This window comes from Megalopta genalis, chromosome 5 (genome assembly GCF_051020955.1).
Source record: "Megalopta genalis isolate 19385.01 chromosome 5, iyMegGena1_principal, whole genome shotgun sequence".
In the NCBI taxonomy this organism is placed as follows: Eukaryota; Metazoa; Arthropoda; class Insecta; order Hymenoptera; family Halictidae; genus Megalopta; species Megalopta genalis.
In genome coordinates, this window is record NC_135017.1 from 10,087,375 (window position 1) to 10,368,359 (window position 280,985).

General features: G+C 43.6%; 23 protein-coding genes and 6 long non-coding RNA genes across 64 annotated transcripts in view; 11 read left to right on the top strand and 18 right to left on the bottom strand.

Annotated features, from left to right (window-relative positions):
* The first annotated feature begins 781 nt into the window (after positions 1-781).
* Positions 782-6,631, top strand: LOC117221043 (uncharacterized). The gene is made up of 6 exons (XM_033471621.2): positions 782-1,067; positions 1,372-1,647; positions 1,903-2,135; positions 2,238-2,504; positions 2,596-2,851; positions 2,940-6,631. The coding sequence occupies exons 1-6, from the start codon at positions 782-784 to the stop codon at positions 3,110-3,112; spliced, it is 1,491 nt and encodes a 496-aa protein (XP_033327512.1). The 3' UTR covers positions 3,113-6,631.
* Positions 6,632-7,190: 559 nt separating this feature from the next.
* Positions 7,191-9,880, bottom strand: LOC117221045 (uncharacterized). 2 transcript variants are annotated; one of them, XM_033471626.2, is made up of 4 exons: positions 9,635-9,880; positions 8,486-8,771; positions 8,303-8,401; positions 7,191-7,818 (listed from the first exon to the last, which is right to left on the bottom strand). In XM_033471626.2, the coding sequence occupies exons 2-4, from the start codon at positions 8,732-8,734 to the stop codon at positions 7,438-7,440; spliced, it is 729 nt and encodes a 242-aa protein (XP_033327517.1). In that variant the 5' UTR covers positions 8,735-8,771; positions 9,635-9,880; the 3' UTR covers positions 7,191-7,437. The 2 variants fall into 2 exon arrangements, with proteins under 2 accessions (XP_033327517.1, XP_033327516.1); XM_033471625.2 differs by having other exon boundaries at positions 9,073-9,880.
* A 132-nt stretch (positions 9,881-10,012) lies between these two features.
* Positions 10,013-14,567, bottom strand: LOC117221044 (arylalkylamine N-acetyltransferase 1). Of its 2 annotated transcripts, none has more exons than XM_033471623.2 (3): positions 14,276-14,567; positions 11,176-11,461; positions 10,013-10,767 (listed from the first exon to the last, which is right to left on the bottom strand). In XM_033471623.2, exons 2-3 carry the CDS (start codon positions 11,446-11,448, stop codon positions 10,276-10,278), a joined length of 765 nt encoding a protein of 254 aa, XP_033327514.1. In that variant the 5' UTR covers positions 11,449-11,461; positions 14,276-14,567; the 3' UTR covers positions 10,013-10,275. The 2 variants fall into 2 exon arrangements, with proteins under 2 accessions (XP_033327514.1, XP_033327513.1); XM_033471622.2 differs by lacking the exon at positions 14,276-14,567 and adding an exon at positions 12,943-13,098.
* A 258-nt stretch (positions 14,568-14,825) lies between these two features.
* On the bottom strand, positions 14,826-15,733 carry LOC117221046 (uncharacterized). Its single transcript, XM_033471627.2, has one exon. The coding sequence runs from the start codon at positions 15,553-15,555 to the stop codon at positions 14,860-14,862; it is 696 nt and encodes a 231-aa protein (XP_033327518.2). The 5' UTR covers positions 15,556-15,733; the 3' UTR covers positions 14,826-14,859.
* A 147-nt stretch (positions 15,734-15,880) lies between these two features.
* Alh (coiled coil domain containing protein Alhambra) lies at positions 15,881-27,192 on the top strand. 4 transcript variants are annotated; one of them, XM_033471620.2, is made up of 14 exons: positions 15,883-16,389; positions 16,683-16,762; positions 17,126-17,290; positions 17,358-17,555; positions 17,637-17,754; positions 17,926-18,293; positions 18,598-18,929; positions 19,794-20,276; positions 20,362-20,545; positions 20,647-20,854; positions 21,036-21,188; positions 21,263-21,527; positions 21,603-21,731; positions 22,057-27,192. In XM_033471620.2, the coding sequence occupies exons 1-14, from the start codon at positions 16,281-16,283 to the stop codon at positions 22,208-22,210; spliced, it is 2,946 nt and encodes a 981-aa protein (XP_033327511.2). In that variant the 5' UTR covers positions 15,883-16,280; the 3' UTR covers positions 22,211-27,192. The 4 variants fall into 4 exon arrangements, with proteins under 4 accessions (XP_076378579.1, XP_033327511.2, XP_033327509.2 ...); XM_076522464.1 differs by having other exon boundaries at positions 15,881-16,389; positions 17,637-18,293; positions 22,183-27,192; XM_033471618.2 differs by having other exon boundaries at positions 17,637-18,293.
* LOC143259564 (uncharacterized) lies at positions 27,188-28,491 on the bottom strand. Of its 2 annotated transcripts, none has more exons than XR_013033569.1 (4): positions 28,358-28,491; positions 28,170-28,246; positions 27,791-28,038; positions 27,188-27,682 (listed from the first exon to the last, which is right to left on the bottom strand). It is a non-coding gene; the product is annotated as an uncharacterized LOC143259564 (long non-coding RNA). The 2 variants fall into 2 exon arrangements; XR_013033570.1 differs by having other exon boundaries at positions 27,191-27,682; positions 27,791-27,905.
* On the top strand, positions 28,474-31,551 carry LOC143259563 (uncharacterized). Its single transcript, XR_013033568.1, has 2 exons — positions 28,474-28,613; positions 28,938-31,551. It is a non-coding gene; the product is annotated as an uncharacterized LOC143259563 (long non-coding RNA).
* Positions 31,545-33,995, bottom strand: Fer1 (48 related 1). Of its 4 annotated transcripts, none has more exons than XM_076522467.1 (3): positions 32,959-33,995; positions 32,472-32,839; positions 31,545-32,264 (listed from the first exon to the last, which is right to left on the bottom strand). In XM_076522467.1, the coding sequence occupies exons 1-3, from the start codon at positions 33,228-33,230 to the stop codon at positions 32,125-32,127; spliced, it is 780 nt and encodes a 259-aa protein (XP_076378582.1). In that variant the 5' UTR covers positions 33,231-33,995; the 3' UTR covers positions 31,545-32,124. The 4 variants fall into 4 exon arrangements, with proteins under 4 accessions (XP_076378582.1, XP_076378583.1, XP_033327388.1 ...); XM_076522468.1 differs by having other exon boundaries at positions 32,469-32,785; positions 32,959-33,992; XM_033471497.2 differs by having other exon boundaries at positions 32,469-32,839; positions 32,959-33,992.
* Positions 33,996-37,802: 3,807 nt separating this feature from the next.
* rngo (DNA damage inducible 1 homolog rngo) lies at positions 37,803-41,317 on the top strand. The gene is made up of 6 exons (XM_033471358.2): positions 37,803-38,451; positions 38,922-39,128; positions 39,200-39,454; positions 39,752-40,057; positions 40,131-40,241; positions 40,423-41,317. Exons 1-6 carry the CDS (start codon positions 38,190-38,192, stop codon positions 40,641-40,643), a joined length of 1,362 nt encoding a protein of 453 aa, XP_033327249.1. The 5' UTR covers positions 37,803-38,189; the 3' UTR covers positions 40,644-41,317.
* A 58-nt stretch (positions 41,318-41,375) lies between these two features.
* On the bottom strand, positions 41,376-43,164 carry LOC117220911 (inositol 2-dehydrogenase). The gene is made up of 4 exons (XM_033471361.2): positions 43,005-43,164; positions 42,639-42,881; positions 42,144-42,525; positions 41,376-41,908 (listed from the first exon to the last, which is right to left on the bottom strand). Exons 1-4 carry the CDS (start codon positions 43,085-43,087, stop codon positions 41,453-41,455), a joined length of 1,164 nt encoding a protein of 387 aa, XP_033327252.1. The 5' UTR covers positions 43,088-43,164; the 3' UTR covers positions 41,376-41,452.
* A 1,030-nt stretch (positions 43,165-44,194) lies between these two features.
* On the bottom strand, positions 44,195-46,144 carry LOC117220913 (uncharacterized). Of its 5 annotated transcripts, none has more exons than XM_033471368.2 (6): positions 45,583-46,144; positions 45,442-45,505; positions 44,870-44,923; positions 44,676-44,757; positions 44,441-44,586; positions 44,195-44,374 (listed from the first exon to the last, which is right to left on the bottom strand). In XM_033471368.2, exons 3-6 carry the CDS (start codon positions 44,914-44,916, stop codon positions 44,236-44,238), a joined length of 414 nt encoding a protein of 137 aa, XP_033327259.2. In that variant the 5' UTR covers positions 44,917-44,923; positions 45,442-45,505; positions 45,583-46,144; the 3' UTR covers positions 44,195-44,235. The 5 variants fall into 5 exon arrangements, with proteins under 5 accessions (XP_033327259.2, XP_033327258.2, XP_033327254.2 ...); XM_033471367.2 differs by having other exon boundaries at positions 45,280-45,505; XM_033471363.2 differs by having other exon boundaries at positions 44,676-44,923; positions 45,280-45,505; positions 45,656-46,144.
* Positions 46,145-46,285: 141 nt separating this feature from the next.
* Echs1 (Enoyl-CoA hydratase, short chain 1) lies at positions 46,286-48,248 on the top strand. Its single transcript, XM_033471362.2, has 7 exons — positions 46,286-46,516; positions 46,987-47,193; positions 47,263-47,387; positions 47,454-47,658; positions 47,733-47,852; positions 47,931-47,998; positions 48,068-48,248. The coding sequence occupies exons 1-7, from the start codon at positions 46,423-46,425 to the stop codon at positions 48,131-48,133; spliced, it is 885 nt and encodes a 294-aa protein (XP_033327253.2). The 5' UTR covers positions 46,286-46,422; the 3' UTR covers positions 48,134-48,248.
* A 30-nt stretch (positions 48,249-48,278) lies between these two features.
* On the bottom strand, positions 48,279-78,254 carry LOC117220915 (uncharacterized). Of its 3 annotated transcripts, none has more exons than XM_033471369.2 (3): positions 77,882-78,254; positions 50,419-50,919; positions 48,279-49,689 (listed from the first exon to the last, which is right to left on the bottom strand). In XM_033471369.2, exons 2-3 carry the CDS (start codon positions 50,879-50,881, stop codon positions 49,499-49,501), a joined length of 654 nt encoding a protein of 217 aa, XP_033327260.1. In that variant the 5' UTR covers positions 50,882-50,919; positions 77,882-78,254; the 3' UTR covers positions 48,279-49,498. The 3 variants fall into 3 exon arrangements, with proteins under 3 accessions (XP_033327260.1, XP_033327261.1, XP_076378588.1); XM_033471370.2 differs by lacking the exon at positions 77,882-78,254 and adding an exon at positions 57,835-58,383; XM_076522473.1 differs by lacking the exon at positions 77,882-78,254 and adding an exon at positions 56,936-57,076.
* Positions 78,255-78,391: 137 nt separating this feature from the next.
* On the bottom strand, positions 78,392-82,853 carry LOC117220989 (uncharacterized). The gene is made up of 7 exons (XM_033471515.2): positions 82,503-82,853; positions 81,723-82,444; positions 80,736-81,056; positions 80,370-80,679; positions 79,911-80,229; positions 79,670-79,842; positions 78,392-78,577 (listed from the first exon to the last, which is right to left on the bottom strand). The coding sequence occupies exons 1-7, from the start codon at positions 82,701-82,703 to the stop codon at positions 78,536-78,538; spliced, it is 2,088 nt and encodes a 695-aa protein (XP_033327406.2). The 5' UTR covers positions 82,704-82,853; the 3' UTR covers positions 78,392-78,535.
* Positions 82,854-83,486: 633 nt separating this feature from the next.
* LOC143259565 (uncharacterized) lies at positions 83,487-84,130 on the top strand. The gene is made up of 2 exons (XR_013033571.1): positions 83,487-83,615; positions 83,701-84,130. It is a non-coding gene; the product is annotated as an uncharacterized LOC143259565 (long non-coding RNA).
* Positions 83,891-84,471, bottom strand: LOC143259566 (uncharacterized). The gene is made up of 2 exons (XR_013033572.1): positions 84,182-84,471; positions 83,891-84,104 (listed from the first exon to the last, which is right to left on the bottom strand). It is a non-coding gene; the product is annotated as an uncharacterized LOC143259566 (long non-coding RNA).
* Positions 84,472-84,611: 140 nt separating this feature from the next.
* On the top strand, positions 84,612-89,062 carry Calr (calreticulin). The gene is made up of 8 exons (XM_033471516.2): positions 84,612-84,771; positions 85,692-85,796; positions 85,868-86,071; positions 86,447-86,598; positions 86,909-87,175; positions 87,536-87,772; positions 87,960-88,103; positions 88,183-89,062. Exons 1-8 carry the CDS (start codon positions 84,687-84,689, stop codon positions 88,198-88,200), a joined length of 1,212 nt encoding a protein of 403 aa, XP_033327407.1. The 5' UTR covers positions 84,612-84,686; the 3' UTR covers positions 88,201-89,062.
* A 429-nt stretch (positions 89,063-89,491) lies between these two features.
* LOC117221004 (AN1-type zinc finger protein 2A) lies at positions 89,492-91,933 on the bottom strand. The gene is made up of 3 exons (XM_033471555.2): positions 91,625-91,933; positions 91,205-91,516; positions 89,492-91,065 (listed from the first exon to the last, which is right to left on the bottom strand). The coding sequence occupies exons 2-3, from the start codon at positions 91,498-91,500 to the stop codon at positions 90,732-90,734; spliced, it is 630 nt and encodes a 209-aa protein (XP_033327446.1). The 5' UTR covers positions 91,501-91,516; positions 91,625-91,933; the 3' UTR covers positions 89,492-90,731.
* A 387-nt stretch (positions 91,934-92,320) lies between these two features.
* LOC117221002 (protein RCC2 homolog) lies at positions 92,321-96,410 on the top strand. Its single transcript, XM_033471549.2, has 4 exons — positions 92,321-92,733; positions 93,136-93,376; positions 93,617-94,464; positions 94,668-96,410. Exons 1-4 carry the CDS (start codon positions 92,530-92,532, stop codon positions 94,836-94,838), a joined length of 1,464 nt encoding a protein of 487 aa, XP_033327440.2. The 5' UTR covers positions 92,321-92,529; the 3' UTR covers positions 94,839-96,410.
* On the bottom strand, positions 95,242-97,297 carry LOC117221005 (uncharacterized). Its single transcript, XM_033471556.2, has 3 exons — positions 97,216-97,297; positions 96,967-97,150; positions 95,242-96,891 (listed from the first exon to the last, which is right to left on the bottom strand). The coding sequence occupies exons 1-3, from the start codon at positions 97,257-97,259 to the stop codon at positions 96,406-96,408; spliced, it is 714 nt and encodes a 237-aa protein (XP_033327447.2). The 5' UTR covers positions 97,260-97,297; the 3' UTR covers positions 95,242-96,405.
* A 164-nt stretch (positions 97,298-97,461) lies between these two features.
* On the bottom strand, positions 97,462-98,528 carry LOC143259562 (uncharacterized). The gene has a single exon (XM_076522474.1). It carries the CDS (start codon positions 97,931-97,933, stop codon positions 97,466-97,468), a length of 468 nt encoding a protein of 155 aa, XP_076378589.1. The 5' UTR covers positions 97,934-98,528; the 3' UTR covers positions 97,462-97,465.
* A 149-nt stretch (positions 98,529-98,677) lies between these two features.
* On the bottom strand, positions 98,678-102,002 carry LOC117221003 (ras-related protein Rab-18-B). 5 transcript variants are annotated; one of them, XM_033471551.2, is made up of 5 exons: positions 100,944-101,087; positions 100,651-100,837; positions 100,464-100,581; positions 100,078-100,395; positions 98,678-100,021 (listed from the first exon to the last, which is right to left on the bottom strand). In XM_033471551.2, exons 2-5 carry the CDS (start codon positions 100,737-100,739, stop codon positions 99,857-99,859), a joined length of 690 nt encoding a protein of 229 aa, XP_033327442.2. In that variant the 5' UTR covers positions 100,740-100,837; positions 100,944-101,087; the 3' UTR covers positions 98,678-99,856. The 5 variants fall into 5 exon arrangements, with proteins under 5 accessions (XP_033327442.2, XP_076378587.1, XP_076378586.1 ...); XM_076522472.1 differs by lacking the exon at positions 100,944-101,087 and adding an exon at positions 101,865-102,002 and having other exon boundaries at positions 100,464-100,834; XM_076522471.1 differs by lacking the exon at positions 100,944-101,087 and adding an exon at positions 101,865-102,001 and having other exon boundaries at positions 100,464-100,837.
* A 26-nt stretch (positions 102,003-102,028) lies between these two features.
* On the top strand, positions 102,029-109,006 carry RhoGAP93B (MyTH4 and RhoGAP_KIAA1688 domain-containing protein RhoGAP93B). Of its 5 annotated transcripts, none has more exons than XM_033471544.2 (11): positions 102,029-102,170; positions 103,299-103,403; positions 103,668-103,806; positions 104,177-104,341; positions 104,403-104,940; positions 105,095-105,640; positions 105,802-106,188; positions 106,258-106,446; positions 106,735-107,600; positions 107,677-108,120; positions 108,198-109,006. In XM_033471544.2, exons 1-11 carry the CDS (start codon positions 102,157-102,159, stop codon positions 108,390-108,392), a joined length of 3,588 nt encoding a protein of 1,195 aa, XP_033327435.2. In that variant the 5' UTR covers positions 102,029-102,156; the 3' UTR covers positions 108,393-109,006. The 5 variants fall into 5 exon arrangements, with proteins under 5 accessions (XP_033327435.2, XP_033327438.2, XP_033327439.2 ...); XM_033471547.2 differs by having other exon boundaries at positions 106,288-106,446; XM_033471548.2 differs by having other exon boundaries at positions 106,291-106,446.
* A 472-nt stretch (positions 109,007-109,478) lies between these two features.
* On the bottom strand, positions 109,479-136,942 carry LOC117221006 (pancreatic triacylglycerol lipase). Of its 3 annotated transcripts, none has more exons than XM_076522465.1 (10): positions 136,623-136,942; positions 116,006-116,160; positions 115,700-115,854; positions 115,523-115,642; positions 115,032-115,178; positions 114,309-114,537; positions 113,026-113,457; positions 112,086-112,212; positions 111,396-111,611; positions 109,479-110,542 (listed from the first exon to the last, which is right to left on the bottom strand). In XM_076522465.1, coding segments are annotated over exons 1-10 (1,686 nt in total). In that variant the 5' UTR covers positions 136,625-136,942; the 3' UTR covers positions 109,479-110,439. The 3 variants fall into 3 exon arrangements, with proteins under 3 accessions (XP_076378580.1, XP_033327448.2, XP_033327449.2); XM_033471557.2 differs by lacking the exon at positions 136,623-136,942 and adding an exon at positions 116,291-117,534; XM_033471558.2 differs by lacking the exon at positions 136,623-136,942 and adding an exon at positions 116,291-117,532 and having other exon boundaries at positions 113,026-113,448.
* Positions 136,943-140,126: 3,184 nt separating this feature from the next.
* Positions 140,127-152,433, bottom strand: LOC117221007 (pancreatic triacylglycerol lipase). Of its 3 annotated transcripts, none has more exons than XM_033471560.2 (7): positions 150,915-152,433; positions 150,156-150,421; positions 149,432-149,702; positions 144,034-144,273; positions 142,751-142,984; positions 141,663-141,987; positions 140,127-141,004 (listed from the first exon to the last, which is right to left on the bottom strand). In XM_033471560.2, the coding sequence occupies exons 1-7, from the start codon at positions 151,075-151,077 to the stop codon at positions 140,845-140,847; spliced, it is 1,659 nt and encodes a 552-aa protein (XP_033327451.2). In that variant the 5' UTR covers positions 151,078-152,433; the 3' UTR covers positions 140,127-140,844. The 3 variants fall into 3 exon arrangements, with proteins under 3 accessions (XP_033327451.2, XP_033327450.2, XP_076378581.1); XM_033471559.2 differs by having other exon boundaries at positions 150,150-150,421; XM_076522466.1 differs by lacking the exon at positions 150,915-152,433 and adding an exon at positions 150,717-150,861 and having other exon boundaries at positions 150,150-150,444.
* A 24,260-nt stretch (positions 152,434-176,693) lies between these two features.
* The window catches only part of heph (polypyrimidine tract-binding protein 1 heph), a 492,203-nt gene continuing 387,911 nt past the window's right edge, over positions 176,694-280,985 (top strand). For 3 of the 9 annotated variants that reach the window (XM_076521471.1, XM_076521474.1, XM_033471511.2), the window contains exon 1: positions 176,695-177,543. Coding sequence is in view for 1 of the 9 variants with exons in the window: in XM_033471509.2 (XP_033327400.2) it covers positions 177,536-177,543; positions 211,392-211,416 (33 nt within the window). In the remaining 8 variants the exon portion in view is untranslated. Of the gene's footprint in view, positions 177,544-211,391; positions 211,417-280,130; positions 280,266-280,985 lie in introns of those variants that run through there. The other 6 variants (XM_033471507.2, XM_076521476.1, XM_033471509.2 and 3 more) reach the window with 5 other exon arrangements.
* On the bottom strand, positions 243,168-247,833 carry LOC117220983 (carboxylic ester hydrolase). The gene is made up of 9 exons (XM_076521404.1): positions 247,468-247,833; positions 246,232-246,372; positions 245,698-245,860; positions 245,188-245,642; positions 244,945-245,113; positions 244,696-244,871; positions 244,446-244,593; positions 243,965-244,109; positions 243,168-243,682 (listed from the first exon to the last, which is right to left on the bottom strand). The coding sequence occupies exons 1-9, from the start codon at positions 247,708-247,710 to the stop codon at positions 243,397-243,399; spliced, it is 1,926 nt and encodes a 641-aa protein (XP_076377519.1). The 5' UTR covers positions 247,711-247,833; the 3' UTR covers positions 243,168-243,396.
* On the bottom strand, positions 256,533-280,314 carry LOC143259415 (uncharacterized). The gene is made up of 2 exons (XR_013033260.1): positions 280,173-280,314; positions 256,533-262,681 (listed from the first exon to the last, which is right to left on the bottom strand). It is a non-coding gene; the product is annotated as an uncharacterized LOC143259415 (long non-coding RNA).
* LOC117220986 (uncharacterized) lies at positions 267,950-270,679 on the top strand. Its single transcript, XR_004490396.2, has 2 exons — positions 267,950-268,883; positions 269,468-270,679. It is a non-coding gene; the product is annotated as an uncharacterized LOC117220986 (long non-coding RNA).

A 280,985-nucleotide genomic window follows, 5' to 3' on the forward strand; every position in this document is an offset into this window, starting at 1 on the left:
GAAGAAAGATCGGAGGAATCACTTTTTAATTACGCTTAGTCTGTTGGTCTAAAGATGGTTAATGAGTTCACTTAAGCTGCGTAGCAATTGCCAATGATAAATCTTTCTTTGCTGTTCACCGTTTCAAGTATAATTAAATTACCATTGTAATGGATAGTCTGTTCACTTGCATGGAGCTTAGAGAGAATAGCGATAAAGAAGATTTTCTGTAATGTTACTTTTCTTGATCCTTGAATCTTCCTAGCAGAATAATAGGAACATTTTTATTTCATTGATAATGATCTGTTGCACCTCCTTATTTATTATCCATGCTAATGGTCATATTAATTAGCTTACTCCATCACTGAAACTGATTGACGCAAATTTCAATTAATTAATATTTAATTATGTTTAATAAAATAAATATCTAATGTTCTTCCCGCTTAATTTGTTTACAGAATTTTTATCCAGGTGTTTAATAATCCTCTGAAAAAGCATTTCAATTAAATCCCTCATTTACAAAATTATTTCAGCAAAATCTGGATGCATAAAATCTGCAGCATCCTAATGGGCCATTTGCACTGCTCATCCAATCGATTCATACCTAAATAATTAAATTAAATGTTGATAATACATCTGGGACTGGTTACCAATTAATTAATTCATTACATCGTAATCAACCAATTTTTTACTCTACCGTCAAAAATATAATAATTTTACTGAACGTGCCATTATATGTTAATCGATTGCTAATTGCTATATATTTTCAATGACAGAAGAAGCTGAGAAGAAGCAGAAAAGAATGGCAAGTCTAAGTGGTTGCGTCTCGACAATGGTGGACGACGAGGAACAGGAAGAGCTTCGCTGCACAGGAAGCGACGTCGAGATCGAGGAATACACGGACACCGAGGAGTCGCCATATGTTGCTTATCAGGCCACTGATAAGCTGTTTGATACGGACCGAGCTGGATGGCAAAAATTCAGCTTCATCGTCACCCTTTTCGCTGTCGTCATGTCCATCACCTTTCTGATTATCACCTATCCCCTTTATCTGGAGAGCGTCAGCACTGTTTCCAGCGCCTACACAGGTTCCTGGCTTTGAACATTCTGGATCATGTTAATTGTACTGCTTCAATACCACCGTTAATTATTCTCCACAATTTCGCATCTGCTTCAACCGCATCACCATTTATCTCCACTCAGATTTATGGATTATCTAATCTGACGTATTAGTAATTATCTTTGTAAACATGTCAACAAAGAAGAGTTTTACTATTGTTCCTATTGATTGTACAATATATTAGGAGCACATTGGAAGATTGAGCGAGTACAATTAATTGTTAAATGTGTAGAACTGTCTAGACTGACTGCTAACAATTGATGCGATTTCAGGGTTGCTTTTTACCGCCCTGAGTTCCACCTGCATTCTCGGCATAGTGTGGTTTGTTGTTGGAAGAATTTCACCACCACCACCACTGATTCCCAACAGCATGAGGATCAAGATACCACGCTGTGCTCTACTCAAAATAAGCTTCGTCTACGCCCTTTCCGGGATTTTGATCACACTCTGCTTAGACCAAAGCAGGGTGGTCTGTCATCTCCAGGATCCAATCAAGGGAATCACTCTGGTCTTTTCCCTCGTCTATTACTTCTTCTTCTGCCGAAAAAGTACACATCCTGTTCATTACCATACGTTTCTATTTGTCTTTGCATAAAAGTTTGTTTGCATTTTCTTACGGATGCCAAGTTTAGGAAAGAGTTGTTAGAAAAATCCCATACTGAATTGGCCATTAGTGTCGCTTCAAAAAATGTCTAAAAGTCGTTTTTCGACCGCTGCTGCCGGGAGAGTTGCATTAATGCGCTTCTAATGATTCACTTTCGAGATCCAGGACAAGTGGGTGTAATAGGGAACACTTGTTTCAGTGATGAGCTTGCAACGGATCTTCTCGAGCACCACAATAATTGTAGGCCTGTTCATAAGCGTCGACTACGGACTCTGCGATGAATTTCGATGCCGTGGCAGGGAGGTTTCCGCCCACACAGCCGGCGTGAGAGGATCTTGGGGCGTCAGGGCTATTTGGACTTTCGTCTACGTGGGTTCACTGGCTGCCTTCGCCATGTTTTTCACTTTGCTGGAAGGCCACTACACTACCGAAGTATGCAATCAGAATTGTTATACGTATCTACTAAAACAATATATTTAATATTTAACATTAAGTATTTATTGGACGCTGGTGCTATAAATATTTTTCTTTCAGCAACAGAACATGTGCCAGATAGTTGCCAGTCAGCAGAACTCATTCCTTTATACAGTGTCTCGTCTGGTGTCATCCAGGGATATCAGACGTCGTGGATCCGAAGAGGAGGGTGGCAGATTGTTACATGTGACAGACCCTGACCCCACTGTCAAGCCAAAACACATTCCAAAGCCTCCCATTTTGGAGACCCTTTTCTACATCCATTCTATCGCATTCTTCGTCATCTTGTCTTTGTGCTGGTTGGACACGCTGCCCGGGATAGGCAGGGTTAGTCTATGCCCTCTCCTCTGGTCTCCTTTCATTTGTGCTGAAAAATCAAGTGGAGCATTAATATTCAAGAGAACTGTAATTATTACAGGGTCTATCACCGGTGGATCTCTATCGCACCTTGGCCCACGGTCTCACCTGCCACTTCAAGAACTCAGAGTCCTGTTCCAGCATCGCAGCTCATGGTTGGACCTTCCTGATCGCTTACACTGTCTTCAGCATCTCTGCTCTCAACTTCCTATCGATGAACGAGAGCGCAGTCTTCACAGTTGCCACGGCTACAGTGTCTCTTCCATTGTCTGGCATCTGGTGGAGCATTTATAAAATGGAGATTGGTACTCACGGTGGTAAGGCAGTTAGATCAACTCAGAAGAGCAATTGAAGGAGCATTTATCTCACAAATTTTGTCAAAAATTAAATGAAATATTTTTACAGGATTCATTGTATGGTCACCTGGAGTTACCGGAGAACTCATCTGTGCGCTTTTGGGTCTGCCAGTGGTTCTGCTAGGTCTCGGACTTCTGGTCAGGTCGCACTTCAGGGACACTCAACCTTGCTACCTGACGATGCAGCCACCGGACGTCCAGTACGAGCCATCCCAAAGATGAATGTCTTCGACGCAACCGTCTTCTTGAGGTCCCAGGATCATCGGCGTGGGAAATCATCCGATCCAGAGCGATCGGACGCGGCTGGGTTAATTCAGGAGCTTCGAGTCCTTCAAATTTTTTGTGTCGTTTTGGTGTCGATATTCATAAAAGTCTAAAAGCTGCTAATAAAGACAGAATGACCGAAGCTCCCGGATTAAACCGGTGGAAATCGTTGTGGGGACGCGTTTCAGAGGCGATCGGAATCGACCGGGAGCTGACCTAATTAATTCTGAACGCGGCCACTACTGGCGCAGACACGTACGAAAAAACGCAAGAGGCACAGCCTCTGCTCGATTGAATCGATTGCGCTAGTTTTCCGGTTGAGTCTCTCCCGCTCGACGAAGTTTCGTCTCTGAACCAACAAAAAAAACTTTCCTGTAAAGTTGTGATAGGGGTTAGGTCGGCGTACGTGTGTGGCATTAATGGTGGGGGGGACGATAATATTGATTATCTTCTTGCGCACAGACACGCACACGTACATAGCCGAGCCGAAATGGGGTGGAGAAGGATGGAGGAACGCGATCGATGTTTCCTATGTATTTGCCGACGCGCAAACATCATCCGTCTAGCCGGATCGTTATTGCCAATTTATATTTTATTTTGATAACGAGATATATTTCATATTTTCGAGACCGTTCGGGATTATCACAGTTGTTGTACACTTAAACAGAATAGGGAATTCGTGAATGCGAGTGCGTGTGAGGGAGAGAAACAATAATTACAGAAATGCAGAGAATATTTTGTACCCGCTGCCAGGATACTGCAGAGACCTATCTCTGGACTTGTTTCAAGTCAGATTTAACGCGACACGTTCGCATGATGCAAAGCCATAACAGTCCTCGCTCATAGAGTCTGTAGTTTTCTTCTTCGAAGAAGGCGTGTGTACTCTTTTCCAAGATTTCTTTTAGCGCTTATTGATACCGGTTGTACTGCTAGGAAGCATTTATTATCTATAGCGTAACTTCATACATTTTCATAGCTTGTATAAGTTAGAAATGTTTCTGAGACGCCTACGCCACTGTTGGCAGCACTATCCAGTTGTTCTTTTTTTTGCGCTGCATTGTAATATCAGCTGTTTAAGCGGTGTAGGTCCTCATACTTACTTTTTTTTAATTTTTTTTTCTTCATCTCCGAATGACTGGATCATCATCATCATCACTCCATCATCGACGCTGGATCATTGAATGTGCTTTTCTGCTTTAATTGTTGCTTTATGTCAGGGGCCCCTGCTGCTTTTAATTTTCTCAATATTTTTGTTGGAATGTGGGGCCATCTTGGCATACTTGCCTCAGAGACAATCTTCCCTTTTGATGTATTAATATTTACTTGATAGCTTCTAGATACCAATCAGTATCTAAGCCACACACGTCTTAGTCACTTTGTTATGACTATCGGTTAGTCACTTTGTTTAGTATATCAGAGAGCTGTTAAGACTTTCCTCATTCCTAGCTCCGCGATTATGGATCCAATGTAGATAATTTCTCATGATACATTTTTGTATAGTTTCTCAACTTCTCAGATATCTGCTCCTCCTTCTCCCCGGACTGACCAAGTCAGTCTTGTAGTACCAGAATGGGTGAAATTCTACTTTGTATAGTAAGACAATATTTTATCTAATACATGTGCGTACATGAAGTATTTTATTTAACACGTGTGCTTTCGTAATGTATTTTATTTAACACGAGTGCTTGCATAAAATATTTGATTTAACACAAGTATCTAAATAAAATATTCCACAACTTTCAACAATATTAATAGAGCAAACTGTAGCATAAGAATTGTTCCACTGTATTCATTTTCAGTAGTAGTAAATACATATATTTAAAATACCACATTGTTAAAAACTGTAAATGGTATTTTAAATATTTCTTCTTGCCAGAGTTTCACCCACTCCGGACGAAAATCAGCTGCTCGATGCTGTCTGCGAAAAAAGAAATCAAAAGTTCAAAGAAATGACTCAGAGCAATGAACGAACGAAACGTAAACTCGTGCCAAACGATTCGGGTGCCGAAACTCGACCGTAGAATTAAGCGAAGTGTCAGCTCTCGTATGATTAATTATTAATATGAATGTTATTCGTGTACCTACGCGACGTAGAATTTGTTGTTAAGCCAAACGAAACGAGTATATTCCGCCGCCGGGATATCGTGTCAATCATGTTCTATTCGGAAAGCTATACGTCCACAATTTTTGTACGACAGTTGTAAACATTTCATTCGACTAACTAGAGGCTATGATAACGACGAAAAACAATAAGAACAATGTACCACCGCTGTTATTAAACAAACAAAAGAACGGTATAGTCTCCGTATATAATCGTATTTATTAAAGAAACAAATTATATATATACATATATACACGTATATACTGTAAACTGTTTCAACTCGTAGACGAGAATTTTTTCAGAACGGAAAAATTCTGAGGTTTTATATATTTAAAAGGAAAACGAGGAACGAAGCGGGAAAGCCGGTTTTCGAAGCTCTGAGTTGCGCGCTCAACTAGCCGTAGCGATTAGGTTGTGGAAATGAATTAAATGCCCTTAATTAATTTCATGGAATTCTGATTAAATCGAGTTATTATCAAATTTAATAACGGGCATTCAGTTCATTTCTATGTGCCGTATTTATTTATTTAATCGGTACTTAAGCGCGTTACGTAATTAGTCAACCCTCTAAGGCCCGGTCGACATTGTTTCACAGAATGTTGTTCAATCGCGCTTGTTGTTATTGCCAGAAACTGGTCGTATGGAATTGTCACTCTGTGCAGTGTAATTAAGGGATCATTGAACGCATTGACGACTGTACCATGAAATGTCCAATGATTCTTTAAGAGCACTGCACCTACCGACCACCAGCAGGTTTAAACGCTGCTAATGGCAATTTATTTTTTTAGTGGTGGGCCCTGGCGGGTTGATTACGTCGTCCAGGCCGGCCGGCTCGATTTTTGTTGTATTTTGCATGCCGCCGACCGGCCGGTTATGGTCGAATATTTTTATAATGGGACCGTAGCGCGGTCTCACCGGTTATTCCGTAAGTTAGGGCGATTCGCGTACGCGGGTACTTTCAGATAGACGCTTTACAACACATGAATACTAATTACCAGCGATTCGCAGTGCCGTGCATTGTGTCGGGCGTTTTTCTGTAACACTAGAGCGCTGTTGCTAAGTTTAGGAACAGTGCAATTCTCATTTCGATTCCAGAAATAGTAAACATAGAATTGTATCTTGCAAATAATTGATTTAGCAATTATCGGGCTGCGGAATTTTATGCACTCTAGTAATTATACATATACATATTAGTAAATATTAATGCATTCGTGTGTGATTATCGTATTTGTTGTTTCTGAAAGTGAACTATCTAAATGTTTTTTGAATGCAGAATCACTGCTGTGTATGAACGTGCATAAGGTCTCGCAGTCCAGCGACTGATTTCATTATTTATTTATTTATTTATTTTGAAATAAAGAGAATTTTCAGGTTGATATATGTGTGAGTGATTAATCCTAGCTCAATATGTAAGTCGTCCAAGAGTAATGAGTACCTCATTGTAGAGTGACAATGGAAGAAATGTGTAGAACGAGCGCATTGCCGTCGCCGGTATTTGGATTCGTTAATTACGCTCAATATACCTACTATATTCAACTATTATGTACCGTATTATAAATGTGTTAATACATACATATATATACTTATATAAAAAAAATTACGATGCATCTTAATTAGAGCCTATTCACATCCTCACCACGCCTTCGTGAAATAACAAGATCCATTAAGCCACTGATTCCAAGCCGCACACTGAGTTAATTAAGCACCGACTCCCAGCTACTTTTTGTTAGAAGCAGATCTCAACATGTTAAGCACTCGTGGAGAGCACTCGCAAATTCCTCTCTCGAGGACGTGAAAAATATATGTGCTTCTCTCACTAGTCTAAATAAAAAATGTTTCGATCTTGTTATTTGATGAAACTTCGTTTCGCAATAAATAATTGACTTTTCATTTATAGATGATACATTTACAGAACTGTTATAGGAATCGTTGGAATTGTTAATAAATAATAATCTTTATTGTAACTTAAAAAATTATACAGAGCCTTCATATTACGATTGAATATAATTGGAAATTAATTTACAAAGAATGCTCACGTCTCTGAAAAACCATATTATCATAAGAATAATATTGAAGATTTCAATACAATTACAACTAAATACAATTAAGTTCAATTTTCAATAGAAGCTTTTAGAATTTTGATTAATACTATTAATTCTCAGAATACATTCTTGCATTCTATTTAAAGCTTCAATACTTGTAATCTAGCTGACTTATGCTCGTCGCCGATCCTATCTGACAATTTCTTGTCCCTAAAACTGACATCCTCATACCGAACTTCGTAGAAAACTTCAAAGTTTAGTTTATCAGCTATACGCTGACTGAAATTCGATGCGAACACGCCAAAGATTATTTTTGGGACCACTTCTTCGTTTACCATCTCATCATCAATCGGGCATCTCTTTGTGGTGCCATTTGCAAGTCCTTTAGCAAACTCGATGCACTGCTTCACCAACTCGCTCCCAATTCCTATGCCCTGATACTTTGGGTTTGTGCCAAGGTAGAACAATTCCATCGCTCCATCAATTGCGAGTTTCTCGAAAATGTCCTCATTGGTTTCAATCTATAAATTAAGCCAGTTTGCTAAGTAATACTGACCTGTTTAAAATGAGTTTGTCTCATGTGTCTCAGAGATATAAAAAATAAATGTTTGTGGACACATAAATCATTTATTTTTCAAAAACAATGCAATTAAAAAAAGATTGTATCTGTACATTTGTTGCGATAATGTGTGATTATTTTTATGGAAAACCCTCACAGACTGTCAATAAATCGTTTTATTTGCTCGCCACTGTCAATCATATCTAAGTTGATACGAATTCACCCCACTGGTTCGTGAATCTTTTCATTACATGATCATTGATAGTTTTATCACCGATCCGATGTAATTCCCGTTGTGGAAGTAAATAATCAGAGAAATTAAGAATTCGTTTCGAATAAAATTGAGTTAAATGCAATTTCCAGGAACGGTGATCGAAGAGATGCGGGTTCATTTAATTAACGGGAAAATGGGAATTGGATTCAATTGAGGCGATTATGGCACTCACATCACCGAGAAACTTCACCAGCTCCTGGCACGATTTCTTCGTCAGGTTCTCCTCTATGAAGGTGTCCAGCTGGTCCTTCACGCCTTCCTGGGGCCTGGCCTTGAACCGCAGAGACATATTTTTCATGATAACTCGAAGAGAAAGTCGTTCTCCGGATTAGGAGTTAGGAGAGGCAAGACTTGCATGGATCTTGTTGAAAGCGACCGCGGCGAGTTCGTTGGTCTCTTTATCAACCACGATGATCGTGGCACCATCCTTTACGATCTCCTTGAAGAGCAGCTGCATCTCCTCAGGCGCACCTGGCTCCTCGAACATGCCCAGCCCTATAGCCAGGCACTCCTGCTTCATGGTCTCCGCCTGAATCTGCAGAGCCTCTTCAATCCTGTCCTGTGTCAGTAGCTTATACTCGAACTGATCCTTGTTTCGAGCCATTACTGGTTACCAAATGTATGCTGCTCTGCTAGAATATCTATGAGAAATTTCTTCACGTTGTTTAACACTTCTGCTTTGATTAGCAGGTCGAGAAAAAATTTAATTACACCATCGATGACTTTTGATTGCTTATCTACGAAGATCGCTACTGGGAAGAACTGAATACTGATAAGCTGGATACTAGAGACTGGGCCAGTCACCAAATTGGGCAAGTATTATAAAACTCTAGATTTATTGACATCAATTAATGACAAGCTGTTTTTGGTTTGCGTTTCAGGTTCTGGATGTAGGATGATATAATATAATTCTACGTGATTCTTAGAATTCGTTTAACTCACTCTATGTATCAATTCTGCTCCAGCGCAATCTTTTGTCATGGATTTACTTTGATTCTGTCGTGATTCAGGTATAATTGGAAGTCTCACAAATAGATAAACCAGTCTGCAACAGCTGTCTGCGTACAGTGACTCGCATTAATATTCGGACATCTTCAAAAAAGAATAACGTTTTTAATGGTGAACGAAATTACTTTTTTTAGATATTAAAGAGTTGTTAACTGAGCGATGTCTAGAATTTTTGTTTACAATTGCAATCGCTGTGAATTTGTCCACTTTCAAACATGTTATTCTGTTTTAGATGTTGTCCAAATATTAATAATTTTGTTTCATATGTCTTTTGTCATGAAGCTGTCTGTAATCCAAATACGTTTCACAACTTGCCTCGATTGTTCTCACATAGACCACGACTATCTATGCTAAATAAGAATTCCGAGGTATGGGATATATTTTCTCCGAATAATTTTTCACATTTGTTAAAAATTGCAACAGTGTTTTTAAATTCTGTAAACATTTCCACCGTTTTGCACGCAATCTATTTATAAAATTTTCATAGATGACTGACCAGTCAATTGAATTTTAGGCTGACTGCTCGCTGTGTGACGAAGACCTCAGCCGGAAACCACGTGGATCAGTCAGCAGGATCAGAGAACAAACGATCCGTTGGTGATCTATTTGCACGGCAGAATGGAACTAGACTTGAGTCGTTTTGTCAGCACGCACGCACACTATTTCTGTCGGCGTGGTTGCAGCCGCCGTCTCTGATAATAAGATATCCTCGAAGCATCCAGCGCATATTAGGAAGCCGGCGGCGTTACTTCTCGAAACGCGATTACACTGTCTCTCGTGTCTCTGGTCGCTCTTCTATTTAATTTTAGACCGCCCGCATAGGGTTCGAGCACATTGATATCGATCGACCGGTTCGAGGTAGGGAGCTATACAATTTGCTTAAAAATACTTTTATTAATAATCATTACAACGCGGCAAAATGGAGTACAATTTCAGACTCGTTCTATATTCACGTTACGATATCCGACAGGCTTCTTCAGATAAGACAAGGCCACGTATCGCTGATGACTGTGCGCTAAGAGGGAGACGACAGCTTTAATTATATAACTATGAGACACGTTTAGACTGGCCTTGGTCGGCATGTACACAAAAGAAACTATTATAAATATGTTCTATAACCTAATTCGTCGATTCATTCTATAGTCTCTTGGCTACTAGAATGGAATCACGATGCTCATCCCCTATCCTGTCGCTGAAGGACATCCCGTCGAAGTGGAAGTCTTTATAACTGACCCTTGCCAAGATCTCGAAGCCGCACTTTCTCGCGATCTTCTGCGAGTAGTTTGAAGTCATGATGGCAGACACTAAATTTGGTACGGCTGCCTGGTTCCGTATTGTGTTGTTGTTGCCCTTTTCGAGGATATGAATTTTCACCGGGTTCCCCCTTTTCAGCTCCCTGGCAACCTCTATCGACGAGGACACCAAGGACTCGCCTATTCTTCGCTTCTGCATCTGGGGCAGCGTTGCAAGGAACATGCACTCGAAAATGCAGTCTGTGTTGTAGTGCTTGAACAAGTTTATCCTGGAGTCCACGTTGATCATGAAGTCCACCAAACACTTTGATGCTTTGTACTTGCAGTTCTCGCTGAACACCTCGAACGCTCCCTTCTCTGGAGGACTCTTCTGGATCTGATGAAAAGATTTATGAAGTCTGTCAATCATCCCTTTGGGAATTGCCGGAAATTGTTTAGTATTACGTTCTCCTCGCCAAGTTTTTTGCGCTTTTGCTGTATTATTTTCTTTGATACCGCGCCAGCTCCTTACTGTAATATCTCGAAAACTAAGGCCAAGCGGCAGTTATATGTATAGGTTAAAGTTGTTCAAAATGTTAAATTCTACACATATTAAAAAAAGGAAGTAGCTACCTTTATTTATTTGTATAAATTATACAAATTGATTGTATACATATAGACATTTATATATCGAAAACAAAATGAGCAACGTAGGAAAGGCACAAAAAAAAAAATTGGTGAGAAGGACGTTACTCTAAACAATTACCGAATTTCCTAAGTGCTTGTTGATAGGATCATTCTGTACCTGTATCTTGTTGAAGGCCACGCCGATGACCTCGCGAGACTTCACGTCGATGGCCACTACACTTACGCCGTCCTTGGCAGCGTCCAAACAGAGTTCTTCGAGTTCTTCGGCGGCACCAGGTTCCGACATCAATGCTACGCCTTTACAGACGTTCTCGTAGATGAAGAAGCTCTTCCTGATGACCTCCAGTGCCCCCTCCAAGGTTTCATCTGTTAGAGACTCGAATTCAATAGCTCCGTCCTCTATGGAGCCCCACGGCCTGTAGGATGGCATTCTAGTTCGGGAACTGGATAAACAGTTAATTAGTATGTCTCCGTTTTCCAATTTCTGAGGACGTGTGATGTTCCAATTAGCGCCTGTTGTATCAATTCATAATAGTTAACTGGCAGACACTATAATTGAATCAAGTTTGCAGATGAAGTGTTTGAGATACTAGCCGAATTTGTGGTTCATTCATATCTCGATTAAAAGTGTATTTTAATTATAACTAGGTATTCATGAAAATCAATTGCTCTTTTTTATGCTTGATACACAGAAAATATTTATATGAATGGATAATTGAAGAGTGTTTGCTGAAAATAATCTACGCACTAATCCATTGAAATATATCTGCAGAGAAACATTATAAATTCGCACTACTACTATATACAATACATATTCGCCGAGGTTTTCATGTCGGTGACCACTGACCGCATGAACACCTTCGATGTCTTCTGAGAGCTATTTATTTCGTCCTTGCTAATGGACAGAATAGCCTATTCGACAAGGACGGACAGACGCTAGCGGAAAAGTTGCCAGGCGTAAAAACGTCTCGCGGGAAAAATCGTTGTTCGCCGAGGTCGTCCAGCAGGTATGTACGGATACCAGAGATATTAAGAAAGAGAGATTTCCGAACAATTCGATTTGTATTGCACTTGTCTTCCTGATGATGAATTGTAGACAATTTCGATCTACCCGTAGCAGGCAATTTTTTTGTGAATTCATTATTTCCCCTTATAATTTTTAGTATTTCACAGAATTATTGCCCCCAGCTGTTTGCCAAAAGTCGAGTCAAAGGCGAATATTCGTCGAGACCTTCATTTCTTCATCCTTTGTACGAGTCAAAACGCTTTTCTTATTTATTACCTGCTACGGACCAGCCTTGGTACACACGGATTCTCTCAATATCATGGCTCGACCCAACCATAAATACGAGACGGCCAACGTGAAAACGTACACCATTTGGAGTACTGTTTCTGATTTTAGTTATTTGTGACTATATTGTAGCTATGAACATATTTCGAAGGATTTTAAAAAATTTTCAAAATTTTTCACTCGATAGGCCTGTGAAATACAGTGTGAAACAACTTTTATGAGAACATGATTTTGATAACTTTAATTTCCCGTGATATATTTCACAGATTTCAGTTTAACGGATCACCCTGTATAATCTGAAACTATCAATTTGGTACAGACAGTTTATAAAATAATTCGAATATCTATTCATACTACTTCTAAAATTGTAATACTGGATAAAGTGAGCAAATTGTTTTGCGGATAACCATGTATGATAACCATGTACATTACGCAAACACGTTCCAATTGGACTCATTAACTCCAACGATTTGTCTGCACTTGAACTGACCAGTCACGGACGGTAAATGTCACGGAATGGATATGTCGAGTATTCTTATTTCGATCACAATACCATATTTCAATCGTGTTAGTTTATCGTGTTATGTTTGTTTATCGTGCTACTATAAACGCGAGAATTGGTTCAGTCTTTACCCCATGATTGCTGCGAGATCCTCAGATGCTGACAGTTGCTTCTCTACTGACGTTTATCGAGAAGTCCGCTCTGAGTAAAGCTATATTATTCCAGTCAATTGGCCTAAGCGCGTGTGTGTGTGGCGCTCTATCGCCACGGTCACAGTACAATCTCTCGCGACGTAAACATAATACTATGCATGAAATGTTATGTATAGTAATCTCTGATTAGGGACTTTTTATCTCTTCATAGTTCCTCGTCAGTTTGGTTGACCGTTTACCAAATCTTCTTATTAAAAATTCCGGAGAAGAAACTATAATTACTTTCTCGCTGCTAGTTGCACGCTTAATTTGCATTTGTTAAGAGGCGAGTGGAAGTGCATTCTTTGGGATCGAATGAACCCATTGTTATGACTGACAGTCGGCTAGCGCGGCAGTACCTACGTAACGTAAATAAAAAAGGCGATATACGTGCGTCAAGTACGATTTCCTGAACCACGTGGTCTTCTGTAAGGCCATGGATACGCACTTTAGTGATTAGTTAAATACAGTTCTCTCGTAGGGAGTTGAAGGGGTCACCAGGTTTGCAGCGCAATACTCTAATCAAGTGATCCCTTCATTCAGTTTAATTCATTGACGAGTTCCACTTCTCGCACACTATTAATAGTCATAAACTCAAGGTACGGTTTCTCAAATTTAATTAAACTGTGATTTTTATTTTGGACGACTCTGTCTTCTTCTGTAATTAGAAGTTAAATATTTATATTCACAGAAAAATGCTCAACAAGTTTTTATTTTCGTAAAGATCTTAAAGTCTCAGATGTCCAACTTCTTCAATATCTATTTGATCTTGTATATTACAACATGATGTATTTATACATACAATTTAGATAAGACGGGGGGGGGGTGGCTTTATTGGTGCTACAATGTATTCTGCAATTACTCACGCAGAATGATGATAAGGCGCGATATTCTTCCATTTTCGGCAAATAATAGCACTGCAGCAACAATGAACGTTAAGCAAAGAACTGCACTCAAATAACCACAGTTATTAATTTTTGGTATATTAAATTATATACTTCTTCGTAATTATATTTCTCGCATATCTGTAATAGTAGAGTAATTTTGAAATTTCTATTTCAGCACTTTAATTCGGGGCAGAGTTCCTAGAAATAGATACCCTACTTTATCTGTGATAAATGTTGAGAGAACTGTCAGCAATATTTGCTGCACTCGTTGATAGCTTTCGCGTTCTGATAGCTGTCAAATGACCAAACCACTCGACTCTTATAATTACTCGAAAAATATTCTATCAACGTCATTCTCGAAAATAATGTCGGAAAATATTACTTACAATAATAATTCGTATTCGAATTCACTCTTTTTCCAGTACTCGTCGCTTTGAAAGACGATTATGTTCTGAAGAACAATCCGGCGGTTTGCAATGCGAAACCGCTTATATTCGATTCTTCTTTGTCTTGCTGTGCCTGGTGGGAACAGCTTTTCAATTGTGCCGGTACTTCCATCAAATGGTTAATGCACAGGTACTTCCCACGAAGATTTTACCAGAAACTAATTGAACACTGTGTGCAATATTATTTGTAAGAAATGTTCCTATGATTATCACTTTGCCATTGGTGCACTTTGACAGACCAGTCTATGCAACGAGATAGCCATTGAAACTGTACTATTTGCAGTCTGTGACATAATGCACTAGACACATATGAGATATAGATAACCGCTGGCAGCTGATCAGAATCACTACACTTTGTTTATTATTTACCTGTGTCTGTGCAGCCAAAAGTGTTACTATTCATTACATTTGTAACTACAATTTTTTTTAATTTTTATAAATGCTATGCTATTTGGGACAGGATTAAGAATCTCAGTAAAAAATTTACAAATTTCCTGAATCAGCGAATCATTTTATTTGAAAATCTATACACTTAAAACTAGAACAGATATAATGTTATGAGGCGGAGTGTCCTGGAAAATAAGTCTCCCCGTTTCGTTCGTCTCCTTCAGCAGATCTACCTGCATGACACTCCAGAATCCCAGTTGCTTAGCAGCCTTACTCGAGAAGGTGGACGTGAAGATTCCAAAAATAAAGCCCACGTCCTCCAGATTTGTCGCGAAGGATATACCCTCTTTTATCAAAGTTTTCGCTAATCCTTTGCCACGGTGTTCCTTGTCCACCACTACTGCGTAGAACTCTACAGCAGCCTTAGCGTCCGGAAACTTCTGATACAAGTTGGCTTTATTAGCGATGCCCGACAGATAGTTGAAGTACCGTTCCATCAACTTCGTTTTAGGTGGATTGTTCACGAACACAGCTGTGACTCCATCGCCTGTGGTGTCGAACCTTGGATTTCTACTGACAATCATCTGGTTCACCGCGATAATTCTCTTCGTGAATTCATGCTTGACTATCAAACACGGAGAGGAAGTGAAGATCGCCTTGATGATCTTCTCGTGGTCTGTCCACATAGACTCTTCATTTTCGGTTGGATCATCGTTTCTCATGCTTGTCAGCACGACCTCCTCCTTGTCAAAATTTTCATGCAGAAATGATAGAACCTCCTGCAAATTAGATTCATTTGCCCATTCTACAATATATGAACTTCTCGAGTTCATGTCAAGGCGGCACGCTTTTCCTTTCACAGTAAAACAGTCTGTTACTTTATCGACTCTTATCCCTAACTCACATTTTTTTTTTTATATTATGATACAATATTCTTACATTCGTTATATGCCACGGATTGATCAATTGTACGCACTAGGATGCACTACAACATTTGTATGGACCCGATAGTTGTTACATCACTGTTACTAACGTGTAGATCTTGATATGCAGTATATTGCATTCCAGGTGCCTGATTTCGGAACACGCTTTTCCAAGTCCGCTGCAGAGCGCGCGTCAGCGCGTGCGTAGACCCGCCGCGACACCAAAATAAGATGGCCGGTCAGCGAAACAAATAGAGCGCCGTTGTAAATAACAAACCGTCCGAGCACGTTCCTTTTCGGAATCGTCGACGCGATTAGGGGCTGCCGGGCAGCCAGGGATTGCCTCGGTGCCGTTGGTTCTTGCGACCGGTCACTCGGACCCGGTTTTCGAAGCCGTGTTGACCCGTCGCGGTGTGTGTCTCTCTTACGGGCCCACGATTCGCCTTACCAGTGTTGAATGCGTGACGCTGGTGCACGGGCTTCAAGGTACGCAGCTCCAAGGAGCCTGCCGGGCCGAGGACCAACCGAAGTCAGGATGCAACAGCGAGAGCGGGACAGTCTCGCGCCACGTCCTCGCCCACGGCTCGCCTAGCTCCTCATGCTAGTCTCGTCTTCCGAATTGCTTGGAGCACAGCATGAAGGAGATGCTTGGAGGGTGCTGCGTGTGTTCTGACGAGAGGGGTTGGACTGAGAATCCGCTGGTCTACTGTGATGGCCAGGGCTGCACTGTTGCTGTACACCAAGGTACAGACAACTAAACACTCTGGCAACATTGAACTCTAAGGCCTGCGAAGCCCCTGTACAATTACTGTACATCTGATCTAAGTAGAATCTGTTGAGCCTTTAGCACAAGAGACCTCAAAGTCTGTTTTGTATATTGTCATCTCTGTACGATGATGTTACTGGTCCTCAAGGGATCTAAGTACTCATAGAGCAGACATAGTACTTGGTCCCTTAGTGTCGAACTCTGGTGCCAGCTGTTTAATTATTTTTAGAGAGACTAATGAGCTAGTACTAATGTTATGATTATCTTGCAGCCTGTTATGGTATCGTTACGGTACCTACTGGGCCATGGTACTGCAGGAAGTGTGAATCACAAGAGAGAAGTGCACGCGTGGTAAGTTGAACACGTGTTGCAGTCACCCCCCCAGTACCTCTATATTTACACCATATCCATCAGAAACCTAGGTACAAGATTTTTAATGACTGTGCAGTATTTACATACCAAAAGGTCTCAAGAGTATATTTCTCATGGTCACTTACTAATTTAAAATTTATATTACTATGATTATAAGTCTTGATTAATAATACATCTTCTTCTGAAGAATATTCTCATCAATAATGGTAGTAAACTTGCATCAGCTCATTGTCATTGAAATTAACGAATGCAAATTGTATGTATATGTAGTACACAGTTCCTAAAAACAAGATGTCTAGCATTGATTTAAATTATGTAAATATTGTCTCTCATTTTCTACAGCGCTGCGAGTTGTGTCCGAGCCGCGATGGGGCTCTCAAGAGAACGGATCAGGCTGGTTGGGCACACGTGGTGTGCGCGTTGTACATACCGGAAGTACGGTTCGGTAACGTGACCACTATGGAGCCGATTATTCTGCAATTGATTCCATCCGAAAGGTTCAGCAAGGTAGGTTCAGTTTCTGTTGGTTTTATCAGATGTGGGAGCGTCGCATTAACGTCGGTGCTTGTTTCAGTCATGTTACATCTGCGAAGAGCAAGGAAAAGGTAGCAGAGCGAATGTGGGAGCTTGTATGCAGTGCAACAAGACCGGCTGCAGGCAGCAGTTTCATGTCACATGTGCTCAGGCTCTTGGCTTGCTCTGCGAGGAGGCTGGCAACTACCTCGACAACGTTAAGTACTGCGGCTACTGTCAGCACCACTATTCTAAGCTGGTACATAGACGAATCATCTCATAGGAACGTACACTATCGTCTTCTAATTTTTCTAATATCACGGTGTGATTGTATTTTCAGAAAAAGGGTGGTAACGTAAAGACGATACCACCTTACAAGCCAATACCAGCAGATAATGGCTCGTCAGACTCATCTCCTGAAAAGGAAGCCGAGACCCCGATAAAGTCTTCGTCAAGTGGTAAACGAAAGAGTTCAAGTTCCAAATCCACTACCAATTCTAAAAACAAATCCAATACTAGTCCAAGCCTAGAAATAAATGGCGTTGCTGATGACAAAACCAGCAGCGGCCGTAACACACCCAAAGAGACCACCACAAATTCCAGTAAATTCACCACTTCAAACTTCGTAGAGACAATCGTCACCCAATCGGAGAGCGTGTTCGGACATGACGGCACTGCCTCCACGACCGCCGTCCAGGCGATCAAGCCGGGATCGAACCCGAGCACCGGCCACAAAAACAGTGGACCGACCAAATCGAACTCGTCGACGTCCAACAAGGCGTCCAGCCACAGTAAAAAGAGAAAGACCGGGGCGCGCACGCCGACCGTGATAGGGAACGAGAACTCGAACCAATCGGTCAGCTCCGAGGCCAGCGGTTCTGTCGTGGTCGCTGTCAGCTCGATCGTGCAGCAGACTGTCTCCAGCAACAGCGTGCAGACTACCATAACCGAAGCCACCAGCCTGAGCACGACCACTGAGCCGGAAAAGTCCAAGAAGGTACAGTCAAGCTTTCCTTACGTTCAAAATTTTAATGTTAATCCTCAATTCTGATAGAAGTCCTCTATAGTAGAGCGCCTACGATTCTGGCAGAGCTAGTTACTAATAGAGATCCTATAAGCCTCATAGGTACTATGATTTTAGTAGAGATCTTGTGATCCTAACAGAAATCCAAATTTCTAATAAAGGTCCTATATAATGTTGATAGACTTCCTATGTTTCTAACACAGCTCCTAGATCTTAACGGAGGTTGCAACATCTGATAGAGGTCGTAAACCCTCTCTCGTTTTCGCGATATTTTCAGTTAAAGGTGGAGAGTCCTATCCAGTTGACGTCTAGCACTCCAGTCAGCACGGAAGCTACCACCACGCCTGTGATTATGGCAGTGACACAGTCCCAATCCTCCATCGTCACTCATTCTCCGACGACTACTTCCAACAGCATCGTCGTCTCCGTACCACTGACTGCTACCTCGTTACCCAACACTGTGCAAAGCGTGGTGACCAGTGCTCCTACTTTATACCAGCAGTTGCAACAAAGTATTATCACAACTGCGGCCGCCATGGAGCCCAGGACAAGTGCTATGCCGAACTCGGACCGATTCAGTACGGAGGAGGCTCCTGTTAAGAGATCTCGGTAAGTATTTTTATTCAAGTTCACTTTTTTTTTTTTCATTGTGCTGGACATTCTTCTTTCCTACAATTTTATATTTAAATTGTATACTTTGGGGTGTACATTTTTACTGAACCGTGAAACGAAATTCTAGTTTAGTTTACGTTTGATATGTTTCAAGCGGGGAAAGGTTTTTATCGACATATATTTGAGAAGTAAAGTGGTGGTTCTATTTGCTATTCCAAATGCGCGCCAAAATGGAAGGCATCAAAATGGCTGTCCTATTGGATAAACAAGCCAGTCCTCTCCTAACCTCGTCGCGAGTATAGTAAAAATTCCTCAGGTACAAAATTTTTATGATTCTCGAATTGATAGTACCCGGGGGAATTGTAGTTTCACCATGCTTGGATGGTTCTCCCGGACGGTGTCGTAACTAGGTGGTGATAATTGGATGGTGTTTATAGCAACATTGTGCTGCGTGAAAAGGCGAAATGATGTGAGATTATATTTTTCGATCCTTCTTATTTTGCGCCACGTTTATTCAGAAAACGCTAGCAGCACGCGTGGCCGAGTGAAAAACTGGTGATTTCGTAATCACTGTGTGACTGATCTGCTCCATTAAGGACACTGTGAGGTTATGTTTGCATCTTCTGCCTCAAGGGTCCTCAAGGGCAACGAACGAGGAAAAGGAGTAACGTGATGATTTAACCGCCAAAAGTTAATGGTCCGTTTGCATACCTCGAAAATGAAAAATTCCTCGAAATTTCAGTCGAGTGAATCACATAGGATATCTATGTTGTGCCAATTTTCCTTCAGCAGCAGAGTTTTCATTACCAGTTTTCTCTGATCTCTCAATCACCCAAAGTTCCTCTTTTCTTGTTTCTTCAGCTCTCAGTCATCGGACAAGCAGGAGAAATCTCGCAAACCAAAGAGGGGTTCCTCAAATAGCCAGCCAGCTCTGCAGCAGTCTCAACAACTGCCCCAGGTCCAGCAGCCGCAAGCTCAGTCTGCAGCCTCCTCTGTGGTAACATCGGTGTCCAGCAGTGCAGTGGTAACAACATCTAAAAGAGGAGGCAGGAACAATCATCAGACTCCTCCTCCCGCCGTAACTGTGGCACCTGTGCCATCCATCATACAGGGGCCCTCATTGACCGGTGGCCATTTTAGCAGTGTTAGTGCTGGGACTGCAAATGTGATGGGTCCCACCGTGAAGGAGTCACCTCCCAGCAGTCCTGGGTCTGAGAGCATGAGCAGCAACGGACCTGGAAGGCGGAAAAGGAAGAGTGCCAGTGCTGCCTCTACTACACCGATACCCTCTGCCTCCAGCACTCCGACCTTGACGAATCCTAAAGAGGAAAAGGATGTGAAGCTGTAAGTTTTGAGTCATTGTCATAATCCAGTTGTCCTTCACCTTGTACAATAAATTGTTCTGATATTTATTTGTAAATTGCCGCAGGTTTCAAAACGGTGTCAGTGCGCCGCATATGCTGGGCAACCAGCTCAATCCGACATCCACAATGGCGCAGAAGATGTCCGATACCCTCTCTCAAGAACTGGAGGCTCATTCTATTTTTACAGAGGCGAGCAACTCGACGACGAATCTGGTTGGGCCGCAGCTGCACAGCCGGGTCATCGCATCTGTATGTATTTTGAGAAAAGCGCATCGCACCTTCGCGTTCCGTGCATCTAAGAGAGTAGTTTCTAACAGTACGTATTTTAACATACGTCTATGCTTTACAAGCAGATACGATCGAGTCAAGCAGGTGCACCGCCCACGTCGTTCTCTTCAGTCTTCAACACCAACACGAACGCCAACACCAACATGGCTAGCACCGCTGGCAGTGCTTCACTAGGCGGTGGAGCAATACCTCAAACCCTGGACCAGCTTCTGGAGAGGCAGTGGGAGCAGGGCAGCCAGTTCCTAATGGAGCAGGCCCAGCACTTTGATAGTGAGTGTATGGCAAGGAAAAATATGCTTTCTGTCGCATGGGTTTGGAGAAATCGGGGATACCATCTGTTCACATGATTTTTGGTAACAATTGGATCACTTTGATGGGTTTAGCTTCCTGGTTTGGTGAATTTAATTTGTATTTCTTGACAAAGTGATTGATTTTTCAAATTTGTTCACAGTCGCTTCCTTACTGTCGTGTCTTCATCAGTTGCGAGCGGAGAACCTTAGGCTAGAGGAACATGTAAATAGTCTTTTACAAAGAAGAGATCATCTATTGGCTGTGAACGCGAGACTTGCTATTCCACTGACTACTCAGCCTAGCACCCACCCAGGTAAGTTATCCCCTCCTTATTGACATACTAGTTCCATAATTTGTGAAATAATTTCTCTGTTCAATTATTTTCAGCAAACAATATCCACCCAACGGTGAACCCATCGCACCCGAACATCCCCCACCCTGACGTCCCACCAGGTGCCGCGGCTCCAGTTCCAAGAGTAAATAGAGAACCGCGGGTGAACAACACGTACATGCCTCATTCCAGTTCTAGTAATCATTCGACAACTCTGGAGAACGGCTTGCCACCCGATCCATCCCCACCTGCGGCGGCTTCGCTGTCCCAGTATCAGCACAGAACGTCATTGGTCGCCCCTCAACCCAGCCCAACGATCAGGTAACGCCTCTGTCCCACGGATGGCGGTCTCCAAACAGGTGGTGCAATTCAATCTCTCTGCTTTGATCACCGTAGGCACAGTCCAGCCGGCAGCGCGTATCACCAAGGTCAGCCCAGCAACATAGTGTCACCTGTACCTGCCAGTAACCCTGGAGTCGTCAGGAACTCGTCAGTCACACCTGATCCGCTGCGTGGAGTACCAAGGTGAAGATAGGAGCCCCTTTTACTCTCAAGGGAACGTACCGAATTGATACAACGCCGATTTTTATGAAACTTTCGGTCGAGATAATCCTTAGAGCTATCTTGAGAGGTTAAAACCTGCCCCTAAAGTTGGGGTTGGGAACCATGTTTCGTCGAATATCTCGGAAATTATTAGAGCTTGAAGAGTAATTTAATTGCGAAGTTGTGTACTTTTAAATAAGTAATACAGTTGCACAACGTGATTTTGAATATCTTAATTTGTTTAAGCATAAGATTAAAATTTGGCACTTTCTGTTCCATTTTCCATTCAAATATTAATTGGTTGCAGGTCAGTGGCACAGTCATCGAGCAATTATATGTCGTCGATGTACCAACCCATCACTATGTCGAATCTTACAAGTAACCAAGTAGGTAATGTTCATAACCTTCATTCACATGGACCTTCTCCGCCCAGTCTCGGACCGCCGGGTAAGCCCAGCTGAAGATAGATGGACACATCGGGGAATGAGGATCGTGCTGTGTTCGTTGAGAGACGCGGTCAGTGATCGCTGGCCGAGAGAGAGCGCGACTGATCGCCTGGTCTTCGAAGGCATAAGTGATATACACCACTGTTAAACGAGAACCATCCGTTGCATTTACAATTTGACAAGGGGGACTTTTTCTAACGTGTCGTTTTTAACACACAATTTCATAGCAACGTTTTTCTACTAGGATGATTGGCAAAGGTGGCTAGATGTAGTTTCCAACGAAGATGGCAGTCAGTTTGTTGTTCTGTATTTTTTTTCTTTTTCTGTTTTAGTACGTCATGTTTCGTTTCTCGTTCGTTATATATATAATAAACACACAGACAGATACACATTCACACACACACACAAACACACCTTGGTTCGCGCGTCGTTGAAACACGTTTGAGACAATCTCTTCCTCATTTACGAGAATGAGCAGAGTAACGGCAAACGCAGATGTACAAATCTTAGTCTGTAAGATAATCTTACCGCGACGAGAATAGCAATAATATTTACAAGTAGGTGTACATTTTAATTGAAAGGTAATCTCTTTGTAAGTCCGGTGGTACGATGTCTCTCACCCATCGTGTTTTATATAGAGGCGTTTGTTGCTGTCGATCCAACAACTTTGACTTGTTTTTAGTTCGAGTGCTTCATCGGGCACTTCGGAGGACTTCCGGTACAGTTGAGAACCGGGAGACAAATTTTTTAGACAGGATTCAGCAACGATATTGGACGCTATGGATTTATTTATTTTTAACTAGTCCTGTTCCGCTTGTACAAGTCCTTCTGAGTACCCGCGACACTTCGTAGAATGGTAGACTGTTTGATTTCGTTTCGTTACAGTCTTCTATCACACTATCCGACTTGTTCCAGTGAGTCCTAGATTGCGAGAGGATCGTTCGAAATATTGTATTGAAAAATTCAATATGAAATATTACAAGCAATCCTATGGCATGTTAAAAAATTTAAAAATATGTGACTGATTACATTTGGTAAAACTTTGAATATTCAATTTAATTGGAACTCGTGGGGTAACGTGACGAAGCTTCGACCTGTCCCACAGTCGTCAACTGTATATTCTAATCTTATACATAAAACATAGTAGATGTACAACACGAGCACTGCCTTCCACCAATCGAGTGTCGCTGTGGGCTAGGACGACGCGATTGTTTTCTGACTTCGACTTCCACATGGTTGAAAGGAGCTTAACTTCTCTGATACTGGTTTCGTGATGTGTACCATAGGTTTCATTTCCGGTTCGCGTCCGTGTCGATAGCGACTGCACACTTTACTCTACGACTGCGACCTTCGTCGATCGCTGCAACGATAATTGTATGCTAGACATTAATCAAAACTCGTTAGAGGTGTGCTGGGACCTGTCCGTGGTCCCCACCGATAGTACTTTCGCTCAAGGGACTAGAATTCTTTGTACTACGAACACTTGGCGTAGTCCTATTGACGTTTGCGTGATTCTTGTTCCTCGAAATTAAATAGCACACGATTTCGAGGCTAATATAATAAGACTCTGATTAGATTAAATTTATTATATAAACTATAATAAGAACTTGTGTCTTGATACTAAAGTTGTGTTATTTTGTACATTAAAAATTGACGAATAGTTCCATTGTTTTGAAGAACAAGAATCACGCAGTGTTCACAATCAAGGAAAATCGTGGTTTGTCTCTTTTCTAATGATACAATTGGATTAGACCGGAGTGGAGCATCATAAAGGGGAACGAGAAATGATCAAAAATCTGTCTTTCCGACTCGAGAGTTGAATTCCAAATCGTTTTGTTCATTAAATGTCACTGCCTTGATAGACTTAGACTATTTAACTAATTTGATTTCGTTGCGGAAAACGAAGCTGCGCGTAGAGACGGTGACGTTCTGTTTACCGTCGTTGTGTTCCTTATCTTAATTTGTAGTTCATGGAAAGACGATTCGAGATTGCACACGCTGGTTGGTCTGGGAGTTTGGAGAAATCGATTCTCTATTTGGCGTGAATTCGAGGAGACTTTTAGGATAACGAGGACGATAGTGGTAGATCTGGAGGATGTCGAACCTTCGGTATAGCTCGTCACCACTCAGGGAAAATCGATTTACTATTACACGGAATTCGGTCGAGTTCTCTTCGTGCGCGGCTTGCTGCTATTTTGTAATATAAAAATTCAAAGATGGCCGTCGGTAGCTGTGCTCGGGGTCTCAGTAATAATCAGAATGGTTCGATCCGATCAAAATAAATTTATCTCGAACATTGTATATATTAATTATCGAACTAATTCCTTAGTCAAAAAATGTTAATTTGATTGGTCGGTCACAGAAATCCACGAACGTCTGTTAATATTTGGGAAAGTACATTTTATTATTCGTAGAAAAGTATAAATAAAAATATGTTAACATTTTTGTAGCATCTCTGATTTCAGTTAAAAAGGTCGTAATCATTTTATATCTATATTGAATGGATCATGGACAGTTTTGCTTTTCTATACAAAACAGATGTTTCTGTATTTTTGGAGAATCGTTGAATGCATATTTCGCATATATTCCAAACGTAATTGGTTTTACTTTGATATTTTACTACGAAAAAATAATTTATACGTTAAACTGTGACTCGTTGAGGACACCTAATCGACGACCTTGAATGTTCGGAGGGACTTCGATGGAAAAAGAAGAAAATTGCTAGAAAAAAAATGAATTATAAAATAATAATATTAGTGTACGTCGAGGACGAGAGCGCGTGTATACCGATGGAAGAGTATTTTATGCATTTTCATTGTAGTGTCGCTGTACATTAAGAGCGAATCTATGCGGTGCGTGCGAGTTATGCGACACTGAGAGAAAAGAATAGTCCGAGGACAAAAATCGTAGGAATTATAGTAACAAAAAGAAATGGTAGAAAGAAAGCAATGCGAATAATATTTTTCCACAGCAGACCGTGCCAAATTTTTGTGATCGAATCATTGAGGATCTCTTGATCATTTGATCAAGATTTTGGGCCAGGCCTTTTCATCCGAGAAATGTACATGAATTTTGAAAAAAAAATGAAAAAGAACATTCGAACCCATCTGTATTTCGTTAATCACGCTGCAGTGGCAATTATATATTTCCTACGTTCGCTTTCCGATTGCTGTACAAATAAATTATTGTGTTCAGTCATTGATCATTGAAGCTCTTGGCAACTCATCATGATTTCTCAAACGAACGTGTCGATCATCAGACAAATATTTCCTTCGTTACAGATATCACTTAGGCAAATTGTATAATAATGAAATGTCAGTCGAATCGCTGGTAGAATTCGTTAGAGTCGTGCGTAGACGTTCCTGTAAACTGGAGCTGCGAATTTTTTAGTTTCAATTCCAGAGAAAATATTTTAGATCGTGCAGTGCTTTAGTCGGGCCTCGGCAATGCTTTGATTGACCGAAATCTTGGCACACACCGTGAAATTTTGATACTCGAGAATGCGACACGTCGCTGTCGAACCAAAGTAACTGCTGCATTGTGGATCTCCATGCATCTTCAGTAATGATCACTTTTTATTCATCATACAATATTTCTAGAAGCTTTTCCTAAGCTTGTGGAATTTTTCTCTGGGTACAAAGTAACCTGCGATTATTAGCCGAAGGCCGCCATAGTTACTTTTTAATATTTCTGTTGCAAGAAATAATTTATAAAATAATTTAACAAAATTAAATAATATACTAATGCTCTTAAATTTTAGTTTTAATTCGTTGAGTTGTTATTTATTTTTTAGGGATTATATAAATTGTAAAACGTTTAATAAAGATCGCTTTGAGATCCGCAGGGCAGTGATTAGCGTGCGCGAGCGTGTTTTCATTTTTCTACGAGGAAGCGAACTAAACTATTCCAGACAGAGAACATTGTAAAAAAATAATTGGGTCTTGAGCCGGAGAACGTTCGCCGTAGTGCACCTGCAGGTTTTCCCAAGAATCGCATGTCCAAAAAAACACTGTAATTAAACCCGAGAGACTCGAAATCCGTGCGAACGCTTGGGACAGACTGCAAATCATGTAAAGGGCGCTAGATATTCATGTAAAAACAAATAAAAGGCAAAGGGTGTTTTGCTCGTTGAGTATCGGGACGATTCAAAGACTCGGAATTGATCGTGATCTTTTGTATATTTTTCAGGAAACAAGGAGAAATAGGAAAACGATACAGGCAGCTAAGCGATCGGGCCCAATGGTCTTTGAATCGTCTCGCGGACCGTATGTCTGTGTCGTAACCCTTTATGTATGATTGAGAAAAATTATGCGGACCGAAATGCCATATGTATTTCCACAGGGGACAATTTTCTATCGACAACAAAAAGTCTGATTGTTTTTTAATAAGCTGACGTATCCGTGTCATTGGACGCCTCGTTCGTCTCTGATGGTATTGTTCTTGAGTCGGTGGAACGTTGGTGTTCAACAATCAGTATAATTTCTTAAAACCATATTTTTAATTATTAGAGGATTTTTTCAATTTTTCTAGAACTTTTACCAGGCTTGAAGTAATATAATAGCGATGCTATGCAATGTTCTCTATCTCTCTGTCTTCAGTAAAATATTTTTGCTTACGAATCACTTTTCCTATTTCGTTGAATTAATTGTAGAGATTTAACACCGACTCAAAAACGAGAAATAAGAAGCCATAGCCTGCTTCGGATGCCTAGAACGTTTCATTTTTATACCAACATCTTGATAAGAGATTTACACCGTAAAATTAAGGAACAGCGTCTATTGGCCCAGGGGCGAACGGGGATGGAAATTCACCCCTGAAGAGCGACAACGGTTCTGATCACGCACGAGGAAACTCGGAGCTGTCAGAAACGTTGTCTTGGAGTCGCGTGGATTGGTTCCGGATCCAGGGATGTAAATCATTGTGCGATACCGTTTTGTAATGTATCTGTGCATACGGAAGCATGTAATAAAAGAAGACTAAATGATTACGACTACAAACATTTTTATCGATCATTGCCAACCAAAGTTCAATTCTAGTCCTTAAATTATTTTTGATACAATACCAATGATCAATCTGAAAAATATCCACAAAATCTAAGTACATAATTAAATTAATGATACTGACACTAGAAAGTTAAAATTCATCGTAGTGAATGGTATTTTGATTCTTTTGGATCCCAAAGTTTCTTAAAAATCTAATTTGTTCGATTATATATTACAATGAAAATGTGTATTTTGAATGTTAGTAAAAATTCAATTTTTTCTTCAAGTTCTTCTTATTAGCTTTTCCTACTTATTTTGTTTCCACTGCAGACTATTTTCTTTTTGTTCCGTAATTTATGTTTCGATGGGATGAGAATGTGGCGAGGAACATTTGCTACAGGACAGAAGTCCCTGCATTGTTGCTAATTGTAAGAATGCAGAGAAATCCGTGGAGTTTGCCTCGGTGCCGGCCAACCATCGTGGGAAGTCTCACCTGCGACCTCGTCTGCGGCGAATCAATATTACACGAATGTACGAATACACTATGGTTCATGGATAACGCTGCTAGCTACTCTGCTATCAGGACACTGTTGTTCCTTATCAATCTACTGACCTCGAGCAATAAGAATCTTCATTCTGCAATATTCAGCTCTTTCATGGACACCTGTCGACGCAATCAATTGCATTTCCTTTCCCTGGTCTCGTATCCGTTTATACAGGGTGTGTCACTGGTTTTTGCAAAATCAGAAAAATGTTCCTACTCAATGAACATTCAATAGCTTGCTATATCTAGTTTTTCTCGTTGCATGAATCCTTAGAAAAATTGTTTCAGGCTTATTCACATTTGCTTCGAATGTGACACTAAAAAGTAGCTTGCTGTGACTTTATTTGAATACATAAGATCAATTTAAATTCAATGTCGATCATAGTCTCTATTCGCTCTCGATGTGAATCTAAATATCTAAATTTTTAACAACGTTCTGTAATGTTACCTGCATTTTCATAAAATCAATACAAATTCAAGGCTCCCCACTGCCGTAATTTTTTATAGTACTCCAGATTATGGTCCCTACAGTTGAAGAGAAGAATATTAAAAATTGTACCACGATACAGAGAACAGCTATGAACTATTGTCCAGGAGAAGATACGTCGGTTAGGGGTAGGCGCGAAAGTTCAATACCTGAGGTTGAACCTAATCGGCTCGAACGTCACGGGACCGTGGCACCGTGAAAATTAGCAAACCATAGAATCGCTTGCGCAGCCCCTTCCGCGTATTGGAGCCGCATTAAGAGCACCCTCTTGTCACGAGGGTGGCACTTGCGTAGATCCACGCAGCTGGAGTGACACACAAATAAAGTATTAATTCTCAGCTCGTCTCGTAATGGAGGCGAGTCTCTCAACGCTCTCTACACTTTGTTCAAACTCGTCTTCTCTCGGTATGTATTCATTGGATGAACTTTGAATCGATAGGGGATGACGCTTCAAAAATTTAAACCATGAAAATATAATCCTTCGTAGAACAAACTAATTTATTCCTTTGCAACATTTGCTATTTATTTTTTTTAAATCACTTATATTATCTTTTTATTTTATGTTTTGCTGAGTGTAAAATATAAGTACAAATTATGCTAAAAGTGTATCAACACTCAGGGGTATAAAAGATCCGAGAATTAGACCATTATGTTTTGCTGAATTGATTAATATTAATTGCTTGAAATGTAGCACCATTTTCTTGGAGACCATTTATTTCTTCATTGCAGAGTAATGACAATCAAATCAAGTGTTATATTGTCTCCCTTGACAATCGTATGGAGGGTATTATGGGGGGCACTACAAGCGTGGAAGTAATCCAGAAGGGTCCAGGGGTCGATGATTCTGCCGGAACTTCAGAAAACACCCCCTGGCCGCAGCTGGCCCAGGTATTTGCGTGCCCCAATTTTTCAGTGTACCGTTGTGGATGGTGGGGAAGATCCAGAAGTAGGGTGGTCGGCTGCTCTCTTTTGCTGTCTGCACCCTTTTGAGCCCTCCTGGGCTGTAATGGAACCCCATCGTTTTACCTTTAGGTGTAACACCCTTAATTCCATCTACCTAGACGACACAGCAATCTTCTTTGTTGTATCGTTTCCAATAACCTTGTCACTTGTCTTCGATTTCACAATGACTAGGAGATATGTTATCAATGACATCAATATGCATACATATGTAAATATATTACATAAATATTAAAAATATGATGTTATTTTGTATGAATGTCTGTAAGAATTTGTTAGAAGGTGTATCTATATTTTGAAGTGATGGTTTTAAGGTCGATCAGATTCATGTATCCTAGAAGACAGAAATCTCACAGGATCAGGAAGGATTACGCTGCAAATGGCAAACATTGCTCAAGATTATCGCGAGAGGATATTGCTGCTTTACTCTATATTTATGTGGCAGAGCATTTATGGGGCACGAGTGGTCGAGACGAGGATGATAAGGGCAGGTGTATGAACACACCTGCGTCAATCGTAGATAACATTTGAACCACTTTCGATGAACCGATAAAATCCACCCCTCTAATCGTACACTAATCTTCTGTATTATTTAGTTCCTGTAAATGTCGTCTGTTTATCGTTACGGGAGGCACATGGTTCGACCATAATTACTTCTGCCTACGTGACATGTAAAACGAAATACTGTGTCCTGCAAAATTCCAAAAGATGAATCCTTTTTAATTTAATCTTTTATCTGATTTTAATTTCTTCTTTGCAAAGATTTTAGCATTAAAAAAGGAACTTCTTTTAATTTTAATTTTTCCTGTGACATGTAATCTGATTTTCATTCATTCATTCTCGTTCCTTATTGCAAGGGATTCAGTGAGAGATATTATTGTACTTTTTTTAAATCGTGAGGTCTTTCTCTTAATTTTTGCTGTCACATATATAGCAGTATTTTTATTTACTTTAAATTTCTCAAAGTACTTAACCGTATATATTTTTATTACTTTTTTATTATCGTATGGGAAACAGCACGTTTGACATTTTAACGTTGCTACAATGATCCGAACAGCTACTAATTTTTATTTATTTAAAATTACAGGAGCAAAGCAATTTCTTGAATTTTCTGGGACAATCTATCGAGTTTAGTGGATGCTGGAGGAACGGAGCGAAGAAAAAGAGGAAAGCAAGGATGCTGGCGTATGGTGAAGGGCTCGGGCTCGATTCGTCCCGCGGGCCGAGCGTGTATCGTCCCTAATTGTCCACAAATCGACGGCCACCCTCGATTTCCGAACCGTTAAGTACAACCACCCCTGGGAGGCTGCGGGGCGTTCCGCTAGCTCTGTCGAGGGGGTCTGGATACAACAGAGCAGAATATGGATTCAATTACACCTCTTTGTGCCGCGGTGTCTATAAACAATGCTGTTTTCACAGCTGATAGTGACCCACGTTTGTCTGCGGGTTGATGGCTCACCCGCTGTACACGTCCCTCTTTTCTAAACTTTCGCTATCACATTCGCCATCCAAAATTTTAAAAAAGAATTCCCAAGTAACTAAACATTGTCATGAAATAATTTCAATTGTTGCAATCACGGCTTCCATATTCATTACCTTTCGTTAACCTCCATTAGCTTCCATATTTATTAACTATCATTAGCTTTTATTAGTTTCAGGTACTTGAAGATCGCAGCCACTCTTCAAGATTCAACCTCTCCGCCGTTGAAATAAATCGGGCACGGAATCCAGCTAATTATGTACAATAATGTGTATACTGAATATCGACAGAGACCGCTCAAGTGGAAAATTGAAAATCCATTTTGCAGTACTTGGGGCAATGATAATAGCAATCACGCTGTACTTTTGCAGGGACAAAGTGTCTGCGAAAACACTCCTTATTAACTGTGGAGGCTAGCCTGAAGGAAACTCGGGTAGGTAGTTCATGTTGGAAAAGAACGAAGAGGGAACGGAGAATGCCGTGGGAAGATCCGCAGCCGGCGACGCCATTACTCCCGCGTCGCAGGACGTCGCGACGCCGCATTATCGACGTACCGCCCACCATTCGCTGTCTTTCTCGTTCTCCTTCTCTAGCGCCTCTCTCTTGGACGAATTGCAGCAGAGAATTTGGCGGAGTTTCTGCCCTCTCACCATGGCCACCATTTCATGTTTGTTCGTTGAACAACAACTTTGGAATTTCTGCTTGAAGTCTACAGAATTTGTCTTCGAAGTCCGCATAATTTATTCACGAAGTATGCGGAATTTCTTAGTTAAAAATCTGCAGAATTTCTGAATTAGAATAAATTGAAAATAGTGGTAGAGGAAAGTTTGGAAAGTCTTGAAAATTCAGGAAGCAGTCTTATAGATTAGGGTATGTCGAATAAAAATTGCTGGAAATTTTGAACTCCTTGAACCTACTTTATTTGACTCCATTCGCAAGAATGATGACACCATCTTCATTGCTTCTCACGTACAAACGATACTCACTTAAATTAGTTATTCCTAGCAGTGTCCTGTAGGTATGTACAATTGTAACATGTGTTCACGCGAATTCTGCCGGTACATTTTGCCATTCGCTTAGATCGTCTTTATTGCCAGGGAGAAAGTAAAAGAATCCCGACAGAATTTTCGCAGATTCGCTTCTATCGCGGAAAATTCTCTGCAGTTTACAATTAGAAACTCCTTCGTTTGCCTTCGATTAAAATACTTCAGTTAAATACTCTTAACAATAATAATACTGTGGACCGTAATCTGACTAGATTGAAAACTAGCTTCGACTTTTATAAAAACAAAAAATTGCACGCCGAAAATCATTGCTTAAATGAGTCGACAAATTTTTAACTTAATTTCGAGACGAAAAGTATTCGTTAAATTATTTTTAGAAGAACCAAGGGGTAAACGATTGTAAAACGACTAGGCCCTATTTGTTCTTAAACACTAAATAACACTGGGACTCGATGATCAAGTCCTGAACAGTCTATTCAAACGTCGTGCTGTTCTTCGATGTCCTTGGATCCTCAGGTGTCCACACTTTCGCGTACATCGTCCCATTCGGCGAGATGTCCGATTTCCTGGACCAGGAAAGCGAGTGGAAAATAAAGGGATTTCCCTCACTGCCTGAAATTTAATTGTTCCAATAACTAACAAACCACTGATCCCCGAAATTAACTTCCCAAAAAACAGTGACCCTAATCTCCAGATTTTTGTAGCAACCCCGTCTCTTCTATTAATTTCTCAGGTAGTTAAATAATTTTTAAGAACGCTCCGAACTAATCGATGAAAAGAGAATAAGAAAGTGTGTGCGATTGGTATTGGCCTCACCACGAACTATGATCTTCTTCGAGTCGTCTCGACCGGAACACCTCGACAGTCCACCATTTCCTGTCAGTGTATCGTTCCCAGTGTCAGCTCTGACCAATTCATTAAGAAACTTGATGTAGCCGATCGCCAATTTCAAGGTGTCGACCTTGGACAGTCTTTTCTCGTACGGCAACGTAGGTATGTGAGCCCTTAGGCCCTCGAACGCGTCGTTTATGTTCTGCATTCGTCTCCTCTCCCTCATATTCGCAGCTTGCCTCTGTTGCACTGCCTGCCTTGGACTCTTCCCTGATCCTCCATTACGCCTGCTACTCTGATTTCTTCTGGAAACAATCGTTCCATCCTTGTTAATTATTTCCTCCAACTTCTGGTAGCTTTAAACGAAAATATTAACAAACGGTCAATGGGAATATTAAGGAGACTTAGCTGGATGTCGAGCGAGTGCAACAAAATTAAACTTCTTGGCGCGGGTCATATATAGGTCGATACTTACTCTCTGGTATGGTTCTCCTGATCGCTGCTGTATGCACTCTCGTTGTCACTGCTGTTCTCGTCGTAGAGGTAAATCTCGCTGCCACTGGAGCTGCCGGTGCTACCAGGAGGATGCGAAGCCAGTTGCGAAGGTATGGAGGGTAGTGTAGCCGTCGTCGGTGCACCGCAATGGGGTGGCAGAGCTGGGATTGCTGGGTTACCCAGGAAGCTGTGCGCCTCGTAAATGTACTGGCGGTTCATCATGTCCAGTTCGATATTGTCCATCGAATACATCTTGAACTTGTTCTGTCCTTCGACTGGTAAAGACACACACAGCGACTAGAACCCTCGACTGGATAAAACTGTTCGAGAGATAGGTCTTCTTCGTTCGCTACATCATCTTCTGGCGAAGTACCGGAATTGTCGCGTTTGTCCAAACACTGAAGTGCCCTTCGGTACTGTTGACTCAATCACACTGGGATTAGCCGATCATCTCCGCCAGAATTCCACCGCACACACCCTCGATCACGTCCGGAGGATCTAGCGATCCTATCAGGGACACGTGTCCCCGCCGCGTGCTGGCAAATACTTCTAAACAGCGGCACGTGCTGCTCCGGACCCAAGACACGTGGCCAGATTTGTTGGGATAGTTATCTGAGCACTGCACAGGTTCTCCAGGTACCTTGATCTCCACACGATCCAGGATCAGTCGTCTTCATTCTCGATCCTAGCTTCCACGAAGACATCATTAGACTCCATCGTCCTCTATAGCATTACTCCTTCAATCTTTGGCATAATGTGCTATGTTTATACAATTGTAATTATGCGTTGTTGATCTGCCAGAGTTTGGATCGCTATGTTGTAACCACTGCTAATATTGTTAATATTTCCTTAACTTTTACACCACCATGATGACACTGACGACGAGCATTCTTTTTTAGATTTTGATGGAATTGGAGATCGGTGTCTGGGAAGTTGAAACAGAGAGGGACCGGTCATGTTCAGGGACTCCGGGTGAACATTTTGCCTCGGTTGATACACTGTAACTGAAAGGGAACAGCGGATGAAGGCGGAATCCAGTAGCAGGGGTTGATAGTTGGTTCGCTACCCTATTCGTCGGTCTGAACGCTGGCGGAGCCTGCCACCCCCGGTTGCCAGGGTGCTCGGTCCGCCTCTTCATCGATCTGATAAAGAGTGCTGAGCCTCCCGGTATTGGATAACTCGCGGAAAAGTCGGCAATGACAATCCGAGTCCGGCGAATTTGTGTATCGAATTCTGCCCATGAACTTCCCCTTCAAACCTCCAGCAACTTTGTAAAGATACCTCGCGAATAGAAAACTTAGAAAGTCGTCAAATAACCATTTCAGCATTGTGTTCAGGGTGTCCATTTGAAAACTTTAAATCTGTGTATCTCGAGAACTCCACAGTTTTGGGAAAAATGTTAAATACAAGGTTACTCGACTTCACTATTCTCTCATTTTATCTGAAAAGCGTTCGCGTCATTCTTAGTTCGAATAATCAAGGTTCCTTTATATATCGCAGAATTTTTGGATTCTTTTATGTATCTCAGTTTCGGGCCAGACTCGATCATTTCCTTCATCATTTATGGACGACTACCCAGGGCCGGAAGCACGAGGAAACTCGAGGCTAATACAATTTCACGGCGTAGCTGGCGAAGAGAGCATCAATGAATCGAAGGTGCAATGGCGAAAGAAATTGCTGGCACGTGTCGTTGCACGTGCGCCAGGAGCGCAAGGGTTCGTCGAGGGTTAACCGCTGCGGCGACATTTGGCCCAGGCCGCAACGTGTAATTATGGGCCTGGTAACAGGTCAATCTGATTTTCCGGGGCGTTATTACCGTACCGCGAAATTTCTATTATTTAATAGGCTCGGCTGTCGCGACAATATGTTCGCCGGAACTCCGTTTCGTATCGTGGAAATTGCATGGTTGCAATCGTGTGCAGTTTGTTGAGACTGGTACCTTTTGATTCATGATAATAACGCCTGACGATTCTTTGTTTCCCAGAACTTTGTCTGATGTAGAAGTGTACTTGAGTAATTTTTTTAAGCAAGCGTATGAATTGCTACTGTTGTATTGTATATTTTTGTACGTTGAAATTATAGATATAATGTTTCCAGCTGCTCCCATTGAGTTGCCGACAGAGTACGTAAAGCATTCCCCATTATCAGAAACCTGAAAGTATATTAAACGTCCATTCAGGGCTGGCAATTAACACAGTTGTAATTAGGAGGGTTGCAGGGGTGAATTATTCGCTCCATCTGGTGTTACGTTCCGGTGGAAATCGTGAAGGAGATTTGTTTCCCACGAATGCAATTTAGATGGACAGGAAGTGAATGATGAGAAAAATTTATTTCACCCCACGTGTAATGTATTTGTTTATTGCTTTGTGAGAGGAGACACATGAATTATTTTAAACTGAGCATTTTATTTTTGTACAACTGGACACTCGAAGATGCAGGTGCTGAAGATTGCGAAAAAATCGATTTGCAGATCGGAAACCGCATTCAGATTTAATCCGTAACGAAAATAGGAGGTCGAGGGGACAGGTCCATTGTACGCTGCCGAATTTTTGATCCTCGAGATTGAGAGATAACCGAAGGGGATCAGATTTAAATGGCAAATCCTTGCACACGTGTGCGAGCTTCCAAGTGTTATCTCTGAATGGGCTGAGAAATAATTCTAATGCAATTAGAACATAGTGTACCTCTTTGCAAAATAACTACTATATTTTTTATAAATAGTGAGAAAACGTGTGATTAAACTTTTCTACCGGTTTTTATTTATTTAAAAATGTGTTCATAATCTGGAAGCTCCTCTCGTGTGCGAACTCATCCCTGCTTAGAGGTATACCCGCCCCATGCACAACCGATTTTCCATGGCACATCCTTGCACCCGTGGTCCCAAGTCCAACACCTGGTAGTCGGGACAACCCCGTGAACATCCTGGTACCCACTCGAACGGTCCCTAAGTGTCTATTAATTTATACTCAGCGGGAGTGTGAAATCGATTTATACACTCGGGTCTCGATTCATTATTTGTGAGCATATATCATCCCCTTCCGACAATAGAAAACATTGTCACGACGCATCTAAAAATTTCACAGAAATTATATACTTGAAATGAAACCACGGACCATTGGAAAAATCAGATCCAGTAAAACTTATTCAAATACTGACGAAGATAAAACAAAACCATATGTTGAATTGTCTTCAATATTATTAATTCAAATATAGTATTCCCAATATATTAAAGCTATATTATATTACAATAAAGACATTTCTATGTAGCTCCTGTAGTTTATATATTTTTCTTCCCCAATGTTTGGTGCGGTTACGTCGTGTAAAATGCTCAAGGCTACCGGCAGCGTTACAAAGCAAAAAACTTTCTAATGTCTATGGGGCACACCTTACACAATATTTGTCCCAAAACATCCGGCGAACGATTGAGGGTGTAATCAAGCGGGCTGTTCGCATCGCGGCTAATTTAACCATCAGTCTGTCTCGGCAAATTCCTAGCCACCTGTCTAATATTCACTCTTGCATCCGTTTCCGGTATGCTTGGGGGATGTTACCCCCTGCGGTGTCCTCATACACGACCCCATGAACGTTCCATGGCTCGGTGCGGTGGCACCTTCACCCTCGATATCCCATAAAATCGATTCCGTTATCATTCGATAGGTCCGAGCTACCTGGAGTTTTTAGGACAGATGGATGTTGGGGCGGATAATAGTCTCTGCACAAACGAACATAATTTCCCCCATGGGAATCAGCTGAGAATTATTCTCACCGATCGAGATGTATTTGTATATATTGAGATTAGAAGATCCTGCTATCTTCCCGCTGATCTGCGTAGGTTGAATGGAACGTTTAATTCCTGAATGCTGATCGTTTATCTGGAAATCTATAAATCCGCTGCAGAGTAATCCAATAATGCTATCTCCTCTTTTTACGGTTGCCGACTCTTCAACATCTGTTCTCGAATGGAGGTAAGATTTAATAAAAAAAAAAGATTCCTAGTTATTTTTAATATCATTTGTAAATGAGCCACTTTTAAATGTAGTACTGCTTTTTCTGTTTCAGTATGTCTGTCTTCCAAATCATTCACCAAAAATCGAGTTGCAACGGTCGCATAAAAAACTAAATCAAGTACGGAATTGTTCAGGAGAATCTACTGCTTCGATATCATATGCAAAACCAAATTACATCATTACGAAACGTAATTATTAGCTGCATAATGTTTGGTTAACTATTACGTGAACTAATTATATTTTGCGTTATTGTTATTTGGTTTTCTTACACAATATCGATGCAGCAGATTTTTCTGAGTAGTTCTATGCCGTTGATTTTGCGTTTTATGTCCTAATTTTACCATAATTAATGTTTTTAGGTGACCCTGCATTCTGCACTTGTGAGCAATTAAGTCACCTCTACTGGAATAAAAAAGAGCTCCTTTCGTACAGAATCGTCCGCACAGCTCCAACTGGGGTAGTAACAAAACGCTCAAACTGTTAGCTATGTTGCCGACAGCCAAGCTTCGAAACCTTATCGACAGCCAAGCCTCCTATACCTCATTTTTAGTACTAGATCTACTTGTATACCGCATCCGTAATAATACTATATTGTAAGTAGTGAACACTGCAGATACCGATCTGCTATCTCTGGAATAGTCAGGTGACTTCTCACAATCTTCGTCTTGTAAACAGCGTCCTTGCAACTCAATAGAGCCTTATTGCCTAACCATTTCGTCACGACATTACTCATCCAGTCAATCAATGAAGATCATCTAAATCTTTCCATAATGTCGTGTTCAACCTCTTGCATAGATCCCTGCATAGATCCCCAAGCCTTTCGATTAAACTCTAATTATACATTTATCCCAGTCAATTCGAATGCATAAAGAGAATTAGATTCTTGATGGCAAACTAATTGAAAAATCGCGGTCGGTCGTCGTCGATGCTTGTGGATACTACGGTCGCCACCTAGATGGCCTTCAGCTCGTTCTTCGTGGCCGGTCAGTATTTTTGCTGAGCTGGATCGTTGTTTACATCCCGAAGCCGCTGTTCCAGCGATCCGGCGCGTGAGGAGAGGAGCGGCTGGAGACAAAATTTCCTGTGAAAATCATCGCGCTGGCCTGCGGCCGAGCCACGATCATCAGCGTTCTATTAGTTATTCCTGAACAGCCGGAGAGCACGGACAAACCTAGCGAGTTCGAGTCGTGACCCTACGATCACGATGAAGGTAACTGTGACCACGCTCAGCGACGACATCTTCGTCCTGGACGTCAGCGAGGAGTTGGAGCTGGAGAACTTCAAGGCATTCTGCGAGATCGAGAGCGGCGTGCCGGCCCACGAGATCGTGATAGCGTTCAACGGCCGCCCCCTGATGGACGATAAGAAGTCTCTAAAGGATCACGGGATCCGGGACGGAGACGCGGTGATCCTGCAGCATATGCACCAGAGCGGATCCGACCTGAACCTACACCCCTTAAACGGAGGTCAGCTTCAATACCGCACCATTATTTAACGTGGCGATCGAGGCGGGTCGTGAGGTTAGCTTTTCGGCTTCGATTTACGTTCTCAGTCATTCTGTAATTGTACACTGGTCTCACCACACCGTCAGAGGCCCTGTCACACGCACATGAAACTCCCAGCGCAGTCCCTATTTGCACTATATTGCTGCAGCCCTCGTTCTATACCTGCCTTTGTTTTCGAATTTGAGTTATGTGATTTGTTTCGGACACTGGCCAAAAATTTTAGTTGTTTTTCTACTGCAGTAACATTTAGAAACTGCTAAGATCTTTGGTTAATGTTAAATATCCCCCTGCATGCTGTCTCTACTCTAACATGCTTTGCACAGCTGTTGATTTAATCGTGCACTGCAATGCGCTTTCCTGTCAGCTATTTAAGAGCGCATACCGCATAGAACAAAAGAGAATGTATTAAATTCCAAGATACGTCACTCTAGCTATTCCCATGTTGGACTTCAGTTCCATCAGAGTGCCAGGAGCAAGGCAACCTTCTACAACAAACAGTACTGCCAGAGTGCAAAATCCTAGGAGTGAGGATGATCCAGCAATGATTCGAGACATGTTCTTAGCCAATCCGGATCAGCTAGCATTGCTCGAACAGAATAATCCTAGGTTGGCTGATGCATTGCTATCTGGGAATTTGGGTCAGTCTTGCATACTTCATTCTATTATTTGGATCAGTTTATGTAGCTAAGAGGATTCTTTGTTCTTATAGAGAGATTTTCTACCATACTCAAGGAACAAATTAAAACCAGAGAGGAACGACAGGCTCAAAGATTGAGGATGATGAACGCAGATCCCTTTGATACAGAAGCTCAGAGACTCATTGCGGAAGAAATCAGGGAGAAGAACATCGAGGCGAACATGGAAGCTGCGATGGAGTACAATCCTGAGACGTTCGGCACAGTTGTTATGTTGTACATTAATTGTAAAGTCAATGGATTCCCGGTTAAGGCATTTATCGATTCAGGTGCGCACCGACATTCGGAAAAGTTGCGTTTACAATTCGCCAAGGGACGCTAATGAACCACGCGAAAACGCAGTACCAACGTTGGAGTGGAGACAAGATTATTTTTAAATGTCGGGCGTGGGCAGCTATTTTTAAATTCCTGCAGTTCGAAAGTCATTCTTTGATTCTTTTCGCGGCGAGTTGGCTAATTTTGTACGTTCGCGCATGTTCGCCTGATCGTATTTTTAAATGATCTTGACGCCCGCTCCAGTTTGCAACCGCGATAAGGTCACACTGTAACACATAGCTATGAATCAGGTGCGCAGACCACAATCATGTCCGCTGCTTGTGCCGAAAGGTGCCATATCATGCGATTAGTCGACACCAGGTGGGCTGGCGTGGCTAAGGGCGTGGGTGTTCAGAACATCATCGGTCGCATACATATGGTACAAATCCAGATCGGCAACGATCACCTGACCACATCCTTCAGTGTTCTTGAGGAGCAATCCATGGACATGCTGCTAGGCCTAGACATGCTGAAGAGGCACCAGTGCTGCATAGACTTGAAGAAGAACGTCCTAAAGATCGGCACCACTGACACTGAGACGTCCTTCCTGGCTGAAGGTAAGTCTAGAACCATTTAAGCTTCGTCAAATCATCAGAAATAGTTAATAAGATTTGTTGATCTTCGGAGTAGGTGACCTGCCAGAGTGTGCAAGGCTAAGTGGCAATAATGAGGAAGTGTTCGATGACAGAGAACTGCAAAGAGCACTGGAAGACAGCTCTAGGGATGCTGGTAAGCAGGCTGGTAAGCATCAACACCAGATTCTGTAAGCTGTGCTAACCCTAGCTAATCCGTTTCTTTTTCCATAGACTCCTCTCCTCCCTGAGAACATCCAAAAAAACCTGCACATCTATCCTGAAACACTGTACCCATCAGAATAAATTTTTGAAGGAAAAGGATGATGTCCTTTTTATGTTTGCCTTAGATGGCCAGGGTAGCAGCAACGCCAGCGACACAGCAGTGTCCTCCAGCAAACCGATTTCCCCGGAGACTATCTTGCCAACTGATCAATTCACGGAGGAGACGGTGAAAGAGATCGAGGCTCTAGGGTTCACAAGGGCGCAGGTGATCGCTGAGTTACGCAGACTCAACGGGGACAAAGCTCAAGCCACCGCCGCGCTGTTCCTGAAATCCTTGAAGTTTTAAAACCCGGTGATGAGTCAGGGACTATTTTGAACTCGGGATATGGGGCGGGAGAATTTGTACTTGATTTTTTCGTAGTGATTTTTATCGCCGACAACCGGTACGTCCAATGCACCCGACGACCAACGTTTGCTCAGAGGTTCGATTCGGCTGTGAAACAAAGCTGTGCACATTCCGTGTATACATGTTTTATCTCTCATTGTTATGCGGACATAGTGCGCGCGCCAGTCACTGCCCTCTACCATCTAGACCTGTAATTATCGCAATAAGCTTCGAGGGGATGGTCGGCGAGAAATCCGAAAAACGAGTCCGAGTGTTCCGTTCCTGATGATGTGGAGAGTATACAATATCAATCAGCAGAAATGTTGTATCAGGTTCATTCCGGAAATGACGAGAATGATCGTTGCGGACTGATGATTTAGTTCCTCCATTTATTTATCGATCAACAAAATTCGAGGGCGGATCCCGGGATGGGTGTTTCAATTTTTTTTATTTTGCGAGATCAAGGACGAACTTAGGAGTGGGAATTTTTGTTATCTTCCGTTTTTTTTTCTTTTCTCTTTTTAGGTGATTGTACTGTCATTGAACACGCATTTTTTACTGTTAATACCTAGCAAAGGTATGTGGTATATTTTTCTGTATTTTCTTTATTACATATTAAAAGACGAAAAACAGAACGATTCTGTGACTTTTACCAGCATCCTTTCGTCGGTTGGGTGAAAACATAAACCATCGTTTCGAATGAGAATTTATAATTATCGTTTATTGTATCTGGGTATAGGTACACATACATAGTGTTCAGTCATAATTCTTCAGAATTCAGGTATCTCTTCGGGCGACCAATGCAGCTCCACAGGCTTGCCAGTTCTGGCGGATTCTTCGCAAGCATTGGCAATCTTGCTGACCGCCAAGGTCTGTTTCGGCTGCACTGACATCTGCGCTGTTCCGAAGACCACGTCGATGAAGTGGTCCAACTCCCTTTGGTAGGCTTCATGGTATCTGCTCGAGAAAGAGTGGAACATGCGCGCCTGTGTGGTACCCTGATGACCACGTTGTACGGTCACACCATGCACTGGACGATGGTTGTCGATCGTGATCATTCCCTTGGGACCATAGACCTCCATTCGCTGGTCATAACCATGGCTGCTGGTGCGGGACACATCGCACATTCCCATGGTACCGGACGGGAAGTTGAGCATGACCATCACTGTGTCATAGTCTCCTATGGCCTTGATCTCTGGGACGTGCGAGTAGGCCTGGACGGTGACCTGTTAAAATGTCATTTATCATTTTAGTCCCAGCGATAATGTTATGATCGCCTAACTCCGAAATGGTTGTGATAAAAATACAGTAATTCTTCCCAAGCCAAGGGATAATTTGGGAAAATTTGCTGTAGTAGAAAATCTACATATGGTTTCATAATTAGAACTATTGGAATGACCCTGAAGTGTCGAAACATTCTCAGTGGATTACCTGTTAACTAGTACATTGGTGACTAATTACCTTGTTGGGCAGCTCGCCAAGCAGCCAGGTGATGATGTCGAAGTCGTGGACCATGCAGTCGTGGAAGATCCCACCAGAGTGCTTTATGTACTCAAGCGGTGGTAGAGGAGAGTCTCTGGAGACAGTCTTGATTATATGAACATGTCCGACCTCGCCGTTCTGTACTCTTTGATGGACAGCAGCGTTGCTGGGGTCGAAGCGTCTATTGAAGGCGCTGAAGAGGGGTTTTCCAACTTTCTTGGCGATTTCATAGCACTTGAGAATGTTCTGACGGTCCTCGGCAACCGGCTTCTCGCAGAACACAGCTTTCTTAGCTTCCAGTGCCTGCTTCACGATCATCTCGTGGGTGCTTGTTGGGCTAGCTATTATGACTGCGTCCACACTGCATAATAATTTTTAATGAACTTAGCTACTCGGTCTATACACAACATTAATTTCAGTGTACAGAACTTAAAAGAATTTTAAAACACTGCTTCGGACGACTTGGGTACTCACTTGGGGTCCTGGAAAACCTTGGTGGCCTGCTTGCTGTTCAGGAAGGTGACGTCGTTCAGGTGCCAGTAGTCTTTGAGCTTGGGCCAGTTGCTCTCCATATCGTCGACGATGTACATCAGTTTGGCACGCGGGTTGGAGACGATATTGCTGAGATGGATGGTTCCTGCACGGCCAACTCCGAAGAGGGCTAGCCTCAATTGCGGTTGACGCGTATCCTTCTTCATCGCCACGTTCTCCATGTACCTGTAGTAACAGAAAGTCGTTTCAGAATATTCGGGATGAAGCCAGAATTGCTACCAGCAGGCTTGTAATGGACAGTATGAACAGAGGATGATGTTCAATGATGAAAATTGGCAGTGTACTCACTTGTGGTAGAGGTAATCCTCTGTGGGTAGCATGGTTGCCGTTTTGGTATACGGCGAAGCTTCTCTGAATTTTGTGGTCGACATGGTCTCTGAGAGATTTGTGTAAACAAACAACAAGCCGGTCTAATTACTATGCAAATCGAGAATCTGTGTGTCAGTTCGAAGAGAGAATGATCTTTATATATAAATTAGCCGGCTGGCTTGGTGGGGATGAATCTGGCAATCAACTGTGACGTATTTTATATCTTATAGGATTTGGCGACTACCAACATTCCTGATTTACAGACTCCGCGGTTACACACTTGTTTACCGATTGTTTATCTAGTTGTCCTTTTAGGCGACTGATAATGGCTAATTAGTCATCTTCGGTGGAAAGTTTCTTCGAATCTGTCCAAGGTATCTCAAAAACGATTTATGAAATCTATCACGACCGGAATGCAGTAGTGCTCATATTAGAGTCGCTATATCTTGCATAGACTTATTGCAGTTTTATTGAAGCAATAAAACTGTGAAAAAAAATTTACCTACATTAATTTTGTCTCATTGTAAAGTGGAGATTTTAATCTACACCTCCATGACTGTTTTAGTGAAGAAAAGATTTTGTTGGACTCTTCGGAGTAGTCTGGATTCACATAGAGTTCTTATAATTTGAAAAATTATTTTCTAATGGTTGTGTAACTCTGGCTATTTATATCACTTTTTGAATTTTGCATTTCTTTATTGAAGCAATAGATAATACGGCGTGCCCCTAATTTTCCACAGTACGATCGTGTTCGAAACGTAAACAATATCGTTACGTTTATGTAATTACTGCAACGTCTGGAATATTACCGGGTACGGTGTTGATATCAATTTTTAGATTAATTATACATAAGCATACTCGGTTGCATACTTCCTTGTAATTAGATGCATCGAACGAGTCAGTTTTTGAAGAATAGGGCATTTATTTTATTTTGTATAGATGTAGTTTTTAACTGAATAAGTTATTATTTAATGTGAACTTCGATTTGATTAATTGTCGGAATAGCTTGGGTTCGATGGACGATTTATACTCAATTGACTCAGAACAATGTGTCGTCTCACGGATGTCTTCAATTAACTCATCAAAATCTTTTTAGAGGAGAAACAATTTCCATGTACACATTATTCTTGAACCTTACGGAAGGTTGAGGTGTTTAATAACATCCAAAATCGCCAGAGAAATAATCCTAGCATTTATTTATAGTTTATTGTCATAATTCATCGTTAATCTTGGGAATTGAGTTGGGCATGTAGAATACTCGGTCGCTGTTGCTTTCGACGTAGGCAGCCTTCTTGCTCGCGTCTCTGCCTGGATCGGGATCCACCAACGATATGCTCGATCTCACTTTCCTAGAAAATCAATTTTATGATTCGAGATCAAGCATTTCGTATTATGTAGTGTGAAAAATTTCTTGCCTCTCTTCAGGTTCTCGTAGTTCAGCAGACACAGTTATATCCCTGGGCTTGGAGAAATCACATTCTAGAATAAACGCTGCATCACCTGGAGTAATTAGTTCGTCGTCATGCTGCATGACTAGAATATTTTTGTACTTGTTGTTTTCCTACAATAACAGGATTATTTCGAATTACTTTCAGGTGGTCTAATTAAAATTTCACAGCAGTGTTACCTGTATTATCTATATATACGTACATTCTCCGTGTGACATTGATCGAAGGGAATATTTATGGTGTAATTACCACCACGGATCGGATCCAGGAAGCATGGTGGTTGTCTAGAATAGAAGCTACCTTGAGTGTATATTACTCCCGAAAAGTCTTCAGCTGTTTTAAGATTCACTACCATCTTCTCAACACCGCATCGTAGGTTCACCTGATCGAACCCACCTGTGGATGCTCCTATTTGCATATCCCTTGACAAATCCTGTTGCCATATTTCCTCTAGAACGATACATACCAATTTTGTTTATCAATTACATATTGCCAACATGTCGTTAAGATAATGTATATTCAGATGAGTTTTGTTGTGGGTCACGATCTTTGATAAAGTTGTTAGGCGATTCAGAATGTTGTTAGGTGATCATTGTAAACATTGTGTTTTCCCAAACGAAGTTGTTTTCATCTTGCGGGATTATTAATTAATGTTGTTCAACATTAATCTAATTTTAGATTATAATTACGGAAAATCTAAGTTAGGCAATTTTTGTATTTTTGAAGAGTCGATGTATTATGTGAACTGATATGTTATGGTTTGTTAGGACACAAAATTAATTTCTAAACATTGCATTTTTGTTTACCAGCTACATATTTCTGTAACATCAGTGCTAAAATGATCAGGATGAACGGTAGATGCGGCGACATGACGTAAAATGTGTGCAGGCGAACGACCGTGAACTGACAGCGACTAGAAGTGACATTGAGAGTCTTCCCCCTATTATCTTTTTCACTTTGAGTCCTACCTTTATTCCGAATTCTTTATCGTGCACTTAATTTACATTGCACAACGCTAACCGATCGTAATATCTAAAAAAAATATAGAAATAGTGTTAGGAAAAATTATTACTTCTATATATTCTTTATTTTATAAACTGTTCACGTACATAATTAGTATTCTATAGAAATACCGAATAAATTAGTTAACGGAATCCAAACTGGTTCTATAGGTATATGTACCATCGGGATGAGGTCACTGACCCCGGACTCTCAAAAGAGCTTCAATCACGTTGAAAATCCTGTTTGCTTCTTTCAGACTCAAGCAAGTTATGTAATTCGTGTCACCAAAATTTTTAAAACATATTGTACTTGTTATTGCACAGAATTTGTTCATGATTTCTTTCTTCTATAAACTTATCTGTTGTGCATCGCTGTCCTCGTTGTAGTATCATCCGTCTGATGGCGTGGACGTGTTCAAAATAGCATTCTATTTGGCCTAAGTAATTTTTTCTATTTGGGAATCGTTGAGAATTTTTGATTCACTATGAATCCTTCTTGGAAGATTTATGTTGCAGACTATGACTGCTATTGTTTTGAAAAATGATTTTGTTGGAACACAGGGTGTTCTGATCTTTTGGTACGCCACTGGCTCCAGCAGCTCATGGAACGATTCCTGTTTGGCCGGTTTGCACATATGTAATTCAGTAACGGGACTTACTCCTGCACGCTTTTCTCACTCTCTAAGCTGGCGGGCACATCCCCACCATTTTATTGCGCATCCAATCCGCAATGGATCTTGTCTCAGCAGTGTATCATCTGTCAATCAAAGCAAAGAAAATTTCTATATTGACCCTCGTTAATGGATTAAGTTGCGACCTGGAGATGTGCAGAAGTTGGTCTCATTAGATAGTAGATAAACTTATCAATTGTGTCTGAACTGGACTGATCTCATCCGACATTTTCACCCATTGTAAGTGCCGGTGCCAGGGTCCAACTAGAACGATATTATGGCAACTCGTGTCGGTCAAATCCTTTTTGCCAGAACTCTGCAAGCTGGCAGAAATCCGCAACAATTTGCTACCAATATTAGATACTATTGCTGTGAGTATCGTTGATGACATGGTTATTGTACAATAGATAACAGTTGAAAGCTGTTTCAAGCAGGGTAGATCATTGATCGATCAATGATCGACCTTTCGGCTATTACTCTAGCGTATTTTTTAAATTATTAAAAATACAATGCTTTGTGTGTGCTATATGTAGCATTTCTTTAAAATTAAAACTTCATATACAGATAAATTAACAGGTGTTCTATAGTTGGTTGTTCATTATTGTATTAATATATTTATTATTGGTTTATTTGCAAGAATTTCTAGTTTTATTTTACACTTGCTTTTATTATATTTAAGTTCAGCATATCGCAGCATTAAATATTCACAACTATCAATTTTTGTATACATTATGTAATTGCTGTGCAAAGTACAAAAATAATTCAGATAAGAAAATGGTCCCCAGATAAGAAGATACTAGAGCCATGTGAAAAAAATATGTGGAAAATTCTTTTCTTTTAGGTCATGTTAAAAGTTATGATATGATCAAGGTAGAGACAACAGGAGAGAAAAAGAATATTGGTTTAATCACCTTAAACAGACCAAAAGCACTGAATGCCCTATGCGATGGCTTGATGTCTGAAGTCAACCATGCTGTTTCTAAGTTTGACAAAGATGATAGTATTGGTGCCATTGTTATTACTGGCAATGAAAAAGCCTTTGCTGCAGGTAAGTTTTATTGAATTTGTTGAAAGAAGTTGTTCTTTAAATTATACTTGACTTAATTGAATCATACAGGTGCTGATATTAAGGAGATGCAGAACAATACTTACTCTCAAACAGTTAGGGGTAATTTTCTGACCAGCTGGGATGCAGTTAGCAAGACTTCGAAGCCTGTGATTGCTGCTGTTAATGGCTATGCTGTATGATCCTATAATATACATTACTTTGTTAATGAGGAACAATAAACTTATAAAACAACATTTCAGCTAGGTGGTGGTTGTGAACTGGCTATGATGTGTGACATTATTTATGCTGGTGACAAAGCCAAATTTGGACAACCAGAAATTGCTCTTGGCACAATCCCTGGTGCTGGTGGTACTCAAAGATTGACCAGAGCCATTGGCAAGAGCAAAGCAATGGAAATGGTGCTCACTGGCAACTTTATCACTGCAGAGGAGGCAGAAAAGAGTGGTTCGTTTCTATCAATAATAAAATCAGGTCAATATACAAATTTATATTAACACTAATTAATTATCTCATTGCAGGACTCGTCAGCAAAGTTGTTCCAGCTGACAAATTATTAGCAGAGACGGTAAAATTAGGAGAAAAAATTGCCTCTCATTCTCAATTGATTGTTGCCATGGCTAAAGAATCTGTTAATACAGGTAATTATTATTTTAACAATAATTCAACTTTTTAATGCTCTTTTTCCATTGATTTTTCTAATTGGACTATTTTTCCAGCTTACGAAACAACCTTGCAAGAAGGTCTCCACTTCGAAAAACGTATGTTCCATGGTACTTTTGCAACAGTAAGTATTTTGTTATGACCTATTCTATCCTAAAGTTCGTATATTTGTTAACACTGGAAAATTTTTCAGGCTGACAGGAAAGAGGGCATGACAGCGTTCATTGAGAAGAGAACACCCAATTTCAAGAATGAATAAATTGTTATCTTTGATTAGAGTATAATCCTATTTTTTTACAGATTTTTGTACTTTCGGATATATCTAAGATGTACATTCGTTATTTTATATAAATCTATACAAAGTTAAAATGAAACGAATACTTCCATCGAAAAAACCAGACCAATTTCGAGATGAACTTTTATTTAACTATCTTTACATTGATGTGGTTTACGTATGATACATTTACAGTTAGCATTGCAGTTGATACATCAGGTGAATGATTATTGTTAACAGTTAGTTACGGTGATCCTGTTAAAGCGTCCTGAAGTGAACAGTAGGAACAATGGAATTTCATTTGACAACATGTACAATAAATATCAACCTTTACAACGCACGATATCGTTGAGAACTTTCGTGTCTAGTCGTTACAACTCGGGAGCATGAAAATGCTGTTCTGATCGAGACCAACCGAGAACATAATTGCACTTCGTCGAAAATAAATAATTCGAAACTCTGTATAATAGAAATTATGGAAAATCGAATTTCACGGGTTGTTCGGGCAGTATCAAATTTGCTTGTTCTTCGGTCGTTTTGTAAAATTTGCTGACTAGCTAATACTAACAATGTACAGGTATGACGAAAGAGTTGTGTGCACATTCAACGTTTCATAGAATTACTCCACCTGGATTTCCTCGTCCTTAAAATTACGGAAAAAAAATGAAGACTCGAACTAACTATACTTAGAGACTAAATATATTGTATACTAGATGTTCGCTGCATCTCTTAGGAGAACGTACTAGTCCGGACATTTTTTTATTCACGAATCTACGAAACCAATACCGTCAGATATCGGTGTATTCTTAGATCCGCGTTTCACCGGAGTCCTCGAATTTTCAGGCAAACGAAAAATTAATACTTCCCAGACCAGGACGCTCCCCTAATTCTAGATTAAGTACACACGACCAGTGGTTTCCAGCGGAGCTTCCGTTATCTAATTATTTACAAAAACCTGTCGAAAAAACACGTATCAATAGGATACATAAAAACGCGTTGTTTTCAAAACGCCGTCCGAAAGAATTCTAAAAATATGATATGCTTCTGTGACTTTTGATTATTGATCTTTTCGTTTGTCGCGCGGTGTCCGATCGATGCGTTTGGTCCTTGCTCGTCGATACACTAAAATCGGAAGCTCCACGGGGCCAACGAAAGAGTTTTACGGGAGGTGCGCTGTTTTTTATTTTCACACGGTACAACTCGGTTGTTTCCTCTTCTCCATCGTCTTCTTCATTTATGTATATCACAGTTGCAAGCTCTGCTCGAATAACGAAGTTGGTACAGTTACGGAAACGGGAATAAGAAAGTGTCGGTACGCGTCGGGACAATCGTTTTCCTCCCGGGGACGATTTACCGCTTGTTGCGGTTCTTCATGGTGAAACGTCTCCAGAAATTGCCGCTCTTCTTCGACGGCGTTGCCACCGGTGTGTCGTAGGGATAGCTCGACTCTTCGTCGGTGTCCTGGGCGCTGGGTGTCTCTCTCGTCGGGGAACCACCGTGGCCCGAGTCTCTGTCACCGTCTGCCACGTTCTTTTCCAAACCTGAAATCATCATCTTGCGTAACATGGTTGCAGGTGGGACCTAAATAATTTTTTGGGACTTCTACTAGCTTAGTTCCTAACCCACGCCCTCAAGCCACCTGCAATCATTATTTAATGTCACATTTTATTGACATCAATTGTTACCGTAAGTCCGTTAATATTTTTTGCGGGCCTTACACACTACCCCTCATCCTTGATACATCTTCTACAGAACTGAAGACTAAGTGTCGTGATCATTTTTCTTGGCAGTTTAAACAATTTGCTAAGCATTGCAATTTTATCATAAGTCCCAATTATGTCTCCCACCGTAGACAAGGCCTCATTTTATGCTTCCATATAAACTTGGGCAAAAAATAATCTAATTAGTGTGTAGCGATTATAACTAGTTAGTTATATATAATAATTTATAAATTAGTTGTAATTACTTTTTTATCGAATATTATAAATCAGTTTTAATTACTTTAGTTAGTATTAGTATTTTAAATTAGTTGTAATAACGAACGAGTTATAAATTAGTTATGACTAACGGGTTATATTCGTTAATCATTAATCGGATTACTGTTTTCTCGACTCCGCTTCCGTAGCTCTCTACCCTCCATAAACACTACCCCATTTTTCCATTGACCTCCTTTCTCGATTCTAATTAATCCTGCCATCCAAAAAATAATGTACGATGGCGTCTCGTTAGCGTCTCACCACTAATTAACCACTAATTATTTATCTGCCCACCTCCGGCTCTCAGCATGTCCAGGAAAGTGTTCTCGGCGTTGCCACGCGTGCGTCCCTGCTTCTGCGAGGGTGTACCGAAGCTAAGGCTCTGAATATTGATTTCGGCCTTGAGCTGTTCCGGCGGTATGTCGTCCACGCGGAACTCGTTCGGGTCCTCGACGAACGCCTGCTGCAGGTCCCGCATGATCTTCTTGCGGATCGTCTTCTTCATGGACAGGTGTCTCTCCAGGTGTTTCACGTCGCTCTCCGTCAAGGTTTTGCTGTTGTCGCGGCGGCGTGACTTCTTCTTCTTGCTGTTTTTAGGACTCTCCTCCTCGCCGGACGTCGAGCCGACGGACACGGCGCTATCGTGGCCGGCGGCCTTCTCCTCGGCCTGCAGTCTGGTGTTTTCCCACTTGCTGCCGAACCCGAATATGTCCCTCAGGTGAGGGATGTTGCGGTCGGCTGTCTGCTGCCTCGCCATTTTGATGGGCGGTGCTCGGTGATCGCAGAGTCCCTGACCTGGAACCAAAAATTCGATAAATATTTTTGTGACACCCTTGCTGGAGAATATTGAGCCTGAAAAGTAGTACGATTTGTCTATTAGGATATTTTAATCTCAGAAATAAGGACGTTCTTTTGTTTATTTCGATTTCGATTGGGCCATGTTATTCAATGCAGAAATGTTTGTAGAATTATATGTTGGTTTTATGATTGAATGTATGTAGTTAGGTATCATCGCGTTGCCAGGGTTCTCGAGATCAAAGACAGGATAACTCCTGGCAGTGAACGAAAAAACAAACGTGTTCACCGGTCCCGAGTGTCGTCGACTGGTTACGACATTACGGTCTAACGGTTTCATCGTCGATGGTGAATGTTTTACTTTTTCTCTTCTTTATTGCTTTATAGGATCCGGTCGGGCCACTCGATTTCTTCTCGGCTGATTAAAAGGCCCGCTGGAAAAGGAAATGTGCGTGGTGAATGCATTACGCGGTGATTTGTGTTTACAAGCAGGGATGCAGCTGGGCCTTTTGGGCCCGACGCACCTTTTCCCGCGCCTTCTCTGGCCTACATATTTTTATATATTTTTCATTCAGACATTTTTCTTAAGCTCGATGGTCCGAAATTTGTCCCAAAATTCGCATAATTTGTGCATAATACACTTTTCTGCATTTCTAATTCTATCAAATAGTAACAGGACCCAATTTTTCTCGTAAACCATGAGGACTCATCGAATCTCTCGAAGTTTCTTCGTAAGGCCCAAAATCTTACCGTCTCTGCAAGATCACCTCGTAATCTCATACATACGGTTATAATTTCTAGAATTATTTAGGGCCCTATTGACTATTGTAGATGGCGGCCCTGTTTACAGTAACGGTAACGTGTCTAAGCATCGCGAAGGTGGCCAGCGTAGCCGTGCAATTTAACGGCGCCTGGGAAACCGCACACGCACACCACCTAATTATTAGGTGCAACAGGTTACCCGTTTCAACGATATGCACTTTTATTTTTTTTCCTATCCGCTTGTCGGCAATTTACTCGCGTGTTCTGCCGATGGTTTTAGATAATCCATTTAAGCTCCTCGCTGGCTGTTTGAATAGATAAATCGGCGCGCTAATAAATTGACTTCTTATATAGGGTAGTGCGAAATTATTTACGGTGATGGATAGCCGCGGGTTGCAGCCAACAAGGATAATTAATAAGCCGCCGCGATTTCCATGAAATCATTCTTCCTCTGTACTAATTTAAATACGCGGAAGTCGAACAGAACTTTATTGTTGGCATCAATTATTTTAATATTTCGCCGTAGGTGCGCGGCTTGCGTTAATGGTGCAATAAGTTATTCCATCGGATGATGAACACACTACTTTGCTAATTTTATTTTTATCCATTTGGTCGGTACTTATTATCCTATATTGTTACTTCTGACAATGCAAAGTAAAAAGTTAAAGGCACGAATAAACGGCAAGAAAAATGGTGTCACCATCGACGAGACTCGATAGACATTTTTTGTATTTTTCAGTGTGTCTTCCGGTCCACAAGATGCTCAAAGTGGCAATTTTCCGACGATGAACAGACTGGATGTCTTTGGTAATTTTATTTTTATCCATCGGGTCAGTACTTTTTTATTTCATACACTATGCTATATAAAAAAAAGAAAAAATGAAAGGGACGGATGAATGGCCGGAGAAATGGTGTCACTATCGACGAGAATCGAAACTAATAAATTTTCTGTATTTTTCAGCTTGTCTTTTGAACGACAGGATGCACAGAATGGCAAAGGCAGTTAGTCTCCGGAGTGCAGCGCGCCTACGCTTGCATATTAAAATGCACCGGTGCACTCGGTGCACTGTTCCTCGTGGGCCGCCGATGGAAAAAGAACTTCCAGAGTATAAATAAAGCGGTTTCTCACGACGCAGATGGAAAGTGCGCCGAGGGAAACGTGGGCGAGATTTCGCGTTATCGATCGACGGATCATGCTCCGAGGCCCACGCTGTATCGCGTAACTGCCGCTGCTTTTATCGGCGTACAATAACCCGCTGCCATTTTTATTAATGCTCCAATAACGACCGGGCCGACTCAGTCTAGTTCTTCCTCGGGCTCTCGTTTGCCTCGACAGATCCATAATCTACTCTGACCCTTTTTACTTCGAACCACTGGCCGCCGAATTTGTTGGTCCCTACCATAATTCGTTCGAAATATTTAGTTGTTATTGGAGTGTCAATTTATGTACACGTATTATATCGTTTCTGACATGTAATACGTGATACATATATTATGTGATATGTAATGTAAAGGAATGAAACAGATTGACGAATAATATCGGATGGAACATTGTGTGGTAAAATTACTTGTTGATTTATTTGTATAAATTAGTTCGATATACTAATATATATCTAAATATACTAAATAATATTATATACATATAATATTCTAATATATAATATACTAATATGTATGTATGTTATATATAATATATTTTGTAATATCATATATATACATTGCATATTATGTCATATTATGTCGTAGTGTAGTATATGAAATTAAATTGTACAATTAAATCAACGGTTAATTTAGTCAAAGTGTTCCATGCAATATTATATTTGATTGTATTGTGTAGTTCTTTTCGTAAAATTTACTAAATCGCTCCAGTGTTACGTTTTTGACTAGAATCGAACGAGAATGTACCCAACGATTTAGGAATCCGTTTAATTAAGTTTTTTTTTAAACGAGGACGAATTTAAATGAAATGCTTTGTGTCAGGGGCGAAGAAAATAGAAAGGCAGCCGAGAGTCGAATTTATGTGGACATTAGCACGGTATAAATGGTGTAGTTCTCAAAGTGGACCAGCGATTGGATCCATCACGCGAGTCCATCGACTCTCCATTACCGGGTTGCTCGGACAATAGCGAGCGCGACAACACGGCCGAGCTTGCCCGGAGTAGACTTTCATGGGCCTATTGAGGCATCGAGGACTTCGGTATCCGATCGAAAGTACACAGAGACCGAGTACCGAGGCCGGCGTACCGAATCGATAAAGTGATTTCCATAGCTTTTGCAACGAACGAGCGAACAGTGTATAACGCCGGTGCATAGCTCTCGAGGCCGGTGGCGAGTCGGTTGCCAGGCAGCCAGTTTCGCCCAGGTAAAACCGCTCCTCTCTCGTTTTTTCTCTCTCTCTTTCTCTCTCTCTCTCTCTCTTCTCTCTTTCCTCGTTCCTCTCGCGGCGTATCGCGTCCTGGTGTGCCGATACAAACGCTATATTATGCTTCTATTGACGTTTGATATCGCGGCGCACCGGTGCGCAAACTCTTTTCGCTGAGGCTGGGGAACCAGTTCCCATACTGACACAGAAAGCTCTGCTCAAACGAGACCAGGCAATTACTTATTCGCGGAGTCCCTTCTCGGTTCGGCGATAACTTTTGTCGACAGTTCACTTAGCATTGTCTCGAATAATTTATGCACGGTGGCACTGGAAAGTGTGACTTCTATTAATTTTCGCTTTTCGAGAATTCTCGATATTTAAACTGGCACAACTTGTCGAAAAAACGATTGTAGATTAACGATTGTTTTAAAGCCTGAAGCTTCCACTTTCGCGTGCCTTAATTCATTTTTTTTCTAAAATAACTTTACTGTTTTTACGACGGAGAGAGTGGATGTTTACGTTTTTGGGGATTTCGATGAATTCGAATGTATGCACAAAGATTAAAATATTTTTTTCTGCAAGGAACAGTAGATGGATTTGGAGATTAAAGTCTTAGCTTCCTAAAGAGATTAAAAAATGTGATCTACGATCGTTTGGTGCCATTTGACTGTACTTTGAGTAGACAGTATGCTACCAGCGTCAGACATGCTACATTTTTAATTGAAAAAAGGTTGATATTCTAATTGCTGTTTTTAAAGCGTATAACATCTACTTTATGCTGTTGTATGTTGTTTTCCCCAAAAAAATTTTTAAACCGACAATAGGATATCAAATAGGATATCGAAAATGATCACTATATTGATCGTTTTTGAAATTCGAAAATGTTCACCGTGTTTGAAACATTTTTTTCGCGAATAAAACCTGTGCAGAATTATGTGGACTGTAGTTTTATCTTTACAACGAGTTCAGAAATTTTGATCCACGAGTAATTATTGCCATTTTATCGCAATTCGAGTGAAGGCTATTATGTCAGATTCGCTCACGCTAATTATAGCACTAACAGATAAGTCAGATTATCGCGAATACTTACAATGTTAAGCAAAACCGTGTCCCGATTCATGCACGAATAGAAATGCGAGTGATCGCAGATTTAGAAGATCGTCGTTCGCAGAACGAATGAATTTATCAAATCACATAAATTCAGTCCTAGCTTATATTTTTCCAGGAAAAGGCATACACGTATATTATAACGAAGTTTCCTTTTGCGCGGTTCATAGAAATCGAGGAAAAAGTGTTTTATAATCCGTTGTAATGTTATACGTTGAGCAACGATTACGAAACTGCGAGTACGATGAAAATTTCTCTTTCCGTAATACGATATAGTTTTCCTTAAATTGTGTAGCCTGTGCCACGATTACCGTGCTCCAAAATTAACGCGAATTCCGGTTCAATGGCGCTGCTATGACGCGATTAATAACCATGATCATAAATTATTGAGTGGCGAGATACGCTTCGCTGGCTTAACAGACGAGCCTGGTCACTGTAATTATCATAGTGGAAATCATTATCGCATCCGTGTGTAGCATTTTTGACACTCGATTCTTGCGATCTATCATTTATTGAAATACTGAAGAAGAACCATTTTCAGACTAATTAATATTTTATTTGATGTCCGCGGTGCTTTGAACGTTGCAAAATTACTATAATTCCGACACCAATTAATATTTTATTTAGAACTCGCAGTACGCCTTGAAAATTAAACGATAAAAATAGTTTTCATCGCGTGGAATGTTCGATTTAGAACTTTCAATATCCTAGAAAAATTTTTACTCCGAGTAATATTTGATTGGGAACCCAGAATTCAATTAAATCTGTAGCTAAGCTACTGTAATGAACATCCTCTTTAATGTAGTGTATATTTTTTCTGATACAAATTACGAGTCAGCTTTTTACGCGGACCCGATGATAATACTAATTAAAACCGTCGCCCAGCAACTTTGATAAATAAGATCTGTTGTCTAATGACAGGAATCTGATGAAAAGAGTCTGGTCACCGGGCTCTGGTAATTGCGATTAATCAGTGCAATTACGCCGCGGAGATAATCACCAATTTGGGTGTGATTGCTTGCTAATGATTCAGGCAGTGGCACTCCTTCCTCCATATTTCCAGCATTCTCGTCCGCAATCATCGCGATCGGCGATCGTTTCGACGATTCCACCTTTCTTCGTTTAAAACGTTGCTTCATCATGCGCTGTATATTTTCGAGGCCGTCCGCTACTCGGCACCTTTTTCTTTTATTTCTCATTCACAATATTGTCCGACGATCTTCTCTAGACGCTCATACTATCCCCGCGGCTATCGATAAGCAACGATGTGTGGTCCCGGATGAAACGAAACTCGCCGGTGCTCATTTTATCTAATTGATTGTTTTATTGTATGCGTCCGTTAATTAAAAATACCGGGGGAAGTGTAATCCGCCAAGGATGTTGCCTCAACGAGTCCTTGTTTCATCCTCTTATCACTCGATCACTGAAACCACTCGCTTAGGGCAATTATTTAAACGAGTCAACGCGTCCTTGCAAAATAAATCCTCGCAGCAGGAAATTAACCTTTATCCGCATTAATGTTCATTATAGAAAAATGATTTCAATTGAAATTAATACGGTAGTTGCATCTCAGTTAATTCTAATCCGAGTACTCGATTAATAGAAGCTGTGCAATTGCCAGGGTTTTGTGCATTTATGATAAAAATGAGAGGGAATGACTTAATGGAATTGATTTAATGGAGTTAAAATAATTGAATAGTATCGATGCGTTATTGTAAAATTGGAATTACTGAAGATAAAATTAAACATATACTTGTCAACTGTCTCTCGCAGTCCAGTAATTACCATCGTCACGTTGTTACAGTCCACGAGGAATCGTTGAGCGATCGATTAAAATGATGTATTTAATTATATTCATGTTATCGAAGCGACTGAGAATTTTTTCTCGTGTTGCAGAAAGATAAATGGAGTCTGGACACTTTTTTAAATCGGTGCAACGGCCGGTTATCAACGAAATAACACCGCAATGTACCGTAAGCCGACAGAGGAGCCTTCACGCATGGTGAATCGAAGTGAACAGGACACGGTGAACAGGCACGATCGATTCGTGGCTCGTTACGGAGCGGCGCGGCGCGGCGTCTGGTCGAAAGTTCGAGCGAGCTACGTGCATTAATATTTCCGTTATTGCGCGCACGACCACCGAGGTTACACCTTTCACACATAAGGATCATAATAGCGATCCACCGACACACGTTCTCCCGATGATCTATCGCTTTCCTCGCTCGGCCTATCAACGTCGATGATGATTTAATTAACTCGCCCGACGCCGTGATTCAGTTACTGCATACATCGTAATTTATTTAGTCTACTTCGCCGATTATGCGAAACGCGTGAGATTGGTTGTTTCTTTTCGTTACCTTTTATGTAAATTACTCCACTGAACCAATTTCAACAAATTAATATCGCCGTTGACACATTTCAGAAAAATGCCGATCATATCAATTTTGGATATAAATTCTCGGGTGTTGAAACTGTTTTGATTATGTTTCAAGTAATTTTCGGCGCATTGTTTTAGAAAAGTGAATGTTCTGAAATGAATTCTTTTTTGTAATATCTTGTACCGAGCAGCTCTGTACAATAATTTACTGTCTCTCGATATATTTCAAAAAATATTTTGCCGTTTTGACGATGTTTCAAATAATAGTTTGGAGAACAAAGCTGCCAGGATAAAATCGTTATAATACCTTGATTGTCTTCGCAGAGAGGTACTGACCAGCGGCTCCGAACAAAGTCCTTTCTAAAACAAAGCTTCCTGCAGCCGTCCTAATCGACCAGCGCTATACCAGCAACATTTTATCTATGGTCATTATCCTCCATCCTGGAGTTGTAGTCGGTGTACGAAAATTCAAGTAACAATTAATAAGATTGCCGAGATTGCAGATATAATCAAGCAATTAGCCTCAATTAAGCCACTGAAAGAGTCTTGTGTAATTTGTAATTGAGAGAGCCAGCCTGTAGATCCCGCTAGATATCCCGAGGGTCCGATGCTCCGGTCGATCGCGTCTCACAAACAGAAATTTTGCAACAAGAAAGTTTCGGATCACTGTTCTAGATCCTCTCGGGATACCCGGTCGCACGGTAGAGATCCATCGATCACAGTCGATCCTTAATCCGGCACGTGTGTTCACTGCACCAAAGTTTGTACATTTTCGCGCGGCTTCTGTCGTTTTCGAAACTGGACTTTATGGATCGAGGGATCATCAATGCCTGTGGATCGAAACCGCTCGAGACCGTGGTCGCGGCGCGACTAAACGCCGATTCAGGACTTTCACTTCGTGATACGCTGCCCTCCGTCCCTTCTCGATCAGATTATCCGCAGCACGCCCACGCTCTCCACTCTGAATCATGATCGAATTGTTCTTACGCGAATAATACCGTTCGCCGTGCCGGAGCGAGCTACGACCGTAGGAGAGGCTGGCTGTTCCTATTTCTCAAATGACAGACGCTGGGACTCCTCTAGAATCGCTTCTCGAGGCGCTGTTGCTGACCTAACGACGCCGAATGGCGTGCACCACAATTCCTCAACCGGTAGATCCTGGATCTCTCTGCAAACATTATCCCAGGGGCTGTTTAGATTTATTTATCATTTTCTCTACGTGCAAGGAGCCATCTAATTTGATCGCTGATCAGTCTCTGATCCTTTGGAACGAAGAAATGAAATGTTTAATCTTAAAATTAATACTAAACCATGGTACCATCTTTTTAGCGACAGCCTCTGTCACCTAAAATCGTATAAAATAATTTGTATGAGTGTCCGTATAATTTTTCCTCATGATTTTAATGACCACGCCTAGCTGTCTAGACTTTCGACAATTTCTTTCAATTTGTCTAAATATTAATTTATCGGTCTCTCTCACTCTCTACGAATCAAAATGTTTAATCAAATTAAATTAAATTAATTGTCCAAATCAAATTAATCAAAATTAATACTATCCCTTTGCACTAATTCTTAGGCGTCGATAGAAATTGTTAGATGATTTTTCAAAAGAATTCTTACATTTTTAATATAATAAATTGTTGAATTGTAAGTATTGTATGAACAAATAGTCTTAATATCTGAGTTAATATAAATATAATTACTAGATTGAAATGAATGTCTTGGTTTTCGAATTGAAGCGATGTTAAATCATGTTACTGTTTTCGTATGCTAATTCTCTGGAACCCGACGGTTTCGTGAGCTTCGTAAAAATGCCCGCAGGATTTTTCCCCTGTAATTTCGACGATCGCACTGTACGTGAATCGTTTCCATCAAAGATTCATTCTCGAAGGCAGAGCAGAGGCTCGATGGTGTAATCACCTTTGACGAGCAGAGCCGCGGATCCTCCTCTTCGGTCTATCGCGGGTGAAGGCGAGGGGTGGGGGATAGGTAGACGGGCTCACCTTTCACCCTGGAGTAACTGTACAACGAGGAAAGTCAGGGAATGGATTATAGCGACGGAGGTGAACAGCTGTGACTCGATATAACCTGCCTCGATTACGTTTCTGATGCCAACTCGCCTTCGAGTATTAATTTCCATTTGCCTGAGCGCCGTTTAGGCCTCGGACAGGCCTGACCTGCCGCCGTCACCATCGGAATCGTGCTAACATTTCGTTCTCGATGCTAGCTTACGCTGCTTCTAATGTTCGTCGATCGTTTTATGAAGATCTAGATGAGGAATGATTTTAATTCCAACGAGAATTACCTAGTTGAACATAAATCATTCGTAGAATCAGAAGAGGATCATTGTTAAGAATAAATTATTGAACTTGAGGTTGTAGCGATTGAGGCAGACAATTATTAATTTATTCCTGTTCATTGTAATTGAAGTAGACAATTTTTATTTTATTCCTGCTTATTGCAATCGACGGAGACTTTTTTTATTTTACTCCTGTTTATTGGGATTATTGCAGACAATTTTTATTCAACGCCTGTTTACATTGCATCTCAGGCAAACAATTTTTATTTAATTAAAAATGGCGAAAGAATTCTTCCGAGTGAATGGGACAATTCTGTGAGCGAGGGAATAATTGAGCAATGAAACAAAAGAGATAATAGGAGGATAATTTGAATGAATGGAGATGAATGGGTATAGAATATGGAGATGGTTGTATTGAATAATTTGTCGATCGAATTAGTATTTGGAACGAGTGTCGACGTCGGACAAGGATACCTTGACCGACGGGCATTCCAAAGTGAATGAACTCCGCGAGGTTGTTATCAAAGTTCGTCGAACGGTGAACGGCACCGGCGAACGAAAAGGAGTCGTCTTGCGTAATCGCTTTCGTTTGTTTTTCAAATATGCACGGTCCGGTCCCGATTCACCGCGGAAGAGCACCACAGGCTCGAATGCGATTCCCGTGGCTGATAATCGGCCTGTAGAAACCGCCACTCGTAGAAAGGAAAATGATTTGTTGAACCGTTTCCATGACTCCACAGTCTGAGCACACCTACTTGACTTTCACGGAACTCTCAGGGAAACGAAAACGAAACCAATTAAATTTTTACCTCGCGATTTGTAACTAAATATTTATCGCTGGTGCGATGTAGCTAAATTTTTTCCGTTTTTGTGTATTTATGGTAAAAATTAATAAGTTAAATATTATACTGTATGGTGATTAGAAGAATTTTCATGGATATTGGTACATTGTTCTCAATTTAGTACAGTTATTAAAACACGACTGACATTTTCAACTTACTTCTGAACTGTTACATTATTTTCAATGTGCTGTAATTATTTAATAAAGAACATCTTCATCTGGCTTCCAACTTGTTACGTTATTTTCAATTTAGTATAATTATTAAACGTGATGTTTTCATCTAATTTCTAAATTGTTGGATTATTTTCAATATGCTGGAATTATTGAAAGAAGATAGATATTTTTATCTGACTTTTAAATATAACTTATTTAGCTAAGAAATAAGTTAGTCCATTTTTATTGTGCATAAAGGTCCACAGTTTAGACAACACTTAACATTTCGCATTTTTATAAATAATTTGCTAATCTTTTAAATATAAATCTTTAAATTAATACACAAGAATGGAATCTTCAATAGGCGTCGGGAATCGACTTCTAAAAGTTCTCTGGATGCCCAAAAATGGTAAATGCTGCCTTTACACGAGTGCTTCATAGAAGACAAAGTAGTAATGGGACGTAAAGAGACTATGTCAGAACCTTGCAGTAGTCCTCATGTCCGTAAAAAGAACACGTTTCGTGATCGGCCAGGAATAAGGCCAAGGAAAATGCGAGTCTCTAAAGTGACACCTAGAGAATCTCGGGACGATACGGCGGAAGGAGGATCGTGCACTGGAATCGTATCTAATCCCCAATTATCATTCCCGGTGCGTATCCCTGTTTATTATTTTCTGATGCCCTCGAGACTCGAGCCTCGCGACGAAAGTGACATCATATTCTCTTCACGAACCAGTTCTCATTGACTTTAATACCGGTTCTCTTCGGCGAAGACTTCGCGATGGAGCTGGGTACCATTCGTCAGGTGAGGTCGTGACCTTACCGCGGGTTCAGAGACACGTGGCCAACCAGCCTAATTCGCCTGAACCTACCCAAGGATTATTCAAACGACATGAGTCACGTTGAAGTTACCATTCACTTCGCTTGGCTAGCAAAATATTTGCAAGAGAATTTTGCAGATGATTGTACTACGCTGTCATCATTTTTTATGGGGTCTAAATGACGCTGACTATGCACCAGAGCTGGGCAAAATTTCATTCGGATAACGGATCAGGCGAATATGATTTTATTCGAACAAGAATTATGTGAATAATTTATTCGATAACAAATTATTTGAATAAATAGATGGAATAATGAATTTTGCGAATAAATAGATATAAAATAAAGAATTATTCGAATAAAATGACAAGTCAAGAATAGAATATTCGACAAAAAATCAATTCAAATTAACATTGTACACATGATAGTCACGTATGAATTTTTAAATAAAAATACGAATGAATAACTTTTAAATAAAAATTAGAACTTTTTGGTCCACCCAGTATATCATCGGGGAGCGCAGGGGACAATTGACTACATTCGTATTCGGCGTTGACTGCACAGAGTTTATTGTATCTGATTATAATGTAATTACAGATACTACTATAATTCCGACGCGAACGATCGCCGTGAATCACGATCAGAGGATCTCCTAAACACACTGGCATTCGCAGCATTGTTCTCTCCTCAAATCGGGGACGCATTGAATCCTATGGCGTTAGAAAATAGCGTATATAAGTCTCGAGTTTCTCCTGGCGTCTTGTTCGCGGCTTTCGTGTCTCATAAATAATCTACTTTTACTGTAGCTGTAATTGTTATAGGTCTACTTCCAGCGGCCGGAGTTCACTGTTACCAATTATTCCCAGCGGGGGAATATTCATACGCGTCGAAATTTACACAATGAGCGCGAGAAAGTGGTGATGACAGTGGCTCGCGTGTTTCCTTGTAAAATCGAACGCGCCAAGGCTCGTCTGGTTTGGTTCCAGCCGCAAACTGCTTTCGATTTTGCAACACAAGTGTTTCACAAAGCTCGTTAATCCGAGTTTTCTGATATTCCATATAGATTAACGGTATATCTGTAGCGTGGAAAGTTCGAAAACAAGAAAAACAAAATGCTTCGCACCTTGCCGTGTACTCGTGATTCACGATTTATCTTCGTTGCGATCGTTTCGCGGTGCTGTTACGTCAAGGGGCAAATTTCATTGGCCGATGGAAGAGGCGCAATTTTTCAATCTTTTTTTTCCGACAATGCTTGGGCAAGATCGCGATCAGCAGGAAGTCGTCGCGAAATACGAAAGGAGGCGACACGGAGGCGCCTCTAGATACCATCTATCGCTTTTCGAGATTCCTAATTAATTCTGAATTGATTTTGCATATTACGGCTCCGTCGTGAACTCGAAACTGAATTGGAACGAACGAACGGAAAGCTCCGATTGGGTCCAACTTCGGGTACACCGTGAATATTGCATAATATACTCAACGAAATGTTTTTGCGTGATCTCTGCACTAACAAGAAGCAAAGTCCCAGTTTACGACCCGGGCAATCTGAATAATCAATTTCCCCGGTGTTGCAAAATATGCACAACTTGTCCGCTGCATTGTGGTGCTAATTATTTCGCAACAGGCCTATCAAACACACAAACCCCGGAAGTCGAACGAAACCAGTCGGTCACGGTGTTTATCGATTACGTTTTTCTATGCGGCCGTGTCAAGAGACGGCTCTCTGTCGGCTCTAATTGCGATCGATGGATTATTTTTGGTGTTCCTTGTCCGCACTTTTCTTTCGGTCGTTAGATAACCAAGACTGATGTGCAACGGGTGTTACAGTGTTTCGAGAAAGCTGCCACCCACGACTGCGAACCTGGCGAGCATATAGTATAAAGGCTAAAGGGTCCTCCGTGGTTTGCTCGTGGTGTCTGAAGTCTATAATTTAATGTGCTATCGCCTCGGAGACTCTTCCCGATGGCCCGGTCACTGGTCTGCGCTAGGCGAGGAGCCATCTTGTCCCTTGGGAGCTCCTCGCTTCCTTTTACTGACCGGTGCTATTATTTCTAGGTTGTTGGAGGACCGCACGTTTTCTGGTGCGAAGTTTTCTGACGTTATTCCAGTGGACGGAGAATGTATAGGAGAGAATTGGAAAAGCCTGTTGCAAGAACATCGTGAACTGAAAGATATTAAAGGATTGGATGATTGCAACGAATTCTTGGATATCCTTCGGAACTTTTAGAGACTCTTAGGAATTTTCGGATATCTTTACGATTATTTTGAAAATCCTCCGGTAGTTTTGAAGGTCTTCTGGACTTTTTTAGTAATTCTCAATGGTTTTGGAAATCTTCAGGAACTTTTTGAAATCGTCACGATTTTTAAAAGACTATCCGAAATTTTTGACGATCCTCCAGGATTTTTGGGAGCCTCAGGAATTTTTGTGGAAAGCCTTGGAATATTTTTGGTTATTCTCCATTATTTTTGGGACCTTTCGGAATTTATTGGAGATCGATGAGAATTTTTTAGATCCTCAGAATTCTTTTGGAAACCCTAAGAAATTTTTGAAGATGTTTTGATATTTTTGGAGATCCTTAGAAATTTGTAGAAATCCTCAAGATTTATTGTAAACGATCTGGGGCTTTGGAGAGCCTCGAGATCCAGGCGAACCTCGACAAATAAATTAGCCTAATGTATCATTCTCCTATAAAACCATGAAAATGATTGTTTCGGCATCCCCTTGGAAACGCAGCGTGTTTCAAGCAGCCAGCAGACCCTTTTTGCTCGCGGATATCGATAAGAAATGATGTGGCAGACGGTGAAAAACGGCTGGCTTAATCGAATACGTCTAGACGCGTATAAGGTGATTCAACTTTGACGGACAGAAGAAGCAAAGCGGAGGCGACGGGTGGCTTTTCTCTTATGTAACGTGGACTGAAGTTTCTGCTCGGTGTAGCGTGTACATAAGCCACCTCGCAACATGCAGCCAAGGCGGAGGAGGCATTGTCTCACGTGCCCGGCCGAGTTATTCTCTTTGTGACCCCGGAGGCGGGCGAAGTTTTCAGACTGGAGCCTCCATTGAGTCCAAACTTTACGCCGCGATGTGTCTCGCTTGGATGCTGGGGGCTGACAATGGGGGATCGGTCTTCAATTGTCGCTCTCCGGGGACCGATTTCGCTTTGTCTCGCTATTCATCTCCGTTCTGATACATTGCCAGGGTTTTCGTGCACAGTTTTAAGAAGCAAACTGCACGAGACGTGGGAGACCGTTTAGAGGAAGATGCCTGGGGATTTTTACCGTAGGCTGCCAGGTAGCAGCCAATTAATTTTGATGATTATTGGAACTGGTGGAGGATGTTCAATAGCATGGGATTTTTTGAAGACGCTCGAAAATCATGGATCGTTAACTCGGCTCAAGGAAAGACGAGGAGGATCATCGGAATTGCGAGTCATTCTGTTCTTTATGCTTATTTTGCCTCGTCCATTCCGTGCCGACGTTTGGAACCCGTTTTTTGAATCATGTTGCCGCTCGGCGAGCCTCGTTTGACCTCCACTGGCAAATTGTCGTTCAAAACGTGGAATATTATCATCGAACAATTTCTGAAGATGTTGCTGAACAATTTATTCCATTGCATAGATCTTCAGACGATGCTAAAGCTTTACTAAAAATAATAAACCCCAACGATATTTCTCAGCACCTGTCAACTATTTCGCTTATCTTCTCGGAACTAGTTATAAGCTCCAAATGTAAATTGCATCGTGAACCTCGGTGTTGAAACGATAGACAGCCCCACGGAAGTAATGATAAACTCGCGGGACACCTAGTTTGCTTAAAGGAAGCGTGTCCGAAGGTGCTGTTAGCGGTAGAAACGACTAGTTCCCGTGGAAAGTGAACGGATCTTCTTGGTCGTCGATCCGAGTCCTACGGAGAAGGAGGAAGAAGCCGCGAGCTGCTGAAGGAAGTCGTTTGCGGTCGACTGAATCGGACCTTGGACAGAGAGACCGCCTCTCAGGCCAGACTGACAACAGTCTGCCACGAAACAACTCGGCAGAGGCTGCAAGAGTCTCCTTTATGGGACAGTGTCCGACCACCGACCGGTCGACGAGATCTCGCTTCTTGGAATCGGCGCTGGCTGCCATTCTGTATCAAGATCCATTCAGTGCACTCCAACTTTCAGAATCCCTCGCTGGATCTTTATAAAATCCCAAAATATTGAAGATCAATTTATGACGATAATAACTAAAAATTACTTTGACCAATTCAATACATTGATCAATTCTCCAAGAATAATGGAACCGACAATTGCTGTCTGGGCCAAACTAGCCTAATTTAATATAACAAACTGGATTTCCAAAAATCCCTAAAATATTGAAGATCAATTTATGGCAATAATTGGAATACCAGAGAGAACTTACTTTCTCTCGTTAACCCTCATCAGTTTCCTAAAAATAAAAGAAGTAACAATTGCTGCCTGGATCATGATAGCCTAATGTAATATCCAGGTAGTAGACTTTTAAAAATCCCGTAACAATGAAGACCAACGTATGACAAAAACTGCAATACCAAAAATTACTCCGTCTTTTTAATCCTCATCAGTTCTCCAAGGATAATAAAAGTAACGGTTCCTTAGTGGATCTAGACAGTTTACTTTAATACTCCTCTGGACTTCTAGGAATTTCAAAATATTAAAGACCAATTTCTGGCAAAAGTAGGAATCCTAAAAAATACCCTATGCTCTGCCTACGATATTCCTAAAACAAACGAAGGTAAATATTGTCGAGTGGATGACAGTACCGTATCGTCGCCCGCAACTTAGGTGGCAAAAACAAATGATCAGAACGAATTGCTCTGTTATGTAAATCTCAGGAAACGCGAGGATCCGCGAACCAGAAGAAGAAACGACACAATCGCGGAATTCCAGGCAGCGTTTCTCCCTCGTTTCTCACGTTAACGAACTGTCAGGACGTTCCACGTGGTCGGATCCTGGATCCGTGATGAATTGATCGGGTCCGTGCTGCACTCGCGCCTAAGTTATACGCGCCGGTAATAACCGGCGAGATGCATCGGTTGTGCAACTCGAAAACAGGTTGAATCACCGGTGGATTTCGCAATGATCATTTGCATCCTCCGCCAACGGAATCGTCAACTCTTTAAACCGACCGACCGGAGCATAATTCCATTTAATGATCCATTCTTCATGGATCTTCGAATCCCCCAAGTTCATTGACCAGCCGCCCGAGGGAACCTTGAACAACAGATGGTGTTCAACAAATTATCCGGGGTTCCAGCTGGCACTGAATAATTTCTGGACAATCTCCAGTTCCCGAGAAGTCGACGGACATAATTCAATTTAGGATCGCTTATTGCGAACCGATCGAGACTAGCCCCGATATTTCTATGGATCTTGGACAGCCACCGGCAGCCAAAAAAATTAAAGGCTCGTTCGTTCGTTGGTAGTATAGTTTCCTAATGGCATAAACCTCCGAGCAATAACCGGCGTGGCAACATTTCAGCCGCAAAGTGAATGTGCCCTAGCCACGGTTGTCAAATGATTGCTGCCGCCGCGGTCGCCCAGCGACCGGACATCACCGGCAAGAATCACTGTAACAGCCAGGTCGAATTCGTGAGATCAAGTGCCTTTCTTCCAGACCCGGTTACAGCATCGAATTCAGAAAGCGAGCCAGCCCGACAGCGTATCGGCTCACGGGCGGTTTTTGCGACTGCAGAACCGGAAGCACCGGATTGCTGGATGGAAAAATGAGCATCGGTCCAGGCTGGTTCCACATGGTCCGGCGCTGGTCTGTCCATAGGGAATGTTTTGCTACGTATTAGTCACGGCACGGGACGTTGGAGTACGTCCGAACATGTGGCAGAAGCTAATCCGAAACAAAGTTGACGACGATCATTGAATATTTTCCGAGCGCACGATGACTTCGATCTATCATTCAGATGACGACGAATTCGCGAGTTTTTCTGATCGGACACTGGACACTGAACGGTGGATGCTGCGCGAAACCGTTATGCAACCTGCAGCTTGTAAGCGGTCTTTGCTCACCTGGATTCCCGTTGCCCTGTCCTCGCGTCGCTCCTGCCGGCCAGGAACCACCATAGAAAATAACGAGCCTAACTGATCGCGTTATAGATCTGCCTCGGTGTGGAAAAAATTTAATTGAAAGATTGCCAACGATGAAATAAAAACCGTGGCAACCTATAATTGTCGCTTTGACGAGGGAACACCGTCTAACACGCGCAACGAACTACATAGATACTTCCTCGGACAGTTATATTCTGCTTCCTTTTGATCTTGTGGAAGTCGTTTAGAGGAAGATGGTTCTCCGGGAGAACCACTGTCGGATTCAAACGGTTGCGCAAGTGCCTCGATCGACAACCGAAGAACTACTTTTCACCATCGAGCTTAGCCTTCACTTTTTTTCCGTACCTGTTCCCGACGCCCACGCGATCCAAACGACCGTGTTTTGTGTCCGAAAACCGCGCGTCGAACCTTGCCGGCCAGCGCGTGCAAGGCTTTTTGTGATTCATGGCCCCTTAGGGATCAATCTTTTTTTCGACGATTCGACCTCCGTTTGGACAACGGGTCGCTTTTGCTCGAAACTTTTATCGATCGACGACTTTTCAGTCTGGCCTTTTGTGCTCGGAGGTGGGCTGCCTCTCATGGGCCACTGCCAGGCGTCAGCGACCACCATGGTGGTCCTCCGCGTACAGTCCATCTTGCTCGATGTCTTCCTCTTGCCGTAACTCCTCGTCGCAAATTTTTATTCTTAAAAATTCGATTTATTACCTGCGATGTACGAAACAATTCTAGTATTTATTTTCTTCTTTATTTGTCAACATTGTAGATTGTGTTCTAAATGCTCCAGATAATTTTATCAGTTTAGCAGTTAGTCAATTTTGTCATTGATAACACAAGAAAAGTTTTAAAATACTATTGCATTATTTTCCTATATTAAAATAATTGAAAGATGAAATACTTTTTCATCCATCTTTTATATAATGTAGAACAATTTTCATTTCGCATAAAGATCCGTATAACAATAGTTGTGCTTCTAACAGTTCTTAAAATATATATAAAAATTTAATAATATAAGAATTATTGTTGAACTTGAATCGTATAAAAACTTCAGAGAGAAACATTTTTATAGCATCTGGAATTCTGAAAGGGAAAATTGGAAACCAGTCATTTTGACTTAAAATTCCACTTTTAAATAAATACAGATTTAGGAATGCAACAGTGCATCGTTGCGAATTATGGTATGGCAATTTTCAGGGTAGCCGCAAGAGTGCAAGGGGTTAATAGACAGTGTCTTCCTCCATACAGATTGATCCCTTGTCTCTGATGTATTTACGGTTCCATTTCCTTTTCCCCACCAACGTTCTTTATTCTCTACGTTCTTTCTCCCCTGATCTATTTATACCTCCCTGTCCTCGTTGCTTCAGTATATCCCTTTCGTCTCGCCAACCTTTTTCCCCATGCTCGACAGACTGAGAACGTCGGGAAAGCTGCGGCCGATTTATGATTGGATTTAAAGCTCGCGGGTGTGAAACCTTTCTTCGCACTTTGGCGAGGAAGCTGCTATTATTGGGAACCCAGGAGCTTGGAGAAAACTTCCCTTCCCGCGGGCTTTTCAGTCCACGCAGAGTGCCAGAACTTTCTTCAGGAATAATTCTCTCTCCCGTTGTCGCGTGTCATCTATCATCTCCGAGACGAAGCAGAAATTTTGTCGGAATTCTATAAATTGCAGAATATTGCCGCGAGTCCAGATGCAACCAGGATGCATCTCGGGGCCAGCTGCAGCTCCTGGGGGCACATTCGACGGCGACCTCTGACTCACGATCAATGAGGAAGGCGAGAACTGTCAGAAAGTCATTGGTGATGAGTCAGCCTGTTTTCGAGGGGTTAGGAGGGTGCGCGTAATGTCATCACCCGGAATTAATGCGCGAGGGTGAACGGCCTAGCACGAAGCATAAAAAAAACTGCTCGCCAAAACATCTGGAGACTATGATCCGGAGCGTAAAAATTGTTGTGGCTATTTTCTGAAATTTAGGGTAGGGGAACTAATTAGAGACTTCGGGAATTTTCGCTTTTGAAAGAAACTTTGGCGATTTAATTGATTTTTCTTAAGGTTCCAATGATCAAACTTTCTTTTATCTGTATAAAATTTTCCAAGACACCACTATTAAATCTTTTTCGTATTTTAAGAGATTAAAAATGTTTTGAAGCCAGTTATTGTGTACTTATGATCTACAAAGATCGGTTACTGCGCTTCCTTCCTGAATGCTGAGCCTCAATTACTGTGCACAATAAAAATTAAATATTATATATACTTACACAAATCCTATTTTCTATGAATAATGTTCTATGAAGATAGTAGAGACGCGACTCTGCTTTAATTAAATTAATTAAATTAATAAAATTTAATATTTACATTTCTTCTCTTTGAAAATTATGGCATAAATAATTTGAGATTTGTGTGATTTCTTATATATTTATCTTCATTCGATTAGTATTTTCATAAGCTTTACAAGAAATTCCGCTAATTCACTATCGGAAAAGTGAAGTAATTTCTGCGGTATTTTAAGGACCTCCGTCTTTTGCGTGATTAATTTTAAAAACTAAATAATTAATTGAATGTAAATGTAAAAGTTAATTATGCTCGAAAATAAACTAGAGGCTTAGTAATTGGCAGTATGTAATTGGTTCCCCTATTTTCTAAAAAGTGTGCCTCTTTTGGTTGGTAAACAGTGTCATCCTCCTGGCTCGATGGTTCGCACTGGATCACCTTGCTTCATGGAACCTCGGCGTGCGACTTCACCTTAACTGCTGCCCACATCATGCTCCCACAAAGGATAATAAGCACAGCTTCGTGCGTGCGCTATCTCGTGACCCCAATTTTTCGCTGATCCTTTCCACTTCTACAGAACTTTTGCCTAACGAATCTGCTGGCTCACGAGGTCCCTGTTTCGTCTCGGGAGTCTCAAGGCTACAATTTCCCCCAGACGAATTATTTTTAGAAGCCCAAAGTGCAAAAGAGGGAACGGTCGAGGGGCGGTCGCCGTACAAAACCATTCGATTTTCTGCTTGTTTTATCCGTCTTGGTTTCACGCTCCTCTTTCTTCCGTCCAAAGCTTCCTTTATGTTTCCTCCAGCCGCCGAACTATTTTCGTGGCGTCTCGACGGCTTGCTGCTCTTCCACGAGCCACAAGGAAATCGCCTAATCTGTGTCCGAGCTTCCTTTGCGTTCCCCATTCTTTGGGCAAAGGTATCTACATCTTCCTTACCCGAAAATCCGTGTAGAAAATTTTAAGTGTACAATGTTGTGCTGTTGAATTTACATGAAATGGTTATCCAACAATGGATAATTGAGATTCTTCTGAATAAAACGAGTCCAAACACGACGTTGATCGGATCAAGTTTATCGAAGCATTGTATACTAGGTGACCAAAATAACTTTGATCTATTTAACTATTTGTCTCGTTTCTGATACTACGCACAAATATCAAAGAGAGACACTGTTTGGTTCGAATGGACGAATATTATTATAAATATACATTTTTTCTAAACGTTATGCTTTTCACAATTTTTAATTCATCGATGCTTTTTTTTAATGGGAATACATATTTTAATTAGTTGAGATCAATACCTATCCACTAACATACAATTGGTGACCAAAAGATATTTTTACTTCAGGTTTTTTTCAGAACATGAGTAACAAGGAAAATACTCAAAGCGATAAAGTTATTTTGTTCACCCTGTGTATATTGCTAGTTAATTGATCCTAGAATGGCTGAAACTCAACCGACGCGCACCGTGTTTGAACTCGTTTTAATCGTAAAAATCTCAGCTTTCTATCGAAGCTGCAATTATAAAGGTACGTTGAAGTTGTGATTAATAAATTTTAATAGTAAATCATATTACTTTAGTAGGAACGAACGAAGCGCGTTCACAGAGATCGAGCGTGACCTTTTCGCCTACCATGGCTTTGGAAAGTCCATTCGACTGGAATCGAAAACACAGCTTTGGCCAGGGAGGCACGATGGTCTTAGCAGGCCCTAGACACGAGCCTAACGCGATCATTGCATAAGGCGGCCCTGATCAAACCTCCTCTCACGTGATACAGTTTGCAGCGCGGCGGTGTATTACGAAATCCCTCTGTTGCCCAAGATATCCTATGTGTCCGGTAGTTTCTCTTTGTTCCACTGGCTGCCTCCTGGATAGCCGGCTATCTCCGGCTGTGTACATACATTCTCACTTCGCGCCGTAATTGCACGCTTCTCGCCGTTGTTCCCGACTCGCTGATCCATTTATAGCCCCGTTAGGGGGTCCGAATTACTTTTTCCATTATTAATTTTATGTAATCACCGTGTAACTTTTAATTGCTCTCAGTGGAGCACCGGGCCAATAAACTCCTGCGGACGGTGCACTCGGCGAATCGCGGCAGATACGCATGCATTCTTTATTTGTACACGCTATCGTTTATAAATTGTATATCTGGATATATTTTTAAAATGAATACCTTTTTTGATATTGGAACAAATGAGTTGAATGGTTTCTTAAGATGTTAAAAGGACGAATTTACTAAACAATGCGTAAACAATTTTTTGCAAATATTGTTATTCGATGGAGTGATAAAAAGGATTAAACAAAATCACGTTTTTCAACTGTTCCATCTGAGTAATTATTTTCTATCTGATAATTTTACCTGACTAACATCTCAAAATAATTCAACCGATTTCGTTTGATTTAAAAAAAAGTTACTCCGTTTTAATACATGTTTTAAAACATTAATTACCATTCTTCAAAAACTCCGTAAAAATTTTATATACGCCTAAATATCAATTTTCTTTCTTTGTTTAAACTCATTCGATTATTTGTTAACACTGAGGATCTTAGCAAAAGATACTCCGCAGACTGGAAGTATTAAAGATTCTGCACACACACACAGGAAAGTATGGAGTCCTTTGTGCAGTTTTATGACAGGAACTCCAGAGCCATCGAAAGTACCATTTCATTGACCACACATTACCATTGAATTCGAAACGTTTAAGACTGCTTGAACACCTTAAGATCTCCATAAGCGTTCATTGTGTATTTTTTGTATTTACCGAAAGTTTTATGCTGTTTTCAGGCGTGTACAATGAGACGGCGAGGCGACGACATTAATTAGTCGAAGACATCCACAAGAGAAATCGTCGGGAGTACCGTGCAACGGAGTCATTGCAGCAACGTGGAATCAATTCCTCGCTCGTTGAGCAATCGATGATTTACAACGTGGAAGAACAATCGCTTGATCAATTGTAGGAAATAAGAGGAAAAGAAACTGCAGTCTCCTTTTTATGAAGACTGCTCAAGGAGGCATCCTTCGGAGTGATGCCTTCACTTTTGCTTCCGCAAAGCGCACTCAAATTCTCGACATACAGCAGAACCTCTGCTAACCGAACGGATCAGAGGAAAACTGAGGATCTTACTGTACCGTGTCACCGTAATACTTGATATAATTAATAGACTTTGGATATCATGCATTTATGACAAAAATGAGTATTTACATAATAATAATAAAAATAATAATAATAGTAATGATAATTTAGTAATAAAGTAGTAATAATGATGTTAAAATACACTGTTCAACAAAATTACAGCATAGACAAATTTTAGGTAAAAATTCACCAACTTTGACTCAAGATACGTCGGCGAAAAATCGTCGTAGGGTAATGAATTTTCTTTTAAATTAAAGCTTGAAACCTCCACTTTAAGATAGTATATCTGGATTTTTTATGTATGATATACCCTCACCACTCTAACCGTTTAAATGTGAGGCCACATTTATCATATTGAAAATTGCCAAGTTTGACGAAATACACAGACTTGGTAACATTTATTCTGGTGATGTTGTTTGCTGTGGAATGAAATATGATTCTTCCTCTTTAATTTAAAAGAAAAGGAACTTTGCTACGATTTTTTTTCACGAAGTTACAGCACTTTAAAGTAACCCTTGCACTTTTAGCATGAAACTTGGCACTTTTCAATATCACAAACGTAGCCTCATATTTAAAGAGGTACAGTAGTGAGGGTCCGTCAAACTTAAAATCAAAAGACAGTATCTTAAAGTAAAGCTTCCACGCTGTAATCTTTTTTTAAATTCATCACTCTGCCATGATTCTTCTCGGAGTTCTCATCGGTCAAAGTTGTTCAATTTTTCTATTTTTCTATTTTATTTTTTGCAACAGATGCAGACAACTTGTGTTTTGCGTAAAGATACGCGGTCCAATAATTAACTCGACGCTACAAGTTTGCATAACTTGGTACTGAGTTTGCCATTCCACTATTGCCACCTAAAACTTCGCAGCTGACATTGGAACGAACTCCGAAGTGTCATAGTGACGTGAATAAAATTAGAGCCGTGCGTACGGGAGAAGTATGAATGCGCCCACGCTCATTCACAGTTCCCGATGATCCAGAACGCGGATCCAGCGGCGGATAGTAATCGAGCAGGGTAAATATAGCCGTCGGGGGGTCGTGGACTGAAGTTCACAGGCGATCGATCGGAAGTTCTTAATGGCAAGTGGACGCCGGCCGGTCAGTAAACAGTCGGATACGCTTAATGTCACCGGGGCCATGATAACGGCACATCGATCGTAGCCGGCTAAAGTTGGCGCGCAATAATCGAGCTGGACATCAATCTGATCCTTGAATTAGCCATGACCTTCAGCGGAAAGGTCTGTCCGGTGACATTACTTAAGGGTCATCGAGTAATGAAGCGTTCAAGCGATCAGGTATACGTCCGGGGATTAAAGGATGCTGAAGAGGATGTACACGCGTGGATCTCCTATATTTGTCAGTTGATAAGCTGTAAAATGTCAGCGATTGGGTCACGCCTGTGTCACAGAATTTTTCCATCAAGGATCTCGTATTTCATCTATCTTGGGCTGGAAACTGGACTTGCGTCGTGGCTCTAGGCGCTTTGGGAGAAGTTGACAGTGTGAGAAAATTTATTAGACCGAACAAGTTGAAGATTAACGAGCACGGAGATGGTTCAAGTAACCGGTCCTTCGATTTTATGGTACCCGGAGGAAAATTAGCCCGGAACAATAGCTCGGCTTGGAAACCGGCTAAGTGTGGGTGCTCTTCCAGGTCAGAGTTTACGCTCGGTTGATCCCCGCGCCGGAGAACAGGGTGCCGTCTGTGTATCCGACAGTTCACACGTGGCACCATCACGAATGTGTGTCAATCCCACAAAAAAAGAAAATAATTCAACTTCCCTCCGAACTCGTACCATCGAGTAAAGAAGTCGAACTCTCAAGAAATCGAAGAAAATGATCTTCGCGGCTACGTGTACGAAGACTTGAATGAAACTGTAAACGAAGTTCGACTTCACTTCGCATCTTCCTTCGAACACTTTCAGGTTCAACGTACCGCAAGCCGAGCAGAACCACGGCTGGCATCCTCCGAGCGAAACAAAGACCCGTAGACCAAGTCTCATTAATCTGAAAACCGCGGGGATTAGCGGCTCGGGCATCCCACAATCTCTCATTCCCTTTATTAATTACCGTCGCGGCGGATTCCTCGATGAACGAGGAAGTTTCTCGCTTTGTCTGGCCACCGCCGGCCGCGCCGCCCCCGCATGTGGGCCCTGGGACTCCTGTGCCGTTTCACACGGCGACGTCATCGGGGCTGTCGCGATTAGGGTCGCCGGAGACACATTGGAACGGCTGTGTCTCGTACGATAATAACCCGAGCCGCGATGTCTCGTGGTCGCTAGACAAATCGAACGTGGAGGGAGACCCTCCAAAAAAATTGTAGGGCCTTGAGAGACATCTTGGGACCAATGGAAAAAATGGTGCGGGTCTTTGAGTGATTGTGAGACAATACGCGTTGTCAAGTGACAACAAGCGACCTCTAGGGTTCGTCAAAAAAGATTCCGCAGCTCGCAAAAGATCACGCCAGATCTTCCAAAAATATTTGAGAGATTGCTGAAGGCCATTAGTTATTTTGGGACAAGTGGAAAAATTGTTTAATTGTCGAATATTGGTTTAGTGATCAGTCATAGCGGTATGGCGGTTTGCGAACATTAGGATGTTCTGATTTTAGCGAACTTCGCGGTGGAAGTTGTTTTCTTGCGCCGACCTCGGTCTGACGGATCGACGTCGACGTCATAGACATAGTCGTCTCAACCTCGATCCCCACTTCCCCCCAAGGATAAGGTCTCTCCCGCGACTGGTCTCGATTACTTTCGCCGTTCGAATTTCTAAGGAGACCGACACTCTCGCGCTATTTTTTCCTGCGTTCGAATAGAAGCGATCGACGAGAGAAATTCGTGAGAATCTTTCCGGAGTTTAGACACTGTTTTGTTGATTTAAGGTTATCCGAGGATCTCTAGTTACTCGTAGATCACTTTAGGACTGATTAATCGAAGCTTGAAACCTGACTAGTTAAAATATTAGAGATTCATTCTATGGACGCGTAACGGTGCTTCATCCGATGCTGGATCGCTTCGGATTCACCCTGCCACTTTATTCACACTTTATAATTTATCTTCACATAGTATGTTCTTTGTGAAAGAATGCGCCGAGGCTTAATACCTCATCCTATTATTATCTTCGTAGTTACAATAATCATCATTTTCTCGATTGTAATAGTTTCTTAAAAGAAAAAGAAAAATATTTCTTGCATGCATTTTATGCATACTTGATTGCTTAGTCTGTTAGCTGTTGCAATCACTTTGAAAAGTGTGTAAATTACAGGAATTATGTTGTATAAGTTCGATTTCCTTCATGTTTTGTTCAAATACAACACTTGTCAGAAATACATAATTTAATCAAGAATAACCAGAGTTAACCAGCTTAACCAGTTAGCTGTTTTTGACGAGTATACTCGTTATAAAAAAATGGCAACGCGTTGTGTTATAATGAGTACAGTGCGAATGAAAGGACAGCAGAGTCGAAAGTCTTGTTTAGTGGCCCTCGGTTCCCAGATTGATATTTGTTTGGAGGAGATTGTTGAGCATTTAGTATCGGATTACACGCTCACATTTTCACGACAGGCGTCGTGACACTGGATCTTCTAATTAGCCCGTTCAGTACGCTTTAAGCCGCGGTGTTGAATTGCATTCTTATCTGAAAAATACCGGGTCCCACACTAACAGAGAACGACCGCCCGGCTCTTGAACCCTTAATTTTAACACCGTCGGATAATTAATTGACCAGCCGGCGACACGACGGATCTAAGGTTGCACAATTTTAATTGATCCGATGAACCTTGACACAGTATATGCGGCTGTGCGTTCCAGGTGCGACAAGGTGCATGTATATACGTTTAATCGGAGAGGTATCGTAAACCGGCTGCCCCGGCTTACTGATGTCATCTATTCGAATATCAACGCTCGGTTAACAATTAGCTATTGTTTGATCGACTTGGAACTTGATTCTGACCCCCATCTCGCGCACATGATCCTCTCGTTTAGTTGCGAAATCTTTCATCTCATTATAAAATGGTTTTCCAACGTTTTATTTAGCCGCGGATAGTTTTCAGACGGCTGCTGACTCTGCCGACTTTTTCCAGCTAACTCAGATGCTGACACGCTAGTTCCACCTGAAGCAAACTGGTCTCGACAGAAAACAAGAGACGTTCCTGCAGGCGTAGATTAAAAAAGTCGGCACTGGTATCATGGAATTTCGAGCGACTTTATTCACTTCTATAATTATTATATTCTTAGTCGACACCTTGCATGGCAACTATATGGCAATTCGAGTACTTCGTATATGTACGTTAGTGTGTAATTACATTGATACATTGATAGAATGTTCAGTGAGGAATTAATATACAGTGGAAGCTCGAATATCCTAACTGACCAATGATACACAGGTGTTCTTATAACAGGGCAGGTACTTAATCAACGTACAGTGGAGCTACGTTTATGCGAACGAAACTTTAGCAGCACCCGGTTAACTGAACTCTATCCTGAACTGAATCCTCTTGCATGCACTCCGATTGAATGAACGAAATATCATAGTCGATGGCGGGAGACAGATTATACAAATCACCAGATTATGCGAATTAACATCACAGGTTCCCTTCTTTTACGGATATCTGCTTTACTGGATTAAATCTCTATTAATGTCTAATAATAATGTCGCTATTAATGTTTAATGAATATAAAAAATTGAGATATTAGTGATGTCGGATAATAGAGTGCATGCGAAAAAATCTCAGCAAAAAAATCGTAGTGGACGAAACGTGAGACTTACCGGCGCTGTGTCGACCCTAAGGGCCAATTCCGTTGAAAACGTTGGATCGACGTGAACGGGAAGGCACTGGATAACTTTTCCGGCAAAAATCGTGGTAACTGTGAACCGGCGAGAATAAGGTTGCACCGAGGGTTCACGGGAGCACTGTGAGCCTGAACGCGATCGTGCAGAGGTTCGCCGAGAACTGGGAGAACACGGCGGGCCGACGAGCAACAGCACGTCAATGAAAGAACGCCGGCGATCGGCGTCGCTCATTCGAGCGTCTCCTGCACGTGCGCGCGTGCAACACGCACGCGTGCACACGCTGCAACGGGGACCGGTCTCTCTATCTGCCCCTTTTTTCGGGGATAATATTAAATATCGATTCGCGAGGGACGCCGCCAGACATTTTATTCCCCATAAATATGAATCACTCTCAACTCTGACTTTAACCCCACGCAGGATGCCTGTGAACTTTAATTTTATCTCGGCAACCGTGCCACTTTAATGGTCACCTGTGTGGGCGGAATGTTTTCGAAATGATTACGATTTTTATTTCGTGGACAATACAGATTTTTCGATGGATTCACAAAATTCGTACGACACAAAGGTGGGTCAGCTCCGTTCACTTCATTGTAGAGGAACAATGTTGAGCGTTCGGGGAGACAGGTCTGATCACCTGGTCTTAATTGTCGCCTTCTGCAGCTGGCGGATCGTCTGCAACAGAATAATCTCATTAAGGACTTTCGAACGACGAAAAACTCTTGGTGTCGCAGCGGAACGAGCTTCCGCTTGTTTATCCGCGATCCCATTGTCTCTGCTAAGCGCAAGTTCACACTTTCTACCAGTGACACTTCGCTCTACGATCCAATATGTGGCACAGCGCTGCCGAATAATGTTCGTTCCCATTTTTCTGCCAATCTTGGGTTGCAGGATACTTTGTAATTTAATGGATTGTATAATGAGTTCGTTCGCGTTTTCTCGTAGGAAAACATATTACCGTGCAGTCGTCGACGCGAACGGACTGTTCATACGATTTCAGCCTAATATACCCTGTTTTAGAGTAGACACTTCCAGCTTTCGTTTAAGCTAAGTTGCATAGGAATAACCCCACGAGAACGTATCTTGAAATCTATCTGAATTTTTCCTTCTAAATCCAGTAAACTCCACGATGTCAGATGTCGATTCCTTTCAATTTTTCAAAATGATCTCGTCATTTTATCGTAATCTAATGTACTCTACCTTAAAATAGATACTTCCAGCTTTCGTTTAAACTAATTTGCATAGAAATAGCCCCACGAAAACGTATCTTGAAATCTATCTGAATTTTTCCTTTTAAACCGAGTAAACTCCACGATATCAGAGGTCGATTCCTTTCAATTTTTCAGAATGATCTCATCATTTTATCGTAATCTAATGTACTCTACCTTAAAATATACACTTCCAGCTTTCGTTTAAACTAAGTTGCATTGTTGGATCACCATCCCCATTATCCAGAGTTATCTCACTGTCCACAGTGAGTCAGTCGTTTTCGAATCAACTGTTTATATTTCAAGGGTTCGAACCCGCATTTCTCATCTCGAAACTGTCTTCGCGATCCGGGAAGTATTGTAGTCGTGAAATAAACCACTAATATAATATAAAAGTGTTCGAATCAATCCACCCCGTATCCAACAGCATAGAAATAGCCTCATGAGAACATGTCTCAAAATTTATCTGATCTGTCGCTTTGAATTCGTGTAATCTTCCTTGCCTTTTCCTAGGTGTCAAAGGTCAATGAATGGACTTATTACACAATCTAATACATACCCTCTTCGCGTCCTCGAGGCTTGCAGGCACGTACTTGGCGTTCATAGTCCTGGCTATGTTACTATAGTCCCTATAAAGTGTGTACTGATCCTTCATCCACTGTTTTATCAACGCCATCCTATCCTGCAGGCCTCGAATCTTGTCCTCGGACTTTAAATCTGCATCCGTTGGATCTGCATAAAATGTCGGAAAGACGTTCAATGATAGTCCGAGGTGCTGAAAAAATTCAAGTTCATCGTACCCGGTTTCTCGAAGGCTGCAATCTTCGGGAACTCGAGAGGCTTGATGGCAGCTATCTTGCCGGATCCAGCTGGATCCCCTATCCCGTATTCCAACCGGGTTTGCTCCAGTTCCAACAAGTAGTTCCGGATGTCCTCACGTTCCTGTTGCTGCCTGAGCGCGGCTGCTTGCTTCCGCAATTTCCGCGCATGCCTGCAATCGAACCTCGACTGCTTCTCATCCAGTCTTATTCGATTCGTCGTCTTCCTGGTTTTCGAGGACTTTGACGATCTCTTCGAGGTGGTTCTTCTTCTTTTCTGGTCTGCATTCGTGTCCTTCAGCTGTAATCAAATACAGTAAATTCTCTAAAATTGTCAAGGAGATAGTTGCCCATTTTTGTTTCCTTGCCGAGGAACAATTTGGGAGAATTTACTGCATTTGCTGTCGAATATTCAACTAGTGGAGCTAGAAGCGAACTAACATTGTCCAGAGACCCAGTCCTGCTGTCCTTCCACTCATCGGCGACGTGTTTAGCTGTTGGCAGCTTCACCACGGTTCCGCACTTCTTCGTGCTTTTTGTCTCCCTGCTATGGAATCGGTATCTTCTGGCGATAGCGTCTATCGCGTCTCTGTTCAAATTTCTAAGCGTCCAAGTGACGTCCGAATTTTTCGGAGTCTCTCTCAGAAGCTTCTCGCTAGAGGTGCTGTATTCGTCTTCAGCCTTTGCTTCGTCGGCCCTGCTCTCATCTTCCCGCGAAGGATCCTTCTGCTTCTCCAGGTTCGCGGCCTCTCTGAAATCGATACGGTCGATAGAAAACGAAAGGCTGATCGTGAAACCGCATCTTACATAGTTGCTGAAGAGCTGTTCTGGCTGTGTCTAGGTCTCTCCTGATCAGACACTTCGGAGGATTCGCTGATCTTCCGGGTGTCCTCGATGTTCTCGCTCGGCTTTCTCTGCTTTCTACCTCGTCGGGGATGCTTCCGAGGAGTTGTTTGCTTTAACGATTTCAGGAGGGTGATTGGCTCTACCTCGTCCACGTTTTCCGACGTCTTGACGTAATTCGATAGCTCCTCGTCGAGGCCGATCTCGCACTCGCTCGTGCTCTGCACTATTTTCGGTGGGACCAGTTCTATGATCTTCTTCTCCTTCGGTGCGATCTCTTCGGGGCTGGAAATTTGACGTTTTAGTTTCATTTATTCGGGAATCCGATGCCTGTATCGGTTCGGATAAATAGCGGATCAATAAGCTAAAAAAGTAAAACAGATATAATATAAAAACATTAAGTTAAGCGAAATGCATATACTTTGAGAATACTGTAGGTATGTTAAGTTAAACCATGCGATGTGATATATAAATCAAAACTATATTCGGAGCGTCATATATTTCCGACATAAAGATTATACATAAGATTATATGGAAGAATCAAATGTTCGTGTTTAATGTAATAAAAAAATATAATATAAATATAATGTGATACAATCAGAAATAGATGTTCAATTTGTAAAATGACAACCCTGTATTAAAGTATATGATAATTAGACTGCAGATCAAACAAGAGTTAAAAAAAGAATCTATTTTCATTCGTAACATTTTTAACCAGATGAATATAATGGAACAGCATTGCTAAATTTTTGTCTTCCATTTAATGTATTCTATTTGATCTACTCGTTTTTTTCATAAATGCATTAAATCCGCAGTCCAACGATAACGCACGGATATCAGTGTATCAGGACGGAACGAAATTCCTAGCACGGAAAATAAAGATTTCCTAATTGGAACTGGAATTAGACCCATACAACGCCATCGGACGGCATATGTCTGAATCTAAACTACCTGTCTTCAACCACAGTCTTCCTGGCGCTCGCAGGCTGCATGTGGACAGTGATCATGACCTGTTTCACCCCAGATCTAACTGTGTTTTCATAAGACTGCTCCCTAAGCATCTCCTTCGACCGATCCTCCGCATAGCTGGAAGAGGCTGTCGAAGAGGAAACCTGTTCGAACGTGTCGCTCTCGTATTGGACCTTTCGCTCTTCTCCAATGACGCTGTCGTTCTTCTTCAGGGTTTCAATCAGTTCGGAAACGATGTCGCTTCTTTCGCTTATCTTGTTAGCTACCTCTATCGCCTCTTCACTATCCTCTTCCTTCAGCTCCTTCATATTGGTCTCCATAATTTTCTCTTCAGCCTCAGTCTCTTTTCCTTCTCTTCTACCAGTCAAGGACTCTTGGACCACCTCTGAAACTTCGGAAATCTCCGATGCCTTGGACAAGATCGTCGCGACCGAAGATTCATCTTTGCTTCCCGCACGATCGCCAGACCCAGCTGACCTGCTCTGTTCCCTGCCCTTGGATTCGGAACTGATGCTCCTCATGGAGGATGCTAGGTCAGAAGATCTTCGAAAGGAGTTCCTTCTGACCGGAGATATCTTATCTGATTTAACTGTGTCATCTTCTAGAGCTAGATCGTCCACAGTATCCTCAGGTGTCTTCATTCGGGAGATACTTTTAGCACTTGGATCATCATTAGAGCTGTGGTCCTCGGACTTCGGAATGACCTAGAAGAATCCTGGCTTGTACATCGCGACAAGGACGTAGGATTCGATGCGTATGTACCTTGAACCCATGGCTATCGTCGCTGTCAGCGGTGTCCTGCGTTCTGACAGGTGCATCAGCTGTCATCCTGGGCGTCGCTTCGAGGGACGTGTCAGTGCTGACGTTGCTCTGGCCTCTCGTGACCTCGTTACGCTTAATGCTATACTTCCTGTCCATCTCCTTGAGCTTCAACAGCGCGGCGGCAGCCCTCGAGCGCATCATCGTGCTTCTTCCAACTTTAGGAGGTGAACTCGGCCTGGATCGACAGACTCACTGGCTACACTTGTGGATTTTCATTCAGCCCCGATCATAACGCGCTTGTTGGAACCCGTTGCCATGAGAACAGTTTGTACACAACGTGGCTCGAAGGCCGGGCCACCCCATCCGCCAGGGTTTTTCGAACGCGTCCCGCTGACCACTGATAAGCGGTTATATTGTCGTTCAAGTGGGCCATATAATACTCCACAGAAAAAGATCGTCTCGACAAACTTCGCCTAAGAGTGTCATAAACCCGGGTGCTTTTTGCGCCTATTAGACGTTTCTGGAATTTTAGCAAAAAATAGGAAATGTTGGTGACAAGATATGATTTACTGTCGCGTATCGCGCTATACCGAAGCGTAGTATTTCATGTTTCGTTGAATTGTATGCCAGACGACGCTCTTATCAAGTGATTAGTGATTACACAAGTGTCTATGCAAGGACGCATGCGGCCAAGTCCACTGAAGCAGAGGAAATGGCAAAACGGTGCAGAAATATTAAATCGATGCACAATTATGCGATATGCGACGAGTCGATGACTTCGTATTTATTGCTGGCCTTTAAACTTAGGTCTGGCTGTGTTTAAATAAAAATTCCCTCATCTTTCCCATTTTACGGATTGTTAAATGATTTTTCATTCGAATCAATGAGAATTTAATCCGCAACTAAGTAATTGTTCCATTCTGTCGCACGTAGCACAATTCTTTTACACACGAGCGAAAAGTGAATCGTTATGCGTCAAAACAAATAATGCTTGCCTTGACACGTAGCCAATTGATCTCTGCTATTGACTTGTTGTACGCGTATCAGTGATTTATTCCAGCTCTGTGACTAGGTGTCTTATCCGAACATCTTCTGTTCTGATCGGTTTTCAGTGTACGTACTGTAATTATGATGCACCAAATTAGGTCTAAAATTGTTATGCGTCAAACTATAATATGACTATTTATTTTGTATGCAGTTCTGATGGGTATAGGACTGTTATCTGTAAAATCATAAACCCAGGACGAAAGATATAATAACCCCGGGTATTTCCGGCTGAAAACCGAACGCTTTTAACTATTTGTGAAAATAGATATGACATCATAAAGGAATGTTTCGATGAATTATAAATAGTAACCACAAACAAGAGATAAAATTAAAATATGTAGTTTTATGGAATAAGTATTTTATTTGAGATTAAACATACACACACTACAAACTATACAAGGCAAGTGAACAGGATAAATAGAGAAAGTTATAAAACTGATTATTTTATTATGTTTCTGACTGTTAAAATATTTCTTTCATACACCGAATTCTGTTTTTACACTGAAACGTTTTCTGGAACATATCTACCGTTTAAAAACGGAATTGCGTGTACAACTAAAATAAGATAACATTATAAATTACTTTTTCTTCTTGAAATCATTAACACTGATATATCTTTGACTAAAATTTACATAGATCCTTATAGAAAGTCCTGCCGGACGCATTAATAATTAATACAAATCCGAAGAAATCCGGACTGATGGCAACCGTACCCGGACAGAACATCTCTGAACTTATCCGTTGGACCATATTTTGAATCTGTGAAAGGTGAAATTAATTAAGGAAAATCATTTGAATATCGCTCCAAGGTGACACAGCCAATCAGGAGGATCCACTGCGTCGGTGCGTTCGTCTCTATCGTCTTCCCTATCGACAACAGATAAAATAAGGACAATCACGGTGGCGCGAGGTTATGTGCGGCGCGGCATGTCTTGGGTTGCCACGGCGCGTCGGCTGGTTGGTCGAGCGTGGTCGGCGTTGATTGGGCCTCGTTCGTCGACCAATCGTTGCCCTCCATCTGTCTACCCCGGTGGCTGCTAACTCGCCAACCACGTCTGCGGCTCAGGCATTATCGGCTAGTTCATTGTGGAGACAAGATCATCGTCGTGCGGACTCTCGTCGTCCCGGCGTCTCAAAATGCAGTCCTTCTGCTCGTTTCTGCTGCTGCTTGCGGTCACGCTCGCCACCGCGGAGGTCTACTTCGAGGAGAAGTTTCTCGACGGTGAGTAAAATCCCGTGAAAATAATTCTACTATCGTGTACATGGGCCCAACGATCGTCTACCAGTATTAAGACCGGGTTCTAGAAAAATCAACTTCACGGTTCCCACTGCGTGAACCACACCCACGCGTCCATTTCCCTGGATTTTTCCACGAAACTTCTGGATCTTAACTGTACTTCTCGCGGAGTTCCGCTCTTCGTGCTCCGCCGCTTAGAAACACACTGTATATTTCTCCTTGGTAACCACACGCCCTACTACACCGTCCCCGGTGTACATTCCCGTCGAATACACACGGATTTTCGTTAATGGAGGGTGGATTTCATTTTCCGGAGAAGGATTCGATTTTACCCCGGCCATATGCGTCCATGGGGAGTCGAAATTGCCGTGAACGTGGCCATGGTAGATTGTCTCGTGGCATTGGCGTATAGTACGCCGACATGACGCGCGATCGATCGGTTGATCCGCGTTCCACGGGCTACGCTTCCTATAGCGGACCTCGTGGCTCGGCAAAATTCAGATGTTACTATTTTTGATCTTAGTTTACCGGATTCTTTCTCCCCTTCGTCGAATCGTTGTGCGCCGTATTTTAATAGTTCATTCAATGCGCCGCGTTATTTTCGGTTTTTCTTTCCCCCATTCATCACCGGTCGAAAAATTGTATCTACGTGCGCAACTTCGTTTATTACCTCGTAATCACTGCCATATTTTATTCGAAGAACCGCTCTGAGAATTTCTTATTTATTCATTTTTATGATTTGTAGCACCCTAGGAGGAAGATATCAAAATCTTATGCATTATGATTTCTTTTGCAACCGTGTTCATTAGAACTTTTTCTTTGTTATTAAAATTTGTTCGTGAAAAAGAAAGATCACAGTTTTACAGTTTACATGTAAGCGATACTTAATGAAAATCCATTTTCAGATTCGTGGGAGAAGAATTGGGTTTACTCTGAGCACCCTGGTAAAGAGTTTGGAAAGTTCGTTTTAAGTCATGGCAAGTTCTGGAACGATCCAGAGAATGATAAAGGTACGATACCTATCGGCTGAGTATATTATTCAAAACTTGGAGTCCTGATTGAATTAATTAATTATCTTCAGGTATCCAAACATCTCAGGATGCCAGATTCTATGCTATCAGTAGGAAGTTCGATCCATTCAGCAACAAGGACAAGCCCCTTGTGGTCCAGTTCAGTGTGAAGCATGAACAGAACATTGACTGCGGCGGCGGATACGTCAAAGTATTTGACTGCTCGTTGGAACAGAAAGACATGCACGGAGAGAGTCCATACCAAATTATGTTCGGTAAGGATTGGTCGTAATTAGCGGCGTTGCCGAGCCTAGAGTCACCGGTCGCATCCTATGGTGCATTGGTGCTAATGGTTGTCGGAGAGTAAATTCTTTCTTATGCCCTGAATATTGTTCTCATATGTAGTTCAGGTACCTAGTAAGATACATTACATTTACTTAAAGCCAAAGAATCTCGATTGTCCGAGCACTGACTAGTTCGGAAAGTCGATGTTTCATCGTGGCTTCTATAATCCCGAACATCGTTCCTTCGTTCCCTATAATTATGTTTCACTTTGGTGTAAAAAAAAAAATGCGTGATCTCACGTTTGGCACGAGTCCAACGAAGTCTGCGCTATACACGGATTCTTGAACTTACTTGTCCGACTTCAGGACCCGACATCTGCGGACCCGGAACAAAGAAGGTCCACGTGATCTTCAGCTACAAAGGCAAGAACTTGTTGATCAACAAAGACATCCGCTGCAAGGACGATGTCTACACTCATCTGTACACTCTGATCGTCAAGCCCGATAACACGTATCAGGTGAGCAACTACGACAAAAATAGATCATTAAAGTTTCGAGCCTAGAGTCACATGTCCTCTTTGATGATCTGTGGAGGACAGGTGCGAAAGGAACTCGAAGAGCGAAGATTATCTTGTTTATTTCAAGTAGAGAATCTGGATCTCTACATTTGAAGCAAAGACCAACACTATTATCTTTACAGTAATTTCTCTGTAATATTGCGCAATATTAAAATACAAATGCTTTCTTACAGAGGGAATATTGTATTGCACAAAAAATGATGAAGTTCCTTGATCAGCAGCGTCGTGAATAGAATGATTTGTTCTTTAGGTTCTCATCGACAACGAAGAAGTTGAGTCTGGCGAGTTGGAGGCAGACTGGGACTTCCTGCCGCCCAAGAAGATCAAGGATCCATCCAAGAGCAAGCCCAAGGACTGGGACGACAGGCCCACTATTCCTGACCCTGATGACCAGAAGCCTGACGACTGGGATCAACCAGAACACATTCCTGACCCTGAGGCCACCAAACCTGAAGACTGGGATGATGAGATGGATGGAGAGTGGGAGGCTTCTCTGATCAACAACCCCGAGTACAAGGTCCGTTGCATGTCTCTGGATAGGGTAGTGGAACTTGATACTATGATCTGACCAATTTCTATGCCTTTGGCTTTCTTTCCGACACAATACTTTATATTATAACATTTTTTTATTCTTTTATTTTCTTCATTTTTGAATACTATTGAGTATTATTTATTTATTTTTTAATAAAAAAAATTGAATGTCTTATTCAGTAAATATAAAGTTAGTTTTGCCCGAAAATAATCTAAAGGCACAGCAATTGGTTACCCCACAGTTAGCGGCTCCACTACCCTAATTTCATTTCAAATGTGACCAGGTCTGGTCGTGGCAACGTGTCACAAGATTCATGAACTGATCGAGCGTTTGTTTTGTTTTCAGGGCGCATGGAAACCGAAACAAATCGATAACCCTAACTACAAGGGACCGTGGATCCACCCGGAAATGGACAACCCTGCCTACACCCCTGATCCGGAACTGTACAAGAGGGACGAGATCTGCGCCCTTGGTTTCGACCTCTGGCAAGTGAGGTCTGGAACCATCTTCGACAACGTTCTCATCACGGACGACCCTGATGTCGCTCGCAAGTTCGGCGAGGAAGTTTGGAAGCCCACTATCGTAAGTTTTATTGCGGTTCTAACAGAAGTTTTACAAACTGATGGAAGCAAATGATGTGAAAAGCATTCCTGATTTTAATGAGCGATAAAAAAGCTGGAATTCCTCGTTACTGATCGATGAGATTCAATCAATTTATTGAAAACGTCTCGAGGACGATGTAGAGTAATTTTTCTTATTGAATATTTAGGAGGGTGAAAAGAAGATGAAGGAAGCTCAGGATGCGGAAGATTTGAAACAGAGAGAAAAGGAAGTGAAGGAGAGCGAGGAGAACAAGGATGACGATGAGGACGAGGACGCCGATGAGGAGGATAATAGCGTCCCAGACGTGGAAGTGAGTGTTTCTGCTGAGAATATTGTAATTGGTAAAAAAAATTAGCACGTTGTTAATCAATTAACTTGCTTTATTACAGGAGCATGACGAATTGTAAACGAATTTGTCGTGAACGACACGAACACAGACTGTATTCCAGGAGCTGTGTGGCCGCGACACGCACCAACATTTTCCAAACGTGTAAACGTCACAATAAGAAGAAAGATCATTTCTATGAATCGGGAGGAATGAATTAACTCGTGCAAGTTGGTGGACAAATTTTTCAACAGTGAAAGGCAATCCCTTCTCTCGCCACCCCTGTAACGATATTTTAGTCTAACCATGGCCTTGTCTTTGCAGCCTAAACTGAGAAAAAGCAAAAGAAAACACTTTTCGTACCCTAGGCTTGAATCTTCAGTACCGCGTGTTTATTACGATGCGTACTTAAAGCAGTGAGACAAAAATCGTCAGAGTGTAACCTCGCGTTTGATGCGTTACCGAAGGTACGCTGCAATATCGGAAATATTCGTCTACCCCTCCCCCGCTATATATAAATATATATATAATATATACATACATATATAATATATATGTATTATATTAAAAAGAAAGAAAAGAAATAGTCATCTTGCCCCAACCGTGTCCCCCCATGGCACAGCTCCACAAAAGACTCTAAGTTGTTCCGTTTTTGTTTGTCAAGTGTTTTTATATACAATAAAAAAAAAAGAATAATTGAGATGTAATTTAAACGACGCTGTATTATATATATATATATTATATATTACTTCAATTTCCGTACAGTGTACGCGTATTAAGAAAAGAAAAGAAGTTCGCTCCAGTTTAAAAGATTAAAAAAATGTGGTAACAGTGTGACTGAGAGAGATGTGTGCGGACCGAGTGATTCAGAAAAATAATTGGTATGATACATGTATCGAAAGCAACCAATAAACAATGTAATAAATAAGACTTTTCTAGACGTGCTCGAGGCGTTCATTTCTTTATGTCCTAATCATTGCGGTTTATTAGTCAAGATTATGTTGAGTCATTTAATCAAGACCCTCCTACGGTCATTTGGAGAGAACTTTGAAGAGTTGCAAAATGTTGCACACTCAAAATGAACCATTTGAATTGAAAACTATAGTTTGTTGTGATTTGAGCGCGCGAACTTATGAACAGCGCTGTAATCTTCTGGATCGTAATTAAAAATAGCGATCTGTTGTTCATGAGATAACATTTTATGCATGATTGCTTTTTAGGGTTGATCTTATTTGAGCTTCAACTTTCACCTTAATTACCACTGTGATCTATTGCAACAATTTTTTTTATATTTCTTTCGAGCAGGATTGTTTGGGAATTTATTAAAACATATAAATGGTTGCCGACTTTGGAAGGAAATAATAAATAGTATATTCGATAAATATATAAATTTATTTTCCTTTTAACAATGACAATTGTCATTCCGATCGAAGTTACATTTTCCTCAGGAATATAGATAGAAAGATTCAAGGTGGAAAATTAGAAAGTGAAATGCATCGGTTATAACTTAAAGCTTGGTAATAGTACAAATATTTAAATAGTGCTTAAATAGTTCGTAAAATTGTCTAGAAATCGATTGTATTGTACAGTTGAATCGAATGTACATTTTCAATAAAAACTAAGCTCTATCTACTAAGGCACTCATTATCGAGGTTGCCCTTTTGATAATTTTTCAAAATCTTCATGGGAATTCGGCAGGTGACGTTAGATAAGTGTTATTCGAACTCGCTATGGGATTAAGATAGTCTTTTTGCAAGATTTAAGATACGTTTCGTTCGACGACGATCGTCGTAACTTACGTGTGAGAGGAGTTTATTTAGAGAATCATTGAAGACTGCGGAGAAATCATCTATAGAACAATAGAAGCAACACACCGTCGTTATTGCAGTTCATCAAGAAGTATAAAAAATACAAAACTGATCAAATTTCGTGGAACCTCATCGCGGACTTTTTGAAAGTGCCACAAATAAATATATTTCGAGTGACTAAATGTGTCTGCGTTTATCTTTGTACATTTAAAATTGCTTATGATTAGGCTGCGAACCTTCATCCAAATATTTACGTTGTTATTCAATTTCATGACAATTGGAATATAGGGAAAAGTTGTAGACTTTGTGAGGTAATAATAAATTAAGAGTATTGTTAATTTTTAAGAATATACACCTTTCCTTGCACTTTAAAACATTGCCAAAAATGTATAAAAATCCGCAGCCTGCTTGCGAATCTTATAAAGATAATTAGTTTTTAATGAGAGAATTATTATTAAGGTATAATTACATGAGAAGTAAAACGCGTTCGCTGATAGAATAGATATTTTCACGAAACGACTTTTTAATTAATAGTTAACTATACTCTAGGAAAATTTTTACAAATAGACAAGGCGTCCGAGTGCACCTTCTTGAAGTCGTAAGATGGAAAGCTGAACACGTTGACTCGTGAACTTTTCAAATATAGCATGAACAAAGTCAGCTCGATATTGGCGTTCACTACTGTCTCGATTGAAAATTATTCGTCAACGTTGTCAATTTATTCCGAGCAAAATCTTAGAACGAAGTAATGAATTGTCTACGTTTTTGTGCGATCGAAGAAGAGATTACGTGGAATGGAAAGATTTTAAGATAGTCTACATCTGTCTCTACTCCCAGAGGATCCCACCTCCACGGTTCGTCGCCTGGGAGCGTCCTCGTCTTGCATTGAGGCCTGAAGAGCTCTCGCAAGAGCCTCGTCCTCGCTCATACTTCCTTGATAGTTTGTCATGATCTCGCCGTTTCTCCTATTTACATTAACGTTATTTTCTAGTTTGTCCAGTCTTCTTCTTCTGGTTGCCTCTTCAGGACCTAGGCAACCATGGTCTGTTGGATGTCTGTGCTTCAAGCAGAAATTCTGATTGCAGTCTGAACAGCGTACTTGCACTATCTCTTTGATTTTGCAGCCTTTAGAGGAACATCTGAAACAGGATATTCTTTTATAGCTTAAACTTTCAATGTGAAATGCATATTAACTCTTATCTGATATCAGATATTCGGGCCTATTATATAGTATCACATAAGAGGCTTGTAACTATTAAACATCTGTAGGTGGCTTACTTATTGGAAAATATTTTTGCCCTAGGTTTCTTAAAGTCTGACTGGCATTCATTGTCCATATGTTGACCTACAGCAATGTCAGGAGGGTCTCCTCTCTTTGTTGGTACCGGTGTGTTGCACAGTGGACAGACAGGGACTTGAACATCTTTTTTGTAAGCGCTTGGGCAGCTGTGGTTTGTATATGATATGTGCTTGGTACAAAAGATCGCCGAGCATGCATCACATTTTAGAGGTAAAAAGTCTAAACGGTTGCAGCTGTTTTCTGAGCAATGTTCTCCCAAGTTTGGGAACTCCATTGTTTGTGAGGATAATCTAAAACGAAAATTAGTATTTAACTAAGTGAATATTGTATTTTATACGCAAACAAAGTAGAATAGAACTTTTCAAGGCATTTTCAAGAGAATTTGATTAAAGACATACCCACAATCACGATGAAGTAAGATTTCGTAGTTCCTCCTGACAGTTGGAGATTAACATGCCACTCTCGCTGTGTATCACAGATAGGTGAACATCACCTGGAACTATTTCCACGGGTATCCAAAAATTTAGCAGCACGGTGTCTCGTTCGGAAATTGCGTCCTCTGTTTTAGTTGAACAATTAAAACACACTACTGTCTGACAGAATTTCAAGTGACTGATCATTCAGATTTTAGCCTTTTATATACTAAACATGTCTTACGAAACTGACGGTACAGTCACGTCACGACATCCAACGAATAACATGATTAAGCATGACGTTGCTTTTAACTCGCCAGTAGAGTTTCTCGAAATTTCTTTAGGGAATATCCTAGAATTCCCTATACCTTAAAGTCTGCTGTTTAGTGAGATTCGTTCGCAGACCGTATTCCACATGTTCCATCGAATTAACTTTAAACAATTTATTTCAGAATTCTACTTGGCGCAAGTTCCTGGCAATAACTGGCGGATATTTCACGCGGGCAAATATTTTCTGTCGTTCGACAGATGTCCCGAGGATTCGTCAGAAATTTCCCATAGTTGGCATAGTTCATGCGCAACGCATTGAATTTTCCCGCAATCATGGAAAATCGTGTTTCAATTCCCTCGTTCCCGCGCATTGAAACACGAGGAACACGGAGCGCGCTCTCGGCGATTTACAATCATAAACTTGAGTTTGCTTTGTACTTATCACTGGAGCATGGTTTTATTATGATTTTTGAGCGCCAGGTGGCCGCGTTTTTGTTGTCCATTTGTCGAACAGTACAGGTCTCAGCGCCATTACATCGATAAATGTCATTGTATCCGCGTCCCGCGACCCTAATTTTGAATCGATAATTAATTTTCAAATAAGCCAGCCAGGTGTAATAATGTCGAGCAAACGGAAAAATACGACGGCGAAGAAAGGCCGCGCCAAGCAAAAAAAGGTCGAGTACGACGACGAGGACATTTCCAGCGAGCATGATTCGGATGTCGATGACGCCGCCGAGACCGGTTCGAACGCCGACGGTGAGGACGCTACCGAGGATGACCTTACCGATGTCTCCAGTTTCCCGGAATTGCCGCCACCTGAGGTGAGATTACCTTCATCTTTCTCCTATGCTTGTTTATCCCGGGTAGTGGACCGTCAACGAACCTGGACCTGGACCTCGACGAGGTTGCAACCTTGCCACGCGTTGTTAAATGTGCTCCTCGCTAATCGTCGTTCGATTAGGTTTGCAAATTCGCCCGTGTCCTCTCTGTACAAGTGCAACAAAATCTTGCACTTTCTACAGATTTGATTCACTTCATAAATAATTAATTTTATAAACCAGATCCATTTGTTGGGTTACAGTAATTAGCTCCCCTATGTGTTTGACAACATGTCTCTGCATGTATATTGTAGACCAACTTGAAGGAATATATTTATTTTCTGAATATTTTATGATGTGAAATTTGATTTTCTATTGCAACTGACAGATTTTTCTTTGCTGCAGGGTGGATGGGGCAAGCCTGGCACGTTGCTCATGTGTGGCCTCACGAACTGGGATATGGCGGGTCGCAAGGCCCCACCAAAAGGGGTCAAGACTAATGTGGGCCGTAGTTTATGGACCCCACATACCTTCAAGAATCTTAACGGTGCGCGGGTGAGGCTGGTTGCCTCCGGTCCTGCTGCATCTCATAGTATTATCGTCACCGAGGACAACAGATGCCTAGCATTTGGTAGAAATGATAAAGGTAACGGTATAGTATGCCGCCTATAAATTCCTACTTAAGTCCCAATTCTGTATTCAGTGGATCTCCATTTGTATGACCTGGGAGGGAGCAGGTTTAAACTACAAGTGATTGTTTAAATAATAAGAGTATTCCTATTAAATGGAGTTCCTCTTTACAGTCTTCCTTAAGCCATAGCTCGCACTTAGCAGTTTTAAGTATAATTTCAATGACACAAACTTCAGAAACACCTTTTGATTTCAGGTCAATTGGGAGTCGGTGACGCGAAGCGTCGCGATGAGCCCACGGAGGTGACATCTCTGAAGGGTCACACAGTGATAGCAGCGTTCTGTGGTCGTAACCACACTCTATTTTTAACTAGCCGTGGAATAGTATTCGCGGCTGGAGACAATAAGTTAGGGCAATGCGGGGTCGGTAAGAACGACGCCTCCATTGTGTCCGCGACCAAAGTGAAGTATTCTGGTCCTCCGATTGTTAAAATCGGCTGCGGTGCAGAGTTCTCGATGATCCTGGACATTAAGGGTGGCCTGCACTCGTTCGGCAGTCCAGAGTACGGAGCTCTGGGCCACAACACCGACGGGAAGTACTTCATAACGAACACAAAGATGGCATTCCACTTCGAAAAAGTGCCTAAGAGAATCGTTCTGTACGTCGAGAGAGCGAAGGACGGTCACGTGACGCCGCTGGACCGTGTCGAGATCACGGACTTCAGCTGCGGCCACTACCACACCGTTGCCATCGACAGCAAGAATCGCGCGTTCTCATGGGGATTCGGTGGCATCGGCCGTTTAGGCCATAACGAGCAACGAGACGAGTTAGTGCCTCGCCTGATCAAATTTTTGGAGCCACCTAACCGGGGCGTTAGGGCTGTACACTGCGGCAGCACCTACAGTATCGCCATCAACGTCCACGGCACTGCCCTAATGTTTGGCCAGACCAAACGCACCGGGGAGGCGAACATGTATCCGAAACCGATCCAGGACCTCTCCGGGTGGGAGATCCGCTGCGTCGGCTGTTCCCAAACTAGCGTCGTTGTCGCGGCCGACGAGTCCGTGATTGCCTGGGGGGCTAGTCCTACGTTCGGAGAACTGGTAAGCTTCCTTCCACGCTAACTGCAGTTCTGACAATTTTTTTTTCTTCCAGTTTTGTAACTTTTTTCCAACTGCAACTTTTACATCATTTTTGTTGCTTATTAAACCAGTCGGTGTTAACATTCTAACAAAATTGTCGTACTTCGACCCAATTTTTAAGAAGTTATTCCATTTGAAGAGTTGTCAATGACATTTTGTTGCAGGGTTTCGGTGAAATGCGCAAGTCCTCGACCACCCCGATGGAGGTGAAGGCATTAGAAGGTTTATACATTACTGCTGTTACCTGCGGCGTCTCACATACGCTTATGATCTGCCGGGACGAGTCCGAGGAGGAGAAGGCCAAGATCAACAAACTTCAAGTGTATTCCGTTTAGGCGATACGTTTCGCACCGTAGAGGTAAAACAAACCGAGAAAGATAAACGAAGCAAAGCAGAAATGAGAAACAACAAGATTACTCGAGATCAGCGTGCTAAGAAATTCTTCTGTGTTCATCGCAACAAAAAAAAAAAAACCACTCACACGAACGGATCACAAAACACCGGGAGTCGCCACATTGTTCCGATAATCGAGAGGCCCGCAGGCCGCGCGGGCCTGTCCTTTCGAATAGACTGCGAGAAACGTCCATATTGAATACAGACTTAAACTAATTACTTTTACTATAATATGTACTTCCACCCCCTTTACTTAACGTACGAAGGAATGTTTACCGTAATAGGGAACCCCGTTTTGTTAGTAGCTCAGGATATAGACCAAACAGATAGATGCGAAAAAGAATATATTTTGATACGTTGCTATTTTATTGACATACTCTGCATCTTCGATCAGAAATGGAAAACATAGTTGACATGTATGAGGAAGAGTGCTGGGAATAACGTGATTTTCATCGAGACAGGCACCTCGCCATTCGTGTATCTTTCGTTTTCATCATTGTCCTAACGAAAACATTGTTAATTCATTGCAGCAGTACCTGAACCATTGAGACCTTGTGGTCCGTAACTACGGTTCTCGCTGACCGAGAACATTTTTTTTAATTTAAGACACCAATCGAGAATCGCTTTCATTTTATCGTTTTCTGTTCGCAGAAAATCGTGGCGGACCGCAAGCGTCGAATCTGCAAAAATCAGTTTTATATTTTGTATACAAAGACAAGGCGGAATGTCGCAGCTGCATTGTGGACGTTCACGCGGGTTTACATCATTTTGGGAGTTTTCTAATCTGGTGGAACCGCGTTCCACGAAAACGTACTTCTTTCGCCGTAGATCGTTCGTTTTTTTACGCGTGAGGTCGACAATGTTGCTGCGACGAGTCCCGCCGTATCCACTGATTTGTACGGTTGACATTTTTCATTGTAATAGTCGCGAACGGTATTAACGACACTGACATCGTTACAACAGATTTTTTTTTTGTAATTCATTCTGTCCTTCCTCGAGCACACCGGCATTGTTGGTCATACTTATGAACTAAGGATTACTTTGCAGTTACAAAAACAACAAAGAAAGTCTTAGCAAAGGGTATACATTGTTGACAAGTGATTGCGGTATATACAGACATGTACACACACACACATATACACACACAAGCATCGTACACCGTCGAGAGACATACATACGTATACGCGTTTGTATTTCACTGTTCGTGTCCCCATAGTGAATGTAATCGAAATTTTTATATCGTAACTTTATTTGATAGTTCTGTCGATCGATCGTGAAACGATTTTCGGGTACCACGTAAGTTGTTCATACTTTTTTACGAGACGCCGCCGCTAGCACGTCACTGCCACGACCATATTATCCGAGCGTGTCTCGTGATATCGAGCATCCATTCCTTTCCGTTTTATAAATCGTTCTTATACGGATACCAGCCGTAGCACCGTTTTTACCACACCGAAGACGAGTGTACATGGCAAATTACGAATAAACGAATTTTTTAAGCAATTTCTATTAAACCGAGTCTTCACCATTTGAGAGCATCTCTTCGCCCGAAATACTGTCGATCATTCCACAGGCGCTGCACACCTCTGGATACCGGCATTCTTCGAGTTTCGTCACCGCACTGCCGGCGTCTTCGCTGGAGCAGCATGGTCGAGGCGATTGATAACTTTTGCATTCTTTTAAGGGACTATCAATAATTTTACAGGTGCTGCTGCACTCGGGAAATCGGTAAGATTTTTTGGATGGTACGCTGGTGAGTTTACAAGAGCTACAGATTTCGGGAAATGCACAAGGTTTGGGAGACGGTTCTAATTTGCATGAACTGCAAATTTCTGGAAATTCGCATTCCCCGGATGTTTTCACCGGGACCTTCGTGCATTCGGTACATCCTTTGATAAAATCCAGATGCTCCTTGCATCTCCGACAAGGAGTATTCTTCAAAGCCTCCTCGTATCTATTTTTGATTAGCTCTTCCTGTTCTTCATTTTTCTCCGACTATTTAAAAATGTATTTTTTAATTGATGTTATACAGTATTTTTAACAAACCGTGGTTCGAAAAATAATGCTAACGATAAGTTTCCGATCCATCGCCACTGTGGCCATCGCAATGGCTTCTCTGACGCTCTCCTGTTTCTGCTGATTCAGATTGTATTTCCAGCGCAGCAAACTGTGCGCCGTGTAATGTAGAAGGTCCGTTGGATTGTATTTCAAACTTTCTGCCATCGCCCATGCCAGTGGCACCATAACATTTTGCCTACAATTTCGACGAAATTGGAGAAGAAGAATTCAACGACCGAGTATTCGTTTGTCGCAGAATACCTTAAATAATCATTCCGTTGTGCAGTCAATTCCTCTACTGTCATTTTTCCCACAGGATGACCACATTGGCATTCGTATCCAATGTAACGTGGTTTTTCATAGTCAGTAGAAGCACTGCTTGACTCGCCTTGAACTGTGTCTACATTACTGGTATCTAATTCTAATGCAGTTAAGCTACATTTGCATATTATTTCCTAGGTATTGTAATTGGCGTTACAAAAGATACTCTAAAACAATAAAAGATTCAGAATCAATCAAGGACCCGTACGTGCGAGGATTTTTCTTCCATTTGGTCGAGCCCAATGTCAACCAAGATTTGCTCGGTCTCCTCGTCAATTCCATATTGTTCCACTAATTGTATTACTTCCGGTTGTATTCCGATATTTTTTAAGAACAAGAGTATTTTAGGCGTCGATTGATTGATCGGAGACTGCCAATTTAGGATACCGGGGATGTCGACGCCACTTAGCAATAAACGACGAAGCGTGCATGTATTCTGAATGTCTACACCGTGTATAAGAATGTGCCAGCAGTCTGGTTCGCGTATACCAATAACTCTCAAATTTGATATTAACTCAGGATTATATTTGCGGGAACATGTGTCTTCAAATTCGAGCATGAATGGATCGATATTGAACGGTCTAAAGTAAGAAAGTTCACAGGAACTGAGGCTAATAAGGCCGAGCTTCATCGCTTTTATAATGGCGTGTATAGACATGCCTGGAAAAGGAGTGTCCGTTTAATTATACGTTTGTCAACAGTCTACCCACGTAGTAACCACCTTTTTTTAGCAACATTTTTAAAACACGTGTAGAATACAAGCCACTGTGGACAGTGACCCACACACGTCTCTCAATTACGGTCTCATCGATGTATTGTGTCCTATTCAATTGACGTTCGACGCACCGCTTGAATTTACGTGTAATGAATTCTAACAGTTTCGTTTGGCTCCACGCACCAAATTTTTGATACCCTCTGTTCGTTACAATTAAGTTTGATTTTCCTTTATTCAATTGTTCTCCCGACGAGTGTGATGATGCTGTTGTAGAGGATGTTTCCCTGTAATCGTTGAGAGAATTTTGGATGAATGTATTCTTAATTTGATGCGATGCCTCAATAATCCGAATTATGACAATTGAAGTCTTGAAGTCTACCTCGCAATCTTTTTGCATCCATTTCCCTCATTGCAATGAATTGTCTGGCAATTCATGTTTCACTGACGGTGCTTTAAGTAAATGAAATCCAAATGTCATGTGGTCGGTTAAATGAAAATGTTACAGTAGGCAATTGTTTGAATGAAGTGTATATATTATTGATTTTATAAAAACTTGTATATTGGGATTCCGTGAAAAATTTCGGAATGCCGTTAAAGTTCGTTAAACCGAGAGATTAATTTAATAGTAAGAAATCCGATGAAATATACATAATATCATACACATAATGTAATATACATACACAATCATGAAATACAGAAAGTACTTTATTTACAAGTACATTACAATAGTTCTATTGGACACTTATTATACGCCCGATCTTCAGGAAAAAGGAAGCAGATGTAAAATTAAAAGACTAACACAACGCGAAAGTACGTTTCCCGTGCGGGAACTTATTATGACGATATGCATTGCATTCATAGTTTGTGCAAAAGATATCTAGTATGTAAGGCAACGAATAAATAAGTAACTGACTTAACGTGTTTTCGATCATCCGCGTGGGATAACGTGTGCGAATGCGATGGTAATGACTTTTCACCAATTTGCCTATCAATTTAAACCTACCTATGTATGCAAGACATATTTACACGAATACAAATTCAGTATTACAAATAGCTATATAAAATTTAACTATTTAACAAAGAGTTACACATTAGAAGCAAACTCATGTTGATCCTTGATGCACACGCGATCTGATAAAAAAAATACTAACAACATTATTCCCATCGGAACATTGGCGCAGACACGTCTCGGCTGAACATTTTCTCGCGACCATGAATTTCTGGTCCAGAATAAATTCCTACACAATCAGTAACATCCAATTTTCTTAAAAACGCAAATCTGATATCTTAGTCACGATCGAAATAAATCTGATAGAGAAGCTAAGTAAAATCTCGTTAGCAGACTTCGAGCGGTTTTTTTTTACAAATGGCAGCAATGTTGGATTAAGTATAGAAAATTAACACGTTATCTCCGTCACCACCACACTTAAAGCCAAGCCACATTATCTTCTCCGGCGAATCGTGCATTCTGCATTTGTAAAAGTACCACCACCCCGCCCATCCGCTCAAGCTATATCCTCCACCATAACCAGCCAATCACGCGTTCTGAAACCGTATCCCCACCACGTATTCTGCTCCGCCCATTTGCTCTAGCCGCACCCATCCGTCTTTAACAACCAATTGTGTGACCTGCACTGTAGATCCTTATGAACGGAACTGCATAGTACTCTTTTTATCAGCCGTCGTACATAAAACATTCCTTTCCGCGGCATACACGAAACAATTAACATGCTGCGTTACTCGTATTTGTTCATTAAATTCTCACACGTCGGTATCTAATTTCGAAGTCAAGGTTAGACCATATTTGTTAGGGCGTGATGCATTCCTTGGTAATCTTCACCGATCGAATGTGTATATCACGGTCGGTTAAAGCAAGCTGCAGTAGCAGCCTGAATTGTTAGAGCTATTTCCAGTATGTTCCGTTAGTTGTATCGCCCTCTGGTTTCTGAGTCTTGCTCCTCCCATGGAGGCGTGCAACCCGTTGACACCCAATCGGTCCCATCGATCCCAGAGACCAGGAGTTTGTATTATCTACAATCAGCAGCCGGTTAATTTGTATCCTCTGTTTATTTATTCAAGAATCGTACCTTCTGTACAAGCTCTTCGAACGAGCACTTGATGCCATCTTCTGTTTTAGCACTGCTCTCAATGTACATCGTCTGGTGTCTTCTGGCAAACTGTAGGCCCTCCTCTGTGCTCACTTCCCGGTTCGGCAGATCTATCTTGTTGCCTACCACCATCTTGACAATGTCTGTCTTGTTGCAGTAGGTGGTCAACTCGGTCAACCATGTCTCCAGCTTGAAGAAGGTCATCTTGTCCGTCACATCATACACCAAAATGGCACCCTGTCCGTCCCTATAGTAGCTGGGTGTTAGAGTACGAAAGCGTTCTTGCCCAGCAGTGTCCTGCAAAAGGTTTTTGATTAATTTGATGAAATGTAATCGTGGGAGGTTACAAAGTTGAAACAACTAACCCAGATGGCAAGCTTCACTGTATTTCCATCAACTGTGATCTGTTTGGTCTTGTAGTCCATACCGACCGTGCTCTGCATGTTCTCATGGAACTCACCTTCCGTGAATCTAAGGATGATACTGCGAAGAAAATTTTGTAAAAATTTATGCATGTTATTTTCCAGCTGGAGAATTAATTGGGAAATATACCTCGACTTTCCAACATTGGATTCTCCAATTATCAACAGCTTCAACACTGTCAGTACTTCCTGTTCTGAATCCATAGTTGAATCTATCATGTTATTGTGGTTAGCTGCCCCTCCAGCTATTCCAAGCGTAATGAATAATTGCAACTGAAGGTTCTTCGGTAAATGCGAGGTACAGCTGTGTTACTCTACTAAGGACAGAGAGACAGTTAGTCTAGGACACAGAGGGTGTTCACAGTAGCTGAATAGTGTTGTTGGATAAACAAAACAGTAATACAGGTATCATCAAGTGCCTACACGAGATTCAAGTAGCACTGAACCTTCTTCAAGGAAACAGTAAATTGCTGGTTGGTACAAGCGAACGCCACGACCGCGATCGGGGTCAACAAACAGTCGCTGCAGGAAACAAATCCTCCGAAAGTACAACGTCACTAATGCACGATCCAAGCCATTGTGGAAATCGGGGAATCACAAATTACAATACACAGTAATCGCAAACGTGACCTAGACGATAACGGCTGAAACGTCAAAACAATTATCTATAACAGTGCCCGCTAAATAATGCAGATGTCGCTTCAATTTGTTTCCAACAATTATTCCCTGGATCGACGGCCCGACGGGAGTGTTTATTGCTTGGTGGTCGATCGCGAAACGAGGCTAGCAAATACTAAAACCAGCAACCGGGACGATCTACTAGTGGCCAGCTTCTGAGAAAGGCTGACCGTCGTGAGATTGAAAATGGCCCTTGGTCCCGCTGGAGTCCCCGCGGCGTCCTTGTGCACGGTCAACCGTCGTCTACGGAATTTCCATTCGCGACAGTAAAAGAGAACCCAGCGATGTGCGTCCGCGAGCGGGCCGAGGAATTCCTTGGCTAAAATTACATGCTCCGAAATGGAAAAAGATATGGCCGTTGGGATTCCTAACCTCGCGTACAGCCGGGGCTCGTTATCGCGAGCCAGGAGATAACAATTTTATCAACGGTGCTCGGCGAACGACGATCAGAAAAATGTGAGTTCATAGAGACGGCACTCTGGTGGGCTACTCGGTTACGGAGGCTGTGATCGATGCCTCGGCCCTGGATCCGATAAATACCACGGCCGAGCGAGAAGAGGGGCCATCGGGCATGCGATCGGCGATCTATTGACTTGCCTAACTGTCGCCACTGACACCGACACCGACACCTACGATCCTCCTCTCTCTCTCCTCATACATACTCACCCGGCTCGCCGCTAGACGTTCTCAAGCGCGATCCCATCCCCGAGATCATTCCGCCGATAAAAGTAAGTTTTCGTTCGCTATAGTGGCAGAACGACAAAACGAACAGAAGAAAAAAAGATGGCCGCCGGTGGGCTGCCATGAAGGGGCTGCGTCGCTCGTGCTCGTGGAAATGGGACGTTGCGACATCCAAGTGTCACCGTGGTCGTGCTCGTGAAGTGTCACAAAGTGTTCCCGAGGTGACGTGAAGTGTTTTGTGTCGGTTCCCCGAGACGCCGATTGATTTTCCGCGGTCATGGCATCCGACGGGTAAGAGAACCATTTATATTTCGGCCACACTCGTGTCTCTCCTAGGGGAATGGAGATCCGACGGGGAGAGAGAGACACGAGCCGCTGTTGGGCCTATGTTTCGCAGATCGATAGTGAATTTTTTTCCCAGTGACCCGTCCCAGTTTCATCGAAAAAGAGCCTGGCCACTATCCTCGGCCGTCTATATCGTTTCGTCGTAGTTCTAATCGGTTGCTATCAGGGTGGGTCTCTTTTTGGAACGGATCCTGCGGGTTTCGAACCTCCTATGGGATTATATCTCTTGTCCTCCTTTCCGTCTCGCTCTCGCTAACTTCTTTCTCTCTCTCTCTCTCTCTCTCTCTCTCTCCTCCGCTCTCTTTCTCTCTCGTTCTCTTTCTCTTTCTCTCATTCTCGCTCGCACAGGCACACACTCTCGCTCTTGTCACTTTCAGTTTTTTTTTCCTTCGCTGTGTACATACAACTATGTACGGACGAAATTCTGCTGCCTATTTCAGTCAATTAAACGGATAGCATGACATCAGACGGTTTGCTCGAATTGCGGCTAGCATTCCTTTTAATTTGTGGTTATGGGGTGGGGGTAAACACCCTTTTGTGTTAGCAACTAACGGGTTTGATAAGGGGAAGATAATCGCCGATAAAGCGGCCTCTCGCCATGCTGCGTTTTGCCGCAGATTTGGCAGAATGCTATTGATTAATTATTTATAACTTACGGTTGATCCGTGCGATTTTCAGTTTGCCACCGGTGACCACCGTGGCCGCGTTCCTGCTCTGCCCCCTTATCATTTATTCGATTGACGTGTTCGACGTTGCTCTCCTTCGCTATCCGCTATTCTTTTTTATTCACTTTGCCATATTATTTTTAGAGTTTTTAATTATAGCAGCTAACGGGAGTAACAAATTTATCTTGTATTCACCCCGCACGCCTTGATAACTCGACGCGCGTTTATAGGAGGTGTTAACAGTTTTAAATGTCAGGGTTTTCTAATCCCACAAGCCCTTGCTGCAGTTGCAACGTCGTGCATTAGTGTATCCAACTCGGTTTTGTGTCAGTGGAATTTTTTTGTATAAACTAATAGAATATGTACACGATCAAGATGTAAGTTATTGACATGTTATGTATGGTTATAGTAGAATGGAATGGGTGGAAATCATAGAGCCTCGTACCCAGGAGCATATGTACGCAAACCTTACCACTGGAGAATGCGTATGGGACCCTCCACCTGGTGTACCAGTGTAAGTGTCACATTTTTGTCACGGCATTAACATTATCGTGCCAACTTTCTCGGAAAGACAGATAAATGCTTATCTAGGATTGAGTTGTCTTTCAGATTTAATTAGCCTGGTGAAAGTTATCATCGTATAAGGCTTTCCTCTGTAACATAGGAAGCATTTATAATTGCCAGAGATTTCTACTCCGGTGTATGATCTGAATTTAAATACCGTGCAGTCCACCAGTTAGTTTGGACTCTTAATCACAGCTGTTCTATTTGATTTCAGGAAAAAGACAGATAACAACCAATGGTGGGAACTGTTCGATCAAAATACTTCACGGTTTTACTATTATAATGCAACCTCTCAGAAAACTGTTTGGCACCGTCCAAGTGATTGTGACATCATACCGCTAGCAAAGCTCCAGGTGAGTGATTCACCTTTACTGATAACAAGCATTGAATCCCTATGGGTGGTAGCATTGATAGTACCGATGACATTGCCTAAAACTAGGTGGGTCATGTAAATATGCCTATGGTGAATGATAACTCTGAGCTCTTCCGTGCTGTCATACACAGTGTAGAGAATCTAAGTGTGCAAGCTGTCTGCTCTCCTCTCAGCTATAAATAGACGTTTGTAACTGAGAGAAAAAAGTACCGTGAGATAAACCTGAGAATCTCTGGAACTGCATTGCACGGTATCGAACGAATTCGATAGCCGTATTGGTCGCTGCCGACCTTTCCGCACAGACGAAAATTTCTATTTAATTAATTAAAAAATTAATCATCACATCGCAGACGTTGAAGCAGAACACGGAGCCGGCAAGTAGCAGTGGAGCGGACAACCAGAAGTTAACCGAGCCAAGAAAGAAAGAATCCGTTTCCACCCAGACACAGACCCCTTCCGTTAGCCGATCGACAAGGTTCAGTCACCAAGAAAGTTCCAATCTGTCTTCTTCGTTGGTACGTGCCCGAAAGCGTCCTTCGTCACCTAAACAACGTTCTAACGATAATAATTCCGCAGCAAAGTGGCAGTGCAAATAACAAAACACGGATATCTGGCGTCGGGGTTGACCTTCAGACGTCTCCGCCCTCTCCTTCACCGTCAGCGAGGCGTCACCACCATCACCATCACCATCACCACAATAATAGGCACCACAGGCATGAAGTGCCCACAGCTCGTCGGCAGCACAATCACTCGCAGGATTCCGGGCGTTCCAGCGACAGTTCGGTCTCCCACAGTCGGACGTCCTTGGAATCGACTGGTTACCGGCTGCTGGACTCACCGCACCGGCACCAGCACCACAGACCTGCCCAACAGGCGCCAGCCAACCAAGCACAATCCTCGCCCAGACAGCACAGCGGCACTCTGGAGGCCAGGGGTCACAAGAGCGGTACCCTGGAGAGCGTGAAGAATCAGAAGTCCGTGCCGCTGGGCGAGCCACCGCCATTAGGTTTATCGCTTTCCACTAGCACCCCTCTGTTCAAGAAGAAGACGTTCGTCGACTCGCAACCACGCGAGGGTAGGGCAGGCAATTTAGAATTGGAAAAGAATAAAAATGGTAAGAATGTGAGTCAAGTTTCGCCTGTTCGTTCGTTGCCACCACGTTCACCGTGGTCGCCAAGCCCTCGTCCGCTCCTTCCGGAATTTTCATTCCTAAGAACGTACGAGGGTCCGGGCTCTGTGGGATCTAATCCGATGAATTCACGTTGCAGGTAGGGAGAGTAGTAGAGGCTCCTACGGTCCGGAGCCGAGCACCTCACCATATCGCGACTCGTTGATGGAGTCTAGACTATTCAGGCAGGAGATGCCTCCATACCGTCCGCCAGAAGTTCAATTGAGTCATAGTTATAAATCGCAGGGTGAGAAATATGGCTCCCTGGTGGAAAGTAGCAATCGTTATCATAGAGATAGGGACAGAGAGATTCATCATAGAGAGAGAGTAAATAGTTTGGACAAGACGAACCCTTCAGCCTTTTATCCAAGTTCCATGCATTCGCGTAATATGAATAAGCAAGATAATACTGGTAGCATAGGGAGGAGGCATCATGGTTGCTCGGTGTCCCTGTCCGAAGCGAACGTCAGGGACATGTACGGGGCCATGTTGGTGGAGAGGAACGAGCCTTCGAAGAGCCTGGTCAGGGGCACCGCGGGTGTCCTCAGCGGCGCGTCCAAGCAGCGAAGCGTCGACGTCGGCGAGAGGGAGCGTGAGCGAGAAAAGGAGTTCAGAAGAAACACAGCGTGCAATAATTCGATTGATTGTAAGCCGACCTTGAAGTCCCGGGAGCCCCAAATTACCTCCTGGCCCTAGCAATTGTTTAGCTACTCGAAGGTTCTAAGGGTCAGGAGCTAATTTACACGTCCACCATTTTCCTCAGCCACAACCCTAGGCTCTATAACATCCCGGCAATTGTTCCTCAAGGTGTGCAGCAGCCACTGGCCCGAAGCTACAGTTTTGTACAGCAACAGAAGCAGCAGCAGAAGATGCAGCAGATGCACCAGCAGCAGTCTAGGAGAAGGGACCGGGACGACGACTCGATGCACGAGCGTTACCTGATCAGCCAGAGCCACGAGCAGCCCAGGCAGAGGCTCAGCAGCAACACTAGCAGTAGCAATAGTAGTAATAGTAGCAGCAACAGCGCGGTGGGCGAAGAGACCGAGGGACTCACGGAGGGTGACGACAGCAAGAAGAAGAGAAGCAACGGCAACCCTAGTCCTCCACCGTCTTCGTTCTACAGGATCCCGTTGTCCGATGCCGATTACTTGCTGCCGCTTCAGCACTATATACTTCAGCAAGCGAAGCTCTCAGGTAGGCCTCTAGAATCCTTCGATTGACCCTCATAGAACCATGTCTCCATCGTCGTTCTTCGTACCGTAGGTTGTTATAAGTTCGGAGATCCTTTGTTAGTAGAGGAAGGTGACGACTCCTTGGATGAGGAGGGTGGAAGGGGCGAGGACATCGGCGGGAGGGCCGAGGACGATTCCGACGACCAGTTCGCGGACGACGAGGCAGCCAGTAACCAGGGCGACTCTTCCAGCCAGGAGTACCTCGAAGACCATTACGCAGGTTAGTTCGATAAGCTCTCTGTAAATAGGGGGACTACGCGTTAACACTAAACCTACCAAGCATTAAACGTGGCGAACCTATGTGTTGCTCTGTAAGAACGATGAGACTGAATTTATTTAGACTTTCTACAATACTTATTACAACGGATTCCTGTGTTAAGAAATTGATTCAAAATCAGTTCCTACGAGAGAGTCTGTCTAATTTCAGCAATTCTGAAATACAGAATGTGAAACCGGTCATTTCGACCGGCTTAGTAGGTTTAGTGCTAAGTCCTCGTTGGTGTCGCAGACTTGGGCAATTACGACACGGCCGGCTTGGCGACCTACTACAACACCGCGGACACACTGACGAGGCCGCAGGTGCGGCCCCCGTCTCCTCCGAACACCACGGTGCAGACGGACACCAGGGACATCGTGACGGCGACGAGACAGGTGACGATTCCCACCTGCACCATCAGCACCCTGCCTACGATCGGCAGCGGGGTGGACAACATCGACACCGAGGAGGCCAGGAGGAACGACAACGCCGGCGGTGGCGGCGGCGGCGACATCGAGACGTACGCGAAAGACAATCTGAACCCGAACTGCGCCCGGCCGAAGGGGCTGAGGCTGTTGTTTCGGAAGAAGTTCAGTGTGCGGGACATCCTCAGCTGGTCGAAGGACCCGATCCCGCAGCCGATGCTGGTCGTGGTGGACGGTGAAAAGTTACTGAAGCGGGAGGCCTGCAACCTGTTCAGGCTGGTGCAAGTGTACATGGGTGATCGGAAGGCGAACGTCGGCATGACGCTGGACAGTGTAGCGATGGACATTGTAAATACCGCGTTCTCGAAGCCACCGTTGAGGGACGAGCTCTACGTCCAGATCTGCAGACAGACCACCGAGAATCCGAGGAAGGACAGCCTCCGCAGAGGCTGGGAGCTGATGGCCGTTTGCCTGGCCTTCGTGCCTCCCAGCGCCATCTTCGAGCCCTACCTCGAGGGCTACATGAACAGACACCGGGATCCAAACTTCCAGTTCCCGGAGGTGGCCAAGTGGCCGATCCACGTGCAGGTCAGCCATTATGCCACGGTGGCCTGCAGACGTCTCCAACGGATAGGCGCCCATGGGAAACGGCAGCCCCGTAAGGCCACCATAGAGGACATAGATCAAGCCAGGGTATACTGTCCAGTTTAATCGCTGTTGTCCGTTGGCTCCGCCAAGTGGTACTGATCGGCGCTTTTGTCTCTTCCAGATTCAGATCTTCCGGGCGTCCATGTTCGGGGCTACGCTGTCCGAAGTGATGGCGCTGCAGAGAGACAGATACCCTACCCGAGAGTTACCATGGATACAAACCACCCTGACGAGGCAGGTGCTGGCGCGTGGCGGCATCCTGACCGAGGGCATCTTCAGGGTGTCCGCGGACGCGGACGAGGTCAGCGCCTTGAAGGCTTGCCTGGACAGGTTCGAGGATGGCACCATCCTAGCGGCTTCTCAGGACGCGCACGCACCTGCCTCTCTGCTGAAGCTGTGGGTCCGCGAGCTCTACGAGCCGCTGATACCCGACTCCTTCTACGCGGAGTGCGTGTCGATGAGACACGACGATCCTGATGTCTCGGCAGCTAACGTCGCTGCCCTGGTGGACAGGCTGCCCGATCTGAACCGGCGGGTTCTATGCCATTTGATACGGTTTCTACAGGTGGGGATATCTTTCCCGATTCTCCAATCGCGTTCTCATAGTCTTACGGTAATGCTGATGTGCGGTTGTTCTTGCAGATATTCGCCAGACACGAAGTGGTGGCCCGCACCAAGATGGACGCCAACAACCTGGCCATGGTGATGGCGCCGAACATACTGCGCTGCACCTCGCAAGATCCCCGCGTGATCTTGGAGAACGCACGGAAAGAGATGGCTTTTGTTCGTACTCTAATCGAGTCATTAGAAACTGCTTGGGTCGATGATCTTCACTGACCTTATTCTATTGCGCTAGAAGAATGAACGCTCTAGACTACTATGCCAAATGAAATCAGCTGTATATTCATAAGTATTGTTAGTTATTTCACTATTTCTCTATTATCTTTCACCTTCGTTTGGTCTCAACTTCATCACACCAACCACCGAACCAACCGCCACCGTGAGCCCTCTCCACTCACCTACGAATAGTCTCCACCCTTCCCTCTTCCCTCTCTCCTCCTCTGTCCACCTGTTTCAATGTTCTTAAATGGTAATTTTAGTGCTACGAGTCTTACCAAGCTAATCACACACAGACACCGAGCCCCCCTCCGCCTCTCCTCGTTCCCTATTTATTAATTTATATTGCAAATTATATGTTATACAGATAGAGATTATTATTATATTATGTATATCACTATATATCATATTATATATTTTACCAACCCCCTTGTTACCGCGTTGACCGTAACGCGGACGGCTTTTTTACTCGATTATTGTTGAATCTCGTGTAAGATAAACAGGAATCATGTGTTACCGTGTATAGCTCTGCACTCCGCGATGATCTTTTTGTATAAGCGACGAACATTGGCGTGTACAACCGTTTATCGAGGAGTAAACATTGCAAAAGATTAGCAAGCTGTACCAAACTGTGTTTCAATTTACTCCGGCGGACATTTTTTCGGGATACTTACCTCGCGCTTTATATATGGCTGTATACAGGGGTGACTCGCGTGTAACCGTCCGCCCATGCGTCTCTGCTTGAATTGAAAATCGGAACAAAATCACCTACAACAGAGATTTTATCGTTTCGCATTGCGTTATCGATGATTTTCCTGCTTTAATTTTAATCTCGAAGGTCTTTTCGAAGGTCACCGATTTATTTTTAGACGACACCGTGTGTGTTTTTATTTCCCCCAGCTAAGTTCATCCTCGCCGCAGTTGTTCCGATGCCTACATTTTTAATTTAATCAGAGACAGGGTGTGCGATTTCTGGTTTACGACGATTCGTCTTGTATACGGGGATAACACACTGTGCGTGTGTGTTTGTGATTTAATTTTTTTTTTCGAAGAGATTGCGGCTGTTCAAACAACAACTGTTGAAAGTTCTGTATGGCATTACAAATTTATATTTCACATTCGACGGTATTTATAAAAATTACTACTAAACAACGCTACACAAGTTAATCGTTTACAGCTGCTCCCTTATTTTCTGGTTTGTACGATTCCTACCGAACGAGTGTTACGTTACCAGTAAATTATGCATTAAATATAATATATATATATATATGTATAGTTAAATTATACAGACAAAATATCACAAACGATGGTCGCCGTCGCGCCGTCGGCCGGCACTGTCTTTTTCGTTTTCTTTTTTCTTCGATGTAAATACCGTAGAGGAATTAGTAATTAGCAAATTGTTTCCGGAAGCCGATATAGCATAACCACTCGCAAAAACATATCTGCTTTCTAACACTACACCTAGCATTATCTAGTTTACACCTATCGAATTTTATATACAAGATGTACAAAGTTTCGTTGATTATACTAATACTGCTGCTGACGTGTGCCAATTCCTAGGTTCTCTTCGATCAGTGTTAACGTTCATTTACCAGCGTGCTTCTTTTTTTACGCTCGGAAGACTCGAGAGATTTTGCGTTCTCCTGGGGTCCAGCGAGAGATTTTGCGAAACGATTTTTTCTCCGTAGACTTAAGTAAATCTGACAAAAATTCATTTCTCTACTGCTTTCGCGACATCAGCGTTCCAAGATAAGTATCCGCATTTACAATTTTTTGTTTAGAACTTTCTTTTGTTTTTTGGAGCACCGTTCTGTTCGATCGTATTGTATTATGTATACATATATATGTATAGGCACTGCTTGGTTTCTTGGGAATCTCCGTTCGCCTAAGTTCCGTGTAGAACTCGGTCGAATAGATCTTATAGAGCGATCGAGTTTCCGTAGTCGATCTTTAGTAACCGAATTACCATGTTTCGTCACAGGAACAACACGTTGCGTCTCTCTCGGTCCGGTCGCACTAACATTGGCCACTTTTCAGGACGTCAGTGTCAGCAATTATCGACGAAAGACGCCGTGGACCCGCTGGCGATCTCGGCGTATTCCTGCCTGCTAGCCGAGCAGAGCTTGCTGGTGTAGTCCGTTTCCCTTTTTCTGCGCAAACAGACCCGAGACAGGTACCTTTCGTTAGTCCCGTTAAAAAATGGATACGTTACGTGAGCAGAGATACAGTAATTTCTCCCTAATTTACGCTCAGATTGCGCACACGAACGGACAATTTGGGAAGAGGAGATGCGATTATTCGAGCCTTCCGTCTCGTTTTTATAGTTGTGTTGGCAATCGATAACTATGTATAAAAACGAGCCGTCCACTAATTTTGTCGAAGTTTCAAATTTTCGAAAAAATTGCTGATATTCGAACAGCTATAACTTTGTGAAAAGAAATCATACAACGATGGAACTCGGCTCATTTTAAAGCCCGAAGTGTCTACTTTCGGATGCCGTCCGTCATTTTTTTCGGTAATTACATAAACGAGCCGCAAGACTCTTTCCAAGAGCCCTTTCCTAAATTGTTCATTTTTGTGCACAATTTGTGCGCGAATTAGGGATAATTTACTGCATACTTAAATTTTGCGTGGAGTCAACGATTGACGTAACGTATCCTAAACGCACCTGATCGTTAACACTTTTTACGGAACGTTACGAGATTCGGGCGATACTCTTAAATACATTATTCGATCGTGCGACGTGAACAATTGTGTTAAATAATTGTCTCTGTTATGTACATTCTCGATACAAGTGCCTGAGATGAATGGAATATTCTTGAAGCTGGAAAACGATTGTAGATCTCGCGACGAAATTTTCTTTCGAGGGGACTGCAGAAAATTATTGAGCACGAGAAAATAATCGTGGGGCTTCCGGAGAAATTGTAAAAGGTGTTTTGGGTCTCGTAGAGAAATTCTCGGAGGGATTTTAAGAGATACGGATGAGACAATGTTAAAACTTACCCTCTTCCAGGGAGCTCCATTACGTCGACAGTGACGCTGTTCACGTAGAGGCGATCGTTGCACCAGAAGAAGCACAGTGATCGCGGCTGGAGCACGTCCATGTCGTAAGTCCACGAAAGTTCGACTCGCCTGATTTTTCCAATTTCACCGGTCGCCCCCGCTGGATGCGCGACGACCATTCGCACCGTCGATCCGTGTTCCAATTTCATGTAACCGCTGCTTGGGCGAAAGAAGCGACTATTTATTTCTGCGAAAATCTACCGAATCGCAAATACAGCGATGGAAAATGAAACTGCCATCCTGATTTTTATGTACATTGCAGGAACAAATAAATTTCGTCCCCGAAACCTTCCTGATCGCGGTAATCATTTTCTTTTTAATTATAATTGATTATATACACCATCGTCCACACATATGTGGACTCTGACCACTTTTAGTAAATAAAATAATAGAGAGAGGTGAATTTAATTATTTTTTGTTATCGTTAGTGAAATATTAATTACGTTATTGATATAATATATCTTCCAATATGGTACAAAGAACTTACGAACATTCCAATGATATTCAGCAATGATTGCACAAATTTTGTTTAGATAACTGTCTTAATTAAGGAAGTGTTCGTATACTTCTGGACGGTGGTGTACGCCTCTGGGCTTGAAATTCACTAATGTAAGATACGCAGAATTTAACCTGGGAGTTAGATCGACGTCACGAATGATGCCATTTTCGGCGTGAAGAGTAACTTTCATAAATCCTTGGACCCAGCTCTCTGCAGTCGGTGGCCGTGCGAGGTTGATCGTAAGTCGATAATGCCTCCCTGCAAAGGAACAAAGTGAAGTAGATCATCGATGTTCTGGGGGAACTTGTAGGCGGCGAAAAATCGGATCTCGATACATAGGCGAAATTGCGGTTACTGGTTTCTAATCGATATGTAGGGCAGGCTTAAATCAGCTACGTGGCACGCCGCAATTTTCCTTATTACGATAAGAAAGAGAAAGCAGGCTGGCATAATTTATTAGTAATAATTGCGTAAAATCCCTAAACTCCACCCATCGTTTATTTTGTCGTAAAATGGAACCGAACGATAGAAAGTCGTAATTCTATTTCACAATGAGTGTCCCAACGATGAATGCGCCGCCGTGTGTATGATTATTGTACAATGTCACGTAACGTAAGGAAAAATATATCATTATGCGACCTATCGTTTCCTATTAATAATTAATTATTTATGAACCAAGGTCGTTTAGCTTCAGCGACATCGTCATAGATGGAGCAGTTCTTCCATGTTAACGCAGATTATTTTATTCCACGGTAAAGATCGAAATAATCATAGTAAATCAGCTGCTATTATTTGTTTAATTATTTCAAAATTGTACACGACATAGCAGATAACTGTTTCGTCTCGGGGAAATATTTATTTATGCTCGATTTGGAAAAATGAACGGGTGTTTTGGATCGTTGTCTCCATAAAATTAAAATCGATTTAAAATCCCTAATTTTCCTGCACTGTTGTTCATATTTTTCATAATATTAATATAACGATATTTATTCATATCCGACTAATAAATTCTTAATTACCCATTTCAGCAAAAAACATACAATTAAAAGTGTTCTTTTAAATGACGCTTACTGCAATATGGGTCCTCCTTGCCGGTGGTGAAGAAGAACTTGGACCCCAGCAACGACAGGAGATCCTGGCCCATGGCCTGTCGCCTGACGAGCGCCGGACTGGTGTCCGCATGGTACCCCATAACGCCGCAGCTGAGGCTGTTGTTGCTCTTGCAAGAGAAGCACTCGCCCCTCAGGAAGCTGGCGTAGCTGGAGCACTCGTGCGCCACGTATTGGCACTTGGAGTTGATGCTCTCGATGAACAGTTTTATGGCACGCACGTGATTGCAGGCCACCAGCACCCTCGACGCTTCCTCGAGACCCTCCCTGATCAGCGTCAGAGGAAGAGACGGAGTCGTTTCGCTGAGATCCGTACACCCCGGCTGCTCCTTGCCGTTGTTGGGGTAGAAGTCCAAGTGGCCACATGGCTGACTCATTCCGTATCCTGGAAGTCCTTATCGTGTACTAAGTTAGATTGGCTATGCTTCGTGACCTAAACGAATCCACGGATTCGCGGGGGACTTCTTCCGTTACTTCTGCGATTTTTCTGATTGCTATTGTTCGATGTTTTTCATAATACAACCGCTGGGCGAAATGCATTCGAACTCCTACTAAAACGCGATTACTTTTTTTCAAACTGGACTAAGCGACTCGACTTTTCTTTTAACGTCTTGGTTGCAACGCCGACGACTTCAAAATTTGGTGACATTAAAGTATTTCATTTAATCAAAATAATATTGGAAAGGTAAGTTGTATGACGACAATTATATTTCCAATATTCTTACGTTTTACGGATCCTAGTGAAATTAGGAAGATATAATAAGGGTGTCCCACAATTTTGGAACACCCTGTAGATTGGCGTACAACTTAATTTTCAAATCGGAGCAAATATTTCTGTCAAGCACTAATAGATGACATGCCAGTCGATATATTGAACATTAAAAGAACAAGTTCACTACACACTAACTAAAATATTTCTTTTCTAAATTTTGCAATCACTTGGAATGATAACAAAAAGAATGGAAACCCTCGTATCTAACTCCTTTCGTCATTCCAAGTAATAGCAAAATTGCAAAAAGTATTTTAGTCATTGTACAGTAAACTAGTAGCATTAAACCCTGTAACATTAAACAAATAATTTAACAACAGAGTCCAGTTTGAAGAAGATTGCGTATGCAAAGCTGTTCGAATACTTTTTGCCGGGGGTTGCAGTATCAGAAAACGACTCGAATTAATGAGGACTTGACCAATAGATTTTTCTGAGGTATGGTGTAAGATAGTTGAGTCCTTGGAGATTTTCCTTACCTAAGAAAAAGATGCTTTTACCATCAGTGTGAATGACGTCGACTAGCTTTGCGTCAGTGTAATCCAGTCTCAGGTGACTAGGCATTCCTTGGAAGTATGGCTCGGCTGGGTCCAAGCCCGTGATCCGGCCAATAATCCCGTTCAATTTCTCTCCGGCGTAACCGGCCGTATGGGCGCCCAGACTGTGCCCAATTAGGTGTACATCGTTAGGGTCCAGTCTGTAATTTGTCTGCAACCAAAGAAATTCTGAATAATTGTGGCTGCGAACGGGTTGGAACTGTTCGGTGCCGTGCGAGACGGTACGAAACAGTTTGGAAGAACCTTAACCATTTTCACTCCGTTGTCCCCTCTCAGGGGACCATAGTAATTCTAGCATATTACTCGGATATACCCGGAGACATTAAAGTTAATTAAAGTTCATTGTATTGTACAAAATTACAAGAAATAATAATGCTATTTCTTTTTTGCAGATATGTGTTCCCTAATGTCTACAAATTTATATGAACTGAATATCATTATAATATCTTACTTCGTTTCAAAAGTATACTACGTAATATAAAGGTTCGTAAGTGCACGTTTCTATGACGAAGTGGTGTCGAGTAGCTGGCAAATAACGTCCGGGATGACGCAGAGTGCAAAGGGTTAAGTTTCGTTCGAGTATTGAGACTAGTCTCGACTTAATTCGAATGGAGCGTGGCAAATGAAGAAACAAATTCGCGCTACCTGTAAGTGTTTAACTAGATGAGCGATTTCAAGGCCAACGAGTCTGGTGTTAGCCGTGGCCTGGGTGTAGAGAGGCAGACTGCCTCCTGCCCAGTCGACAATGATGACATTGTAGTCGTCGTGCCTGAGCAACTCATTCCTCATTTCCTACGGTTAATGAACATTCAGGTTAGAAAATGATGCCCGCATCGAGCGTTCGATCGATCTTTACGCAAACAACATTCAAATCAACGGCAAACGAATCTTGCTTAACATAGTGGATTCGCCTAACTCGAAGACATTACATTGCTCTTGAGCTGCTTGTTCTGTGGAAAAATTGGCGGTGCTTAAAATTATGTGATCAGTTCGATTCGTGGCTGATTGAAAACCGAAGGCCGATAGTTCGATTTTGGCAAACCGATCCAGCGTCAATCAATTAAATCAATTTCGGCGCCGATAACTGAATCATTGAACGATCGTTAAATTGACTTGGCGATGCTTCTCGGGCTTACCTTGACCCAATTACTAAGGGGCGTGTCTATAAAACCATGAATGATGAATTTTGTCTTTCGTTTCGGATTGAAGTAGGAGCGTTTGATGGACTTATCTTTAGCGACTATCAGCACCTGACCCTGAAACATCAGAATTTAATTAAACCAAATGTAATGGCGACCGACGATTCTACTCACCTCCAAGGGATTTTCTTTCGTGTATAAAATGAATCTCGTATTGATAACCTCCCGCGGCAGAGGGAAGACGTTCAGGGGCCTGTGGATGAGGTGGTACCAGCTCCTGGTTATGTTCAAACAGCCTAGCTCATCGTAGCAACGTGTTTCGTTCTCGACTGTTCACACCACATCCAGATTATTGTAAACAGGTAGAAAATATTAATTTTATTACCATTGCGAGTGCTATTATCTTGTTGGCCCTATTAGTATAATTTTTAGTATACTTTTTTTCAGCGTATCAATTATAATAACTTTTGGAATAATTACATGGTAACCATGGTATGTTGACCTCGATTCGATCGCTACGTGCCCACTGCCAAGGGTCCAGGATTCCGGCGTAGCAGATGACAGGAGCCAATGCGACGAGTAGCAAAATCGACGCTCCTTCGCCCTCTGTGGCTCTCAGCTTCTTCCTCCTCATCCTGCAATCGGATTAAGCCGGGTATAATTAATATCGTAAATAATTCAAGAATAATTGATCCAAATTCGAAGAGAAATTGTTGTCGATTGTTTCACGACCAAGGAAGAAGGGCGGGTAAATGGGCCGCATACCGCATCTTCATTTTCCTACAAAGCGAGCTAGCGATGTCTGACTTTCGCTTCGATTGAACAACTCGCTAGTTCCCACGCTAATCGTAAAATCATGCGGGAGTTTTAACGAACTGCGAGGACGACGAAACAAACGGATATCAAAACGTCGATCAAAACGCGGCGGCTCGATGAAATCACTTTAACACAACACTGGTTACCGGTGCATCGTTGTAACTTAGTTGAACAGTTGGCCTAATGAAAGATTGGCCTGGAAGAGCGATCGGTTTTCGCGGAACGATACGACTATCGAGCTGAAGGTACACCACTGTTGGAGATCGTCTCACGTAACAGTGATCAGTATACTAAATGGTCAGAAATGTGATGGTCTTGTAAAAAAGAGTTGCTATTTCTTCTGGAAGGAGAGGAATGATGGCCTTCGAGGATATGACAACCTTGTCCCAGGCGTCCTCTTAATCCCTGGAATATTCAAGGCCATTCAGATAATTCTTTCGTCATTCTATTTTATTGGATGGATCGCCGAAGGTTTTAGATTTGACGATATCAGTACCAAAGCAACGAAAGAACCGGTCAGCACGTGTTCGTCCTCGTTTGAAGTACTCGTGTAATTCTTTGAAACATTCTATATAGAACCCGCGACTTTCGAGATGGATATTAATTAAGAAACTCTGTTCGACCCGACGGATTCAAACTCGCGTCGCGCCGGGAAAATCATCGTTGTGGAAATATACTTTCTACTGCACAACGCGAAACATTAAGGCGCTATCATTGCGCGGATTCCGCAGTGTGTACGGTCTGAAAAATGCGGAATAAAGAGGAATGCGTAGAAAAAGGTAACGGTAACCTGGGAACCTGTATTACGGTGACGTATAAGGTCGGCGTTCGCGTGGAATGTCGCACGATACCCTGTTCGTCTGCATTTCTCATCAGCAGCTGCGGCGAGGACACGGTGCTACATCGTGTTAACTGTGCTCATCAATTTCAACTCATTCCCATTCGCAACGCTCTAATCTTACTGGCTATAATCGCTCATAAATTCTTTCGCCAACGAATCACCGTTTTCTTCTTTCACTACTGGATCAGATGAAACCTAGACGATACTTGAGAGTCCTAAACTCGAAGCGACGCGGACAAACCGAAGAAAACTCGGTCAAACTCGAGACAATTTAATAAAACTCAAGAGAACCGAGTCTAACTCGAGCCAACTTGGTCATACTCAACAGTACTTAGTCAAATTGAAGACAACTCGGTCGAATTCATCACAACTCAGGTAAACTAGAGGCAACTCGATCAAATTGGGTGCAACTCGGCCAAACTGATGATTATTCAGTTAAGTTTTGGACAAGTCAGTCAAATTTATTCAAACTGAGGATAATTCAGTTATATTCAGTTATATTCATAAACTTTGGCTTATACTGCGTCAAACTGAAGACAACTTGTACAAACTCAATACAACTCGGTCAAACCCCGTAAAAAATCTGAAAACAACTCGTTAAAATTCGAGTCGACTGAACTTGATCCATTTGTCAGCGGATATTACATTGAATATCGCCGTTCTCGCGTAGTCCCAATTTCGCCACGCGTTTCCAAACACAGAGCGGCGACGTAACAGCCAGACCCTGGTGTGCCGTGTTGCGTAATTCTAGATCGGTGTCACCTAAAAACGCAGAGAACCCGCTAACTTACACCCATCGGCGGTGTTTACCGTCCCGGCCACCCCGTTACGTAAAACCGGACCCAAGTTGTTGTTGTGCGGCGCCTGGAGATCGGCTTTTCGAAAATGCTTTCATTACCGCTGGAAAGCGTATCCTCGGGACGGTGAAGGAGGGAGAGAGGCCAGGAGAGACCGGATGATGGAAGAGGCCGCAGGATGGGCCCCGAAAAGACCCCGGTCTCTGCCCACTCCGCTCGCATTTCACCCGTGGCTGCGGGTATTAAATAATTATTTCGAAAGCGAGAGTGTAACCGCGGCGCCAGCGTTCGCAAGCGATTCGCAAATTCGTCTTCTCTTTGAAACTGCAAGTCCTCGCTTTTCAGCGTTGCATTCCCCGTACCGCCGGATGTTCTTATCTTTATAATTAATTTTATAACGATGTGAATGTCTGGACTGTGGCTGCGATACTATCGGATTATCGTTTCCGTTTCTTGAGCAAGCCGAATTTTACGTTTACGCTCGTTCCCATGATTTAAAAAAGAAAAGCTTAAGGTAACTGCTGTGTATTTCTGTACAAGAATAATAAGATTGCATTTAGTTATTGCTATTTTTTTATAATGTATGTATGAATGAAGATATTGATTAAATCATTTTCTATGAAAGAGCCTTTATTGTTCCGACAATTAATATCTGTTTGGTGTAAAAATTTCTTAAACTATCTTTCAATATCCTTCGATAATATTTTTGTTTGCACATATTGATTTTTACAACGTTTAGCTCACGGCAATGGTTTCAATGAAATTGTTCATTCAGGCACAGACTTGGCATTAAATCTACTGAAAAGTCTATTGATTTTCTACGGGCGAATGACAAGAACGAATTTATGTAGACGTATAATTTCAACGATTTCGAAATAAGAAACGAGAAATCGGCCATTTCGACTGACACGGTAGATTTAGTGTTATGTAGACTCTAGATGGTTGCTTCGCGAGAAATTTGCCATGCTGCGTTCTTATCATTCCGCTAACACAAACACACGCACACACGGCCACGATGATTTCCCCCCGAAAACTCTCTAATCGCCGCTCACGTTCGGATGTTTCAGAAAGCAGAAGCCTTCGAGGAACTTTTGCTTCGACGACCTAATTATCCGGGAAAAATCATGCGTGGAAAATGTCGGTGAAAACCGCCCGGGCAGGCCTACTTACGGTTCGAGTGGCACTGTGAGTGATTAGTGGAATCAACAGTCCCCACTAATCGATATTCATTGTTTACGAGATCTTGATCGTGGAACGCGATAAATGAAACATACTATTCACGTTCGCCGACCATGAATTTGTGGTTCGGTTTCAGTATCCAGAGTCGACTGTGGGAATCGATAGTTGATCAATTCCGCGAAAGATCGAGCGATAACACTGAACCTACCTAGCATTGAAATCGAGCGACCCGTATGTTTGTATAAGTATGATAAGATTGCATTTATTTGGCCTTCTTGCCAGTTTGATTAGAATATTTACATTTGAATAAGAAATTTATTGAATGACTTTTTATCGATGCTTCCTTATCGTCGGTCTTAGTATGTTCAGCGTTGAGGACTACATCGATTAATCGTTCCCGAACTTATTGGACTTCCAGTGCCTAGAAAGCTGTCCCAATTTTTCACCGCGTAAGTCTCCAGATCTCTAATTGCTGGAAATATGCGGTTTTTCATCGAGGCGAGACATTCAACGACGAATATTACTCCAGTTGTCCGTATATCAATTAAGGTCACGGTGAAATTATCGCTGCATTCTTCCGAAAAGTGAAATTCGCTTCCTCTAGTCTGCCCAGGCTGAACCGATCCGAGCGATTCGTACAAACGATTCTGTAATTGCCGCGAAGTTTATAAATAACTGGTGTACAGGGAACGGCGGGAAAACCGAACCGTCTGGGAGTGTCCACGGAATAGAAACTCCGAGTGGACGAACATAAACGAATGGATCTGTCACGGGGCGTCGTCGTCTGAAAGGCTGTCCGGGCTGTCTCGTTTCTTTTCCGGGGACGGTTTCCCGGCGTGCACCGGCCGACGCCGTTTGAGAGCTACTGGCATACCTACATATCCACGGAGACACGAAGAGAGGGACACGATTGTGGCCTAGATTCGACGTCCTTCCCTCCGGCAATGCTGTACCACTTCCTGCACACGCCTCTCTCTTCCTCCAAATCGACTGGGTCGTTTTTTTTTCGATGCTGACGACTTCCTCTCCCTTTGCCGGCTGCTTTCCTCTTTCTTGTTTCCATCGGCAGGGAATGCCTCGAAAGCCGTCTAAACGGGACGAGGGGAAAGTAGACGCCACTCAGGGTGGTAGACGTATCGGTGCTTTATTTTTCCTGCGGTGGTGAGAACCTTCTAAACCTTCTGGGCTCCAGATCTTTTAGTAGACTTTAGTCTAGACACGTGTAGACTCTAGAACTTTCAGGACTGCTGGATCTTCTAAACTCTGGTCTAGACACTTTTAGACTCTAGATCTTTTAAGTCTGCTAGATTGGATGCATCTTTTAGGCTCTATATAGTCATTCTACATCTTCTAGACTCTAGACATTCTGGACTCTAGACCTTTCAGATCCTAGATCTTCTAGAGTAGACACTAGTCAAGGCACGTGTAGACTCTAGATCTTTTAGGTCTGCTAGATTTACTGGATCTTCTAGACTCTAGTTTAGACACTTCTAAACTCTAGATCTTCTAGGACTGAAAGATTTGCTTGATCTTCTAGGCTGCTTTATATTGTAGACTTTCTAGATCTTCTACATCTTTTAGACTCCAGACCTTATAGACTTCAGACCTCTTAGTCTCTAAACCTTTTAGGCTTTAGAGCTTTTAGGCTTTTCAAACCTGCTGAATCTACTTAAATCTATATCCTGTTGGATCTGCTATGCCTTTTTAGAATTGCTAGACCTGCTAGATCTACCACCTACTAGAACTTACAGACCTGCTAGATCATCTAGACTTATTAAACCTTCCGAATCCGTCAGTCCATTTGGATCTTTTAGACCTTCTGGATCTACTAAGACCTCTTTTAGTTCTTTTACGATCTTTTAGGCTTTTTAAGACTCTTTTTTGGTTCTGCTAGATTTTGCAAAACATTGTTTAGATCTTCTAAGACTTACCTTAGCCCGGTTTATTTTCCTCTCATTTATTAATTTTTCTTTAATGTAGAATTCTTCTGTTTCAGCTGCGAGGAAAGCTGAGATTAGCCTACCGCAAGCAGGATGATTCTAACGGCGGATCAGTCAACAGGGTGAAATCGTAATTCCCGGAGTTACCTAACTCAACGCCACTCAGACTCTCGATCATCCGAGTCGTCTAGATCCTTCCAGGTAGTTTCTCTATTGAGTTTCTTCATACCATGCCACAAAACCATTGGGCTGTACTGTATGACTCGCGTGATGCCTCTACTAATTTTCACTCGTACCAGTGACAGACACTTCGTAGTTTACGTGTTGGATAATTCATCGGGTACTGACAATTCTCGTTTGGGACAGAATGCTCGATTTTCTGGGTGACGGAGAAATTGACCGAGAGTTATTCCATAGTGAATGAATAATTGCATTGGTCAGTTTCCGAGAGAAGACGTGTGTTTATTTTTGAGTCTGTCCGAAGTGAAGGCTGATATGTGTTCAAACGGTTAGCACGAGTTAGGCTTGTTTGCAAACGGGTATTACCATGGACTAGAATTAATATTGCTGTCCCGAATCGACCATGAATAATTGAACAGCGTTGTGGCAGTGTTTTTTCTGGCCGAAATGCGAAGTGTAATAAATAAACGAAGAGTCGTCTATTCTGGCCTGGAGGGAGTGAAGGACTCGAGATGCTAAGTCACCTTGACATTTAAAGGACGATCGACGGTCTGTCCGGTGACCTTCAGGAAGATCGCCGAGATCTTCCTAAGCCTTGTGCAAGACTAGGAGAAGCCATAGACGCGGGTTCCCTGGATCCCAGCGCTGCTGCCGCAGTACAATGATCGCTGATTAAGCGGACGTGAAATTCTTGAGAAAGTTCTTAAACGAGCCGAAGTTAGACTAGCCGAAGCCCCACTCTCCACTTCCTGTCTCGAACGCGCGCTGTCTCCCGACCCCTCTATTTCTGTCTCCGCATGTTTCACCGGTTGATTATTCTAATAAACGTATAGCAATATAATCACTGTTATTACTGTGTCATCCCGGTGCACATGAACTTGAGAGGTGACGAACGCAGAGAACGGCGGCGCAGCGGAGAAAAGTAACGATGTGTTTGAATCAAAGAACTTCTGATCGAAATGACATAAAGCGATGATCTTTCTCGAACATATTTGAACCTTGAAAATGATTGTTGAACTTGAAATATTCCGACAAAATTGTTATTTATCCAATACCAGGAACAGTTCAACTTATTAGATTTAATACATCGTTTTCCGTAGATTTTGACACGCTAATTCGTATTATTATTCGAATCGTCTTACGATCTTTAATCGAATAAGTTATTCGAATAATTCTTGAATAGAATAAATTAAGAATATTTTCTTATTCTATTAAAGAATTATTTGAATATGTTCAAAATAACTTTTTCATTCCACTAAAGAATTATCCAAATAAATTAAAAATGATTCCACTATTCTATTAAAGAATTGTGTGAATAAATTAAAAATAATTCTTTATTCTATTAAAGAATTGTCTGAATAAATTAAAAATAATTCTTTACTCTATTAAAGAATTGTCTGAATAAATAGATAGAATAATAGACAGAACATTCGACTGAAGAGTATTTCTTTGGATAATTATCTTACATAAATATTGATTGGAAGCAATTCGAATAACAATCAACTCTCTGGCATAAATCAGCGCGCCGATGTTGCGTGGATTAACGTCGAACCTATCTCGATGGATCTTCGCACCCGTGTAATTAGCAGTTGTCATTTCTAATTGAGAATGGTCTTGATCGATGAAGAATTGAGTGCAAGGCTTAATTGATAACAAGTGCGAAGGCTAAAATCGAGGATACCGATCTATCTTCATTAATTGTTAAACAACGACTCTGTCATTTCAACAATGAAATGAGATTTTCCAGAGAGATCTGTAAATACATTTTCTTGGTCTCCAGAGAATAATTAGGAAGGCTCTTGTAGAATATTTAACAGCCGCGATTCAGGCTACGGACGTTCATAGTCTATTCCTTCGGCAGCCAGCAATTTGAAAAGAAGCATGGTCGAATAGGTGGAAAGAGAAACGCGACAGCGCGAAGAGCCATCGAGTTATCCTGATGACCTAATCCACTGTCCGGCAGAGAAATGCTTTCAATTTGTATTTACGTGTAACGTAATCACTCAGAGACGCTCGCACGCACACGCATACTTTTCCCTGTCCTTTTCTTCTCGTCCCGTGTGACGCGCAGCAAACCGTTACGCAATGCCGCCTCGCCAAAAATTCACGAGCCACGGAATTAATTTCTCCGGGTCCCTGTCGGACAGATGCCCGCATCAATAATTTCATTCCAGGTAAATAACTCGCGCTCGGACACCCGAGTAATTATTATATTATTCATGAGTAAACAAGTCGTCGCGTCCTAGACATCATTTAAATTAAAGTTAAAAGAAGTTAAGTTAAAAGAAATGTGCGCGATGACTTTTTTCAGTGATCTTTAGTTACCTTTAATACTAAAGACTATTTTAATTTTTTCAAAGGAAAACAACTATTGCTGTCCAATTAGGACTTTCTTACAGCTTCCCGCGTGCTGTGTCTTAGAACAATTTTTTCGACCAAAATGAATCATATAGGGAAAAAGTAGAGATTTCAGGCTTTAAAATGAGTTTAGTTTCGTTGTTCTACGATTTTTATTCACGAAGTTACAGTATTTTGAATATCGTCGATGTTTCGAAGGTTGGAAATTTCGTGTAAAGTCTGGGACGAAGTTTCCCATAAACTGCGTCTCAAACAAATTTTGTTAAAGAAATTGACTAAAGACTTCTAAAAGTAGACACTTGGGGCTTTAAAATGAGCCGAGTTTCATTGTTTTCTGATCTTTTTGCACAAAGTTATAGATGTTTGAATATGAAGGCTCGAATAATCGTATTTCGTCTTCCCAAATTGTCCATTGTTGTGTACAAGCTGAGGGACAATTAGAGGGAATGTACCGTAGTTCGAAGTGAAAGAATAGCTGTTACATCACAGCCAAGTGAAAATTTAAACAATTTCATTCAAGCTGCGTTTAATTCGTAGTACGTTCCGTGAGCGAAACGAGCTAGCAATCCATGTTCGCCGGAACTGTCGTTTCTGGTAACTCGGAGATAGTGGAGGTCGTCCTATTATATAAATAGAAACGGCGGACGCGAGATCGTTATTATTACAGAAAAAGAGCATGCTGACGCGTAAGTCGTACTTAATTACGAGCCGTTTGTTTACCTGCACCGAACGAAAACACGGAATCCACCGCGTCGACGTGCCACGGACTTTCACCGTGTTTCAAAACTATCCGCCTCCGATTTATGCACAAACACTCTGCTGCGAGAAATTACACCATCCGAGAATTCCAATTACTTTCCGCCGCTTTAACATTGTTAATTGTCCCGCATTAAACGGCGTGCTGTATAAAAGATCGCCTCTGCGCTCGCATCCGCGAACCGATGATTCGTCCGATCGCGATAAATCCGTCGACGGAGATAAAGAGGGATCTTCGCGCACAATTTCATCGAGGATAAATCGTTGAACGATCGCCGTCACGTGTTCATCGTGATTTCATCGATAATTCGGCCCATCGTATGCCGCTTTGTTTTCAGATAAGCTTCCATAAACGTAACCGCTGTAAATAATAATCGACTTCGTCCCACGTCGCAATAGAAATTTGCTTTAGAAAGTACATCAATTTGCATAGCAATTGCGCGAAATAATGGCGCGTGTAAACAGCGAAAAAAATATTCACAAGCGTTATAGATACGTATTCCGGAATTGGCGGAGATCAGAATAGACCGGCGGTATCCCATGCTTGTCGTAAAAGGCGATCGATAGAGATCATCATTAATTTTCTAGAATTAGAAGTGTAAATAAATGATGTTTTCAGTCATAATTAGATTGCGGATTTTATGTATTTCTGACTGAACTTTGTGGTTGCAATTTAGGATAGAAAAGTGATGATTATAAGAATTTAAAAATGTTAATGTTTTATTTTGAATTCGTTAAGGTGATTAAAACAAAGAATTAGCTTACTGTTACTAATTTTTTATTATTTTATTATAATCTTCGGCTACAAGCCTTACGATGATCTCTGGCTTACATAATGAACTTGCTATTTAGTTTCGATTTTTTGGAACTAATGCACACTATTTTTATTTCGCATAAAAATCCTCATTCCAGTCATAATACCTAAATTAAAAAAGTTGTATTTTGTACGTAAGAATTAGTACTTTCAATCTCTCAAAATTAAATTTCGTTTAAAAATCATTTATCAACGTCAACTGACACGTCTACCCTATTTTCATTTAAATCTTCATTTAAATATTCATCGCATTTTTGTGAAAAAATTATGGTACACGCTCTAAGCACCGAGAAACAATCCCACAAAATTTGAAATTGATATGACTCTTAGTTTCCGATGAAAAATTCTGCAGAGCCGTCGCGTTTTGCGAGCACCGAAATTGCGCGAAGATCGACGGAATTTTTCGCGAATACAATTTGAAATGGTTCGGCGAGAATTCTGCATGTGCATCAGAGATTCGGACAGAAGGCGCATGCGTTACGCGTTGGAAACGCAGCACTTCCGGTGCGGTGTACTCTCGACGTTCCAGCGCGAACACTTCCTATGCAATTAGTCACGGCAGCTCGTTCGAATTAAATCGCGTTAGAAGCCGATGGAAATTTGCAAAAAGGGAGAATGAATGGCAACGGTCGCCCGTCGTCGTCGTGCGCGCGAGACGCGAAAAAACGCGTCTTCTGGTTGGAAGCGTGCCACTTTCGTGGCGGCGCGGAGCACGCAGTAAAACTTTTCCTACGCCGGCGATTGTTCGATCGTTATTTACGAGCGGCAGTAAAGCGCCTCCTCGTATTGCGCACCGGCTGCAAAAAAAGTACCAACGTACCACCGTAATGGCCCTTTCCGACGGTGTGCAATTCCGTCTCTCAAGTGGGCAAAAGATAGACCCAATCTGCGCCCGACGATTTCACAGATATTTTCTGGAGAAATTCTACTAGCTTCTGCGCCTACATCCCAGAGTTGGGCATCATACGAATTGTTTCGAATGAACATTTATCTGAGATAATCATCTGCGTGAATTTATCGTAGTTGAATAATTTTGTCGAATAATTCTTTGCTCGAATGATTTTTTTATTCGAATCGATCTTTACTCGAATTCATTTTTTACTTTAGTAGAATAATTCTTCATTTAAATAATTTCGTATTCGAAAAATCTTTTACCGAAAAATTGGAAAAACAAGCTCCGCGTAAAAAATAATAGCTCCGCGATAAATCATTGTAGGCTGATGACTTCCAAAGAATTTTTTTTCTTTTTGTTACAAATGCATAAAATTCGCAGCCTAATAAAAGTGATGTAAGTAATAATTACAATGATGATCATAAATTGTAATAAATTATAATAAATAATTATAATAAATGATATTAAATTATAATAAATAATGATAATAAATTAAGGTCGTGGGATAGGATGTAACAGTCCAATTCGTGGTGTCAATTTTATAGGGACCGACTCGAGGAGTCAATTTTATGGTTCATTTTTATAGATCTATTTTTAAAGAATTATAATTCCTGGGATCAAAATTGTAAATTTAATTTCAAGGGTTACTACTGTAGGAACATTTATCTGCGACCAATTAGCGGGGTTGGTTTTATGCGACCAATTTATGGGGGCCACTTCCGTGGGCCCACTTTGAAGCAGTCGTCTTTGCGAGGAATTTTGGAAGAATGAATTTGCAGCGTGACAACATTGCTCGGCAATTAGCGTTGGCTCGCGTGTTGACTGTCGGATGCTAAACGTCTTCCTCGCGAGCGCGGTGTAGGCAGCAGTTATCCGAGATAAGGAAAGAAAGTTTTTCGGCTTTGTTGGACGTTTTTTCGTCCCGCTGGCAGTGCAGCATCGGTGAGCGCGTAACATCAACGACAGCCGAAACTGCACGGTGCCGCGTGTTTGTGTCGGACGGTACAACTCGGGATTGAAGAAAGCCAGAAAAGGGGGAAATGACGCAGCCGGGCGAATTCGATTTTACGACACCGTAAATTTCACCGGTTAATGTACCTCGACCATAAACGTTCCTCTTATTCACCCTCGCTATCCCACAGACTGTTTCCTGCGACTTTGAAACAGATTTAAGACACCGTGTCGATCGTTTGCATAAAGAGAATTGATATGCAACCTGGCCGGGCTTCGAGAGAGACTCCTGGAGCATCGGAGGCCCGATCTTCGACGCTTCGCGATTACGAGACCGCGGATTTTGTGCTAAAAATGGACAGGCGAAACGTAAAATAGCGAAAAGGTGAGACGAAACTGAGAATGTCGACGTACTAATTTCAGTTTATTAAAATCATTTCAGAGACAACAAAATTGTACACACACTATACGATTTCACATAAATTCATTTCTAAATTATATTATAAATTAATATATAATTTTAAGATTTATTCAAATATTTTCACGTATAATTTTAAAATTTCTTCAAACCTTCATACACAATTTTAGAATTTATTCAAAGTTTTTTATGTACTTTTAACATTTATTGAAATTTCCATAAGTAATTTTTAAATATATTTTTTTCGTATGTAATTTTTAAATTCGCTTCAGTTTTTGTACTTTGAAATTTGACTATTTCGATACAATCCTCTTAATGTGGAACACTTGTGTAAATCTAACACCCACGAGAACCAGTTATTGTTCATGGTCAGCCGGTGGTAATTATAGCAAAGCGCGTGCACCTATTGAGATTGAATGGAAAAGTAAAAGTACCGTTTTAAAAGACTCCGAGGTAATCGATTCCATCAAATTCGTCTAAACTTGAGTAAATCTATCGAGACTGGGCTTGGAAATTTCTGCCGGATGTCCGTTTCGCGTTTTCGAAAATTGTTCCTAATTAAAGATTAAATATTGTCTTCTATTTCAGACAAAACAGAGACCCGACCACAGCAGACAGCCCAGCAGGAAACACCAGCACGACGTTACCGCGCACGATCTATTAAAAATCCCAAATGGATCATTAATAAAAAGTCTCGTTCCTCGACGATCCACGCAGATTTGTCCCACTTTCTAGTCTCGTCGCAAACTTTATGGTTAAACAAGTGTCCCGCGAGTTATTTACATAATTCGAGTCGTTTTGCAGCGCGTTGCACAAGCGAGCTCACTCGCTGGAACGTTTTGCAGACATTTCTTCGATCGCGAATCCTTTGGTCGGCGCGATCGAAGAAACGTCTCGCGGCCGGGTCATCCCGCGGTGCGCTCCGAAACGCGCGTAACGCGAGTGAAAGCGCAATGTCCGCACTTCGAGCGCGCCATTAATTAAGATTAGCGAGTTTCTTCGATCTATTAATAAATCGCGAGCGTGCCTGGTGGTGACTCGGCGCTCCAGTTTGCGCGGGAAAATTTGAAATCGTTCGCCCGGTTGAATTTTCAAGCCAGGCTCGCTCCGATAACGTGCTCCGACATCGGCGCGGCGCGGCGCGTTGCGCTGCCGCTTTTCCAGAAAAAGGAAAAGTAAAAATCGAAAGCGGAAAGAATTCCTCGGCGTCCGGATATAAATCGCGAGTGTCGGACGAAACGTGTTCAACGGTGATTTTTTTCCCCCGGCCGGCGGAGATCGACCCGCGCGGTACACTGCGAGATATCTCGATGATCCCTTGAACTAGAAAGTAATCAGACGGTTCGAGAGAGAAAAATCCGCGCTCACGAGCCGAGCTAGCGGAGCACGCCATACTCGACGCCGCGCTGCTGCAGTTATTATCGCGTGGAAAATGTCAAAGACGGAAGACGCCTTCTAATAAACCAGCCTGGCGTCTTTCACTCGGCTTTTCTTGCTCTCACACATTTTTATAGCGTTTTGCGGTCCAATTAGCCGGCAAACGAACCACCGCAGTCCTTTCTGCCACTTACATTTTTGCTCCGCCGGCAATTCGAACTTAAACAGTTACCATTTCATGGGAAATAGTCGCATCGCGACGAGTGTGGTCGCGTTTTAAAGCTTGAAGTCATCGCTTTCGAACGCGGTAGTTCATTTTTTTCGAGGACTTTTTAGCGAGACACGACGAAGAGGAAAGTGAATACTGTTTTAGTGCCGAAAATGGAACAAACTCAAGTCTGATATGAAGATCGAAGCCTCGACTTTCCAACGACACCTGAAAAATGGATTTACGATTTTTTGTAGACTGTTTTACGGTGCAGTATAGAAGGGCATGTTTGATCGAATGTAATCGGTGTAGTCTATTCATCATAACTTCATAGTTTGCGGCACCATGTTCATTCAAAGTGCGATGAAACGGCGCAAAAAAATCGCAGATCATTATCTGAGGGCTCGTTACAAAGCTGAGACTTCAGTCTTCGATGTTACCTATGTTTTGTTAACGAAAAAAATTGTTTAGCCTATGCAGACACATTGGGATTTGTAAAATGATCAAAAGTGACCATTTTCAAGTTTTCATCGGATCGTTGGTACAACAATTTTTTCCGATCAACAACATATACCGTTTCAAAGTAGACATTTCACTCTTTAAAATGACTTAAGATACAACATCATACGATTTTTTTCACAAAGTTGCAGTAGTTCAAAGATCAACGATATTGCTGATATCGAAATTTTAAAACGACACTGTTCTGATCGATTGCTCATTCTCTGCGTACAAACGCGGATACATGGCAGTCAGCTGATGCGAAAGCGGTTGTTACAGCCGAAGTTTCTATGTATGTAATGACTCGTCCTCATGAGCACGCGACGCTGCTATTACCCGGCATTTTTCTCCGTTTCCAGAGGCGAGCTGGCTCCCCTATGGTCTCAAGTAGTATGTATTACACGTTCCTTTCCTTTGTCCTTGCCCACGAACTCGGCATTTCTCTCATCACGTTCTGGTAATTCAAGCTACGACGAAGCTTGTCCGTATTTGGACGAATATTAAAGGCGCAACGAGCCGTCTGCCGCTGGCCAAAAAGTTCCAAATCATCCGCCGAATTTTGGCTAAATTGCTAGTTGTCCACCGCGGGTCGCTGAAACTGCGGTCAGCTCAAAGAGCCTCGAACAGTCTTTAATCTCAAAGATCCATCCAGTATAGCTACCAGCGGACCACGTTTCGAAATATATAATTTGCTGAGTGGCAGCGTGAATTTTTTCCTACAGCCAGTTACCACCACGCGGAATTAACAATAATTCTTTCGCGTGCAAAAGATGACTACTGTCTTCGCAAAACCCGCGATGCGGTTTAGGATGAATCCGCAGTCGGAGGAAGACAATGATTAAATGGATTCCCCGTCGGGATTTCCAGGAAGCCCGCGCTCTTCGCAACGCGATTGTGATTGCTGCTGTTAGTTCTGCGTCGGCACGTGAGAAGTAGATTCGCCTCTGGCATGTCTTTTTCACGGTTTTCGAGCAATCATCCGTGTCATTCAGTCACGCAGTCTGCACTTTGGCGCGATTAAAGGGGAAACCGTGTTTCCTCGCGGAAGCGAAGTCGACGGAAAGTAGACGGTTCTGTGTTCCATCAATTTCTTCCCCCCGCGTTCCCCTGGCTCGCTCGAATTTACAATTCACAGACCGGCCCGTTGACGCGGCCGCAACGAATTCGACTCGCGATACTTCGGAATTGTTTGATGACGTTCGTACAACTCTGCCGGCCGCGCGGAACAGCTGACACGCGAGTCATTTTCCGAGCGCACAGACTCGTTCCAGACGTACCAAATTCGTTTCGCAAAGCTGCCAACGACGCATGACGGAACTCTCAGCAAACGGGATTCGTTTTGCTCGAACGGCCGTGCCGGTGCCGTGCCTCGCGGTAATCTGCCGGGATCGAATAATCTCGCGCCGAGGAGCGTTCGCGTGATATTTGGCCGCAGCGAAGCGTACGGATACGGCCGAAGCGCGGTGAACTTCCTGCATCCGAGGTATTCCGCACGCGAAGGTCTCCCGCTCGTTAGCGATGGCTATCTGAACGTTTTAGATACTAGCATCGCCGTGACTTCAACGTTGGACAATGCAACTGACCTTAATACCAACTTCAAACGTGATCAAACCTTGTCAATTCCAAGAAATGCATCCAAATGCGGGAGAAGTTGGCTGGAAGAACTGTTTTGTTTGATGGTTTGAACTTTGTGTTTGTATAAATCTTCTGGAGCTACGTTTGCTTAGACAGCTTAAAGAACAAACTAGTGCAAACCTTGGCAGACAGGATTGTACTTAAACATGACGGAGAATGTAAGGCTGGTTAATCTGGGTGGAGTCTTAATTCCGCATTCAAACATGTTCAAAATTTGTGAATGTGAAGAAATACATCGAAATGTGGATCAATTTTGTTGGAACAATTATACAGTTTGAACCACAGGTTTGTACAAACGTTGTGGATCTATGTTTGTTTTGTTACTTTTTAGTACAAACACGTGCAAACCATGGCAAATAAGATTGTACTTAAACATGACGAAGATCGTAAGGTTGAACAATCTAGCTGGCCTTATTTCCACCTTCAAACATGATCAAACCTTATGAACTTGAAGAAGTGCATCGTAATGTGTATGAACTACATTGTAATAATTATATAGTTTGATCATTTGAACCTGAAGTTTGTACAATTCTGTTTACAGGGTTGTAGTTTGACGAAAGAACTTGTGCAAACCTTATCAAACACGATTGTGCTTACACATGAACCAAGAACCCGAGACTAGTAAATCCAGTTGGCCAGAATTTGTGCTTCAAACATGTTCAAACCACATGAAGTTGAAGAATCGCGTTCAAACGTGGTCAAACCATGAATCTACGTCTGTTCCGATAGAATCACAAGCGTATATGGAATCTGTCGAACATGTTCGCGCTGAAATATTCAACGAAACTAAGGTTTGGTTGAGCTCGTGCCTGGACAGTAGCTGTTACTACCTTGCACTTTTCGATGACCGTGCAAGAAGCATTGAAACGCGCGGGACGATTCGAATCAAATTGAAGACGCGGTTCGGGATCATTTGTCACGTCGAGTTTAGAAATCGTCGCTGGCGTCTCGTGAGGTAGAAAATTGCAATTTAGCACCTCGGGAGCGCGGAAGAAAGAAGTATTCGCAAATTGTTCCTGGTGCGAACAGGCTCGGGAACATCTGCTAGGAAAGTCCGTGTCTTGGAACGCTGCGCAGCTTTATGCACAAATTAATTTATCTGTGTTTATTCAATAATAAGCGGCCACAGTGCGATCGCAGTACGATCCGACCAAGCTATTCTTCAAGTTACAAACTTTTAGAAATTTCATAAATTTCTGTATAATTTTGTATAAACTTATCATTTTCATTATATAATAAAATATTGTTTAAAATTGAAAACCATTGCGGGAACTTGAGAAACTATCTTTTTTAACTTCTTTGCGACCCTAAAAATTGTTGTGTACATTCTGAAAATTTGTATGCGCATTTTAAAAATTTGCGTATACATTTTAAAAATTTGTACGTGCATTCTAAACATTTTTATGCATTCTAGAAATTTCTACGTGCACGAGAATTGTAACATGGTGTTGCAGGGTCCACTTTCCATATAGTTCACGACAGTTTTTTGATCGAGGATATGCTACTGCTTTTCGAAATTTCGAACGAATCGAACTCGTTTTCCGCCACGAAATAAGTTCCCTCTCGATTCGAAAGGAAACGCGGGAAACAGGCACGGTCTCGAAAGTTTCGAGTGGCGGGTGAACCGCATTCCATTCTAATCTTCGCGGCAAACCTTGCTCATCCGGCGTTATCGGTAATAAATCTGAAATGTAATGATTTGTTAATGAGTACTGCGTCGCTCGTCTTTTTTATCCGTGACTCTCTTTTGGATCGGGGTATAATCCGGCCGATAATCGAATGAAAGGAACCCGGATCAAGAACTGGTTTACAGCGTTCGCGCGGAAAGTACGATCGCACTTCGCTTAATTAATCCGGCTTCCTTCTCAGCGAGGCGAGGGAGTGCTGTAGAAAGACTCTGCTCATTTCTCGGCTCTATTTACACTTTGATTCTCTCTCAAAGTATATTCTGTCGATACTGTCAGATTCTGTCGTCATTATTAATTATTATTATTATTATTAGCTGCTTTCAACGAGCTTTCTTTTCGCGGAGAAATGGCAACGTTTCGCGCAATAACTTGTGCTATATACTTCGATATTCTTCACTAAATCATATATTTTACAAAAGTGTTATATTTAAACAAAATATGATTAAAATCAAACATACACAGTATAATTAAAGTAACCTGCACAATTTTTAAAAAGATTGCAACAGCTAACCGGTTGAACGACGACTTGATTCCAGAATTAAACGAATATTTCATTCGAAAATATTTAGAAATTAAAAAAAAAAAGTGTGTGAAATTAATTACTAAACATCGCCGTTATCGCAACGGGGATATAAAAATAATTCCGCATGGCAGCCGGATTTTTTATTGCATTCTACACGCTCGCTCGCGCCGTAAATGCATAAAGCCCGCGGTTTAGTGATGACATAAGAATTTTTATCGGAACATGTCAGCGGCTGCGGACTTTCTATTGCTCGGGCCTCTTCGGGCCTGTCATGGCCGAAGACCGGAGGGCCCGTAGTACTATTAACGCGGTCGTGAGACCATGAACGACCTCGAACTTGCGAAATCCCGCGAAGGATTCGGCCACGAACGCCGGGACCGATCCGATCGATCGGTAGCCGAGGATTTATGGTGGCCGCACGATGAGTCCCCGGCACCGTCTGGTGGCCGGGGACTGTTGTGTGCACGCCTACGTAGATAGAGGCTTGTCCCCGGAGAAAGTCCGTGCACTTGCCACGAACTATGCCTACAGTCGCTTTTTCCTTGCCACGCGAACACTTCGAAAATCTGCATTGCTAAATCCGAATCGATCCGATGGCAGGGAACATTGCTGAATTATTGCATATCCCTCACTCCGACCCATTTTCCGATGCAACATTGCGAGAAATTTCCGAGTGCCTCGACGCAGCTACGCAGAGAATGCGTGTCTTTATTGAGAAACAAACTCTAGGCTGAATAGAAAAATGTATTCGCAAATACAATTGAATTACTCGAGGATTTGTAATTACGAAGTAATTCGAGTACACTTTGGTTCAATTACATTCTAATTGACGCTGAGTTTGTACACGAAAATGGACAATTTGGGAAGAGGTGACACGATTATTCGAAGCCTCCATTTTTTTTTGTTCAAGCTGAGCGTCAATAATTGCGACTGAGTAATTAAATGACTGTATAATTAAACTGCATTAATTGGAAATTACGATGAAACGAAATTGATTTGAAATAAGTTTATTAGAAGATAATGAAACTGGAGACTTAAACGCGATACTCGAGATGGTCTATGCGATGTTACAGACGATATTCCGTTATTTCTATAATTCTTTCTAGATTAATGCGTATCTTTAATGTAATTTTTCGTTGCGTTTGAAAGTTAAACGTCTATAAACCACCTCGAGCATAATTGCCGGCAAATTAGCAACCGGCAACACGCACATAAGTGAGTTCAGAATCCCCATATTTTTTCCTAATGCTTGAACTCGTTATAATTGAATTGGACAGGGACCCGATGTCGTAGAGAAAGTATAGCCCGAATTAGCATTTTATCTGTTTATTAGAACCGTACGTATCGAGCACTTCGAAAGCGTGTTTCCTGTTCCTGTTGGCCAATCTGCCGAAAACATAAACAGCATCGTCGTCGCGGCGCCGATAGTCTCTACCCGGCGCGTCGCCGCGTGCGTCGAATTTCGAATTGCTACACGTTAACAGCAACCTGATATGTAGCTTTCGCTCATTTTTGTTATCACGGCGAGGCGCGAGAAAAAGTCGGCAACGTTATGGGTGGAGGTTTGTCGAAAGTATCGCCAGCTTCCGGTTTCGCTGTGCCGTCGGATTTATATCCGCTCGCGATTTCTAGCACGCCGGCGATTATTGACGAGGATCCACGTGACGATAAATCACGATAAACACAGGCTGCGGACGTCGGTGCCGATTGCATCTTGCGCGTACCGGAAAACAGAAACAACGGCTCTTTTGTTCGAAGAAATAATTGCGCGCGGCGCGTAACAGGATGCGAATGAAAATCGGCGGGTTTGTTTTTGAAGTTGGGGAGAATGTGAGCTGAAAGAATGATTCATTAAGGACCCGTGCCAAGGCGCCATATAATGTTTGGAGGGCTGGAAAGGACGGGGAGACGACAGAATTAGAAACTGAAAATTAATTTCTTTCCTGACAGCGGTCTCGGATATCGGTTGAATATGCTTGCATTACTGTAACCCGGTGCTGAAAGTGACTGTCATAGTCCCCGTCAGCACTAATCACACCGAAGACTGTCCCTGACACTGGCACCGCTGGACGCATTGCATAACCAAGGAAATTTCCCTGAATCTTTTCATTTGAATCGCGTATCCGGTCCAGAAGATTGATGGGTTCAATGCGAAGATTAATTACCGGCAAGACACGAGCTCTTAATAAACATCGAACAGGAGTTCGTGCTATTCTTGGCAATCGGAATCTACGAAACTCCTGGCAATTTGCTTAATGATAGTTCTCGGTTCAGCAGTTACAATATTTTCCTTTTTCGCGCTATACTTTTGAATAAATGCTCGATTATGTAACCAGTGATTACATCGGTGCCGAAACCCTGGATGCGGAATGACAGGGAGACCTGCTCGGCCGATCTCAATGTCTAGCCTAGCCCTAGACCTATCCCTACCCGAGCCGAGTTTACTGTGACCCCTATCAGCCAGGAATTCCTGGCGTTCCTGAATGGTTGCCTGTCTAGACGCCGACTAGACCAGGTGTCCTAACACGCTGTGCAGCTGTTACCAACACTGCAATGATTGTTTTCCTAATATCCATCCTCGCTGCAACGGAACGAGCACACATACGTCTTAGTGTCTGCTTAACCTTTCTGTCGAGATACAAATGTTTGGAAAAGCAGCGTGCATCGACAGCCTCGCTACTTTTAAACAAACGAGATGGACACTCGGAACTAGAACTTGTGTCACAAAAATATTAATTGCATTCGAAGATGATTAATCTTGTGTGACTTGTTGAAAAGTCTATAAAACTTTATCAGCATGTCTTTAGTCGAAGTAGGCGGACAGAAATCTTTCCTTGGCAGAGACCCTGATGAAAGTACAACATTTAACGGAGATAAATGAACAAGAAATTTTGCTTGGATCACGAAAAAGCCCGTGGCATCATTTTTAGCGAAAGTAAGTGGACGAATCTTTGTTTGTGTCGTGAAAGGCCTCGTGGTACCGTTTTTAGTGGTCAGAAATTTTTGCTCGGGTCAGGAAAGACCCCATGGTACCACTATATGGTTAAGTATGGAACTAGGTCCTCGAAGTCACCGCAGATAAATTGAACAGCGTGACGCGTTAATTTTGAACGACATTTGCCATTTCAGACTCGGATCGGAAAGGCTGGTAAACCGAAATCGGAACCAGCGTTCCGCATGCAAAGCATCGAGAATAATCTGTTGGTGAACACGTGACAGAACTCACATTTTCGCAGCATGTCTTTCATGTCACGGCGTCACGTCGGCCTGGTTCGGTCCCTCATGATCGCCTGTCTCAAAATATCGAGTCGCGTCTGTGCGATAGTGTCCACGTGGCCCCCGTGTTATCACTGGACGATCCGCGGTCTCACATCACACGGCTCGATCACTGATCCTCGCACGACAGTTTCCGGGCGCTTGCACCACGGGAAACTCTTCGGCACGATCGAGATCACGCGAACAGCGGAACCAGGCGTGTTCTGCGGAAAGAGGATAAGATGTGTCACGGTGAGAGGCCGAGGCTCGACTGAACGCTGCCACGACGTGCATTCCGCTTGGTCCGAAATGTGTTTCGCCCACCACCACAGGTGTGTTGTCCCCCCTCCCTCCACCCCCGTTGGACAGCTACCTGGCCTGGCACAATGCGATCGGTTCTGGCCAGGTCGGCTTTTCTTTGACCCTTTCGGGGGCCGATTTCGTAAGCGGTGTTTTCACTCGGACGGAATGTGGACGACGTGTGGTGGTCCCGGGCATCCTATCGTTCGCCTGTCGTCCATTAGTGACCGTCTCATAACCGGTACAAACACTAAACTGCACTTCCGACGCTATCTGCGACAGTCTTTCTATTATTGCCGGAGCAACGTTTCATTAGTCGGTTTCCTTAATTCGATACTTGAGATCAACGACAAAATATCCAGAAAATCTAAGCAATTTGATTAACGAAACTGACGACAGAAAGTCGAAATTTGTCATAATACTTGGTATTTGATCACTTTCGCAACCTAATTAATTATATTAACTTTGAGAACTAACACAGTTAAAGATTGTAGATTAATTTTGATTTTTGGCTGATTTAATTTATTATCTTGCTATCTATAATATTCGGTGTGCTCGTAGAAAGAAATAACAGTTTCTTGAGAGGTTTGATTGGCTGTTACTCGTTTCTACTGCTGACTGACCCCGCCCATCGTGATTCAGAACCGCCCATATGGCTCAAGCCCCGTCTAACCGAGCTTGTTTTAGGAGCTCCCATCAAAATATGTTACCTCCGACCTGATATTAATCTCTATTATCATATTGTTGTCGCTCGTATCGCGTTATAGCCTCATCTTTTGTGTCCTAGCTCCGCCCACCGTCTTCTACACCCGCTCATCGGGCTCTGGACACGCCTATTACGCTCATTCTAGCCCTGCATATCCTATTCTAGCCTCTCCTATCTCATTTTAGCTTCGCCCACCGCGTGTTTCTTTCGTCAGACGACGCAGGCGACGACGTTATTACAAAGAGAGCGGGGCTCCGTTAAATATTCCTGATTCTTGCAACATCTTGTTCCGCGTGAAGGCAACAGCTTTCGAAGAATATTTTTACAGTGTCTTTCGCAAAGAGAACCAAGAAATGCCGATCGCAACGACGCTGTTTTCGCAACGATTTTCCCGTTTATCGGCGTTTTTCCTCGTCGCGGCACAATCAGGAAATTCTTTCAGAGTCGCTCGGTCCGTTGGAACTTTGTTTCGTGTTTCGCTGCTCCGTTTTACGATCGCAGCACCACCCGTTACGTTTTTCTGCCGGCGCGCCGCGGAATAGGCCTCTCCTGGGATCGAACTGTGGCCGAGCACGAACAAACCATCTCGTCGTAAAGCTAGAATTATGTGGCATGAATAATTGAATTGTATAAAATCGGGTATAACGGTCACTTTCACCAGGCGCGTTCGCGTAATAAGGCCGAAATATTATCTCGTCGAGCAACACACGGTTATGTCATCGTGCGAGCCTTTTCCGCCCACCGTTTTTCGAGGCTGGGCCGCGCGCGTATGCTTTCGAGATTCCCCCGCGAATAAAGGCCCGGGACGCTGTTGTCTTAATTTCTGAAGCAAACAGACGTCGGCCTTGGGCTTGCGAAACCGTCTGCTCCTCGACCCAATTTTATCCACCTAGGTTACCGTTATTAATATTAATGAAAGTTTCGATAATTTGGTTTTCGGTCGGCGACTCGCGTAGACGATTTAGAGGGCGCGAACGAAAAATCGTCCGTCGAAGTTTTAGCGATCGCTGTAAAGCGGAGACTTCACTCTTCAAATCTGTGTTCCGTTCAGCCGTGAAAAAAGTTCTCCAGTGTATGTACATACTTGCAAACCTCTCGATCCGTAACTTTGTCCAGAAAGAGCATGTCTCCGGTTTCCCACCTGTTGCATCATGCAAAAACATGTTACAGCAAAATGAACGCTGCACGTCGTAAGTAACAGCTTCGAGCTTTAAAATGAGTCCAGGTTCGTTGTTGCACGACACGCTTTCACAAAGTCGTAGCATTTTAAAAATTGACATTTTGTCATAAATATGAAGTAGATGGCACGAATACTTTTTACATCAAGTAAATGTGTTAAAATTAGACTGTTTCCCGCGGTTTTCTTACAATCTAGGTCCGATGACTTAACGACGGAAGAACTACCGAAAGCTCCGAGTTCATCAGGAAGTAAAAATGTGACAGTCTCCACCGTCACGTGTGCCCGTAATGCCTGGTTCCCACGTGGTGTCCACGTCGGGACGTGGAAATGCTCACTTTCATTCCCATGGCGTCGAGATCCGGGCAGCACACGTCTGCCGGTGCCTCAGTTGCATCGAAAGCCGCCATTTCGTTTGGCAATTACGGGCCACGGCGGTAATTTCCGCGCCCGGAAAAACGCGACCTCCCGCGTCCATCGGAATCAGCATTTTCCGCGGTCTGTCTCTGTCGTGAGTCGAGCTGCGTCGGTTTCGCTCGCGACGACCGATAGCGAAGCCACCTTCCCTTTCACTGTCATTATGCACGCGTGCTTCTTTCACCTTGGCGGCCGCTTTCATACGTCGCCGGTAAATCACTGCACACGGATCGACAGTCCCGTAATTTATGCACGCAGCATCTACCCGAGAAGACAGCGCGCCTCCACGATGAACCGTCGACGAGACCGTCTATTGTATACAGAGCAGATCCGCTGTTCCGACTATTCTCGCTGTACCGGCTGAATCAAAAGTGAAATCACCGATCTTGCCAGCTTACTTTATTGAGATACGGCATGCCGGGGCGCTCGTGAACGTTTGCAGGACCGAAATGGGACTCGGAGATATTCGACGTCGAGCTAAGCCGATGACAGCTGACAGAATAATGCGAAGGGGAGTGGTGCTGGTTACAGTGGCGCGACCAATTGCTGTGCCTTCGGCTTGTTTTCGGCCATGATTAATTTTGTATTTATCGAACAAGATGCGTTAAAGTTTTTTATTCGGAAGTAAACAAAGAAAAAGAATACGAAAATTTTCTTATTAAAAAGCGAACAAAATGAAAGCATACAGATTGTTTTATTCAAGAATAAGCAAAATAAATGAACGAAAAAATGGTTGAATTCTAAAGCAAACAAGCTAACAGAATGCAACAATTGTTTATCCGAAAGTAAACGAAATAAGAGAGTAAAAAGATTTAATATGTCTCATTCGGTAAATATATAAAATTAATTACGACCGGGACATAATAAGAGTATAATTTACGAGTGACAGATTTATTTAAAAAATTATTCTACGCGTAGTACATTTTTCTACAGTCAGATCACACGAAAATAACAATGAGGAAATCGTAGCGTTCTCAGAGAAATGAATCGACTGCTCAAGGTCACTCCCACCCCGCTACCTAATTATCCAACCGTTCCATCTGAGTGTTCTTGTTGGCACAAACATGGGTAGAGTCTGGTGTGACTTGTAAATGTGAGCGAAGGCTGGTTTTGCAGAGAAAGTGGTGGGGGGGGGGGGGGAGTGCCTCTCAAACTATAATTGTTAAACTGTAAATCCTTATGCAAAATAGAAATTGTCAGCATCGACTGCAAGATGCAGCTGCTTAACAGACATTTATTTGTTTGTTTAACAATCTTGATGACTTGAACGTAAAATGCAATAGTATCTTTAAATAGTTTAAATGTTTTCGTTGTTCCGAATTTCGCCTATTCATTTCTGTCGTAAATGCACAAAGTCCACATTAATAATTGTTAACTATAATAATCGTATAACTTACAAGCTATAGTGTACAAACTTAGTTTGGTTCTCGTTGCTTTCAGTCGTGAAATTATTTCGTTGACTGTCTCTTTTGTTTATTCCGCAAATGGTTCGCAGCATTGTCGTAAAGTGGCGTCTGTTGTAGCCTCGCACACCTTATCAAAAACAAATTCATTCGTTCGTTAATTACACGGAGCAGTGTCCAACGCAGCGTTCTACTTGGCGCAACTGCTGATGGAATTCTTGCAGTCCGAGCCTAGCTGCACAGTTTCCGAGACCAAGACGTTGGTGTCATCGTCGCGGCAGTGCTCCATCGTTAATATCCTCGGCTCGTTCGCCATCAGAGTCTTGTTGACGCCGGGACACACCGTGATACTAGAACAAATCGAGACGTTAAGCTCGAAACTCCACTAAGACGGAATCGCATCTCGGAATTCGACTTCGTCATCGAAAACCCGCACACGTACGATTAAATTACCAGCTACGTATGCCGCAGACTCTGGCGGACCGTGTGCTCCATCACAAGTGCCATCAACGTATTTACCATAGTCCTCGAACTTCCGTTTAGGCGAATAGAATGATTAACTTTGTATTTATAGAATGACATAAATTAAATCTCTATATTCTGAAGTAAATAAGATAAAGGAATACGAAATTTTGTTCTTAAAAAATAAACACGATAAAATAATACATTAACGTTTTACTCAAAAGTAAGCAGAATAAGAAAATAAAAAATGTTTGTTCGCTCAAGACTAAACAAAATGAAAGAATACAAAAATATTTCTATTCGATTCTAAACAAAATAAAAGTATGCAAAGATTTTTTTTATTCGAGAATAAGCAAAGTAAAAGAACGAAAAAAATGTTTGTAGTCGAAAATAAACCAAGTAAGAAGTAACTGCTTATCGAATGATCTGATCTATCTTTGGCAGACTCTGGCAGGTCGCGTGCTCCATCGCAAGTGCCGTCAACGTATTTAACATTAGTCCTCTGACTTCCGTTTAGGCGAGAAGGATTTCCGTTAGGTCGCGTACCTGTGAGAGGACTCCAAACTATCGACTGCCAACGAGTCGATGTAGACGCGCGGGGTGTGCAGAAGTCGCCACGTGAGCGGATTGAACACGGAGGTCTGATACTTCCAGGTTATCTCGACCGATTCCGGCTTGCCGACCACATCGCCTGCTAGCACCACCGTGTGAGTGGTGCCCGGCTCGTAATACTTCGAGTAGGGACTCAGCTGCATCTTCTCCGTGTTCCCGTTTTCGCCGAAGACCCGGATCACGAACGTGCCGACCTCTCCACCGTGGTCCATGCTCTCGAGCGTGTTGGAGATGTTGATGGTGACCTTGTAATGGCCCTCTACGATCATTGGAATAATTGTTAAATTTCGTGACAAACGTCAACCGACCTGGGCTGCTTCGTTTATCCTGATTGTCAAAAACAGTAACCGGAACAGTTCCGGAGAGTATGGAAGTTCTACTCGTCCAGGATCTTTTTTAAGGGCTCAAGGAAGCAATTGGAGACATAGTAAATTATCTAAAATTGTCCCTTAGATTGTTAACACAAATGGACAATTTGAGAAGAGGAGATGTGATTGTTGTTAACGATAAAACAAGCTACAGTAATGTCTTCCTAATTGACGCACAGATTGTACACAAAAATGGACAATTTGGGAGATTATTCGAGTCTTGCGGTTCGTTTTTATAGTTGTTGATAATTCGTAACTACAAAAACAAACCGCAAAGCTCGAATAATCGTATCTCCTCTTCCCAAATTGTCCAGTTTTGTGCACAATCTGAGCGTCAGTTAGGGAAACATTACTATACATGGCTCGAGTAGTCGCATCTCCTATTCCCAAACTGTCCACTTTTGTTTACAAGCCGAGGGACAATTTGAGAGAAACTACTGTAGTCTTTCCTGAACACTTTGCGAGCAATCAGGATAAATGAAAGCCACCGCTGAGTCAGCTACTGCGATGATTGATCCACTATCTTCTCGATAAGGCAACAATATTGATGAACGTCTCGTCTCACCATAACGGTGCAAAACGTCGGAGAACAATGGTAACCACTGTTAAGGAATATTCAATTTGCGGAGAAGATAGTGTGCACCTGATACTAACTGCAAAACGGCTTGTCTCTCCCCGTCATCAGGTAAACGGCGGCGTGATAGTTTCCTGGTTCAGCGTCCAATCCGAACCTGGGACAGTATTGGTTGACGCAATCGAAGCAGCCACCTTCCTGGAACCTCTCCCAGGAGGAGCAAGGGACTGCCAGGAATGGACAAGCTGTGTTGATGCTTTCTATGAAGTACTCGTAGCTGCGGATGTGGTTGCAGCCTAGGAATCTCTTTATTCCTGAAAGGGGGACACGGAAGCGTGAACGGTGTCTAGGATGTCACGAGATTGGCATTTTAATTCGGGGATTTTATGCCGGTATTATTCCAGCAAAGCTATGCCGTAATCGTTATAATACTGAAATATAGTAAATTCTTCCTAACTTTTCTTCAGCTTGTAAACAAAAATGGATAATTCGGGAAGAAGAGGTACGATTATTTGAGTCTCGAGGTTTATTTTTTTATAGTTGTCGATCATCAATAATTATAAAAACGAGGTGCAAGGCTCGAATAATCGTATCTTCTCTTGCCAAGTTGCCCATTTTTGTTTACAAGCTGAAGAATAATTAGGGAGAACTTATTGTATCAATACCTTTAACATAATTATTGTATCAATGCTTTTAAAATAATACCGAAACCGATACAACAACTGAAAACCGAAATAAATAAATTATAGTAACAATAAAAGATAATGTTATTGACCTCTGTTTAAAAGAATTTTGAAAATTAATAAAATGAAATGTATGTATAATGAAATCTAAATACCGGAAAAATGACCGGTAAATATAGATAAATATATCATTATTCCTGGATTTCAGTTTCTGCAGGGTAGCCCATAATTATGTTAACAGGAAGAAGTGAACAGTGGAAGAAGTGGGGTCATTTGAAGTAACTTTTTCCTTAGCGAAAATGCAATCCATGGCTTTGTTTACGAGTAATTAACGAAAAACGCTGACCAATGGGAAGCGATCTCGCATAGCGCTAAGCGGCTGAACCAATCAGTGGAACTGGGCTTCGACCGCTCGTTGGCTCGCCCACCTTGCGCCAGCCGAGCTCGCTTCTCATTGGTCAGTGTTTTTCGTTAATAACTCGTAAACAAAGCCATGGATTGCATTTTCGCTAAGGAAAAAGTTACTTCAAATGACCTCGGGAATCGCCCCGTCCCGAGCGTTATCATAATTATGGGACAGACTGCATAAGGGTTGCGAAAGTACGACCAAAAATTACTGCTACAATACCGGTGTTTTCCCTGGTTTGATTGGATTAACAGAGAATTAGAGGATGGCTCACCACGAAAGAAGCTCCCACGTTCCAAGGTGATGGAATTGAGAACACCCGCGTTGCAGCCTGGCTGATTGCGGCCGCCGTTCGGATAGAAATCGATATGCGCGACGGGTTGGGTGATCCCGAGGCCGCCGCTGATAAACGGACTGCAATCGGTATGGATGGCCGTGACGAATGTGGCGTCCGTTGGGTCGAGCCGCACCATAGTCGACGTGTTGCTGAAATGCGGCTCCGCCGGATCGAGGCCTTTACATAGGAAAAAGAAACGGAGACGTGAGCCGCGTCGTTGAACCTATTGCTGCAACGATTTCGTTCGTCGCCCTCTAATTCGTCAAAATATTAGCTGACGGTTCTACTATTTTACTCGCCGGTTGCTCCGCGAAGGTTGTGTCAACTTGGACCGATGCTAGGTCTTCAGAAAAAACAATAATTGCGGAGAACTTGGTGTGCAACATTTGTACTTAACCCCGGATCAATTATCGACATTTGCTAGGGTAATTTTGTCAATTACTGTGCTTATTAAAGTGACATCCGATGTTTTCGACAAATTAAATAGTATTTTTATCTATATCGCACTTCTTGAAACATTTCAATCATATGTTTTTTGATGTCTTCAATATAAGTACGAATCTTTTCGTCATTAAAATATACGAAGCACGAAATATTTAACAAAATGGATAAAACTGCTTTTTGAACGAATCACTGTGCCCTTAAAAACATGAAAAGTTTATTTAGGCAAGTTTTGCTTCCGCTATGAAAATTACAGATCAAATTTTATTGAAAAAATTCAATATCTGTAATTTAGTAATTTTGTTTCTAAATATTAAGTAAAATTATTGTAAGGATTACAGTAACCTGGGGGTGGCACAGTAATTGACACACTTGTCCTACTTTTCAATTCTACTACTTTGCTTGTAATTCTACCAATGCATAATTTTACAATTTTGCTTTTTGTTCGATCTTCGATGACTGGGTCAACTTGGACCCGTACAATGTCTCTGTAAGCTTGAATAAATGAATGTCCAATCGTGAAGAACAAAGAGAGGGGAATAATCGTGATTTGTTCACTTCTTCGTACGATCAGTTTCTGTATCCACAATTCTACTCATTGCCTGGGTCTACTCGGACCCTCTCCGTGCACCTTGAGGAATTACAATTGCGAGCAATGCGGAGAGGAATAGTTGCGGTGCCCCGGATGTTCGTTGCTCTTCGGAACCAGTCGTTGAATCCCGATCCTCCTGATCGAGTTACTCGTATCGCACAATCGTCACGTAACAATTACCGCATGTCCCTGGACAACGTGCTCGAGGTTTACATCCACATTGCGCAAAAGCGGAAGCGATTTTTCGGTCTGTCGAGATGATAAATTAAAAGGCTTTGGAGGAAAGCGTTCGTTACCGCACAGGTGACAGGGGTTTTTCACGTTTTCCCTGCGGGAATTGGTTCGACGGAGTCTTTTCCTGGTGCATCAGGAAATAATGGAACGCTAGCCCACTTAATCGCACCGCGATCGCGTATCGCATAACCGGCCGGGTTTGGCTTCGCTGATCCTACGCGGTATACTTATTCGGTCGAATGTTCGTGTTGCATAATTTTTATTAACATTGTGTTGCAACCGTATTGAAACAGTTTTTCTATCCAATTCCTCTTAATTCTCCAGGATATTAATATTTATATTCATAACTCCGATGCCAGGGTAAGGGTCGCAATTTTTATAATTTATAATAATTTATAAATTTATTGCGTAATTTTTCGTTCACCCATGAATTTTCAATTGAAATTCATGTATAGATCAACTTTTTCTTGCATTTCTCGTTTAGGTCTCTACTTATGGAAAAAGAATGTTTTCAGAATGTTGAAGGTTTAAATTTGATATGAAATTAATGCAAAATAAAAATGGTTCAAATATCCCAATATATCTATACTGAATTAACTCTCTGATAAACGATCCAATTTAAATGAAACTATTATAATACAGGGTGTTCCACAATTATTTTAACAGCCGAAAATGAGAGGTAGCTGAAATAACCTCACCTACCCCTCATTTTCGGCTGTTAAAATAATTGTGGAACACCCTGTATATAAATTGTATTAAATAATACAACAGGAGTTCAAAAGCATGTACCAGTTATTATACTGCTCGATTTAGTCTAAAACTGTACAAGAAATATCAGTGTTTATACCATCTCCATTAAGCTTAATATTTTATTGCGCCTAAAAATATTAGGTTGATCCGAGGGTTCGCTTCAAAGGGTCTTGAATTTCATGTGGCCCGAAGATTGAATGACCGAGACCAACAATAAGCAGACCTGGCGACAGACGACGGTCCGAGGCCAGATTGGGTTTCGCGGCTATCGAGCGTCTCAGGCGGTTTATCGAGACAATGTATACATTTGAAAAAGGCAAGCGACCCGACGCCGCCTGGCTAAAGAATTGGGACTTTGTTTCTGAAGGATCTGACCGCGGAGTGGGGATGGCGATGCCTTTTGGTGAGAGGTCCCTAAGGACCGTGATTGACTTCTTCGCATTTACCCTGGAGCCAGCGAAGAGTACGTTCCTTGTATTTGCTAAGAACTTTTTTGAACATTAGAAGCAAGAGCCTAGCATTTTACCGTGTCAGTGTATCGACGTCTATATTATTTAAATATCACGCCAGTGCAAGCTTTGTTGAACGGACAGATCTACGATGTGAGATATAATTGCGATATGTCAGTGCGTAAATCATGATTGTCAATTGTGCCGGTCGAGATTGTTTTTAATAGTGGAACATATGATATGTGTATTAGTGGTATGGAGTTGTTGAAGTGTGAAGACTTTTGTGTGAAATGAAAGTAAATTAAGGGAACGCCTTCCCTGTTACATCGAAACCATGTTCTTCGAGGGCTCTGTCATGTACACTTAACAGCAAAATTTTTGGCCGGAGATTTTTCAATATTCTAACAGCTGTAACTCCGTTAAGAGCAATCATAAAATTGTGATTTTTTTTTAAATTAAAGCTTGAAATCTCTACTTTACGATTCCATATTTTAAATTTTAATATCATGCATCCCTATGACTGTAGTTTCCTAAATCTGAAGGCCTGTTCGTGATACCGAAAAAATGCAAAGCTTACCGCTCTCTATGGACTTAAAAAATTTTTTTAGAACATGCCGTTAATAACGTCATAAAGCTCGAACTTTCCCCTTTAGTTTGAGTAATGAATTAAGTCGCTACGATTTTTTCTCGCAGAGTGACAGCAATTTAAACGAGGTACACCGCGAGAGGGTTGCATGGTCACACTTGTGTTTCGTATGTGTTTCATGAGTCGTGTTATATGAATACCGTGCTGTAAAAGGACTGTCGCAATTTTCACACAGTGTTATACCGAAACCATGTTCCCAAAGTGCCGTGTTATAGGAGAGTTGCAGTATTTTGTCTTGGAATTGAAGTCATTGAGACCATCGAGCACACCTTTAGAGACGCAACGCTATCTGGCAAAGGAGCTGCTACATCGGATTAATTCACCCCCGCAGAACAATGAGATAGGTTCGAAATAATGTCAAACAACAGTTTGAGCCAGTAAGTAGTGTGAAATTTCTTATTCGAATCAAATACTAATTCGAATGAATTCTTGTTCGAATCAAATCGTATTCGGCTACATTTTTATCTAGATAAAGTTTTATTCTTTTAATATTTACTCGACAACGTCGAATAAAATTGTATTCGTCAAGTCTTTATCTTTCATCCGCTTTCCTATTAAAATTTTGCCCAATCCTGTCTCGCAGCAGGTATACATATTTGATTGTGTTCGAAGATATTTGGTTGTCGAAAAGTTCGTCTGAAATCTTTTACGTTTCACGTTTCATAGAGTTCGTTTCACCGAATTCGTATGAAAGATTTGAAACGATTTCTCCGAACAACCTAATATATCAGTCTTTTATATTTCCTAAAACATTTATTTCTACATGGAAATTCTGTCGCAAGTCTAAATGACGAAAGCTTTGAAGATTAAGTGACTATAGTGTATCAGAAAAATGTCAGCATCGATGAGACTTGGAGTTAATGATGAATGAGACGCATTTCGGGTTGGCTGGTGTCTCCATTGATCAGGGTAGCTAGAAGGCTAGGGCAGATCGTTATCCCCTCAGGACCTATTATGGCGCCGCCATGGGCCCTGTTGCCACTTCTTGGTGCTTCGTGTTCGCTTATTCCAGTTGTTTACTGGATCTTGTCTTCGGGCGGGTTTAAGGGTGTCGTCGGAGGGCTCCTTTTCTCCTCTGTCGATAAATGTCCAACCCAGCAGCCAGGAATCGACCATTCTGCGCGACGGGACGCGACCCGATGCGACGGCAGCCGACGAGCCGACACCAGGCAAGTCCATAGGAGGTCTCTAATCATCCTGATCTCACCCATCCTCATTTTTCCGTTACACTCGCTCCAGAGACTAGCTTTCGCGGCCTCCTGGTGTCCTGGTAATTCCCGATGGGATCGATAGCTTACGTAACACCGACTCGGCCAATCGGATTGGCCCGGGAGCATCGATGGGGATTGATCAGAAATGGGAAAAGGTTCTCATCGTTCAGGCCTTTGCCCTTCGGCAGCCACTGCTCCATCAAACTCCAGTAAAACACAAATTTGTTAGTTTTCGCTTGAATTTAATATTTCTAAGCGGCGCAAAAATGTTGTTAGGCTTCTACTTAATTACTGTTTTTGTTGATTAAGACATTATTTATATAAATTTGCATTTGTAGGTTGTTTCTTAGATTTTAGCATGTCTTCTAGAGATTCTGGTTTGACTTAATGGATCTGTTTACGGCAAATTGAGAAGCGTTAATTATTTTTGTTTCTCAGTGTTGCACGGATTTTCAGAATGCCTTTTCGACAGTCGTCGAGGAGGACACCGTCTTGAACGACGTCAAGCGAAATGGTGGCCGCCGTTTTTCGGCGTTGGTTCTCCTGCCTCAACTGTTCCCCTGATCTTTTCTGATTCGATCGGCTATCTTCGTACGTTTCCGGCCGATTCTGGCTGCTCGCGGGACTACTTTTATTCGGCCGCGGCTGCCGGCTTCAAGGTTCATCGGATTTAGTCTTGAATTTAACGAGCTGTCGCTCTGGTACACGGTGTTTCAAAATACGGTGCACAACTGGTCCATACATACACTACACTTAAATACTGATGATCGCAATTAGCATTAAAAGTATTTTTACTTCCAAAGATGCAGACATTATAAAGGACTCTTTATACGATATGACTGAATTTCCTTATTTCAAGGGAACATTAGAATAAAAATGGCAGGCCCAAATAAGCACAGGTATTTTCATCATCATAAAGCAATACACGTTTGTTGATTTCCGAGCTCGGTGGTTTTAATGTTAATTATTAGAAATTAAATTAGTTGTACGAGATTGTTGATTGTCGACTCACCAGTGATTCTACCGAGAACAATGTCATAATCGTGCTTCATGCTGTATCCAACGTATCCGCAGGTATGTGCACCAAGACTGTGCCCAATGCAGTGCATCCTTGCAGGGTCCACTCCCCCAATCTGAACCAGTTGAGACGCTAATCGCGCTGTCATTGCACCAACTATCCTGGTGTTGGCAACAGCCTGTGTGTAGGGAGGACCTGCTCCGCCGATCCAGTTCACGATCATCACGTTGCAATCCTCTCTCAAGTGAAGCTCCTTCATCGTCCTCTGTAGAAAAATACTGAATTCGAATGGAGCCTGAATGGACACACATACTGGACACTTTTCATCACAATTGAAAAAGTGGTGTATGAAAAAATTATTCGCAGTAGAATAACTGCAAGTTCAATAATTTTAAGTACGATATTCTGAAGTGCAGTAATTTGAAGTAGGTAGAATAATTTGAAGTGGAATAATTTGAAATGAAATAATTTTGAGGTGGAATAATTTGAAATAAAATTATTTTGAGATGGAATAATTTGAAATAAAATTATTTTGAAGTGAAATAATTTGAAACAAAATTACTTTGAGGTGGAATAATTTGAAATAAAATTATTTTGTGGTGGAATAATTTGAAGTAGAATAATTTAAAATAGAAAATCGGATCTAAATATAAACATTTCCCAAAGCATTGCGTGAAACAAGTGTTCAGTCGCGGATCTATGAATTAACTACCAGGACCCATGACTTATCGCCGTTATCCAGGAATCCGTGAATAATGAAGTAGAAGTTCTGGTCCCTTCGTATGGGAGCGTTCAGTATCGTCTCATGCTTGTCGATCTTGAGCTCGTGAGACTGCACGCCATTGTCCCGAGTGTGGAACAAGTAACGGGGGTTGATGCTGTCCGGTCTGGCTGGGAATGTGGACACCGGTCGGTTGTCGCCAGACCATGGAGGGCCGATGTAGAAGCAACCGAAAGGCTCGAAGCACCTCCACATGTACCAATCTGGGCGGAATGCAAAGTCATATCTATGTAGTCGAAGAAAAACAGAGACCAAAAGTGAGCCGAACGATTTTATCAATTATTTCGAGGTCTCTTTGGAAGCTGCCGGTGCGTGGAGACGATTAATAACGTTCATTCATGCAAATGATTTAGAGCTATCTCTCGGAATGAAGGTAGAACGTGTGCACCGAATCGGCAGTCACGTGCGTCCGTTAATCGTAATCCCGACACGAAGACTAAACACTGTGTGCGGCGTTCGAGGAACTGATAGAATGCAGTCTGCAGAGATAACACTAACGCAACAGATAACCCCTGGACGGACATGGCAATTCGTTGCGCGTTGTTGAACCGCTGATCTACTGTAAATAATGATACGTCATATTTCTCTATCTCTAATATGAATCGTCGCTGTTTTCTTCCCAGAAGTAGCGACGATCTATCAAGATTTAATTTTCCGAAAATTGCCAACGGACCTTAGATACGAAGAATCACTCACTGTCCTCCAAGTCGAATTGGTTTTCCACCTCTTCCGGCGACAGAGTGGTGGTGGTCAGGTTCTGCACCTTGACGTCCTCGATCTGGGTGCTGGTGTTCTTCGGCAAAGTGGCTATCGCGTTGACCGTGTACGCTAACATCATCATCGTCTGGTTCAGGAACATCTTGGCTGATCTAATTTTGTCGGACGCTGGAACTTGGGACCTCTTTGTAAGCACACACTCTCTGGGATCACACCTTGACAACTGATCGTAGTCTCTGGTTCTACCAGGCCTTGGAAGCCATCAGGCCTCAATCGAACATCGCAACACCATTTTCAGTGACCCTGTCATCTTCGTCATGATCTCGTCGGTACGACGATGAGCCTCCCATTTCAGCGGACCAATCCCTCGGTTTGTTATTTGACTCTCGATGCGCGCAACAAGTATCGACAAAAATGTTAGAAAAAAGCCGATTGACGTAGACGCCGATAGCCGGCCGACCAGGGTGTTGCAAAACAAATGGGGGTCTGAGACGTCCGTCGATATCGTCTGGCTATAGCGGTCAGAAGTCGGCACAGTGGGCTCGCAACTTGCCAGTCCTTTGAGCCTTTAACGACTATCGATTTTTCCGTTGTATCCGCGACCTCGATCTTGATAAACCGACCTGACAAGGTCAACAGTCTCGTGGACTCTGAATCATCCGGCGATCCCCGGGGATTCTCTTTCACTAAACACGACTGTTACTGTCGTTTATTTTGCTTCGCCGCCGATCTCTGTGTCGTGCCAGGGTTCTACAGGCTGAGCTACACGTGATGTAGCAGCCGTGAACTTGGCGGTTCGAGTCCAGTAGTGGGGACAATTGTTTCACAATGTCCGCGCTCTTGGAATCCCGTGTTTTTCTCTCGAGTGCAATCTTCTGTTTACCCAATTTTTCAGTTCAAGGATATTGCGAAAAAATCGCTTGGAGATTGTGCAATGTGATTTGAACTGGTACGGCGATCCTCTGTTATCTGAACTGCCCGAAGAAACGTGCGAACTTAAGTACTACATCAATTTTTGAGCTTAGAATCACTGGATTTGTAGGACCGAGGATGCAGCACCGAGGATGATGGCATTACAGCCTTGAATTTTATGGTTATATTACAAGAATGTAGCTACAAACCGGTTCAAACCGCGCGTCGATAGCTTCATCCGTTTATTTTTTATTAATTATTAAATCGGCGCCTTTTCTTGCAAACGGACCGTTGGTTCACCCTCCGCACAAAAATAGAAAAAGTCCGGCACGGCGTATCAACCTCAAACAAACATAAACCAACACCAACGAACTTAATGCAACATTAACATATCTAAACTAACACCAGCTTAGATGCAAATTTACGATGAAATCTCTTCGGAAGCGTACAACTTGATGGAACGGTTTGCAACTTTTCTGCCAAACTTACGCAAGCAATTCTGTTCGCAACAAGTCGCGGAGGGTTCAACGTCACGGACATTCGGTCCCGGGTTCACCGATCGGGTAACCACCGCGTACTAATCACTCAAGAGCACTGCTGCTCCCGTCTGGTCAGCTTTATCACGCGTTCGGCCCCACTTCGATTCCACGATTCTCGTTGGTTTGCCGCTGACAAAGTCACAGGAAGCCGAACCAGTCTTGGAGGCACCGAATAAAGAAGGCCTCTCTACCGGGAACCGGACGGGGCCGCATGTTTCTCGTGCCCTGAAAAGGCCCTTTTTTCCCTCGACTGGTTCCGGGAATCCCTGTCGCGGTCCCCTTTTTCGCGAACGTTCCGGAACGTACGCTGCGAGTCTCGTCGCCCTAATTCGCGACTAATTAAGTCCGATCAAAGGCAGAGGCCGACGATGTAGGGACCGTTTAATCGGCTCGTGTGTCGCCAGTGTACGTGTGCCCCACGTGATCGCCGGTTTCGATGTGCTGGACTGTGTTCGACGCGGTTCGAAACCCCTTTCAGTCGCCCAAGTAATTATGCTAGTTTGTAAGACTGGGGATACTGTTGTTTAACATTTTGTTAAATGAAATGTCTGTCCAATGAATTTTTTATAAACAGTTCAAATTGTCACATAAAATGTCTAAACAATGAATAGTAATCTAAGTTATTAAATGAATTGTCCGAACAATGAACACCAGTCAAAATTATTACATAAAATGTCAAAACAATGAATAGTAAGGTAAGTTATTAAATAAAGTGTCCGAACAATGAACAACAGTCCAAATTATTACATAAAATGTCTAAACAATGAATAGTAGTTTAACATATTAAATAAAATGGTTAAACGATGGACAATAAGTCTAAATTATTAAATAAATTGACTAAAGAATGAACAATGACCTGAATAATTAAATGAAACGGCAAGCATTTTTCTTAAATAAAATGTCAGTCATTCGTTTGTCTCAGTCTGCTTTGTTCTTGTCCGTCCAATACAATGCAATCTTTCTACACGCATTTGTCGGAAGTTCCGGGGTTTGAAAATAATGAAGGAAGGGGTTGTTTGTGAACAGGGTAGAAGCACGAGTTCCTACAGGTGTGCCAGTCATAGTGAGCGTGCGTGAGCGAATACCAGCATGCCTATCGATCGCCATGCGTGTGGCTCGAGTGTCCTGGATCAATAGAAGGCACAATGGGGGTTCGTTCCAGCAGAGCTACCCTCGTGAACCGAGAACGCGATGCCACCCAGCATCCCCCATCGGCGTTTCCACCCTGTGAAAATCGTCCTCCTACGTGCGCATAAATTCCTGGTGGCGAACACCCCTAAGATGTGTCTCGTGTTTGCTCAGGGGATGTTGCAAAATCACCCTAAACGTACCCGGGCAGCTCCTCGCGTATCCTGGTCGCTTGCTACACGAACCGTACGAGTGTTGCATCGTGATTACCGTGAAAAGTATGAATGACAGCCCCTGACACGTGGTGTCAAAACGTCACGTGATCCACCGGGAGCCACCCCTTGCTCGAGATCAATTTTTGGCGGGCCATTTTCCATCGATCCGGACCGTTCCGTCGGAGACCGTTACATTCGAGGCGACACGAACGAATCGATTAATTTAGTTTTCGATTTTGAATCGGTCCATAATTCTCGATTTGCTAATTTTTTTAATAGTTCGTTACGTTTCGATCGAGAAACCGCGTTCTACCTGCGAGGTCGATTCTGTTCTAATCGAGTTCAGAGGACGCGATGTAAAATTCGCTTAATTAATAATTGTCAAGTCGCGCGAACGATAATGTCCACGTGATCACGAGCGTGATTGCGAGATGGGCGCGTGTGTGTGTTAGGCTCGCGGGAAGATGGCGGATAGCTGATCCCGCTTCGTTCGAAGCCGAAGGGGCCTTCAGGACCCTTGAGACACTCCTTCTAACCCCTGCTACCCTGTTACATTGCCCTATCGAATCCCCATTCACTTACGCGCGTATTCGTGCCCACGGTATCCTGCGGGTGTCCCTGCGGAATCAAAATGGCGGAGACATCCTGGAAGATACCATCTTCCCCCGTTCGGCTAGCTTTCGAGCATCGACTTTCTAAATTTCCTTCGCGATCAATAACGATGATCCGAGGTCCCTACTTTCACGGAATGCCGGCTGATTTCCATCGGCTTTTATTGTTATTTGTTCAATACTTTCTACGTTTTTATATCGCCCCGATTCTGTTCATTAAAATTGACTCGTTTAATATACCCGACTCGTTGCTTTGTTCTCTTTTATTCTGCGATCGTAATTCGTTAACTCTGAGACAAGAGAATCGTTACGCACGTCAGGCTCCCTGCAATTTCTGCAAATATAATTCTCGTACCGATAACTTCGATCGCGTATCCCCGCGCTGCTCGTGCGGTGAGAATTCGTTTCTCGATCGAATCCCGTAGAAACGTCTCGGGAACGTTCACCGAAAACACGAAGTCGGTTACCAAATCGTGTTGGGGCGGCGATACGAAATATTTCACGCGAGTTTCCGAGCGTTATCTGTAACTTCCATATTACGGTTCTTTATCGTTTTTCACACGTACCCGATAGTCGAGCGACGGAGGAAGCGAGTGGACGCTATCGGCACGAAGTTTTAGATTATCGCCTTGACCTACGACTTTTATTCCAAAGTTTCTACTTCTAATCAGTGTGACGCTTGCCGTTAGCACCAATTATATTCGCACTCCGATCGTCCATTCCGTGAAATACGCAGTTGCGAATCCTCTCGCCGAACGAACAAACGAGATTCTAAATTTGTCGGCAGCTTAATTAACCGCGAAGCGGCTTCACCGTGGTCACGTGACGTTCGCGTCCTCCCTCGTAGGTCGTCCTCGATCTTCCTCCGCCTTCTACAATCCTATTCCAGGTACCGACACGTGTCCGTCTGATGTCGCGAACCGCTTTCCACAGGTGTCGCTGGTCGCACTTAATTATTAATCCTCTTGCGCGCATCTGTATCATAAACTTCCCTCATTTTTACGGAACAACGTCGAGCTCTCGAATTACGCGGGAGTTTGTTTTATCGTGTGGATTCCAGTCGTCGCAGAACCGACTAAAAAGTGCAGCAAACATTGAACTTTGTATTTCCGTTATCGTCGCAATATTTTTGTCGGATATAAAGCAAAAAAAAAAACATGGACACGAGGATCCACAGTCCATCAATTATTCCCGTTAAAAATGCAGTAATTTCTCGGTAATCTGTTTTCCTGATGAATCGACATCGTACTTTTTTTTTTCTCCCCGATTAAAATCGACACCGGCACATAATCGCGAGTGCACACAGTTTGGTTTCACGGTGTATTGGTCACGGGACGACAGAGACGGTGGTGGAAGAAAAAAGAAAAAGAGTAGTTCAAAGTGAACACGATTTTTCAGCAGGGAAACATGATAACGACGAAGCCAGGTGCGTTCCCAGCTCCTCGGGAGTCAGGAACTTCCACTTCCGATTCTCCTCCTTCGGCGACTGCGAGAGCCGAGGAGAAATATGCGTTCAAGTTGAACAAATGCGCGATAGAAATATGTTTAAAGTTAGTCGCTCGTTCGGATTTCCGAGCGCTGCATTCGTGCTCCGAGGAATCTTTCTTCGCATATGTTCCGTTCGATTCTCAACGTTGGCCCAGCGATGCGCCATATTTTGGTAACGGCCATTGCCCCGTGGCCCTATGGGTAGGGATCATGCCACACCATGCACTGACCACACATGCCTGTCCCTAATATACTTACGATACGCTTCTAACATCCTGTGAACTCGGCCCTTTGTGAAATGTCCCCAGAGGGTAAAGGAAACGTGTAACGGTTACGCCGCGCGTCCCGTTGCCCTTAATTGGAATTGTTAGGCGATACTAAAGGGGAAGTATGCTGGTGACACAGACTAGGAGAGCATGCCGCGGAGACTGGTTTTTTTCCGGTTCGAGGACACGCCCAGGGGACTTCTGGCGACAGGGTCGGCTGACAGCTAACCTTCGATCTAATTTGTCACGGCCAATTTCTGCAATTGTCGAACGGAGCGACGATATCGGCGGCAGCCCCGACACTAGCTTCACAGAAATTTAACACCGCGTTCTATCGCGATGAAAACATTTATCCGCGATTTTTAATATCGCCGATCATTATTTTCGTTCGCTGGAAAAATATTCGTAGGCATTTTTTTAGGTTTTCAATTGTCTTCCGTGGGAGACTTCTAACGTTGTCAATGATAAAAAAGTCAATTCGGTGATGAAAAAAGGACTGAAAGCATGGCGTAGACGAAAAGAATAATTTTTAATGTTACCCGATTATTATTTTTATTTACTGGAAAAATTTTTCACTAAATAAAAAATTTGTTTGGGATCTTTAATGTTTTCAATGACGAAACGACCAATTCAGCGATGAAAGGAGGATTCGAAGCAAGCTGTACAAGACGTTTTTTAATGTAAGGATGTTTATAGGTGGGGGGATGTTGTGCCTGAAGTCCTTTGGGAGAATCCTCAAAGGGCTGGCACAAGATACAACCAGTCGATTCCTCATGGTTTCCTAGTAAAAGTGCGTAGGCGTATGCCCTTTAGGGACCAACAATCCTCGTTCTTCCATAAAAGGGTTCTCTTGTTCCTCAAGGACGTTCCATTCAATTTTCGGCTGGCCTGCCCCTCGGTTTCATGGGATCCTGCTGCCAAAGTTTGTGTTCAACTCAGCGTGTCGTGTCCATAATCCAGATGCTGCCCTTGGACGCCTCTTGAAATCGCTGTAAAGCTCCGGAAACGTCTTTGTCAATTTTGTGACGACCGTACCTTCATCTCGAAACGGAACGAAATATTTTCCGAGGCCCCGTATGAACAGTGAATACAACAACGATTATGCATCGACGTTAAAGCGCATATTTAACGTATTTGCGTATTATGTTTGTTTGGCGTCTAATTAACATATAAACAATCGCTTGCGTCAAAGTGCAAAGGTATTAATTATAGTATCATTAAGTTAGAATAATGATATTATTACAATAATAATAATATATAATAATATTATATATAACATTATTTTATTATTATATATTATATTTTATTTATGTATTAACGTATAAATGTTTGTATTAATGTATGTAATGTATTAAAAGATCTTTGCACTTATTCACAGAATAATATCATTCTTGTCGGAAAAATCCATTAAAAATCGAGACCTATGTGCTTGAAGTATCCTAAGCTCTTTTTTTAATCTTTATATGAATAGAGACAAAAATATAAACAATCGCCAATGGCAATATTAAATTAACAATGGAGTGTACGGTAGAATTTCTGGAAGCAAAGTTGAAGTCGGTGTCGACAATCCCGCGCACTAAATTGCATTAAATAAAATAGGTTAATTGTTAATTAACATTAATATAAGTTGTTGAGGTGGACGCAGAGTGTGGCATTATCGGTGGATTTCCAATCGCGTTGATCACCCACCGGAATGATGGCAGAAAGAAAGTTGCGCTTTAATGGAGGGGATAATTAGCTGGCTGTGCGAAGGGAGGATTCAGATACAGCAAATGTCAATGCACCCTCGACCCATACCACCCGGAATTTTTTTCCGTCGACTTCCGGAAGATGCGACCAGGAAACCATGAGCACGTGGCTCATAACCGGTGTGCCCGACAATGTGGGTGATCGCACGCATTAACATACCGCTCGGATAATCAATACCATTAGCGGAATATGATTTTCGACGTTAACAATCCTCGCTTCCGCCAGAGACCATTGCTGGAGCATTAAGCTACGCGTATTGAACGATACGGAGGATAATTATCAGGAAGTTGCGACAATTAAAAACAAATTATAGATAGGAAAATTGCATAGAGAAGAATCGAGTTACTTTTGAAATAAACGAGACTCGATAAATGAGAGGACATTTTATGTGCTTCAGCAGCTGATTGTGTGCGTGCAATGAACTCGTGGACGAACCGCATTTCCTGTGCATGAATTATGATCATGAATACAGTGGCGGGGCGCGTGCCTGTGTGCGCGATAAAAATCGAGAAATTACCGAGCACTTTTTTTCCGAGAGTTTGGAATATTGTGGCATCAGGATACCATGGCAGCGACGAAGTTCGAGGAACGCGGTTCCCCGGTATGGGGACATTAAGTGGAAATGGGCGGGCTCGCCGTTGGCCGAGGACACATAAAACGTGCCATAAAATGCGTTTCTCTGGTGGGGAAACAAGACAAATCGCCTGGATGTCAACAGTATTAGGAAACCATGGGCATGGAGGGCCTTATGTTTCTGCCTGGGTGGTTACCACCGCCAACACAAGCTGCCATTGGTTTCTACAATCCAAGTCTATGGAACTTTTAAAATACCGAAACCAAACGCAGCGTCTAACTTTAATCTAACCAAGCAATTACCTACTAAATTATACAGTGTTTCAGATTATACCTGTTCCGCACAAGATTGAATTCCTTATTATTATCATTTAAATTTATACCCAGCAAATCGTATATTCATTAATGTATCATTATTCTCTAGTCTATGATTACAATTTATATTTTATAGTCTTACAATTGCTACCTTCTCGCCGTCATCTCTTCAGCTAATGTGGCTGTGAAGATTTTAAGATGTCCAAGCTTGTAACCTGTTAGGACAAGGATACTGTCACTATACTGTCCTTGTGACAACGTTACTCAAGGTCATATATTGCCTTTTGAGTCTGTAGTAAAATAAAACTGATCATTGTTTCACCATGAACTTAATCGAAAAAAATGTACATATATTTATAAATGTATATTTAATACAAATGTAAGTAGATGTAGATTTATTATAAAACACATTAGTATATGAATAAAAAATTATGGTACCTAAATAAAGTGCAGATTATCTCGAGTCAAGCTATCTAAATAATTAAAAAATAAATTACCAGGGAAGTGGATGAACAATATCCGCCTAACTGCCGGCAGTTAGGGTGGAGTACTCTCGTCGGAGCGCGACTCTCGACAGTTCTTTCCGTCCACTTTACGGCGGCATTCCTCGCTTTAGTTCCTCATTCCCGAATACCAGGACGGCAGAGGCGGGAGGTTCAGAGGCCTCGTAAATTATGCTCGCTTGTCGTACGGACAGAGACGAGTAGACACGAGCTGTACCAGGGCAGCATGATACCGAGACGCGTCTAGCATCTCCTGGAGGCCTTCTGGTCTCCTGGAGGCGACCGGCATCCGCGGGCATCGATGGCGCTGCGAATCAATAGCGCCCGTTTGAATCATGCTCGAGCATGCCCGCGTGCCTCGTGCCGCGTGTCTCGCTTTCACCGATCCCCATAGACGCATTATTACACACGCGTGCGTACCGTCCGCGAACGGTTCCTGAAGAGCGACGAGGGTCCCGAGTCGATGGTATGGGAGCCGTACACAGAGAGGTCTCGACGTCCGCGGCACCTTGCTCGGCCGTGTGCACGCACGATCCCCTGTCTCACCTGTTCCGGCGATTTTGTTTTTATAGTGCGAGCACACGCACCATCAGGAGACCATGGCGTGGCCATGGTCGACCGGCGACCCCGCGACTCGCTCCCTCGAGCCGACAGAGGACGCCGGTCACAGGCCCCTCCTTTCGCGCCCAGCAAATTCAATTTGTCCTGGCTGAAGAAAGATAAATCGCGCAGATGTCAACGGTAACAGGGCAGCATGACGACGCAGCAGGCTGACACCTGGCGCCGCCATTTTTCTGCGACGGATTCCGTGCAATCCTGACACAGTTTCTGAAACCACGGTCAGAAATATCCTGGTCGGAGATGGACTCTGTACATTGATCACCAGCTTTCCAATCCATGAAACAATAACTCTGGTTATATAATCTTTCCGAAAATGAATTCGAGAAATATAAGATGAGTTGCCAGCTGTTGCTTCACCTACAAGACTTTTATGATAGAAATGGATGACATTTGAGACAACGAAAATATTAAAAGAATTTAAAGAATTTTCGTGCATTATTTTTCAGCTCACTAAAATTGATGAAGGAAGAAAGAAATTGCTGTTCATCTTATAATTCTTGCAATTGATGAAGATGTGTTGGAAATGTTTCAGCAAATGTAAGGGACGTGCTCTTTGATGGTTCTGGGGTAAGTGGACATAACCTCTGGCTTCCAGCTCTGTGGCTATATCCTTCAAGAAGACTATCCTTATTCTTCAAGGTAGCGGTATGGCCTTAGGTCGCCTGCCATACTCAAAGATCCCTAACTCTCAACACATGTCGACGACTGCGCCCCATCAAGTACTCCTACAACTTCAAGGCGTCCAACAACATCTGGGGTTTGTCTGTCGTCAGGTACGACAGCATTGAGAGGCTACGCGAACCCCTGTCCCTACCATAACTAAACCGAAAGTGGATTAACGCTGGGCTATCTGCCTTGGGTTCCCTTCCAAAACTAAGCTATCGCTAATAAATTATTTTCAATTTGCATAAATATCCGCTGTCTCAGTGAACTTAAGTGTCCGTTTACAAGAACGCGATCATCTTATCTTAGCAAGCATAATTATATCATATTAGCTATTAAGAAAAAAAATATAATACGGTTTTAACGTCTACACTTTAACCTACACTGTGTATCTGGATTTGCAGGATAACCTCTTTATGGAGATTGAAACTGCTCGATAAAACGAATTGGGTGCGGCAAAGAGTTGAACCTTGCAACCCTCTGGAATTAAGTTTGCCAATGGGCATGGCTCCCCACCGTTCGGATTTGAATCGAAGTCCTAAAGGGTGCTTCAGTTAGAATGTCCTAGGGTGCACCACGGGTCTGTCGAAATCAATTATCGATGACAGTAGACGGCCGTTAAGTATCAGGACGTCAGAGGCGAAGAGTAATTTGCAGAAACCCGGTGCAAGGAGTGAATGATCGCGGTGGAGTTAGCATTTAGAAAGAACGGTTCGAGAGAACTGGACTATGTAAGACGTTTCGCGGGTCACGTGGCGGGCTGCCGGAAGCGGCCTATGCGAAGCGATAAGACCCGCAAGATCGCAATGTGCAGAGACACAGAAAGCAGAGCGGAAAATAACAGTGGACGCTCCGAAGAGCGGCGGCGTCGTCGTCGTCGTCGCTGTCGATATCGTTCAGGACCGGTGACTTGAGGCAGAGACCAAGAAAGCTGAGGACAATGGAGCGCCTCCTCTATGTTACAGGATAATATGAGGCTGCAGCAATCGGTCCGATGGACACACGTCCCCCGGACAAAGGGGCCGGATCAGCTGCAATTGGCAGAGAACAAAAGAATCTTGGGGTGCCGTAACAGGGCAGCATGCCCGGGATCACTTGTCACGATCGATCACTTCGGTGACGATAGGGCGGCCATTGCTGCCCGATGACGCACCTCCTAGAACACCTGTTGGCGCCAGAACTGGAAGAGCAGTCGTCGCAGTCCATCGACAATTTTTTAGTTTCCATCATTCTACAACGTGTAAGGCGAGCTTTGTTAAATGTCATCTGGATATTTGCAGACAAGAACAGTTCGAAGCTGTGTAAATGACGCTAATTTCGAGACACAAGAACTGTTCGAAGCTTTCTAGATCGCACTAAAAATGTGTGGCATATTCTTTCTTGAGTGGGGCAGATGTTCTTTGCTAGGATACTTTCCCTTTTTCCGCGAAGGCTCGCCGTGGGCGGTCGAACCCAAGGGCGGTCCATTAGAACGACGGTTGCCAGGGGCCTCGATCGGAAAAATTTTCCCTCCGCGTCCTTGAAAAGCGTTGAGCTTTCTGACCCGCCTGGGTTTTGGGACGTTGCGCGTCTACAAAATTGACCAGTCGTCTTCTGAGAGTCGAACTGTTCACTTCGACATTTTACAGTGCCCGGTAGTTTCGAACCGCTTGAACGGTTATTTCAGCATCGTTTTTCGTGTTATTTCTACATCGGTTTCGTGTTCACTTCCTGTGTTTTTGTTATTATTATTATTATTGTCGCTATTGTTATCGTTGCTATGTTTCTGAATTCGAAGTGTATTAAATGTATTACATATTACATGCGAGTTATGAACTACCAATATTCGATCACAACAACACTCCCAAATTCTAAAACGTGTAATTAAAGCAGATGTTTTGAACATCAATCTTTTGTTCGTAACTTTAACTTTACAACGTTATATTTAGTCGCAGAGTAATATAATGAAAGTAAAATTTCGGCTGTCGAAGTTTCATAGTGTTATCAGCTCGAAGAAAGAAAAATTGTTCGCAGAAATTATACTTCGGAATTCCATTTTCTGCCGACAATGATCTCGTTCGAGGCCACCATGAGACGCCTAATTGCGAAGCTTGGGGTGCGCTGCTGTCGCGGAGGCTCTTCGTTCAAACGGATTCTAATTCCTTCGTTCCGCTCGAGTGACTCTGCATAAAAGGAATGCGGTGACAGCGACCAGGAAGCTATAACGCCGGAGAATCTCGAGCTTCGAGGTCGTCCGTTTCGTCCGTCCTCCCTTTTGTCGATCGGCGCCAATCCGTTCCGCCGTGGAAACTCCGGTCGCCCAACGAACGCGTTCAACCGTAATCGCCGTGCCGGCGACGATTGTTCCACGCATTCGCCGGGAATTCGTAGGAGACGGACGCAGAGAAACGAGAAAGGGTTGTGGGCGGCGACGGAACATTCATAGAAACTCTACCCGGCAGACAGAGCCACGAGGAGGTCAATCGGCATTGGCTCACCCTTCACAACTCCGACCGCTGCTAATTCTGGCTGATTTTAGCCACCTCCTACGCTGCCAACCTGTTGGCGACACCCGTTGGCCTGAAAATCAGTGGGGAACGCTTGCAACTTTATCGATGATGGAGAAATGATAGACGAGTGAGGTCGTAGCGCAGAGGTTGCAATTATGTTACTGGTGAAAAGTGTAGAGAAATTGAACGATAATTTTGAAGACCTGACAAACTTGGAAGACATAATATAAAAGATGCACCTACAGTACTAATAACAACTGAAAAGTCAACGAATGAAGATAAAGTTACTGCAAAGCTAATTGTAAAAAGACAGTGGCACATTTTTGAGTACATAGTTGCATACTTTGATGACATGGTAACATACACTGAAGACCCAGCAAACTTAGAAGACATAGTGGAATGTTCAGAGTGCACATAGGAAATTAGACTTCCTGCAACTTTGTAAAAAAAAATCGTACGATGGTCTACCTCGGCTCATTTTAAAGAGTAAAGTCTCTACTTCAAGACCTCGGAAGCTTTCTCCTGAATAAAATTTTCATCTCGAAACACGATCAAGAAAATAACACTGGCCATTTTTAAAAATTTTTCAAACTTAAAATTATCCACACGGTGCACAAAATTATTCTCATGAACCGGACTCACGCAGGCTTGTAAACTGAAGCTCCATCTTTACAACAAGCCTTCAAGAATATATCTACGATTTTTTCTTGCACTTTTATCGCACTTAGAATGAGATGTGTTCAGGGAGACATGGGAATAACGCAAGACATGAAGTAGTTTCTTCGTATTATGAATCGCCAGCTGGTGCGAAAATTTTCTACGGGAAAAACAATTACGATGAACAAAAGTAGAGATTCCAGGCTTCTAAACGGTCTAAGGTACATTGTTGTACGATTTCTTTCCACGAAGCTGTGATGACCTTTACGCGAACAATTTTTATCCCAAGAATCGTCGATTCATTAATTCCGACGATTCCCGCAATTTATTTCTAAATTAGCGCGGGATTGAAGCGAGCAACGAGAGGCCGGAATGTGCGTCCTCGTTCCTCCCACGACACAAAGGGGAAACAGCGTGACCGCCTAGCAACCTATGTATCCCTAGGAATTTCCTCGACTTCTCTTTGTTCGCGAGAATTCGTTATAACTGATTATGCAGTTTGATCGACCGGCTTTCGCGGTCTTCCCTAGCCTCTTTCAGACGCCTCGACGAAATCTCACAAACTACATAACCCAAAATTATAATTCCGGACCCATGCCAATCGATCAAACAACTAACAACAAGCACTAAACATGGTGCCGCTGGGTTCGAGGGATGCGAAAATGATTAGCGACTGACTCGAACATTCCCATCAAACACGAAAACAATTTTCCTCGTTTGTTTCGTGCAGAAGCAGATGATCCTCCAGCCACGTGCCCCATCCCTCCGATCGTCAGTCGAAGAAAAAAAAAAGCTCGAAAACTTTTTTTGACACCAGGACGTCATAGGCGGGCTGTGGTCGCACGGCGATCAGGTGGAATCCGTTGTGGGGTTTCCAATCAATCGGCGCCTTCCGGTGTTACCAGAGCAGCATGAGTCGCCCGGGAAAACCGAACTTTCCTATCGTTCGCGGCGTTCCGCGAGAAAAACGTGCGTGTCCCCGATGCGTCGCTCCTGATAGACGCCGACGCAGTCAAGACTTTTACGAGCCGCGAAAGAAATCGCGGCGAGCTAAGGAGAGAGCCGTGCCGCTGTCCGGGCTAGCTCCGCGGATCGCCGGCTTGTCCCGCGGACTGCTTACACATATGAGACCGTCCGCGAGACCCGGCCCGAAGGAAAGGGTTAGTCGTTCAAGTGCTTCGAGTCACACATCGTGACAGGGCTAGCATAACCGGCCAGAAGGTGTCCTAATATTCGTCGGTCGTTCACTCCAAAAACGCGGTAACCCGGGCGACGGTGACGTCACCGGATTTTTCGGGGATGCCAAAAAAGTTCGACGATTGCGAAGGCCGCCGCGAAGACCGCTCGATTAATTAACCGGGCATAGAAGGCACTTCGTGGACCCAGGAGGAATTAGCATGGAGACATGGTCGGTCCTCGGGTCGCCGGAAATTCAGGGTGTTCTTAAACGGTCGTCAGGCTAAGAAGCTGTCGAGATGGCTTTGGTAATCGCAGCGTGTCAAAACTGTCCATTAACGCGTCAGATCGATAGCGTCATAACTCGACCGAGGAACAGGCGACGATCTGCCTAAAAGAGCTGGAACCCGGCGCCGGCGGGCTAAGTCGTTCTTAGAACTCAAAGGTCCGCGGGGCGAGGAGCTGGTCGCCGGGATTCCGATCGTTCCAATAACCGAAGGGGCTATCGGCAGTCTATTGGTTTGATCCCCTGATCCCAGGCTAGCAGGAACATGGTGGTGGTTATGCCAAATTCCTGCGCAGTCCCCACGCAGCCACCGGAGGCACTCCACACCACCAGCCAACGTCCCGGATTTTTGGAAGACTGGATCCTTCGCGAGACGTCCTCGAGGAACGCCGATGGTCGAGCGACCAGGTCTCTGATCGTTAGCGAAGCATCCAGGCCCGCCTCGACCTGGACACAATGGGACGGGACCGACAACCCCGTGACAGAAATAATTTAATCCGGTGCCCGAGGGAAAGGGTTGAATAAAATATATTCACATATTCGAAGCAGGCGAGTATCTGCGACGAGAAAGTGCTCGGCATCCCGACGACACGACGCCCAGCCGAGTCCTTAGGGACTCATGTTGCTCTGGTGCGTCGTCCCGTTCTTCGGAAACTGTCGTTTCGCGGCGGCAGCCCTTCGGGATGAAGAAAGCCGGACTCGGGAGGAAAACGGAACGCCAGGAAAATTTATGCGGCTCGGCTGAGCCGGCCACGACGGCGGCCGAAGGCCGAAGGCCGGCCGAGGAATGCGGCTCGCCCGGAGTTGGAGAGAAAGGGTTCGCCTCGTCGGGATTCCACCCACGCTTTTTTCACAGGATAACATCCTGGAGAGGAACGCGACGGGGTTCGCCGCCTCCTACGGATCGAAGACGCCGGCGAGGCACGATCGGATTCTTCAGGCTGCTCAAGCTCCGGGTCTCCTCGGATCAGTCGTTGGACTATCAGCAGTTTTTTAGTCAGTGTCATTGTTTCTGGGCCCTTACTTCAGTTTTGGCCGATCACACAATTTCTGCATGCGCTCTGGAACTTTTTTTTGGGTCCTATGATTTTTTTCTCGAGCCCTGTAATATTTTTCAGAGTCCTACGTCTATCTTGAGATCCAGATTTTTTTCTGGATTCTAGAATTTTTTCTCGAGCTCTTGTAATCCCTATCCCCATGATCGTTTGCAAGTTCTTAAGCCTCGTTCGAAGAGAGTCTTGAGCACCATCGGAGGGTTTTTGGTCCCTTTTATTCGGCCTACATGGGCACACCTCTTGCCCCGTGATGGCTGCCTGAACAGTGTCACCCACAGTGTAATTAATATTCATATCTACCCTTTGTTATCCTGTCAGGTCCTTCCTTTTAGACATGACAGAAGCGTTTGGCACGTCTGACAAGCTCTCCGTCACGCTCTCTATTCCCGGCGTGCACGAAAACATACAGATGGCTCGTATCCAGCGGACGGACTCCGCAGAGAAACCGGGATTTATGGAAGCAGATTGCTTCGCTATCGGTAACCTACCGGTACCAGGGTGCCATGAGCCTCGAGGTGATTATTGGATGACACACAAAAGTGTTAGGATAACATAAATCTGAGCCATGGTGTGTGTATCCGTCGAGCGGACGACGGAATTGGACTAATCGTTGAACGAGCGAATAACAAATGAGCCAAACGACAATCCTGGATAATACAACGGTAAACAAGACTATCAGAGGAGAATGAGCCGCGAGGAGATCGCTCGGGCACCGAATTGGGGTGCGACACCCCTAGGGGTGGCACGAACCGGTTTCATTCTCCACCAGGAGGCGGTTCAGAGGGTTAATGGTTCGCCACGTTGTGGGGAACGAGGGACCACCTTACCCCATCCAGCATCAACAGCTGAATCGATATCAAATTTCCTACAAGTACTGCTTTAACAAATTCAATCTTGTCTTGCGAAGATTTCGTTATCGTTACCAAACACTCGAATCAATAGCTATCCACGTACGCGCATCAATTTTATATTCGTGTCAAATCATTTTTGAAACGCGATCAATGACACGGATTCATGCAAGGGCTATTGGTACTTCATAACTACTTTACTTCTTCGAAATCGAAGCTATTCCTATTCTTTCATCGAAACGTTGCAATAATATAGATACAGTTATATGTACAAACACATTCTTCGAGAACTTTACAAACGAGACCAAAGCGGAACTAATAACAAAATGAGGAACAAAATGGGATAGTAAAGGGCACACTACGCACTGAAAATCTCAGAGATGATACGTGTAAAATTGACAAAAATCGCGACAAATTGACGAAGATATTGCAGGTAATTATATCTAGAATAAAAATTGGACAATCGAAGACCCCCTCATATTCTATCAAAAATTCAGCCACCGAAAAATCAGCTCGACGCTAAAGGAGGATCTCACAGAAGATAAAATCAGCAACTTCATCGAATGCCTACAGGAGACAAAATTGTCCACTAGAATAGCATAACAGACCACTCACAGTCGCTAAAAACGAAACAGTTGAGTCGACTTCGGTTGAGTAACCGCTGGAAAAAAGAGAAAATTCCTGTATCACTATCATGATGTATCTTCGCAAATCATTGAAGATCCGCCAGTCAGGTTGTACGTTAAACGATCTAAATGGTATCCGCCACCTGTAACGTCAGCGTGGTGGCACGTGCCCACCTGGCCACTTAGTGGAAGTACCCTAGGGTTAAGAAGATGCACCTACCCGACGTCTTCTGGGCGTACATCAGCGACGCCACGCAGATACACCTAACGTCTGGGCGTTTCCGCCTTAGAACAACCTTCTGGCCGCGAGCCTCGCGTCCCGTGAACAGGCTCGACCCGTCCGCCAAACCAACGGCGGTCGGGGAGAGAGACCCTGCCTGATCCGGGGCCAGGATCAGTTCAATTTAGATCAGGATGTTCGTCAAAGCGAGCTTGCGATTCCGCACCGCCTCTTTATGTCATGGTTCCGCCCCGCATGTTTGACGGCCTGCCCTCCGCGGGAGCCGCCCCCGCTCTTTGAACAGGAACACAGGAAGTCCAAGGAACTCGGCCGACCGACGGGAGCGTGGACGCCGTGAACTTGGCCGTGGTTAGGCCGTCTCCTATCTTTCTGCCGCGGATTTCCCCGCCGTTGCATAGCGAGTCTCTTTAGGGTTTCTTCTTCGGGCGATACTGAACCGTTTCGGTGTCGACTTTCGGTCAGCAGATACAAATAGCTCAAGGATTTCTGCTTAGCAGAAAATCTCTTAGCTTAAACAAAAATCGTGGATATTGGGGAAATTGTACGTTTTACTATGGTCATTGTAGCATCCTCGAGAATAATTGTAGGTTAAAGGGAAAACTGTTTAGACGCTGAAAATGTACGAAAAATCGAGCTGACTCTGGACAAGCTGCATACGTCGATAAGATACATTTTGGAGGCCTAGGAAACAATTGGGGCACTTAAAATTGTGTGGGATTCTTGAGTGATCATCTAGGTCATTGAAAAAAATTTTCTACGCTCCATAAAAAAATTGTGAAGCTCGTTAAAAAATTATAGAACCTGCAGGAAGATTGTGAGATTTGCTCGCAGTGCATATCTCATACTGAAAAATATGTAGAGTGCTGGAAAATTTTCCTTGGGTCAGAAGAATGTTTGCAAGACCACCAGACCCTTTTGGGCCATGAGGATAACGTTGTGATACGTTAGAAAAAAATTCTACACCCTCTAGCAAAAATGTGAAGCTCACAAGAAAATTGTAAAACTTGGACGATGGTTGTAGGATCTGTACGAAGTTCATTCTGCTGCCGGAAAAATATTATGAGTGCAAGAAAAAATTCCAGGGTGCAGAGAAAGGAATTCAGGTTCCACTGGACCCTTCTTGGACCTGAGAAAAGGTAGCGGTGCTTGGGAAAAAATTCGGCACCTCTTAGAAAAATTGCCGTATCTATAAATAGATCGTAGAACTTCGACGAGAGTTGTAGGACCTGCCCGAAGTGCATTCTACTGACAAAAATGTATCTAGACCCCAGCAAAAAATTCTTGCGTTCAGAGAAAGGAATGTAGAACCCACTAGACCCCTGTCTGTCGCGAGAAAAAAATTGAAAGGTCCCATGAAAAATTTTGGCACCTAGGAAAATGATTGCATGTCCTGCAGAGATTGTAAGACTTGCAGGACTAATATAAAAAAGTAATTAGCAGTACTTTCGCCGACAGGACATTGATATGGAACAGAAGGCCAACAAAAATGGGGTACTAGGGTCTTCGGTTTACAGAATTATTTTGGACCGCAGTATGCGTGGGTGTCGCAGTCAGCCGCCCACATGGAGTCGCCGGCAGGCGTTGGGAGCACCATGGCAACGGTCGTGGAGGAGGTAGGGGTCTCTGCTACGGCTGGCAGAAGCGTCAGGCGAGACAGGACTGATCCGAATGCTAAGCCTCCGCTAATAAACCCCCGCCGTGAGCGCAGCGCTGGGCTGCGCGATGCAGCGCGTGCGCCGGAAATCCCTTTGGGCAAGCGGGTCGGTTCCGAAGGATCGGCACGAGGAAAGACGGAGAGGTCGGAGAACAACGGTCGAGCATTGCTCGAGAGTAGTTTGGTAGGGGACAGATGGTCGGGCGAGAGGTTGGACGAAAGGGCTAGACACACGCCAGCCGAAAAAGGGTGCGACCTTCGTTGGCCTCGGCCAGCCCTCGGGGAGACCGCGCCCACGCATTTTCAGCAGGAAAGCAGCAGGTGGATGGAGCTCGTTTGGCCTTGGGAACTTTTCCCTCCGGCTTCCCGCGCTCTCTGCCCGCGGTTCCCGAAAGGGCAGCCGAGGAGCCGAACAACCTTGCCCCACCAGTTCTTCCGGCAGTGGGAGGAACGGGTTTTTACCAGGGAGCCCATGGTTTTGTCCGACGTCGCCTTAGGAAGAAGGCTCTAATGATGGCCTGCCAGCATTTTGGCTCGGTGCCCAAGAACCTGGAACAATTCAGGGCGCTGAGACAAATTTTGGGAGCAAGCAATAGCTAGTCATAGGCACCAAAAGTGTGGAGAAATTGGTGTTGTTTAAGTCGAGTGTGTGGAAAGCTAGATGCAGTGATCACTATGGCGATCTCTAAGACTTGTTTGGACAATGGATACTCTTGACTTAGTAGCTAGGATTTGGAACAAAGGAAGAAGAATTAGGGCACTCTAGCTGTAGCCAAAATTGGGGAAACTTCTGTTGTTACAATCAAGAGTGTCGAAAGCTAAGAACTTTTACCACTATGGTGGACTCAAAGATTCTTCTGGACCAGAGATGTCTTTGTAAAGAAATTTTGAGACCATGAAGAGATTCATATAGTTAGTGAAAATGTCTTAATCGTAAGCACGCTGAAGCGCTAAGGTCCGTCAATTTTTGTGCGATCGTTAAGTCCTCCAGGAGTTACTTATTTCTGCATGCGAAACCAGGGGGTACAGTTGTGGAATTCACATGGTCGCTCACGCTCCCCCGTCAACAAGATACACCTACGCATTTTGAACAGGATTTCATCCGCTGTTGCGAGGTGAATATTAGAATCCTCGATGTGTATCCTTCCTGTTCGCACGAGAGACGGAAATGTAACGATACAAGGGAAGTTGGTTTTTGATTTATGCGACTGACAGGATCACGATGATTATCCTGCATCGATTAGTATTAATTACGAAGAGAATGAAACGATTAACGCAATATTTTAATTTGGTTGTTTCTCGTGTCGATTCTTGAATTACGACACGCTCGATGTCACGATGTCTCCGAATTACACGGTGTAGCTCGTAATGATGGTTAGGGTGTTGCCATGGTGAATTGCTGCACTCCATGGAAATATGTATGCTACGCCATAACTCGATGCTCCTGAACATGATACTTCCCTATCTTGCGATATATGAGAGATATGAATTCCTCTATCTCGCCGCTTCCTCGAACATTCTGCGGGAGAAAATTCTACGGAATTCTGGTCTCTTCGAACTGGACTTGTAACCTACGGTTTTCTTACGATCTATCGTTGTGTATTTGCAATAGAATACATACTATTCGATAATAACTACCACGATTTGCATTTTAATGAACATTAAACTTTACGATAATCGATGTTTAACATTTTTAATAATTCGATACACGTTGTTGCATCTTAACGTAAATCTGTGAAGCGACATCTATTTACGAGTGACAAGTGCAAAATCTGCGTGACGCAGCAACGCAGAAAATTCTCTGATCATTTTTCGAAAATCAAAATTCTACGTTTCGTATGAAAATATTGAACGGGCGAACGTACGATGATATCGGAATAATTTTCGGCGGAATAGTTGTCGGCGCAGATTTTGCAAATGATAAATAAGAATGATGCACTGCTTCGCGCCAATATGTGCCTCTGGTTGGTCCGGTTTCCCGCCATGGCACCTCCTCGGCCGGCTTATTCTCCTGCTACGCCGATGTAACGGAGTTGTTTACACTGCGCATGTAATATGGCACCAAATGCGCTTCTGTTCGCGCTTTAGCCCCTCGGGACTTTCACTGTCACGTTCCATTAAACAATTTACACTTCCTCGTTGGAAAATAACGGGCGGTGTTATTTAACAACATTCATCCGCGAAAAGCGATCCTGTAATTTACTGGTTTACGAATCTATTCCTACGATCTATCGTTTATGTAATTTATTATTGCCCCTTTTAATTCGTTACGTATTATTCAGCGGCGAGCCGATGATATCCGCAAATCGGTTACTTAACCGATATAATTTTTACTAAATTCAGGATTCGGTGTTACAACATCGTGTTCAGTTTTCAGAATTTTTACACGGTGTCTAGACGATACGGTCGGTTTGATGGACTAATTCGTTGACGCCTTTTTTCAAGTGATATAATAGTGAATGGGTGAAGTGAATAATTTGATCGGAGTTGGAGAGAGTGGGAGTGTTACAACGTGGCCGAGGGAGCCGTTAGTAAGTTTACAGGCATCAAAATGGAGAAGGTCGAATCGTTCTCGATACATCTGGAACCAGGATCGCATATTCAAGAGCTATTGTCTCGTGTACCGTTCACCCCGAGTCTGTTTCGTGTAGAAGGCTCATGGATGAGGAAAAGAAAGGGAGAAAAGGCAGTGCCAAGAGTAAATCACGATACGTTCGGTACCAGGATTGCAGCATGCCGCAAAGGATTGTTCATTGACGGAGACATCGCGCGGAACGGAATAAATAAATACAGATAATAAATTTCTGACCGAACATTTTAAGATCGATCCTGCCATTTAAATAAATACAATGCTCTTCATTTCGACAACTTCGATACAGTGCAAATATCTAGAAACTAAATAATACACAGAAGAATAAATATTATATTGCTATCTTATTAAAGGAAAATATTATTCACGTTTGGGCTCCAAACTGAAATCTTCAAGAATCTCCAAAAAATCTATCTCTAGCATTTTTTAAAATAATGTTAGATGAGTTGAGTGTTCGTAATGTTGTTTTTCGAGGAACTGGATGGACGAGGTCAGTGCCCACAGCCATGTGACCCAGAAACGCCGAAAATCGACGTCGAGATATGAAAAAAATGAAAAGTGATATCCCTGCGAACAGGAGACCATGGTAGGTTTAGAGTTCAGCGCCGAAAACAAGTTGAAGGCTACTTTCCTTCCACGCGAAGGGACATTTCTTATCGTCTGATTATATTCTATGTCCGTATTAAAATTTCTGCTTTTGCTAGTTAGAAACAACAAAGCAAATCGTTGTATTCTTTCCTCTATTATTCACATACTTTTCTCGGAAAGGAATGTATGTAAAAGAGAATATTTGAAATCTGTTTTGATTTCTAATTGTGTTTGATATATCACTTATTATTTCTTCAGTTTGCTTTTTTATTGCAAATTTTACAGATCAGTATAGTGCGATATCGAAGATTAAGCGTTGAAACTGTATCTGAGATCATGTATTTCGCAAGTAACAATAAGAAGCAGATTGCAATATTTTTCCAACAACTTTTAAAACGCGAATATTTCAATTAAACATTTTGTTTATATTCATATAAGTTTAAATAGTATTTTTTATCAATTTAGCGTTTGGTCTTCGGTACAATCAGTTATTTAATATTCAACTTCAAGCGTGTATTATAGTTATTTTCAGGTTGCCGTATATTCAGCATGAAGTGTGTTTTCTAAGCTTTAATTTGATACCTCAGACATTAATTAATGTGAATAGGAAGCATGAAAATATTGTTTTTTAGTCGAATGTGCGGAATTTTTTTAAGGTGGAAGCAGCGCCTCTAGTGAGAAGATTTCGAAGCTTCCAAAAGGGTCGTACAGCGCCAGACCACGTAGTAACAAGACACCCACGTCTGAAGTCAATTAGTGTCAATTTTATACGATAGATGACACCACCCATACATTCTGCAGGAAATGTTAAGTGTTGCCATCAGTCCTGTAAAACTGGAATCAATTTGTCTCGAAGTTTGGGCGTTTTGACGTTGTCAAAATGATTTGGCGCTGTGCGAACCCTCTTAGAAGCTTCGAAGTATCTCCATTAGAGGCGCTGCTGCCACCTTGAAAAATCCTTTGCGTTCGAATGAAAAACAATATTCCAATACTTTCCCATTGGCATTTTTTAACGTTTGAGGTGTCAAATTGAAGCTTAAAAATTGCACTTCACGTCGAATATATTGGATCTTAAAAATAGTTATGGCAGACAGCAGAAATTCAATAAATACGAACTCTGTAGTCTTTGGCCATAGTCTATTTCAAAAATTGTTTATAACTAATTAATTACGACTCGGATATGCGAATAATTTTTAACGCAGGTTGTTGGGAACAGTTTCCGGTTTTTTAAAATTATGGAAGTGATATAATCTTCGAAATCGTTACGGAAAATCAATAGAAAAATTATTCCATTTTCATGGATTGCTTCAAATCGATTTAAAAATTGTTTCCTTTCGAAATTTTTAAATCTTTGACAGTCGAATCGAAGCTGGAGGATCATACTTTACTACAAGAGTGGTTCTACAGTACGTCTCGCTCGCCGCTGCATGTTCCGAATGACCGCAGCTAGCCTCGTGTACCGTACGAACATTAGTTTCGACTGTTGGCGTGCGCGCATCTTTCCGTGGGGGTCGTCCCTCGCATTATCGTAATAACTGCAATTAGATTCGCTCCATTGAGTTCTAAATGCGGAGACTCGGTTATTAGGCTCGCAGCAGAACCGAGGAGCAAGGGAAGGATCCTTGGAAGTGGAAGGAGGAACAGCTGCGGAGGATTCTCCTGCGAGTTCATCCTGCTATCCTGACCGCTGTCGCCGACTTTCTTATTAATATGCTAATTTTACATGAGCACAGCATAAAATTATGAGCGAGCTATACGGTTCCCCTGCATTTCCCCGAAACAGAGCCCCTTTGGCGGCACGATGTTATCCAGGGTGGTTCTCTGGCTTACAGCCACGTGTAATACGAAACATCTTTGACCAGGGTAACATGGAGAGAAGCGCAGTGGAAGCGCATCCCTTCTTGTTCTTTCTTTCGACTTTCCTCGAAAAACGTTCGGACCTCGAATTTCTACGAAGGACTTTCACTTGATGCTAGTTTCGGGAAATGATATCAAGCTGTATCGCGAGACAAATATTTATTTGTCGAAGGCGGTGCGTACGACGAATTAAATAATTCTCGAGTTGATTCAGATTTAAGGAATTTAATTTTGAACAATATTTGTATGGTGTAAGAGGACTTTGTAGAATTTTAAATTGAACTGGAGTTGGGAAAATTGTTGTAAAGAGATGCGAAGATGCGTGTGGAAGCAATACAGTTTAGAAAAGAATTGAGTTTAATTGGATTCCTGCTCATATAGGGTTTCGTGGGAACGAATTTGCTGATGCAGGTGTTACGAATATAGCTTCTGCAACCTCTCTTAAAATTCCTTTTACGGATCTTAGCGAGATTTCCATACAACTTGCTTCTATTAACACCGATGAGCTTGTGATCGGAGATGGCTTGTATAAAGGGATCAACTATTTCAAGCAGTTTCATGAAGATAAGAATAAGCCGTGGTTTTGCAATTCAAATTTACCTCGAGAAATGGTTACCACAATCAACAGAATCAGATTCAGGTACCCACAGTCGTCTTGCCTTCTGTTTGCGGCTTCAAAGTTACACAGGATTTATCGCGAATCTGATGATATCGCTGGAGTGATTTTGCAAATTTCGTTTCATTCGAGGTAAACTGTCCTAAACTGAGTATGTACTAGGGAAATAGTGCTTGAGTTAGCCGTTGAAGACGATTCCAGACGGATTAGGAACGCAGCAAGAGGTCCCATCATAGTGACTTCCATAGTTCGTAGGCTTGTAGGGGAAGGAAGATTTGCCGCTTCACTGGCTCTGAAAGAAACAGAAACGTTCAACGGACTAGGAGCATATGAGGATGCAGAGGTTCAAGGATGGAGCCGCCTGGATGGGATTCTCTCAGATCAATTGGACATCCAAAATGGAGTCGCCCAGGGATCCGCGCTATAGGTGCTGCCCTTTTGCTCATAGCCGTCGACGAAATCTCAAAAGACTCTTCGGATAATTCATTGACCACACAACATTAATATATATGAGCGAAAATTTCATTACAACTTGATCCATCATTCGAAAGGTTTGAAATAAAATTATAAATTAGACTAAAAGCAGGGTTTTCAAATCTCCAAAACCAAATCCGAATTTACAGTCTTCTCAAAAAAGAAAATTCTCTTCTGTCACGTTAGAAGGATTGACTGAATATCCATACACATTTTGCACAAGTTGTATGCGCCGCTTAAAATTGTTGTACGTGTTACATCGATTTTCGAAGCAACTGCAAGATGGCGCGGACGTATTTCTTATATTTTGAGTTCAGCATTTTCTTGAATCTTTTTTCAAGCAAATCTAGGGCTGGTAGTGGCGTTAACGGTTAATTATGCGCATGATGGACCAGGGTTATCACGATATCAGGGTCATCATCATATTAGTGTCGCGACCAACCGTACCAACGAACGCTTATTCCTATGATGTTGGTAAAGCAGATGCTCCAAACAGAACCATTCTGTGAATCTTGGGCCGTCTTAAAGAACTTCGTGGGATTATTCGTAAATTTCGGACCTCGTAGGACCTATCCGAGACTTTTTGCAGGCCTCATCATAGAAGATGAGGCGAGATCCGTCGTCAATTGCACCATGGGTCTTACCATAGGGTCTTTTATGTGTCCCATCATGTTCTTTTTTTCATTGGGTCCTTCGCATGCTCTATCTTGGTCTAGAATTTCTCAATTACTAACGTTTTCCGCTAACCGTCCTTAGTTCCCATTCCGGCAGTCCGATTTGGTCAGAGGGCGCGTATCGCCCACTGACATTTCGCGTCGTTGGTATTTCAGATCGTGCGCCAGGAAGCCCCATATGGCGATTGGTCTACCCGCACGCCTTGTCCGTGATTAAATCGTATGAATCAGCCGGGGCTGATTTAGTCCCGGGTGGGTGCGCGAGATGCCGCCAGGCTGCTCGTGCCGCGCTGTCATACGGTGCATATCTATCTCTTGGAATTCCACGGGCCAAAAGTGGCAGCGCGTGTCTTCTGTCGCTGGTGACGACGATACGGCGTGTGTGCGTGCGAGAATTGGTGTGGATGACCCGTGTTTCCAAAAGCGTGATCTGATCCTGATCGCGGCGGTGTTCACGGTCACGACGGGTTCGGCGGATCCAAGGCCCGTGTTCTCGCCATCTCCGAGGGTAGAATCGCGTGTGTAGACCACCCGCAGTCCGCATCGTTTCGAACGTTTACGTCGATCGAGGCGGTGACGGCGACGGCAGACCGAGTGTGCAGTAACTCGGGTGCGGCGGTGGCTCCTTGGACGCCGCAACCTCCGCGGAGAGGCAAGCCGTGAAAAAGGAGGCAATCTGGTGGCAACGGTGGTCCCTAAGAGACAGGCTAGCCGGAGTGACAAGAGAGGCAGAGCCAGCTAGCGAGCGAAGAGGACAGCGCGGGTGTGGGAGGGAGTGCAGCAGGGACACACTGCACACAACAGACGTGTCTGGACTGAGTGAAAAGGTTCATCCCGGCCGGGCAAAGACAGGCTCAGGGTCGGTCAGGGACGCGGACGACAAGGCGCCGAAAGGGGACATTATCCTCGTCGCGTACCCGAACGAGGGTTCGGCCGCGGGCTCCCGTCGCGCCGGGTGTAGCCGTCGATTTTTCCGCCGCCATATTTGTGCCGCCGCGCCGCGACGCGCCGCGCCGCCGTCACATGCAACCTGTTGTTTTCGGTGCTACCTCGTGTCGTCGCTGAGATCGCGTGTAAAACGGTGCCTGCACGGCCGTGCGCGCGTGCCGGTTTACGTGGACCGCGGGAGAGTTCGCTTATCCGAACTGCTAGGGGACAGCCGTCAACGTGGAGATCTACCATCAGGATGAACGGGTGAGTAGCTTGCACATGCTGCGCGTCCGGATCGCTAGCTCGTGTGTGTTCGCGCTCCGAAGAAAGGGAAAGGCCTAGAGCCTAGAGAGAGACTCTCCGCCGCGCGGGTGGGGGTTTGGCCGCGCGGAGAGGGGCTTCGAGAAAGTGGGGAACAACGTGGGAGAGGGGCATCGATCTGCGGCGTCGTGCACAGGCCCACGGGAAAACGAGGGAAAGAGCATCGCCTTTTCTTTCTTCAGCCACACCGCCAGCCCGTATGCCCTCTTCTTCTTCTACGTCTCTTGTCTCTGATCCCGCACACGCACGTAACACGTGCGCGATCGCGAACCCTCGCCCTCCCCCCTCTACGCTTCTCTCTGCTTCTGCGTGACGCTGGCCACGTGACGAGCCCGTCGAACCGGCGCGACCCTACGCGTCCCCTACGCTCGTTCTCCCGTCGCTGTTCGTTACTAACGAGACCAACACTTTCCTCGATGGTTCCCTCGCGAGGCTCGCATGGGAGAGGATTCGCACGGAATTCTTGTGTATGTGCTGCTGGTACGATCACTGGCTACGCTACTTCTTGTTTCAGCAGAGATGTGACTATCGATCGTCGAGATTCGATCGATACTGATAGGGAAAGTAATTGTTTGAAATTGGTCTACGATTATGGTCTGCGGATTTTATGCACTTATGAGAAAAATTCTTTCGTCAGAAGAATTTGAGGAGATTGGTACATTATTTGTTGTAATTATTAAGGGAAGGAAGATACTTTCAACGAATTTATGTTTCTTACGATTAACCGCAACAATTTTTATTTTGCATAAAGTTTCGCAGTCTAACGATCGCACTATAATTAGTACATGTACGACGACATGTTTTGTGCCAGAATGTTGCTTGGCTATAGATAATCTAACTACAGTATTTTCGATTTGCAACAAGCGATGGGGCTTAATTACGTGTTAACGAAAAGTTCAGGCATTGGATCGATAGTAACAAAAATTAATTCATGAAACTGAAGCGCCGATACGCTCGAAAGCAGTAGTTTTGCATAATACCAATACTTTGCTGTAGCAGATTTTAAATTATTTATATTCTTACCTTCGTTATCGTATCGTTAATATAATGTTAAGGAAGAGATTGATCGCATAGTTTTATCGCTAAGCATACTCTACCTATCGTAAATTATTTGTTATGCACGTAGAACAGTGCACATCTCAATCAATGCACCATGTTTCATGAAATATTGAGCTGACGAATAAATTAATCTGGATTCTGAGCTTGGATCCCAGAATGTTTACGTTTAATCAAGTGTGATCTTAATTGTTACTGTTCTTAGTCTAAGATCCTCAGACCCTTTACAACTTTATTAAACTAATAAAGATTTTTAGTACGGGTATTTAGGTATCACTTCGGTTCGATCGACGATATCTTAACGATGTAATCGACGTATCGAATTATCGATAGCGTAACGACATTATCGATATTTATTAATAAATACATCGATAGTCACGCCTCTATCGTCAAGTGTCTAGTATGTAGTATTTAGCTACCAAGTACTTCAGCTGGGTTTCTTCGCTAGGTATCCACTTTCACACAATGTACACTAAGTTACCCATCATCCCCCGGGCTCCAACACAGTGCGAAAAACACGAACATCATCCTGATACATCCAGTTACGCTTTTTCAGTAATAATTCCTCCGAGGATCATCTGAACATCGACCCACTGTAATCTACGTTTGCTTCAACTGGTCTAGACACCCCACAGCATCACACCAATCAAAATACACCATCGAAAAAAACAATTGTTGACCTTAAACTGTCACACTATGCGACCTCGACACCCTTGTCACAATGATCACCCGTCTGCAGCAAACATTTCCTTCCTCGCGCACTGTGTCACGCATCACCGAGAACAAAGGAGGTATTTCAGACGTTAGGTGACTCACCATCTGCAAATCCCGAACGTCCGCGTTGTGTTCTCTACCTTCACTTTTGCGTCTCTCCCGAGGATGTGTTGATAACGCGGCCGGGAATGTCTATTAACTTTCCGTACCACTTGGTCGCTATCTCGAGTGTAATTACTTTGTTGAATCGTTGTTTACTCGGCTAATCTTATCTCTGGTGTATCGTCGCGCGAGACTAACGTTGCAATTTGTAGTGCGAGGACATTTTTATTGTCCGATGGGGTAATGGGTCACTGATTTATTCGCGAGAGCGAGCGAGCGAGAGAGAAAGAGAGAGCAAATATCGTGTTATCCTAACTCGGAGACTTAAATAAAGGCAGCGCTGCTTTTTAGTAGACTATTCGGAGCCGTGCTATGCAATGCAGTTGGCAACATTTATCTTGCGAGTACTTGCCAGAGGGTGTTCCCGATGTCGAAGCGGAAACCTTGCTACGGATTTTTGTCGATCGCCGGGAATCTCGATCGAAACGGATCGTAGAATTGGCACGGTTGGTTCGCGAGGTATGCCGAAGCACAGCCCGATCGACAGAAGTTCAAACGTTCGTTGGGGACGCCGCGTTTCACGTGGGTTTGACTTTCCGGTCGGTATTTTGACGCATGCGGTAACTACTCCGCCCGGAACAGGTGTTCTTTATCAACCCACGGTCACGTCAAACCTGCGAATTTGATAACGCACCGCGCACGTCTATCGTTCGTGGATAATTTTTCCCACTTATCTCGTTTCTCTATCTACGATTAGGCTAATCGTCGCTGTCTTTGCACAGTCAACGTTCCAAATGCTACGCGACACTCCGCGATGCTACAAGAATCGACACAATTTTTTTCCACCGTAGAATCCAATCTAGTATTTAGAAGCGAGTTGTAAAGTTCGTTTAATTAACTTAGCTCGGAATTATCTCAACGACGAGTCTGGTCAGTAAAGAATGCACACGTCAGCGAACACTAATGTCGGTTCGGTCGCGATGCGAACAATGATCAAGATTTCTGAATGGGCCTGAAGCCAACGCGCATATGAGAGAAGTTAGGCGTGCGAGAGGAAGATGACTCGACGACACACTCGAGACACGTGCGGATAGTATAGTGTACATGTTCTTTTGCATACATGCATATTCAGATCATCCTATAATTATAATAAAGTACAAACGCGAACCAGAGTTATTATTATTCGATCCACGTCAAAATAAAACTGGTTTCTAACTAATTGGAAAATGTGACTCGCGTTGCTACGATTCTAACCGATTTTAATATCGGAGAGATTTGTGCAGCGGCCCAGCCAAAATTCAATTAAGCTAATCCTTCATTAGCCCCCTTACCCGAATAAATCAGAATACTTGGACGATTGACAGAACCCGCGAATCGCGGATTCTGAATTGATCGCGTCCAGTTGTTCGACGTAAAAATAACGGATTCGCATACGCCGGCCGCTGGTATGTTCGCGGTGACCATAAATCGCTTGGAATAACCCAGAAACAAGATAGTTGGCAGCCGGTGCCCACCCTATTTCCATGTTCATTTCACAATTATTCCCGAGACGAGGCATCCATAATTCTACCCGAAGATGTCTATATTCGCTCGCAACGGAGGCGATCCCCGAACGAAATTAGATTTCGCCACTTCATCGGTCCGGCAGATATGCAATAAGGCGAGCGTGTGGAACCGGCGCTAGCAGCCGTGTGTCCGAGACGCCTATCGGCCTGCGGGAGGGGCAAAGATTTATTGGCGGGCCGCGTGCAGCTACTTAATGCGACGCCTGTGATAGTTACGCGCGTCGCTGTACTTCCAATAGATCTCGGCGAACCCGACAACCGACCAGTCGAATTCAACCCTGTATGGAACGATAATAGGACAATTAGGAGACATCGTTCCGGACGCTGTTACACGGACCAGCGTTTAAGACGGCGACGTATGCGACCGAGACGAATTCTCACCGCCAGGTGATGCTCTAGGCCGGCACGCTGATCGATACGTCACCGAATTGGGCCGAAGAGTGGCCGATCTTTAACGTATCACCTTCAGGTTCATCCACGAAGTTACCGCAGCATCAGAATATTCGGCGACGCGGTTGTCTGCGTATGCTAAATCGTTGTAGAGTTTTTCTCGCGAATCTACTTTACGCGAATTTCAAGATCGAAGTTTTCCCTTTTTAACGACGTACGAAAATTTGATCTGCGATCTTTTTTAGCCGTTTTATGCGGCTTTTAATGAAGAGTGTGTCGTCGGGATTAATATGAAGCTCGGCAAATCTGAGGTGAAGAAGTGTTCATTTTTGAACTGGTGTAACTTCGACAAAAAAAATCGTATGAAGATGTACCTTAGCTCATTTTAAAGAGCGAAGTCTCTTCTTCCAACTTCTCTATGATGTTCCTTTAAAGAAATTTGTGTACGGAGGAATTGATGAATTAGTCACTATGGTTATTTTTGACAATTTTGCAAATTCAAAAATGTCTACAGGACTTGAACAATTTTTTTTGTGGACGAAACCTATGCAGATTTATAGACAGAAGTATCAGCTTTCCAACGAGCCTACGATCATTGGTCTACGATTTTTTCTTGCAGTTTTATCGCACTTTGTACGAAGATCGTACCGTCATCTGTGCTGTTACGTCGAATGCAATATATGAATTCATTCGATCGAGCATGGTCCTCGTTTCTGGCTCATAAAACGGTTAAAAAAATCGTCGTTCAGTTTTTGAGCAGTCGTTGGAAAGACGAGACTTCAATCTAAATATCCATGTAACGCTCAGTCACTAGCAAGATTTTTTAACAATTTTGGAGACGTTCGAATTTTAATAAAAAATGTATCTTCAGTTTCGGTTTTATCGTATCGTGAAAAAAGACTCTTGGACAAAATTTGGCAACGGTCTTTGACAGCAGACGCAGATTTCGTTTTTACGAAATTCCGCGCGTCTTGGTAGCCGAGAGACAGACGACAGGGTAAAAATTGCCTCGGTCGTCGGCGGCGCTTTCCGCGCTTGTCGAAATCACATTCACAGGCCTGGCAGTCACAGAGGACGAGGCACGCCTAACTTCGTTGAATGCGCGGTAGTGGGTAATGATGCCGGCCGGTTGATAAATGCGGCGGCTGAATGCAGACGGCAGCGGGCCGCCTATCTTCGTGCTCGATATTGCGTTTGAATGGCCGCGGCGGCATCGATCGCGACGCGCGCCTAGCAGCCGCTGAAAGGGACGATTTTCGGAAATGACCAGATTCGCGCGATCCGATTCGCGCGCTCCGTACGATTCCGCGTCTTTGAATGCGATAACGATGCCGAGAGCATTGTGAACGGCGCGGTGGAACACAGCGCGTAGATCCGCGTGACGAGAAAAGTCGTCGCCGAAGATGACAGCTCTGTGTCTTCGTGCGCCAGCAGTTCCGGTAAAATGGTAATCCGGTCGGGTCGCGACAATTTTCGCGCGCGTGGCCCATTGTCGACGTCCATTTCCCATCGGGGGCGACGAGCACTTAAAGCGATCGATGTTTCCAGCTTTTTATTTTCCCGCTGAAACGGCTCGTTCGCGCCTCGTGACCGTCTCCCCGCGCAGCGACGGAATAAAAGAAACGGCCTCCTAGCCCGAAAAATTGCGATGGCCATCCCCGGGCTGACCGGCGACAAAAAAAAGGGCCGGGGTTCGGGCCGTCGATGGGTGGCGCCGGTGCGGGGGCGGGAAAGATCAATGCAACGCGATTGACACGAGTCACTGCACGTTGGCACACGGGGCATCGTATTCATCGATATAAATGCTGAACGACGATGGGGGACGTGGCCGGTTTCGAGGCTGCATCAAAAAGTTCAATCGACGGATGCGCAGCGATGCATTGGTAATGCACCCATCCGGAGCTTCGGGGCCAATTTTGTCGATGAGAAAGGGAGAGAGAGTGGGAGAGAGAGAAAGAGAGAGAGAGAGAGAGAGAGAGAGAGAGAGAGAGAGAGAGACGGGCCGACCGCGACAGGAATACGGTAACAAGGCGGGGCACGCGGGACGCGAAGCGCCGACCGGGGACAGAGAGGATGAAGAGATGCAGGGATTCCCTGGCATGAAGCACGATGTCCCTCTAGTAGCAATTACCAAGCATTCATGCCATGGAAACGTACGTCGCGTCGCCTCGTCTCTCTCCCTTTCGCGCTATTGTCACCGGCTACCCTTTCTGCCCGGCACCGCGTTCCTGTAATCAAAAATCAAGTGTCCAGCTTGATCCGGAATGTTGCCCCAACACTTTTCATTAAGCGCTGATGAGGTTCGCGGCACAAGAAGCGCCGGTACACGTTACTTCCTCGAACTGCTCGTTCTATTTACGTTTCGAGTCGCTAGGTGTCCTAATGTGTCTCATTTTCTCTGACGCGCTACAGTGAGAGCCATCTGAAACTGGCTTCTGCATCGGGTCAGCCGAGCAGTCTTGGGGACGTGGTTGTTTGGATAGTTAAACAATTTGGATAATAGAGACTCACCTGGTAGCCACAGTATATTATACTTTCAATGTTGAATGCGAGAGAACGATTTTCTTATAATAAACATTCACCTGCTATCTGATTTTTGGATAATGGAATCCCGCTTGCTACCTCTACCTAGCTAAAAGTCAGTAATATTTTACAAATTCAAGGTAGGCATCAGAATTGAATTAATTTTTTGCCTTAAATAAACACTACGTGGAATTGAAGACTGATTTTTTAGCTTTGCAACGAGATCATAAATATTGTTCTACGATTTTTTGAAACAATTTTATTCAGTTTTCAATGAAAGGTTCACTGGTAGCATCTGCAGAAAGCATGGCACATCTCCAGTAAGAAGGATCGATATCTGAACGGCTGCAACTTTGTGTAAAAAAATCGTACGAGGATGTGCCGTAACTCATTTTAAAGAGCGAAGTCTCTACTTTGAACGCGTCTACGTCGATTCTTGGAAAGTAATGTTTGCACTCAAGAAGCGATCGCAAAAATGAAGATGGTAACTCTTGACAATTTTCCAAATTCAAAAGTATCTACGGAGTAGAAATAATTTTTTGTTGTAAGTAAATTTTACGTGGAATTAAAGATTGAAGTCTTAGCTTTGAAACGAGCTCATAAATATTGTTCTACGATGTTTTGAAACAGTTTTATTCATCTTTCAATGAAAGGTTTATTGGTAGCATCTGCAGAAGGCATGAAACATCTCCAATAAAAAAGGGTCGATCTTCGAACGGCTTCAACTTTGTGTAAAAAAATCACGCGACGATGTACCATAACTCATTTTAAAGAGCAAAGTCTTTACTTTTAACATGTCTACATCGATTCTTGGAAAAAAAATGTTTGCACTGAAGAATCGAACTAAAAAGTGAAAATCGTAACTGCTGACAATTTTTCAAATTCAAAAATATCTACGGAGTTGAAATAATTTTTTTTTGTAAGTAAATCCTACGTATAATTAAAGATTGAAGTCTTAGCTTTACCACGAGCCCTTAAATATTGTTCTACGATCTTTTTAGTAGCTTTATTCAGCCTCGCATGACAAGCGTTGCGTTTACGGAATCTCCATAATAAGATTTACGTCACTAGCGCGTATAGCTCGGGTCTTTCCAGACCCAGGCACCGCCAGGTAAGCCCGTAGGCTCGCCAGAGACCTCGCATTGATTTCCATAAAGAACGTCCCACGCTCGCAGCGAAATCCGCTGCAATGCCGTCGTGTGCTTCATTTCTATCCCGTCGCAGCATTCGTATAAATGTCGATCGGCGCATGGAGACCGACCGCATACAGAGAGATTTCGACTTGATTCCATCATGCGCAGGCGAACGTTCACAAACATCAGGCATGACAGGCCGAAATTATAATCACGTGACTCGCCGTACTCGCGGGTGCATACGAATTACTGGCACCGATTATCGTTGCGGGCAGTGCTGCAACAAGAACCGAGGCCCAGCCCGTCGTTTTCGGAGACCCTGGAATGCCTCGGTGCACTGTGGGAAAAATGACCGGTCGAAACACCAGGCCTATCAATTTTTTTTTGCCACGGCGACGATGAATTGTCGCCGTAAAAAGCTTCCCGAGCCTGTCTGCCTGAGCTTTGTAATCGAATTATTTCGATGATTCCGTAACCCCGGCTCGAAGTTACGACTGGCATCCGTTACCTGCCGACCTGCGCGCGAATCGCCGCGCCGGACAAATGCGAAATTGGAAAATTGTTGGCTGACTATTCGGACATGGTCCGCGGCGTTTTAAAACGATTCGACCGTCGCTGTCCCGGCATTGCGACGTTATTTGTTTTTTTTTTCATCCGGGCAGCCATAAAAGCGGACCGTTTTGGCGACGCATCTCTTCGGCACTATGATTTTTAATATCCAAAAAGCGCCGGAGATTGTCGTTGTTCGGGCGTTACGCGATCGCCTAAATTGATGTCTGGAAATAGATAAAGGCTTCTTCGCTCTTATACAATCTGGAGTGAGTCAATAGCAAGAACATTGCCTTGTTATGTCAAATTACGTATTCACAGGAATTATTTCTCAGAAGATCATCGTTAAATCCACCTACTACGATCTAGCTCCAACTAGGCAGCCTAAAGCATTGCACCCATCAAAATGCATCTTTACTTTAATAAAATTACGTTGACCTTAAAATGTTGTACAGAGATACAGCAATTTCTCCCACGTTGTCCCTCAGTTTGGGAATGAAAATGGGAAACATTTGCGAGCTGAGACAGTATGAGAAAAATTGCTGTGATCCTAGATCAGTTGCTAAAGGATCCTCCATCTATCACTGCCTAGAAAACATAAAAATGGTCAATTGTCCTATGGTTTGGGGACCAAAGATTAGGTCCAGGTCGGCGTCCTGCTAGTCAGGTTCTTATTTGCCGATCTATTTCAGCGTTTGGGTCTTTCACGGAGCTAGATCAAACTGCACGGATCGTTTGGGCGATTGCTATGGAAGGACGGTGTGTGTACGACCCGCATGCGGTAGCTGCAGCCCATATCGCTTCGTTATCGATGCGTGGCATTCTAACGTATGCGAAACTTCGCTATAGCGCGGCCCTTATCGGGTTTTTACGTGACGGTGGCAGTGGACGTTCGGAAAATAGATTCGCCGTTAATCCCGGCCCCCCTCCCCTGGGATCGCTGATTCGCGTTTGAACTGGCTTCAAAGGTAGAAAACACCGAGCCAGATGTCCACGGAGAGTCGAGGATTACGTGACTCGCGGCCGCGGGATCAATAAGATCGCGATAGCGCGTTAATTTAACAGCGAATCATTCGCACGTGCCGCCGCGCGATAAGCCGGCAACGTTTCAGCTACATAAATCCGTAGTTACGGTCGGTGAGAAGATTTACCAACGCGCCCAGTTCCTTGAGTAATCTAAGATTGAATATGAATAATGTACCGGCCGACGGTTGTAGCGGGATTTTACGTCTGAGCAAATGCCCGATGCCGGCGGCGCCTCTGGAATTTTATTAGCGACCGCAACGCGCCGCCGGCCCGTGTTTGATGGCTTCCTGACATCGATGCCGGTGGGCGCTAATTAAAACTGACACACGGTGTCCCATGACACATATCCACGGCTGCCCGTGATGCGGTAAGCTCTGTCTAACCGGCTCCGCTAAACCCTCCATTGTCAGCCTCTTCATTCTCCTCTTCATTCACTTTCGTGCCACCGGTCCATCAAGATTTCATGAGTCACGTGATTCGGCCAAGCCGGCTTCGTTGCGGCTCCGTCCGTCCAATAAATACCGTGGACATCTGGACTGGCGATTTTTTGAATCTTTAGAGTTCACAGGACTTTGGATTTAGTGGGCCGGAAATTTGCTTTGGACTCTGTGGGTATAAGAGACGAGAACTTGGAGTCCCTGGACTCGGCTGATTGGATCTTCGATTATGTGTACTTGCGAGGCTGGATCTTGGACTTAGTGGAGTTTGGTGGCTCGTTCTTGGACTCTTAAAGACTCTGGAGACTAGATTTTGGACTCCTAAGATTCGGAATACAAGATTTTGGACTATTTAAGGTTCAAGAAACAAGACTTTGGACTCTTGAGACTTGGAAGACAAGATTTTGGACTTTTAAAGGTTGAAGAGACAAGATTTTGGATTCTTGAGATTCGGGAGACAAGACTTTGGACTCTTGAGACTCGGAAGACAAGATTTTGGACTCTTAAAGATTCAAGAGACAAGATTTTGGACTCTTAAAAAATCAGGAGACAAGACTTTGTACTCTTGAAATTCGGGAGACAAGATTTTGGACTTTTAAAGGTTCAAGAGACAAGACTTTGGACTCTTAAGACTCAGGAAGAAAGATTTTGGACTCTTAAGACTCAGGAGTCAAGATTTTGGACTCTTAAGTCTCAGGAGACGGGATCTCGAATTCCTTGGATACTATGGATTCAAAAGACTGGATTTCAAACACTCTGATCCCGAGGTTCACTCTAAATCATCTAAATCATCTTGGACTCTAAATCATCAGACTTTGAACCCTATGAATTGCGGGTCATCAGGACCTACACTGTTCGATCTGTGAATTCTAGAAATATATATCCTAAATTATTTTTTGCTACGCTGAGTATCTAAGGTACAGAACTTATGGACTCCACGGATCCATCATTTCGTAGACGTACAACACTGACCAAGCAGGCGAATATGTCGGGCTTCCTGCGCTCTCTTAGTCGTCAAGGAAACTGTGACGTACAGCGGTAAGCTATTAGCAGCCATCTAGCTGAACGCTACAGTCTGCGAGCTCTGTCTTTTCCCATTGATGTTGTGCTTTGCTAGGCGTGTCAGAGGTTCTAGCTGTTGCCGTTGACTGTGTGAACGCGCAGTGAACTCTTTGGACTGTCTATAACGTCGCGATCTATGCGATGCTCGTTCTACGAAATAATTGAAATAGAAATGAAAATACTATTTCGCGGAGTTTCCTATTGCCCCGCAAATATTTATGCCGGCTGACAGCTTAGCTTTTCTCCGCGAATCAAATTTCTGGTTCGCGATACGTTTCCATCTGCTTGGAATTCAACCGTGTATCCCGAAAATCGTTCGCTCTCCGGCGAAGGAGGTTTTTGCTCTCGCCCGGTGAAAGCAATACCTCGAACACCGCGCGGTGAGGTGAGGCGAGGCGAAGCGAGGCGCCGATATCTCGATCCTAAAAGCACACAAAGGGCCACTCGAAGGCGACGCGCAAATGACAAATCGTCCGCAAATAATAAATCTGCCGATCGGTCGTCCCACACATGCCGATGTCTGACTCTTTGGCCCGGTGAGTGGCTGAGAGCGCGGCTGCTGCCGTCCGGGTTTCGGGATGAATTCAGCCGGTTGCCAGAGAACGCGGCGGCGGCGGGGGGCCGTGTTTGTACAAAATACGGGCGGGCAGGGTATTGAATTTTTCTTATATTTCCTTCTTTCGGCAGCCAGCCGAACCCCGGGATCCGGAAGCGAATTTCTTCGCGATGCAGTTGATCCCACAATTTATTTCTATGTACCTTCGTCCGGCGAGTCGGTGTACCGAAATTACGCAGGGAAATTTTGGAAATCCGTTTCTCGGCCGTACCGCGCAGAGGTCCCAAGTTAAAAAGATCCTAAGTGGCCGGACTCCAAAAAATGAATTTTCTCGCCGGTTCAATTTTCCCGTTCTACGATCTACCTACGTCGGAGTGGAGGGAGAAGTGTTCACATTTTTCTATCGGCGATTAAATTGGTTTTTCTAGTTGCGATTAAGTTAGGTCCGATTTGGACCGCGATTAAACTAGCTTCGAGTTAGGCTCCGGTTAGAGTTGGTTCGACTTTGTATTTCGCGTGAAGAATATCAGATTAATTTTGTAAATATATGACAGGATTTATAGCTTCTTTTTGACGAAATTTTTATCGTATTTTATAGCAGGTATATACAGGGTGTTCCACAATTATTTTAACAGCCGAAAATGAGGGGTAGCTGAGGTCATTTGTCTACATTCTTCCTCCTAAAATGAACATAAAAAATGATCGGCTATGTACAATAATGTCTCCCTAACTGACGTTCAGATCGTGCATAAAAATGGACAATTTGAGAAGAGCAGACACGATTATTCGAGTCTCGCGGCTCGTTTTTATAATTGTTGACAACTCGTAACTATAAAAACAAAGCGCAAGGCTCGAATAATCGTATCTCCTCTTCCCAAATTGTCCATTTTTGTGGACAATCCGAGCATCAATTAGAGAGACATTACTGCATTCGGGATTTGGGACCACTGTGCGCCCTATGCTAAAACACTCCAGCAATCGATTAATCAGAATCGAATCTTAGCTCGTCCCGACGGAAACGAGACGGTCCAGGGTAGGAGGGCTATACGCTCGCAAATCGGTTTGATGCGCCGACCCCGCGCCGTCTTCTTGGCTCGATTTTGATTTCCTTCGGTTGATTTCTCATCAAACCAACTAATGGGAAAGCCCCGCTGAATTTTCCGTTCCCTTCGCGTCGAACACCGCCGCCCCGTACCCACCGCGCCGCGACTCTTACCCGCCTTCTTTTCTTGGCCGTCGCGAGAACCCTCGATTCGCGGTTGATGAGAATTAATGAGATCGGTGGCGCTCCACGAGCCCGACCGATCGAGCAAGCCCCGGGTGCTAGAGTTTTTCAATTATTTGGACACGTTGCCGGTATCCAACATTTTTCTACGCCGCTGTGCGCTCGCTGGAAATCTGGGTCAGGCTTAGCCGGTTCGACGGCCTTTCGAAAACCACTGGCGAAGTCCAAGGGATTCGAAATTGGACTGGCTGGGATATTTTGAGCAATTGACGTTGGAGTCCTGGGACTGTGGACTCTTGACTCTGAACTACAGGGACTGGACTTAACAATGGACTATGGATTTAACAATGGACTCTGGACTTAATAGCAGACTGTGGATGGGTTATGGACTTCATGGACTGTGGACTTTGTGGGCTGTGGACTTTCTGGACTGTGTTCTTTTTGGTCTTTGGACTTTGTGGACTGTGGACTTGATAATGGACTGTGGACTTAATAATGGGCTGTGGACTTAATAATGGACTGTGGACTTAATAATGGGCTATGGACTTAATAATGGACTGTTGACTTAACAATGTACTATGGACTTTGGACTCTGGTTTTTATAATGTTCTGTGGACTTAATGAAGGGTGTACTTAATCGACTGTTAACTTCGTGGACTGTAGACTTCATGGACTGTGGAATCTTGACATTAGATTCCATATACTTTGGACTCTTGACATTGGATTCCAGAGATTGTGGACTCTTGACTTTGGATTCCAGAGACTGTGGACTCTCGACATTGGATTCTAGAGACTGTGGACTCTTGACATTGGATTCCATAGACCGTGGACTCTCGACATTGGACTCCATAGACTGTGACTCCATAGACTCCTACGCATTTGACTACATGGATTGTGTCATGGTTTTGACAGATCGTGGACACTATAGATTCCTGGAATTTGAAGTCTGATGATTGTGGGCACTGTAGTCTCCTCAGCTTGGCGACTGCATAGTGTGGAGTTTAATGGTCATGAATTCGTAGGGCTTGTGATGAATAGATCCTAGAGATTGTAAGTCCAAGGAGTTTGGACATCTCATATAGATTTCGTTGAACTCAATGGACCCCTAGGCTGAGTCTGGATCTTCTATTAAAAATTCTGTGGAGCAAGTGTATTGTGGACTCAGTAAACCTCGTAGACTTTGGACTTTATGAAATCCTGGATTAGTCCATTTGGTCCATTTAGCCCATGGATTTAGTCCATGTATCTCTGAATTTATGTCGGATCTTGAAGGTTGGATTCTGTGGACTTCATGGATTGTAGATATTGTGAATTGTGGACTTAATAATGGACTGTGAACTTAATGGACAGTAGACTTAAAAATTTACTTAAAAACAAAATTTTTTTTGGACTCAATGAACCCTCTAGATATTGAATTTTATGAAACCCTCGATTAAATGTGTATCTTCTCTTATGGATTCCATGAACCTCTTAACCGATCTTAGACCTCGAATGATTTATTGACTGAACAGCTTCTGGACTCAATGGATCCCCTAATCTTTGGTCTACACAGCCCCCAAATCGGTTCAGTTCTATCCAGGAGCAAGGAAATAGGATTCAGACAGCGTCGCATCTGGATCCACCGATACCCAAGGGCGCGGAATTAAAAACTTTTCAAATTAGCCGAACGGGTGCCGCGTTTTCGCCAGAATTTCGCGGTCTCCCTCCTTTGACGATTCCGGTGTATTAACTTCGTCGAAGTTCCCGCCCGGATAGAAGAGTTTCTAACTCATCTGACCGACCGGTGACAGCGCCGTGTAAAACTAGGTGATTACACGGTGCACGCGCGGGCCCTAGACCGGCTGAATTAAAAACAAGGAGGGAACGAATGAGTATGCAAACGAGGAGCGGTGCCTCGTTAGACTGTCTCCGGCATTGCTCGAGACGGCGACGCTAGGTGGGGTTAGCACCACCGGCTAATATCGACTTTGTCATCGCTGCTCTCCGAAGACATTCACGGGGCTCGTACGCGTTTAGGCGACGACGACGACCCGTGAACGCGCCGCACAGCCACTGGACCGTCGAACAGCCCGCCTCGTCACTCGCCGGATAAGCGATTAAAATGCTAATTCTCCCGCTCCACCCGTATCACATGCACGCGCACACACGCTCGCACGCTATTTCATCCCGCCTTTTTTTGTCATTTTCAACTGCTATGTCTTTTTTTTCGACTCTGTAATGACGTTTAAGTAAATACGGAGTGGATCTCTGGATCCGATGGAAAATCGGTAGCGAAAATACCATTCTAGCTTTGGTATCCAATGCGCCGCCATTTTTCAATTTGTTAGTTTTCCGCCTAGTATTAATAGCGACTACGCGTAAGAATACTGTGGTCCATCCTTTAGCGAATTAAATCGTTGTAGAACCTTGTTTGTTCTACATTGATCGATATTTGTACATATATTATCGAATATTGTTGCGAAATATACAGCTCAGTTATTAATAGAGTGCAGATTTTTATGCAAAATATATACTGTATACATTATTTCTAAGATACAAAAGCTGCATAAACATTTCTCTCTTCCTTTAATTATTTTTTTATATTCAAAATAATCAAAACAGTGTTTTTAAATGCCTTAAATATTTTCACTATCTTTTATTCGATCTAGTCATTTTTGTCATAAATGCATAAAATCTGCAGTCTAGTTATTTATTATCACACAAAATAGGATAATTTTATTATGAAATGAAATATAAAAGACCATGCAGATGTACATATTATAAATTTAATTTATTATGTTTAACATCTTGGAGATTGTTTTTCTCTAAAGATTTTATTTCCCGGTGTGTTCATGTTTCACTTAATGAGGGGAAACTGTACACTGTAGCATTCGTTCGTAGTATAGTCATCCGTTCGACGATGACCCACTGTATTCTCAAGACACACGCCGAGTTTCAAGTTAATCCGACGGTACGATCTTGGGATATCGTGTTTACTCGGCCTGGTTCCTTCGATGACTGTGTTTTCTTTCACAGCCTGTAGAAAATACAGTTTTGATTTTTCCTTCGTCGGAAAATTTGCAGACCTCGCGAAAACTTCTGTAGAAAGGTACGTCGTGGTCCCAGAAGATTATCTTTCCTGGTTTTTTGATGAAAAAAATCGAACGTGGAGCACCGAGATGGAACGGCCCGTTGAATAACGGGGGTCGACGAGGCAAAGTATGAAAAATGAATGGCCGCCTTTGCCGAAGATGTTCCCTCCGCATTAAGGAACTTTGGACCTCGATTAAGCAAACCAACTTACAGCACTGCGATTCTTAATGAGTGAAAACTCGTTGTTTTCTTTCTTTTTTCAAACGACCGGAGCCCGAAAGGCAAACAGAGAACAAACCAGAAGTGGAGGGGGAAGCGAACGGTGGAGGAACGCGAGGATACTTTTATAATTTCGTTTATCCTTATCGTATTCCCATCGTTCCCTGCTCGTGGGCTCCCCTTTGTCTCGGTATTTTTAATTCCGTCGAATTGTTTTGAAACCGTGTTAACGTTCCGGTTGGATTGTTAAAAATGCCGAGGAATGCCGGGATCGGGAAACGAGCTGCGAAATGCGGGAAATGGGAGTGTTCGCTCAAGAATCGTCGATATTTCAACTTCCGTAACTCCTTGAAAAATAATCGCACAGCATTCTTTCTGACCTCGTTCGAAAGGGCAAAGTGTCTACTTTCGCGTACGTCTTTTCGATTTTTCGGTGTTCAACTTTTATTACAGGAAATTGCGGAAATCCGAACCCGTTCCTTTTGTAGCTAGCGTTACACCAGTGCCAATGGCACACCTTTCATTCAAGATAAGATAAAATCGTGGAAAAAAATCGCAGAACCATTTTCAATAATCCATTACAAAGAGGAGACTTCACTTTATCAGACAAAATCGAGATCGTTTCGAGAAAAAATTTTTCAAACGCTGCACAGCCGTTTGAACTTACCTTTCATCTTATGAAAAGCCACGAATATAAATTAGTATGTCTGAAGTTTCGCAACGGTAGCTTCTCACACTATTTTATTTTAGAAATCTACGTCGGCGTACTTGAAAGTAGACATCATTCCCTTTAGAATGAGCACGGAATGAAGTTCCAGAGATTTTTTTTATTCAGAGTTATAGATGTTCAAAGATCGACGATCTTGAAGCCATAATTTGTCGATCTTCAAAGTTTGCAAAGTACTGTACCGTAGCATTAGCGAGTCGCGTATCGAAATGTGAATTCGTATGGATGCACAATGCTTCCGGGAGCGCTAATTAATCAATGCACAACGAGCCTGGCCACGGCGGATTTTTTTCTCCGCGGGAATCCCGTTCGAGAGCGGAGCGAGCGCGATCTTACGCATCAGTTTCACTTTAATTGTAGCCGGACCAGTGGCTGGGAATTATGTGCTGCAGGGATTAGGAAAATATGAAAGTTTATCGGTGACGCAAGTCCCCAACGAGATTCCGAGGCTCGCCGGTTTTTTCCGCGCGATTTACCTCGGGCTTAAACAATGCCGTTCCGTTTTTTCGAACGCGCCAACAACTTACAATCGCCGATTATTACTCGTTATTGTTCCGCTAAGCCAGATTTCATCCGTTCCCCGTGATTCCGATTTGTGGCCGCGTTTCGGCCGCTGTTTGCTAGAGTGTTAGAGCAGAACTCGAAACGCCGCCTTTTTCTCGCCTATTTTCAGCCGCGGGATCGACGATTTTATCGCCGGGAGCTTAGATCGCTGACGGGTACACATTAATGGATTTATGCATTTCGGTGCCGATTGCCGAGGCGCCTTTCCGAATTTTTTGTGGGAGAACGAGTCGATATTTTTGGATGCGGCTCACCGCGTTCCATTGTGCGCAGTTCAAGGTTTATGCTCGTATTATTTTTATGGAAAAGATCCTGGAACGCGATGAGACACGTGACGTCAGAGTCGAATGTCGAAAATTATTTCTGAAGAACCTGAGGATTGTAGAAACGATTTGCCTGTCCTTCCTTGGGAATTTTTTTTGACGGAACGGAAGAAGATTTTTTAATGCCGTTTGTCTGGTTTTATTGTGCATAGTTCAATGTTTACGCTTGTATTTTTTTTATGCTAAGGATGTAGGAATGCGACGAGATACGTCACGTCGAAGTCGAAAATTATTCCTGATGAACGTGTGGAGTGAAAAAATGATTTGCTTGTCCTTCTTTGGAAATTTTTTGTGTCAGAACGAGAAGAGATTTCTGAATGCAGTTTGCCGTGTTCTCTCGAGTACAGTTCAAAGTTTCTGGCAGTATTTTTTAAATGCAGAAAGCGCAGAAATAGTCCGAGGTGCGTAACCCGATAGTTGGCTATTGTTGACTCGAGGAACCATTTTCACGCGTCCAGAATTTTTGGTGCGATGGGACGATTTGCTTGTCAATGCCGTAGCCGAAGGTGTCGCATGTAAGACTATTAGACGCGCAAAGCGGGCGCATAATGGCCGCGCATTGTTCCGCGGCACAATGGGAACGCGTAGGAAACGCGATCTTGATAAAACTCGTAAGGGGGCAGAAGCGTTGCCCGATGCGGCCTCATGAATTTTTCGGGCCGATTTGCGTGACAAAGCGGCGGGGCGGGAAACGGGGAAGAAAAGAGAGGAGAACGAAGGAATACGATATTCCGCGAGCAATGAAGTTATCATCGTGACCCCGACTACGTCGGAGGAACTTGAGAATTATGCGCGGGCCCGACACGAGGCCGCATAACGGATCGCCGTGCAAATTGTTTGCCCGATTTCGTCCGCGGATCCGCTGGAAATCGGCGGGATTTTTACGCGTCGGAAACTTCCCCGGGGAAAAAATGAGCGTATGGTAAACAGCGCATACATTAAAATATATTATTACCGGCGCAAATGAAACGCAAGACTGATGATGCATCAAATCCGAGATGGGAACGCGAACAATCGGGACGCGAATCATGAATGTGTGATGCTTGTATAATTGCACGTATGAAAACGCACCGCGTCGGGAATGAATAAAAAATATTCAATGTAATACCGCAGAAAAATCCCCGTCCGCCATTTGGTATTTAGATCATTGCCGGGTAGGTGTTGCCTGTGTTTTTATTTCATTATTTGTTCGGGCCCCGTAGGTTGTGTGCATCACAACAGGTGCTATCGAATCCGCAGCTAACTCTGAGGTCTAAGTTGTCCGAGTAATGTTTAATTCATAATTTTTCTTTTTAATTTTTTAATAGTTATCCTGAAAATTAAAAATCAATGATTGAGAGTTTTTTAAAAAATTATTCTCTCTCTCTATGCCGGAATAATAGTTTTATCAACTATTTAAGGAAATTATTTGGATCAGTGATATATATTAGCTGTATCTAAATTTATAAAATTCTTCGTTTTTTAATATAATTCTCTGCATAATATGGCGGAGGAGTAACTGTGAAGACCACTTTTTGTGTAAAAAGTGGTATAAAATGAAATGTGTGTAAAATCGTTGAAAAATTTTTTCTGCTGGTATATCTTATACAGATTTATAGATCGAAGCCTCCTCTTTCCAACGAATCCTCAAAACCTGACCTTCGATTTTTTTTAACTGTTTTACGGACCAGAACCGAAGACCAAGTTCGATGGTATAAAATCATTTGACATAATCGCACCGTAAACGCCACAATTTTCGTTCAAAGTGCGATAAAACGGCACTAGGAAATCGTAGATCAATATTTTTGGTCCCGTTGTAAAGCTGAGACTTCAGTCTTTAATTTTGCATAGAGTAGATTCGGGGAAAAAAATTTTTCGAAGTAAGTGGGGACGTCGCAATGTTTAAAATTGTCAAAAATGACCATTTTTACATTCTCATTAGTTTTAACAGTGCAGAATTTTTTTCTGAAAATGCAACGTATGAGTAGTTAAAATAGAGACTCAACCCTTTAAAACTAACTAAGGTACATCGTTGTACGATTTTTTTTCACAATGTTACAACAGTTCAAAGATGAATTCATTTTTCCGCAGGATTTGCTGATCCCTATCCTAAAGCCTGGGGCACGTTGCCCATTGAAATCTCAATAAAACGAGTAAAAAAAATCGCAGAGCAAATTTTGAGATGTCATTTCAAAGGAGAGACTTCAGTCTTTGATTTTGCATAGGGTTGATTCGCGGGAAAAATTTGCCAACCTCGGTAGTCTCATTGAAACTTGTAAAAGTGTAACTAAGTGCACACATAATTCCCATCGTTACTTAACCGTTTCCAGTTCCTTAAATAATGCTGAACGAATTAAAAAATAGCACGAACCTCTATATTTTACTTCAAAATATCCATTCGGGTATAAATGTTCCTTCCTAACTTTTATCACTTTAATTTAGTAACTTTTAATAACTTCAATGACAGGCTTGATGTGTCCATGTATATATTAGCTTAGAACGGATGAATAAATAATTCGAATGTTAAAAGTTTGCTAAGCGAGTTACGTTTATAAAAGTGTACAGATAAGTCGCAGAATTGAATTACAATTGGATTACAATTAATTACAGTTAAATTCGAGCTCCGGTTTTGTCTCCGTCGATCGACTTAAGAAACGTTAAGAAACCTTAAGGACCGACGGAACACAATTGATTATGACCTGCTCGGATTATGTTGTGTTCTTAGTTGACTAGGACAAGCGGGGACCCAGTAATGTGGCCTAAATATTTTAAATTGCAGTTCCGACTGCGACTTAGGGAATCCTAAGAGCCGGCGGACACGTTTAACGACGCTCTCCCCGGATTAGCGAGACAGTTGGTCAGGACGTGCCCGGTCCCCGGAATTGGCTCATTTTCGCCGGAGCCGGCAGATTAAAAAGTACGTCAGTCGAGCGGACGGTAATTCTTTCCTCGCCGAGAGAAAAAAGAGAGTGAGAGAGTAAGAGGGGGGGAGGAGAAGAAGAGAGGGACAGAGGGAGGAACATTTCCGGGGAAAGAATGGAGTGATTAGGCGCAGATCAGTTGAAACCCGGCGTCAAAAGAAAAGTCGGGTCGCGGGTGTGCCGTGGATAAAAAGGAGTAAGTCGAAGGGAGAGGCGGTCGTGTACGAGCATTCATGTGGTAATACCGTAATCCCGTAATCCTTTGCGCTATTCCTGCGGGGGAACTCCGGCCCCGGAAATTCCGCTTTTGCGAGACAAACAGAATTAAAACCAACCTGGCCGCTCGACGCTTGCGTTAAACGCGATTAAATATCAAAGCCAGTCGTCTCCGCGGCGAACCTTTCCCCTAACCTCCATGCCCCTCTCACGCTCCATTATGCGGGGGTTAATTAGGAGCAGCGCGCGGGGGTCAACAGGACAAGCCGGCAATGTATTGTCCGCGAGGATGCCGAACGGCGCCGTTGATTTTTCCTCGGGCTGAAGACAGAAGAATGCCCGGCGGGCGTCGCCGCGAATTAACGCAATGTTTCCGAACTTTGAAATGGGAGCACGACCGCCTTTCCTACGCTGACAATTAAGGGATCCCTTTGCCGGGATCGGTAGGCTCGTTATCTATTGATCAACCGGCGAATTTCGTCCACGGCCGCTTCGTCGCTCACTCTCGCGAATTCTTCGCCGTGATCCGACCACGCAGCCTCCGAAATTCGAAGTCTGCGGACATTCGTGCAATCGCCGCAATTTTGCGACGGCAGTTCACTTCGTTTTAGTTTCATTCGTTCATTGTGAAACGAATCGCGGGTTTCATCAAAGTGGTTAATCTCAAAATACACGTACCTGCACGTCTTCCTCATACATCTTCAGATCTCAGAAAAATCGTCGATTTTCCAACTGTTGCAATTTCATTAAAAATAATCGTACGGCGATGATCCTGAGCTTATTTGAAAGTTTCAAGCCTCTACTTTCGCATCACATTATCCATTTTCTCGGAAAAAATTTGTACGCTACTTGAACTCACTGCACATCTCCCCGATACATTCCTAGATTTCAGAAAAATCGTCGATCTTCGTACTGTTATAATTTCTGAAATCATAATCGCACGACGATGATCCTAAGCTTATTTTAAAGCTTAATGCCTCTACTTTCGCACCCCATTATCTATTTTCTTGGAAAAAATTTATACACTACTTCAACTCACTGCACATCTCCCCGATACATTCCTAGATTCCAGAAAAATCGTCGATCTTCCTACTGTTACAATTTCGTAAAAAATAATCGCACGACGATGATCCTGAGCTTATTTGGAAGCTTAAAGCTTCTACCTTCGCAACCCGTTATCCATTTTCTTGCATCAAATTTATACAAACAGTACCGAGTGGAAAACCTTGTAGTAAAATACGCAGCGAACAGAAGCGTCTCTAAAACTTCGTTGAAATTCGTGAAATTAATGTTTTGCTTGCAGCACGATAAATAAATATCCGCGGAAGCATTTCTGTCTCTCGAATGATAGCAAATCCGGGAATTTGAAATGGGTCATTTAGAGCTCTTCTCGCCGGGCGGTTCCAGGGTTAACTTCATCCGTGAAGTGTTATTAACGAAGCACAACCCCAGAAAAGTTGTGATTAACCGACGGCCGGGTCTGCCCGCGGATTTTCCCTGCGAGCTTCAATTCGCCGGGGATTATTAATTGACCTAATTTCCAGGTTGCGGTCGGCGTACACTTGGCTCCTCCGCACGCGAATTGACCGGCGTCCCCTACGATCGATAATTGTTATTTGACGATTTTGACTGATCAAATCACGAGCTGCGTATCGACCGCAGGCGGTTTTGTTTGTCCGACGGATTCCCATAGAGAGGCAGACGCCAGGAATTGTATGATCATAGATGGGAAACGGCGTTCCGCCGGGAGACAATCCGGGTCCTAATGGGTCCGTAAACATTTGCGTGCGAAGATCAAACGGAATACCACACCGATGTCACTGTGGCGCGCCGCAGTGTCATCGAGTTCGTATGCTAATGACGATCCAACGGCGCTGGAACCGAGCAGTTTCATCGGATCCCCATTGCTACTTTCCTTCGAACGCATCCGAGGAGCTGATCTCCCTCCAAGTTGTCGGAAAACTGCGACAAACTCGTTCGCGTACATCTTTAATCGCAGCTGCAATTAGCAGGGACTTCCAATCCTCGCCACGGAAGTCGTAATTGGCAGCGACATCAATATACAGTAATTTCACCCTAATTCGCGATCAGGTTGCGCACGAAAATAGACAATTTGGGGAGAGGAGATACGATTATTCTCAAATTATCTATTTTCGTGCGCAAACTCAGCGTCAATTAGGGAGAATTCTAATTCGAAGATTCCATAAATGACTCGTTTCAACTTCGTCTGACATAAATTGTCACAGCTTCCCGCGTGCTGTGTCTTCGGACGAATTTTTTCGACGAAAACGAATCATACACGGAAAAAGTAGAGATTTTAGGCTTTGAAATGAGTTTAGTTTCGTTGTTCTGCGATTTTTATTCACGAAGTTACAGTATTTTGAATATCGTCGATGTTTCGAAGGTTGGAAATTTCGTCTAAAGCCTGGAACGAGGTTTCTCATCCACTGTGTTGCGAATAAATTTTTTTAAAGAAATTGATGGACGGGCTCCGAAAGTAGATTCTTCGGGCTTTAAAATGAGCCGAGTTTCATTGTCGTATGATTTTTTTGCTCAAAGTTATAGCTGCTTGAATATCAACAATTTTTTCGAAAATTTGAAACCTCGACAAAAGTAATAGTGTTTTATTTTTCAATTTTATCTGTGCAATTATTTCGTTGATTGTGTTACTGTTTTAACCCTAGCGGTGGCTGGGTCAACTTTAACCAGAGTATTTAAATCATTCGCTTAATTACTTAATTCATGAGTAAAAAACAATAAAATAAATTGCTGTTACATTGGGAAAAACAGGGAGGCTAATAAATCTGCAAGAAATATTTCTTCAAAAATATATTTCGAAGAATTGCTGTTACATTAGAGACAATAGAGAGGGTAATAAATTGCTGAATAAAGCCTAGAATTGTTATAAGCATCGTCGACAGTACCCTTGTGAAAATGGTCCGCCGTTCGAGGGTTAAACAATTCAAGTGAAAAATTGTCCTGTAATGAAATTGATGCATACTTGATTCTTCAAAGTGAATCGTCTATGTCTTCGTACATATACAGGGTATTCCGTTAATTTTTGCACTCAGTTTTTCGAGCACTTCTGTTAATCTGACGAAGCAATGTTTCGAGCGAAAGTTTATCGATTTCTTGTCGGCTACACGATAAAATATGGAATCGTTCTACGCAAATTTATTTCTCAAAATAGATTCGTTTCTCATACGAATATGATAGTACCTTCTAGGTAAACACAAAAGTAGGTACCCGGTTGGCCGCAGAAGGGTTGAAACGGTCACGAGAACGTCTTATCGATTTGTAACCACCGCGGTACGAGATCTGTCGGCGAAAAACGATCGCAATTAATCTTGGCAACTTTTCGGAATTAACTCCGCCACCTAACACAGGATAATCCTTCACTCAGTGGCCGGTCCGGCTCCTTTCATCTCCCTGTACCAGTTGTAATACTTTTTAATAATGAAAATCCCGTCTGGACGGCCCTATAAGACGAGAACAAAAAGGGGCCGCACACGGCCGCCGGCGGAACTTTTTAATGAACGAAAATGTAGCCCACACGCTGGCCTGCCCCGAAAAAAGTAAAGTTAATATCAAAGTTCTGTCTATAACATCGCCAGATTTCGAGACTTAAATCGCCTTAATAATTCCTGCGAGTAGCATCCGGTTCCCGGGCTCCCCGACAGATGGCTGCCGGGCCGTCGTTTCTCCCACTGCTGTCCCTGAAATTGTTTATTACCGATTTTGAAATTTCGAAACTGAAATCAACTGGAACATAATTCTACGATTGTGACAATTAAGCTGAGGATTTTATGCATTCATGGGAAAAACAAATAGATAGGGTATAAATTTGTGAAATGGCAAGAAGGATTCTATAATGTTAATTACAATATGGATTATATCAATAATAATACATCACTAATTATGTCAATGTTAATTATATCAGTAATAATTACATCAATATTAATTGTATCAATAATAATTACACGAATATCAATTGCATCAATAATAATTAGACCAATGTCAATTATATCAATAGTAATTGCACCATTGTCGAGTTATCATGAATTATTTAAAGTAACAATTTATTTCTATTTAGTTTCAGTTTTTACAGTCATCTTGGAAAACTTCTATTTTGCATGAAGATCAGCAATATAATAATAACGTAAACACTGCAAGGTTATTTTTATTATTATTATATAGTTATTAGTTATATAATCATACAATAATAATTATTATATATCAATTGGGAGTAAGAAATGAAAGGAAAAGAAGCAGGGAGTGTTATTGTTCACTGACATGCGTATTTTTTACTGATCAAATTTATTAGGTTAATTTATAGTAACTTCATAATTTCCTTCACTTGCCTTCTTAACATTCTAACATTAGCGGATTGCATTTCAAGACACGAGTCAGGGTTTTCGGAAGTGTGACTCACGTCACTACGATTCTAACCCACCGAAATGTCGAATAAAGGCTCATCGAACGAATAATGATCAGCTCGACTAGCAAATTACCGAATCACGATTAATTATTCATCCCTCGCTTCGATTCGAATATAATCTCCTTCGAACAAGGACCAACGCCGATCACGGTAAAAGGCGTGCTGGTTTTTAGTAGAATCCCGGCGAGTCTTCTGGAGGCTTCGTTGCTCCAGGGGTAGCCTATCTAGGCTTCTGTCATCGGCCACACTGGTTTCTGTCTCACGACACGGTTCTCCACGTACACGCCAGGCCGCGCGACCTGTGCGCGTTTGTGTGCGGCAAACCTGATGCCAGATTGAAATTCGAAGTAGCTACTTCGATCGGGCTGCGTTTGACATATCCGTAGCGACTTGGAACCACACTGTCCCCGCCTTCGCCGGTAGACGTCTTTGTCTCGAACTTCCCCCTGTCTCCATCGTTCATTCTTCGCGTCAATTTGAAAGTCGATATCCTGTTGCGGATGCCAACGAGCCCCGCGGTTCGATTTTTCCCGTCGTCGTTCCACCGAACCAGACGAAGAATCGACCTGTCCGACGGAATTTCTTCTGGCGCGGACCGCGTCCGTTCGCGGTCGAACGAGGTACAGTAAATTCTCTCCGTTTGTCCCACAGCTTGTAAACAAAAATTGGGCAATTTGGGATGAGCAGATACGATTGCTCGAGCCTTGCGGCGCAGCTTTATAGTTATTTCTGCGAAGCTCCAATGTAGTAAATTCTCCCTAATTTTGGGAGAATTTTACAGCTTGGAAACAAAAATGGACAATTTGGGAAGAGAAGATACGATTACAGCAATTTCTCCCTAATTCGTGCTGAAATTGCGCTCAAAAGTGGATAATTTTAGAAGAGGACGTACGAATTTTATAATTGTTGACAATCGGTAATTATATAAATAAGTCGTCTACTATTTTAGTCGAGGTTTCAAATTTTCGAAAAAATTGTTGACGTTCAACTAGCTATAACTTCGTGGAAAAAAATCATACGACAATGAAACTAGGCCCATTTTAAAGGCCGAAGTGTCTACTTTCGGAGGCCGTCCGTCAATTTCTTTAACAAAATTTATTCGCGACACGGTGGATGGGAAACCTCGTTCCAGACTTTATACGAAATTTCCAACCTTCGAAACATCGACGATATTCAAAATACTGTAACTTCGTGTATAAAAATCGTAGAACAACGAAACTAAACTCATTTCAAAGCCTGAAATCTCTACTTTTACGGTGTATAATTCATTTTCGCCGAAAAAATTGTTCGGAGACACAGCACGCGGAAAGCTGTGACAATTTATCGACGAAGTAGAAACGAGTCATTTATGGAATCTTCGAATTAGAATTCTCCCTAATTGACGCTCAGATTGCGCACAAAAATGAACAATTCGGGAAGAGGAGATACGATTATTCGATCCTTGCGTCTCGTTTTTATAGTTGTTGACAATCGGTAACTATAAAAACGAGCCGCAATGCTCGAATAATCGTATCCCTTGTTCCCAAGTTGTCCATTTTTGTTTGCAATCCGAAAGACAATTTCAGAGAATTTACTAAAACACCGAGCGCCGATCGGGGCCTATCTCCGCCTCATTTGCGACGGCAGGAAAGTTCTACCGCGGCTCATTAGCGACGCTAATGTCCGAAATGCTCTTCACATCTGTCCCGAACAAACAGCCGATACTGGGACAAAGTGATTCGCTCTCGCTAATGGCTTTCGCGGAAACTTTTCTCTGGATAAGAATTTCGACACCGGGAATTATCCTGCCTGCTCGACATCTAACCTGTGTCACATCTACGTCGCTCATAAGTGAATTACTGACCAAGAAAGATCAAGATGAGACGATGCAGTTAGCTGGAGATTTCGCGCGCGTACAATTTGGGCAGTTAATCCAGTTCTTATGCGGATGAGTCTGAATTTTAATGCTGGACTTGCACGGAAACGGTGTGAACACTGTCTATAATGAGCAGACTGCGGATCTTTATGCGAAATCAAAATTTTCTAAGTCGACTGTGCGAAACAGAGATGATACTTAGCTTAATTTTTGCTTTTGATGATTTGAATAGGTCAACGATGATGCAACATTGTTCTTTAATACTACCAGCGTCTTCGCAATCTCTTATTAAGTTTATTAATTTTTGACATAAATGCGTAGAATCCGCAGTTTAGTAATGAATAGTGACTTAAGACTTGATCTAAATTCTATGTAACACAAATCGAGTCTGAACATTATACTTGGTGGTGGTCTTAATAACATCTAATTTAGTCTAAACTCTTATATGTACTATACTCCTTCTGTATATGATACTTTACTATAGTTTATGAGTTTACTGAGTTTATATATATACTATAGTATCACTACAGTATTACTACAGTTCTGTTAGAGTTTAGTACATAATTTAACCAATAGCTGCTATAACTAATCTTTGGTTTAACTCAACCTTGGTTTAATCAAAATCTGACTTGATTCAACTTTGGTTTAACTCAACTCTGGTTTAACTGAACTCTGATATAGTTCATCTCTGGTTCAACTGAACTCTAGTTTGCCCTAACCATAGTATTTTAGGAAAAATGCTGTATCCATCACTATGAAATTCGTGTGCTTAATCCAGACCTAACGAAGACGAAGCTATAGTCCGACAGATACCGAACAGAAACCTGGAAGCCGATCGACGAGCCCGGATTGTTTCGCAGCGGCTTAATCGACCAACAAAGGATTTAATCATTATAAAATTCGTCGGTTCCAATGAATAAACCGCGCCGGTTCTTTGTTCCCTCGGAATTGGAATCGTTTCCGCGACGCATTTATTGTGCGGTCGGGCCGCGGCGAAAAAAGGGGAATAAGTTTCGTTTCAATTAACGTGCATCGGCCGCATCACTCACCGGAACGGCGATCGTTACTGTGGAGGGCGGACGCAACCGGTTCAATTAAAAGAAAACAAGTGGAAAACAAGTTTCGTTCTTGGCTTACGGCGCCGTCCGGCACTGGAAATGAAATATTCCGGCGAAGAAAATTCTGCGCGACGACACGTTTAACCGACAGACGTTTTAACTCCTCGTCAATGGCCTGTATCATCCGATTGCTTTTCATACTGTCACTGCGTTTGACCAGGCGAAATTCCATTGCCGCGGGCCTGATGTTTTAATCGTACTACGATCCTACGCACTAGCGTTTTTATTAAATTTCTGATTGATGGAAAATATCTACGTGTTTGAAGGCTAGTCCAGTCAACACGTTCTCGGTATTGTAAGAATCGTCAATATTCGGGGTGTTGTGATTTTCTTCAGGAACATTGTACAGCGATGGTTCGGAACTCGTTTTGAAGCTTGAACCCTGTTCTTTCACAGACCCGTGTTCGTTTGTTTCATATGTTTCTGTGCACTCCATGGCGGAGTCGTAATTGAGGTCCCTTTTTACGTAAAAAGTGGTACGAATTGCCAAGTCTGTACAAACTTTAGAAAATTTTTTTGGAGACCGAAGCTACCGTAGATTTATAGCCCGAAGTCTGCCTTTTCCGACGGATCCTCAAAACATGATCTACGATTTTTTTTGACCGTTTTATAAACCAGAAACGTAGAACAAGTTCGATAGTATAAAACTATATAGTGCATTCGACGTAACTACACCGTAAATGGCACAATCTTAATTCGAAGTGCGATAAAACGGTACTAAAAAATCGTAGATCGATATTTTTAGACCCGTCGCAAAGCTGAGACTTCAATCTTCAATTCCACGTAGTGTTGGTTCATAAAAAAATTTTTCAAGCTCGGTAAATCTGTTGGAATTTGTAAAATTGTCAAAAGCGACCATTTTTACTTTCGCATTAATTTTCTCAGTGCAAAAATTTTTTCCGAGAAAGCACCGTACGGATTGTTAAAGCAGAGGTCCAACCCTTTAAAAAGAGCTAAGGTAGATCGTTGTACGATTTTTTTTCACAAGGTTACAACGGTTCAAAGATGGACCCTTTTTTATGCAAGATTTCCTTATCCCTATCCTTATACTGGGGACACACTGCTCGTTCAAATCTCAATAAAACTACTAAAAAAAATCGTAGATCACATTTCGAGATGTCATTTCAAAGGAGAGACTTCGATCTTTCATTCCGTGGTAATTTCAGCCCTGAAGAAAATTTTTTAAAGTTTGTACAGACCTGTGAAGTCGTAGTTCTTTTTTTGTTCTATAATACAAGATAATGAAATGGTTAGATTCGATGGTAGCCTCCCAAAGGCCGATTGGCACCGAGGAGAGGTCACGAAAACCGTTTTCAAGGCACAGCTGTCGGTCTCTTTTGTCCTAGGCGAATCAGGAATCACAACTGTTCCGCTCCGAAGCTTTTACGTCGGCCAAGTATCCGGCGGCCGGAAGAGAGCTATCGGCTCGGGCAATTAGACAGCCCGGTGTGCTTACCATTCGATCAATCCCTAATTACATTTGCCTGTAGCTGCTGCATCATCCCGCTCCAACTTGGACCCGACCAAGCTCTGCAGCTACATGCGTGATCACGCGGCCGTTGAGCCGTGTGTGAGTGAAAGCACGTATGTATCGGGTGTTTCTGGAATCGACGACCAAGTCGCTGGTCTCATTCATCACTCGCATAGAAGACACAGCCTCGTCCTGGTCAGATTCTGTGCTGTGGTCTCATCAGTATGTACGGAATGAACCGGCTGCGATTGGCCGAACAGTTTTGGAATACCTTATGCCCCTCCAGCATCAATTCCGCCCGTTATCGCCATAATCGCACGCGTCTATCTACGCGTGCGACCGTTCGCCGGTGTGCGTGTTTGTTTCGGCGTGTGTTTGCTTGTTTAAACGTCTGCTCTTCGCGCGTGCGTCCGGCTGTTTGCGTTAGTTAGTTAGCACACGGAAGCGCGGACCAATTCGAAAAGAGTCCGAAAACGTTTATGTAGAAAAATTGGGTGGCGGTATACGGGAATTGACAATTTTCAAATTGAATATGGCACGCACCGATCGCGACTAATATAACGTCTCTATTTCCGATCGTTTATTTGACAGCGTTTTTATCGTTCGCTGTGTATGGCTCCGTAGTTATTTGGCGTAAAATAATTTCATCGCTGTAAGGACAACGAGGGCGCAGCTAGAAAGCAATATCGCGTTCTCCCACTCGCCGGCGAAGCATTTCAAAATTAATTTGTTGCTTTACATAGTTTCCAGCTGGAAGTGTCTGCCAGACACTGAGGGATTCCTGCGTCTGTGATGGAGCGATGTCGGGGGCGAACTTTTTTCAATAAATGCCTTCGTTTTCTGATTATTCGGAACTGCCTTCGGACGCTTTGTGCTCCGGAATGATGCAACTCGTTGGACACAACGAGCGAACCGTTCGAAAGTTTCTCCTTATACCGTGCCGTCGGAACTGAAATCGATGTCGAACAGAATACCGGATAACTAAATAAAATCGCGCACGCTCGAGACGTCAGAATTTGCGTGACACTAATCCGGAACAGAACACGTTACACCGAATCGAGCTTCAGGTCAGAGCTGGCCAGAAAGTAGTCCGATATCAATACAACTCCTTGCTTAGCAAGATTTTTTCTCAAAAAATAGCTTATGTACATCGAAAATACAGAGTTTACCCTTTAAAATGAGCCGAGGTACATCGTTGCATGATTTTTTTCCACAAAGTTACAACACTTCAAAGATGAACCTTTTTTTACTGAAAATTCACAGAGCTTTATTCTAGTGCTACATTCAACCTTTCATTCGAAGCTTGGTAAAACAGTTGAAAAAAATCGTAGGTCAAACTTTTGCATGTCGTCGTAAAGAGGAAGCTTCAGTCTTCATGTTTACGGTAGTTTCAGTCTCGAAGAAAATTTTTCGGAGTTATTACAGATTTTTCAATTCGCAGTAGTTTACAGTAACACTGAACACGCAATAGCAATTTTTTGTCTTCATCGAAATGTTTAATTGTCATTAGTTCGGTAACGGTTTTGGCGTCCGCATAAAGCCACCGTGCCTCTCGAATTGTATCAGAACGTGTGGACGATCCGCAGTCTCATTGGGACGAAGCTGTAGAAGTTGGCAAGCACAACTGTCGCTGGTTCGTTTCATCGAACTCCGCTGGTTATTGATTGTGTCTAGAATCACGCGGGATTATTTGTAACGTTATGCAGCTCTCAAATTGCAAGTGCAAACATGGCAGACCATTCCGAAGCCTGTAATGGACGTGCAATATTAGGTAGCTCGGATCGCGGCGCAGCCAGGAGCGTATGAACAGAAATTCGGAGGCTATTTCTGATCAACAGCTACGCGAAATTATTCAGCAAAAATCTCGCCATGGTTTCCGCGAACATTAAACCTACCAGACATATCAAATGACCGCTTTTTAAACTTTCTGCAACATTTTTATATTCGACGTTTTCGCTTTTACTCAACTCACTGCACGATTTTTTCTATAATCTATAGCTACACTACATTTTTCAATATCTATCTCTCTTCCACTTTCGTTTTCTTTTTCTGCCGATAGTGAAATGATTTCCAGGCTCTTCGAAATTTCGATCGATTTTCTAGACCTCGATATCGATTTGTCTTTTGCACTTTTCCGTAGAGTTTTCTTATTTAGGGTAGAGGAGCCAATTATTGTGCACTGTTGGCAGCCTTCAGGAGTTTTCGCTGCTAAACACAACCTTAGCAATTTAAATGAGGGACTTAAGGACTTCAAGGTAAATTTCAAAGTTTCTTTCGTCGATAGAAATTTTCTCTTGACACAAGAATCGAATCTCCTTTGAATAATAAAAGAAAGAAAGAAATGTTTCAGTTATCGTGCACAGTAAATGAACTACCGGAATTGCAACTAAAAACAAAAATTCGAGTAAATCAAATCGTTTTACCAATCCAATTAACGTTGTAATACGTAGAATGATTTGTTCTACTGAATATTGATCTCCATTCGTTCAATATTTTCATAAGCTTTTTCATAAGATTTATAGAAAATTTCGCAAACTCAGTATCAAAAAATAGAAATAATTTTTGTAGTACTTTACGAACTTCCGTGTCCTATATGTTTAATTTAAACAAACAAGTAGCTGATTTTAAATAAAGAAATTTGATATATCTTGTACGACAAATATAAAGTTAATTATGCTTGAAAATAAACAAAAGGCAGAGTAATTGGTTACTCCACAGTAACTGGCTCCGCTACCGTATTGTACAGCAGCATTTTGGAGCGATTTGTGATGCAGGTAACTGATAGTGCGAATGAAAAATGCATGCAGAACATAGTCGAGATATAGTTCTTTCACGAACGCCCTCAAGGACGATCGGCCGTGGTGGTTCGGTGCCAAAAATGTTGCACGGCAGGGGCACACCTATTCGTGTGTTCGCTGTCGCTCTAAGTCGGGACTCCCATAAGCGTCTTGTGGTCGCCTCAGAAGGGGAAGCCCGGCTCGCGTTATCGTGAGGCAACAGGCAGCCGTTCGCAAAGGGTTGATAATGCGGCAGTCTGCTGACTAATTAGAATTCGTTCCCGGCGATACGTAATCTCGTTAAGAAAATTCAGCAAAGCAACGCACACCGCTGCAGTTTCGTATCGAAAAACCGGCCTGCGAGCAGTCGGGTCTAAGCTGATATCGAGGCCAGGCCTAGTAAGTGGTTCGATCGCACTTAGATCGGACGGTAATCTCAGCATAATTATTGTCCGACCGAACTCGAGCCGAACTACTTGCGAATCTTCCGGCTTAAGCAGTCGTGAAGCAGTTGCCTCGTGCACCGAGGCAAAAGCAATGTGGCGTTTCGCGCAACGAAACGTCGCTACTGTTTTCTATAATCATAAAAACTGTGTATTTCTCATCCGGTAATTTTCCAGGCCAGAATGAAAGTGAAATGTTTGTTCGCCGGTGTAGAATGCGAACGCTCGAGGGCCGCAGACCGCCTGACGATATTATAAGGAATTCCGAGGATTGACGATTTTTGAATTTCGAATAAAGAACACTGAGAACAGAATCACATTGGTCTGGCTTATTCCTTTGTACCTTTCCATTGGTTGTTTTAAAGGGAGCCCTTTTTCCAGCGGCGAATGAAAAGGAGGGAAGAGCTCGCGACGCAACAGAGGAACATTCTCTATCCATCACATATTCGATCACTTCATCTCTAAATACTATTTTTACCCACTTCAAACCCACTTTCACCCGCTTTGTATGTCTCTGCCGCCCATTTTCTCTCTCTCTCTCTCTCTCTCTCTCTCTCTCTTTCTCTCTCTTTCTATTTTTCTATATCTCTCCACAAGCATTTACAGTGGAGGACAAATACATGTGGACACACTTTAAAGCAGTATAACTTTTTTAAAACTGGACCAAATGATTCTTTGATTTTTAATGACTTCGGAGGGACTAATTCACTGGACAATGATCAATTTTTTCAATTGGTGCGATACATTGAAAAGACGCATTTTTTATATCTTCGTTCCAGGTTCAGATGAAAAAGTCACGAAACGTGAATTCTTTCTTTTCTTTTTATCATTCCAAGTACAGTAAATTCTTCCTGATCGACGCTCAGATTGTGCACAGAAATGGACAATTTGGGCAGAGGAGATACTATTATAGTTACCAAATGCCAAAAATTATAATAACGAGCCACAATAATCGTATAATCGTATCTCCTCTTCCTAAGTTGTCCATTTTTCAGCACAATCTGAGCGTCAATTAGGGAGAATTCATTGTAACAGCAAAATTAAAAGAAAGTATTTTAGCGATTGTAGAGTAAACTGGTCCTTCTGTCATGTAAAAAAGAAAAAGAGGATTCAAAGTCATTTTAGCCAATTTTGTAAAAGTTATAATTTTTCAAATGGTGTCCACACACACACATATATTTGTCCCACGCTGTACGTATACCCGTATATTATGTTTGTAGTGCGTAACCACATTATTTACCGACTTTTCTCACCTGCTTCTCACCTTATATCTATCTGTATTTATGTGTACGTTTTTTCTAACTCTTCTCTTTTCTGTTTTACTTTACAGAGATACTCTGCACAGCGGGCAAAAGGTACGAGCTCCCCTACATTTACAGATTTTGTGTTAGTTCGACTATAGTTCTTTCAACTCTGCCCTGTCTGCCTCTCTTTCTCTCTTATTTTTCTTTCTCTATCTTATTCCTTTGTCTCTACGTCTATATTTCTACTACCCTTCTATGCCTGCCGTTCATCTTTCTTTCTCTCTCTCTCTCTCTCTCTCTCTCTCTCTTTATCTTTCCGATTCTCATTCTGTCCAATCACACTTTCAACATCTTTACAAAACACTCTCAAGTATGCTCAAAACAAACAGTCTTTTATTTCGAGGAGAGACAGGATATACGAGGCGCGATAAATCGTCTTGACGAGGTTAAACTGTAAAGTACACTCTGTCTGAACGGTCCTCGGAATAATTGGGGCCACCGGTGCTCAGATATCGTGGCCATAGTGCCCGGAAAAATTTCTTACATTGCCCGCAACAAGATCTTTGAGAATCGTGGTGGGTCGAGCCCAAGTGGTTCTTGATCGAACTGTGTTTGTTCACATTATGGTTGTTCCTCTGAGGATCTTGCTTTAACTATTCCGAGGGAAACGGCACTGTAGACAGAGGAGAGCTTCGATCGTTTGATTGTAATTGTCTCGGGAAATTCTCTTTTGCCTTTCACTGACGTCCGCCAACCCTGTAAATGACGATACGTACCTGCACCCCCAAAAAAGTCACTATCATCTGCCTTCAGCCTTCTCCGATCCACGTAAGTAGATTTTTTTTATTTCTTTTATTTACTGCACATTTTATGTCACTCAGCTTTCGCTTCTCGAGACGACCGGTATCAATCGAACCTCGCAGCTCCGAGCTGCACACCCGAACCGTATCTCAGTGAATTTTTACAGAATTTTTTGGAAGATCCAGACGTGCCGAGACCATGCGGGGTCAAATTAACCGCTCTGCGATTTTAACATTTTGTTAGTCAGAAGCGGAGGCAAATTTTTATGTCTTCATTACTGATAATAAATCGTTCACGTTTAGAACATCGATGTTTCCTTTATCGAGGTCTGTTCTTATTACAAAAAAAGAAAACGACGGAACGTCATTTCTACATGTATCCTTATTGCAATTATTACTTATATATTTGTAGATGGATCGTGCTTAGAGTATAGTTAACTCCTCATGGTCCACGGCGTCACTTCTTCCCACCTGATTCGCGGAAGTTTGAAATTCAAAGCCATATTATACTGTTTTTTTATGGCAAGTTGTTAACAAAGGGTTCAACCCGTTGATAAATAAAGTTATTATTATTACTAAAACAATTATTTAGGGCACAAATGATCTGTGAATATGAAGTGTGACGAAAATGATAAGGCAAGGGATCATGTCAATTTTTTAAATTGAATATCCTAGGGTTCTGAATTTTGGCAGCAACGGTTCTGCGAGAACCGAAGCGAGTCTCTCGTCGCGGATATATTTATTCCGACCGATTCTCTCGTGCGCTCCGATAAGATCGAGGGTACACCATCGACACGTTGCGAAACGAAGGGGTGGGGGCGTCCGGGCAGGGGTCGGAAGGGAAGGGTGGTTTTCTCGGATCGATTCTCGAGTCGTTGAGCCCGACGTAAAAAGGGGTGAAACGCGGGCGGCGGGTACGTGGGATGTTCGAAATGTAAAACGCTCCGAGAGAATACAGTTTATTTCTAGTTGCTTTCCAGCTGGTTACCCAAGTAAATCGGTATCCGCGTACAGCGAACGTAATACCCAGCTTTCCCGGGAACGTCCGGATATCCGATTATATCCGGCCATGGTGGTTTCTCAAGGGGCATTTGAAATTTAAATACGATTCACCGTCTTCTGCTGTTCGATCCCCTCTGTCCCCTTTCCGGGCTCCTCCACTCTTTCACGGATACCGGGGCTCTGACATGCTATAGACCTATTGTTAAGTGATTCGTTCGTTTTTCCGCGACGGGTCTCTGTGAGATCGCGAACACTGCTGGAAACTTTTTCCCGCATGGGCTCCATTCCCCCCCTCTCTCTCCGAACGACGTATCAACCACCGTCTTCCGGATCACGCACTCTGCTTCCCCCGGATAAATAAAATTGTTCGGTGACCCCGTTGAAACTGTAATCCTCTCGTGGCGCGGCGCCCCGTTCAAAAGATGTTTAAATAATCCAGTTTCCTTTTGCGAGCGCGCCGTGTCGCGTGATTTAAGGGCTCGCGTGGTTTGTTAATCGGTATAAACTGCGGAACCCGGCCACGGAGAGGGGCTAAACCGTGCAAAGGAAGACCGAAAGGCCAGCTGGTTACCGCCCGCTGTAATTCGACGAATATTCCCGTAAGTCGCGGCTTTCGTTCTCAAGCCCGTGTAACGGGGATTCGAACACTTGCCACGCCAGAATTTCCCCGGATATTTCCAAAATTCCACATGGTACTTAACATGTCTTAATTGGGGACTTTGTGGACTTAGCGGTGGCCTATTCTCTGAACTCCGCGGCACGGAATAGCTCTCGCCCGAAAAGATTGGGAATTAAGGGATGTAGGTTTGTCGCGGACTCTCGTTCGGAGTGTTGGCTGATCTGCTGCTTAAGTGTATCGTCGATGGACTTCTCGGTTGTAGCCAGATGTAGCCTGGGTCTGGATAATCTGGTCTAGAAAATAGCTTAGGGATATTATGGTTTTAGTTTAGGTAGACTAGGCCCTTATGGTCTGAGTCTGGATAGCTGGCTGTTGAAAGTAAGGTAGAGATGGGATTAATTCCTTCGTGACTAATTTCTCTCGTGAGTAATTTCTCTCACGTTGTCCCTCAGCTTGGGAACGAAAATGGACAACTTGTCACACACCTGGAGTCGTATCTACTGTTCCCAAGTTCTGCATTTTTGTTCACAAGCTGAGGGACAATGTGATAGAAATTATTATATTCTGAGACTGGGAGTAGCTAGAATTAAGGAGTACCTAGCCTGGGCCTAGGCAGTTTAAGGACTACCCAGTCCGAGTCTAGATAATTTGGGACTAGGTAGTCTGAGTTTATTTAGTCTACAATTAAGTGACCTGTTTTAGTCTTAATCTGAGTAGTTAGACTGCGATCAAATAATCTGGGCTAGTCCTAGTCTGACTTCAGTTAGCCTAGATCTAAGTAGTCTACAACTAAGAAGTCTAGGAGTAGGTAGTCTTGAGATAGATAATCCGGTATTAAGTGTTCTTATTTCTCGAGGCCTTGATCAGCAGAAATATCATCGAATCCTCGTAATATTTGAACTACAAATTAAGACAGGGTTAATCCTCGAGCTATTATCTGACTCCCCAAGTAGACTAAGTTTAGTTAGTCCACGATTAAGTGACCTGTGTTAGCCCTAATCTGAGTTCAGTTAGACTGCGATCAAATAATCTGGGCTAGACCTAGTCTGACTTCAGTTAGCCTAGATCTAAGGAGTCTACAATTAAGAAGTCTACAACTAAGAATCCTACAATTAAGTAGTTCAGAACTAAGTAGCCTAGGAGTAGGTAGTCTTGAGATAGATAATACGGTACTAAGTGTTCTTATTTCTCGAGGCCTTGATCAGCAGAAACATCATCGAATCCCCGTAATACCTGAACTACAAATGAAGACAGGGTTAATCCTCGAGCCGCTATCTGGCTCCCCAAGTCGGCTAATTCGGAGAGTCGTTGCCAGGGGGCAACAGGTACTAATTATTCAGCAGGATCGACGGATGCGAACGATTTGTTGTAGCACAGGTCGCGGTTCGTTCGAACCCAGTGCGCAGCACGGCCCGAGAACGGTCTGGTATCGTCACGGTTCATCAGAACGCATTGACACATCTCGTCGATATTTCATGTGACGCAGCGTTGCCGCGTTTAGCGGCGGCCTCGAGTGCACGGTACGAAACGCACCGGGACCTGTCCCACCTGATTACCGATCGTTCGTTGCGCTCTAATCTTCGTCCCTTTGCCGCGATCACTTAGTATAGCCAGCCGGCAATAACCGTCGCCAGTTCCCCGTGGCTCATCCCGGGGCCACGGTCTTTGTCCCCTTTTGTCGAGCCTCGGCTCTCTCGACCTGGAACTGCTGCATCGAATCCTCGAAACCCACGATTAATCTCCTCCAGTTGTTAATTAACTGTTTGATGTTGGACCGCGTCCACTTGGCCGTTCCGGTGGCGCGGCGCCCGATGTTTATACTCGATCGGTGTTCGGAGGATCTATTAATCCCTCGGCTGCTGTTCCGTGCCTACGTCGACGGTGGTCAGCAATTTTGTGAGATCGACGGGCGTCGAGCACGTTAAACATTCTTTAGCGTCTTTCTCGAATACCTCGAGTTTGGTTACACGGCTGACAAAGTATCCCGACACTGCTGCTTTTGCTCCCGGAGTTAATCATTTGGCTGGTCATGTTCGACTGCGAATGGAACTCAACGATTTGCGAATAATAGTCGTACGATGTCAACGGAGAGATGGCAATTTAAGTTCACCTTCGGGCAAGTTACAGAGACAATCAGAAGTTACCTTTAAACAAGTTCGAACTAGCTGGGAACGTTCTTCGAAAAACGAATAAGAGCTACGAGAGAAATAATTCAAGAACAACTTGGAACAAGTTATAATAGCCTTAAAACGTTCGCGGAGAAAGGTCTTGTGAAAGGAACACGGGGAGCAGTTGAAATGCACCTTGTGAAACGTTCATTGAGTATGGTTTTTATGCGAGGAACAAGAGAAACAATCAAAGGCCTCTTGGAACAGGTTAGAACCATTTTAAAACGTTCATTGAGAAAGGTCTCGTAAGAGGAATATGAGCCAAGAAACAAGTTGGAACTAGATAGAACAACCTTAAAACTCAACATAAATATATTGGTTTATGGTGTTTATTAATAAATAATATTCAATACTTCCTGCTATAACGAAGGATCTTCTTCATATGATCAAACAATTCTAACTGGAAATTTCATTTCTGTTCCCATCTGAACACATGATGCGAGCACGTTGTTGAAAAGGGTTCAACATTGAAATAGACCCTCTTCAAAGGTTCCGCAACATTATTGGATCCGAGCTTTCGACCATAGCAAATCCTCCGAAATTATCCCTCAGCATGTAAACAAAAATGAATAATCGTATCTCCTCTTCTCAAATTGTCAATTTTTGTTTACAAGCTGAGGGAGAATTTGAGAGAATTTATACTGCATTTGTGTGCTTATAATTATGACCGGGAGTGGCCATAGTTTGTTACCAATACCGCGCTGATTCGCATCTGCCTTCACCGGTCCACTCGAACGGCCGCGCCAGGCCGAGGGCAAAACGATCGGGAAATTTGGTGTTCATTAACGGCGGAAGAGACCGACGCATTCAGTTTGCTCACCGGTCGTCGAAAGCCGATCTCCTCTTCGCAAGCAAGCGAAACAGACCAGCAAGGAGGTCTGCGGGGGAACACGAGAAGCTTAACGGACATACGTCCACCTTCGCACAGGAGCTGTGTATCGCCAGATAATTTAGGTCAGCTTAGGTTGGCCTGTCGGGGTCACGTCCGTGCTCGGGGATGATCCCTTCCCCTTGATACACAACAATAGTCATTAGCGCGTCAGACATGACGACGACACCTCACGAGGCTTTCGAAGAAGATGACGGCCGGGATGACAGGCCGTTGATGGAGCTTTATACAAAGGACACAACGGGCTCTCGCAGTGCGAATGTGACTTGTCTAGACTGATATGTCCGGCAAGATGGTCGCCAGGCTAAAGAGCATAGCTTTCCATAAACAGAAACCCTTTCTCCGAGGCTTCGAGCTTACGCCGAGTTATTGTTCATTCGATCCTCTTGATTAAACTTCGTGAAAATAATCAGGGATCTTCTATTAGGTATTGTACAAGGCTGCGAATTTTTGTAGAATTTTTGAGCGTTGCGTGGATCCCAATATTTCGAGGGATTGATTAGATTTTAAGGTAATGTCCAGGCTACGCCGCTTTGGATGACAATCATAATAAAGTTTTTATAGAAAATTTAATTGTAATTTAAAATTTCTATTTAAATTGCTGTTAGAAATCGACTAAAATTGAAACTACTTATGAAATTCTATTATATTATATAATTATTCAAATTTATATTAGAAATTTATAATACAAATTCATTATAATTGAATTTTATATTTGAAATGTGTCATAATTAACCCGCATTATAATCACGAGATATTATAATCACCTCCATTTAAAAACAATTAATTTGAATTTCTGTTAAAAATCTATCACAATTTAAAATTTCTCTCCAAATTGCTATTAGCAATCTACTAAAATTATCAGTTCTATTAAAAATCCATATTATATATAACTCAAATGTACATGGTGTTCTATACAGCATGAGACGCGCCTACGAATTTTTAGAGAATTTCCCAGCGAATATTAGTTGTCGCGCGAGGTCTGTGCTAGGTCGAACCGGACCCTCGAAACTCAGCGCAGCAGCCGAAATGTGATTAGCTGGTTAATTAGCAGTCAAAGACGGTCGTAGATCCCGGGGGCTGTTTTGCATGCTCCGTGGTCAAGGTAAGATTTGCGTATGCGCATTTCGAGCCCGGACTGAATCTTTCATGAAGTCGTCCTGCTCCTTTTAACGTCTGTAGCGGTGCATAGAACGCTGATGTGATCTATGGTGACCCTATGCATAATGTGCATACGTGAGCACGGCTAAGTAAAAACCCTTACGGAATGCCGTATCTTCAAACATGAGATGCGATCTCTGTATATTGTGCCCGCGAGGCTTTGGGATCGACCCGGAATGATCGAACGTGGATCCGCGGCGGAAAACCTCGGCTGTGTTTTTGCGCTAGTCGCCGCCGATCGATTACGATTATTTTTCGTACGGCACAATATAATCCTCCTCGTCAGCGCAGGCTTCATCCATTAACGATGACGCGGAATCTTCTTACGACGGAATTACCCGGGCCCTCGAAGGGCGCGCGCGCGCGCGCTCTTCTCCTCGAACACGTTCCATTAAGCGAAAAGACGCCGGCCCCGTTCCCTTTATATACAATTATAATATCCTGCATTATTAAGCCACTTTCGTCTTGTTCGCGTTCCTCAAAGTCTCGTGTCGCATATTTGCCCGCCTAACGAGGGCGCATGTCCTCGAGACAAATAACGTCCGACGACGATATCTCGACTTTTCATGGGAATACACTCGAGGCGTCCCTGCCCCATTCTGCGCCGTCCCTCGCCCCGTCCTCCGGCACAATCGTTTACTCAACCTACGCAGAGGGCTCGCCAAGCTGAAGGGTTGAACGGCTGTCTTAATCCGGGCTAGCGCAGACCCCCTGATCGGCCCCGTCGAATGAACACTGAACACTTTCGTTAAAAAATACTTCACACATAGTTATCCTTATTTGTGATGTTTCATATTTCGAGGGTGAAAAGAGCATTCAAAGTTGAGCGGTGAAAATCGTGTTTTAAATACGACTACTCCACAACCACAGTGCTTATTTATGGTTCTAAATTGTTGATGAAAATTTACGTTATCTTCAGGGAATCGGAAGATTGTCTGTGCTTAATAATTACTGTTAAACGAAGAAATGGGCGAACAGTTAACGTGAGATAAATAGAAATCCATTGGATGCGTGTTAGGCAGTTTCAGGAGCGTAAAATTGGGGCACAAAGAGGTTGCCGGCAGGAGGGCCGGCTTAGATAAGCTTACGGGTCACAAAACTCCAACGACTAATTCTGTCGTCTTTCACGGTCGCGTCGCCGTTGTCTCTCAACGCCACTTTCAGCGGCGTACAAACAATCTTGGCGCAAAATTACTCCTCGCCGTCTTTACTACGGCTTCGCCCGGCATCGTTATTTGTCGAGGAAGATCGTGAGGGCGAGCCTGCTGGTGCGGAAAATGAAACGCGTCTTCTGGAGCAGCTCCCCCGGAAACTGTTCGAGTGCGTACGCTCGCGAACTCTCGATCAACGCCGATCGACTTCGTAATCTGCGATGCTTGATTTTGCCTGGATATTGGACGTCTATCTTTCAAGAGTCTACTTTACCAGAGTTAAGTTTATATTATGTTGTATTTGTTGTGAGGCCAAGCTGGTCCTAGATTGGATTTATGTTTGGTGTGACTGAGTCAGTTTCAGGATCAGGACAGAATTAAATTAGGTTGTGTTGGGTCATTTCGAGTTAGCTCTAGGTGAAATTAAGTTATCTAGATTTAAGTTTAGGTGGGGCTAAGTCATCTAGATTTAAGTTTAGGTCGGGCTCGGTCTTCTAGATTTAAGTTTACGTAAGGCTAGGTCATCTAGATTCAAGTTTAAGTGAGGCCAAGTCGTCTAGATTTAAGTTTAGGTAAGGCTAAGTTATCTAGATTTAAGTTTAAGTAAGGCTAGGTAATCTAGATTTAAGTTTCCGTAAGGCTATGTTGTCTAGATTTAAGTTTACATATGGCTAGGTCATCTAGATTCAAGTTTAGGTGAGACTAAGTTATCAAAATTTAAGTTTGGGTGAGGCCAGGCCATCTACATTTAAGTTTCGCTGAGGCTAAGTCATCTAGATTTAAGTTTTGGTAAAGCTAGGTCATCTAGACCTAAATTTCGGGAAGTCTAGGTCATCTCGATTTAAGTCTAGTTGAGACTAGGTAATTCAGAGTTAGGAACAGGCCTTGCCAAGGCGTGTCGAGTTGTGTATAAGTATGATCATGCACTCCAATACATAAAGGTGGCAGTGCAGTTGAGTTTGAGCAAATGTTAGAGTCATTCTGACATGCGAGACTCATCTTTTTGCTCCGCATGCGATAGTCTCTAACATAAATCCAACAACTATCCCAGTCCTGGCCAGATTTCACGCCTGATGTTTAGAGGATGAGATCCGCCCCTTGGCAGGTGACGTTAATATCGATCTCGTGCCTGCAATTAAAATCCCATCGATGAGATATTTCAAGAGGATGATCGCAAGAATTTCGCAAGCTCGGAAGATTCGACCTTTTCGTTAACGTATTAATTAACGCTGCCACCGCAACGTGCCAGCTATAGGCACTTCGTCAGGCCCTGACTCCCCTTTGATGTTGCGTTCCATTGCTCCCGGTGTCGGCTGTCAAATCGTTCTTTTTTCTCGACGACGACGACGACGACATCGCCGCCTCGGTTCCGAAATTGATACATTAAATGTGGGTCGAATTACGGGTTCCTCGACGTAGATAGCTGGCTCCGGTGATTTATTAAACGTGTTCGTTTCCCGTCGGCGGCGTAGCCGGGAGGTCCCGACTACGGGTTCCTTGGGAATTTGTCATTCCCTCTAATAAACGTCAAACAGTTAAACCCTCGGTGACCCGAGCTTTCATCCGAAGCCATCGAAATCGCAATGAAATTATTCGTACTCGTACGGCGGACAAAGAAGCCCGTGCCCGGGTTATGAAGTTACGGGGGCGCGGCGGCAGTAAAATCAGAACATCAGAAATTTGCCCAGGATCCCCCCCGGTCGTAAATTTAATGCGATTGTAGTAAAATTGCCTTGAGTACCGATGCTCGAAATCTCTCTCTCTCTCTCTCTCCCTCTCCCTCTCTCTCTTCGACAACGTAGGCGAGCCACGCCGCCGCGTTTTCTCTCTTTGTGACGCGGGCCCGTGAGCCGCGAGAGCCGCGCAAATTGAACTGTCGAGTTCGCGGGGTCGTGGGAGACTCGATGGTATTAATGGACGAAATCCTGAACGCGTGCTGCGCCCGTATTACAATTAGACACCCGGAGAGGTACCGCGGGTCCCGGCGCCGCGGCGTTGCTCCGCTCTCGCGAGCCGCGTTTCATGCTCGCACCGAAACGACGGTAATACTCTTTCGTCGATAACTCGAATCCGATGAAATAACGAAGGAACGTTGCCGCGGTATTTAATTACCGGTATCCCCGAAGACTAATTTCGGGCATAAGCTGGCTAATGCGGGTTTCATTCAACCCAACGGCCCGCCGCGGTGGCACACACGCGACGAGATGTTAGGATGATTAATACCTCCCGGTCTTGGCGGCATTAAGAAGCGTTATTGTTGTCACCAGCCCGCTAATAGATACAAATGTACGCCCGCCGCACGGCGACGTAATTAGCCGGCAAGGTGCACACACCTTCTGATGAAGAACAAAACCCGACTCCTGTCGACACCGTGGTCCGACGTTCCCATAACTCATCGCGCCGCGTTGCGTTTATTCCCCGCGTCTCGCAATTCGGACGTTATTGGCCCCACTAATCGGACTGGAAACCGTTTTCCTAACCCAGTTCCGTATCTGCTCCCAGGGACTTAAATGATGTCCTTTGGGAATCGTTTTTTTTTCGGGCCTCCGGACCTAGTCCGGGCAGAACTAATCGCGCGCTTATGTGGTTTGTACGAACAAGTAAATAGTCCAAGTTAAAGCAGACCTAACTGGTTACAAGACTGGCTAAGGTCTGGGTAAGCAGTTAGATCGAAGTTATGTCGAACTTAACTAGGTATTAGTAGTAGACTGCGGATCTGGATGCAAAATAAAAATTATCCGCATCTGTTGCAAAAAACGGGAAACTTCTTTAATCAATTTAATAGCTAGAAAGGAGCGTATCGACATTATTAATTGCACTTAATCTTTCCACTTTTTTAAGTTACAGACAGTCAGTTTTCTGATGAATGCATCAAATCCATGGGCTAGTTATCTGACCGGCTAACTCAGTCTTAAGTTAATGTGACCTAGGTTATCGTATTTAGAGATTTGTTTAATACAAACAATTAGGTCCAAGTACCAGCTACATCTAATTACTTGTTAAATTAACTCAGCCTTAAGTTAATCTAACCTAAGTCACACTTGCGACCTCGATCTAGCCACTCGGTTAAACAAATTCTAATTATTTGATAGTAGCTAATTTGTCAGCGCATTTTTCCGAAATTCGTGTCCTTGTAGTCGGACGAATCCGCTACACGCGTGCGCTAATTACGAAGGTACGGAGAGTGCCTCTGGTAATTATAGGGAGCATGTAGGGAAGCGTAAAACTGTGCCACGTGGGCGTCGGCAAGGGATGCACGTTGAAGGGCTCCGGTTTAATCTAAATCGAAGTTAGAACTATGCAGGCGGGGTCTATGGGCGATGTGGGTGTGTGCGTGGTCATTCATCGAGCCACGTATGGCCGGCATAGACGGCGGGGGCGCCATGGAAACCCGGCCGAACCTAAACTGCATTAGTCGTACGGAGTAATGCACGGGAATACCGGCTATCAGAAATTCGGTGGGGACTTAGAAAGCCCTCACGCTTCGACGGGAAGTCATAAGTCCGTGTGCCGGTTGCATTAGCGGGCATTCGAGGTAGCCGCCGCGCGCCGGGCCGCGGCCATTTTGCATCCTGTTCAAATTTTCCCTTCCGCACACCCCGCGATCCTGTTTTGTTTGCTCGCCGGCCGGCGTCCGATTGTTTCCGTCGCGAAAATACACGGTACGCGTTTTCCAGTCCTGTTAATTATGTGAAAGAATATAGCCGGACGGGGCGGGGCGGGGATCGATGTTTGCCAATTTACATATTTTATTGACAAACCGTTGCCGCGTGAAACGCACACCCGCCGTTACAGAGCCTTTCGTATCGGACCGGGTAACACTACCCTGTGTTTTCGGCTTCGAGTTTCGGTTTCATTATATCGTCGGTCCGTCCAGCGACACGCGCCCACTACCGACGCAAGTCGCATGCACGCTTGCGTCAATGGTCGCGCGTGGTCAATAATTATGCGATAACGGGCCGATTATAGTCGCCTTGCTCGCGCTCGCGCGCGTCTGTCCGCCGTCAGAAAGCCTGTGTGTCGTTTCGAAGTTCGCCTCGCCAACGAGTGTTTTTCGGGAAACATTTTATCGAAGTAAAAACCAACCATCGACGGCTGGCAAAGCTGAATCGGTTATGGAACACGCCTAATGGAAAGGACAGAGGGATCTCGCGGTCCTTTTTTTACCCTTCGCGGGGATTTAAAGGAAATTTCGCTGCGCTGCCGGCCGCTCGTTCGCAAAACAGAAGCCGCGTAATAATCTGAAAAAATATTCGACCATCCGGCTGAATGCTGTAACTTCATTCAAATTTTACACGGTCCGTCGGAACTTTTATTCCGCTAACACGCGAATTACATGACCGCCCGGGACGAGCAGTCGGTTGTTTCATTTCCTCCTGGAACTCCATTTTTATACCGTTCTGTTATTCATCAAACCATAGCAGCCGGATGTTACGCTTTGCCCCATATAACACGAAACGAACATACATGTAACAGCACTTCAGCCCTACGCCCACCCCGGGCTCCTTTTATTTTAGTTAAACCATTTTTCCGACTCGCTGTTCGGTAATGGAACTCCGCTACCATTTTTGGATTTCCCGCTGCTACTCGCCTCCAGTCATCTTGGAAATACTCGCACATTGTTCTCCCGTAACAAGAGTCCGGCTGTTTCATCGCAAAGGCTGCGTTGATTTACTCATCGTTGGTTAGGTCATCGAACAATGAAGAAACTTCATTATATTCTTTCCGCGCGTGCAGCCGAGATTTTGCGGCGTGTCCGACTTCAGAAGGTAATACGTTATAGCAGAAATCTATGGCGCAATGAAATCTCCTTTTGTCTGGTCCGCTTAGGTCACCAGACAGAAATTGTCTATAGCCAGGATAGAGGTGATTTTAGTCCGAGTTATGTCATCCAAAAATTAACCTAAACTGTGCTGCCACCTGGAGTTAACTTTGGACTACGATATGATATCTACAGAGTGCCTCAAAATTACGGTATTTTCGAGAAATGAGAGTTTCTTAGTGTCATTTGAAGTAACTTTTTCCTCCAGATTGCGAGACATTTTTCGGACACCCGATATAGTTATGTTTAGATGAAGTTAGAACATCCATGATTAAGTTTCGGTGAGGTTGGACCATCTATAGTTAAGTTCAGACGTGATTAGCTCATCTATAATTAATTTTAGACTTAGCTGTGTCATCTAAGTTAAAGTTTTGACTTAATTAGATGATCTAATGTTAAGTTTAGGCTTGGTAAGTTGATGTCAAGTTAAGTTTAGACTATGTCAAGCTATGTTAGAGGCCTGGAGTTGCCATACTTCGAACCAAGCAAACGCCAAGAGACTGCGTTAGGCCTTGGATAGTCTTAAGCCTAAATTGGACATTACGAAGAATATTTCGTGGTAGAGTTAGGTTAGTTTGATAGGAAGCAGGGCGAGTGGTGCGGGTTAACTCGCGAGAAGTGGACCGTTGAATATTTTCCCATTCCCGTCGATCGGTAGGGGCAAAACAGAACAGACAGGGGCGTTTAAGCAACGAGGAAAATTCAGTTTGGAAAAACGATCCGGGCTCGTGTATCTCGGCTTCAATTTACCAGTCTCGAAAGGATCATGCTGCTGTTATGGATACTGCGGATTCGACGTGAACTCCATATCGCGTTGCCAATAGAAACCGGAAACCGTATCAACCCTTGGGGCTTATACAACACATCGCTTTACCATAACAGCAGCCAGTTTATTTCCGAATGCTCGCTCCTCAATGCAGAACCGACCTGGTTTCGGGATCATGGTCGCTAATCGTGCTACCTTTTAACTTCCTCATTTGCCCGCTCCGCCGAGTTACATGCCAGCCATATTTGTTGCCGACGGGTTCTGGTAATTTACGTCACCGATGGCGGACGCCGGTACGAAATTGAGCAGCTCCCAATTCGGCTGGACATGCGAGATCTACTTTTAATGGTTTAACCAGAATAAATAAAACGGATGAAATTACGGATTTTTCAGCGGCGCTGTTGACTCTGCGAATTATATTAAAGTCCATCGCTCTGTCGGCGGCCGGCAGCAGTCCGACGCCGCCATTAAAAGTTGCGTTTTCCCGGCGAAATGTTAAATTTTGATTAAAACCGCTCCCCTCTTTGATGTCGCCCGGGTTCAGCAAACAGCGCGAAATTTGTACATGGTCGCGATGACCCCGTTTGATACCGATAAAAAAAAAGTCGAAGCCGTATTTACACAGTCCATGCTCCCGTTTTCCGCGGCTTTTTTTTCCACCGCAAATTCGCCGATGCGTTACGCTCCGCGAAAAAAGCGCGGTTTTTTTGGCGACGGGTTCGACGATGGTGGTGGATACGGAGAAAATGTGCTAATTCCACGGGTGTCGGGCGAGGGGTGGGGGGGCAAGACGTCGCGAGCCCGTAGCATCGACAAGTACCGGCGCGGGCTTGTTTTATCATGCAGCATGTTAATAACGGGCCGAACATTTCCAACGATTTCACCCATTGTTCGATTTTACACGAATCCCCGCATTGTTGCGCGAGCAATTATCCATTCACAAGAAATTGTAGATTCGGAAACACGGTATCAGTTTTCACCCGTAATCAATGCCTCGAGCAAACGTTAACAACGCCCACGACGAACTTCTACTTACCGGGGGCAAAAGAAAAACTCAGCGACGCGACGGCGCGGCGCGGCACGGCGAACGGAGTTACGTAAATCCGGAGCTATTTACTTATCCATCTTTTGTATTCCCCGCTCGGGCTATTCATCCTTTGTCAGAAATTCCCGTCTTCGATTAACGATATCGACGGCTTACCAGACGGCGCTCCCTTTCCTCCCGCATAAAAGAGTCCCTCCATAATACAACATTGTTCGAACGGTCCCGCGCTTTTACATAATTCCCTTTCAGTGAAATTATTGACCGGTTCCGACGACGACACCTAATCAACCCTTCTAATGCCGTTCTTCAAACGACCCACTATGTCGCCGAAAAAATTCGCCGGAATTATTTTGTAGCTTCTCCTTTAGCACCTCTCGAAATGTGACGACGCCATTGTTTAATGCAATTGCGTACGAAAGTGCACAGGATAATGAAGTTGCAAATGAATTTATAAATATCTCGAAGCGTTATATTCTTATCGCGAAGACTATTTTACTTTGAACTAAACCTAACGCTTCGTAAGCGAATCGGAATAGAACGAATGGTACTGGAATATTGTTTTCTATGGGTTCAACTATTCCGGAAAGCAAACGTTTTATATTTTACATAGAATTTTTCAGTCGATTTTTGATCCCATTTTTGCAACCGCGTACTCCGCTGTGCAACTCCAAATACTCTGCAGAAATCGTGCATTCTTTTATCTTCTTCATAATGGATTTTATTACAATTTTATAATTAAGTTTAAACGCGATTAGGTCATTTGGGTTGTCCTCGAAGAGCTTCCTTCGTAAGCTTTCGAGTCTCCGATAAGTTTCTCATTGGAATTATGTCATCTGCAATGAATTGTTCGGAAAGACAGATTAGATATTCAATGTTTAAACCTTTTCACTCGAGTGGCGACCCCGAGGCGCCACTAAAAATTGCTATACTATTTTTCAAAATAATTGTAATAGACTCGTTTATATCTAAAAGACTCTTAAAATTGCAAGTTTTGTACTTGCCAATAGGCTTTCGTATGCATAAATCGCAATAAATCATATAAAACAGAAACACTGTAGATCAGAAAATATGTTTAAATTGTAATTAAAATAGCTTCGAGTGCAAAGGGTTAAACCGTTGCGTATGTTTAAACTGTTGTGAATATTGAAACTGTCCGAAGTATTTAAATTCTTGCGAATATTTTAATTCTTGTCAACTATTGAGTTCGAAGATTGTTATAACTTTGGAAGCATCGATCTTCAAATCGGTGAACCCCGCAGAAGCTCGACAAGGTTCTGGCTGCATCGTTAAAGACGACCGCACCTCCTGTTTGCCCTTCGCTCGAGATCCGAAGATCCAGGAAAAATTTCGGCATGTCCGAGCAATCCAATCCGGTTCTTTGATGCCGCCGCGATTGTTTCGTTCCGGCTAAGTCGGCCCGGCTCCAGTCAGATGCTCGCAATCAAACTGTCAACCGGAATCGTCTGCAAAGCAAATCCGGTATTGTGCGCTCGGCGCATCTGCAAGTATGAACAATCAACGCGCGGCGTTGCCAGCGCTAAGTCACAAAGGGAATCGCAAAGTGCGTTAGTATTGCGTCCAGATTGTCCTCCGCCTCTCCGGATCGCAATATAATTCGGGGATGTAACATTGTATCCGAGGGCTGAATTACTCCCGTCTCGGCTATCTCAGAGGCTTCTCTCCGGTTGCCGAGAGTACGGCTGGATATTTCGCTAATAATTTCCGTTTGATTCGCTCTCGCAGGACGTTCAAGCGTCCTCCGGACGCCGTGCCAGCCATCGTAACCCCCCTCCCCCCGGGGAGCACTTATTTTATAAACAATGAGGGATCCCGGGGAAACACGGTCCGCGGGAGATATTCTTATAGCTAGGATTAAGTGCGAGGTCCAGACGGCTCAGTTTCCGTCTCCTGAAAGCGTTCCTTCAGGTTAAAGATCGAGGGGTTTCCCTAGAGTCGAAGGCGGAGGCTGTGAGAGGTCCTCGTGGGGCGAAAGTCGAGGTCGAGGGCTCGTCGCAAATTAAAACGCGGAGTCGAGCGAATCTTTAAAATTAACTGCTAATAAACGGGATTCCGTCGGGGGCTCGAAAACGGCCGGGTTCAAGGGTACGTTAATCAATTATGGCGGCCGGGATGGTTAACAGTAACGAATTAGAGCCCGAGGACCTCATCACTGAATCAGCGAATCGATACCGCTGCCGGTCCCGCTATGATTGTTCACTATACTCGACGTCATCTAAAACGGAATAATTAATCCAGCATCCGCAGCTTTAGTTGTTGATCGCCGTATTACGAATCTTAACGCAAACGCGCGGTCGTTAGATTAACGTTTCGGCAACGTTTCCGTAAATATTCCGTCCCGGTGTCGAGCCGTCCGTGGCACGTATAGCTTTCTACGGCGACCGGTAATAGCGTGTTGCGCGAGGAGACCGTTGAAGAGCGGTCGTCCAGCGTGTATTTATTATTTGTTGAAGAGCGTGAAACATCGAGAGTGAGGGGGGAGAGTGTAAGGTGGAATTTCGACAGGCATTGTAACGACGCTCATCGTTGCGCGCTAATAATAATCAAGCTGGGCGGAAAGCGGCCCCGTTTGAAGTGGCTGCATTATTAATGAGTCGCGTAATTAGGTCTGCAACGGAAGCCGTCGAATTTGGAGTTCGGCGCGGCGGCCGGCCCACGGGCCGAGCCGGGCAGGGTCGATGCGAAATTCAAGCCGGTCCACGTTAAATTTACGCCGCGTTTTGTTGCGCTTTGTCCACGTTGCTAATACTCGCGGTGCTCAGATCCCTACAAAGCCGGCCCGTGTTCCAGCCACTCGTTAAATACGTAATGCCCCGACCCCTGACCTCTTCCGGTCGCGCCCTTCCGCGTTGGCCCCCGGCCGGCTCACGTTTTCGCCGGGAATCCAGAGTTCCGGTATTACTCGAAAATCCTTCATGCCATTCGTAATGCATTGATCGCTGCGGAGGCACGTATGCGCAAGGAGGAAGCGATTAAAGTTTCACAAGTAATTCCGCGGACGGCTACCCTCGCCCCTCCCACCCTACGCCCGGCCACCGTCTCACTTTATGCAAAGGTCCGTCAGCAACAAAACGCCGCCTCGAACTCGGCTGCTGGCTTTAATGCATTCAACCTATCCCGCGTTCTGTTACTTCGCGGAAGAGGGAATTCCAGTTACAATTTATTTGGGCCCCGTTCCACGCTGTCTGGGCCCATCGAGATACACCACAGCCGCTCGAGTATGTCCTGGACAGCTGATACTGCTTTTAACAGCCCGATAAGACAGACCACGCCCTCTCTAACATGTTAAGGACAGTCTATTTTATTACGCCCACTTGTCTTATTCCACTTCTTTAGTGTCCAATGATACAGATTATGGCTCTATACTCTTTGTAACAGAAAGACAGACCACATCCTTCCAATTGGTTAGAGACTGTCTGTACTCTCAGTAAAATGTCAACGACAGTTCGCTTTTGTTCTACGCCCAGTAAGACAGGCCACGCCTTCTTTGATATGTTGGGGAGTGTCCATTCCCCCTCCAAACTCTCTATGACTACCCACCGAGACAGACCACGCCCACTCCGGTATATTGTACACTGCCCTCACCTCGATTAAACTGTTTCTGATCACCCATTATTTTTCCACCCTCACCAAGACAGTCCATAGTCTCTCCTACATGCTAATCACGACCTATTTTTTGTTTAATCCTTTCGCGATAGACAAAACCTCCTGCAGCCTGCCAGTCTTATATAAAAAGAACCCGTCGGCTACACGTAGCCGCTTCTAACGCATCGGGATAATTATAATAAATGGTGTGAGGTAATTGCCTTCATCGTAGTCCTACGGTAACCATCCCTGCCCCCATTTGCATCTTCCTCCCTAGAAACGTGGCGCGAGGGGGGAGGAGGCGTGACGCGTCACACGTGTTTACCTTGTAGCAGGTGAATTACATGGTGCTTTATGAAAGGCAATATACCGTCGCGTCGACGGTCCTGAAACTTTTCATTTTCCGTAAGTGTACAGCGCCAGGGGCGGGATAGTGAATTTTTTCGCCCGCCCCTCGCCCTTTTCCCGGCCGCGCGACGCAACCATAAAAGACACGGGAGCCAAACTGTGCCGGAAGATTACGGGGAACTTAGAGAAACTCGGCCACTCCCCGTGATTGCGGCCCAGCGACGTCCTTTTTCACGACTTCCCCGTGTTATTTACGCCCATGGAGTTTTCGGGCTCTCCCACCCACTTATCATTTTCCTGTTCGTCGACAGGGCTCAGGTGAAAACTCCGCGGAACTTTTTGCCGCTCTCGCGCAGCGCGGACCGCGTTGAATATCTGCCAACGAGCCTGCCGGTCGTTCGGATCGCGTCGGCCGACCCAAATAGAACGTCGTTTCGTTTTTCCGGCCGCCGGCCGACTAGAAATTCATTATATTCCATCGGTACACGTAGCCCGTAAATAATCGATCGGCAAATTCTCGAACAAACCGAGCCGGGCTACGTTAATTATAATATCGTGCCGCGTTTAAGAAGCTTACGATGTGTTCCGCTTGAAAAATATATATTAATCACGCCGGCCCGAAATCACTGCGGATCATCCATTATTCATGATCGTTCGGCGAACGAACACGAGCGTCGCTAGTATTTCTAACAAATAACGGTCAACAGCCATCGATCCGTATCATCAACTTTACATTATGCCTCTCTCCATTGTTTAAGAGTTCAAACATGTTACCATAATTATGCATTTACCCCTCGGAATTCCACTCCGCGATATATTCGGTCAACATTCGCGGCACCGCCCCAGCCCCTCTGGAAACTGATCGCAACAACCCGGAGCGTGTGCGCAGCCCTGGCCCGAAGGAAGAACGATGGCAGTCTTCGCCCGAAACCTCTTCTCGACCTCTAATCAGCTAATTGACCGGACGTGTTGCATTTGTGATTTTACCCCGTTTCCGTGCACCGCTATGGACACACCCTTACCTCGTTGCAGCGACACGGGCCACTTCTGGGCCTGAGCCTCGTGTTTGGACATCGCCTAATTAATAACTGGGACTATTCTGTGTTACCGTACTCCGCTCGGGAGTTCGTTGTGTGCATAGAGCCTGTGACGATGCACTGAGCGGTTTTTGAAGTGGTCTTAACATGGGCCGGGTTACGCTCTAACGGTAGGTTTTCTCGATGGTGGATACGCGCGGAGATGCGAATGATGGCACTTGTTATTAACAAAGATAGGGTGTTCAGCATTGGTAACTACTTCTTACGTAGTCCAGAGATGATTACGTTTCTTTGGACTGACCAAGGTAGTCCTTTGCGTACGGTTTGCTGACGCGTGGGAGGACACCGTGGAAACTTTGCGGACCGGACGGGTTAGTTTGCGGTGGGTGGCAGAGAGACAAAGCGGGGGATGAGTCGGAATCCGCAGCGAAGGTGCGGTCCCCGTGTGTAGCTTTTTGCTGCGTGGAATCGACAGGCACGACCGCAGCCCGAACTGCCAAGAAAGTGGTATAATACCGCAGGCTCCGAGGCCATCGGTTGGCACAGTCCCCCGGTCCGGGCTCCTTTTCCGGCGAATCTTTGGCCCCGCGGTCGATAAACAGCTTTCACACCGATACCACTTCTTTGTGATGGTCTATCGGAGCGAAAGCACGATGATACCCTATCGTCGCTGGGAGAACCCCTGGCTAGATCTCTATAGGGGCAAATCTCTGGCAGAATGTACTGCGGGTCGCTGCGGCACTGAATTTTCTGGCGCACTCGTTCGGAACTCGAGGTGCGCGTGGCCTCTGGCTTGCCGACTGTTTCCTTTTTTTCCGATCAAGTTAGTTCTGCCCGGTCATAGTATACTTAATGAGGGTCTGTAAGCTTTCCGGCCGCGTAGTTCCCTGATTTTGTTTTGCTTCCGCGGATCGGTTCGGTAGCGGAGAGAGCATGTTTTCGCCCAGGGAACGACTTGCCCGGCCGATTAGAAGCCGTTCAACGTCAGAACGTGTTTCACGGCGACATCAAACGGTTCCGCGTTCGCTACCGTGTATCAGGAATTTCTCTGTGGAAACATGGTCGGTGCTGCCGGGTGCAGTGGCTTTTTTTTTCTCTCCGTCGCTCGCGACAACACATCTGAGACCGTGTCAAAGGCGGAAAATACCTTTTCGAACGTTTCGCGAACTAATTAGAAACTCGCGCGTCTCTGTGACAATCGTCTCGGCGGCAGCCGGAGGCCGCAAATTAAACGAGTCGAAATCGGAATGGCACACGATCGGCGTCAAAGCGGAAGTTGCTTCTCGTACGCGACGGCGGTAAACGCGAAAAAGGCCGGGCTTTTGTGGCATAAAGGATTAAGTTTCTAGTTAACCGGAAGGTGGTTGAAAACTTGCGAACGACAATGTGGTTCCAGTTTGTAGAGGACAAGGCGTTTGGCCCGAGTCCAATTCAAGCCGGCTCTGTCGTTTAACTTTCGAAAAGCTGTGCCATCCCCCCGGAGGGAGAGAGTGAGAGAGAGAGAGAGAGAGGCAAGAACGATTGAAGGCGCGCCTCTCCGCGATCCTTCTGGCATCTCCCCTTACACGCGACAAGAAATACGGGCGCCGCTAATTGTTCGAATAATGAAGAAAGTTCCGTGGGCCTTCTACAGCAACCCCACGCTGTTCAGTTATTTCATCGATGTGTACAGAGGCGCACCTGTTCGCCTCGTTATTCCATTGGCTTCGTTGTCGTCGTTATCGTGGCTGTAATCCTTTGGAACTCTGTTTTGCAGTGCGCCAAGAATTTTGTCCTTTGCGATAAATCCGGCTGGCACGTGTTTTGTGCCGCCGTGGAACGCCGTGCCTCGGCCCGTCAAAACAAGTTTGCATTAACGAGCCCTGCCAGTGAAGATGTTTATCACGTCGGACTGAAAGAAAGGCTTGTAGTTCGTTTCATTGACTCTGCTCCTCGCTTACACCATCATCCTACCGACTTAGCGTGACCGACTGCTAGTTAATTCACCATCCTCCACTTGGAAGTTGGCCAATTACCCCGCCGAACTACTTGTGCAACCTCGGGCGAATGAGACTTCATTTCTGAAGCCACAGCGTCTGTCTCGATAACGGGGCCAGATAGAATCATAGCGTATAGGACCTTTTTGATTCGCTGCGACCTAGAGGCATGCAAGAGTCCATCAATTGCGGGATTCAGACCAGGACACGTCGTGTTCTCCAAGGGCACGAGGCCTAACACAGTTGCGGAGGATGATAAGCTCATGGTGTATGGGACCTTCCAGGTTCAGACTGACCTGGAGACATGCAGGAGTCCATCGATTTTGAGAATCAGACTGGGACACATCAGCTTTGATCGCGGCACAATGTCTATCTCATAAACGAAGAAAGATAAGTTCATGGTGTACAGGTCCTTTTTGGTTCGGTATAGCCTGGAGACACGCAGGGATCGAGATCACCTGTTAGATTCAGGTTAAATCGTCTCAGGACCCCGGGTAATACTTTCCGAATTGCCTCATATTTATTGATATTCTACGGCAAACACGATTGTTGCAAATCCAAGCCCCTCGCGAAGCTATCATGTAGCGTGGAGCATCGCCGGTGTTCCGGGATTCGAGTCACGGCCGAAAAGTCAGCGTAACGAGAGAATTTATCATTACACCGGGTGGCGGCGCATCACATCCCCGGTGTCATATTTCATGCGGTGTCTTCGAGTCCATATTCGAGCCATTGTTCACGGAGGCTTCGTGGACCGCAACAGCCGTAAAAGTTAAGGGCGGGCGGGACGCGGAAATGGCGGTTCGCGAAGATCATGGCGGCGTCGTAAAACGACGTACGGAACACGGGGGCCGCGCGCCGCCCAGAAATACATCATATTTCTGGCTCTGTAATCCCTCAAACGCGAAATACACGGCTCGCCCCGTGCCTCCCCGACCCCGGCGTAGATTGCAAGATACGTTTTGCAGCTGAAAGAGGTTTTCTTATGAAACATTTCGCAGTCTGAATGTGCCCAACGAATTCAACGAGCGCATTTTTAAGAAGCGGCAAGATTTTGCGGGACTGCATAAGGCTTTCGAGCCGCCGGGGATTGGTGGATGTGGGGGGGAGGGGGGTACGAAGGCGATTTAAGAGCTAAGACGTATTCGGTCGCAAGAAAACGGGAATAGCCGGGTCGGGATTTTAATTTATGGACTTTTCAAGAGAGAGGAACGCGGCGAGTAAGAGAAAGAGAGAGAGAGAGAGAGAGACCATTCTGTTCACTGGCAAGCATCCATCCTCTTTGAACGTCTTCAACGTCGTTCAGCCTTCGGGTTTGTTAACTCTTTTAAGTTGTAATTGAAGTCGTTTATGGGCGCAACCATGCCCTTTCAGATTACTATGCTCTGAATCATTTCCGGCGGCGTTTGTTTCTCGTTTTTTTTAATTAAAAACTCCGGCGGACTGTTCAGAGGTCCGCGACGTCGACTCGATTCCTCTCGAAGGCTTTCAGCGGCGAATCCGGTTTAATTCTTGGATATTGAAGCGCCTGGGGATTTGCCGTGGCGCTTTTTTCCCCCCGTCGTAAACGCGAGTGTTATCGTTGCCTCGGCTCCGGGACAGGAGAGACCAACGGACCGGGCATGCCTCATCGAATCACTGGCCGGGTCACTTCCCCTGGAAACGTTCGATTTTCGTCGGACCACGGCCACCTAGTTCGGTACCAGCGCCGTCGTCTATGAATACGGCTCATAATCCCTTAGCTAGCCGATTAAATCCGTGGGATTCGAATTTGTCGTCTGAGGGAGAGCGTGGCTTTGCTTTCGTAATTTACCACATGAATGGGCTCCGCGATCCCCGCCGCCAATGCGTCGGCGAGCAGGTGACTGGAACGAATTATCGTTCGGCACTTTAAATATTCCCGGGGATTATCGAACCACGTTGCGCCGGTCGAAAGTTTCCTTTTAATTTACCGACGGCATTAATCTGGAATCTTTCTGCGGTTGTTCACGTGCGCGTTCACGACCACGGGAATTGTTATGTGGACGGCGATGGTCGGACAGCTCTCCGCGCAGAAATTCCGATTTTCCTTTCAGCCGGGCAAATCCTAAATGACAAGTGATTCTAGCTTGGATACGAGGGAGTACACCGAGCGCAACCATTTTTCCTCATCATTCGCCGTTTCGCCTTCTTCTGCATCCGACTTTTTCCCTCGTTTCTGATACCGTAAGCAAGCCCCCAGCTCCTGTCACTATCATGACGTGCCCTGCAGTATGTATACTCGTCCGAGACAGTTCCGTATTACGCACCGCAGCGTCTCTCAACCCGTTCCTACATGACCGGGTAAACGTTGGCCGTAAGCTGTGCATATAAAAATATACGAATTTGTGAAGACTTCGTTGGTTTGACCTGCTTCTCGGAGCAACAACGTCTACCCGACAAACGAGAAGAGATAAACGCATAGCGTATAGGACCTTTTTCATTCAGAATAACCTGGAAGCATGCAGAGAACCATCATCTGAATGATTCAGCGTAGGATACGACAATTTCATTCTGGCCACAACGATTATCTTGGCGACGAAAGACGACAGACGCATAGTTTATTGGTCTTTTCGGTTCAGAATGACCTGGAGACATGCAAAAATTATCTACCAGTGAGGTCTAACCAGGTTAGGTCAGTCAGTGTTAGGCGCGGGAAGGGTGCAAGGCTCCAGCAACAGGCAGTCGCTTGGACTGACGCAGTTGTTAGACGTTCAGGAAGCTGTCGGGTTGAGAGCCGCTGGCGGAGGCAGGCAAGACGGTTGAATGATGAAAGCTCGAGGCCAGCATTTTGCGTTACATTCCTCCAGCCGCCCATATTATTGTTCGCGACAGTGACAAATGGTTATTATACCGATTGCGGTAGCATAAGTTACCGATCCTTGTTGCGACACCGCGAAGGACGCACCGCAGCCCGCGAACGTTCCGTTTAGGTGAGAGCCACGGCGAAATTCGCGCTGAAGGCTCGCTGGAACACTGGGGAGGGGGGCGGGCGACTTTGTTGGAACGCTTCGGGTAACGAGAACTAAAAGGCAATCTCGATGGGCGCGCGTTATTTTTTCGTTTTAAATTAATTATTTTTTCTGTTGGTCGCAGCAGGTCCGGCCGACGGCCACGACCACACGCGCGGCTAGGGCCGAGCTCTGTCGAGGTTCGCGCTCGTAAAGGTCGCGAACGCGCGCGGAACACACGTGCGCTCGATCGTAAAAACGCGGAGAGGGCTGCGCCGCGAGAGAGGGCCGGTCAAAGGGACGAAGGTTCGGGGCGACGCGACGCCACAGGGGTTCGCCGGATCCCGTTCGATTCGTGACATGCAAATTTTACAGTGGTGGAGCTGTTGTTTCCGCGTGTTTTTTTATTTATTCGCCACTTGCGCCCGTCCCTTTTCGTTCACCCTTTATGGCCTTTTATACAATCCGGCCAGGGCCGCGGAGCCGCGGCTTTCATTTCGAGCGCCGTTCACTATCGCGTGAATAATCGAACCTAACCTCAGCCCCGTGAATTCGTGAGTTAACTCCTGCGAAATTTTAAGGGAGAGTCGATTCCGAGCGGGCACTGAATTTCGCTCTTCGACGGCTCATCTTTTCCCGATGAACCAAGATTTCCTGGGGCCAGTGATCGAAGAAATAAATGCGCTGCCCTGAAGATAGCTACCCTACGACGACAGAATCGAGTTCGGTCTTTTCAGGGGATCCGAACAAGGACATTTAGGCTCAGCCTATTGCTCCGCATTCTCAAATATTCATTTCCTCATAGCCGGACTGCCTCTACGTCAGCCAGCAGCCGGCTCATCGGGGGACCCAGCAGGTTACGCGGTAATGACATAATCCTTGCGCCTCCTGTGTGCGTGCCAGACTTAAGACGGCGTCGTGTCTGCGAGTTGATCCGATTAATCGAATTTTACGGATCGATCATCGATGCCGCGCACGGGACAGACGGATCGCGTGATAGCGTTTGCGAAGTATTTTTAAATAGTGTCCCCTTTCGAAGTATTGATCGAGGATTCTGCGGCATGCCGGGCTGGAGTGTAACACTGTGGAAAGGTCGAGTCGCTGCGTTGTTAGAGCAGCCACCGCACAATCGATTGGCAGTCTCTAAAATTTATGACCACCCTACTTTATAAAGTTGCACATTTTTTCGAACGAATATTCCAAGAAAACGGTCGCACGATTTATCGGCACACCCGATGATGATGCATCACGGCCCGAGATTGTCCTCCAGTGGCGGGAGGGAGCAATAAAAGTGTCTTGAATAATAAGCCGCTATTTATAGATATCGCGATCTGCGTCGGTAGGTGCTCGACGACTTGCCTAAGCCCCGGCGCAGGAAAATTACGAACGACTATTACGCGCCGGCTCGTCGTTGACGCATGCCTAGCCACAGGCATTTCGACAGGGCAATGTCATCGGCGATCCCAGTAATCTACGAATTAAACGACGGAGGCTGACACGCCATGACTGTTACGACACTGTCAGGTTTTGCAATGACACGCGAGTCGACTTTACGCCCGCATGAAATTTTCATGACCGCGCGAGCAGCCCGGATTATCCTGCTACGCAAATATCACGGGGCTCAGGTGTGATTAGCTCGGCCCGATAAAGGGAATCCTTTAGACACTGGATACATTATTCCCATTACATTTGTTTCGGAATTAGATGACGGACGATTACGACGTCCTAGCGGTCAAACAATTTGATACTCGACCGGCTAGAAAAATGTAGGCAGCCGGGTAGCCCGGGTACAGGGAGGCGCTGATAAAATTTCTTTAAAATTCTCAGCAGGTACGCGATTGGGCGTCCTGTTAAATATTCAACACGCAAAATGAACGGCGCTCGTCTTAGAGCCGCGATAGCGCCTCCTGTTCCGCGTGCCTGAATGCCGAACCTTTCATCCGTCTCGCGAGCAACGGGATTTAACGGGCGGCCGGCAGCGGCGCGGTCCGAATGGCTCCTATAATTTTCACGGTGACGGTCTATGGAAGCTCACGGGACGATGGTTCGTCCAGCGTGTCGGGCATTGTCGAGCGTGTAACGAGGGACAATTTTTGCGGGGCTGAACAATATGTCGCATTAGCGTATTGTGATGGCGGGGCAGCGCGCGGTCGTTCTGTCATGCGACACGACGATATCGTAATCGATGCTGGCCCGATTTCCATTCCGCGGGAAACGGGGGGTCGGGGGGAAATGCAGACGCCGAGGATCCACGGCTGCACTTTTGCCCCGGCTGCGACCGGGAGTCATTATCGTGGCAAGTCGACCGACAATGTGACCGAGACGCGTGAACGTGTCCGGAATTCGTGGGCCTCCGCGTTCGCATACACGCCGTGGTTGCCATTCCTGGCGCTCTGCTCGACGATTGCAGCGCCCGTCGGTCGTGAAATAAATATTTTCTGGCGTTGCCGGCTAGCCGCCGCACTGCCTGACCGCGCCGCGATGCGAACTTAGCGATCACTCGCTACCACGTGGCTGGGCTTTATTTCATGGTACAGTAATGTCTCCCTAACTGACGCTCAGATTGCGCGCAAAAGTGGACAATTTGGGAAAAGGAGATACGATGATTCGAGCCTTGCTGCTCAATTTTATAGTTTTTGACAATCGGTGACTATAAGAACGAGCCTCAATACTTGAATAATAGTATTTTCTCTTTCCAAATTGTGTCCATTTTTGTTTCCAAGCTGAGCGTCAATTAGAGAGAATTTACTATAGTTCGTGACTGGATCTGATCCAGGTTGGACCGAAACCATTTTTAAATCGACGAACTACATCTTGGTTGGATTTAGGACTGGGAATCTTAATAGTAAATTAGTCCTAAGCTGACAGTATGTACTGGGTATGTTCGAGTTTGCTCCCACCTGCTTTTTAGTCGGAAGTCTAGTTCCAATTCAATTCTGCAGCTAGGTATCGTGGATATGACCATGTTAAGTCTAGGTCTTCGTTAGACCCAGAATGAATTAAATCACAGAACTAAGTCCACGTTGAACCTGGAACTAAGGATGAGGAAGTTGGGCTGAATGTAGGCTAGCACCAGGACTCGTTTAGTGCTATATTAGATCGACATTTAAATCTGAATTACAGCCCAGAGCTATGGCCATTTCAGACGCTGTTCATTTTAATCCTAATTTATTGGAGCTCGTGCTTCGGATGAAGTCAGATCACATAAAGCAAAGGTAAGTATGTTGTAAATCTTATCGCGGATCGTTTGACAAGAGAAATTTAATTAACGGAGGACACGTGTTCGAATGACTACCGACGGGCCATTTTCCGGGTAAACGGGGCTGAAAACTCGCCGGCAACTTTCCCATTACAGTGCTCTGTGTAGACAGCGAATTCCGGGGTGACCAGTCTACCGTCTAAAGCTCGACGCCACTGGAAATCGACACTCGGCGCGAATTGAGCGTAAATGAATTCGAAAGGCACTCGGTCCGGCGTGTTTGCACTTGCACATTTCAACACGTAGTTCGAAATCGCTCCGAAAACGATTATTCGACTGCTAGGTAAATACCGGCGACGCGGCTCATCAGGACCCGAACTTATTTGTCTATGCAAATCGTCAATCAACCGGCAGCTACCGCGGTGTCCCCTCTAACCCCCCTCCCCCGCGCCGTCGTTGTTTCGTTTCAAGTATCCGGCCACGTTGTTTTTACACCGTTCCCGGCTATCATACTGTTTTGCGAGCCTCGCTTTGTCTCTTAGGCTCGCTTTGAAAAACACCGTGTCTCCCTTTGCCGCGCGGACTTTGATCTCCGTTTCCCTAGTAGTTTTTCTAGCGCCGCGTCCTTCGCCGAACCCACATCTGGTGATTTTAAGGGGAAACGTTGGAAGTAAGTCGATTAATCGTGGCGTCGTTGTCGAGCTAGCTCCGCGGACGTGTTAATTGGTGTGTCTCCTGTCCGGGCTAGGTCGGTGCCGGTCTCCGCCGAGCAGCTGACGCAACCGCCTCAGAAATGATTATCGAAGCAAATAACTCGTGTTTATCATCGCGAACGCAACTAGATTTCCCGGTGACCCGCCAATTACACGAGTCGTCCTGTCCTCGCAACGATGCTCCTCGAATCCAGGAATATCTCATTATCGCGGGACCACGGCTAGCGGTCCGCATTCCGCGAACTCGAAACTTGGAAAGCCACGGTACGTCAGCAATTGCCACGCATGCATCACTGAAATTTCGTTCGATGCGTCCAAGAACCGCGTCGCATGCCCTGCTACATCGTCGAACGGTCCGTCGAAAAACGGCGAAATTCTGAAGCCTCTCGAACCGTCAAGGATCACCGAAGGATCCACTTTTCGCGACAGCGTTCGGATGTGGCGCGACGTTCAACGCCTCGCGGATCCAGCCTTTGTCTTGTTATTAATTATTTCCACGACGCCGGGGTCGTTGAATGGACAGTCTTGCGAGATAATAGGGCCGAGGGAATAAGGTTGCTCTTCTTTTCATCGGGAACGTAATATCGCGGAAACGTTCCGAAAACGGAGTACGCGCCTTTGTCGACCGGTTAGCCGACCGGCGTTTAATTACGGACTGCGCGGGAGCAATTTATTCGGCCGGCAATCGTACGGATCGGCCGAGTGTTTTCTGGAACTTGGCCGCGATGTATCGTCGGGCAACGGTATCTTTGACTCTGCTTCAATAGTGGCCTGAAACGTGACGAATGAATTTTTTCTGGATAGCTTCTGGTTGGAAGATATAGCCTTCGGTTGGAGAGAATGGCGATCGAAGTTTAGAAAAGCGAAAAAGAAGAAAATTGTCAGTTTCTCTTTTGTAGAAATCTTATGGAATTATTTTTGCAATATTGACACGATTGTCGTTGCTATTATTAATTTTAATAGGCCACTGTAATTCCCAACCAAGATAGAGGATAACTTCGGCACTTCTGTGTCTTCAACTTTGTTTGTCTAATTTTTAGTTAACTCTTCCCAGAAGGCCATCCTCTCCGTCAAAAAATTGCTACCGGTTGCGACCTGTTTCCTATCATCAGATGTCTCTTGACAACTGCAGTTCGGTCAAATTGTTATTTTCGAAGATTTTGGCTTGCTGCAAATGTTTACTCTCTCGTGAATGTTCAAAGAAATTAGTTAACTATCTCGCAGGTTAATATTCAACAAATCATGTTGACTCCATGTTTGCAAGGTTGACTCATAAATCAGTGATGATGTTTGTCATAGTGACGTCGGTTTTGGTATTATGCAGTCCATTATATTATGCAGTACTTTCTGTTCAAGAACGGTAGCGAGTAGTTCAAGTCGTCGCTATGCGAGACCTCTGGAGAATATAACGTTGATGATCAATTTTAAGCAGAATCAAAAAACGATCGAAGGATAACCGACGCAGCTACGTGTTATCAGAAATTGAATTCCTTTTTGCCGAGTGACACGTCGACAGTCCAATCAAACCGAAGACAATATTTACACGATTTCGAAAACTAATTAAAACGTCGGCGAGAGCGTTCTCGGAACGCAGCGGATGAAAATCAATCTATTACGCCTTAATTAATTATATTCTATCCGAATTGAACAGAATGATGGAAACGGCCGAATCTCGAAGTAGAATATAAGGGCATGCATTGAATTTTACTCATCGTAGTGTATCGGCGCCCCGGATACGAAGGTGTCGCTGTACGTGATCTGGTACGAGAAGTAATAAAAAAAGATGATCGATTTCATGACAGCCGACTGATGTTTCAGTAATTGGTACGTCGCGAAGAATACTAAAGAATCGCTCGATAACTGCGCAGATGGTCGAAGCAATTAAAAGTTTCAATGATTCCGCAAGAGAGAAGTCACCTACTTTGGTAAGCTTCGGAAAATTTGTTTCAGTGTTATTCCTCCCTAGATAGAAGTCGTTTATGGCACTGACGAACTTGTACCCCTCGGTCACTAAGTTACCATAAGTTACCATAAGTTATCATACCTAAGTTCTCGAAAGACTCCGTGGCCATGTCTTTTACAATCACGAGACCTATACATTTATCCACCGTCTTAGCTTTCTTTTAGCTTTCTTTTAGTTTTCTTTTTAACTTAAAGAGTATATAACGTATGGCACCAGAGAACAGGTTCAATTTTCGTCACGATTAAATCAAGACCAGCCAAAATCATGACAGAGCCTCGACCGACTTTTTATCACAATTATACTTCGACTAACTATAAGCTTACTTGGAGTCGTGTCAGCAGAACTAGAAACAGCTAATTGCATTAACAGACGTATATTCTACCTACCAGAAATTCAGCATACATATCGATGCAAAGAAATCGTAAATGATTACAACGTGAATCACGTGTTACTATTATATAATGCGTTCGGACCTTGCCGATGTAATCGTGGGAGTATCGTGTCTGAAAGTAGCGCGGTAATCGAATTAAGCAGAAAGTTAGGCCGCAGGTACTTGGCATGCGGAAAATTTCTGAAGTTGAACCGCTAATCCACCGATTTAATTCCCGTTATCAAACTCGTATCCGAAGAGGCATGGGTGAAGGGTGCTCGCAAGCTCGGTTCTGTCCAATGAAGCTAACTGATAAACACGAGAACTACTTAAGCCACTAAAACTGCTGGCAACCACCGACGAAATTAGCGTAACAACAAACTGGCATATTATTGAGCCCTCTCTGCTAGAATTATAAAACCAATTTAACTACTTTAAACAATAATGGTATGACCTAGGACCCTTATCATCCCTAAGGTGGCGGTTCAGAATCGGGAGCCATTTTAAGCATGGTCCAAATTAGTCCTGGATTAGTTGATCTAGATCAGGTTAGCTCTGTTTTAGTTTGGGTAGGGCTACTTTGATTAGGGCTCGAATTAGTTGCTCTAGATCAGGGCTCGGAATTAACCAGCACGCAGCATAGGAATCGTGAGAGCTACGCCTCTTGGCTACCGTCGCGCCTCTCGCTGCCGGTGATTTGATTAAGTAAATTAAGTTTTATATCGATACGTAGTGAATATGCAAAGTATATGCAAGAATATGCAAACCGTATCCAGCGTAAATTTGGTAGGTTTTCAATTATGTAGATACTTTTAATTTATGATAAAGTCTACTTTAGTTGGAGTTGAAAATGTCTGAATTCATCGCAAAGTGAAGAAACCGCGACGTCAGTGCCTTTGCTACCGGTCGCGAAAATAAGGACGTGTCTTTAAGTATTTAACCTCTGTGCGGGATCTCAGGGGTTCTCCGATCAGCTGTAAGCGGAATCGCTTCTCTTTAAACGGGTTCCCGAAAGAAATGGGCCGCGTTTGTCTTCAATTTGTCCTCGTTGCATAGTCATTGCTTCCGACCACGATTTCTCCGGCCGCAACTTCTTTCCGCTGCGGCGCGATACGGGCCGGAAACGGAAAGAAGACAAACACTGGTTACCCAGACTGGATGATTAATTTCCCCGAGCGCGGAAGGAGCCCATCTGGAAGCCGGCCGTCTGCATAGTTGATGCACGCGTTAACTCTCCCACACGGTGAACTTAATTTCCAGCGGATTCCATTATGCTTTTCGTTTATTAGCCCTGTCTTATTAGAGCCGGGGACAGAGCCCTTTGGGAGATTTCGCCGTTGATAATCTACCCGACGGTCAATTATTCATTGTCGTTCGTGCGTCTTTCTGTCCCGCGTGAAGTAAAGGGTGTCTGGCCTGCGTGCACTTTCGCTTGTCGTTGCGACCGTCAGTTGTCTTTTTTTTATTGTAGCAATCTTACGGAATCATTTCTACTATGCGATCGCGATTATCGTTGTTAATAATAACATTAACAGATCACTGTAGTTCCGGAACGAGATCGATGGTGTCGTATCTTCGGGAACTTCTTCCTTTGGTATCTCTGGGTCTCCCAATTTGTTCGTGTATCTTTCGTTCATCTCTTCCCAGAATGCCATCCTTGTTGCCAACAACTCGTCGTCGCCCACTGTGATATCTAAGCTCGTTCCGTTTCCTATCACCAGGTGCTTCTTTTCAACTTTGTAGTCCGGCCAGGGTGGTACTTTCCAAGCCTTCGGCACCCTGCGGATGTTCGAGCACTTATTACGGTGATCTCACTCACGTTGTTCCTCAGTTTGCTGACGAAAACGGACGTCTTGGGAAGGGAAGATACGATTATTCGAGCCCCGAGCCTCGTTTTATTGTTATTATCAAGATAATCGTATCTCCTCTTCCCGCGTTGTCCATTTTTGTTTCCAAGCTGAGGATCGCTGTGTGAGAGAAATTACTGTATTCATGGATGTTGTAGCTTGACGTAGCTTGCAGATTAATATTAAAAAAAAAAAGAAGAAGAAACATTTTTACCCCGTGGTTGCAAAGCTGACCCAGAATTCAGTCATAATGTTCGTCATAGTGGTGTCGTCTTCGCTAGTCTGCTGCCCATAATAATCCTTGTACCTTTTATTCAAGAACGGTAGCAAGTAGTTCAAGTCGTCGCCGTGCGAGACCCCTGGAGAGTATAACGTTGATGATAACTCGATTAAAGCGGAATAAAAAGAACGATCGAAGGATAACCGGCGCGGCTACGTGCTATCAGAAATTGAATTTCTTTTCGCCGGGTGACACGTCGTCGGCCCAATCAAACCGAAGACAATATTTACACAATTTCGAAAACTAATTAAAACGTCGACGGCGGCGGCTGCGTTCTCGGGACCCGGCGGGCGAAAATCAATCTATTAAGCCTTAATTAATTATATTCTATCCGAGTGGAATCCGTCCGAATTCAACGGGGTGATGGACGAGCCCGAATCTCGAAGTATAATGGTGCGCAATCAATTTTACTCACCGTAGTGTATTGGCGTCCCGGATAGGAAGGTGGTGCTGTACGTGCCCTGGTACGCGAAGTAATAAAAGAAGGTGCTCGATTTCATGAGAGTCGACTGATGTTTCAGTAATTCGTACACCGGGTAGATCATTACAGCATCGCTTACTACCTGCACGAGATAATCGAAGCAATTAAAAATTTCGATGATTCTGCAAGAGGGAAAGAGAGAAAGAGAGATCTAGAGAGAGAGAGAGAGAGAGAGGTCGCCTACATTGGTAAGGTTTTGAAAATCTGTTTTAGTGTCGTTCGTCAGAAGATAGAAGTCCCTTACGGCTCTGGCGAAATTGTGCCGATCGGTTACTAATTCCTGATACTCCACTAGGTGGGGTAAATGTTCCTCAAAGTTCTCCGTTAACTTCTTTCGCAGGTCTTTGTTTTTCTTCACAACTATAAATTTATTCAAATCAAATTACGCAATTTTCTAGAACTTGAAATGGTCAATATTGAAATAATCGTTTACCCATCGTTTTCACCATGCCGTCATCCTTGGTTATCCCAATTATGCAAGGTATGTCTCTGAACTGTCCTTTCTTGATAACAATGAACGGATTCTCAGATATCACAGCGTCTTCTGACTTCTCTTCGATAACATGCCCGAAGGGGCAGCAGGGCACGCCGTCCAAAATTTTCTGTCATTCGAAACTAATTATCAAACAGGCTACTAAAGATACCGATAAGTGTTCAATAAATATTCGAGGCTTACGAAATTCTTCATGGTGCTGATAATAGCTTTTTGATCAAGGGACCTTAAGCAGCCTACCATCTGTTCCTCACGTTTGATGGATTCCTTGGACCGATCAAAGTTAGGATCTTCGTCGATGCGGATCGCTTCGGTGCCGTTATGCGTGCCGTTTGGCAGACAGCCTAGCAATTTAGCTACCTTCAGCGAATTTTTTCGCATCTTGTTCTTTGAATGCAGATTCCACGGTGAATACGCGTTTCCACTCATCAGAATTAACCTGTGGAACAGTCCCTCTGTGTTTTTGTTGAGAGACAATATGTGAGCTGCCCCGGCGCCCGCACTGTGTCCCCACAATGTCACGGACTTAGGGTCACCATGGAAGACCTCGATGTTCTCCTGCACCCATCGCAACGCCGTTATTATGTCCTTCAGGGCGTAATTGCCTGGAGCGACACTGTTCTCCGTGGAGAAGAATCCTGGGGAAAGCGCGAAGTCAATCTAGGCCGAAACGATTGTTTTGAAACGCGTTACCCATGATGCTTAGGCGATAATTGAGCGTGACCAGAACGAGGTTCTCGTTCATCAAGTATTCAGGGGACATCTCGTGGCTATTGCTGCTTCCGAAGATGTACCTTCCGCCATGCACGAACACGACGACAGGAAGCTTCGCTTTTGTCCGTCGTTCCTCTGAAAGCTAACGAAATGTTCCAACGATGAAATAATAACTGGTCTGTGCATTTTTAGACAGAAAGTACGAGAAACGGCATTGTATTTTTCTATTTCGAGCTGATAATTTCGTGCTCGAATTTGCATAGATTAACACGTGAAAATAGTCGCCCGTGGCCGTTTTAATCTCATTTAATTGCACGGCATGCTGACCTTGCGAAGTAATCTAGTCGGTATCACTTTTCAGAATATTTCTGCCTCGAATGGGACTGTTATGTCAATGTCGTTCGAGAATCATTGAAAATGTAGAACAACAAAATGGAATTACATTGTTGCGATATGCAAAAACTAAACGCTGGCGTTCAGACATTTATGAGCTGCATAATAATCGATACTTACTACGGGCACGAAAACGTTTAGGTATAAACAGTCCTCACTGCCTATAATACTTTTTTCATCTTTGGTTGGTTGGATGCACATGTTGCCGTCCTTTATGGCGTCATAGGTGCTGTTCCAATTGCGACTCCATAGTTTTGGACTCTGAAGAAAAAAATGTACTCGTTACTGTCGCGATATTTCGATTCCGATACTTTATCTGATAAACGCTTTTTTCCTGCATTGTAGCACATTGTCTTAAGCCCATGATTAAGTAGTAAACACGAATTAAGTCTATTTTTATACTTATAGATACTATTTCTCTGGCTGCAGACGATAAACTGTGTTATCTGCATATATCTGTGCGCCGCGGCGATAAACAGAATCGAATCGACTGCACAGCCGTAAAATTCTGTGTCTGTTAACAGTTCGTACTTCACAGGACCATCAATCATGGACGTATAAAAATGACCCCAATTGCCGGGCTCTTATCGGATTACAAAAAACTGTCAATCACAGGCTCAACTGCTGGCCATAGGATCGAGCATTCTGATTGAAATCCTCGTTTTACACCATTAATATTCAGTCGCTTCTCATCATTTTTTAGCATTAATCATTATATCAAGGAATACTAAATCGCGGGAAACTGGTTGATTATTCAGCGTTGCCGACGCCGTTGTCGCATCTTGCATTCAGAGTGCGATAAAACGGCAACGAAACATCGTAGACCAGTGTTTTTGGTTTCATTACAAAGCTGAGACTTCAATCTGCAATTCGATGTTATCTTAAACCGCGAGCAAATTTTGCTAGAATGTATAGTGACGCTTGAACTTGAAATAGATGCAATTGCACAACCGTTCTAGCATTTCCGCAAGTTTCCTAGAGCACTGGTAGATTAAAGAATATATAACGTATGACACTTGAAAGGGAAACTTTCAATCTCTAAAATGAACTAAGCGTCACGGTTGTCGAATCCTTTTTGACAAAGTGACAGTAGCCCAATGATTAACGGTCGTCCTAGTCTGAAAAGTTAAATTCGATTTCGCGTGACCACGTTAAGTTTCGTTAAGCAAATCGTTTGACAGGATATGTTGCAGGAAGGGTTGCATCCCGGCGGAAATGATAAGGGTGTTAATCTGGCAGACAACAAGCCAGACTCCACCGTAACCATCCCCCGGTAAAAAAGAGCGTCAGAATACGTCCCCGGACGCCGCGTGTGGACGGAATGCTGAAATATGAATCAGTGTTTCGGAAAGTTACCCGGAACCTGAGGTCCCCGGTGGGTGGCTCGGCGTAGGGGATGCCCAAGTAGTGCGCAGCAAGCCTACCCCTCGTGCTCCTGCTCCAGAAACCCCGGATCGTGCCGAACTTCGTGTGCACTCTGGTCGACTGCGCGCCGAGATCGCTGGCCGCCGCCAAAAACAGGATCGCCATGATCAGCCATAGTCCGCAGCCAGGCTTCCCGAATTGCTTGCTGCTCATCGTACAGCAACTACCGATCATGCTTGCTGCGAAAGTCCGAACGCACTGCACCAGCGAACCGTACGCGAGCAGATAACACCGTCTAATTGCATAACGTCAACGCCCGGCGATGCATCCGACTGACGCGTCAAAAATTCATCTGACGCGTTAGCCAAGTTTGCGTCGCCGATCTGTGGCCTCCCCCGCCACATCCTTTCGGTTATTTTAGTATTGTCGACGTTGATGGCTCGTATTTGCAAATCCAAGTGAACAATGGATTTGTAGTTGCACTAGTGGGAACAGATTAGATTAGTCGACCCTGAGACCGCGTAAAAACAGTTCATATTTTTTTTTTTGCTGGTCACATTGGTGCCGACTGTTTTGCGGGAAATTCATTGTTTTCTTGATCCTTTGATCTTCTAAACCTGTCAGGACAGCTAACACTTGACAGCTAACTGTGCCAGGGACCCGAGATAGGCTAATCGTGGTTTAGACTTGAAGAGTTTGGACTGCATTAGTTCTAAGTAGTCTCTGACAGTACTAGATCAGACATAGTACTAGATCTAAACATATCTAATGTGGTTTATGAAGACCTAATTGGTCCTATACGAACCTATTCAAGCATAATCTGATCTATACAGTTCTAATCAAACATATCGAGATGAAACCTATACCAGTGCAGACCTATACAGAGCTACATAGACCTAATCAGACCTATGCAAATCTTACTCAGACCAGGTCCATTTTTAATCATGATTAAATCGAGACCAACCTAAGTCATCGCTGGATCTGGACTGTCTTTTATCACAATTGGACTTGGACTAACTTTAACCTTGTTCGGACACTTGTCAGAAGAACTAGGTGCAACTAACTGCATATGCATTTACGATCGTACATTTTATCTAGAAGAAAATTAGCATGCATATCTATGTCAAGGAATCGTAAATGATTACAATGGGAATCACATGTTACTATTACGTAATGCGTACGGATCTTGCCCATATAACCGTGGGAGTATGGTGTCTGAAAATAGCGCGATAATCGAATTAAGCAGAAAGTTAGGCCGCGGGTACTTGGCATGCGGAAAATTTCTGAAGTTAAACCGCTAATCCGCCGATTTAATTCCCGTTATCAAACTCGTATCCGAAGAGGCACGAGGGTGAAGGGTGCTCGCAAGCTCGGTTCTGTCCAATGAAGCTAACTGATAAACACGTGAACTACTTCAGCCACCGAATCTGCTGGCAACCACCAACGCAATTAGCGTATCAACAAACCGGTGTATTATTGAGCTCCCTCTTTCAGAAGTTTGAAGAACCTCAACGATTTAATGTGAATTAAGTTAATTCGAAGAAAGGGTATGGCGTAGGGCCTATCAGACTTTAAATTCCCGAGGCAGTCCACAGTCTGGAGCCATGTAGGGCCTAGATTAGTTAAACGTCGAGTATAATGGAATTGAGTTGGCTCTTGGTTACAGTAAATACTCCCAAATTGTCCCTCAGCTTGGAAACAAAAATGGAGAACTTGGGGGAATTTACTGTAGTTGGACCAAACTGGTCATGGGCCAAGTTAGGCCTGAATTAGTTGATCAGGTTATGCATTGGTTAGACAGGACTATGGTCGTCTGGGTTAAGTCTGGGGGTAATTGCGAGAGTCCAGTTAGAGTTGGACCAAATTGTATTCGTATAACGGATAAGAGATGAAGACTAATAAGATAATTTTATTGAAAATTTATTGAAAATATATTTGATTTTCAGAAATTTCTAATAACATGAACAAAATCTTATTCGACAGTGTCGAATAGATATTCAGTCGAATAAAAATTTATCTGGATGAAAATTTAATCGAATACTATTTTATTCGAATACTGAACAATTCGAATAAATAGATAAGATAATTTATGACGAATAATGAATTATTCGAACAAAATATTCGACTGAAACGAATTACATTCAAATTACCTTAGATAAATATTTATTCGTTACAATCGGAGTAATATCGAACTCTCGTTTGAATCAAGATCTGAATCACCTAATCAAGAGTATGCCTGAGTTAGATTCGTGTCATTGACTCAAGGCTGAACCCGAGTTGGATATGGTATACTTCGTCGAGACTCCGATAAACCAGCCAAGCAATCGGTGTCTAGCCGGAGTCTTCAACGACGTTTTCCGTGGGTGAAGCCGCATCCGGCGGTCGTGGATTCCAACAATTTCCTGACAAGGGCTCCCCCTGGGAATTTCCGGTCGGTTTCCACACGGAATCTCCGCGGCACCTTTGCCCGTTACGCGTCGTTTGCCGAGCCGTTTATCTCCTCGTCATTAGTTATGCCGCGTTGGCCCCCTTCGCCCCATCTAGGCCGCAAAAATAGGCAGCCGTCGTAATCGCAGGTGAAACCGTGTGTCTCGCGTCTTCTGTTCCTAGACGCATCGTCTAACGTCGACTAACGTCGCCTAATGTCGCCTATTCCTCCCTCGCTATACTTACACACGATTCCCATGCGTCGAGGACACGGAGGGATTGCCACGATCGCCCAAAGACGCCTGCTGCCTCGACACCCCTCGTAATGGCTAGGGTTCCTTGTATTTTACTGGCACAGTTAGCGGGGACCGTGCGGCGGTGGGGGATCGGCGCGAAATTTAAACCGCTGCGTCATACTATTTTAACTGTTGCTTGGGAATTCGGCATGATTAGGGGGAGATACTACGACAGGGGGAATTTTGAAGGCCGCGGCTGTTCCATGGTTGACGTGGAACGCTCTCGGTATGAACGGCTCCGCCTCGCTTCTTACCGCCGCGCCGCGGAAGAAAGTAATTATAGCGTACTGGTGTTCGGTCGTTAACTTGGAATGCGGTTTTGCGCCGGGTTCTTGCTGTTCCGTGCTTATTAGCGCCCGAATTGGCAAACTTCGCGGATAAAGGGCTCGCCGGAGATCGTTTCCGGCCCGACCGTATTCTAATTCGGTTTTTACCTGTTCGCCAGGTGATGGTTCCGAACGTAAAGGCTCCTTAAGGGAGGCCATTCGGGCGAAAATCAACTGCCGGTTATTTTTCAGATTAAATTTTCAAAATGTGCAGTCTGATAGAATTTCTTACGGTGATGCGAGCCGCGTTCAAATTATTTTGCCGATAAATTGTTTTGATAGTAACAACAATTTCTGCTCGGGTAATTTATTATTGTTCGAAAGTTTATTATTTGTAACTGAGTCTGCTTTACGCATTTATGACAATAACGAATAGGTCAAATATAAAATTGTAGGGTCATTAAAAGGATTTGGGGATGTTGTTACACTATTTTTAACTTCTTACAATTGTTCAGGGAAAAAAGATATTTTCAACTGATTTAAGTTTCAAACAACAAACTAAAACTAATTTTTATTTTGCTTAAAGGTCCGCTGTCTAGATATAAATTAAATACACACCTACACTCGATCGGTATTTGAATCCAATTTTCTCGAAAACGTTGCCTCCCACGCAATTTCATTATTTTCGTTTCATTTCCGTGGTAGTATTTCGTTATTAGCCGTGGAATCTACCTGATCCAATTAGCACCACGAATTACAAAACAGCATGTATGCTATTTAAAAAATCTCTTCTTCCTCAGACCCTAGTAATCGTGCTGTAAGTATTCCCTTTTTCCACCGCTTTCAGCCAGTGACCTTGAACGATCTTCAGCCTCTAACGTTGTCTAGAGTCACTCCAGGTCCCACAGGCATTCTACAAAGTAGAAAAGTGATTAATTTTAAGTGGAGTTGTTGAGACGCGGTTGTTAGGAGCCCGTAGATCCCGCGGACGAATAAAAGTGAAGTAAAGCATCAACGAAGCGAGTGCCTAGTCCGCCTGTATGAATTTCTCCTCGCGGGTACTAAAGGCGAACTCCGCTGCATCGGATTACGGGTCTATTTGTCGCGGGGAACTAATTGCAGCGCGGTCGCAGCCATGCATCACGGCGACAACAGCCGTCCAGAAGTGCAGCCGAGATCGCGTGAATTACTGGCAGACGGATTGCTTTATCACTTTTAACGACACCGCTCTCGTTCGCCGGGACGTATCTCCTTGGTCCTCTCTCTGCTCGAGGATTCGCTTTTCAATCATTATTTCGGCCAATAGTGGCGGACTCGAATTAATTTCGGTAGAAACAGAGGAATGAAATAATGTATAAATAAGATAAAATATAAAATAATGGAACAGTAGGAATACTGATAGGTTAGAGGAAAAGAACAGCGATAGTTGAGAAAGTATAGAGGAAGTTGGGAATAAATTGTGTACGAGATAAGATAGAATGAGCAATCGGTAGTAATAAGTCAATAATCATGCGTAATATAATATAAGCAAGGCCTATTTGAAGGCTATTAGTCTGAAATAATTGCAGTTGCACTTTCTTTTTAAATAGAACTGTATATCTTTTTGCAGCTCGGTCGATTCTGTGGAATATTTCCAATGAAAAAGTATGAGCGTACAATATCAAAAGAATTAATATTTCTCTTATATAATTATAATTTCTAATATATAATCCTATGATATTTTTAAAATTAATATACAAGAATAATAAATATATAATACATATATATTAAAAAATTAGGGATTAATGTGCACAAAATAGCGACGATATTCGTTACTTGGACAAAAATAAGGATAAGAGAAAGAAAATCATAATATTTTTTACTCTGAATTAAACAAAGATGTCCCGACACATATTTTTATAACAGTAAAAATAACGAAGATATTTCAATGTGTGCAGGATAGAATAAGGTTGAAGAAAAACAGTTGAGATTAAACTTGGATTAATTTTAATCCTGATTAAACTTGGACGAGAAACCACACTATTAAACTTGTCTAAAAATTCTGATTAATCTTGAACTAAATTTAATCCTCATTATATATTAAACTTGCGCTAACTTCAACCCTTGTTAAACTTGTGCTAATTTCATCCCTTGTCAAACTTGTGCTAGTTTCATCCCTTATTAAACTTGTGCTAACTTCAACCCTTGTTAAACTTGTGCTTCATCAAACATTGTGCTAAGTTTAATCCTGATTAAACTGCGACTATTTTTAATAATAGTTAAAATCAGGCTATGTCTGCCTTAACATTAATCGAAACGAAACCTGTACTAACATCGATCAAACATTAAACCTGGATTATCTCTGGACTATCTTTGCTCGCAGTTAATCTGAAACCCCCTCGAATAAGAATTAAACAGCAAAGATATTTGACAGCAAATATTAAATATTAGTGTTTGTTAATAAATTACGAAAATAATGAAAGTACCTCGCGCTGATTATTTTCTGTTTTGTTGCAGGTGAGCATGCTTGCGCTTTGCGGGGGCACGTAGCGGATTTGTTTGTGGACATGCGAGGCCGCCGATTATACAGTATCACGGTACGAAAATCAAAATTGCCCTCCTCTTGGCGGGATTACCGATGTCGAACGTTATCCTCGTGGATCGAGGCTCCACCCTCTAACCTGGACGGTCCCGCGTTCTCTGGACGCATTAGAGCATTCAGGGGTGAAATATCAGAGACGCAACGGTGAATAATACATAGGGAAGCTCCGTCGAGGAAAAATAGGTTCCGTGTCCCCGATTCACCTCACGCTTATCGCAGTCGAAACTTTCAGAGTAAATATACATGTAACGAGTATACGTATGCGAGCGCCGTGTATACGTGCCCTCTGTGTGCTCAAGACTTCCCAGCACAATTCACCCTCCGTTGGTTCTAGTTAATATTGAACGTAAATTCCTTATCGGGCCTCGGTAAATTGTTATTTCACGGTGATTGTTGTTTATACGCTGCGGCCGACATGCCTCCGTTTTCAGCTGTTCTATTTTTCATAGTCTGGCCAGGCTCATTCATTCACTGGACATATGTACACGTCCCCGTCCATAACTATGCAGACACTTTCACAATTATTATTGTTATCTAAAAAGATTTGTGAAATCATTAGTCGATACTTTGCCGTTCCAGCTGTTATTTCTTGCATTCCATACATTAAAATGTTCTTCCATTCGGCGTGCAATTATTTATTATAAATATTTCATATTTTGGACGCTCTTTTTTAACTTCCCTGTCTAAACGATCCCATAGTTTCTCTATTATGCTTGTAATTACTAAAAGTACTGAAATAATTCAATCGTACAATTTAATGCTATTGCATGGCACATTTAAATCGACCCGATCGTATATCTTCGAAACCATCGACAATAGCGAAAAATGTTTGAAACGAAAGTCGAATGGTTTTAGTGGGCGCGTAGTCTGATATAAACATGATTTTTTTAGGTGAACGCGTGGAGGATATACAAAGGTTAACTTTATCTTTTTCAATGGAATCATACAATTTTGAATGCACTAAACGATCCAGCTCGTTAGTCTCTTCATAAAAACACTAAGACATTTAGCGTGGGTCACTTTTGACTCGTTGCTGAATTTTTAACATGCTTGATTTTCACCTAACTTTTAGTCACAGAATATTACATAATGATCTTTACAATAACGGCAAGAAGAGAAGTTTGTTATAAAAAAGAAAAGTAAATTTTAGGGAACATATTTCCAAGTTCTGGGTCAACGGTGACCCGGCGTCGGCTTCGCTTGGGACAACGACTGTTCCATAGGAGGTATGCTGGTGGCATAGGGTCGCCGTTCGTGTATTATTTATTCGCGCAACTAATTGCAACGAGAAGGCACCGCGTGCTCGCGTATGCGCCAACAACCGGAAGCAGGGCGCTGCCATAATAGGCAGCGCGGAAAGAAAGGTGGCAGGGGGCTGGCTGGCCGGTTCATTTAACCCGCGCCGCGATTTCTCTATGACCGACTGGCCACGAGGGTGTAGTAACCGCGCTAATGAAGTATTTACTATTCTATTATTGTTATCTTACGCCTTCCTCGATCGCTCCACGGCCTCGGCTCTCTTCTCCGCGCAACCATTTTCCAGCTCGCGTTTCCTCGCTGATCCCGATCGAGTCGAAACCACGCGCGTCGCTGCCGCGATCCACCACAGATAGCTGCAGACTTAACTACCCCATTAGATTCTGATCAAACGTTGTCAGCTCGCCGCCACGGAGCCGGTTATCCCGCTGCCAGATCTCGCGTTTCCTCTTTTTACTGGTAGCCTTGTTCTGGCTACCGCGCCGAGCCCTGCATACCGGGTGACTCGCCGGGATATTCTCGAAAGACGCTTCTCTGCTCCTGCTTCCTCCGCGAAATACAGTAATGTCTTCCTTACTGACGCTCAGATTGTGCACAAAAATGGTCAATTCGGGAAGAGGAGATACGATTATTCGAGCCTTGCAACTCGTTTTTATAGTTGTTCACGATCGATAACCATAAAAAACGAGCCACAAGGCTCGAACGATCGTATCTTCTTTTCCAAAATTGTCCATTTTTGTGGACAATCTGAGCGTCATCGATAGACCGAGTCGGGCATATTTTATTTGAGTAAATAAAGACATTTTTTTTATTCATAATATTTGTTCGATATTTTATATAAATCTAATTTTATTCGAAAAATTCATTCGGCACATTGTTCGAATAAAATTTTGTCTTATTAGAAATGTTATTCGAATATCATTTTATTCGGAGAAAAATTGTTTGTCATTAGAAAGAACCTATCCGATTTCTAGATTTATTCGTAACAAATGTTATTTACACTCAAAATCGTCCAAGAAATAATAAATAACGTTGGATCTGAATAAAGTTGCATTCGAAGAATAAGAAAAAAGTGGAAAGAACGAAGTAGGAACATGTTTTAACCGCAACAATTTATGTTGAAATATTGCAAGAAAATTGTGACTTAATCCAACGCCATGGATTTTTCTGTATACGACACGTTACGCATCGTTTCCCGTAGAATTTAACCGAGTCTCCCGATCGATTTAACAACCGCTCTTTGTTCCAATTTCAACATCGTTTAAAGATCCGGCCAGGAAGCACCGTCAGAACTTTGTCATTTATCATTCGACTGGCATGAACGCGTAGCCACGTTAGACAGACAAATGATTGACCTTTCTATGGATGCTAGCGCATCAACAGATGTCGCCGCTGCTCGCTCGGCTGTGGCGCCAGCATCAAAAATTCATTGTTACACTGTGTATGTTCGATCGTGCTGGAGGGTGAAGCCAAAAACCGGTTCGCACTTAGGACAACCGGGTGAACAGGATCGCGGGGCTGTCCGTGCGAATCAATCAACTGGCCCGCGATCGATCCGCCGCGTAACCACGAAAACACGAAACTTTCGCGGACAGTTTAATGGCAATATCATTATTGCAGCCCGGTCGTTATTCACTCTAACAAACTGTGCGCCGCGATACATTAATCTCCCGGGGCAATGCATCACCGGAGTGCACTGGTTTCTCGGGCGCGGCGCCGCCCGTTCCCTGTATCGGGTGTATGCTAAATGATGCATTCCCTATACATAAGGATATCCAGGACCGACTTGGCAATAAGGTGATTCTCTCCCGGGGATCCCATCCTACCGATCTATCGACAGATCCTCCGCGAGGAATACCGCGCTGCGGGACTACCCCGGTTCCGATTTTTTCGCCGGATTTGCGATTTTTTCCCTCGGCGACCGATAAAGTCACGACGCCGGGGCCTTTGTGCCCGTTTCCTGGCATTCTGTCGCAGTCGGGGAAATTAATAAAGGCGTGATGCGTCCGTGAAATTCGTTGTTCGTGGCCATGCACTTTCTTCGCCTTTAGAATATTGTTGTATTTATTTTTATTGGGATTTATGTGGCTACTTTTGGGTATGCTTTATTCAAATATCGAAGCACGAATCAAATTTTATTAGTGGAATTTGTGATGGAGATGTTCGAAGACAATTCTTTTCGGAGCATTTATTCGAGTGAAATTGTTTTCGAAGCATTTATTCGATGCATTTATTCCAATAATATTTTATTCGAAGAATTTAGTCGAAACGTTATCTGAATACAATTTTGTTCGAAGAATTTATTCAAGACGTTATCTGAATTAAAGTTTGTTCGAAGAATTTATTCGGAACGTTACCTGAATAAAATTTTGTTCGAAGAATTTATTCAAAACGCTATCCGAATAAAATTTTATTCGTACAATTTATTCGAAATATTATTCGAGTCAAATGGCATTCAAACAACTTATTCGAATGTAGAAAGTTTGAGGTCTTAACGCTAAACTTGCCTAGGGCAAAAAGCGACTAACAAGTGTCGCCTTATAAAAATTACAAGACAGAATTGATTGCAACTTTTCACAGTGTTTGTAATAGTGTCTGAATAAAAAGAAGTATATTCAACAATTTCTAATGAAAGCAGCTTTCGTGACTTCAATAATTATAAAATCAAAAATATGAAACCGGTCATTCGACCAGCGATGGGTTTAGTATTAACACTAGATTTACGGGACCCGTGAAAATGACGGGTCACTAATTTTTGAATTTCCGATTGTTCATATCGTAAAGATACATTTATTTATTCAATTTATATGTTACTTACTACAAATGTTACAATAACGCTTGTTAGAAATCAGAATAAATGTCTTATTGTTACTTTTCTAAACTAATATAAAACAGCTGTTTTTTGTGCCCCGTAAATCTATTGTTAACAAACTGTCTGGCGAAAGGTCAGGTGGCCGGTGGCAACGATGCCTGGCGCGGCCTTGTCTGTATTCCGAAATCTTGTTAGTCCTTGACAGCGCTGGAGCGAAGTAGAATTCGTACATCGCGATACGCGTCCGATTGACACACGGTTTCGCCGAGCATATTCAAAAGGCGGAGACGCGACAACGTGGCGCGGGCTGCGGCACGGCCGGGGAAGCGTATCGAAAACCGAAGTGATTTACAAAAGAAACTGCTGCCAGGGGTTTTGTTCCCGGCTCTGACCTCGAATACGTAACAACGTCAGGGAAAACCCGTTGTCCTCCGTAACAACGTCGTCGCATCGACGGCAACGATCGAACATGTGCGCCTGCATGCATGCAACGCGGTGCACGCGTTCGCCTGCAACGCTATCTACGCCGCGGCGAGCTCGGCTCCTCATCCCTCGCTGTTTCGCTGACACAAACACACGCATACATACGCGCGCGTGCACACGAACGCGCGCGCGCGCTCGCGCAGTTCGTCACACGGCCGCACACGCTCGCCGCGAATCACACTCTCCGTGTAATTTTACTTTCCGCTCACGAATCCCCGGCTGGCCGTTCGCTGTGTACTCTCCCCTAAAGGGCCAAATAAAACGTGACACGTCAGGACTGAAAATGTTCGCCGCGCGACTTGATGTACCCGCGAAAAAGGACGAACTCGTATTCAATCGGGAGACAACGAGACTCCTCGAAAACGCCACTGATTCGCTGAATTTTTTACTTGTTAATCGGTCGCGGTAAAATCTCGGCGTTGAATCGGTTCGGTGGCGAATTAAATTGCTAGGAGAAGCATTGTTTGCATTGGAATATTTTTAACAGTTTCAGCACCGCGCCAAGAACCTCGGAAATTTCGTAGAATCGAAGTACTGTAATGTCTCCCTAACTGACGCTCAAATTGTGCACAAAAATGGACAATTTTGGAAGAGGAGATATTATTAAAACGAACCGTAAGGCTCGAATAATCGTATCTCCTCTTCCCAAATTGTCCATTTTTGTGGACAATTAGAGTGACATTACTGTATTTCGTTCGATTAAATTAAAATTGCGAAGCAAACTTATGTGGTAGCGATTACTTCTTCGACGTTCGTATCTCTTGCAAATTCTCGAATTACAGTGGTTAGTTTAAAGTCCTGTAACTTCGCAAACAAAAATCGTAGTTGAGATTCTTTTTTTTCAAACTAAAGAGGAAGGATCGAACTTTATTTAATTGTGAACGGCATCTCTGAAACATATTTTATAAAGTCCGGGCGTTTCCTCAAAGTTGGCAATTTTCGGTATGAGAAACATGTCCTCGTATTTAAAGAGTTACAGTGGTAAGAGTGCATCAAACTTAAAATCCAGAGATGTAGTATCAAAGTAGAGGATTCAAGCTTTAATTTAAAATAAAATTCATCGTTCTACGATGATTTTTCGCAGAGTTATTGTCAGTTAAAGTTGGTCAATTTTGATCGAAAATTTGTGTATGCTATAATTTTTTTCAGCAGCGTGTATTAGTATTATATTGATATTATATGGCGTTTTTATGCATACATGGCAACCAATATGGCGTCACTGAGGTTCTCGTTTACGGCGAACCGGCTTTAAAGAAATAAAGTATCGGGCTGTTGCGAAAGTAATTTCGATTTTCCAAATAGATAGCTCACAAAAAAAAACCCGAAATTACTTTCGCGAGAACCCAATGGCATACAACAAATTGGCAGATATTTTACAAATAATTTGTCTGGTGCGTCGAAACATCGTTAACGAATTGCGAAAAAAGATTGCTTTCCATTTATTTCATATTTTCCCGTGACAAATCAGCCGGCGCCAGCTCGCAAGTGCCTGTCTTCCGGGTGCACCCCGTATATTTTATATTGAAGTTATTAATATCGCCGTTTCATTAAAAACTGATTTGTCCGTCGGTGCGGGGGCATGTGTAATAAACAGTTCATTTCGGATGCAAGACGAAATTGCAGCCTTGGGTGCATCGTCGGATAAATTCGAAACCGGAGCAGCGACGATCTGTTTCCCTGTAGAACACGTGATCGTTGTTGGCTCCTGGGCGTCTGACGAGCCGTGTAACAACGTACGACTGGACCCCTCCTAATATTAATCGTGGAACGGGAACCATAAATTAGTCGTAAAATGGTCATTTCAATCGGTACGCCGTGCATAATTTTCCGCGCGGCCCGCCTATTTATACGCGCGCAAACCCGGCCGACCTGTGTGCGTTTCGCACGCGGATCTACACACACACTCGCACACACGTATAGGCGGTTCTCAGCAGGCGTTCAGCCGTGTTGGCGTATCTGCGTCGTTCAATGCAAATTTCGCTGTGCAAAACCCGGTCAACCGCGGCCACCCTCTATGCATACCTATTCGTACCTGGGTGCAATCTTCCGCATACACTTCGGTCTCGCCGTCGGCATGATTGATTCTTCCGAGCGGGATGAATTTTCCTGCAGAATTGTCTCGCGCCGAGACAAAAGTATTTCGAAGCGAGGCGATGAGGCTGTCCGAGCCGACTGCCGATTAACAATGCAGCAAATGTAGACGCGAGAACGTCGCCGAAGAGGGAAGCTTGCTTCCCGCGTTCCTGGACCCGATCCTGGTTTCATCTAAACCTGACTTCAAGTCGAACCTAATTCTGATTTCGTTTCGATTTAGTCCAGACTTCGTTTCATTCTATTAATGACTTGGTTTCGAGTAAATTCGGCCTCGTTATATTTTATTTCATTCCGGGTCAGATTCGATGCTGAAATATGTCTAAATAATGAAATTTAAAGAAAAAGGCATTCAAGGTTTTATTTTTCCGATAATCGTTTGCGACGTTCGAAAATAATGAAATATTATTCTCGTTAAATTTTGTACCAATGTATATCGAAGAAAATGGAATAAAATGAATATAAATGTAAATAAACGTGGCAAAAAAGAAATCTCTCAACAATCAATATCTCAACATTACTCCAGATACATGTAAAGTACATAGAAATGAAACAATGGGATAAGGTGATTAATGCTTTTGCCTTATGCATTCAAAGATGCGTTATCCAACATTTCGCTATCCAGATAATAGCATTTGCTGTGAAATAGAAGAATATCTCCAAATAACACTTTCTTCCTTGTTTTTTTTTAAAGTCTCAGTATTGAATAAGAACAACGATATATTGAATAAATAACTCATAAACGTAACTTCGCAGTCTGAATAATCGTAAATTAAAAAATCAGCGACCCGTCATTTTCCGTAAAGCCAGCGTTAAATCCAGACCCGTATCGGCTCCCGTTTCGATCGAGATCTAGACCGGACTGGCACGAATACCGAGGATCAATGAAATCATAGCTGTTGCATAAATGCATCAGGATCCCCGGGAGACACGGCCTACGATTACGATCCAGAGCCTGTCGATTCTTTTCATAGCAAAGCCGTGATCGGGCGATCGGCACGTAAGGGAATCGGTTCAAGGCGACCGGTCCGATCTTCGGCACGCAGGTTTCGCATTCGGCTTCATATTGGAAGCTGATCAGGCAGGTCCGTCCATTGATGGGACGTTCATCAATCTCTATTATCCAGGCAGGGACGAATAGGGGATAAGACCATAACCGTTGCTTCGCTCGAGATCAAAGTTACTGCTAAGTGGGCTGCCAAACGTTGCCATGGAAATTATTAAGTCCCTCTGATAGATAATGGAACGTGTTAAACGACGGTATATTACGCAAATCTCGGTCACGCGGCATCGAGCCGAGTTATACGAGCTTCGGCACGATTAACCCCGCGTCCGGCCATCATTTTTCCAACTTAATGCGTTCCTCGTGCGACAAATCGACGATGCCGCGAGAAATCGATGTGACAAGAGACGAACGATTTAACTTTGATTAAACATTTTAGCGGAAAATCTTTATGTTTACGCCGATATTTTCTCCGCTGTTTGCGCATTGAGCGAAACAGTATGCCGTGTGTTCAGCAAGTAAAAGTCATGAAGTCTGAGATCGATCTTCCTAAAAATAGCCGAACGATGGTACACACTCGAACACGATAACAGTGACAGATCGACAGCAGGGACGGGTGAAACGACGGCGATCCAATTTTTCGGAATTCCATGGATCGTCTCCTGGATCGATCGTGGCGCAACCGTGTTCGTCCGCGGATTCCAGCCTTTCATTTTCTAGAAACGGGAACAATGCGCGCACAGGCCTCCGTCGAGGCCCCTAACGATTTCGAGCGGCCGCAATTATCATACCTGGAAAAAATTTATGCTAAGGACGTCAAACAGAGCCGGGCCGGTGTACGCACACGCGACACGAGACGTCGAGCGACGGAGAAAGAGAGAAAGAAAGAGACAGAGAAATATATAGAGAGGGAGAAAGATAAGGAGAGAGAGAGAGAGAGAGAGAGAGAGAGTGAGAGAGAGAAAGAGTGAGGGGAAATTTATAGCGAGGGAGAAAGATAGGGGGAGAGAGCGAGAGAGGGAGAAAGATAGGGTGAGAGAGCGAGAGGGAGGAAGATGGGGAGAGAGCGCGAGAGAGAGAAATATATAGAGAGAGGAAGATAGGGCGAGAGAGAAATGTAGAGAGGGAGAAAGATAGGGCGAGAGCGCTAGAGAGAGAATTCTATGGAGAGGGAGAGAGAGAGAGTTAGTGACTCACACGGCATCGCAGCGGGTAATACAAGAGCCCGCATATCAAATGGTGCGTATCACGGGATACAAGCAATTCCCATCAACCAATATTGTCATGTGGGTAATGAACGGTCGTGCGTTGAATAAACATGCGGCCGGCGGACACTTGGACTCGTACAGAGGACGCCACTGCCTCTATGGAAACGAGGAGTCGCGGAAATCGTTTCTCGGCGCTGCTACCCTGGAACCTACATCCCCTTTTTTGGCTGAGAGTCCTCTTACCAGCGGATATCGAGGCCCCGCCTGTTTGCTCCCGCGCGGCTCTTCCGACCGGCTCTGCTCGGCAATGACTGACGGACGACATCATTGGTACCTACGTGCCCCGGCACTTTGATCTATTTTAGCGATAATTACTCCACTGTACAAATTCGAGCTGCCCGCGACACACCCTGCTATCCTCGACACTCTTTAAACCCGTGTCCAACACTGGAACTACCGAAACAGTCGAACGACCGGTCTCTGATCTCGTCTCGCACAATCACTGAAATTGTGGATACTGAGAAGTCGTTTCTCTGAGAAATTATTAGATATGCGTGCGCGTCATCTTCCGACCGTGTATCTGCGGCTGCATGGAAGTACGCTGCGAGTCGCATGTTTTCACTTTCACCGAGACATTGTCGAAAATTTTTTAATTTATTTTTCGATTTCTTGATTTGTTCGATGTATGTGTTACTTGCGGCAAATGTTGCAATGACTATACTGAAGCCGTCGGATCGCTACAGATGTCGCCACTGAGTATATTGTCCTCAAGTTGGAGGATCTGAAAATCAAGATAGGATTTTCAATTATTCAAATTGTTTCGAATAAATACTTATTTAAGATAACTATCGGGGTGAATTCTTTTTAATCGAATATTTTATTCGAATGACAATTATTCGAATAATTCTTTATTGTTCGAATAATTCTTTATTACTCAAATAATTCTTTACTACACGAATAATTTTTTATTGTTCGAATAATTCTTTATTATTCGAATAATTCTTTACTATTCAAATCATTCTTAATTGTTCGAATAATTCTTTATTATTCGAATAATTCTTTATTGTTCGAATAATTCTTTACTATTCGAATGTGAAGTAGTGTCTCCAGCTTGCAGAAACAAATTAGTACAGTATCGTCAAAGTGTTAACTCACGCCGTTAAAGCGTTGACACATTCCGACGTTTCTCTCGCACATTGTTACTAGGTTATGGGAGTCTTTCAGCGTCATATTTTTGAAGACGCGCTGCAATAAAGTTCAGTTTGGTTGTATGCCAAATAGAACAGCAAGCGTATTAGCCAAACTACCCCATAGAACGATGTTCATGCGCCACAAGACGTTTACGATGCGCCGCGTACAATGGCACCGCGACTGACAATCTCTGTCTGACGTCCCAGCAGCACAGCGCAATAAAACATATTGCGGCTAATTTGTAGTGTCAAGTATTCCTAGAATTGGTCTCGCAATTCTTCTCGCTCGAGAATCATAATTTCTATAGGAAGTTCCGCGAGAGCAGTGCAGGGTAGCGGAGCTAGTTGCTGTGTGTCTTTAGTTCGTTTCCAAGCGTAATTCGAATGGAGAAATACTTCGTATAAATGTGCTTCGGATAACTTCATCGAATTAAAGTTTATTCGAGAAATATATAGAATAAAATCGTATTCGAAGATTTTATTCCAAGAAATAGGTCGATTAAAATTTTATTCGAGTAACGCTTCGAATAAATTCTTCGAACAAAATTTAATTCAAGAAACCTTCCGAACAAAACTATGTTCGAGAAATATCTCAAATAATTTCTGCGAATAGAATTTCATACGAATTTATCTGACCGCTAAGTTTTTAAAAAATATTAACGAAGTTGCTGCAGTTGTTTTTCAGTAGCGAAAACTCTCGAAGTCCGCAGTCAGGGCACAGTAATTGGTCGTCCGTGGGACGCGTTGGAGCAGCGCAGGTCCGAAATAGACGGTTCGTGGCGCGGCGAAGAAAGAGAGAAAGTGAAACGCGTGGCTCCAGCGGTAGGACAATTGTCTGTCAAAGGTGACAGCCGGCTGTCATCTCGCGTTGCGTATATTAGACGGCATACCGGCCCCATGGCAAAGATTTGACAAGCCCACAAAGAGGGAGGCGGAGAATTCCTCGGTAGCAGCCACTCGGACGTCCTGGAATGGCACCCGGAGTCTGACGTTCGCTGTCAGGAGTTTGACAACGAGATAAGCACTGGCATCCGTGGGGTTGCTAAACCGATATCCTACGGACATTCGTTGCGCGGAGGCTGGGCGACAGAGGAACGCTGGAGACCCAGTTTATCAGCTGATTTCCTAAGGAATTGGACGCCTAACGACGTTACGCTAAACGGCGCTGCAGTCATATCTCTCACTTCGGCTGCGATTACTATTTATTTTACCCGATGATTGCACTGGGTACAGTAATTGGTGCTCCTCTTTGCAGCTGGAGTCATTGTAACTCGAAATCCAAAATCGTTCTTCTGACTTATAGCATTTTCATTTTATTATTATAACTGAATTTTGTGATTCGTGCAACAGTCACACTTTTAACAGATTTTTGAACGTAAACAAATTTGACAATGTTCAAGTTATTTTGAAACGTGATGTAACAATTTTTAATGCTGCCTTAGACTTGCCAGTCGACCGCAAAGTGTTAACAATAACTTACAATCTTTGTGCGAAATAATTATTCTTGATTGTAAGAAACAGTAGATAAATAAAATTAAATTGTTCCTCCTGATAACTTTCATGAGTCAAAAATGGTTCAACTTTCGTCCTCGCAATTTCGTACCTCGGCTACATATTTTTACTATAAATGCATAAAATCCGCAGTCTACTCTATTTTTACCCAGGCCTGACTCTGCTCGTCGATGCGCCCCGTTCCTCGACGGATTTATGAGCTCCGACCCGGTCTCTACAACCCGGCTGCTCGAGTACGAGCAGCTTGGTCATAAAATGACCAAGACACGTCGCGACCAAACGTGCTAATGAACGGTGCTCGATGATTCCGCTGACCGTGGTGATTTCCGAACCGAAGGGAGCATCTTCGACGGCTCGGCGTGCGCCTCGAATCACGGAGACAGCAATAATTCAGGAAATGTAGCACTCAAAGCCGTCTCGTTTCATTCATCGAACCGGTCCGCCCGTTTAGCAACAATAAGACTTCCGATTCGAATCTGCGGAAGTACGGCGAGAGAAGAAGTGCCGGGGTAAAAGTGGAGGAGGAAGAGAAAGGGGACATTTTTCGTCGAGATTAAAGTATACATCGCGTTTCTTCGTGCTTCGGGGATAACAATGGGGGACCGAACAATTTCTATCGTTGGCGTACTACCCATCAGGAGATTTCTCAATAAAGAGCCACGTCGAAACTTGGTTATCCGCGGTGGCAGGTTGCGAAAGAGCGAGGAAGAGAGAGGGGGGGGGGGTGAGGAGAGCTGTTACAATTCGTCGAAAGGACCAAGTAACGTCGACGCGGCGGAAGATCGAGAAAAGAAATTGGATCGACAGAGGCCACCGCGGCGCTCGCTAATCGACAGGAGGAAATTTATGAAACATCGCTCGCGAACTGCCCCACGGGCGTGCTGGAGTTTGTCGCTGTTAACAACGAAAGTTTCGCGAACGGACAACCGGTGCCCGACGATTCGATAGATACGACGAGCCGGTACGTGTCCAAAGTTTTCTCTAATGGCTATGGAAATCCTCGAGGACGAAGACGCTCTCCCCGGACAGGGCCAAAATTGCGTCCCGGTAATCCGTATCGGGTTCGGCTTTTCAGCCGGAACACTGGAACGAAAGTTATCGGTGCACCCGATGGAAGGAGGGTGGCTGAGTAGTCCAGAAGCCAAGACTTTCCACTGACCAGGCTTCCGAACGGAACGCAAGTCATTATTATCGAAGTTGACAAGCTTAAAAATACTCTGACACTGGTTTAATGCAACTTGGGATAACCTGGCTGCGTTTAAGGTAATTTTAGCTTAGGGCACGATAGGTCCTAGGACCTTCTGAATCAGGATGAATTGAGGATGGAGTCGTTTAAGTTTACTTTTCGTCTGGGTTGATCAATTTCGAATGGATTTGGACGTGAGCTTGATTTAGTTCCGACTTAGATTTAACCCTAGAATGCTTGAGGGAAGGTCGAAAAATGTCTATGAAATTTCATATATGTATTTTGATTCTAGTGATGTTCTTTTATAAATTTTGTATACTTTATTTTTGCATTAATAGATATCTAAATGTATTTTTTAACGGTATTAATGAAATTGGTTGACTAAAGAATATTGTTAGAATAAAAATACATGTTTAATATTCTATGGACATTTCTTGATCATCCCTTAAGCATCATAGGGTTAAATCTAGATCAGGACTATTTCAAGATTCCAACCTGGACTTATTACTGACTAAATCTCAATCTGGACTTAATGCCGAGTTAATCCCAACCTGGACTTAATGCTGAGTTAGTCCTAACTCAGGCTTAATGCTGAAATAATCCTAACTCAGACTTAATCCTGAGTTAACCTACACCAGGACTTATAGCGACTTAACGCAGACCTAATCTAGACCTAGACTTAATACTGATCCGTCCTTACTTGGGCTTAACCCTGACTTAAATCCGCCTTAATAAAAAAAAAAGAGACTCAATCCTGGCTAAATTTGGACCTGGTTACGCCTAACGTAATTAAGATCTGCACCTAATTCCAATTGAATCTAGCTCCAAACTTAATCTTAATTCAGACCTGATCACGATGCTGGCCGATCTTAAACTTGGACTTCAGTGATCCTGAATTTAATCTTGACTTGATCCACTCCCAGATTGAAACCAGATTTAATCTCCTAATGAGCCCAACGGCAACAGTATCCTTTGATAAGCATGTCCCTTGAATCCGAAATGATGGGACTTGGAAACTAGCTCTCCCCGAGCGATCAGAAACAAAAAAGTTGCAGGTTGCCCGGTCGTGCCAAAAGAGTCGGCAACTTCCGGCAGGGTAAAAGGGGGCAGGCGACCGCATGATGGCTGCTTAAACGTCGCGAAGTTTTGGCGGAACTGTTATTGAGAAGTCAAACATCCAGCGGGTACGGTGCCGTGGAAAAGTTGGCTTCGAGCCCAGCTGGTGCACCGCCGGCGTGGATGCGGACGGACGGACAACACGGCCGCGCGCAGCGCCGCGCCGCGCCTGTTCGTTTCCCTCCTAGAAGAGGAAACGATGGGAAGAATGAAAAGCCGGATCGCAACAAGTCCAGCGGCGTGTCAGCGTTTGACACCGTGGTTAATTAACTCCCTATCGCGGCTGCTCCGAAACGATCGCCTTGTCCGATGCAATTAACGTGCACTCGTTTCTCGAATGTATGCATATATATATATTGGCCGGATGCTCCCGCGCGATTTATGAACCTAATTGCGGGTGTCCGTCGTGGACGCCTCGCTTTCAGACGCTACCGGCTTCCTCGATCGCGTTCCTCGGGATTTATGGCTGATCCTTGATGTCCTCATCTAGCCGGCCTACAATTTGTACATACGCCCGGAAAATGATTGAGAGCTCGCTTCAACGGAATCCAGGTGTTTATCATTCCTGCTGAGCTTACTTTTGCCACGGAGCTCTGCCAGCCACGTTGATTGTTGTGCATTCCCGCCAAATCCTTCATACCACCGTTCTACGATCCTCTTCTACACTGTTTTACTTCAAAATGATTTAGTGACGTTCCGCGGGATCGTGGTTGCGTACGACACCTGGTAGCTAACTGTTAGCTAACCGACCCAGATGGCTGCTAGAAAGCCGGCTGGGTCTAAATTTGTTAGAAATTGGCTTGCTGAATGAAACATTGTGCGATACTTTTCGTTATAATTATGACTCCGTTTTTAGGAACATTTACTGCACGAACATCCATAGCGAGCAGTTGAAGCGAACCTCGTCGTTTATCCACGGACCCACGCTCTTAATACAGGGTGTCCATATTGAATGAGTTACATTTGTCGATGTAACACAAAAATAGCTTCCACGAATACAATTATCAGTGATTAATGTTTAGAACCCGTTGGTTATTGTAAATTATCATAAATTAGTTATTTATTCCAACTAGTTATAATTATAAATTAGTTATTACTACTAATCTACAATAATTTATAATAACCAACGAGTTCCACTCGTCGATCATCGCTCAGATTAATTTCTGCCTAACCACTTCTACGAAGTAGCATTGTCTTACGAACACGAGAAAGCTTAGTGCGAGATAATTTTTGCCTTACTAGATTAAATCCAGCTTTTAATCGTCAAATTGACCGTGGAAAGTGGCTCCAGCGCGAATTTCGATACTTTCAGCGGTGGAGGCTCGTTTGAGAAATGATGAGACGCGGGCCGGAACAGCGATGGTTTTGACACAGGCCGAATCAGAGGTGGCAGCTAATTTTCCATCCGCTGGTCGGGGACGGATACATCATTTTCGCGAGAGGACACGCGGTGCCGGCATAATTAATGGGTGATCATAGAAGATCGATGCCCGGGAGCCTAGTCGTCGGCAAGGACCGTTTCGCCACTGTGAATTTATTATTATCGCAATGCCGGGCGACGACGAGGCGCGCTGGAAGAAGAGCGAAATGTAAGTGAAGGGAAGGACAAGCCGGTCAATTAATTAACCAGCAGACGGATAGCAGATGGCGCATACCGTACGAACGGACCGCTCCGCGCGGCCCAGCGCCCGGCTGAAGTATGTACTCTGTTGAGAATGGAAAGAGAAAGAGGAAGGGGGCGATTATGGGTATGGGCGACGAGGAGCCTTCTTCGTCTCGTTTAGGCATCGACCTTCTTAGCCAGCCGGGGGAGAAGGCGATTACTTAATTTAGATTAATTTTACTTCCCCCGTTTCTTGCGCGCGTCTCCTACACGGTCCAGTTGCTGGGAAGATTCCCGGCGGGCACCGATGGAACACTTTCCCTCCGAGTCCGTCCGGCTGTGTCCTTGAAAATTGGCTACACTTCGTTCCTATCTCGTACGTAAACGTCTATTATTTTTGCGAAATGGCGGATCACTCTGAAATCGAGATTAAACGAAGCGGGATGTTTAAGAGGCTGTAACTTCGCGAAAAAGAATCGTAGCGCAATGAACGTTAGCTCGTTGTACAGGGCTGAGACTCTACTTTCAGACTTCTTAACTGTTTGTTTTTTTTGAAGATGGTTTCATATTTAAAAATGGGTTCGAACGTCGAGACGGTGGTTTTTCGACATTTCTCGCATTTACACTTATCCGCGATCTTGGAGAATTTTTTTCCTCGTTTTGACCTACGTGGTCTTAAAGTATAGACTCTCAGCTTTAAATTACGCCATTAATTTACGAATTTTTTTGCTCATCTTATGCCAGTTTTAATCGCAAGTGTAAGGCAGCACTGAAATTGCGAGAAAGTTGAAGTACCGTCTTCACTTTCCGCTTTCATTTCTATAGTAAAATTAACTTGTAGGTAAGTGACAATGTTTGGTGGTGAAAGAGGAGAGTTTAGAGTTTAGAACAAGCCGAGGTAGACCGTCGCATCATTTTTGTTCACGAAGTTACAGCAGGTTAAACATTGTCGATTTCCAGCTCATGCCTTCCGATGTTTGATCGTCGTCGCTACGGCTGAACTGCGGGGCAAATATTTCGGCGAGACGGCGACGAGGTCTCGTACAACTGATAAGGGAAGGAAAATACGTAGACGACGGGGCAACCTTCGGTCTGTTGGTAGTTAAAACTCATAAGTCTTCGTCGTGACTTTACGGAGCCGCACGGGAAGGCTTCTCGGTCAAACGGCGCGCGCGATAAATCTTAATTCGCACGTTGAAAGCGGCGTTTAGCGTTTCACCGGGTGAGATATGGGCTCCAGTCTTGTCTCCCACCTTGCGTGGAAAAGCGAAGAAAGTGGAATGACCTACAGAAGGCCGTCGCATTAAACATATTCGTACACATAATAATGCCTGACACCGCGAACGCCGCCGCAACGAACAGCAAAAATTTTCCGTAACCTAGAAATCTTTTAAAATTGTTATCACTAGGCTGCACTAGATTCTATGCGTTTAGGACACAAATGGTTAGGTCAAATACAAATACAAAATGACATTAGAAAAATTTAAGGATATTGTTATATTATTTTCGATTCATTACGATTGTTACAAAAGAGGAAGGATATTTAATTTAGTTTTCTTAGACTTAACTTGGATAATTTTTATTTTTCATAAAGATCCGTAGTCTAGTTATCACCGTCAAAAAATTGATAACACTTGTTATCATTTTATGTTACAGTTCTCCGTTTACACTGTTGCAGTGATAGTGTTTGCGTAGGCTCAATAGTATTTACGTTTGATAATATTTGGGTACATATGACCTCTTTTATCCAAACTATTTCCTGCAGCCTCCCAATGCTTGTACTGTTTTATCTTAAACATAGTGTAAATATTATTATTTGACTATTTAGTTGACTATTTAGACGATTCGAATTGGCAACGTACGAATTGTATACGTCTGTTATTAAAAAATTAGTAAATAAAATTACAAATGATCCGAAACAGTTGTGTTTTTGTCAAAATTGTCGTGCGATAAAAAGTACATCGTCAATCATTAGTAGACTGCTGGATTTTATGAATTTTGTGGCAAAAATCAGCAACTGAAATACAAAACAGTGAACAGATTAAAACGATTTAAATATCTTGTTACATTATTTTTAATTTATTGGAGGTATTAACCACTCAGCTGTTGTAATCTCTTCGAAAGGTCATAATATGTTATAACATATGTAGAATTAAATTGTAATGAAATGTCTGAATTATTTTTTAATAGTATTACTAACATTTATTTATATTATATTTTTAACACTTGAAAAACACTTCTCTCCAAATTTTATCTGTTGATAGGTAAACGTAATAAAAGAAGTATAAGTCATCAATTTATAGATAAAACTTTTCTTTTTATTTACGTTTCTAATTCGGAGGCACGGAAATTGAGGCGACCACAGAAATTGGGATATTTACCCTAGTCGTTCTCATGGTGTATTTTATTCGCAAATGATGCTTTCTGAGAACGGTGTGCTGGAATGGCGAGTTATACAGGATTTTCTTGGATGAACGAGTTTCGAAGGCGGTTCATCGAGCCGAGTGAGACGTTATTCACAGTCATTACGTGGTACAGAGCGGGTAACGTGTATTTTCGGACGCGTCCAGCGTGAAATGACCATTTAAAAGCCCCTTGCGTCTTCATTCCCGTTGACGCACAGTAGTCTCGCTACGGTTTTTTTCTCCTCCGATCCGCGATAAGAGAATTATCGGCAATTCAACGAAGGCAGGCCGCGGCTCTGTACGATCGCAACGGTGCGCGGTTGAAAAATGAAGTTTCGATATCGTTAAGCCCGCGAACATCGTAATAATGTTACCAATTTATCGGTAATTAAAGCGCGGTACGAGGCACACGGTATTCCCGGCTTAATTAAACTTTTCAGTATCGTCCTCATCGATCCTTGAATCGATGTAACGGGATATGCGTGTTGTTATGCGGAATTCTGAGCCTATTTAGTCTCGCTGTGTCGTCGCGATCGGTACATTACCGACTCGGATATTTACGCGATTTTTATGAAAACTCGATGCCAAGTGTATTTCCACGTTTTGTGACTTTTCAATATTTTTTATCTGCTTTAGTTCATATGGTTTTCACGGTCACGTATACGCAGAATTTTTTAATTTCTCGACTTAAGAGAAATCTAACGATTTCATCCGATAAAGAGCAGACATCTCTTTTGGAACTAGAAATTCCAGGTCTTCTGGAAAAGTGAATATTTCTGCATGACAAAATTTAGGGTCATTTAGAAAGCATTCGTAAAGATCTCCGCAAAGTTTCAACTTGATATATTTATCGGTTTCGTTTAAAAAAATTCGCGAAGTCGTCCCTGTTTTGAGTGGCGATTTTTAGAAATTGTGTGTTAGAGAAAATATTTGCAACGTTTGCGGCGCACAAAAAATTCCGGATCTTGCGCAAAAGTGAATATTTCTGCACGACAAAATTTAGGGTCATTTAGAATGTATTCGTAAAGATGTCCGCGAAGTTTCAACTTGATACGTTCGCTGGTTTCGTTTAGAAAAATTCGCATACTCCGTCCTTGTTTCGAGTGGCGATTCCAAGAGATTGTCTGTTAGAAAAATTTATACTTGCACTGTTCGCGACGCACGTGCGCCGAGGTGGAGCTGTACGAGTCTCTGTCGGTCGTAATCAAGTGCAATTGTTTCCTGAAATAACGAATTCACCATCTGGAGGAACAGTGGGGCCAGGATGCGGCCAAGAATTCAGGTAGAAATAACTCACTCGGTTCTCGGAAGGAAAGTAACGACCGAATAGCGTCCTGCCGGAGTAGTACCGCGATACCTGTCGCGGCCCGCTCGTATATTTTTCGAAAAATATACCTGCGGAACCCTGCCCGCCATTTGTGATTCCGTCGTCGAGTATGGCCGCGCATTTCAATTAGAATCGGACCTGTTCGAATGTTTAATAGGCCGCTTTGAATATTCAAACAGTGCGGGTGATACCTCAAATATTTGATCGCGGCTATGTTCGAGTGTGTTTTACCACTGGACCGCGAATCGTCGTGCTAAATAAAAATGTTACAAACAGTTGAAAGTTTCAAATTTTTATTTTAAAAATTTCTGCACCCTCTGAGCAATTGTGGTGGACTCTTGTAATTGGGGATTCTTTTATATTTTTTAATCGGGGGTTAATTTTTTTATGCGAAAGTAATGGACTTATTAATGTGAAACTTTATGAAGAACCTTATGAATATTTTGTAAGTGATTTTAAATTTTTAAATAAATTTAATTGGAGGTGGTGGAAATTGGTCCAAATTTGACAGAAAAATTATACTTGCAGTCTTTATAAACTAAAAGTAACAGACAAATTAATTTCGCACTTTGTGGAGATCTTCATAAATACATTATAAGCGATCCTAAATTTTTTAATAAATTTAATTGGAGGTGGTGGACGTAGGTCCAAATTTGACAGAAAAATTATACCTACAGTCTTTGCGCATTTTTTAAAATAAAAGTAACAGACATATTAATTTCGCACTTTGTGTAGACCTTCATAAATACATTATAAGTGATCCTAAATTTTTAAATAAATTTAACTGGAGGTAGTGGAAACTGTAGTGGATGAAATAGGTCCTAATTTGGCAGACTCGAGGACAATGATACCGAATACTGAGCAACGTAGCACGTCACTAGCGTAAGAGGGAACATCCAGAAACCTGTTCGCCGGTGTGTGCACGCGAATGCGATCCGGTCGGCACGAGTTTACGCGCAAAAGGTGGCTCTCGTCCTTTGTGTATGCGGTGAGCAGGATCCTGTGGGTATGTTCCCATGCAGGCGCGTCCCAGGGCCGTGCTGTTCGTCTGCGCACCCACACCGGACCCCGTTCCTTTGTTTCCGGAACATTATGCCAACACTTCGTCATCGATTTTTGGGCCATCGACGATTTTCCTCCTCGCTGTTCAAATTAATTTGTATACGAAATAATGTTCGCAACCGAGACCACGATAACGCGCGAATTCCCTATTGTCGGAAAACTGTGAACGATTATTCTAGACAATAGGTCGGAGGTTCCCAACGGAACGGATCGAGCAATTAAAAAAAAAAAAAATAAAAAAAATAAAAAAGTCATTTATGACGGACGCGGGCACAATTTTCACCAGTTTCGCCGGACGAACGCACCGAGAAATGATTGTTAAAAAATTTGATTAGCGATCCACGGCACGGACAAACAATTTCGGCAAACAGGATGCTCGTGCGGGTACGTTGCACGGCCGCCATTTTGCGAAGGGAGTTGCGCAACACCGATACCCGGCGCAGTTTTATGTAACCGCCGTGCAAACCTAACAAATGAGTTTTCAAGCATAATCGGCCGATACGGCCGGCGTTTAAGGCACGCTGCCGATGCGACCGTGAATTCCGAGAAACACGGGACACTGGTTTCGCCTTTTATTTTCGCACGATGCAGTTTTCTTACTACATACGTACAGGCCGCGTAACGTGGCGGTTCCCTTCGGTTTTCTTTCTTTGCATTCGGCCGGGTAGACGCGTTAAAGTATCGTCCACGTTGCGCGGCCGCTGCCACGCCGCTGCAGCGCAGATGTTAGTCTAATACGTTACGTTATTCTCGAAATTTATACTTTGGCGTGCGCGAGAGAAAGCATTTTACACAAGAAATACAGCCGATGGTCTTGCGCAAATGTAATTGAACGACACGGATTTCAAGGTTGTGCTTTGTCTCTCTGCCATCCTGGTTGCTTAGTATTCGTACCATGTACGTGGACATTAAACAATTATAGATAATAGGATGCGAGTACAAATTGCAGCGGACTTTTTAATCATTCAGCTTTGGTGTCACGTACGGTAAAGTGTCCGGCGTAATGTTTTCTTCGAGTGATTGGAGATAATGATAATTGCGGTGATTAGAAGCTCTTCGATTGGAGTGATTTCTTAGGGGAAAAGGAAAATACGTGTACAGTTATTTTTAACTGCCTTTCCAAATTTCGTTTCATCGATATGTTCGACAAATCATTGTCGAGGATATGGAATGAAATTATATGTATATTAAATATTATTATTCATATTAAATATAATTATATATATATTGAATATCGAAGACAAGATAACAGAATTATAATCCGACCATTAAGAACGGGACAACACTCACAATAAACGCCAAACAGCTACCACGCCAGCCAAAATGACCGGTTCCACGTATCTCATTCCAAAATTGCAGAAACAATAAATACTCTTTGTCGGTTATTTGGAGGAAGGCCTAAAAATAAATCCAGAGTCTCGTTTTAAATGAAGTATCAACAGATTATAACGAACGATCTGCATCACGAGCGGTCCTCGTCAAACTGCAGACGAAATAGAGCTTCGAAAATTGCCACAGTGATTCAGAGAGCTCCGGCCTCGGAATAAAGCGGCGCTGCTGGCCGGCCGAGGAATAAAAACGCATTAAAAATTGAAAGACACTGGGTAGGACGGTATGAGGCCACGGGGCGTGTGTAGGGCTTGCATTTTCGTGTCCCGTTCCAATTTCTCGGTGCTCTGCTCGGCCGGGATGCTCGTTTCCAGAGAGGTTGGCTTCGGCACGGGTCGAGGAGACGTGGAAGGAAAGTCGCCGGAGAAAAATATCGGGCGTTCCGTTTCTACCGTGGCCGAGGAGGCATCCAGTTGTCTTGCGGAGCGTCGTGAGAGGCAGCCGTGTGAAAAGACCTTTAGGTGCGCGAATCGCCAGCAGCAGCAGCGGCGGTGGTGGCGGCAGCAGCATCGGAGACGCACGAGGGCCTTCTTTTCCTTTAGACCTGTACTTCCTCTCTTATGCCGGGTACCCCGACACAAAGCGGCGTTTTCTACGCGGCTCGGAGCCACGCTGTGCAAGGTCTTCCGTTCGTTCCCCTCCCGCCCTTCCCCCCTCGCCCCGCCGCACCCACTCCGGCCGTCGTCCTTCTCCATCGCAGAACCCTAGCGCTTCCTCTCGCTCTCTCTCCGTTCGTCTCTCGCTCTCTCCGTCCCTCTCCCCCACTCCCTTCTCGCCTCCCTCACCCTTCGCCCCCCGTTTCTCGTCCGTCCATTCTTTCTCAGGCCCTCGTCGTCGTGCCCTCTCGGTTCCACTCACCTTGCTCGCTCGTATATTCTTTTCGCCTATGCGACCATGTGTACGGGCATACAACGGGTGGTCGTGAATACCGTGCGACATCCAGACAATAACCGCTGCGTCACCGAGCCGATGCTCGCGGCGAGATCACGACGAATTATGGGCCACTGCGTAAACGGAATGCCCGGGCTTGTCTCTCACGCGAAAATGGAATCTCATTTTGAATTAGGCGCCGAGATGCCGCGCACTTCGCACGGCGACTTGCCCCTGGATTCGAGGCACCGGAATTAATGGGAACGCGTCTCTCTGCAGAGTCCCGGACGATTCTACGAGGACAACTAGGGAGTCCAGGGGTTACCTTAAAATTGTACAGTCTGGTTCGCCACGTATTGCCGTCTGGATTTATTGCTATTTCATTTTTAGGTTTATTATATTAGCGCAAGTTTTCTAATGTGGAAAGCGCTGTGAAGTTAGTTAATTTATTTTTCTTTAAATGGTCAAGATTTACAGCATTAAATTGATCCATTAACAACATTAAATTTATATATTAGCATAAATAGGTTAATATTTTTTGCGAAGAATATCAATATTCATTAAATGATGCAATAACAGATATATGAGTCCATTTAGAAAAGCGTTAGCGGCCTTCATACGCCCTCTACATGTTTATTTATAAGAAAATAAGTATCAGAATGTGCCCCTTTCGAAAGAATTTTATTTCATCCGAAATAATTTTTGCTGCGCGATATACGATGATCCACCCTGTATAGAGAATTTTATAGGGGGACTGTATAGAGAACTTGAAATAGATTGTAGAAACTTCTTATCGGGTTTTATGTTAGATTCTGCGTTCTGCGTTCCAGATTCATATTTATTTCGATGTCCTATGTGCGAATGTAAATTTTTTGCACAAATGCGTCACTGGATGAAATACTCCTGTTTGTTTAGAAGTGACTACAATTCACGTTTAGGTGGACTACAAGACGCAACACTTCGCTGTAATTGCGTCAATGCTTTATCGGAATTCATCGAAAGACAATTAACACTATCATTAACGAACTCTAAACGCGACATGTGTACACATTGTTTCATAACAATGCCAACATTGGATGTATTTAAACTTCGTACATTTTCTATTATAACGTATGCTTGAATAAAAAAGTTCGTGAAAAAATTCTCGAAGAAACATTTTCATAATATCAGGAATTGCGAAAGAAATAATTAGAAACCAGTCAGACTAGTTTGGTAGTCCTAGTGTTAATAGGTTTCTTCATTGATTGAACTGTGTAATAATTGCAGAAGAATTTATTACACGAAACTATAACTTAAATAATTTCATGAATTATGTATGCGATTGTCCACAAAGTTTCAACGATTATTTTTTAAAATTCTTAACTATCCACCTTCGCGATTTAGAACGTTCTGTAATACAACAGCCAGTGGATGAAGTGTTTAACGATGGAATCTACATTGTGCATTCACGGTTTGTACCTGTTTGAAACTTCAACTGTGCTCCCACATGAGCTTCCATTTGTTCCATATTGATTATGTAGTTCGCGGCTGCATGAAACGCAAGACACATCTTTCTTTACTGCGTTACAGTGTCACGTGGGACTCCACAATGTGCATTCGTTTCCTACATTTACTTCACCCTTACATAGAAACGTCCATCTTTGTGCACATGCCACAGTTTCTGGATGAACTTTCACCCTGTTTCGAATCGACTACATTTCTGGTCCGAATGAAACACAAAACTCTCTCTCTACGTATTTACGTAGAGAGCTAAATGTAAAAATCCATATTGTGTATTTGAAACGCAAACTTTGCGCACGAACGAGTTTCTGGATGGACTTAAACCTGTTTCAAATTGACCACACGTCGGGTCTACCTGTAATACAAAACGCGACACGTTTTGGTACATACTTTTAAATATGAAAACCTACACTGCGTGTCCGAAACGCACACTTCGCCCACGAAACCCGGTACATATCGATTAATTCCGAGACAACTAAGGATTAGATCCGCAGAGTTAAAGCTTTGGTTAGACGCAGGACAAAGCACCGAATCAATTAATTCTTCCAGACATTTAATTCCTTCGTTTCTTCCTCGTTAAATCCACCCCCTCCAAAGTTACACACCGCGCAAAGCCGTGCTCGCGCGTCGGGGAAATCGCGTCAGCCAAGTTTCGCGACGAGTTCTAAAAGGGCGGGCGCACCACGCGACCGATCAAAGAGCGTCCTAGGTACCAAAAAGAACTGCACCTCTTTTGATCAGTCGCCGGTGGATGGAGGGAGGGAGGACGCCGCGGTTTTTCTGACTCGTTTGTGAGAAACATCGCGACGAGTGATACTTATCTGCAACGCTATGTCTTCGGTGGATGTCGCACTACGACGAAATCGTCCAACCGGCCGATTTCGGTCGTTGCTACGACAATGCAACAGTGTCAACGACGTCTTTGTCGTCGTCGAGCTTGCTTTTTCTTAGCGAAAATTGTTTTGTGAAATATGTATATTGCCGCAGAAAGTACGCGATAGCAAAGACACGACGCGGTGGCACAAATACACAGGGTGTTCCAGAACCGACAAGCTCTAGATGTATAAATTTAGGACCGTAGAACTAGCAAATTTTTCCTGTAAAGGTATGCTCGCAAATGCTTCCTTCGAGAGATATTTATTATTACATTTGCTGGGCTTATATTATGGACTTAATGCACGTTATTGCAATAATTCAGCTATATCGAGTATATTACTGAAGAAAATTACCGTATTTATTACTAAAGATAGCTGTAACTATTATTATACGTTGTTCGAAATGGCTTCCTTCAGCTCGGTGACAAGCGCAGTAACGAAGCGAAACGTGTACGAGCTATCTGTTAATAACATTCGAACATTAGAATTGATGACCGTGTAGGCGTGTGGCCAAGCGACCACTTTTCCTGTCATACATAGGTGAAATGCTTGTCTCCGAGCTGGATATTATCATTTCGAACGGCACGTGTATTAATTAGCCTGTGGGTTTTGTGCATTTATGGCAGAAACGGATAAGCCGAATACGGAACTGTGAAGACAAAAAAGAATCTAAAAATACTGCGGTATTACGTCCACTGTATCAACACCGTTCAAAGAGAAAATACATTTTTGTCCAATTTCAATTCGATACAAGAGACGATGACAATTCTTATTTTGCATAAAGATTCACAATCTACCAATAAGGTGTCTTCTATTCGTTCGATGTCGTGTTGTTCTGTCGTTTGGACGACAATGATTTCGTGGCGACGCGACATCCAGCTAGGGCATGGCGTGAAAGTCAGAAAAGACACCCCGTATAGAGTTCGGCGCGTCACACAGCGTGGCCTATCGTGTGCCGATACACCAATACATGGACGCGCGCGACGAGTGACGGAGAGACGTCTTCGGCGTGAGGGAGACGGAACGGAGGTAGAGAGAGCGAGAGAGCGAAGACTCGTGGACTCGTGGAAGACCGTAGGGAGCGGGAGAGTGTAGTCGGCTGTTGCCGGCTGCGTGTCTCCCCTCCCTCGGTTCCCCCTCCATGCCGGTCGCTTCAATCACCCCACGTCCCTGCGTCCCAGCGTCCCTGCGGCGGGTCGCCATATTTCCCCCTCTGACCTCTCCGCACCCTCCGGCAGCCGTGAGTCGACTGAGTCGAGTGGTCGGGTTCCCCCGGCCCTCGGCCCCCTCGCCGTCCTCCTCCTTCCCCCTCTAGGCTACGCGGTCTCGCTCGGTTCCCCCCGCAGCCCCGTCCCTCCCCGTCCCTCCTCGTCGGTGGCGTGCCACGACTCGTGGCGAAGTTTTAGCGTCGCCTACCTCTACTCGTGGCGTGCCTACAACTCTTAGCCGGATCTATTACGCGCAGTTTTCGTGTTCGCGCGACGTTTCATCCTCGTGCTCTCTGTGTCCCTCGACGTTTTTTCGCGTCTCTCCTTTGTTTCCCCGCGGCCACCCCGCGCTCACGCACGCACCCGTTGTTTTGTTTCGTTTCGTTTCGCTTCGCTTCGTTCCGTTTCCCTTCGTGCGGCTCTGCCCTGTTCTCTCACCGCGCTACTCGCGAAACACACCGACCGAACTCTCTTTCGCGAGTGGAAGAGAAGACGACCGAGCACACGGCACCGCGTTTCTCTGTGGATTCCGCGCGCGCGAGATTAGTTCCGGAGCAACACGCAGCGCGTTCGTGCGTACACAGTGTGCCGACCCCGACTGACGACGCGCAGTCCGTCAGCCTCCACGCGGCTTCCCACGAGGAGAGGAAAAGTGTCGTCCGAGATTTCGTTTTCGTCTTCGTCTTCGCTTACGTGTCTTCTGTTCTACGGTGTCCGTCGTGCGCCGCATAGACACCGGCTCCACGCCTAACCTCCGAAACACGTCCGAATCGTTCGTTCCCGTGTCGGCCGGCGACTGCGTCCTGCCCGCTCGGTTTCCCGGTGACGTTGCCCGCCCGATCCTACGTTCGCGCGCGTTCCTTCGTCCCCGCATCACTTGGCGCGTAGTGCGTGCGCGGAAATCATCGATCTCCTCGAACGAAACCGACGCCGATCCAAAACCCGAAGTATACCATCCGAGTGCCTTCGTCCCGACGAGCCGTCGTTCTCTGTTTCTTGTGTCTCTGTTTACTGTGTGCTACTACTCACGGAGGATCGTTGCGCGAGTGTGTGATCTGTCCGAGCTCCATTTTGGATATCTTCCTCAGCCATCTCGACGACCCGCCGTCCTACCGTTCCACGGTGAGTACACGCGGCCATTCTTCGGAACCGGTTCGCTGCGCCGGGGACCATCTCCGGCGCGTAACCACGACCAAACCTTCCTCGACGATCGCCTCGCGGCGCTCTCGGATCCGCTCGCTCCCGTGCTCGTGCAGCCGAACGGCGAGCGGGCGCGCGCGCGCGCGCTCGCACGCCTGCTCCGAAATCCCTGCACGCCGCCCCGCCGGCCAACCGGCGAGTTTCAAGGGCGCATGTCCACTCGCCGTGCCTCCATTCAAACCAACGCCGCTCTGCACGGCCACCCGGCTTTTTCTCCCCCTTTTTTTTCGCGGACTCGAACGGGGTTCTCCCTCGAGCTCCCCGGCTTCTCGAACTCTCGAAAGTTGCCAATGGTCTCGGGATCTACGTAGCCTCTCGCGTCTAGGTCACGATTACCCGGCGTCCGCGAACCATAATATTTGCCACACGCTCGCGCTGTTTACGTTTGCGCGCCAGAATCCGAGGCACCGCCGCGCCGCGACGCACAACCGCCCGCCAAAATTGGTTTCGAACCGGTCGACGCTGTAACTTTACCGGGAACTCTTCTCTCTCTCTCTCTCTCTCTCTCTCTCTCTCTCTCTCTCTCTCTCTCTCTCTCTCTCACTCTGCGAACACCGTTTTGCATGTTTGTTTCCGCGGGGAATTACGAGCGCCGAAGGTTGTGACGATGTCGTTGCTTCGCGGGGTCCGGTGGCTTTGATG

Excerpts from the sequence above, each read along its gene's own strand:
- LOC117221006 (XM_033471557.2), bottom strand. Across the intron at positions 115,179-115,522 it reads CCCTTAGTAATTGGGTCAAG|GAAATGAGGAATGAGTTGCT; the intron begins GTAAGCCCGAGA and ends CATTAACCGTAG. Across the intron at positions 113,458-114,308 it reads TAAAAGCATCTTTTTCTTAG|GACTTCCAGGATACGGAATG; the intron begins GTAAGGAAAATC and ends GTACACGATAAG.
- Echs1 (XM_033471362.2), top strand. The coding sequence starts at position 46,423 with ATGGCAACTCGTGTCGGTCAAATCCTTTTTGCCAGAACTCTGCAAGCT. Across the intron at positions 46,517-46,986 it reads CAATATTAGATACTATTGCT|GTCATGTTAAAAGTTATGAT; the intron begins GTGAGTATCGTT and ends CTTTTCTTTTAG. Across the intron at positions 47,388-47,453 it reads CTGCTGTTAATGGCTATGCT|CTAGGTGGTGGTTGTGAACT; the intron begins GTATGATCCTAT and ends ACAACATTTCAG.
- LOC117221045 (XM_033471626.2), bottom strand. The coding sequence starts at position 8,734 with ATGGCTCGAAACAAGGATCAGTTCGAGTATAAGCTACTGACACAGGAC. Across the intron at positions 8,402-8,485 it reads TCGCTTTCAACAAGATCCAT|GCCAGGCCCCAGGAAGGCGT; the intron begins GCAAGTCTTGCC and ends CTGCGGTTCAAG. Across the intron at positions 7,819-8,302 it reads TGGTGAAGTTTCTCGGTGAT|ATTGAAACCAATGAGGACAT; the intron begins GTGAGTGCCATA and ends CTTAATTTATAG.
- LOC117220915 (XM_033471369.2), bottom strand. The coding sequence starts at position 50,881 with ATGGCGAGGCAGCAGACAGCCGACCGCAACATCCCTCACCTGAGGGAC. Across the intron at positions 49,690-50,418 it reads GGACATGCTGAGAGCCGGAG|GTTTGGAAAAGAACGTGGCA; the intron begins GTGGGCAGATAA and ends TGATGATTTCAG.
- LOC117220989 (XM_033471515.2), bottom strand. The coding sequence starts at position 82,703 with ATGATGCGCTCGAGGGCTGCCGCCGCGCTGTTGAAGCTCAAGGAGATG. Across the intron at positions 80,680-80,735 it reads AACAGCTCTTCAGCAACTAT|AGAGGCCGCGAACCTGGAGA; the intron begins GTAAGATGCGGT and ends TATCGATTTCAG. Across the intron at positions 80,230-80,369 it reads GGACTGGGTCTCTGGACAAT|CTGAAGGACACGAATGCAGA; the intron begins GTTAGTTCGCTT and ends ATTTGATTACAG.
- RhoGAP93B (XM_033471544.2), top strand. Across the intron at positions 103,404-103,667 it reads CCTCCACCTGGTGTACCAGT|GAAAAAGACAGATAACAACC; the intron begins GTAAGTGTCACA and ends ATTTGATTTCAG. Across the intron at positions 104,342-104,402 it reads CCAATCTGTCTTCTTCGTTG|CAAAGTGGCAGTGCAAATAA; the intron begins GTACGTGCCCGA and ends ATAATTCCGCAG.
- LOC117221007 (XM_033471559.2), bottom strand. The coding sequence starts at position 151,077 with ATGTTCCTGAACCAGACGATGATGATGTTAGCGTACACGGTCAACGCG. Across the intron at positions 144,274-149,431 it reads TGTTCTCGGTAGAATCACTG|GCCTCGATCCGGCGGAGCCG; the intron begins GTGAGTCGACAA and ends TCCTATGTAAAG. Across the intron at positions 141,005-141,662 it reads AGTTTGGAGTCCTCTCACAG|TATCACGGTGTGTCCCGGCG; the intron begins GTACGCGACCTA and ends GATTTGTTCTAG.
- LOC117220983 (XM_076521404.1), bottom strand. The coding sequence starts at position 247,710 with ATGATCGGTAGTTGCTGTACGATGAGCAGCAAGCAATTCGGGAAGCCT. Across the intron at positions 244,594-244,695 it reads ATTTTCAAAACCTTACCAAT|GTAGTAAGCGATGCTGTAAT; the intron begins GTAGGCGACCTC and ends TATCTCGTGCAG. Across the intron at positions 243,683-243,964 it reads GTCAGCTTTGCAACCACGGG|GGTGCCGAAGGCTTGGAAAG; the intron begins GTAAAAATGTTT and ends GAACATCCGCAG.
- LOC117221043 (XM_033471621.2), top strand. The coding sequence starts at position 782 with ATGGCAAGTCTAAGTGGTTGCGTCTCGACAATGGTGGACGACGAGGAA. Across the intron at positions 1,648-1,902 it reads CTTCTTCTTCTGCCGAAAAA|TGATGAGCTTGCAACGGATC; the intron begins GTACACATCCTG and ends CACTTGTTTCAG. Across the intron at positions 2,852-2,939 it reads GGAGATTGGTACTCACGGTG|GATTCATTGTATGGTCACCT; the intron begins GTAAGGCAGTTA and ends ATATTTTTACAG.
- LOC117221044 (XM_033471622.2), bottom strand. Across the intron at positions 10,768-11,175 it reads TGGCCTTCAACAAGATACAG|ATCCAGAAGAGTCCTCCAGA; the intron begins GTACAGAATGAT and ends TCTTTTCATCAG.
- LOC117221003 (XM_076522472.1), bottom strand. The coding sequence starts at position 100,739 with ATGATAGATTCAACTATGGATTCAGAACAGGAAGTACTGACAGTGTTG. Across the intron at positions 100,396-100,463 it reads CAGTGAAGCTTGCCATCTGG|GACACTGCTGGGCAAGAACG; the intron begins GTTAGTTGTTTC and ends AACCTTTTGCAG. Across the intron at positions 100,022-100,077 it reads TCGAAGAGCTTGTACAGAAG|ATAATACAAACTCCTGGTCT; the intron begins GTACGATTCTTG and ends TGCTGATTGTAG.
- LOC117221002 (XM_033471549.2), top strand. The coding sequence starts at position 92,530 with ATGTCGAGCAAACGGAAAAATACGACGGCGAAGAAAGGCCGCGCCAAG. Across the intron at positions 92,734-93,135 it reads CGGAATTGCCGCCACCTGAG|GGTGGATGGGGCAAGCCTGG; the intron begins GTGAGATTACCT and ends TCTTTGCTGCAG. Across the intron at positions 94,465-94,667 it reads GTCCTACGTTCGGAGAACTG|GGTTTCGGTGAAATGCGCAA; the intron begins GTAAGCTTCCTT and ends ATTTTGTTGCAG.
- Calr (XM_033471516.2), top strand. The coding sequence starts at position 84,687 with ATGCAGTCCTTCTGCTCGTTTCTGCTGCTGCTTGCGGTCACGCTCGCC. Across the intron at positions 84,772-85,691 it reads CGAGGAGAAGTTTCTCGACG|ATTCGTGGGAGAAGAATTGG; the intron begins GTGAGTAAAATC and ends ATCCATTTTCAG. Across the intron at positions 87,176-87,535 it reads TCAACAACCCCGAGTACAAG|GGCGCATGGAAACCGAAACA; the intron begins GTCCGTTGCATG and ends TTTTGTTTTCAG.
- Fer1 (XM_033471497.2), bottom strand. The coding sequence starts at position 33,230 with ATGTATTCGATGGACAATATCGAACTGGACATGATGAACCGCCAGTAC. Across the intron at positions 32,840-32,958 it reads CAGGAGAACCATACCAGAGA|CTACCAGAAGTTGGAGGAAA; the intron begins GTAAGTATCGAC and ends TTTCGTTTAAAG. Across the intron at positions 32,265-32,468 it reads GAAGAAGATCATAGTTCGTG|GCAGTGAGGGAAATCCCTTT; the intron begins GTGAGGCCAATA and ends ATTAAATTTCAG.
- LOC117221046 (XM_033471627.2), bottom strand. The coding sequence starts at position 15,555 with ATGAACTCGAGAAGTTCATATATTGTAGAATGGGCAAATGAATCTAAT.
- LOC117220913 (XM_033471363.2), bottom strand. The coding sequence starts at position 45,343 with ATGTCGCCGCATCTACCGTTCATCCTGATCATTTTAGCACTGATGTTA. Across the intron at positions 44,587-44,675 it reads ATCAATGTCACACGGAGAAT|GAAAACAACAAGTACAAAAA; the intron begins GTACGTATATAT and ends CTGTTATTGTAG. Across the intron at positions 44,375-44,440 it reads CTACGAGAACCTGAAGAGAG|GAAAGTGAGATCGAGCATAT; the intron begins GCAAGAAATTTT and ends TTGATTTTCTAG.
- rngo (XM_033471358.2), top strand. The coding sequence starts at position 38,190 with ATGAAGGTAACTGTGACCACGCTCAGCGACGACATCTTCGTCCTGGAC. Across the intron at positions 38,452-38,921 it reads CCTACACCCCTTAAACGGAG|CTATTCCCATGTTGGACTTC; the intron begins GTCAGCTTCAAT and ends ACGTCACTCTAG. Across the intron at positions 39,455-39,751 it reads TAAGGCATTTATCGATTCAG|GTGCGCAGACCACAATCATG; the intron begins GTGCGCACCGAC and ends GCTATGAATCAG.
- LOC117221005 (XM_033471556.2), bottom strand. The coding sequence starts at position 97,259 with ATGACAGTAGAGGAATTGACTGCACAACGGAATGATTATTTAAG. Across the intron at positions 97,151-97,215 it reads CAACGGAATGATTATTTAAG|GCAAAATGTTATGGTGCCAC; the intron begins GTATTCTGCGAC and ends TCGAAATTGTAG. Across the intron at positions 96,892-96,966 it reads CGATGGATCGGAAACTTATC|TCGGAGAAAAATGAAGAACA; the intron begins GTTAGCATTATT and ends ATTTTTAAATAG.
- LOC143259562 (XM_076522474.1), bottom strand. The coding sequence starts at position 97,933 with ATGTCTATACACGCCATTATAAAAGCGATGAAGCTCGGCCTTATTAGC.
- Alh (XM_033471618.2), top strand. The coding sequence starts at position 16,281 with ATGAAGGAGATGCTTGGAGGGTGCTGCGTGTGTTCTGACGAGAGGGGT. Across the intron at positions 18,294-18,597 it reads AGCCGGAAAAGTCCAAGAAG|TTAAAGGTGGAGAGTCCTAT; the intron begins GTACAGTCAAGC and ends CGATATTTTCAG. Across the intron at positions 21,528-21,602 it reads CAACCCAGCCCAACGATCAG|GCACAGTCCAGCCGGCAGCG; the intron begins GTAACGCCTCTG and ends TGATCACCGTAG.
- LOC117220911 (XM_033471361.2), bottom strand. The coding sequence starts at position 43,087 with ATGTCGACCACAAAATTCAGAGAAGCTTCGCCGTATACCAAAACGGCA. Across the intron at positions 42,526-42,638 it reads AAGGTTTTCCAGGACCCCAA|TGTGGACGCAGTCATAATAG; the intron begins GTGAGTACCCAA and ends ATTATTATGCAG. Across the intron at positions 41,909-42,143 it reads TTGGCGAGCTGCCCAACAAG|GTCACCGTCCAGGCCTACTC; the intron begins GTAATTAGTCAC and ends ACATTTTAACAG.
- LOC117221004 (XM_033471555.2), bottom strand. The coding sequence starts at position 91,500 with ATGGAGTTCCCAAACTTGGGAGAACATTGCTCAGAAAACAGCTGCAAC. Across the intron at positions 91,066-91,204 it reads GCAAAAATATTTTCCAATAA|ATGTTCCTCTAAAGGCTGCA; the intron begins GTAAGCCACCTA and ends ATCCTGTTTCAG.